We start from the raw sequence: 288358 nt of genomic DNA, 5'->3' as shown, positions 1-288358 counted from the left end.
AAATACACCAAAAGATAAAAGTTATAGGCAAATTTTACCAAATGGTTAAAAAGTAAATTGCATGCACACAAAAACTTGCACATAAATGTTTTTAGAAGCTTCATGCATATTTGCTAAAACTTGGAAGCAACCAAGATGTCCTCCAGTAGGTGACGTGTGGATAAATAAACTGATACATTCAGACAATAGGATATTATTCAGTGATAAAAAGAAATGAGCTGTCAAGCCTGAAAAGACATGAAGGATGCCTATTGCTATGCCTATTGCTAAATGCCTATTGCTAAGTGAAAGAAGTCAGTCTGAAAAGGCTGCATACTGTTTGATTCCAATTATGTGACATTCCGGAAAAGGCAAAACTATGGAGACAGTAAAAAGATTGGTGGTTGCCAAGATTTACGGAGAAGGGAGAGAGGAATAGGTTGAGGACAGAGGATTTCTAGGGCAACAAAACTATTTTGTATGATACTGTGATAGTGGATATATATATTATATATTTGTCTAAACTCACAGAATGTACAAGACCAAGAATGAACCCTAATATAATCTGTGGGTTTTGAGTGATTATGAAGCATCAATATAGGTTTATTGATTGTAACAAATGTACAATATATTGCGGGATATTGATAGTGGAGGGGGCTGTGCATGTGTGGGATTAGGGGGTAAATGGGAATGCTCTGCATTTTTGGTCAATTTTGCTGTGAACCTAAAACTGATCTTAAAATAAAGCCTATTAAAGTTTTGTTTTTTTTTTTTAAGTAAAAATATTGTGTAACCACTAAGCAGGTCGGGAAACAGAATATTATTGTCACCCTTGGCTGGATCTGTACTCTCTTCCCTTCCATTCCCCCCAGAGGTAAACACTACCCTGACTTTGATGCTAATCATTTGTTTTCTTTTCTTTTTTTGCTGCACTGCCACAAGCAGGATCTTAGTTTCCTGACCAGGGATCAAAGCCATACCTCCTATAGTAGAAGCATGGAGTCTCAACCACTGAACCACCAGGGAAGTCCTATTTTGCAATTTATAAACGTATCAAATCAACACATTGCACACATTAAATTCCACAGAATTATATGTCAATTGTATCTCAATAAAGCTGAGGGAAAAATATTATTCACAAGGTCTCTGGAAATTAAATACTTGGGTATAAATCTGGCAAAACATGTACAGAATGTGTATGTTGGATGGCTCTATTGAAAAGCAGGAGTGAAGAGGACAGCGATGGAGATGGAAGGCAAGCAAAGGGCAGCCTCTGCCAAACCATCTGCCTCATCCGAGGGAAGTACCTTGCCCCTAGTACACGCCATGGATAATACTCTGGTGCTTACCTCTGCTTCTACTTACCTGGTCTTCATTTCTGTACTCTTCCTCAGAACATGTTCAGTCTTGACTGCTAAATTATCTATTTGCACAACATTGCTCCATAACAAAAAGGCAAGGGAGAAAGGGAAAGACATACCCAGCTGAATGTAGAGTTTCAGAGAACAGCAAGAAGAAATAAGGCCTTCTTAAATGAACAATGCAAAGAAGTAGAGGAAAGCAATAGAACAGGAAAGACTAGACATCCCTGCAAGAAAATTGAAAATATCAAGGAAACATTTCATGCAAAGATGGGCATGATAAAGGACAGGAATGGTAAGGAACTGACAGAAGAGATTAAGAAGAGGTGGCCAGAATACACAGAAGAACTATACAAAAAAGGTCTTAATGACCTGGATAACCACAATGTTGTGATCGCTCACCTAGAGCCAGACATCCTGGAGTGTGAAGTCAAGTGGACCTTAGGAAGCATTATTACGAACAAAGCTAGAGGAGGTGATGGAATTCCAGCTGAACTATTTAAAATCCCAAAAGATGATGCTGTTAAAGTGCTACACTCAATACGTCAGCAAATTTGGATCCAACTCAGCAGTGGCCACAGGACTAGAAAATGTCAGTTTTCCTTCCAATCCCAAAAAAGGGCAATGCCAAAGAATGTTCAAACTATGTACAACTGAGTTCATTTCACATGCTAGCAAGGTAATGCTCAAAATCCTTCAAGCTAGGCTTCAACAGTATGTGAACCGAGGAATTCCAAATGTACAAGCTGGATTTAGAAAAAGCAGAAGAACCAGAGATCAAATTGACAACATTCGTTGGATCATGAAGAGAGCAAAGTCCAGGAAAACATATACTTCTGCCTCATTGACTATGCTAACACCTTTGATCATGTGGATCACAACAAATTGTGGAAAATTCTCTGAGAAACCTTTATGTGAGTCAAGAAGGAACAGTTAGAACCATACATGGAACAATGGACTGGTTCAAAATTGGGAAAGGAATATTAAAAGTCTGTATATTGTCACCCTGCTTATTTAACTTATATGCAGTGTACAGCATACGAAATACCAGGCTGGATGAATAACAAGCTGGAAACAAGATTGCTAGGAGAAATATCAACAACCTCAGATATGCAGATGATACCACTCTAATGGTAGAAAGTGAAGAGAAACTAAAGAGCCTCTTGATGAAGGTAAAAGAAGAGAGTGAAAAAGCTGTCTTGAAATTCAGCATTCAAAAAACAAAGATCATGGCATCTGCTCCCATCACTTCATGGCAAATAGAATGGGAAAAAGTGGAGGCAGTGATAGATTTTATTCTCTTGGTTTCCAAAATCACTGCAGATGGTGATTGCACCCATGAAATTAAAAGACACTTGCTCCTTGGGAGGAAAGTTATGACAGACCTAGACAGTATATTAAAAATCAGAGACATCTCTTGGCCAAATAAGGCTGAACACTGAAGAAATGATGTTTTCATATTGTGGTACTGGAGAAGACTCTTGAGAGTCCCTTGGACAGCTGTTTGCAACCCTGAATATTCATTCAGTAGAAGGACTGATGCTGAAACTGAAACTCCAATACTTTGGCCACCTGATATGAAGAACCAACTCACTGGAAAAAACCCTGATGCTGGGAAAGATTGAGGACAAAAGAAGAAGGGGGCAGCAGAGGATGAGATTAGATAGCGTCACCGACACAATGGACATAAATTTCAGCAAACTCCAGGAGATAACAGAAGACAGAGGAGCCTGGCATGCTACAGTCCATGAGGTCAGAGAGTCAGACATGACTTAGCAACGGAACAACCACAAGCTGCATAACAAATTACCCCAAAACTCAGTGGCTTAAAAACAATAATCTGGATTTCCCTGGTGGCCCAGCAGCTAAGACTCTGGGCTCCCAATGTAGGGGACCCAGGTTAGATCCATGGTCAGGGAACTAGATCCTGCATGTCCCAACAAAGATCAAAGATCCCAAGTGCCGCAAGTAAGACCTGGTGCAGCCAAATAAGACATTTTTTTAAAATAATAATAATAGTAATAATAAGCATGGGAATTCCCTGGTGGTCCAGTGGTTAAGACTTCATGCTTCCAGTGCATGGCACATAGGTTCAATCCCTGGTCAAGGAAATAGGATCCGCAAGCCATGTAGTATGCCCCCTCCCACCCCGCCAAAAAAACAGTAAGCATGTACTTAGCTCAGATACATGGCTCTGCAAATGTATTAACAGACTGAACTCAGATTGTATGTGTGGAGGGGAGGTGTAGGGGGTGGTTCCTGTTTTTCACTGGGCTCACTCTACTTTCTGGGAATAGGTTAGCTGCAGCTTATCTCAAATAACCTCTCCTGATACTGAGGTGAGTTAACTCTGCCTCATATGTATTTCATCCTCCAGCAGGCTAGCCTGGGCATGTTCTCAGAGGAGCAAGAACAGAAGAAGATACATGCAAATGCTTTTTAATGTCTCTGCATGCCTCACATCTGCTAACATGCCATTGGCCAAAGAAAGTCACATAGCTAAACTCAGAATCAAGGGGCAGAGAAATATACTCAGTTTCCACAATGAGAGGAGCCTCTACGTTCCTTGTCAAAGGGTATGGATACTTGGAGGAGTTATTCACTGGAGCCGTTAATCTACTAAAACATCAGTGTCAGACTCTCATCTTTGGTACCTACCTTTGCCTCAATACATTTGTGACCTCTGTCATCATTCCTGGACATAATTTTTTCTAATGATTTTTATCATTTTTTTAATTCCTAGCATGAATCTGGCACCTTACATACACAAACTAGAAGCCATAGCAACCTGATTGCTGAGTCAATGTCTATTTTACAGACAAGTCAACAGAAATCTTCCCTGGTGGCTCAGATGATAAAGCGTCTGCCTGCAATGCGGGAGACCCGGATTTGATCCCTGGGTCAGGAAGATCCCCTGGAGAAGGCAATGGCAACCCACTCCAGTACTCTTGCCTGGAAAATTCCATGGACAGAGGAGCCTTGTAGGCTACAGTCCATGGGGTCACAAAGAGTCGGACACGACTGAGTTACTCCACTTCCACTTCAGACAACCCATAAAAACATGTACAAAATAAATAGGCAGATTTCAGTTTCAAACAGAATGTTTGTAAAGGAATATTCCTTTACTCTGCATTATTACTAACAGTGATTACCAATTAATTTTTTATGATGTAGTCATAATTTTTAATGTTTTCCTATGATATCTTCCTTGGTTTTTACCCTCCTAGTTTTGTGCTTTTAATTGTACTTAAAGTCACTTGCCCTATCCATATGAATACTTAATCTCCTTTTAATAAAATATTTACTTGGTTCTAAAATACATACTTGATTGATTTTCCCACCAAATTCATAGGTGGAATTTGTTTGGACATCATTTTTATAACACATTATCATTGCTCCTTCTAATACATTCCTCCAGGATTGGTTCTAAAGCTGGTCTTAGAGCCCATAGAGATGTCAGGGCCACTTTCATTTCATTCTCAAAGCTCTAGACTCTGCAAAGCGGTTGGCCCTGCCTGGGTTGGTCTAGCTGAGTGAGAGTGAGAAATAAATGCCACACAGATGTCTGAGCGTTCTGATTTGCACTGTACTCTGTCTTGATATTGCTGAGCTTCCAGAAGCTTCCGTGTGAGCTTACTTCTCTCAGACTTGCTATTTACAACTGTGTGTCCATTGGTGAGGTTCTTTGGGGGATCCAGAACCAAACACCTCCCTCTGTTATTGAAAAATACTACCAATTTTTTTTTTTGACTGCGCTGGGTCTTCATCGCTGCATGTGGGTTTTATCTAGTTGCAGCAAGTGGGGGCTACTCTCTAGTTGCAGTGTGTGGGTTTCTCATTGCTTTTTACTGTGGTGGCTTCACTTGTTTTGGCTCACAGACTCTACAGTGCAGGCTCAGTAGTTGTGGTACAGGGTCTTAGCTGCCCCAAGGTATGTGGAATCCTCCAGGACCGGGGATCAGATCAGTGTCTCCTGCATTGGCAGGCAGATTATTAACCACTGGACCACCATGGAAGTCCACTGCTGATTTCTAGCTGTATATCTGACTATGCTAACTTATTTGTGTGTTCTTTAGTTCAATTATGCACAACAACTGCACATTATCTCTTTCCATCAGAACTAAATTGTTGATTTTCCTCAGTGTTATGAATTTATGATTCCTCTGTGTGTGTGTGTGTGTGTGTGCACGTGCGTGTGCACACACTCAAGTCGTGAGCGGCCCCATGGACTGGAGCCCACCAGGCTCCACCATCCATGGGATTTTCCAGGCAAGAATACTGGAGTGGGTTGCCATGGCCTCCTCCAGGGGAATCTTCCCAACCCAGGGATTGAACCTACATCTGTTGCATCTCCTGCATTGGCAGGTGAATTCTTTACCACTGTGCCACCTGGGAAGCCCTAAAGGGATCTAAAATACTATGGCTGTCTTCTTCCCATGCCAACTGACCCTCAACTATTGACCCTGCTTTCAGTAAATACTTCATGTTGGTGAGCCCTGTGTTTCAAGCTGAGCACCCAAAGTGTATACTAAAGCCGCATTAGAAGTTGGATGGTGGGACAGAGCCCCAAGCTCAACCTATGAAATAAAAGCTGAGTAGAGATTAAAGCTGGGTCAATTTTGAGTTAAAAGAGACAGATACCATGACTAAGGCTTCCCAGGTGGGGCTAATAGTAAAGAATCCACCTGCCAATGCAGGAGCTGAAGAAGACTCAGGTTTGATCCCTGGGTTGGGAAGATTCCCTGGAGAAGGGCATGGCAACCCATTCCGGTATTCTTGCCTAGAGAATCCCATGGACAGAGGAGGCTGACGGACTGCAGTCCACGGGGTTGCAAAGAGTCGGACACAACTGAAGCAACTTAGGACACACCATGACTAAGCAAGGAATGTATGAGAGTCCCAGTTTGGAGCCCAGTCCCAGGCTTGCCTGGAAAATCCCATGGACAGAGGAGCCTGGTAGGCTGCAGTCCATGGGGTCGCTAATGTCGGACACGACTGAGCGACTTCACTTTCACTTTTCACTTTCATGCATTGGAGAAGGAAATGGCAACCCACTCCAGTGTTCTTGCCTGGAGAATCCCAGGGACGAGGGAGCCTGCTGGGCTGCCGTTTATGGGGTTGCACAGAGTCGGACACGACTGAAGCGATGCAGCAGCAGCAGCAGCAGCATGAAGGTAAAGTTCAGGAGTCTAGGTGATGTTGTATGTTGTGTTCTCTAATAAGCAGACTCTGAGACAGAGTTTAGCATGTAGGATACTTATTAAAGAGTGCCCTTGAAAATGTGAATGAAAAGCATTGCCATCATATCAGTAAACAAAGGATGTCACAACCATCAAGCCACTATAGCTGCCCCCTTACTCATGGTGAGCACTAAGTGAATTCAGGATGGAGACAAAAGGACTGGACAGCCCTCTGCCAAGCTCTCGGCCATGGCAGCCACCCCTGAGGGTGCACCCTAAGGGGACTCAGGATGAGAAAGCACAGGCTCCAGAGGGCTAAGATGTGTATCAAAGGACCGATTCAGTGAGCCTAGACTCTTCCATCTTCCCATACATAGCAAAGTGCTAAATTCCTGAACTTGAGATATCTTTGGTTTTCTTTAACAGTTATCTTTTGAAGTTCTAACTGTCCAGTCATTGTTGCAAAAATTGCTATATATCCTGGCTCCTTCCTGGTCTCTTCTGAGCAGTCCCTCAGAGTTATCTAAGAGGCTGTGACCCAGGCTTAAGCCCTCAGTTTTGTCTACCAAATAAAATGTAATTCTCAATTTTACGTTGTGCATTTTTTCAGTTGACACAAACAGGAACAAAAAGGGAAGAGAGAAGAACTGGGCAGAGAGAGAAGTCAAGCTACAAAATAGACCCAACAACCTCAACCAACCTTATGAGGCATGGTGGAGATAAATGGACCCTCAGAGTTGTCCTGGGCTGGGCCAAAATGACCAGGACATATATTCCCTCATCCATCCATCATCAGATGTGAGCCTTGAGCAAAGATGCCTACCCACAGAGTACACCTAGCAACTGGGCCAACAAGCTCATCCCTCTTCTTCCTTTAAGAGGCATAAGTCACTGATCCTGGAAGCTCGCCTAAGTCAATGTTAAACATAGGACCCCTGAGCTCAGTATCTGGTGGCAATTCTGCTATATTCCTTTCATTCATCTTGGAGATTACAGTTCATTTTTTTCATCATTTTTGTCCAGTCTGATGTATTGTTAGAAAATCATGACATAATCTTTCAGAGATAAATATATAAAGCTTAACACATTGCGGCAATTTAAAAACATGCTGTATTAGAGTTCTCTAGAGAAATAGAAACAACAGCATATATATGTAAGGGCAGGGGCCTCAAACCCCTGAGCTGTGGATGAGTGCCAGTCTGTGGCCTGTTAGAAACTGGGATACACAACAGGAGGTGAGCAGCAGGTGAGCAATTGAAGCTTTATCTGCCACTGTCCATTGCTTGTTTTACTGCCTAAACCATCCCTCCACCCCCCGCCCAAGAAAAAATTGTCTTCCATTAAACTGGTCCCTGGTGCCAAAAAGGTTGGGGACTGCTGTGTTAGGGAACTGTTAACGAAGACTGCCCACCTTGGCTTGATGACAACCACTTGCCTGAGTAGTCTCACAATGGGAGGTCCCAATAAGAAACATGGTGCTGCCAACAAAAACTAACCAGGAGAATTTGGGAAGGGCCAAAAAGAGCGAGGCCTTCCCAGGTGGCTCAGTGGTAAAGAACCTGCCTGCCAATGCAGGAGACACAGGTTGGATCCCTGGGTCGGGAAGATCCTCTGGAGAAGAAAATGGAAACCCACTCCAGTGGGAGTGGGTTCTTGTCTGGGAAATCCCATGGACAGAGGAGCCTGGTGGGCTACAGACAATGGGGTTGCAAAGAGTTGGACACAACTGAGCAACTGAGCATGGTAGATTAAAATTAGAGGTTTGGTGTTAGTGGTAAAGAATCTACTGGCCAATGCAGGAGACACAGGTTGGATCCTTGGGTCAGGAAGATGCCCTGGAGGAGAGCATGGCAACCCACTCCAATATTCTTGCCTGGAGAATCCTATGGACAGAGGAGCCTGGCAGGTTACTGTCCATAGGGCTGCAAAGAGTTGGACACTTCTTAGTGACTAAACAACAACAAAAAGATGAAGGAGATGCTAGCCCACAATATTGTCCTACCACTCTCCAAGAGCCCTTCTTGCTAGAATCCACCTGGGCTGATTGATGCACATGCCACCAGGCAGGACCCTGAGTCAGACCAAATATGGGCACAAGCAAGATGATTGGCCAGAGACAACCTGGAAACTAACACTGTCACCATAAAACCCGAGACTGCAAGTCTCGTGGCAGAGCAATTCCCCTGGGTTCTCTTACCTTGCTGCTCTCTGCCCAGGCATCCTTTTCCAACAAGGTCTCTTGCTCTGTCAACACGTGTGTCCTCAGACAATTCATTTCTGAGTGTTAGACAAGAGCCCACTTTTGGGCTCTGGAAGGGGTCCCCATCCTGTGGGGATACACAGATACACTTATATATGAAGAGATTTATTATAAGGAATTGGCTACTGCTCTCTGAAAGAGCTGAAGACTCAGGAAAGCTGGTGGTGTAATTTAGTCCAACTCCAAAAGCCTGAGAACTAGGAGCACCAAGGGTGGAGAAGGTTATGTCCAACTCAAGCAATCAGGCAGGAAGGACCGAATTCTTCCTTCCTTCATCATTTTGTTCTATTCAGGTCCTCAGTAGATGGTATGATGCTCATCCACAGTGGAGAGGGCAAACCATTTTAATGAGTTCACCAATTCAAACGTTAACTTCATATGGAAATATCCTCATAGAAACAGTCAGAAATAATGTTTAAGCAAGTATCTGGTCACTCCATGATCCAATCTAGTTGACACTTGAAATTAACCATCACACAATGTCCATAAATTCTTTGATTCTCCTTCCCTTGAGGTGTACAGCCTCTGTCTCCTTTTGGTGATCTGGGGTGGGCTTTTGATTGACTTGTAATCAACAGCATGAGGAGAAAGTGATGCTGCATGTTTGTGAAGCCAGGTCAGAAAAGGTGATGCAGCTTCTACCTTGTTCCCTGGGACACTAACCTCAAAGCCCTGACTCACCGTGAAAAAGATCTGGCCTACCCCGAGGCCACCAGTCTTTGCAGTAGCCCAGGCCACATGGAAAAGACACAGGGCAGAGTTCCATCAACATCTCCAGCTGAAGTCCCAGCCAACAGCCAGCATCAATAGGCAAACCCAAAAATGGAGATGCCTCCCCATGACTCCAATCTTTGGGACTAGACTTTGAGTTACCCTAGGCTAGTCTTCCCAGCTAAGGCCCCAGACATGGTGGAACAAATGGAAATGATTCCCACTATACTCTGTCAGAATTCGTGACCCACAAAATTAGTGGGAAGAATAAAATGGTTACTTAAGCCATTAAGTTTGGGGGTAATTTGTTACTGAGCAATGGTAATCAGGGCTTCCCTGGGTACTCATATGGTAAAGAATCTGACTGCAATGCAGGAGACCCAGGTTCAATACCTGGGTTGGTAAGATCCCCTGGAGAAGGGAATGGCAACCCACTCCAGTATTTTTGCCTGGAGACTTCCATAGACAGAGGGAGCCTGGGAGGTTACAGTCCATGGGGTCACAAAGAGTCGGACATGACTGAGCGACTAACACACAATGGTAACCAGAGCACATAAGACACGAAGTTCCTTGTGATCAATTCTCAGGTCTGTCCTTGCACTCTTACAGAATAGGCTCTCGTGCATCTTTTGGCTCTGCAGAAATCTGGAAATGACCTGGAGAAATTTTCCCTTTTGGAGAATCAGAAAGGAGAATTTCTTGATTAAAAGCATCATTTTTAGAAGGTCACTATGTGCGTTTGATTCAAGAGGCAAGTATATGACAGCTCAATCCAGGTCATCTGGAAAAGTCCAAACGTTAAGATGACTCAGAGACAGGGACAAATTAGTCATCAACCACAGTTTAGTTGCTGACCCTAAATGAATGTTTTACAATTTAATCTTGTTTCTGTGTGGTTTGTGTGTATTTTTATATCAACTAAATATAAAATACAGGTTGGTCCAGTTGTATTAGTCATAAAATATATCAAATGGTCTTAGTTAAATAGTTTTAAAGCTTAGAATTTCCTCTCTATAAGATAACCTCTTTTAGTTAATGTTTCAAGACACACTTGAATGAGCATTGCATATCAGTGTTCAAGAAATTTAAATGAAAGTTCTTTTATCTTCACAGTAGCTAGGATAATTTCTCTTGCTAACAAATAGAAGTGAGGAATTCCACTTGAGGATTTAATTAGAATGTAAGAACTCATTGAATTGAAAGAATTGAAAAATACCGTCTCCAACAGATCAAGACTGTAGCTGATGTGAAAGCACTGCCTCTTGAAATTTCAGAGCCAAGCTTTCCTGGGGTTCAATGTGATTGACAGTCTATGGACTGGATGAGTGAAAATATCTACTTTATTACCCAGAATGTCAACCAACAAATACTTTAGGGAAACTGTTAGAGATCATGTGCCAGAAATATCCCTTACAGCTTCCGCCTAATCTCTAAAAAGCTTTGTGGAACAGTCAATTTCACATTCAGGTCTACTGTTTTGTTTTAAACCCTTAAAGTCATCAAGTTTTATTAAATGTGAAATCTGTGTGTTGCAAATAATTTCTTTTCCAGTTTGATTGAAATTTACACAGTTCTAGTGTGGAAATGACTTTGGAAATAGCCTCAAGAATACTGTGGTAAGATGAGCTGAAGAAAGAAAATCTCAAAGAGATATTTCCTATTACTCATGCAGTGGGCACCATTTGCTCCTGAGGTCACAAGGCTGAGAAAAATTAAAAGAGAAACTATGCATTGAAGTCTTAAAGATGGCAGGAATTGTTATTACCAGAGAGAAAACTAAAGCCCTGCCACAGACCACATAATCAGGAAGCACCAGGGCCAAACTTTGAACTTGGGCATCTTTCATTCCCTCTTGGCCCCTTCATGGATCACAGCCTTGTCATGGCAAAGGAGCTTGTATAACCCAATGAAGCTATGAGATATGCCATGCTGGGCCACCCAAGACAGATGGGTCATAGTGGAGAGTTCAGACAAATCATGGTCCACTGGAGGAGGAAATGGCACCTCACTCTAGTATTCTTGCCATGAGAACTCCATGAACAGTATGGAAAGGCAAAAAGAAGATAAGCCCAAACACTACTGAGGAAGAGCAGAGGGCAATTACTAATAACTCCATAAAGAATGAAGCAGCTGGGCCAAAGCAGAAATGATGCTCAGTTGTGGATGTGTCTGGTGGTGAAAGTAAAGTCCGATGCTGTAAAGAACAATATTGCATAGGAACCTGGAATATTAGGTCCTTGAATCAAGGTAAATTGGACATGGTCAAACAGGAGATGGCAGGATTTTCATTCATATCTTAATCAGTGAGCTAAATGGACAGGAATGAGTGAATTTAATTCAGGTGACCATTATATCTACTACTGTGGGCAAGAATCCCTTAGGATAAATAGAATGGCCCTCATAGTTAACAAAAGAGTCCAAAATGCAGTACTTGGATGCAATCTCAAAAATGACAGAATGATCTCAGTTTGTTTCCAAAGCAAACCATTCAACATCACAGTAATCCTAGTCTATGCCCCAATCGTGATGCCAAAGAGGCTGAAGTTGATTGGTTTTATGAAGATCTACAAGACATTCTAGAACTAACACCAAAAAAACATGTCTTTTTCACCATACGGGGTTGGAATGCAAAAGCAGGAAGTCAAGAGATACCAAGAATAACAGGCAAATTTGACCTTGGAGTTCAAAATGAAGCAGGGAATAGGCTAACAGAGTTTTGTCAAGAGAACATGCTATTCACAGCATATACTCTTTTCCAACAACCCAAGAGATGACTCTATACATGGACATCACCAGATGGTCAATACCAAAATCGGATTATTTTCTTTGCAGCCAAAGATGGAAAAGCTCTATACAGTCAGTAAAAACAAGACCTGGAGGCTGACTGTGGCTCAGATTATAAGCTCCTTATAGCAAAATTCAGGCTTAAATTGAAGAAAGTAGGGAAAGCCACTAGGCCATCCAGGTCTGACCTAAATCAAATCCCTTATGATTGTACAGTGGAGGTGACAAATAGATTCAAGGGATTAGATCTGGTACAGAGACTACCTGAAGAACTATGGAAAGAGGTTTGTGACATTGTATGGGAGGCAGTGATCAAAACCATCCCAAAGAAAAAGAAATGCAAGAAGATAAAGTGGTTGTCTGAGGAGGCTTTACAAATAGCTGAGAAAAGAAGTGAAAGGCAATGGAGAAAGGGAAAGATATACCCAACTGAATGCAGAGTTACAGAGAATAGCAAGGAGAGATAAGAAGGCCTTATTAAATGAACAATGCAAAGAAATAGAGGAAAACAATAAAATGGGAAAGACCAGAGATCTCTTCAAGAACATTAGAGATATCAAGCGACTATTTCATGCGAGGATGGGCATGATTAAGGACAGAAATGGTAAGGACCTAACAGAAGTAGAAGAGATTAAGCAGAGATGGCAAGAATACACAGAATAACTATACAAGAAAGGTCTTAATCAGCAAGATAACCATGATGGTGTGGTCACTCACCTAGAGCCAGACATCCTGGAGTGTGAAGTCAAGTGGGCCTTCAGTTCAGTTCAGTTCAGTTCAGTAGCTCAGTCATGTCCGACTCTTTGCAACTCCATGAATTGCAGCACGCCAGGCCTCCCTGTCCATCACCAACTCCCGGAGTTCACTCAAACTCACGTCCATCAAGTCAGTGATACCATCCATCCATCTCATCCTCTGTCATCCCCTTCTCCTCCTGCCCCCAGTCCCTCCCAGCATCAGAGTCTTTTCCAATGAGTCAACTCTTTGTATGAGGTGGCCTAAGTATTGGAGTTTCAGCTTTAGCATCATTCCTTCCAAAGAACACCCAAGGCTGATCTCCTTTAGAATGGACTGGTTGGATCTCCTTGCAGTCCAAGGCACTCTCAAGAGTCTTCTCCAACACTACAGTTCAAAAGCATCGATTCTTTGCTGCTCAGCTTTCTTCACAGTCCAACTCTCACACCCATACATGACCACTGGAAAGACCATAGCCTTGACTAGACAGATCTTTGTTGACAAAGTGGCCTTAGGAAGCATTATTACGAACAAAGCTAGTAGAGCTGATGGAATTACAGCTGAACTCTTTCAAATCCTAAAAGATGATGTTGTTAAAGTGCTACACTCAATATGTCAGCAAATTTGGAAAACTTAGCAGTGGCCACAGGACTGGAAAAGGTCAGTTTTCACTCCAATCCCAAAGAAGGGCAATGCCCAAAATATTCAAACTACTGTACAAGTGTGCTCATCTCACATACTAGCAAGGTTATGCTCCAGATTCTTCAAGCTAAGCTTCAGAAGTACATGAACTGAGAATGTCCAGATGGACAAGCTGGGTTTCAAAGAGGCAGAGGAAACAGAGATCAAATTACCAACATTCATTGGATCATGGAGAAAGCAAGTGAGTTCCAGAAAAACATCTACTTCTGCTTCATTGACTATACTAAAGCTTTTGACTGTAAGGATCACATAAAACTGCAGAAAATTCTTAAAGAGATGAGAGTACCAGACCACCTTACCTGTCTCCTGAGAAACCTGTGTGTGAGTCAGGAAGCAACAGTTAGAACCAGACATGGAGGAGTGGACTGCTTCCAAATAGGGAAAGGAGTATGACAGACAAGACTGCATATCGTCACCCTGCGTATTTAACTTATATGCAGAGTACATCATGTGAAATGCCGGGCTGGATGAATCACAAGCTAGAATCAAGATTGCCAGGAGAAATATCCACAACCTCAGATATGCAAATGATAGCACTCTCATGGCAGAAAGTGAAGAGGAACTAAAGATCTTCTTGATGAAGGTGAAAGAGGAGAGTGAAAAAGCTGGCTTGAAACTCAACATTAAAAAAACTAAGGTCATGGCATCTGGTCCCATAACTTCATGGCAAATAAAAAGAGGAAAAGTGGAAGCAGGAAAAGTGGATTTTATTTTCTTGGGCCCCAAAATCACTGCAGATGATGACTACAGCCATGAAATTAAAAGATACTTGCTCCTTGTAAGGAAAGCTATGACAAAACTTGATGGCATATTAAAAAAAGCACAGACATCACTTTGCCAACAAAGGCCCATCCAGTCAAAGCTATGGTTTTTCCAGCAATCATGTGTGGATGTGAGAGTTGAATCATAAAGAGGCTGAGCACTAAAGAATTGATGCTTTCAAAGTGTAGTGCTGGAGAAGACTCTTAAGAGTCCCCTGGACTTCAAGGAGATCAAACCAGTCAATGCTAAAGGAAATCAACCCTGAATATTCATTGGAAGGACCTATGGTGAAGCTGAAGCTCCAATACTTTCGCCACCTGATGCGAAGAGCCAACTTATTGGAAAAGACCCTGGATCGGGGAAGACTAAAGGCAAAAGAAGTGAGTGGCAGAGGATGAGATGGTCAAATAGCATCAGTGACTCGATGGAAGTACATCTGAGCAAACTCCGGGAAATAGTGGTGCACAGAGGAGCCTGGCATGCTTCAGTCCATGGGGTTGCAAAGAGTCGGACATGACTTAGGAATTGAAAAACAACAACTGCCTGTCAGAGCACAGCTTATGGGGGGGGGGGGGGAATGAGGCCTAGAAAGAATAGGAAACAGTTGAATATAGAAGACTAGTGTGGACAAAATATGTCACCTGTCACATCAGGAAACAAAGGATGTTGTGGCCATCAAGCCATGAGCCTTGCAGCAGCCCCAGACTGTGCACCCAAAGGGGATTCAGGATGGAGAAAAAGAGGATACTAGCCCAAGACAGTTAAGGTACATATGAAAGGAATGATCTCAATGAGCCCAGACTCTTGCCTCTTCCCATACATATGTTGTTGTTCAGTCACTCAGTCGTGTCCAATTCTTTGTGACCCCATGGACTGCAGCATGCCAGGCTTCCTTGTCCATCACCATCTCCTGGAGCTTGCTTAACTCATGTCCACTGAGTCAGTGATGCCATCCAGCCATCTCTTCCTTTGTTGTCCCCTTCTCCTCCTGCCTTCAATCTTTCCCAGCATCAGGGTCTTTTCCAATGAATCAGTTCTTTGCATCAGGTGGCCAAAGTTTTGGAGCTTCAGCTTCAGCATCAGTCCTTCCAGGGTTGATTTCCTTTAGGATTGACTGGTTTCATCTCCTTGCTGCCCAAGGGACTCTCAAGAGTCTTCTCAGGCACCACAGTTGAAAAGCATCACTTCTTTGGCACTCAGCCTTCTTTATGTCCAACTCTCACATCTGTACTCAAATACTGGATGTCATACCCTGTCCTACCACCCTGCATGGAACAGCCCATCACTCCTTGAGGATCAGAAGAGATGGAACCTTACTTACCAACTTAATATTTTCAAATGTACAGTTTAGTCGTGTTATGTAACCAACTTCTAGGACTTTTTCACCTCACAAAACCAAAGTTCTACATCCATTCATCAACGTCTCCCCAATTTCCCCTCCCCTCAACCCCTGGCAGCCACCATTCTGCCTTCTGTCTCTATAAATCTGACTACTCTAGATACCTCAGAAAAGTGGGATTACACAGTATTTATCTTTTGGTGACTGGCCTATTTCACTTAGCCACTTAGTCCTCAAGGCTATGTCTGCTGTCCGCCTTATAACATGTATTGGAATTTCCTTGTTTTTAAAGGCTAAATACTACTCCATTGTATGAATATATGGCATTTTGTCTAGCCATTCACTTGTTGGTGAACATTTATATTGCTTCCACTTATTCTCACCGCTTTTAAAAATTAGTGTCACCACTGGCTCACGGAAAAGAATAACCCACACTCTCTGACCTGCTTCCTACAGTGCACTGTCATCTGTGTGTCAGAGGCTGACCCTCCTCCCACTTTCTCCTATACCATCCCTCCTGTGTCTCCCTTCCTTTCTTACCTTCACATACATCCCTGCTCCCTCTCAACCGATCCCGGTTCTGGGCCTTTCATTTTATTAATGTATTTTTTTAATTATAGCTGAGATGTAATTGGCCTATGAGTGGGTGCATGCTAAATCACTTCAGTGGTGTTGGACTCTTTGGACCTTTTGCACTGTAGCCCACCAGGTTTCTCCGTCCATGGATTCACCAGGCAAGAATACTGGTGTGAGTTCCTATGCCCTCCTGCAGGGGATCTTCCCAACCCAGGGATTGAAACTGTACCTCTTATATCTCCTGCATTGGCAGGTGTATTCTTTACCACTAGCACCACCTGAGAAACCCATAATTGGCCTACCCACCATTGTGCAAATTTTTTTTCCAAAGTCAGTTCCCTTTATTAAATGGTCATTTTTCACAGACCAGAAATACAAAATAAAAGTAGAAATAGGCCCCGGTTAGGAGCTACAGACCTGCCCTCACAGGACCCCTGCCTGCAGCAACTTGTACAGGACAAGCAGCAGATACATCCCAAAGTTCAGGAAGGCAGGAGGCGCGCTGGGATCCGGCCCTGCCCTGCCCCCCACCCAATGTCTCCCCAGATTATAAAGAGCCATCTTCTGAAGCCTCAGAGTGAGACGCCTCCCTTGAGGCCCCAGGGAAGTGCAGGCTAGCAGGAAAGCTTGTTCATATGGTACAGAATCCAAGGACTACATTTCATAGGAGAAAACGGGTACCAAAACACAAGTGGGGAGACTGGGGCTGGGACGGGGCAAGCCCCAGGAGACAGAATCTTCTTCCTCTCTATTCATCAGATCCTGAGGCAGAGTCTTCTGAGCTGGGGAGAGTACTGGCTAGTTCCTCTTCTTCAGTGTCCTCTTCTTTTTGCTCTTGTTCTCTCTGGAAGAGCTCTCGTCACTGGACGCAAACTCTTTGCTCTTGAAGCTCTCGCTCAGCTGCCTTGATGAAGACTTCGATGATGAGCCCCTGGAGGGTATGGATTTCTTCTCCATCTTCACCTTGACTTTCTTCTTCTTGGACTTATCCCTCTTAGAGCACTCTCCCCAGCCCCCTTCATATTCTTTTATGGCTTTTTCATATTCCCTCCTGACATCCTCAGCCTTGTGATCCCACTCTTCTTTCTTCTCCTTGGGCATTCCCTTCCAGACTTCACCAGCCTTCTTGGAGAGATCCATGATACTGATGCCCAGATGGTCTGACTTGATCTTCTCTCAGCTGGCATTGAGCCACAGCATGTAGGCAGACATGGGCCTCTTGAGGGCATTAGGGTCTCTGCCCTTCTTTACCTCCATGGGCTTCTTGCGGCTCTTGCAGTCCTTGGCCATTTTGGCCTTTTTAAGCTGCTTCCGTTTCTTCTCTGCCTGGTCACTGTCACCCTCTATTACTGGAGGAGCTGGCAGAGGCGTTGCTGTCAAACTCCTCTGCCACGTCTTCCTCCTCTTCACCCGGGTTGAATGACCCATCAGTCTCTTCTCTGGAGTCATCGTTGCTGTCATTGGCATTCTCCTCCCGGATCTTGCCCTCCTCCTTCATCCACTCCAAGTAGGCATCATGCTGGTCTTCCTCCAAGTCAGCATATTCATCGTAGCTGGGGTTCATGCCCTCTTTCAATCCTTGGTTTTTGATGCTGAGTTTCTTGGCGTTGACAAAGTCGAACAGCTTTCCGTACTCTTCCCTCTCAATGCTGCTGAAAGTATACTGGGTGCCCTGCTTGGTCTCAATTTCAAAGTCAAAGGAATGCGTCGTGGTGGTACCATGGGCAAAGTTGACAAAGGAGATCTCGTCGAAGCAGGTGTGCATGGGCAGCCTGTGGATGTAGATAAAGCCCCGCTCCAGGGGGTACAACAGCCCTGAGCGGGCCTTCTGGAGCAGGTGATGCACTGGGCCCCCAAGTGCCCTTAGAAGTTGTCGGGAACTGTGATCTTGTGGTTCACCAGCACTTTCATGACCTGGCTGACCATCTCATAGAGGGATCCCGACATGTCCTTGGTGAGCTGCCCCTCGAAGGGCTTCTCCACTTCCTCCTCGTTCATGCTGAGCATCAAGGAGAAGTCCTCATCCTTGGAGAAGAGGAGGATGAGGAAGTGGTAGCGGGTCTGGCCCTGCTTGATGGGGGGGTCCGGGCTGATCACAAAGAACATCTGGCGCTGGTCCTTGTGGGCAGCAGGAAGAGACGCAGCACCATGGTGTAGGGGATCTTGTAGTCGAAGATCTTGTGTGCAGGTGCAGGGAGGTGGGGTAGATGCGGATGTTACAGTGGCCTCAGGGAGTCAGACAGTGCAGCTCCCGGAAGATGCAGATGGCGTCTCTGGTGGCCTGCATCACGTCCGCCTTTGACAGTACATTCTGGGAGAAGGCCTCATCAGGGTCCACACTGTCTTCCTGGGTGGGCGGCACCTAGAAGCACACCTCCATGAGAGAGACCTCCGTGTCATCATTCTGGTGGAATTCCGGTGTCACCCCATTCTTTCCTGTGGTGTACTGGGACACATTGCTGAGAAGGATCTCGAAGACTGGCTGGTCTCCAATGTCGAGGGAAAGCAGCTGCCCACAAAACTTCACGGTTCCCCAGTTCCAACCCTTCACACATAGGTCCTTCTCCATTAGCTCCAGGCAATAGTGAGTTTTTAAGAAATCAGAGAGTTTCTCAAATTCCGATTCTCCAAAGCCATCATACTTGTAGACATGGCCATTCCTCATGAGCAGTTTAAGCCCATGGCCCAGAGCTACCCAGGGCCAGATGCCTTCTGTCAACTCCCCGGCCTGGATGTTGTCCACATTGCCCGTCTTACTGTTCTTAAAGTTGATGCCCTGGCGGTTCAACCTCAGCCGACTGTCATTCATGGAGCCTTTCACCTCCTGATACACATCATTGAACTCGAGGGTTTCTGCCATGCTGACCTAGCCTTGTTGGTGCCCGCCAAAACTCCTGGGTGGGCACGCAGTTGCAAGGCGCGCTGGGGATCTCCTCGAGCTGGAGCCTCGCAGCCGCCAGCACCCAAACATTGGGAGCCCGGGGGCGGGGTGCATGGCAGGCAGGCAGGGGATGGTCCGGGTCACTGGGCAGGCTCTTCCTGCGTGTGCAGCCCCACATCCCGCCACCCACTGTGCAAATTTCAGGTGACAATGTGTCTGTTTGATACACTTACATATTGCAATATGATTACCACTATAGCATTAGCAAACACCTCTATCATGTCACATAATTGTCATTTCTATTTATGGTGAGGAAAATTAAGATCTAGTTTCTTAAAAGGGAGCTCTGGTATACTGGTGGGAAGGTAAATTGATGAAGCCACTTTGGAAAACAGTATGGAGATATCCAAAAAACTACCATATGATCCAGTAATTCCACTTCTGGGTATATATCTAAAGAAAATGAATATGCTAATTCAAAATGATACAATATGATTTAGCAGCTCCATTTCTGAGTATTTTTCTGAAGAAAAAAACAATAATTTAAAAACATACATGTATAAAATAAACAAGGTCCTACTGTATAGCATAGGGAACTATATGCAGTATTCTGAAATTAACCATAATGGAAAAGAACATGAAAAAGAGTATAACTGAATCACTTTGCTGTATACCAAAAGCTAAAACAACATTGGAAAGCAGCTATACATCAATAAAAATAAGAAGATAATGCACCCCTAAAAGAGAAAAGATACATGCACCCCAATGTTCATAGTAGCAATATTTGCAATGGCCAAGATGTGGAAACAACCCAAATGTTCAACAACAAATGAATGGATAAAGATGTGGCATATGTTGTATATGTGTAGTGGAATACTACTCAGGCATAAAAAAGAATGAATTTTTGCCATCTGCAACAACATGGGTGGATCTGGAGGGTATTATGCTCAGTAAAATAAATCAGACAAAAGAAAATACCGTATGCTGTCACTTGTATATGGAATCTAAAAAATAAAGCAAGTGAATGAATATAACAAAACACAAATAGACTCACAGATATAGAAAACAAACTAGTGGTTACCAGTGGGGAGAGTGAAGAGGGAGGAGCAAAATAGGAGTAAGGGACTAAGAGATACAAACTAGTATGTGTAAAATAAACAAGCAGGACTTCCCTGGTGGTCCAGTGGTTAACAATCTGCCTGCCAATGCAAGGAACACCAGTTCGATTCCTGCTCCTGGAAGATTCCACATGTCGCAGAGCAACTATGCCTGGGCACACAGCTACTGAGGCCATGCTACAGAGACTACTCCACAACAAGAGAAGCCACAGCAATGAGAAGCCTGCACACTATAACTAGAGAGTAGCCCCTGCTTGCTGCAGTTGGAGAAAACCTGAGTTCAGCAATGAAGACTCAGAGCAGCCAAAAATAAATAAATAAATAAATGCAAAAAAACCAAATATACTCGTTAAAAAATGCATAAAAAATTAAGTTATGAGGATATATTGTGTAACACGGAATATAGCCAATATTTTATAACTTAAAATAAGCTATAAAAATTTTGAATCATTATGTTGTATATCTGAAATTAATATTGTAAATCAATTCTACTTCAATTTAAAAAATTAAAAACATCTAGTATCTTAGCAACTTTGAAGTTTATAATGTAGTATTGTTGATTGTAATCACTATATTGTGTGGGCCTTTCATTTTAGACACCAGACTCTAACCCTGGGCTTCTGTAAGACTGTCACTGTTTGTTTTTCTGCCGAGAAACACATCATACCCTCTACCAGCTTCCAGTGCTGCTGGTTCCTAAGCCCGACGGTCCAGCTAGAGCTTTTCCAAGTCAGTAAATTCTCCTATATGGCCCCCTGCTGCCACCTGCTGGCTGTAGTCATTATTGCTTCTATAAGCCTGTTTCCTAAGGGGTTCAGTTCATTTCAGTCGCTCCCTCCTGTCCGACTATTTGCGACCCCATGGACTGCAGCACGCCAGGCTTCCCTGAGCTTGCAGAGCTCCAACTCCCAGAGCTTGCTCAAACTCATGTGCATCGAGTTGGTGATGCCATCCAACCATCTCATCCTCTCTCGCCCCCTTCTCCTCCTGCCTTCAATCTTTCCCAGCATCAGGGTCTTTTCCAATGAGTCAGTTCTTGGCATCAGGTGGCCAAATATTGGAGTTTCAGCTTCAGCATCAGTCCTTCGAATGAACATTCAGATTCGTTTGATCTCCTTGCAGTCCAAGAGACTCTCAAGAGTCTTCTCCAACACCACAGTCCAAAAGCATCAATTCTTTGGTGCTCAGCTTTCTTTATGGTCCAACTCTCACATCCATACATGACTACTTGGAAAACCATAGCTTTGACTAGATGGACCTTTGTCAGCAACGTGATGTCTCTAAGGGGTTAGCCCTTCCCATATCATCATCCATCATGGGATAAAATTTCCAACTACTTATAATTTTTTCCCTTCAGTATTTTCACCCTGCCCTGCTTTTAAAAGAAAGACCATTTAGCGAATCCATGTTCAGGTTACACATACTCTCATCAGATCAGATCAGATCAGTCACTCAGTCGTGTCCGACTCTCTGTGACCCCATGAATCTCAGCACGCCAGGCCTCCCTGTCCATCACCAACTCCGGAATTCACTCAAACTCACGTCCATCGAGTCGGTGATGCCATCCAGTCATTTCATCCTCTGTCATCCCCTTTTCCTCCTGCCCCCAATCCCTCCTAGCATTAGAGTCTTTTCCAATGAGTCAACTCTTCGCATCAGGTGGCCAAAGTACTGGAGTTTCAGCTTTAGCATCATTCCTTCCAAAGAACACCCAGGGCTGATCTCCTTCAGAATGGACTGGTTGGATCTCCTTGCAGTCCAGGGGATTCTCATCAGCCTCATCAAAATACAGAGAAAAAAACTCTCTGTATTTGGTCATTTCATTTTGCAAAGGGACAGAGAAAATTTCCAAAATGTTTATCCGCTCTCCTTATCTCCCTAGAAGCAGTTATATTATAATTAAATAAGTTGAACTATGGGTAAGTCTACAAAGTCCCAAGTTTTCTTTGAAACTCATTAAATGTTTCAAAAATCTTTTGAAAACATTTCAAAATAAAACAAGATTGTTTTTTGTTAACACAGACATAAAAATGAAACCTGTAGAATTACAAGAACCACTTTACAGACTGTTGGTTCATTTTGAAATAAGGTCATCCAAGAATGGAGAGTAGATCTTCTGCTTATGGATGAAACTAATTTGTGAATGGGCAAAACTGAAAACACGTAAAGGTCCAAGCCCAAGTACTGGGAGTAAGGTATTAAAATTGTGTTCCTAACTATATCTTTATACATTATAAAATGTTTATTTCACCTTCTCCCTGGCTTCCTGCTTTACCTTCCCACTTCACGTTGGACTGTCTCCAGCACATGTACATGATAGACATCCATCCTGTCATGACAGATGTAGTCAATGGCACTGGATATATTTTTTTAAGGTCAGTGTAAGAATGAAGGAGAGAGATGGGTGTCAAAGTTGATGATAGAGTCAGAGTAATGCCAAAGAATTTTCAAACTACTGCACAATTGCACTCATCTCACATGCTAGTAAAGTAATGCTCAAAATTCTCCAAGCCAGGCTTCAGCAATACGTGGACTGTGAACTTCCAGATGTTCAAGCTAGTTTTAGAAAAGGCAGAGGAACCAGAGATCAAATTGCCAACATCTGCTGGATCATGGAAAAAGCAAGAGAGTTCCAGAAAAACATCTATTTCTGCTTTATTGACTACGCCAAAGCCTTTGACTGTGTGGATCACAATAAACTATGGACAATTCTGAAAGAGATGGGAATACCAGACCACCTGACCTGTCTCTTGAGAAATCTGTATGCAGGACAGGAAGCAACAGTTAGAACTGGACATGGAACAACAGACTGGTTCCAAATTGGAAAAGGAGTACGTCAAGGCTGTATATTGTCACCCTGCTTATTTAACTTCTATGCAGAGTACATCAAGAGAAACGCTGGGCTGGAAGAAGCACAAGCTGGAATCAAGATTGCTGGGAGAAATATCAATAACCTCAGATATGCAGATGACACCACCCTTATGCAGAAAGTGAAGAGGAACTAAAAAGCCTCTTGATGAAAGTGAAAGTGGAGAGTGAAAAAGTTGGCTTAAAGCTCAACATTCAGAAAACGAAGATCATGGCATCTGGGCCCATCACTTCATGGCAGATAGATGGAGAAACAGTGGAAACAGTGTCAGACTTTATTTTGGGGGGCTCCAAAATCACTGCAGATGGTGATTGCAGCCATGAAATTAAAAGACGCTTACTCCTTGGAAGAAAAGTTATGACCAACCTAGATAGCACATTGAAAAGCAGAGACATTACTTTGCCAACAAAGGTCCATCTAGTCAAGGCTATGTTTTTTCCTGTGGTCATGTATGGATGTGAGAGTTGGACTGTGAAGAAAGCTGAGCACCAAAGAATTGATGCTTTTGAACTGTAGTGTTGGAGAAGACTCTTGAGAGTCCCTTGGACTGCAAGGAGATCCAACCAGTCCATTCTAAAGGAGATCAGCCCTGGGATTTCTTTGGAAGGAATGATGCTAAAGCTGAAACTCCAGTACTTTGGCCACCTCATGCCAAGAGTTGACTCATTAGAAATAAATCTGATGCTGGGAGGGATTGGGGGCAGGAGGAGAAGGGGACGACAGAGGATGAGATGGCTGGATGGCATCATCGACTCGATGGACATGAGTTTGAGTGAACTCCGGGAGTTGGTGATGGACAGGGAGGACTGGCATGCTGCAATTCATTGGGTCGCAAAGAGTCGGACACGACTGAGCGACTGAACTGAACTGAATGTTCTGGGAATTCAGCCTTGGGAAAGATAGTGGCTTTCTTGTGGTTAGATAAAAGGAATAGATTGCAGTCTAATCTAAGAGATATGAAAGAAGGAAGTCAGATTTCAGTTACTAGTGGCTTCAGAATTTGCTTTGGTAGGAAGCGGCTCAAGTGGCCATCTGTAGTAAAGGAAGGCCTTCTGGGAATCCATCTTTGAGCTGAATTTGTCTAACAATTTACATAAAGTTGAGAAAATGTTGATCACCATTGAAAAAATGGGAGTAGCTGATGGTTTAAGGGGAGACTTCAGTTTTTCCATTTTTCACTGCATTCTGCTGTACTGTACTGTCGATTGAAGAAAAATGCATGACCTGAAAGTGCAAATTATGTGTTATTTAGGGACCTCCTGGCAGGCTCCAGTTCATAGGGTCACAAAGAGTTGGACATGACTGAGCATGCATTGAGGACTATAGCTGGAGGACAGCCAGTCAGTTCTGAGGAACTGCTCCAAAGAGGTCAGGGAGGAGCCAGGATATACAGGAGGTTTTGCTGGGAAAAAATGTTGAACATCAAAAGATTACTGCTAAAGCAGACATTTCCAATTAATGATTTAATTTTTTTTCTTTTTATGAGACTATGCAAGAGTCTGGGGTCATTGAAATCATTCCTTGAATATGCATCTTAACTATCTAGGGCCCGTATCCTGTTTTTCTCCATTCTAAGTCCCCTCAGGGACACCACTGGAGCTGAGGAAGAGAGACAGCTATAGAGGCTGACTGTAGGCAACATTTGTTGTTTACTGGAATGGCAGGCAATGCTTGTTTGTCTGCATCGCTCTGCTGCTGCTGCTGCTAAGTCGCTTCAGTCGTGTCCGACTCTGTGCGACCCCATAGACGGCAACCCACCAGGCTCCCCGGTCCCTGGGATTCTCCAGGCAAGAACACTGGAGTGGGTTGCCATTTCCTTCTCCAATGCATGAAAGTGAAAAGTGAAAGTGAAGTCGCTCAGTCGTGTCCGACTCCTAGCGACCCCATGGACTGCAGCCTACCAGGCTCCTCTGTCCATGGGATTTTCCAGGCAAGAATACTGGAGTGGGGTGCAATTGCCTTCCCCACTGCATTGCTCTAGTAGGAAGTAAAGGAGAGAAACTGGACTCAGCTTCAAGCAAGGGATCAATGAAACATCCCTAGGTGTGCGGCAACTTCTCTTCTAGCTAGGTTGAGCTAAGGAAATATATATTAAAATCACATAAAACTTGTGTTGTCTGAAACCTTGGCACTCTGTTAGGACACTGGAGCCACACCAAGGTTATGAGTGGGGAGTCAAGCTGTAGATATTGTCCTGAAAGATGAGAAAAGGAGGGGATCTTTAGTAAATATTATCATGAAAATACCATCGCCAATTTGATATTTTCAGGTGGAGGGGCCAGGTGGATCAGCCCAGACATTACCAGGTAGACTTGCTGTTGACACAAGAGTCTGTTGATGGTACCAGGAGAAAACATATGCTAGTAGCTGAAATCACTGTGAAACATCTCAAAAAATACTGTCAGTGGAAGCAACCTAAAGGTCCGTCAACAGAGGAATGGATAAAGAAGATGTGGTACATATATACAATGAATATTACTCAGCCATAAAAAGAATGAAATAATGCTGTTTGCAGCAACATGGATGGACCCAGAGATTATCATACTAAGTGAAGTGAGCCAGAGAAAGACTACTGTCATATGATATCACTTATATGTTGAATCTTAAAAAATGATACAAATGAACTTATTTACAAAATAGATATAGACTCACAAGAAAGAAAACAAAACTTTTACCAAAGGGGAAAGGAGGGTGGGTGTAGGGAGGGATGATTTAGGAGATTGGGATTAACATATATACACTCCAGCTATCTAAATTCAAACTCATTCTCTTAAACACAATGTTTTACCTTCTAAGGCCCATGTGTTTAAAAAAAAAATAAAACTGCAAAGGTGCTTTAAAAGTTTGTAACAATACACATGCCCCCCACTTTGGAATAAACATTTATGGTGACATCATTGGTTACCTATCCAGCATCCACTCATTCCTTATCCTAAATATAGGTAACCAACAAGGACCTACTGTATAGCACAGGGAACTACCTTCAATATGTTGTAATAATCTATAAAGCAAAGAAATCTGAATAAGAATACACACACACACACACACACACGAGGGCTTTCCTGGTGGCTCAGTGGTGAAAGAATCTGCCTCCTAAAGCAGGATACCTGGGTTCAATCCCCAGGTCTGGAAGAGCCCCTGGAGAAGGAAATGGCAACCCAGGCAATATTCTTGCCTGGAGAATCCTATGGACAGAAGAGCCTGGTGGGTTACAGTCCATGGGATTGCAAAGAGTCGGACATGACTAAGCGACTAAACCTCCATACATATAGTATAACTGAATCCCTTTGCTGTACACCTGAAACTAACACAATATTGTAAACCAACTACACTTCAAGTTAAAAAAGAAAAAGAAAAAAAAACAAAGAACTACTGTCATTCCTAACACAAGAACAATTATTGATCAAATTCAATACCACACAAAAAAAATGTCAATCCCTGGTCAACGACTTAGTGGTTTTGAGCACTTATTTTGTACCCTGCTTTAGTGTACATGGTTTCATTTAGTCCTCACAATGATCCTATGAAATCTGTAGCATACCATCCTATCATCGGCAGCAGCAGCATCAGGAAAGTGAACTTTAGGAAATTAACTTGCTTGTGGTCACAAGGTTCCTGGAATTCAAACTCCAGCCATCTAAATTCAAACCCATGCTCTTTTTTTAATTAATTATTTTAATTGGAGGATAATTACTTTACAATATTGTAGTGGTTTTTGCCTTACATTGAAATGAATCAGCTATGGGTGTACATGTGTTCCCCATCCTGAACCCCCTTCCCACCTCCCTCCCCATCCCATCCCTCAGGGTCATCCCAGTGTCCAGCCCTGAGCACCCTCATGCATCAAACCTGGACTGGTGATCTATGTCACATATGATAATACACATGTTTCATTGCTATTCTCTCAAATCATCCCACCCTTGTCTTCCCCCACAGAGTCCAAAAGTCTGTTCTTTACATCTGTGTCTCTTTTGCTGTCTCGCATATAGGATCATTGTTACCATCTTTCTAATATATATGCGTTAATATACTGTATTAGCATTTTTCTTTCTGACTTACTTCACTCTATAATAAGCTCAAGTTTCATCCACCTCATTAGAACTAATTCAAATGCATTATTTTTAATAGCTGAAACTCATGCTCTTGAACACGATGTTTTACCTTCTGAGGCCCGTGTGTCTAGTTTTAAAACTGTAAAGGTGCTTTAAAAGTTTGTTACAATACACGTGCCCCTCACTTTGGAATAAGCATTTATGGTGACATCATTGGTTACCTATCCAGCATCCACCCATCCCTTATCCTGCTTCTGGAAGAAACCTGATTTTGTTGAAGCATCTGCCTCTTTTTGTTAGGCCTATGTAATTTGGGTGAAGGTGGCTCAACTTGATGGGTGAAGAAGTTCAGGCCCATTGTGCTAATTCCTTTGCTGTTGCCGGGAATTCAAAAATCCCAGGCTTAAAGCAATCAATCGACCTCATATTTACCCTGAAAATTGTTATTGCTCCAGAGGTGGGCTTAATGACCAAATTGGCCCAGAAGTTGTTAAGTAGAGAACATTTATAATTAGGTTTGACTAAAGATTCTCTGGAGAAGGCAATGGCACCCCACTCCAGTACTCCTGCCTGGAAAATCCCATGGACGGAGGAGCCTGGTGGGCTGCAGTCCATGGGGTCGCTGAGGGTCGGACATGACTGAGTGACTTCATTTTCACTTTTCACTGTCATGCATTGGAGAAGGAAATGGCAACCCACTCCAGTGTTCTTGCCTGGAGAATCCCAGGGACAGGGGAGCCTAGTGGGCTGCTGTCTATGGGGTAACACGGAGTCGGACACCACTGAAGTGACTTAGCAGCAGCAAAGATTCTCTCTCTCCCCCACCCAACCTCTGTCTCTCTCAATCTCTCTGTCTTCCTCTCTCTCTCTCTCTCTCTCTCTCTATCACACACACATAGAGCTGTCAAAATGGTATAGCACCTTGCATCATCCATCCCAAGAAAGAACTGAAAAATCAAACCAATACCAACCCGTCCAAGAAAGCTTTGCAGCAGTTGCTCAGTCATGTCTGACTCCACATAAAGAAAACTTCAACCTGGGACAAGACCAAAGTCCCATGCCCTTCTCTTCTCCTTGTTGTTATCAGTCACTCAGTCTTTGTGACTCCATGGACTGTAGCCTGCCAATCTCCTCTGTCCATGGGATTCTCCAGGAAAGAATACTTAAGTGGGTTGCCATTCCCTTCTTGATCCCACCCAGGGATCAAACCCGGGTCTCCCACATAGCAGGCAGATTCTTCACCATCTGAGCCACCAGGGAAGTTCTCCAATTCTGCTTTGGTTCAGGCTGTTGCCTAATTTTGTGGTGTTCCCTGATGTGCAGCAGCTGTACAAAGCCTTTATCTTCTATTTGAGTCATCTTTTTCACTATCCACGTGTCCCAACAAAATGTATTAAAGGAAAGAATAAAATACTTAGGAATATATCTACCTAAAGAAACTAAAGACCTATATATAGAAAACTATAAAACACTGGTAAAAGAAATCAAAGAGGACACTAATAGATGGAGAAATATACCATGTTCATGGATTGGAAGAATCAATATAGTGAAAATGAGTATACTACCCAAAGTAATCTATAGATTCAATGCAATCCCTATCAAGCTACCAACAGTATTCTTCACAGAGCTAGAACAAATAATTTCACAATTTGTATGGAAATACAAAAAACCTCGAATAGCCAAAGCGATCTTGAGAAAGAAGAATGGAACTGGAGGAATCAACCTACCTGACTTCAGGCTCTACTACAAAGCCACAGTTATCAAGACAGTATGGTACTAGCACAAAGACAGAAATACAGATCAATGGAACAAAAAAGAAAGCCCAGAGATAAATCCACGCACATATGGACACCTTATCTTTGACAAAGGAGGCAAGAATATCCAATGGATTAAAGACAATCTCTTTAACAAGTGGTGCTGGGAAAACTGGTCAACCACTTGTAAAAGAATGAAACTAGAACACTTTCTAACACCATACACAAAAATAGACTCAAAATGGATTAAAGATCTAAACATAAGACCAGAAACTATAAAACTCCTAGAGGAGAACATAGGCAAAACACTCTCTGACATACATCACAGCAGGATCCTCTATGACCCACCTCCCAGAATATCGGAAATAAAAGCAAAAATAAACAAATGGGACCTAATTAACCTTAAAAGCTTCTGCACATCAAAGGAAACTATCAGCAAGGTGAAAAGACAGCCTTCAAAATGGGAGAAAATAATAGCAAATGAAGCAACTGACAAACAACTAATCTCAAAAATATACAAGCAACTCCTACAGCTCAACTCCAGAAAAATAAATGACCCAATCAAAAAATGGGCCAAAGAACTAAATAGACATTTCTCCAAAGAAGACATACAGATGGCTAACAAACACATGAAAAGAGGCTCAACATCACTCATTATCAGAGAAATGCAAATCAAGACCACTATGAGGTACCATTTCACACCAGTCAGAATGGCTGCGATCCAAAAGTCTACAAATAATAAATGCTGGAGAGGGTGTGGAGGAAAGGGAACCCTCTTACACTGTTGGTGGGAATGCAAACTAGTACAGCCACTATGGAGAACAGTGTGGAGATTCCTTAAAAAACTGGAAATAGAACTGCCTTATGATCCAGCAATCCCACTGCTGGGCATACACACTGAGGAAACCAGAAGGGAAAGAGACACGTGTACCCCAATGTTCATCGCAGCACTGTTTATAATAGCCAGGACATGGAAGCAACCTAGATGTCCATCAGCAGATGAATGGATAAGAAAGCTGTGGTACATATACACAATGGAGTATTACTCAGCCATTAAAAAGAATACATTTGAATCAGTTCTAATGAGGTGGATGAAACTGGAGCCTATTATACAGAGTGAAGTAAGCCAGAAGGAAAAACACCAATACAGTATACTAAGGCATATATATGGAATTTAGAAAGATGGTAACAATAACCCTGTGTACGAGACAGCAAAAGTGACGCTGATGTATGGAACAGTCTTATGGACTCTGTGGGAGAGGGAGAGGGTGGGAAGATTTGGGAGAATGGCATTGAAACATGTAAAATATCATGTATGAAACGAGATGCCAGTCCAGGTTCGATGCACGATACTGGATGCTTGGGGCTAGTGCACTGGGACGACCCAGAGGGATGGTATGGGGAGGGAGGAGGGAGGAGGGTTCAGGATGGGGAGCACATGTATACCTGTGGCGGATTCATTTTGATATTTGGCAAAACTAATACAATTATGTAAAGTTTAAAAATAAAATAAAATTTTAAAAAAATGTATTAAAGATCCATTTTGCAATATTCCCAAGAAGGGGCAGATGGGAGCAGTCCACCCAGTTGCTGGAGTGAGGAGAGAATTTTATCATTTTATCATTGACATTGTTTATAATCAATGATGCCTAATGATGCTAAAAATCAAGCTGATTTAATCAGTCATTGTTTTAAATTCTCTGTAACAACAAATTCCTTATTGCCTGTACCTAAAGTGAGCCATTCTCACTGCCCCCTCTCCCCACTCACTACCCCAAAGTTCATGTTTTTTCCTACTCTTTCAAGATACCACTTTTATTATATGTCAATTTTCTTTTTTGAATTTTCTCTTCTATTTCATTTGTCCATCTATTCATATGCTAGTTCCACTCTCAGGGTTTTATAATATGTTTTATTATTTGATCATTCAGTTCCCTTATCATTGTTCCTTTTTCTTTCAGATTTTTCTGGCTATTTCTTTCCATGTGAATTTCAGGATCAACCTATTTAGTTCCATTCCTCAACTTCTTTATTTACAGTTCTTTTTCCTCAAGGTTTTCTCTTGAGCTGACAATGGAGTGTTAGTCACTCAGTTGTGTATTTAACTATCATTAAATATAGTTAATTATATTTTAATCACACCTGAAATAGAACAGTTGAAGCTTATAGTTTTTTATTGGACATTGCCAAGTCATCTGCCAAGATTGGGGGAAATTCCTCACTCTGTTATGACTTTAAACTTTTACATTTTAGTTGTTCTTTGACTAGGTGAGAAACTCAGTTGGTACAAAATTCAAATGGAACAAAAGGGTTTATGGTGAAAAGTCTTCTCACTGTTGTCTTGTAGACACCATGCTTTCCTCTCCTGAGACAGCCTATGTTGTCAGATTTTTTTCAGATAGTCTATGCCTATGCAAACAAATAGGAGAAGGCAATGGCACCCCACTCCAGTACTCTTGCCTGGAAAATCCCATGGACGGAGGACCCACTCCAGTGTTCTTGCCTGGAGAATCCCAGGGACGGGGGAGCCTGGTGGTCTGCTGTCTACGGGGTCACACAGAGTCAGACACGACTGAAGTGACTTAGCAGCAGCAGCAGCATGCAAACAAATAATTGGATCTCTTTTGCTTTATTCTCTTTTATCCAAATGGTAGTGAGAGGGTAACAGGCAGGAAGGCCAGGGGTCTCCAAATGGAGGAAATAGGCTGCAAGTGTCAGACATATTTTTATCTCTCCCTTAAGCAGCAGAAGGAAACAAACTCTCCATGGAAATGTTTTTCTTAGGCTATGTTAATGAAACTATATTTGCTTTGGAATTTGCCTTTCTTCAAAATGGTTCCACCTAAGACTAACTTTTTCCCTTTTCTCAAATCTTGGGCTGATAATAGCTCAACAAGCCAGTATTCATATCAACTGTTTTATGGCTGGGGGATGACATACCTTGTTCCAACCTATCTCAAAAATGCATATTGTGGGAGGGGGCCTGGTGAAACTCCATCAGCCTTGAGGTGTCTCTCTTGTCTGATTAATAGCTTTCTAACAGACATAAACAGGTTGCTAAAACTAGCAGGGGGGCACTCTCTGTCCCCCTTCTGATGTCTATGTCAGAAGCTTTCTCTGCCCCTTTTTTAACTTTAATAAAACTCTGCTATACAAAAGCTCTTGAGTGGTCAAGACTGGTGCCTGGTCCCAAAGTTAAATCTACTTCTTTGGAGATCATGAATCTGACACCATTCAACGTAAGCTATCAGTAGCACACTTTATGTCCTGTTCTGCACCATGTCTTTTCCACCTAAAAGTATTTTTAGGAAATCATTCCAAATTAGAACATAAAAAGCTTACTCCCCCTTCCCATGGATATATAGCATTTTGTTGAATAAATATACCACAAAGTACCACTCTTGCTACTCATATAAGTTGTTTAAAGATCTATTGCTATTATATACTGTATGATTCCATTTGTCTGAAATTCTAACTATTACAAGCTAATCTGTGGTGACAGCAAGTAGATCAGTGGTTGCTTGGGAATTGGAGATGGAGAGATGGGGATGTGACATCTGTCAAAATTCATTGAATTGTACACTTTAGATAGGTGCAGTTGACTTTCCCTAAATTACCACCCCATTAAAATTGCTTTTAACAAGAAAAGTTAAAAAGAATAATAAATTTTAAAATATATTAAAAGAACAAAAAAAATAAAATTACTTTTAACAAATCTATTGCTCTTACAAGCAATGCTATGATAAACAACTTTTACATGTGTTCATTCTCTCTATATCCAACTGTTTTCTCAATCATTTATTGTGACTTTGCAGCATTTCATTTTGTTTCCTTTTGGAAAGAATGATTTAAAAAAAATTTTTTTGGAATATAGTTGCTTTACAATATTGTATCAGTTTCTGTTGTACAGCAAAGGAAATTAGTTATATATGTATACATACATACCCTCTTTTGGGGGATTTGACACAAAATCCAAAAGGCTTTTCATTTGTTTAGTCATTCATTTGTTTTTTGTCTCTCTTTCCTCACTCTCTGCCCCCAGGAAAAAAGAGGACCTTTGTCTATTTCATTCACTATCTTTTTTTGGTGGGGGACGGAAATCAAGTCATTTGTTTGTCTTTTACATGAAAAGAGAAAATTGGGAGAAGGAGAACAAGAAGGCAACTAGTCAGCTGCTTAGATTTTTCTGTAGTCGGAATGGGACAACTGGTTTCAAGACAAGAATTGGATCCCTGCAGCAACATGGCAATGGGACTGGACCAGGAGTGGTTTGTTGAAGCACCATTTTCTACTAAATCTTACCCCAACCTAAGCAGGTTAAGATTACACTGGAAAGTATCACCATCTTATCCCCAAGGCACAAATGGTGCCTAACACACACAGAGAAGGTGTTCAATCTGTGGAAAGAAAGAGCATGAAAATGTCTATTTTCAGGATCCACTCCTAGGGAATGTGAGTACATATGTCTGTGATCAGTTCTGGGAATCTGTATTTTTAATAAACTCCCCCCCAGGTAATTCTGGTCATCAACCAGGTTTCAGGTCAGTTCAGTCTCTCAGTCATGTCCAACTCTTTGTGACCCCATAAACCGCAGCATGCCAGGCTTCCCTGTCCATCACCAACTACCGCAGTTCACCCAAACCCATGTCCGTTGAGTCGATGATGCCATCCAACCATTTCATCCTCTGTAGTCCCCTTCTCCTGGCCTCAATCTTTCCCAGCATCAGGGTCTTTTCAAATGAGTCAGCTCTTCGCAACAATGCTTTACTTCAGGCCAACCTAACTTTTCACGCAGGTTAAATGCAGCAACCTTCCTTCTCCTTCCTGCACACCACATCCCTTCTTAAAACGTTGCAGTGCTGTGGTAGATTACTTTCAAAGATCGCCACAAAAATCCTATCCATCCTGAGTGTCTTTTGCAATGTGATATTTTACCTCCTCCTATCAAGAGGTAGAGCTTATTTCTTACCCCTGAATCTTGTCTGGTTTCATAACTTGCTTTGAGTAATACAATGTGATAGAAATGATGCTGTTTAAGTTAAAGGTCTAGGCCTTAAAGGGCCTTACAGTCTCCATTTTTGCTCTTTTGCAAACTCTGTGGAAGAGAACAGAGGCACACAGCCAAAAGCCTCCAGCGAGGTCCCAGACACATGTGTGAAGCCATCTAGGATCCTTCAGCCCTCATGGAGCCATCCCAGCTGACATCACACAGAGAGGAGTCTGGCTGCCCCTGGTAATCCTTGCCCAAATTCTTAACCACCTGAATTGTCAGCAACTAAAAGGTACATGGCTTAAGCCTCTAAATTTTGGAGTAGATTTTACATTTATAATTAAAACAAATATTATTACACTGCTTTCAGGATAAAGTCCTAAATCTTTGTGTGCTTGCTGTGCTTAGTTGCTCAGTCGTGTCCGATTCTTTGTGACCCCATGGACTGTAGCCTGGCAGGCTCCTCTGTCCAGGGGAATTCTCCAGGCAAGAATACTGGAGTGGGTTGCCATGCCTGTGATGATCTGACCCCTGATTCTCTCTTTAACCTCATCTCTTGCCGATCATCCCCAGTCCAGCAAACTTTACCTTAGTCCCTAGGCTTCAGAGGGCTCCCCAGGTGGTGCTAGTGGTAAAGAACGCGCCTGCCAATGCAGGAGACATAAGAGACACAGATTCTCTCCCTGGGTCAGGAAGATCCACTGCAGGAGGACACGACAACCCACTCCAGTATTCTTGCCTGGAGAATCCCATAGACATAGGAGTCTTATGGGCTACAGTCCACAGGATAGCAAAGAGTCGGACACAACTGAAGCAACTGAGCACGCACGTTAGGTTCCAAACCCTGTTTCACTGTGCTCCTGACTGGAGTAAGATAGCCCTGGAGTTGTCCAAATTGTATGACCTGGGTTATGTTACCCAAACTCTCTTGGTTTTATTTTTCTCATCTTTGAAATAGGAACAATAATCGCACTTACCTCACAAGGCACAGGACTGTTGTATGAATTCACCAAGATTATGCAGGATGAGCATTTAGGATAGCACCTAGCACATTGACAGTACACAATAAATGTTAGTGATGATGAAGATAACAACTACTACATTCTCTTGAAGTCTATTTATTTTCCCCTCTAGATCGTAGATTCCTTTTCCTTCTGGAGAAGGAAATGGCAACCCACTCCAGTATTCTGACCTGGAAAATCCCTTGGACTGAGGAGCCTGGTAGGCTACAGTACATGGGGTCGCAAAGAGTCGGACACAACTGAGCGACTTCACTTCACTTTCACTAGATTGTAAGCTCTGTGAGAACAGAAGACACCATACTTTGTCCATTCTTGTATCCCCACTGTCAATAAATAATTGCTAAATACATGAATGTATCTGCAAGCTATATGTGTGTGTATATGTATATGTGTATATATATCTCCAGGCCAGAATACTAGAGTGGGTAGCCATTCCCTTCTCCAGGGGATCTTCCCAACCCAGGGATTGAACCCGGGTCTCCTGCATTGCAAGCAGATTCTTTACCAGCTGCTATCTGCAAAGCCCTACAGTGATCCCTCACTTTGCAATATGTAGGTGTATCAAATCAACACTTTGTAAAGCTTAAACTTACACAATATTATGTGGCAATTACATCTCCATAAAACTGGGAAAAAAGCAAAAGAAAAGAAAAAAACAGAACTTCAGGCATTTGTTTGGTCCACTTGTATAAACGTGTGCTAAGGATGTCTCAGGATCCTGATCAGATAGAGTCATAGAGTTGAACCTGATTCTTTGTTTATGGGGTTTTTGCTTTGACTGTTTTCTTCCAACATAGATGCTATAGCTGGGATCTCAGTTAATTCTTCCTCTGAAAGGGCCACAGAAATCTCTTAATTTTGTTATTTGTAAGGGCTTTGTTTTTAACACATTGAGTATCTGTTTGTAACAAATTTTATCATCCTGATTGAAGGAAAGAAATTTAGTGAGGTTTGGGGTTTGTTGTTTTGTAGAGGAAAGGCCATTTTCTACATACCATTTCCACTTTAAGCTTCTGCAAGGCTCTTCATTCTTGTTTCTGATGATAAGCATGGACAACTGCTGGTAGTCAAGGAGATAGGATCATTACTGCAGTGTGAGAGCTGAAAACATTCAGATGTGTCACATTATTAATTAATCTGCTGCATTATTTTTTCATCCTCTCTTAATACTAAGTCCCCTGATATTCTGGTTATTAACAAGTAACATAATTTATCCCTCAGAGGCCTTCACAGTGACATAATTGTGCTTTTAAAAACAGAACCGCAAAACAAGGCACAGGAAAATATATATTTTCTGACACCAGAGCCTACTTAGAAAGTTAAATAATCACATATTTTTTGACAATTTAATGGTGACTTACAACTTATTACATAACATAAAAAAAAACCTATGAAATGGAAATTACTGAGTTCAGTTTTTTGTTTGCTTATTAGTATTTTCACAAAAAGGCTCTTAACTTTCCCCACACTCTAATTATTTTTCCCACTTCCTCTCCCTCCAATCTCTCTTGAATATATTCCAGTCAGGCTTTTGTCCCTCCTTCTGTCAAAGATGCTCTTGTGTAAGTCCCTAGTGACCTCCATGTAACCAAATCCCGTGGTCCCTTTGTTCTACATGAAAAATGTTCTTCCTTTAGCCTCTGGACTTTTCTCCTAACTCACTGGTTATATCTTATTAAACACTTGAATTTTAGAATAATTTAGGATTCACAAGAAGTTGTAAAAATAATACAGAGAGGTCCCATGTACTCTTAATCCAGCTTTCCCCAAAGATAGCATGTGATATAACCACAGTATATCATCAAAACCAAGAAACTGACACTGGTACAATGACACTATATGCGTTATTTGGATTTTACCAGTTTTGCATGCAATCATTTTGAGACGGAGTGTATGGCACAGATTGTATATCCACTATCACAATCAGAACACAGAATGATTTCATCAACACAAAGAAACTTCCCCTTTTATAGTCATAACCTATCCTTAGCCTGTGGAAACCACAAATCTTTTCTCATCACTAAAATTTCATTTCAAGAGTATTATATAAAAGAAATCTTTGAGATTAGCTTTAAAAAAAACATTTTGTTGGAGTATAATTAAAACTATTGTGTTAGTTTCTGAGATTAATTCTTTTTCTTAAGCATAATACCCTTAAAACATGATAAAAATTCAAGTTGTTATGTATATCAAGAGTACATTCCTCCTTTTGGGTGAGTAGTATTTTGTTGAATGGATATATCACTGTTTATTTATTTGCACTTTAAAGGACATATGGCTTGTTTAGAGTTTTTAACAATTACAAATAAAGATGCAAAAATCCTTAACAAAATTCTAGCAATCAAAATCCAAAAACACATTAAAAAGATCATACATAATGACCAAGTGGGCTTTATCCCAGGGATGCAAGGATTCTTCAATATCTTCAAAGCAATCAATGTAATACACCACATTAACAAATTGAAAAATAAAAGCCATATGATTATGTCAATAGATGCAAAGAAAGCCTTGGACAAAATTCAACATCCATTTATGATAAAAACCCTCCAGAAAGCAGGCATAGAGGGAACATACCTCAACATAATAAAAGCTATATATGACAAACCCACAGCAAACATTATCCTCAATGGTGAAAAATTGAAAGCATTTCCCCTAAAGTCAGGAACAAGACAAGGGTGCCCACTTTCACCACTACTATTCAACATAGTTTTGGAAGTTTTGGCCACAGCAATCAGAGCAGAAAAAGAAATAAAAGGAATCCAAATTGGAAAAGAAGAAGTAAAACTCTCACTGTTTGCAGATGACATGATCCTCTACATAGAAAACCCTAAAGACTCCACCAGAAAATTACTAGAGATAATCAATGAATATAGTTAAGTTGCAGGATATAAAATCAACACAGAGAAATCCCTTGCATTCCTATACACTAACAATGAGGAAACAGAAAGAGAATTAAGGAAATAGTTCCATTCACCATTGCAACGAAAAGAATAAAATATTTAGGAATATATTTACCTAAAGAAACAAAAGACCTACATATAGAAAACTATAAAACACTGGTGAAAGAAATCAAAGAGGACACTAATAGATGGGGAAATATACTGTGTTTGTGGATCAGAAAAATCAATATAGTGAAAATGAGTATACTACCCAAAGTAATCTATAGATTCAATGCAATCCCTATCAAGCTACCAACAGTATTTTTCACAGAGCTAGAACAAATAATTTCACAATTTGTATGGAAATACAAAAAACCTTGAATAGCCAAAGCAATCTTGAGAAAGAAGAATGGAACTGGAGGAATCAACCTGCCTGACTTTAGGCTCTAGTACAAAGCCACAGTCATCAAGACAGTATGGTACTGGCACAAAGACAGAAATATAGATCAATGGAACAAAATGGAAAGCCCAGAGATAAATCCACGCACCTATGGACACCTTATCTTTGACAAAGGAGGCAAGAATATCCAATGGATTAAAGACAATCTCTTTAACAAGTGGTGCTGGGAAAACTGGTCAACCACTTGTAAAAGAATGAAACTAAAACACTTTCTAACACCATACACAAAAATAAACTCAAAATGGATTAAAGATCTAAACGTAAGACCAGAAACTATAAAACTCCTAGAGGAGAACATAGGCAAAACACTCTCTGACATACATCACAGCAGGATCCTCTGTGACCCACCTCACAGAATACTGGAAATAAAAGCAAAAATAAACAAATGGGACATAATTAAACTTAAAAGCTTCTGCACAACAAAGGAAACTATAAGCAAGGTGAAAAGACAACTTTCAGAATGGGAGAAAATAATAGCAAATGAAGCAACTAACAAACAACTTATCTCAAAAATATATAAGCAACTCCTGCAGCTCAATTCCAGAAAAATAAACGACCCAATCAAAAAATGGCCAAAGGACTAAATAGACATTTCTCCAAAGAAGACATACAGATGGCTAACAAACACATGAAAAGATGCTCAACATCACCCATTATCAGAGAAATGCAAATCAAAACCACAATGAGGTACCATTTCACACCAGTCAGAATGGCTACAATCCAAAAGTCTACAAGCAATAAATGCTGGAGAGGGTGTGGAGAAAAGGGAACCCTCTTACACTGCTGGTGGGAATGCAAACTAGTACAGCCACTATGGAGAACAGTGTGGAGATTCCTTAAAAAACTGGAAATAGAACTGCCTTATGACCCAGCAATCCCATTGCTGGGCATACATGCCGAGGAAACCAGAATTGAAAGAGACACATGTACCCCAATGTTCATCACAGCACTGTTTATAATAGCCAGGACATGGAAGCAACCTAGATGTCCATCAGCAGACGAATGGATAAGAAAGCTGTGGTACATATACACAATGGAGTACTACTCAGCCATTAAAAAGAATACATTTGAATCAGTTCTAATGAGGTGGATGAAACTGGAGCCTATTATACAGAGTGAAGTAAGCCAGAAAGAAAAACACCAATACAGTATACTAAGGCATATATATGGAATTTAGAAAGATGGTAACAATAACCCTGTATGCGAGACAGCAAAAGAGACACAGATGTATAGAACAGTCTTTTGGACTCTGTGGGAGAGGGAGAGGGTGGGATGATTTGGGAGAATGGCATTGAAACATGTATAATATCATATAAGAAACTAATCACCAGTCCAGGTTCGATGCAGGATACAGGATGCTTGGGGCTGGTGCACTAGGATGACCTAGAGGGATGGTAGGGGGAGGGAGGTACGAGGGGGTTCAGGATGGGGAACACGTGTATACCGGTGGCAGATTCATGTTGATGTATGGCAAAATCAATACAATATTGTAAAGTAATTAGCCTCCAATTAAAATAAATAAATTTAAATTTTAAAAATAAATAAAATTTTAAAAATTCAAAAAAAGAAAAAGTCCTTTAAAAAAAAAACCCTGTTGTCAAACAGTTTCAACATCTGTATTATCTCGATATTGGCAGCTGTTGATTGTGGGGTTTTTTGTGTGTGGTTCTTGGAATGGTGAGCAATTTTTACTGTATCTTGTACATTTTGAATATTAATTTATGAGAGTCTAGTGCCTATTTATATCTTCTGTTGTGGCACTCTGTAAACTTATTTATGTTAAGACACACATCTTGACCCACTTTTGTGGGCTGTGGTTCAAATATCCATTTAGTTTCAAATTCTTTGTACTCTTTTGGTCTGTTCATTTGTGTGCTACCCAGAAGTCAACCTGAAACCTGGATAGTGTTTCATACCAGTGTTTAGTTCTGAAACTTTTTGCTCTGTTGTTTCTGGTCAGTTTCATGTATGGACTACTCAGAAGTTTGTCCAGGATTTCATAATTTTTAAAACCATTTTTATTGGACCTTCCCAACCCAGGGATGGAACCTGCATCATAATCATCCTTTAAAAGCCTTCTATTTACATATCCAAACAGGCAAACAGTCCAAATTTTCCTCCTACTGCACAAATTACTTTGGGAGTACAGCGAGATCATGTCATCAAGACTGTCTGATGAGACAGCGTGTTCAGGAATAAACTGGTACTTCAGAGCTTCATCCAAAAGATGTTTACAAGTGCGATCAGCACAAATAAGATGATTTGCTTCCATAGACAGTAAGGTGTATTAGAATAGCCTTTTAACTGGTTGCCCTGATTCCATCCTTGCCTTGCCTGCATTCTGTTCTCCACTCTGGGGTAATCTTTTTCACACGTAGATCAGATTGTGTCAAACTCAGACCTCTGATCTGGTGGTGCCTCTCCTCTTGCAGAAAAATTCTGTTCAATCCCCTTGCTCTCTGGCTGTATCACATTGATCTTTGTGATGTTCTTAGAACATGCCAAACATTTCCTGCCTTTTAGTGCCAGCATCTGAGATTTCCTCTGCCGGGGATGCACTTGTTCCAGATAGCCAAATGGTCTGGTCCCTCACTGCCCTCGGGTTTCTGCTCAAACATCTCCTCCCTAGCCACCCTCTCCAAGAAAAATACCGTGTGTGTGTGTGTGTGTGTGTGTGTGCGCGCGCGCGTGCGCGTGTGTGTGTTTCTTTGCTCTGATTTACTTGTCCCAGTTATTTATTATTGTGTAACAAACCACCCCACACAGACTTTCCTGATGGCCCCGTGGTTAGGACTCTGTGCTTCCACTGCAGGGGGCATGGGTTTGATCCCTGGTGGAGGAAGTAAGATTCTGTGTGCCATGTGGTATGGCCAAAAAATAAAAGAAAACAAATCACCTCACGACTTAGTGGCTTAAAACAACAGCCATTTTATTTACTCACAATTTTGTGGGATGGAAATTCAGGCATTCTGGAGCCTCAGCTGGGATGGATTTAATGGCTGGGAACTGGCCTCTTAGGTACAGAACTTCACATCATGCTGTTACCTAAGTTTCTCAATTCTTCTCCATGATGGACTCTGCACATGGCCAGCTTGAGATTCCTCACAGAGAGATGATCTCAGGATAATTGGATTTCTTACATGGTGGCTGGTTTTCCCTTAAATGAAGTGGAAGTTGCCAGGCTTTTGGAAAACTAGATGCGGAATGAATCTGGCAACACTTCTGCAACACACCCTTGGTGAAGGAAAAGAAACAAGCCCAGCCTGGATAGAAGGAGAGAGAAAATAGACTCCACCACTTGGTGGGAAGAACAGGATGCATGTACAGGAGGGAAAGAGTTGATGATGGCCATGACTGTCTTTGGAGATGATTTGCCACAGCACTTATCACCACCTGGCACTATTTGTTTTTGTTTACACCACTAGTATGTAAGCTTCATGAGAGCAAGAGGTTGTCTGTTTAGTTCACTATTATATCCCCAGTGCCCAGAATGGTACCTGGCCCATAGTAGGCACTCAATAATTATTTTGTTGAAAATCCCTTTCAAGAGCTAAAATTAGCAGATTGCTTACTTTAAAAAAAAACCTGAATTACTGTCTCTACAATTGCTAAACTCTACTGATTCCTGGTCCAACATTTTACTATATATTTTTAATCACAAACTCACAGCACAAAGGGATGTTTACAAATTTTACTTGTGGTAAAAACACACCACATACCTTCTTCTAGGAACAGAGGTGGAGTCCTGACAGGTCTGTGGACCTGGAAAGAGACACACTGTTGTCCACACCAGAGTTTAAGAATGTTGCATGATTTTCCAGTAAGCCTCCTCTTCAGCAAATTCACATCCAGAGTCAACAGGAACATTCACCGGCCTAACAGATAAACCAATAACAGCTGTTATTCATTCTTAACTTTTCAAGAGGTTTTGTAGTTTCTAAGACACTTAATTAGAACATTGAAAAGCAGAGACATTACTTTGCCAACAAAGGTCCGTCTAGTCAAGGCTATGGTTTTTCCTGTGGTCATGTATGGATGTGAGAGTTGGACCGTGAAGAAAGCTGAGCGCCGAAGAATTGATGCTTTTGAACTGTGGTGTTGGAGAAGACTCTTGAGAGTCCCTTGGACTGCAAGGAGATCCAACCAGTCCATTCTGAAGGAGATCAGTCCTGGGATTTCTTTGGAAGGAATGATGCTAAAGCTGAAACTCCAGTACTTTGGCCACCTCATGCGAAGAGTTGACTCATTGGAAAAAACTCTGATGCTGGGAGGGATTGAGGGCAGGAGGAGAAGGGGACGACAGAGGATGAGATGGCTGGATAGCATCACTGACTTGATGAACATGAGTCTGAGTGAACTCTGGGAGTTGGTGATGGACAGGGAGGCCTGGCGTGTTCCGATTCATTGGGTCACAAAGAGTCGGACACGACTGAGCGACTGAACTGAACTGAAGACAATTAAAGCCAAGGAAAGAGGATATATAATATTTGGGTGACAGTAGGTAAACCGTGTGTTAGCCAGTTAGTGGAGTGCCAGGAGGCATGGGACTTTGTATCCATGTGCCAAGTGTACTATGGATTCCACCCACAGCTCCCACTCAAAGAGCATACCTTCAACATTCATTGTTAAGCCCTGTGATGTCCTGCTAGCCACATATATTTAGTGAAGGTCAAGTACTCTAGGGGATCTTCCCAACCCAGGGATGTTTCCTGCATTACTGGGTGATTCTCCACTCTGAGGAATTTAACTGGGAAATACCAAAATAATTGGACAATTGGTAGCTAAGATGGGCCATATGTAAGGGGTAATTAGAAAAAAATAGAAACTGAATAAAAGAAACATGAGGTACTGAAAAGATATCGATTTTGGAGGCAAACTGGTAGTTGGATAGAAATAAGCAGACATTCATAGAGTAGCTTAAGCATAATAAGAGCAGAGCACTAGGATGAAGGGCCACAAACTCTTTTTTTTTTTTTTCTTGCAGAATGGCTAGTCCAGTAACTACATCATGCCCAGAACTGGAAATCTGTTCTATCTTTTATGATATCTTTGGTTGAACTGGACTTTAACCTATTTGTGTTCACTTTTTTCCTTTTGGCTTTTCCTTTGGCCTTTTTCTTTTGTGGCTCCCGATTTTTTTTTTTTTAATTAATCTTGGACCCTCATCCTCTATTGAGGGATTGAAATAACATTTTGCTACATTTCTTTGGTTGTCCCTCCTGCCATCTTGGATTCCTCCTATCCTGATCCCCAGTAGATGCCCAAGGCAAATGCTCCAACACTGTGTTTGAAAGGAGTTTTTTCTATGTCTTAATGCCTGAAGAAACTGTTTCATTATTATGACCATAATACTTAATTTAGTGATCTTTTCTGCTTATTTTCTGACCCTGCTAAGAACCATAAGAGAGGGGGAAATTTACCCTCTTAGTACATTTCTCAGGAATAAGGAAAGAAAGTATAAGTAAGATTGGATCCTTTAAACTTCAAACCAACAAAGAGGAATATGGGATGAAAATAGGCTATTTTATTAAGAGACAATTGTGTTCACTTTGCTCAGTTCTTCTCTTTTACTTAAGTAGCAATACTCCCACAGAACTACAAAGGGAGAAAATACACTCCTTTCCTAGATTTTATGATTTTTCCTACCCACTGCATGAAAGAATTCTGGCTACCATCATAACCGCAATGCCAACTGCCAAGAAGAGACACTTGTGTGTGTGGAATACTAATTTACATAAGAGTTGCCTCTGAGCAGGGATATGCTGACTGGGCTCCTCTTCTTGCAAACCTCCCTCCTTTTGCAAGAGCCTCAGAGGCATTGGGACAGGTGTGCCTATTCATCAGTGACGAACCCTGGAGCTGGTCCACCCTTGTCTTCAGGGTCTTACCACTCTGAATAACAACAAAGCTGCTTTTTGTTAATGTTAAAAATAAATCTAAGATTCAACGGTGGGCTTCCCCAGTGGCTGAGCAGTAAAGCATCTACTTGTAATGCAGGAGATGCAGGCTCAATCACTGGGTTGAGAAGATCCCTTGGAGGAGGGCATGGCAACCCATTCCAGTATTCTTGCCTGGAGAATCCCAAGACAAGAATCCTAAGACAGAGGAGCCTGACAGGCTACAGTCCACAGGGTCTCAAAGAGTCAGACATGACTGAGCATGCATGCAAGATTCAACAGTGCAATCTCCTTTTCAGATCTCAGCTTAAGAAATTGAACAGGACAAAATTCTCCAATTTACATCTACTAGAGAATGATAACAGTTGTATGAAATAGAGATAGCTAATTGATCCACATACACCAGAAATTTGGAGTTCTCTAAATCTGGAAAGGCAAATGTGAAGGTAAGACAGTACTGTTGATAAGCATAGATGCACGTGCATGTGCACACATACACACACACAAACACACACATCATAAAACCACGGTGAGTGAAAGGCAGCTGTGGTGTAACTCAAGTTGAGGCAGGTGTCAAAGGCCTCCCATTGCCTCCTCCCACTTCTGAGACCCAGGAGAGGAAAGCAGGAACCTGGGGAAAAGGAAGCTTCTGAGGCAACACAGGCCTGGGTTACCCAGCTCCAGTGCCCTCTTCCTACTTCCACCCACACTGCCCATCAGAGGAGAATGCCATCTGCTTGTGGTATCTTCATCCATTCTTTCCTTTTGGATATCAGTTTACTAGGGTTATCCCAGTAGAATACCACAGACTTGGAGGTTTGAACAACAGATACTTATTTTCTCGCAGTTCTGGGGGTTGGAGGTCCCCTAGCACCACCTTGTATTTCGTAGAAGAGAATGTCAGAAGTCTCCTGTTACCCACTACTTGAGACCAGCACCCTCCCAACATTTTGCCAATATTCAGCACTCAGAAAGTCACAGCAGCTTCCCTTTACCCTGAGGCAAGTGTGTGAGGGACCTTTTTGTGGTTCTTCAAAGTTAGAACCCCCTGAATAATCCTTGGTGTGTGGATCAAGTTCAGCTTTGGCTCCCTGATATGGGTGTAGACCTGGATGACTCTGATTAAAAATTGCCTGTGGGAAAGAACATCAACAATCCCCAAAAGGAACTCACTAGGAAGGAAGGAGAAGTTGGGATGAACCCAGACCCAGCATAAGGGTAGTTGACAAGGCTGAGGCTCACTGGCGTGGCATTCTGTTGAGGAGAGATGCTCGCATGTGAATGGGGACCACAGAGCCATAACGTTTGAGCCCATGGGACGGACATCACTGAGGCTTGTATGAGGACCCCTACAAATGAGCAACTGTGCAGAGAGGCTGAATATCCATAAGACTAGGCAGGACTCAACTTCAAAAGCTACTCTGGGAAATTTTGGAAACAAGAGCAGCAGGGAACTGATCCCATTTTCCAGTTTTTGCTGGATGCATCCTAAGTAGTGGTTTCGAGCAAGCTCAGAGTTGTCCTGCCAGGATTCAAAGCCTACCTCAGCCACTTAGTAGGTAACCTTGGGCAAGTTATTCCCTGTGTTTCATTTTCCTCATCTGAAAAATTGGGGATAATAAAAGTCTTTCTTCACAGAGTCTTTAGAAAGATTTAATAACTTGGAATTGTGTTTGGCACATTAAGAGTTCAATAAATAGTAATCCTAATTATTGCTCTGTGTGTGTGTGTGCATGCGTGTTCAGTCATATCCAACTCTTTGCAACCCCATGGACTGTAGCCCACCAGGCTCCTCTGTCCATGGGATTCTCCAGGCAAGAATACTGGAGTGGGTTGCCATTTCCTTCTCCAGGGGATCTTCCTGACCTAGGGATTGAACATGAATATCATGTAAGTTTCCTGCATTGCAGGCAGATTCTTTACCACTGAGCCAGCTATATCTGATTTCAAAATTGTTATTATTTCACCTTAGGCTTTTGCACACAGGACTGATGTCCTTTGACTAGAGTAAGCCTCAGCATTCTTCAAAGCCTGGGAGCTGGAGTGAGGAGATCTATCAGGAAGGATATTGGATTCTCTACTTGTAAGGACAGAGGAAATATCAAGAGAATAATTGGACAACTTTTAAAAGATGTGATTTTTTTAAAATGAATTTGGTGAAGCAGGTTATACCTACAATAAATGCCTATTTTGATTTGGAAAATACAAATAATAAAAATCACTACATTCCTTCCATCCACAATCAATTAATTTTTTAACATAGTTCCTTGAACATTTTTCAACTCTTATATGAATTTTACATTGATTTTTTTCATGTCAATATGTAACTTATGGTGTTTTTCACCACATCATATGTAAGTATTTTCACAGACATTTAAAAAATATTAGCATAATTTTAAATGCCTACATAATATTCCATAAAATGTTTGTGTCCATATTCTCAATGATCTCAAGTTAATGAATATTTAGTGTATCCATTTTCTATTATTAAAAATATCACAACAAAAATATTGTTCACAGATCTTTATTCCCATTTTGGGTTATTTCCTCAAGTCAGATTCCTAAAAACAAGGTTACTGGATCAAAGGGAATAGATAATTTAAAAGCACTTTTTACATATTGCCAATTTGTTTTCCAGAAAAGTGATATCTATTTGCCCCACTCCACACTCTTACCAGCACTTTGCTAACTTAATGTTGTTTTAATCTTCATATTTTCATAACCAGTGAAATTAAAATGTTTTCAGTATTTAATAGTTCATTGTATTTCCATGATTGTGCCCATCTCTTTGCTGCTCATTTTAATCAAATGCCACCTATGTGAAAATATTAAAGTGGAATTTGGGAAAGAAAATGAAGGTGCTGGGATTCTAGGTGCTGGAAGTCACAGTCTGACTTGTCCCAGGTAAACTTTCTCCACATCCTCTCTTCCCACAACACCTTGGCCTTTGTATTGGGCTGGGTAGCAGGTGAAATGTGTGTCAAGCACAAGGCAAAGCAAGACATCATAGATTCTATTCATAAAGAAATAACAAACCGTTTTAGATTCAGAAACTTAATTAATCACAAAGGCAGCAAAAGGAGGAAGGGCAGCCAAAGCTATGCACTCCCCATGGGCCTGAAGCAGGGCAGCTCTGAAACAGAAAGGGCCAATTAACTGCAACACAGACAACAGGACACTGTGTTGCTGATGAGCCCATCTACACTGCAGCTGAATGTTTTCATTGCCTGCAGCTGTGCCTTAAGGGGGTAAGGCAGAAAGCTTCTTACTCATCAAAACCTAGGAGATGATAAGAAACTATGAAAATAGAAAGATGTCCTTCTTTCTGATGGCTAAGTAGTAGTCTCTCTCTCACAAACACACATCTCATTTATCCATTCATTCACTGATGGGCACTTAGATTGTTTCCACCACTCAAGGACATGATGCTAAGTAAGATAAGTCAGACAGTTCAGTTCAGTTCAATCGCTCAGTCATGTCTGACTGTGACTCCATGGACTGCAGCATGCCAGGCTTCCCTGTCCATCACCAACACCTGGAGCTTGCTCAAACTCATGTCCATCGAGTTAGTGATGTCATTCAAACATCTCATCCTCTGTCGTCCCCTTCTCCTCCTGCCTTCAGTCTTTCCAAGCATCAGGGTCTTTTCCAACGAGTCAGTTCTTCGCATCAGGTAGCCAAAGTATTGGAGTTTCAGCTTCAACCTCAATCCTTCCAATGAATATTCAGGGCTGATTTCCTTGAGGACTGACTGGTTAATCTCCTTGCAGTCCAAGGGACTCTCAAGAGTCTTCTCCAATACCATAGTTCAAAAGCATCAATTCTTTGGCGCTCAGCTTTCTTTATAGTCCAACTCTCACATCCATACATGACTACTGGAAAAACCATAGCCTTGACTAGACAGACCTTTGTCGGTAAAGTAACATCTCTGCTTTTTAATATGCTGTCTATGTTGGTCATAACTTATCTTCCAAGGAGCAAGTGTCTTTTAATTTCATGGCTGCACTCACCATCTGCAGTGATTTTGGAGCCCCAGAAAATTGTCTCTTACTGTTTCCATTGTTTCTCCATCTATTTGCCATGAAGTGATGGGACTGGATCTTAGTTTTTTGAATGTTGAGTTTTAAGCCAACTTTTTAACTCTCCTCTTCCATGCTCATCAAGAGGCTCTTTAGTTCTTCTTCACTTTCTGCCATAAGGGTGGTGTCATCTGCATATCTGAGGTTATTAGTATTTCTCCCTGCAATCTTGATTCCAGCTTGTGCTTCATCCAGCCTGGTGTTTCTGTAGGTGTACTCTGCATGTAAGTTAAATAAGCAGGGTGACAATATACAGCCTTGACGTACTCCTTTCCCAATTTGGAACTAGTCCGTTGTTCCATGTCCATGTTCTAACTGTTGCTTCTTGACCTGCATACAGATTTCTCAGGAGGCAGGTCACATGGTCTGATATTCCCATCTCTTTAAGATTTTTCCAGAGTTTGTTGTGATCCACATAGTCAAAGGCTTTGGTGTAGTCAATAAAACAGAAATAGATGTTTTTTCTGGAATTCTCTTGCTTTTTCGATGATCCAGCAGATGTTGGCAATTTGACCTCTGGTTCCTCTGCCTTTTCTAAAACCATCTTGAACATCTGGAAGTTCACAGTTCACGTATTGCTGAAGCCTGGCTTGGAGAATTTTGAGCATTACTTTACTACTGTGTGAGATGAGTGCAATTGTGTGGTAGTTTGAGCATTCTTTGGCATTGTCTTTCTTAGGGATTGGAATGAAAACTGGTATTTTCGAGTCCTGTGGCCACTGCTGGGTTTTCCAGATTTGCTGGCATATTGAGTGTAGCACTTTAACAGCATCATCTTTTAGGATTTGAAATAGCTCAACTGGAATTCCATCACCTCCACTAGCTCTGTTCATAATAATGCTTCCTCAGGCCCACTTGACTTCCCATTCCAGCATGTCTGGCTCTAGGTGAGTGATCACAGCATCGTGATTATCTCGGTTTGTAAATACCTTTTTTGTATAGTTCTTCTGTGTATTCTTGCCACCTCTTCTTAATATCTTCTGCTTCTGTTAGGTCCATACCATTTCTGTCCTTTATTGTGCCCATCTTTGCATGAAATGTGCCCTTGGTATCTCTAATTTTCTTGATGAGATCTCTAGTCTTTCCCATTCTATTGTCTTCCTCTATTTCTTTGCATTAATCACTAAGGAAGGCTCTCTTATCTCTCCGTGCTCTTTTTTGGAACTTTGCACTCAAATGGGTATATCTTTCATTTTCTCCTTTGCCTTTAGCTCCGCTTTTGTCATCTATTTGTAAGGCCTCCTCAGACAACCATTTTGCCTTTTTGCGTTTCTTTTTCTTGAGGACGGTCTTGATCACTGCCTCCTGTACAATGTCACGAACCTCCATCCATAGTTTTTCAGGCACTCTATCAGATCTAATCTCTTGAATCTATTTGTCACTGTTGGGTTGTTGGTCCTAGAACTTTCTTAACAGTGTGAGAATTTATTTGGAATAATTGTTCTGCTGTTTGTGAATTGTATGCTCAGTGGCTCTATGGTGGGGTTAATGGTGACCTCCTCCAAGAGGGCTTATGGCTACATGTTGTGTGACCCTGGCCTGCTGTACCCAGAGTCCCTGCCCCTGTGGCAGGCTACCGCTGACCTGTACCTCCACAGGAGACACTCAAAGACTCAAAGGCAGGTCTGGCTCAGTCTCTGTAGGGTCTCCTGGTGCACACAAGGTTTTGTTTGAGCCCTCCAAGCATCTCTGGTGGGTATGGGGTTTGATTCGAAATGCGATTTTGCCTCTCCTACCATCTTGCTGGGGCTTCTCCTTTGCACTTGGATGTGAGATGTCTTTTTTTGATGGGATCCAACATTCTCCTGTCGATGGTTGCTCAGCAGTGAGTTGTAATTTTGAAGTTCTCACAGGAGAAGATGAGCGCACATCCTTCTATTCCTCCATCTTGTACAGCAATCCATAAGGCAGAAAAAGGAAGACAAATATTGTATGGTGTCAGTTATATGTGGAATCTAAAAAAAGCTGAACTCATTTAAAAAAAAAAAAAAACAGAGTAAAATGGTGATTACCAGTGAGTGAGGGTGGGAAATAGAGATTGTGTTTAAGGGTACAAACTTGCAATGAGTAGTAAATATGTCCTGTAGAGCTAATGCACAGTAGAGTGAATATACACAATATTGTATCATAATCATCCCACTTGCTAAGAAACTAGAACTTAACTATTCCAAGCACTAAAAAGAAATAAACTAACATGTTAGAAATGCTAATTATCCTTACAGTGACAATCAGATTATAATATATAAATGTATCAGATTAGCATATTGATGGAGAAGGCAATGGCACCCCACTCCAGTACTCTTGCCTGGAAAATCCCATGGACAGAGGAGCCTGGTAGGCTGCAGTCCATTGGGTCACTAAGAGTTGGACACGACTGAGCGACTTCACTTTACTTTTGACTTTCATGCATTGGAGAAGGAAATGGCAACCTACTCCAGTGTTCTTGCCTGGAGAATCCCAGGGATGGGGGAGCCTGGTGGGCTGCTGTCTATGGGGTCGCACAGAGTCGGACACGACTAAAGTGACTTAGCAGCAGCAGCAGCATATTGATTTGATAAATTTACATATTGTATGTCAAGTAGATTTCCATTAAAAAGAAACTATCATATGACAGCTTCCTGGATTGGTATCTCCCAGGGAAGACAGGGAAGTGAGTGGGAAATGGCTTCACAACAGCTCCTTGCAAGCCTCCCAGGCTCTCATGTTCCAGAAGGATCAGAGGCATTCTGTCAAGACTTAGATGCAAATGTGGTACAAGCATTGACTCTCTAGTCTATGTGGATACACGCAAGATTACCAGGGCACTGTGGTGGAGCCACTCGTTACAAGGTACAGGTAAGGAGTCTTGGAATTCTGTCTAGACCACTTTTCAACTTAACAAAGTTTTGAGAAAACTCATTGGTTTCAGAAGCAGAACATATTAAGAAGAGGTGGCAAGAATACACAGAACTGTACAAAAAAGATCTTCATGACCCAGATAATCACCATAGTGTGATAACTCACCTAGAGCCAGACATCCTGGAATGTGAAGTCAAGTGGGCCTTAGAAAGCATCACTACGAACAAAGCTAGTGGAGGTGATGGAATTCCAGTTGAGCTATTTCAAATCCTAAAAGATGATGCTGTTAAAGTGCTGCACTCAATATGCCAGCAATCTGGAAAACTCAGCAGTGGCCACAGGACTCAAAAAGGTCAGTTTTCATTCCAATCCCAAAGAAAGGCAATGCCAAAGAATGCTTAAACTACCACACAATTGCACTCATCTCACATGCTAGTAAAGTAATGCTCAAAATTCTCCAAGCCAGTCTTCAACAATACGTGAACCGTGAACTTCCAGATGTTCAAGCTGGTTTTAGAAAAGGCAGAGGAACCAGAGATCAAATTGCCAACATCTGCTGGATCACCGAAAAAGCAAGAGAATTCCAGAAAAACATCTATTTCTGCTTTATTGACTATGCCAAAGCCTTTGACTGTGTGGATCACAATAAACTGTGGAAAATTCTGAAAGAGATGGGAAAACCAGACCACCTGACCTACCTCTTAAGAAACCTGTATGCAAGTCAGGAAGCAACAGTTCAAACTGGACATGGAACAACAGACTGGTTCCAAATAGGAAAAGGAGTACGTCAAGGCTGTATATTGTAACCTTGCTTATTTAACTTATATGCAGAGTACATCATAAGAAATGCTGGGCCGGATGAAGCACAAGCTGGAATCAAGATTGCCGGGAGAAATATCAATAACCTCAGATATGCAGAGACATGCATATGTCATATGCATATGCATATCATATGCATATGTCATCAGATATGCAGATGACACCACCCTTATGGCAGAAAATGAAGAACTAAAGAGCCTCTTGATGAAAGTGAAAGAGGAGAGTGAAAACGTTGGCTTAAAGCTCAACTTTCAGAAAACTAAGATCACAGCATCTGGTCCCATCACTTCATGACAAATAGACGGAGAAACAGTGGAAACAGTGACAGACTATTTTTTGGGCTCCAAAATTACTGCAAATGGTGACTGTAGCCATGAAATTAAAAGACACTTACTCCTTGGAAGAAAAGTTATGACCAACCTGGACAGCATATTAAAAAGCAGAGAGATTACTTTGCCAACAAAGGCCCACCTAGTCAAGGCTGTGGTTTTTCCAGTAGTCATGTATGGATGCGAGAGTTGGACTATAAAGAAAGCTGACTGCCAAAGAATTGATGCTTTTAAACTATGGTGTTGGAGAAGACTCTTGAGAGTCCCTTGGACTGCAAGGAGATTCAAACAGTCCATCCTAAAAGAAATCAGCCCTGAATATTCATTGGAAGGACTGAGATTGAAGCTGAAACTCCAATACTTTGGCCACCTGATGCAAAGAGCTGACTCATTTGAAAAGACCCTGATGCTGGGAAAGATCAAAGGTGGGAGGAGAAGTGGACGACAGAGGATGAGATGGTTGGAAGGCATCACCGACTCAATGGACATGAGTTTGAGTAAACTCCAGGAGTTGGTGATGAACAGGGAGGCCTGGCATGCTGCAGTCCATGGGGTTGCAAAGAGTATAAAATGACTGAGCGACTAAACTGATTGGTTTCAAATAGGCCATTGTCTTCACTACCCACAAGATCAACGAAAAACATGCACCTATAGCAATTTTTTCTTGCCAGAGAGACCCTAAATGTTGTGGATCGGCAGCTGCTGCAACTGGTTAACACCATACTTTCCTCGGATCCTGCTGTGTCTTTTTTTAAAAAAAAATTTTGTTGAAGTATAGTTGATTTATAAGGTTTCAGGTGTACAACAAAGTGATTGAAATCTATACATATCTTCTTTTTCTGATTATTTTCTCTTTTAAAATTTTTATTGCAATGCAATTGATTTACAAATTTGTGTTAGCATGAGGTATACAGCAAAATGATTCAGATATATGTATATATAAATATGTATATTCTCTTTTACATTCTCTTCCATTATAAATTATTGCAAGATATTGAGTATAGTTCCCTGTGTTATACAATAGGTGTTCATTGATTATCTAGTTTATATATAGTAGTGTGTATATGTTAACCCCAAACTCCTAATTTATCCCTCCCCTTCTTTGGTAAGTTTGTTTTCTCTGAGTTTATTTCTGTTTCTAAGTAAGTTCATTGTGTATCATTTTTTTACATTCCACATATAAGCGACATTATATGATGTTTGTCTTACTCTGTCTGGCTTACTTCACTTAATATGATAATCTATAGGTCCAGCCACGTTACTATAAATGGCATTAGTCCATTGTGGTTTTTTTTTTTTACTGCTGAGTAATATTCCATTTCAGATTCCTTTTTATTATAGGTTATTACAAGATATTGAATAAAGTTGCCAGTGCTATACAGTAGTACCTTGTTGGTTATTTTATATATAGTAGCATGTATATCTTAATCCCAAACTCCTAATTTATCCCTACCCCCTTTTCCCTTTGGTAATCATAAGATTATTTTCTATGTCTGCTTTTGTGTCTTTGAGCCATAATATGGCCCAGAAAGCAGGCTTATGGAACCACACCAAGATTACTGCATCCTATTCCTTGGTCTCACAAAAGCCTCTGATGATCTCAGTAACATTTCTGGGTCTTAGTATATATTGAGGATGTTAGGACTTACCTTAAAGAGGGATGGCACATATAAACTAGCATGGCTAATGTGCTAACTGAAATATTTTTCATTATAAATGGAGTGAAACAGCACTTCAGATGCTGAAATACAATCGTTATTTGGTGTTTTGTTTGTTTGGGTTTTGGTTTTTTCTTTTGCAGCCCTGATTCTTCAGAACAAAAAGACAGTGTTAAAATAGGTTTCTTGTCCTTTGGGAAATTCTTTAAACCCAGGAGGCCAGTCAAAAAGATCCTGTGACTTCTCTGTTGATAACTGTGTTCCAAACCTCTCACATGTGTGCTGTGTGCTAAGTCACTTCAGTTGTGTCCAACTCTTTGTGACCCTATGGACTATAACCCATCAAGCTCTCCTGTCAATGGGATTCTCCAGGCAAGAATATTGGAGTGGGTTGCCATGCCTTCCTCTAGGGGACCTTCCCAACCCAAGGATCAAACCCACATTTCTTATATCTCCTGCATTGGCAGGCAGGTTCTCTACCACTGGCACCACCTGGGAAGCCCATTCTGATCACAGGGCTAAACAAAACCAAATCATCATTCCACATGGATGTAGACAGAAAACCTCCACATACAGCCTGTATTAGTTTGCTAGGGCTGCTGTAAAAAAAAAAAAAATACCACAAATGGGGAGTTTTAAACAACAGAAATTTCTTGGCTCACAGTTCTAGAGGCTGGAAGTCTCAGATCAGGGGGTCTGTAGGGTTGGTTCTTGGTAAGACAAGGATCTTTCTGGGCCTTTCTCCTTGGCTTGTAGGTGACTGTCTTCTCCCTGTGTTTCTCCTTGGATTATAGGTGACTGTCTTCTCCCTGTGTTTCTTCCTAGTCTTAAGTCTGTGTCCAAATTTCCCCTTCTTATTATGACATGAATCATATTGGATAAGGGCCCACTCTTATGACCTCACTTTAACTGGATTACTTCTATAAAAACCCTATCTTCAAATAAGGTCACATTCTGAGATGCTGGGGGTTACCACTTCAACTGGAACAACAGACTGGTTCCAAATAGGAAAAGGAGTACGTCAAGGTTGTATATTGTCACTTTGCTTATTTAGCTTCTATGCAGAGTACATCATGAGAAACACTGGGCTGGAAGAAGCACAAGCTGGAATCAAGATTGCCGGGAAAATATCAATAACCTCAGATATGCAGATGACACCACCCTTATGGCAGAAAGGGAAGAGGAACTAAAAAGCCTCTTGATGAAAGTGAAAGAGGAGAGTGAAAAAGTTGGCTTAAAGCTCAACATTCAGAAAATGAAGATCATGGCATCCGGTCCCATCACTTCATGGGAAATAGATGGGGAAACAGTGGAAACAGTGGCTGACCTTAGTTTTCTGGGCTCCAAAATCACTGCAGATGGTGATTGCAGCCATGAAATTAAGAGACACTTTCTCCTTGGAAGGAAAGTTATGACCAACCTAGATAGCATATTCAAAAGCAGAGACATTCCTTTGCCAACAAAGGTCTGTTTAGTCAAGGCTATGGTTTTTCCAGTGGTCATGTATGGATGTGAGAGTTGGACTGTGAAGAAAGCTGAGCACCGAAGAATTGATGCTTTTGAACTATGGTGTTGGAGAAGACTCTTGAGAGTCCCTTGGACTGCAAGGAGATCCAACCAGTCCATCCTAAAGGAAATCAGTCCTAGGTGTTCATTGGAAGGACTGATGCTGAAGCTGAAACTCCAATACTTTGGCCACCTCATGCGAAGAGTTGACTCATTGGAAAAGACTCTCATGCTGGGAGGGATTGGGGACAGGAGGAGAAGGGGACAAGAGAGGATGAGATGGTTAGATGGCATCACCAACTCAATGGACAAGAGTTTGGGTAAACTCCGGGAGTTGGTGATGGACAGGAAGGCCTGGCGTGCTGCGATTCATGGGGTCGCGAAGAGTTGGACATGACTGAGCGACTTCACTTTCACTTTTCACTTTCATGCATCGAAGGAAATGGCAACCCACTCCAGTGTTCTTGCCTGGAGATTCCCAGGGACGGGGGAGCCTGATGGGCTGCCATCTATGGGGTCGCACAGAGTCAGACACGACTGAAGAGACTTAGCAGCAGCAGCAGCAGAAGTTAGAGGAACTTACCAAAAACTGGTCCAGTGTGATGATTTTCTTTTCTGCTTATTAGAAAAGATCTCATAGCTTACAGTTTCAGTACCCTTAGGACTTTAACTGGTTCTATATCCATGGTAGCAATCTTATTTCAACATTCCTTTTTATTCCCTCACTATATATTCCCTCACTATATATTCACTCTATATATTCACTCACTATATATTCACTCACTTCTCATATCCTTTTTGAATCAGCTTGTTAAACTTTTGGCTTCCTCATTAATGAATTAAATCAACATTTGATACTGGTTCACTGTCAATTTGTCTATGAATTATGTTTTAATATTATGAAATATATATTTCATATATATATAATATATGAAATATATAATATATATATGAATATACCTTGGTAGTATCCTTTTCAAGCAAAGGTTATCAACTAGGAGGCAGTAGGGTAAATAACTGTAAGATGGAATTGTCATTGTTAAAAAGCTGGACAAGAGATGTAGGAACTGAGTTTACTTCTGCCAGCATGGAAGAGTGATACAACAGGTTCGAAAAGAACTTACACTGTCTCAACAGGAAGTATAAGCATGAGTTTTCTAAAGAGTTTGAGAAAAAGAAAAATTTGAAATCACGCTAATTTAAAATTAAAATACCATGCCCACATATAAATTTCAAGATTCTGTTATCTTTCTCATAGGAAAGTTTTTAAAAAGAGTTTGACCAAATTTGCACTTCTGGTCATCTGAATGTCTGGTTACCTAGTTATCTCTGCAGATTAATAATCAGTCAGTAAATTTGCATTAGAAATTTTCTTCTTTGCGTATCTGACTCCCGTAGCTCATTTTTTATTGGTTTTCATCAGTTAGTACCTATGGGTTTCACTGTTCCCATTGAGATTTTTCATAATTGTGGCAGATCTGTAACACTGCCAAGAAGATATGGTCTTCCTATTCTTTTTCTGTATCATGTGCCATCATGCACACATTCTGAAGCCAATTAGTATATGAAAAATATGTAATATATGTGAATTCAGACCCTCGCTTTCCAAGAAGTAATATCCCTAATACTTTCGGACAAATGGCTTGTAGTACAGCAAATGGAATGGAAACTTCAGGGCCCTCCATTTGCATGAGTCCTGTACACACCTCAGGAGGGTTCCTAGCAATTTTGTATTCCTAATTTGTATTATTTTTCCTAGAAAAGACCCAAGCTAAGTTGTATAAACTACAAACCCTACAAATCCTGCATTTCTCTCTTAGGATCAACTGCTGTTGATCAGATGCCATTTCTGTTGTTGTTGTTTAGTCGCTAAGTTGTGTCCAACTCTTGGGACCCCATGGACTGCAGCATGCCAGGTTCCCCTGTCCTCCACTATCTTCCAGAGTTTGCTCAGATTTATGACCACTGAGTTGATGATGCTATCTAACCTCTCATCTTCTATCTCCCCCTTCTCCTTTTGCCTTCAGTCTTTCCCAGCATCAGGGTCTTTTCCAACAAGTTGGCTCTTCATATCAGGTGGCCAAAGCATTGGAGCTTCAGATTTAGCATCAGTCCTTCCAAAGAATATTCAGGGCTGATATCGTTTAGGATTGACTGGTTTGATCTCCTTGCAGACCAAGGGACTCTCAAAATTTTTCTCCAACACCACAGTTCGAAAGCACCAATTCTTCAGCACTCAGTCTTCTTTATGGTCCAATTCTCACATCCATAAATAACTACTGGAAAAACCATAACTTTGCCTATATGGACCTTTGTTGAAAAAGTGATGTCTCTGCTTTTTAATATGCTGTATAGGTTTATAAATGAATGAAAGAAAAGAGCTAAAGATTATGTTTTCTTGCCTGATTCATGCAGCTGGGTGTTTGTGGTGGGGAAGCAAAGAAGTGGAAAATGTGAAATCTAGCACAAAGAAATCTAGCAAGGCAACTCTTAAGGAAGATTTTGTCTAGAATGAGCCCTGACCTTTTTTTTTTTTTAACTTTTGCCAGGAACCGGGGCGGTGGGGGGGCGGGGGGAGACGGGACAGTAGGAAAGAAATCCTAATCTTAAAGTCCCAGGGACTTTCAAGCCTGCTTAGGTGTTGGCCATCTCTATATTAACCACTTCCTCATGTAAGATGTAGGAAACGTTGTTAAATATCCTTTTACTAAATTTTTTGCCTTGTGGCATCAGTTTTCTTCGCCAAATCTTTCTTATTGACTATTTTGGAATTGTATACTATACAATTGTTGACAAATAGCAATTTATGCGTTGGGATCTTTATGTCAGATTGAGAGCTTATGTTTTATCCACGTGCATAGAGGAAACTAGGAAATAAAATATATAATTTAACTTGGGTGAAATGGGAAGTAGCTCTTTTATTAATAAGATCCCAAAGGTAAAAACAAATTTTATGAACTAACACACTCTGAGTAGCTCTGTGGCTTTAGTTTCATCACAGTTTGTCCCTTTCCTGAAAAGTATTGAAATGAATGTCTGGAAAATGAAATTTTCACTAGAAGATTTTTTTAGTCCAGAAACTATTTTTAAAATAGTTTTCATTGGAACTGCTTTGCTGTAAAGTTACTGGAATGATTTTTATTATATGCTGCTAAAACCATTCACTTCTGAGACTCCTTTCCTGACTTTTCCACCCTCCCTGCTCCTGTTTCAGTTAAAAGTCTGTTTCCTTTGTCATTCTTTCTCTGTACTAACTTCCAAATATTGCTTGCTTGGTTTACATTAAGAATTTTCCAACAACAGTCAACAAGATATCCTATGCTAAGAGCAGTCAGAGAAATATGCAGTCTTTATAGTCTGATTACCCACAATTTTTGATGCTTTTAAAAAATCATTAGAACTGACTGATAAGAGGGTAAAAAAATAGATAAGAACTAACTAAAAGTTAAAGTATGAGAAGAGATGTTGGTTCAAAAATCTATAAAAAGAAAACAAATTATCTACATATATAGTTTTTTAAACCTCTCAATTTCTTCTTCAGTATATACACACACACACACACACACATACAGTTCATATACTGACAGAACTGACTCTTGCTATGTCATCTCCTCTGAGATGACACCCCAGAAATCTATGCCTTCCAGTATTTATTTGTTTGTTTAGTCCCCTGCCTTAGGGAGTCAGGGCCAACCCTGTGTTGTTACTGCACAGAGCAAGCTCCTTGCTGCTACAGCAGAGGCTCCAGTAAAGCCTTGCCTGAATTTCTTGTCTGGCCTCTGGTCAATTTCTATTGATTAAGGAGGCCAAGAACCCTGATCAGTAACATACTTTTTGATGCCCAGTGTAGGGCAATTGTTCATCAGGCACTCTATCAGATCTAAGCCCTTAAATCTATTTCTCACTTCCACTGTATAATCACAGGATTTGATTTAGGTCATACATGAATGGTCTAGTGGTTTTCCCTACTTTCTTCAATTTAACTCTGAATTTGGCATTGTACAGGAGACAGGGATCAAGACCATCCCCATGGAAAAGAAATGCAAAAAAGCAAAATGGCTGTCTGGGGAGGCCTTACATATAGCTGTGAAAAGAAGAGAAGCAAAAAGCAAAGGAGAAAAGGAAAGATATAAACATCTGAATGTAGAGTTCCAAAGAATAGCAAGAAGAGATAAGAAAGCCTTCTTCAGCGATCAATGCAAAGAAATAGAGGAAGACAACAGAATGGGAAAGACTAGAGATCTCTTCAAGAAAATGAGAGATACCAAGGGAACATTTCATGCAAAGATGGGCTCGATAAAGGACAGAAATGGTATGGACCTAACAGAAGCAGAAGATATTAAGAAGAGATGGCAAGAATACACAGAAGAACTGTACAAAAAAGATCTTCATGACCCAGATAATCACGATGGTGTGATCACTGACCTAGAGCCAGACATCCTGGAATGTGAAGTCAAGTGGGCCTTAGAAAGCATCACTACAAACAAAGCTAGTGGAGGTGATAGAATTCCAGTTGAGCTATTTCAAATACTGAAAGATGATGCTGTGAAAGCACTGCACTCAATATGCCAGCAAATTTGGAAAACTCAGCAGTGGCCACAGGACTCAAAAAAGTCAGTTTTCATTCCAATCCCAAAGAAAGGCAATGCCAAAGAATGCTCAAACTACCGCACAATTGCACTCATCTCACACGCTAGCAAAGTAATGCTCAAAATTCTCCAAGCCAGGCTTCAGCAATATGTGAACCGTGAACTTCCTGATGTTCATGCTGGTTTTAGAAAAGGCAGAGGAAGCAGAGATCAAATTAACAACATCCGCTGGATCATGGAAAAAGCAAGAGAGTTCCAGAGAAAGATCTATTTCTGCTTTATTAACTATGCCAAAGCCTTTGACTGTGTGGATCACAATAAACTGTGGAAAATTCTGAAAGAGATGCGAATACCAGACCACCTGATCTGCCTCTTGAGAAATTTGTATGCAGGTTAGGAAGCAACAGTTAGAACTGGACATGGAACAACAGACTGGTTCCAAATAGGAAAAGGAGTATGTCAAGACTGTATATTGTCACCCTGCTTATTTAACTCCTATGCAAAGTAGATCATGAGAAACGCTGGGCTGGAAGAAGCACAAGCTGGAATCAAGATTGCCGGGAGAAATATCAATAACCTCAGATATGCAGATGACACCACCCTTATGGCAGAAAGGGAAGAGGAACTAAAAAGCCTCTTAATGAAAGTGAAAGAGGAGAGTGAAAAAGTTGGCTTAAAGCTCAACATTCAGAAAACGAAGATCATGGCATCTGGTCCCATCACTTCATGGGAAATAGATGGGGAAACAGTGGAAACAGTGTCAGACTTTATTTTTCTGGGCTCCAAAATCACTGCAGATGGTGACTGCAGCCATGAAATTAAAAGATGCTTACTCCTTGGAAGGAAAGTTATGACCAACCTAGATAGCATATTGAAAAGCAGAGACATTACTTTGCCAACAAAGGTTCGTCTAGTCAAGGCTATGGTTTTTCCAGTGGTCATGTATGGATGTGAGAGTTGGACTGTGAAGAAAGCTGAGTGCCAAAGAATTGATGCTTTTGAACTGTGGTGTTGGAGAAGAGTCTTGAGAGTCCCTTGGACTGCAAGGAGATCCAACCAGTCCATTCTGAAGGAGATCAGTCCTGGAATTTCTTTGGAAGAAATGATGCTAAAGCTGAAACTTCAGTACTTTGGCCACCTCATGCGAAGAGTTGACTCATTGGAAAAGACTCTGATGCTGGGAGGGACTGGGGGCAAGAGGAGAAGGGGATGACAGAGGATGAGATGGCTGGATGTCATCACTGAATCGATGGACGTGAGTCTCAGTGAACTCCAGGAGTTGGTGATGGACAGGGAGGCCTGGCGTGCTGTGATTCATGGGGTCGCAAAGAGTCGGACACAACTGAGCGACTGATCTGATCTCATCTGTAGGGCAGTTGTCCCCTTCTGGGGAGCGGATACAAGCACCTCTAGGACCACCTAACACAGCTCTGTCGGTGACATGTGGCCACCTGAACCTCTTGTTTCAGCATCACCACATTTGGTAAGTCTGCCTTCCTAGCCCATGGGGGCCTCAGGACCCTCATTCAGCCATCACTTTCCTCTCTCCCCTTTGTACTTTTTCCCTCACCATTTTCCCTTTCCCCTTTGTCTTTTTCCCTCTCTTGAAATCTCTCTCTACTTCTCTCTCTGTCCTCTCTTACTTCTGTCCTCTCCTTCTGAGACAGTGGACATCAGACAGCTACAGCATCACTCCTCTCAGCTTGCGAGACCTGCTCCCTCTGGCCTGCAGTGGCTCACCTTGACGGGTGACAAGCAGAGGTGGGAGAGGCTCGCCTCACACTGTGCAAACCTTAATGCTTCCTTGATAGCTCAGCTGGTAAAGAATCCGCCTGCGATGGAGGAGACCCTGGTTCAATTCCTGGGTTGGGAAGTTCCCTGGAGAAGGGATAGGCTACCCACTCGTATTCTTAGGCTTCCCTGGTGGCTCAGATGGTAAAGAATCCACCTGCAATGCAGGAGACCTGGGTTCAATTCCTTGGTTGGGAAGATTCCCCTAGAGAAGGGCATGGCAACCCACTCCACTATTCTTGCCTGGAGAATCCCCATAGACAGAGAAGCCTAGAAGGTTACAATCCATGGAGTCTCAAAGAGTCAGATGCAACTAAACACAGCACACAGTACAAACCTTGGTCCAGTGGGCTCTCCCTCATAAGAGATTTATGAGAGTGATAGAGGTTCAAACCTCACATTCTATAGTGGCTGAAAGTACGACTGTCCCAATATTCTCACCTTTAATTTCCTGCCACCATGAGAAGTCCCATTAGGAACAGGCTGAAGTGGCAGATTTCTGTATTTTGGTGTATGCTGGATAAGAGTTTCACCTGTAGACTGCAGTGCCTCAGATAACATACAACAGTCTGGTTTCCAGGTTGATCACCCCAGTGGGCTGTGGACAGGATGCTCCCTCCTTCACTGGCCCTTTCTGGAAGCACGTGGGTTGGTGCCTGAATAGACGTCTACAGGGAACGCATTGAAACTGCAATCTCTCTCTCTCTTTCTGTCTCTTTTCATCTTTTCTGTCCCTCCTCTCTTTACCTCTCCTTTGATCCTCACCCCTGCCCTCCCGTCCCTTTTATCAAAAAATTTCTTGTTTGTGTCTTTCTTTTGTGACTTGTATCTGTTTGTGATATAGTTTTGTCTGTCCAACTGCTCCTGTAAGTCTCTGCCAACACTGTGGGCACAGTGGAGCACTTAGCCTTGAAATACAAACAACCCACATTGCCCAAGACTCCAGCCTTGGGTTACGTCAGTTCAGTTCAGTTCAGTTACTCAGTCGTGTCCGACTCTTTGTGACCCCATGAATCACAGCACACCAGGCCTCCCTGTCCATCACCAACTCCTGGAGTTCATCCAGACTCATGTCCATCAAGTCAGTGATGCCATCCAGCCATCTCATCCTCTGTCGTCCCCTTCTCCTCCTGCCCCCAATCCCTCCCAGCATCAGAGTCTTTTCCAATGAGTCAACTCTTCCCATGAGGTGGCCAAAGTACTGGAGTTTCAGCTTTAGCATCAGTCCTTCCAAAGAAATCCCAGGACTGATCTCCTTCAGAATGGACTGCTTGGATCTCCTTGCAGTCCAAGGGACTCTCAAGAGTCTTCTCCAACACCAGAGTTCAAAAGCATCAATTCTTTGGCGTTCAGCTTTCTTCACGGCCCAACTCTCACATCCATACATGACCACTGGAAAAACCATAGCCTTGACTAGACGAACCTTTGTTGGCAAAGTAATGTCTCTGCTTTTCAATATGCTATCTAGGTTGGTCATAACTTTCCTTCCAAGGAGTAAGCGTCTTTTAATTTCATGGCTGCAATCACCAACTGCAGTGATTTTGGAGCCCAGAAAAATAAAGTCTGACACTGTTTCCACTGTTTCCCCATCTATTTCCCATGAAGTGATGGGACCAGATGCCATGATCTTCATTTTCTGAATGTTGAGTTTTAAGCCAACTTTTTCACTCTCCACTTTCACTTTCATCAAGAGGCTTTTTAGTTCCTCTTCACTTTCTGCCATAAGGGTGGTGTCATCTGCATATCTGAGGTTATTGGTATTTCTCCCGGCAATCTTAATTCCAGCTTGTGCTTCTTCCAGCCCAGCGTTTCTCATGATGTACTCTGCATAGAAGTTCAATAAGCAGGGTGACAATATACAGCCTTGACATACTCCTTTTCCTATTTGGAACCAGTCTGTTGTTCCATGTCCAGTTCTAACTGTTGCTTCCTGCTGCACTCAGTATTCCAGCAAATTTGGAAAACTCAGCAGTGGCCACAGGACTGGAAAAGGTCAGTTTTCATTCCAATCCCAAAGAAAGGCAATGCCAAAGAATGCTCAAACTACCGCACAATTGCACTCATCTCACCCGCTAGTAAAGTAATGCTCAAAATTCTCCAAGCCAGGCTTCAGCAATACGTGAACCATGAAATTCCAGATGTTCAAGCTGGTTTTAGAAAAGGCAGAGGAACCAGAGACCAAATTGCCAACATCCACTGGATCATCGAAAAAGCTAGAGAGCTCCAGAAAAACATCTATTTCTGTTTTATTGGGTTACTTAGTGGGATTTTAAAAGACAAAAAGAAAAGACAGGAGCTTGCATTTTCCCCTCCTCTGCCTTTGCAATGTAACTATTCTGCCTGGGATCTCAAGAACTATATGATTCATCTGTAGTCCTCCAGATTGTTGGGAGAAGAAAGGGGCCCTTTTAAATTCAAATGGGAAAACCATGAGATCTCTGGTTCTGTCTTTCTGTAAAAATTAACTTGTAAATGAGCTGTACTCAATTGGTTTAAAGGAAATTGAGGAACTTCCTTCCCTGAGAGTCCCGTGGTTAAGACTCCATGCTTGGACTTCCCTCTTAGTCCAGTGCTTAGGAATTCACCTGCTGGTACAGGGGACATGGGTTCAATCCCTGGTCTGGGAAGATTCTACACACCATGAGGCAACTAAGCCCCTGTGCCACAACTACTGAGCCCATGCACCACAACTACGGGAGTCTGCATGCCCTAGAGACTGTGCTCCACAACAAGAGAAGCCACCGCAATGAAAAGCCCATGCACTGCAACTAGAGAGTAGCCCCCACTCACTGCAACTAGAGAAAGCTGGCAAGCAGCAACCAAGACCCAGTGCAGCCAAAAATAAATAAATAAATAAATAAATAATGAATTTCTAAAACTAAATTTAAAAAAAAGACTCCATGCTTTCAATGCAAGAGGGCCAAGCTTCTATCCCTGCTTGGGGAACTAAGATCCTACACACTATAGGACGGGCCAAAAAAAAAAAAGGGAAATACAGCCTCATATATATTCTCAAAAATATAGAAGAGGCTCACCATAATATGGGCTTTGCTTGTGACTCAGCTGGTAAAGAATCCACCTGCAATGCAGGAGACCTGGGTTCGATCCCTGTGTTGGGAAGATCCCCTGGAGAAGGGAAAGGCTACCCACTCCAGTATTCTAGCCTAGGGAATTACATGGACTGTATAGTCAATGAGGTCACAAAGAGTTGGACATGACTGAGTGACTTTCACTTTCACCAGAATACATTTTGGATTCATATGATCTGGGAAATATTCAATATTTAATTACTATCTGGTATTAAAGCTAGCTTAAGCTTGTGGGTTTAATTAATACAGACCCCTCTTTTGAGTTATCAACATTAAGTATACTACTTTTACTGTACCTAGGTTTACTGGAAGTCAATCAGTGCCTATTGTCATTGTTATGAAATCTGTTGATGGGAAAGACAACCTGACATTAATAAAATTTTTAAGCAAATGTAACTGGAATAAGAACTTTATGGTAAATGCTATAAAAAAGTATGTTTTGGAAACATCCATCTAAAATAATCTCTTCAAATGTTGGTAAGTTGAAGCTAAACTAAGTTGAATAATAGGAATTCATTTAATATCCAGGTCATTTCAAATAAAATAATTGAGAACATTAATTGCTAAACAGGTCTAAATTTACCTACTTTCATCTTCTTGTGTGAGAGAAACTAAAGATATCTGATGCCACCTTGAGATGTTTGTTTTTTTTTTTTCTTTAACCAATCTATAGAATGCTAATGTAGAAGACAGTTCACCGTTGCTTAAGGAAAGTAGGACGTGTGTTTTCAGAAAGGAAGATGTGAGGAATGGAAATATATTTTGTTGAAAGGGAAAAGGTTTTTCATCCTCCAGCTGGTTATTTCTGAATGGAAAGAGTAAGGAACAAAGTATGGCTTCAGAAAGTTACAGAAGGTTTTCAGAAAGGGAACATTGAGAAAAGAATTTTATATGTGGCGAGCGTCTTCTAAGTTGGATTAAATTTAATTAGGTAAATGGATTTTTATTAAGAGTAGGCTGTTACAGGACAGGATTTGGTTTTTCTCTCTCATAAGAGAATGAAGTTTTCCTGGAATGCTCCTTTTGATATCAGATTGTGTGAGTTTCTTTCCCTTTAAGTGATCTAAAATATTTTTTCCACTTTAGGTTAAGAAATAATGATTTCACAGTGACCCATGATTCTATCTGATCAAGCATTTTAAAACTATTTGAGACTTTTGACAGACTTCTCAAACATCAATTTCTATGGAAATTCTCTTGACTTCCAGTTAACTTTGGGGTGCTTCAAGGGGCCCCTGGAACATCCCAAAGAGAGATCCTAAACTAATTGGGTTAATCTATAAAGAGAGGTTTGCCACGTTCTCAGAGAACCCTGGCAAGTTTAGGGATAAATTTGTCAGGCTGGCGTTGATATTCTGTCTCACCTGGAAGGACATCATGGTTATTCTGCCTCATTCTTGCACCCCGGATGAAAAGGAGTGTATACCAAGAAATGCCAGGGAACTCGCAAATGGCCTGCTGCTGCTGCTGCTAAGTCGCTTCAGTCGTGTCCGACTCTGTGCGACCCTATAGACAGCAGCCCACCAGGCTCCCCCGTTCCTGGGATTCTTCAGGCAAGAACACTAGAGTGGGTTGCCATTTCCTTCTCCAATGCAGGAAAGTGAAAAGTGAAAGTGAAGTCGCTCAGTCGTGTCCAACTCTTAGCGACCCCATGGACTGCAGCCCACCAGGCTCCTCTGTCCATGGGATTTTCCAGGCAAGAGTACTGGAGTGGGGTGCCATTGCCTTCTCCGGGCAAATGGCCTACTGGCCATCAATCCACACTACCAAATTTATCAGGTAGGTGGAGATGCAATCCCAGAACATGACCCACCTGAGGACTATGAAGATTGTGTAGGCCAGGCTAGGATGAGATGTTGTATTACTTATCTATCAGAAGAAATGAAGAAGGTATATGATGAAGCCTGTAAATTATGATAAGGTCCAAGAGGTTACACAGGAAATAGATGAAAACCTGGCAGTCTTCCTGAGTCAGGTGACAGAGGCATTCAGGAAGCACACCAATATAGACTGAGTCCACAGAAGGGAGGACACTATTGGCCATGCATTTTATCACTCAGGCTACTCCAAAAGTCTGGGGAAAATTATAAAAGCTTGAGGCTGGGCCCCAAAACCCATTATCAACCTTGGTAGAAAAGCCCATCAAGGTCTCTAACAACTGAGACTTAATGGAAGAGGCCAATGAGGATAAGAGGTTAATAAAGAAAACACAGCTTTTATTGCTCTGATTCACCCACCACCTTGACGGGACCCTGGATGGCCAAGAAGGCTGGACAGATCACCCAGAACCTCCCTAGGCCCAAACCAATGTACCTTTGGTTGTAAAGGGAGGCATTGGAGGGAGGAATGTCCTGAGTGCCCTCCTGTGGGACACCTGAGGGGCAACTCCAACTAGCCCCAGTTCCTTGTGAATCTCTCAGATGAGAGATCCCCATACACCAATTGATGGGCCTACGTGGCTTCCCAGCTCCAGATCCCACACAATCCATCCTCATTACCCCAGTGGAGCCTTGGATCACCCTTGATGTGGCAGGTAGGAGAATTAAATTCCTTGTAGACACTGGAGCTGCCTCCCCTGTTTTGACTTTGCTGGCCAGCTCCCTCTCCAACCATAACTGTACTGACAGGAGTTGAGGGACAGCCAAAGATAAGGGGATTTATGCCTCCCCTTGTCTGCAGAATCGGGTCCATTATTATTACTCACTCCTTTTTATATATGCCAGAATGCCCTGTGCCCCTCCTCGGGAGAGATCTGGTGAATAAGGATCTAGACAGGGTGAAGTCCAAGGAGGTAAAGAATCTGAACGGAGAATGCATCTGTTAGTAGCCCCAGATGACCCACCCATTGGGCATCAAAATATCCCCCACAACATCCCCCAAGAAATCAGAGAACAGGTAGATTCTGCAGTTTGGGATACCTCGGTGCCAGGAAGGGCTAAATGTGTTCCCTCAATAAAAATAGGATTAAGGCCTGAGGAGAAATACCCCTGGAAGAGACAATTTCCCTTAAAGCCTGAGGCCCTGAGGGGACTCAAACTGTTGCTCAGCAAATCCCTAAAACACAGACCCATTACACCCTGCCAATTCCCTTGCAACACCCCCATCCTCCCCATTCAGAAGCCTAGCAGAGAGTATCAGTTTGTGCAACACTGACAAGCAGTGAGTGAGGCAGTCATCCCTATTCATCCACTGGTGACACCCATACCCCCTCCTCATCCAAGTGCCAGGGAACATCCAGTAAGTATTTCTCTGTTTTGGACCTCAAAGATGCATTTTTTTCTATTCTCTACATCCAGAATCTCAATACCTTTTTGCCTTTGAATGGAGGGACCCTGACACCTGGGGGCTAACCAATATACCTGGACAGTGCTTCCCCAGGGTTTTCAGAACAGCTCCCATCTTTTTGGAAATGCATTAGCAAGGGAACCGAGAGAACTGAGCCCTGAGAAGGGAACTCTGCTACAGTATGTTGATGATCGGTAATGAGACTAAACAAGATTCAGATAAAAACACTGTTAGGGTCCTAAATTTTCTGGCAAAAATGAGGATATAAAGTCTCTCCAACCAATGCTCAGATCTCACGGCAACAGGTTCCATATTTAGGATTTGTTTTGACCCCAGGGGCAAGAGCCCTGGTCACAGATGGAAAAAAAGCAATTAGTGCATTACCATCTGAAACCACAAGGGGGCGGCTTCGAGGCTTTCTTGGGATGTCTGGGTTCTGTCATATCTGGATTACAAATTATGGCCTTATAATGGCACCCCACTCCGGTATTCTTGCCTGGAAAATCCCATGGACGGAGGAGCCTGGTAGGCTGCAGTCCATGGGGTCGCTAAGAGTCGGACACGACTGAGCGATTTCACTTTCACTTTTCACTTTCCTGCATTGGAGAAGGAAATGGCAACCCACTCCAGTATTCTTGCCTGGAAAATCCCAGGGACGGGGGAGCCTGGTGTGCTGCCGTCTATGGGGTCGCACAGAGTCGGACACGACTGAAGCGACTTAGCAGCAGCAGCAGCAGAAGCAGGAAAATCCCTATATGAGGCTCTAAAGGGAGAAGAATGGGAACTCCTTCAATGAAATAAGGACCACTAGCGAGCCTTTGAGACGCTAAAGACTGAGTTGAGTGGAGCACCAGCACTGAAGCTTCCAAATTCAGACAAGCCCTTGAGAGAATCCCTTGGGCTGCAAGTTCCAAACAGTCCATCCTAAAGGAAATCAGTCCTGAATATTCATTGGAATGACTGATGCTGAAACTGAAACTCCAATACTTTGGCCACCTGATGGGAAGAACTGACTCATTTGAAAAGACCCTTATGCTGGGAAAGATTGAAGGTGGGAGGAGAAGGGGACAACAAAGGATGAGATGGTTGGATGGCATCACCAACACAATGGACATGAGTTCAAGTAAACTCTGGGAGTTGGTGATGGACAGGGAGGCCTGGCGTGCTGCAGTCCATGGGGTTGCAAAGAGTCGGACACGACTGAGTGACTGAACTCAATTGAACTGAACTTACCCTATATATTCATGAGAGGTCAGGGATTGCACTAGAAGTCTTGACTCAAAACTGAGAGTGGATCAGAGATCACTGGCTTATTTTTCAAAACAACTGGAATCAGTGACCCTGGGATGGCCAAGCTGTCTGTGGGCAGTAGCAGCCACAGCCCTGTTGGTTATGATGCTTTCAAGATCACCCTGGGACAACACTTAGATATGTTAACCCCTCATCAGGTACAATCTGTGCTGAAAGTCAAAGGACATCACTGGTTGACAGGAGGAAGGTTATCAAGATATCAGCCCTTCCTAATGGACACCCCTGACATTATCTTAAGGGTGAACCAAACAACAAATCCAACAGCTCTGCTTCTAGCTGTTGAGAGTGAAGACTTAGTGCATCAGTGTACAGAGGCCACAGAATAAACTTATTTCAGGAGGTCTGATCTTCTAGATGGGCCCTGAGGTCAAATGCTTTACTGATGAGAGAAGTTTTGTAGAAATGGGAACCCCCAAAGGCAGGGTATTCCATAGTCAGTCTAGATGAAGTTATAGAAGCCAAGACCTTGCCACCTCAAACACTTGCCCAGAAGGCTGAACTAATTGCATTAGTGAGAGCATTGAAATTAGGGAAGGATAAGAAATTGAAGATTTTTACTAACTCTAAATATGGGTTCCATGGGCTACATGCTCATGCTGCCATTTGGAAAGAAAGAAGAATGTTAACTGCTAAAAATTCCCCCATAAAACATAAAGATTTGATTCTGGCTCTTTTTGAAGCAGTGCAGCTTCTGACCCAGGTAGCAGTAAATAGGGCCCATCAGAGGGGTGGATCCTTTGTGAGTCAGGGGAATAGCAAAGCTGATCAAACTGTAAAACAGGCAGCTTGATCATAGGAATCTGAACAAGTTATGGCTCTAGTGATTGGTCCCCCAGAACTCCCTAGCCTTCACCAGTATTCCACACAGGAACAAGAACATGCTGAGAAATGGGCTATGAGAAGGGAATCACAGGGTGATACTAAAAAGGAAGATAAGATTCTAATCCCTGAGGCCCAACAATGTAAACTCACTAAGAGCTTACATGATGCCACCCGCTCTACGAGGGATGTACTATGGGACTTAATGCAGAAGGTCTTTTCGGTGAAGGGGCTTAAAAGAACAGTAAAATAAGTAATACATGCTTGTGATTTGTGTGCCCACAATAACCCACAGACCCATCCAATTCCCCCCTCCCCTTCATTATTCAGGTCAATCCAACACCAAGATACTTACCTGGAGGAACACTGGCAGTTAGATTTCATCCAAATGTGCCCACTGTCAGGATATAAACAACTTCTGGCATCTGTTGATACTTCCACATCCAATCTGAAGAGGTTAAGGACATCTGTAAGTCCTCTTTAAAATAAATAATTCCTCTGTTTGGACTTCCAAAATCCCTCCAGAGCAATAACGGGCCTTCTTTTATAGCCAAAATCACACAGGGGCTCACAATGGCCCTAGGAACAAGTACACACCTCTTGGTATGCCCAGTCTTCAGGGAAGGCAAAGAAAATGAACCATACTTTAAAGAAAACCATAGTGAAGCTCTGCCAAGAAGCTCATAACCCTGGACCAACTTGTTTCCTATTGTACACCTCAGGGTCCATGTAGCCCCAGGAGTGGTCTGAGGCTCAGCCCATTTGAAATGACCAATGGAGGCCTTTTCTTACTACTGACTTTCTACTGGATGAAGACATGAGCCAAGCCCTGAGATATATTATTAATCTGGGACAAGGTCAGAAGGCAATCCAGTACTGTGCCTCCAAGGCACTGCCCACTCCCACTAAAAATACAGAGGAAGGAGCAGTTCTTACACAAATAAACCCCAGGGACCAAGTTTTTCTTAAAATCTGGAAAGAGGGGTTCCTCCCAATACCAACTATTGCCAAAATGCAAGGGCTTCTATAATATAATTTTAACCACTTCCACTGTTGTCAAACTGCAGGGGATATCCAGTTGGGTACATTTATCCAAACCAAAGCGTTTACCTTCAGAAACCCTGCAGGTCACAGCAGAACAATACACCCATAAGCCAGTGGAAGATCTGATGTACCTATTCAAAAAACAGACACCATCAACAGATAAGCAAAATGATGTAGTATGTTGGCTCCTATTTGAAACCTTAATGTGACTTGGGACCTCTCTTGTTTCCTTGGCTAATGTGATTCTTGACAATTCTCTGACACTTGATTGCCTTCTGGCAGAACAAGGCAGAGGGGCTTCATGATTTTGGCAGAGGCAATATTGCCTTCCTTGTCTGGTCAACAGTAAAGGAAGCCCAAAGTTAACCCTGGTTCCTTCCCTTACTAGGCCCTTTCATGGCTATCGTTCTTCTCTCCTTTTAGCCCTTGTTTGTTTAACCTCTTGGTTAGTTTGCATCTTTTAGGCTCCAACAGTTTGAAATAAGGCTCATAATCATGGCTCAAGGAATTCAGTCCATTCTAGCAGTAAGTGGGCCAGGTTCCTACAGTTCCTCAGAACAGTCAGTGAGGGGCTTTTACACCTCTAGGGTAAGCTAGGGTCTGTGGTCCCTGTCCAGCAGGAAGAAGTTTCAAAAGAAGAGATCTTCAGCCCCTTGTTTGTTTAGTCACTCAGTCGTGTCTGGCTCTTTGCAACTCCATGAACAGAAACCTGCCAAGCTCCTCTGTCCATGGGATTCTCTAGGCAAGGATACTGGAGTAGGTTGCCATTTCCTTCTTCAGGGGATCTTCCTGACTCAGGGATCGAACCCACGTGCCCTGTTTGGCACTTGGACTTTTTACCCCTGATTACACCTCAAGAATGAGTGTGGAGTCTCTCAGGGGGAATGAGACAGGCCTGGGACCATTTGCCGGAGTGCTGCAATGTTTGCACCTGGACACACCTCTCCTCCAGCAACAAAATACAAAAAAACTATATGGAACTAAAAATAACTGTGTACATGTACAGTTGGGGCAAATACTGGACCCAAAAGATACAAAAAGACCAAAAATTCCAACTGCCACGTTTGAAGAACCTAGTGCAAAAACAGGTTATCGAGAGCACAAGCAGGGTGTAGAGAGCAAAAACAGAGTGTCAAGAGCAAAAGCAAGGTGTCGAGAGCAAAAGCAAGGTACTGCACATGCCCCCCTGCACACAATGCCACCTAATGGGTGGGCAAAACACCTAAGCTACCCCTCCAGCCTGACTCCTGGACACACTCCTACACTCACCCCATGGAAGGAGCAAGCTTGCCCCCAACTCAGAGAGTGACCAAGAAAGGGAACCTATTGTTTGTTCTGTCTCCTGCCTGGGGCAGCAGAGGCCCCAGTAAAGCCTTGTCTAGATTTCTTGTCTGGCCTCTGGTCAATTTCCATTGTTTGTGAAATGCCAAGAAAAATGTGATCAATAGAATCTAGTGAAAGTGATGTGTCATTTCTTTTTTATTTTATTTTATTTTATTTTTAAACTTTACAATATTGTATTAGTTTTGCCCAACATCGAAATGAATCCGCCACAGGTATACCTGTGCTCCCCATCCTGAACCCTCCTCCCTCCTCCCTCCCCATACCATCCCTCTGGGCCGTCCCAGTGCACCAGCCCCAAGCATCCAGCATCGTGCATCGAACCTGGACCTGCAACTCGTCTCATACATGATATTACACATGTTTCAATGCCATTCTCCCAAATCTCCCCACCCTCTCCCTCTCCCACAGAGTCCACAAGACTGATCAATACATCAGTGTCTCTTTTGCTGTCTCATACACAGGGTTATTGTTACCATCTTTCTAAATTCCATATATATGCCTTAGTATACTGTATTGGTGTTTTTCTTTCTGGCTTACTTCACTCTGTATAATAGGCTCCAGTTTCATCCACCTCATTAGAACTGATTCAAATGTATTCTTTTTAATGGCTGAGTAATACTCCATTGTGTATATGTACCACAGCTTTCTTATCCATTCATCTGCTGATGGGCATCTAGGTTGCTTCCATGTCCTGATGTGTCATTTCTGAAGTTACATTTTAAGAGGCCTTGCACTTCCCCCTCCGGCTCCCCCACCCCCACCCCCTGCCTCGCCCCACACCGCCCCCCACCGAGCCGTGCTGGTTCTGCAGCTCTGTGGCAAGCCGTGGAGTCTTGTTCCGTTCCGCGGAGTCTTGGTTCTGTTCCGCAGGATGAGGTTTGTTAAAGTTGTCAAGAACAAGGCCTACTTCAAGAGATACCAAGTGAAATTCAGAAGAAGGTGAGAGGGCAAAACTGACTACTATGCTCGGAAACGATTGGTAATCCAAGATAAAAATAAGTCCAACACACCTAAATACAGAATGATTGTTAGTGTAATGAACAGAGAAATCATTTGTCAGATGGCTTATGCCCGTATAGAAGGAGATATGATAGCTTATGCAGCTTATGCTCATGAACTCCCAAAATACGGTGTGAAGGTTGGCCTGACAAATTATGCTACAGCATACTGTACTGGCCTGCTGCTGGCCCACAGACTTCTTAATAGGTTTGGTATGGACAAAGTTTATGAAGGCCAAGTCAAGGTGACTGGAGATGAATACAATGTGGAAAGCATTGATGGTCAACCTGGTGCCTTCACCGGTTACTTGGATGCAGGACTTGCCAGAACTACTACTGGGAATAAAGTTTTGGGGGCCCTAAAAGGAGCTGTCAATGGAGGCTTGTCTATCCCTCACAGTACCAAACGGTTCCCTGGTTATGATTCAGAAAGCAAAGAGTTCAGTGCTGAGGTACACCGAAAGCATATCATGGGGCAAAACATTGCAGATTACGTGCATTACCTGATTGAAGAAGATGAAGATGCTTACAGGAAACAATTCTCTCAGTACATAAAGAACAACATAACTCCAGACATGATGGAGGAGATGTATAAGAAAGCTTATGCTGAAGTTAAAAAGAAGAGGTGGAACCGTCCCAAAATGTCACTTGCCCAGAAGAAAGATCGGGTAGCTCAGAAGAAGGCAAGCTTCCTTAGAGCTCAAGAACAAGCTGCTGAGAGTTAAACCAAACCACAATTTTCTATCAAGATTTTTCAGATAAGACAATAATAAATTCATTGAACAAGCAAAAAAATAAATAAATAAGAGGCCTTGCAGCTTCTGCCTTGGTCTCATGGAAAACTTATCCTTGGAGCCTTCAGCATCATATATTAAAATCGGAGTCATGTCAATATATGACAAAACCAACACAATATAGTAAAGTAATTAGCCTCCAATTAAAAGAAATAAATTTATATTTAAAAATCTGAATACCTTAAAGCTACCTTGTTGATCATACACAGAGAGGCTCTGAGATTTTATGTAGAATGATTCAGCCATTTGAGTTATCTCAGCTGAAGCTCTGGATGCAGCATGAAACTGGAATTGAGCTGTCCACCCTGGGCCCTGCTTAAATTACAGATTCAAGAGGAAAATAAATAATTGTTGTTTTAAGCCATTAAGTTTGTTACACAGCAGTGGATCATAGAAACACTCCTCTCTTTTCTCCTTCACTTGTAAAGTGTTTCCTTAGGTGAGTACAGAGTGAGCAAGCATGGGTCAGGTCAACTCGAGAAAAGGGACTTTTCCAGCCACCGTTGCTGGAGTAACTGGTTTATCCATGCTGTGAAGATATACGTCTTCAGTGCTGTCTTCTGAGAGGTAAATAACTCTATCATTTCTGTGGTCAAGACACTCAGGGGACCCAGATCATATCTGCAGCTTGTATCCAGGTGCAAACCCACAACTCAACTTCTTAATGCATATGCACATCCATCTATTTCACTGAACATGAAGGATAAGTTTCTATAGAAAAGCTATAACAAGAGTATAAGTAGCAGGAGGATTACAGGCAGAAGGAATGACCAATTTCTTTCTGGACTCTATAGACTTAGGACTGCCAGCACATGTGCCCCTTTAGGACCTGCTCCCCACTCGTGTTTGCAAAATAGAACTCATCCTATGACTGAAGCAATTAGACCAGGGGTGTGCACATGACTGATGAGTAACCATTCCATTATTGTGCATGGGTGTGAGCATGCTAAATCAGTCTGACTGTTTGTGACCCTACAGACTGTAGCCTGCTAGGATCCTCTGTCCATGGGATTCTCCAGGCAAGAATAATGGAGTGGGTTGCCATGCCTTCCTCCAGGGGATCTTCCCAAAGCAACCCAGGGATCCAACCTGAGTCTCCTGTGGCTCCTGCACTGCAGACGGATTCTTTACCACTGAGCCACTGGGGAAGTCCAATCTGTTATTGACTGCCCAACACTTTATCTGGTGATCTTCCTTGAGAATCTGAGCTAAGATATAAAGAGACTCTAGCATACACTTGGACAGAAAGGAATGAGGAATCGGTGAGATGACTCTTCTCAGCCATATGTATGCCAATGAGTAAGTAAAGAGTGCTGGTTTGCAGGGGGAAAAAAGCAGTTATAAAATTCATTGGCAGGGGAAGGAAGGGGGGAGAAAAGAAAGAAAAAGAAAGAGCATGAGTGAACTCTAGCACTAGTTCTTTTATTGGCTTTGAATATGCCCTAGTTTAAATAATTTAATTATTAAACAGTAATAATTATTAAACTATTTCATTTTTGGTTAGGGGTGATGGTGGGATGGGATTTAACAGAAAGGGAATTTTGTCTTCACTTTTTTTAAAGGATCCCTGAAAACACCACTCTTTGATATAGATTTTGTTTTAGGTTTAAGTTTCTCATTAATGAATACTTCAAAACCATGAGCTTTAGAGATTGTTTCTCTAAAATTAGTTTTGTTTGTTCATTAAAAGGAACAACATCACTGTGGGACAGAGCTCCCAAGGCATCAGAAGGCCTAAGCAGATACTTCTTTACTTCTCTCAGATGAATCAGAGAACAAATTTAGGAGGAGGGAGCCTTGAACAGTGCAGGCTCTGGATCTTTCTAGACCCTGTCTAACCACTCTCACTGTGACTACAGATTAGTCTCTTCACCTCTGTGGACCTCTGTTTCCTCCACTGTACTACATGGAAGTCACAATTTTAACCTTTTATGAATATAAAACATCTAAGGGTCTTACTCAAAACATTGTCACATAGACTTTTCATCTCACTCTGAAGAAGGAAAAGTGTGTACTGGTTAAAGACTCTATTGCCTAAGATCTGGAACTTAAATTAACAGTAATGTCTAATACTTGAGCACATGTACTTCTCTTCCTGATTGTGCAATAAATGGCAGGAAGTGAAAAAGGGAACATTCTTAATGCTCAAGTTAAGTCAGAGGCTCATTAAGGATATACATTAGATGTGAATAAGTGTGGGAAAGTAGAAAGTTAACCAAATTTAAGCCTACACAATCTGCATTTGATGTCCTACCAAATGCCAAAATACTGTGCTCAGAGAATTAAACCAACAACTTACTTTGGGTATTGTAGTAAAAGTCAACCCAAGCATAGCATATGTTAATATTTAATATTTAAAAAAAGTCTTCAAAAAAAATAAAAAATAAAAAAAGTCTTCAGACAAACCCTACAGCATTTATTGAGAATATATCTGATAGTTTATATGGCAATGCTTACGTCCTCCATGAGGCTATAAACTCCATGAGAACCCTTTTACCATTACTCTCCCCCGACCCCTCCTCTTGAGCCACTTTGGGAAAGAATAGGGAAAGGTTGTAAATGTTTCCTTCACTAGTATGCAAGCATTCATTTGACAAACGTCTTATTGAGCAATTAGTGTGGAGTTAAGCAAGGCTTGGGGGATTTAAAAAAAGACAGGGCTTTTGGTCTCGAGAAATTCACAGTTCCAATAAGGAGACAGTACAAAAATACTTATTTTTCTAAGTTCTTGTTCAATTTTAGAGTCATTCGCAGAAGCTCTAAGAAAGCACGTTAGAGAGGGCAAGGAGGGTCAGAAAGGTCGTTGGGGGAATTTCCTGGGGTGGGGGGTGACACTAGCCAGACGACGTGGGGTCAAGGATTGAGGCCAGTGAATTTCAGGACCCTTCCTGCACCAGCAGGAATTCCTGTTCCCTCACCAATAGCATCACAAAACTGAAGTCTAATGTCAACTAGGCTGCCCTTCCGGGTCTAGAACTTGGAAACTGAGAACCTAGGGCAAAAAGACCTGGCTGTCGCAGATGTACTACCGGCAGCCGGACAGTCCGGTTGAGTTCAAAGAGGGGCGGGGCAGGTTCGGAGCTGGGTCGGCTGTGCGGGAGCCGAAGCCGGCCGGACCAGCCCCTGGAGGCTGGCGCAGGAGCCCGGCCAAGATTGGTTGTGTTCGTGCGTCGACCTCTCTTCATAGGCCGCGCAGGGCTACTCGCGGGACTTTGATTGGTTCCCCGAGCGCTGAGCAGTCATTGGCTGCGGTGGGTCGTCAGGACAACTGAGAGGAAAAAGAACAGGGGTGTTGGGCCTGGCGGGCAAACCTGGGCTGCGGGCTACTGGGTGGTTCCGCGGGGCAGTGTTCAGACCGCTACGGGGCCCAGGCGCCCGGGGTTCACATTGCAACTCCAGGAGGTGCCTGAGCCAGCAGGCCGGCGAGGAGTAGCGGCCAGTGAGACCCGGCGGGCCAAGACCATGGGCTGCTTCTTCTCCAAGAGGCGGAAGGCTGAGAAGGAGTCGCAGCCGGAGGACGAGGAAGTGCAGCCGAAGCAGTACAGCTGGGACCAGCGCGAGAAGGTAGAGTCCCTTAGCGGCTGGTCTCAGTCCTGCTGAGCAGCTCGGCGAGGGTCCCCCGCGGCCAGCATCGCTAAGGGGGCGGGCCCAGCAGCTGCTGCTCTTGCGCGCGTGCTCTCTCCCGCAAGTTGTTGAAGTCGAAGTGAATGACTTTTGGGGGAGCCGTGAAATTGAACGCTAGAGAAGGCTTCAAGGAGGGCGGTGCAGCTCTGGATGGGGCCCTAGAGCTCATTGTCCAGGCAGTTGAACACTGCGGGCTTTCCCTCCTCTCTGCATCCTGCTCTCCGGTCCAAGAATGGACTCCAGAGAAGGAAGGAGAACCTGGAATGCCCCAAATCACGTCTGCTCATTTCACTTGCAGCGCCGAGCAGAGTTTTGTCCAGTCCTCGAGTTACACTTGGGACTGATCTCATCTCTTTTGCGGCTTATGTTCTTTCTGTGGCTGTTTTCTCTTTTGTCTGCCCTAGTCAGTAAATCTCTGGTGCCTCCTGATATATTCCACTGCAGAATTTTCTCAATGATGAAGTGGACCATTTGACATATACAGCCCTGCTTTCCCTCCTCTTCCCCGAAAGGAATGATGAAAATCAAATCAGTCTTTGGAATGTGTGTTAAGACTGTAAGGTGAAAATAACCTACATAAGCTAGGCAGTATTTTACTGTTGAATGAGTGAAAATGTCCTTATTTTTACTTTTCCCTATAGCCAGAAACGAAAAACCTTTGAACACGTCCACTACCTTTGAACAGTTTTAGTCTTACACAAAACACACTTAGTCATAAATTTCATAATGCTTCCTCTTTCTACATAGTTCTCCATTTATGTTTAGAAAAATACTTTGATAGATCCATTAATTTTTTTCTCTTCCAAACAAAATGATAAGAAGTTTTAAATGAGTGTTATGAACAGTTAATACAACTCCTTGCTTAATGAAACATATCTTTATCAATGAATGCTTTATAGTAAATGTTTTATTAATGATTTGTTTTCATAGACCATCCTACATGATTTCCAGTCCCCCGCAGAATTTATTCACATGAACTCGGTTCTCCAAGTGTCAGATTTTAAAAATTGGACGCTTTTTTACAGACTTCTCAGCCCCATCTTTCTGCCCCTGCTTCACAGGGTTCCATAGTCGGTTTATTCTATTTTATCCATACTTGATAGCTGCATTTTTTAAATTATATTTATTTATTTTAATTGATTGATAATTGCTTTACAATATCGGTTTGCTTTCTGTGATAATCAACATGAACTAGCCATAGGTGTACATATGTCCCCTCGCTCTTGAACCTCCCTCCCACCTCCCACCCTTTCCCACCCCTCTAGGGCCTTACAGAGCCTGGGTTTGAGTTCCCTGAATCATACAGCAAATTTCCATTGGGATAGCAGCATTTTATAACGTAGGAGTGGAAAGTACTGTACTTTCTGTCTGAAAGCAAGCCCTTTTAAAAATCTTTTATACTGTTAGAGAATTGCCAGCTTACATTTTGAGACAACAGAGATACCACATTTCCCAACATTGCTTTTTCTTTTTGGAATATTTTGTTCTTTTGGAATTACTAAGAATTCATTCTTGGGCCCCTCTAATTTATGATGACCTGCTAAGGTTGTATATGATTTTAAAGTTTTTTTTTCTGCTCCTTAACTCATGAGCTCGATATGGGTAGTGTGCATATGTTCTATATTAATCCAGTGATACTTTTATTGAGTTTAGCATGGTCTTGCTTGCTTGTAGAAGATTTTAATTGTACCTTAAAAGAAACAGGATGTAAATATAGCCCAGAGAACATGAATGAGATATATTAAAGGTATATAAACAGAATGGTTTGTATTAAAAGTTTAGATCTCTGTAATATGATCATGAAATATAAACAATTTTAAAGTTACATCATACAATTACCATTAAACTTGTAAGACTTAGCTGTAAAAACAAAGTGCATTGCCTGAAAAGTTTCCTTGCAACTTGGAAAAGTGGTGTTTAGACTTTTCCTTAGGTTACTTAATCAGTATCCTTATTCAGAGGCACCCTCAGGGATTTGGATTTTGAGTTGTGTAATTGAGTCAGTCTTAAGGGACTGAAGCTAGAAGAAATTGTCTCAATTAGAAAGAATGTTTGGGGACTTAAGTGTTGTCATGACAACTGATTTACTGTAATCAACAGTGTAAGAAGCTCATTTTCTGTTGCTGACTTTGAAAAAGAAAAAAACTTATCATACAGTTACTACATTGATAAGATGCAAAGTATTTTTGGATTGTAAGATCTGTGTTTAAATCATTTGGAAAGAAATGCTTGTATCCTTGTTATCTGTATGCTGCTTCCCATAGCTAGGCAAATTATTCAATATATATGTCCTCAAACACCAAGGAAGACTCACAATGACAAGAATTATTTTCCATGCCCTTGAAGAGCTAACTGGCATTTTTAAATTAAAACAAGAAATATTTAAGTACAAAGGAAGGATGAGTAGTACAGGAAAATAGCTTTCATTTTCTAGTTACTTATACCATTCTCTTCCTAGATGATAGAAATGGTGGCATAGGTATGAAAGTTGTGATTTTGAGCACAGACAATACATATTATATCCACTCAGTTTTCTGAGCTACAAAATGAAACCTGGTAAAGATTTCTCTACTATTTAGTAAGGTAAACGCCTGTCCTGAGGAAGAGAGGTTAGACAGTACTGGCTACTTCTGAGGACAGAACTTGGACAGGCAGAACCAATCTTAATACAAGGCAGATCATAACTCAAGAGTTGTTCATCACCAGAAGGGGTGGCTTTGTGAAGAAACAATCTTCATGTTGGTCAGAATATTCACATAGAGGTTGGATGGTGATTTATTGGAAAGAAGTATCTGCATTGAGTAGGGGGCTGTTTTTGAGTAGACGGTATTTTTAACCTCTTAAGTACCTAAGGTATTCTGTTATCCATGGTTGCCTAGCAAACTACCCCAAAACTTAATGTCACAGAATAATGGCAAGTACTTATTTTGCTTACAATTCTGCAATTTGTGTGGGGCTTAGCCTGGTTGGCTGTCTGCTCTGTGTGTCATCAATCGCGGCAACTTGACTGGGGGATGGAGGATCTGCTTTCAATATGACTTAATCACAGAGGTGGCTGGCAAGTTGATGCTGGTTTTGGCTGGAAGCTTAGCTGGGGCTAAGGGCCAGGGGCCTCGTCATGTAGCCCGGGCTTCCCCACAGCGTGATGGCTGGGTTCCAAAGGCGAGTGTCCTGAGACTGACAGAAGCTGCATGGCTTTTTCTAACTGCTCTCTTAAGTAATGTGACATTACTTCTGCCTTTTTTTTTTTTTTTTTGCCATATCGAAGCATGTGGAATTTGGGATCTTAGTTCCCCAACCAGACCAGGGATGGAACCTGTGCCCCCTGCCCAGAGTCCTAACCATTGGACAGCCCGGGAAGTCTCTGCCATATTGTTTACTAAGGCAATCACAGGTGTCACCTACATCCAAAGGGAGGGGTTCTCTTGATGGGAGAAATGTCAAACTTGTCGACTTGTTTTAAATCCTTTACATAATGTTGTTACTTAATGGAAATAACTAGTTCTTTCTTTATACATTTAAAAATAGTTTTATTGAGATATAATTAATAGGCATACAACAAGTTCACAGAGTTCTGTTTCCATCACTGTGATGTAATTTTTTAACATTTCATCCCTCACAAAAGAAACCCAGATCCATCCCTACTCCCCCCAGCCCCAGGAAACTATAATTTTACTTTCAATCTCTAGAGATTTTGTCTATTTGGGACATTTATCAGTGAAATCATGCAGTATATGTTCTTTTGTATACTTACACTTAGCATGTCTTTGAGATTCATCCATATTATAGCATATATCAATAATTTATTCCTTTTTATTGCTGAATAACCTTAAAATAGAGTAGATATTTTATTTAATCTTATTTATAAATAAATTTTATTTATTTTACTATCCATTTTGTTAGACATTTGGCTTGTTTTCACTTTCTGGCCGTTACATTCCACTCCTAAGTATATCCCAGAGAAATTAAAACATACTTCCACACAGAAGCTTGTACACAAATATTCGTAACAGCATTATTTGTAATGGCCAAAAAGTGGGAATAAGCCAAATATCTAGAACAGTACAATCATTTCCCCAAATTTCCTCATGCCCTTTTGTAGTCAACTCTGCCTCTAGCCTCTGATCAGTTTTTTTTTTTTTAATTGAAGAATAATTGCTTTAGAGAATTTTGTTGTTTTCTGTCAAACCTCAACATGAATCAGCCATAGGTATGCATATATACCCTCCCTTTTGAGCCTCCCTCCCATCTCCAGCCCCATCCGACCCCTCTAGATTGATACAGAACCCCTGTTTGAGTTTCCTGAGCCATATAGTAAATTCCAGTTGGCTATCTATTTTACATATGGTAATGTAAGTTTCCATGTTATTCTTTCCATACATCTCACCCTCTCCTCCCCTCTCCCAATGTCCATAAGTCTCTTCTCTATGTCTGTTTCTTCATTGCTCCCCTGCAAGTAAATTCTTCAGTACCATTTTTCTAGATTCCGTATATGTGTGTTAGAATACGATATTTATCTTTTACTTTCTGACTTACTTCACTCTGTATAATAGGTTCTAGGTTCATCCACCTCATCAGAACTGACTCAAATGTGTTTATTTTTATGGCTGAGTAATATTCCATTGTGTATATGTGCCAAAACTTCTTTATCCATTCATCTGTTGATGGGCATCTAGGTTCCTTCCATGCTCTAGCTGTTGTAAATAGTGCTGCAATGAACAATGGGATACATGTGTCTTTTTCAATTTTGCTTTCCTCAGGGTATATGCCTAGGAGTGTGATTGCTGGGTCATATGGTGGTTTTATTCCTAATGCTTTAAGGAATCTCCATACCATCTTCCATAGTGGCTGTATCAATTTACATTCCCACCAACAGTACAAGAGCATTCCCTTTTCTCCACACTCTCTCCAGCATTTATTGTTTGTTGAAATTTTGATGAGGGCCATTCTGAATGGTCGGAGAAGGCAATGGCACCCTACTCCAGTACTCTTGCCTGGAAAATTCCATGGACGGAGGAGCCTGTTGGGCTGCAGTCCATGGGGTCGCTAAGAGTCGGACACGGCTAAGCGGCTTCACTTTCACTTTTCACTTTCATGCATTGGAGAAGGAACTGGCAACCCACTCCAGGATTCTTGCCTGGAGAATCCCAGGGACGGGGGAGCCTGGTGAGCTGCTGTCTATGGGGTTGCACAGAGTCAGACACAACTGAAGCAACTTAGCAGTAGCAGCATTCTGAATGGTGTGAGGTGGTATCTCATAGTTTTGATTTGCATTTCTCTAATAATGAGTGATGTTGAGCATCTTTTCATGTGTTTGTTAGCCATCTGTATGTCTTCATTGGAGAAATGTCTGTTTAGGTCTTTTCCCCACTTTTTGATTGGGTTGTTTGTTTTCCTGGTATTGAGTTGTATGAGCTGCTTGGATATTTTGGAAATTAATCCTTTGTCAGTGGCTTCATTTGCTATTATTTTCTTCTATTCTGAGGGTTTTCTTTCACCTTGTTATAGTTTCCTTTGCTGTGCAAAAGCTTTTAAGTTTAATCAGGTCCCACTTGTTTACTTTTGTTTTTATTTCCATTACTCTAGGAGGTGGGTCACAGAGGATCTTGCTTTGATTTATGTCATCGAGTGTTCTGCCTATGTTTTCCTCTTAGAGTTTTATAGTTTCTGGTCTTACATTTAGGTCTTTAATCCATTTTGAGATTATCTTTTTGTATGGTGTTAGGAAGTGTTCCAATTTCATTCTTTTACATATAGCTGTCCAGATTTCCCAGCCCCATTTACTGAAGATGCTGTCTTTGCCCCATTGTATATTCTTGCCTCCTTTGTCAAAAATAAGGTATCCATAGATGCATGGGTTTATCTCTGGGCTTTCTATCTTGTACCATTTATTTTTTGTGTGTGCCAGTACCATACTGTATTGATGACTGTAGCTTTGTAGTATTACCTGAAGTCAAGAAGATTGATTCCTCCAGCTCCATTCTTCTTTCTGAAGACTGCTTTGGCTGTTCGGGGTCTTTTGTGTTTCCATATGAATTGTGAAATTTTTTTGTTCTAGTTCTGTGAAAAATGCCCTTGTTAATTTAATATGTATCACATTGAATCTATAGATTGTGTTTGGTAGTATAATTATTTGCATAACATTGATTCTTCCTACCCAGGAACGTGGAATATCTCTCCATCTGTTTATGCTATCTTTGATTTCTTTCATTAAGTTGAGTTCAGTTCAGTTCAGTCACTCAGTCGTGTCCGACTCTTTGCCACCCCATGAATTGCAGCACGCCAGGCCTCCCTATCCATCACCAACTCCCGAAGTTCACCCAGACTCATGTCCATCGAGTCAGTGATGCCATCCAGCCATCTCATCCTCTGTCGTCCCCTTCTCCTCCTGCCCTCAATCCCTCCCAGCATCAGAGTCTTTTCCAATGAGTCAACTCTTTGCATGAGGTGGCCAAAGTACTGGAGTTTCAGCTTTAGCATCAGTCCTTCCAAAGAACACCCAGGACTGATCTCCTTTAGAATGGACTGGTTGGATCTCCTTGCAGTCCAAGGGACTCTCAAGAGTCTTCTCCAATACCACAGTTCAAAAGCACCAATTCTTCGGCGCTTAGCCTTCTTCACAGTCCAACTCTCACATCCATACATGACCACGGGAAAAACCATAGCCTTGACTAGATGGACCTTTGTTGGCAAAGTAATGTCTCTGCTTTTCAATATGCTATCTAGGTTGGTCATAACTTTTCTTCCAAGGAGTAAGCATCTTTTAATTTCATGGCTGCACTCACCATCTGCAGTGATTTTGGAGCACAAAAAATAAAATCTGACACTGTTTCCCCATTTATTTCCCATGAAGTGATGGGAACAGATGCCATGATCTTCGTTTTCTGAATGTTGAGCTTTAAGCCAACTTTTTCACTCTCCACTTTCACTTTCATCAAGAGGCTTTTTAGTTCCTCTTCGTTTTCTACCATAAGGGTGGTGTTATCTGCATATCTGAGGTTATTGGTATTTCTCCCGGCAATCTTGATTCCAGCTTGTGTTTCTTCCAGTCCAGCGTTTCTCATGATGTATTCTGCATATAAGTTAAATAAGCAGGGTGACAATTTACAGCCTTGACGTACTCCTTTTCCTATTTGGAACCAGTCTGTTGTTCCATGTCCAGTTCTAACTCTTACTTCCTGACCTGCATACAGATTTCTCAAGAGGCAGATCAGGTGGTCTGGTATTCCCATCTCTTTCAGAATTTCCCACAGTTTATTGTGATCCACACAGTCAAAGGCTTTGGCATAGTCAATAAAGAAGAAATAGATGTTTTTCTGGAACTCTCTGGCTTTTTCCATGATCCAGCAGATGTTGGCAATTTGATCTCTGGTTCCTCTGCCTTTTCTAAAACCAGCTTGAACATCAGGAAGTTCACGGTTCACGTATTGTTGAAGCCTGGCTTGGAGAATTTTGAGCATTACTTTACTAGCATGTGAGATGAGTGCAATTGTGTAATAGTTTGAGCATTCTTTGGCATTGCCTTTCTTTGGGATTGGAATGAAAACTGACCTTTTCCAGTCCTGTGGCCACTGCTGAGTTTTCCAAATTTGCTGGCATATTGAGTGCAGCACTTTCACAGCATCTTCTTTCAGGATTTGAAATAGCACAACTGGAATTCCATCACCTCCACTAGCTTTGTTTGTAGTGATGCTTCCTAAGGCCCACTTGACTTCACATTCCAGGATGTCTGGCTCTAGGTCAGTGATCACACCATCGTGATTATCTGGGTCGTGAAGATCTTTTTTGTACAGTTCTTCTGTGTATTCTTGCCATCTCTTCTTAATATCTTCTGCTTCTGTTAGGTCCATACCATTTCTGTCTTTTATCGAGCCCATCTTTGCATGAAATGTTCCCTTGGTATCTCTAATTTTCTTGAAGAAATCTCTAGTCTTTCCCATTCTGTTGTTTTCCTCTATTTCTTTGCATTGATCACTGAGGAAGGCTTTCTTATCTCTTCTTACTATTCTTTGGGACTCTGCATTCAGATGCTTATATCTTTCCTTTTCTCCTTTGCTTTTTGCTTCTATTCTTTTCACAGCTATTTGTAAGGTCTCCCCAGACAGCCATTTTGCTTTTTTGCTTTTCTTTTCCATGGGGATGGTCTTGATCCCTGTCTCCTGTACAATGTCACGAACCTCATTCCATAGTTCATCAGGCACTCTATCTATCAGATCTAGGCCCTTAAATCTATTTCTCACCTCCACTGTATAATCAAAAGGGATTTGATTTAGGTCATACCTGAATGGTCTAGTGTTTTTCCCTACTTTCTTCGATTTAAGTCTGAATTTGGTAATAAGGAGTTCATCATCTGAGCCACAATCAGCTCCTGGTCTTGTTTTTGCTGACTGTATAGAGCTTCTCCATCTTTGGCTGCAAAGAATATAATCAATCTGATTTCAGTGTTGACCATCTGGTGATGTCCATGTGTAGAGTCTTCTCTTGTGTTGTTGGAAGAGGGTTTTGCTATGACCAGTGCATTTTCTTGGCAAAACTCTATTAGTCTTTGCCCTGCTTCATTCCGTATTCCAAGGCCAAATTTGCCTGTTACTCCAGGTGTTTCTTGACTTCCTACTTTTGCATTCCAGTCCCCTATAACTCCCAGTATGGTTGATTTTCTTTGAAGATGGGGCCTCTAAGGAAATAATTAAAGTTAAATGAGGTCATAAAGGTGGGACCCTGGTCTGACAGGATTAGTACTCTTATAAGAAGAGACATCAGAAAGCTTACCCTGCACTCACCCAGGAAAGACCATGTAAGGATAATTCAAAAAGGCAACCATCCAAAAGACAAAAAGAGAGGTCTCTCCAGAAACCAACCCCAATGGCACCTTGATTTTGTACTTCCCAGCCTCCCAAATTGTGAAAAATAAATTTCTGTTTAACTTAACCAGACTGTATTATTTTCTTATGGCAGCCAGCCTTAGTCTACTCAGGCCATTATAACAAGATACCATAGACTGGGTGGCGTAAACAACAGAAATTTATTTTGCACAGTTTTGGAGGCTGGGAGGTACAAGATCAAAGTGCCAGCAGATGCAGTGTCTGGTGTCAGAGATAAATACTGCTGGACATTAGTTAAAGCAATGAAAACAGATCTTGTTCAGTGACTCCTGACAGGGGAAACAGCTGAGTTCCATTCCAATTTGTGCAGAGGTGATTTAGGCCATTTAAGAGAGAATGAGGGATGGGGGAAGAGCAGGGCCTCAGTAGAGTCAGAAAAGTGAAAAATTACAAAGTTGGTCCTTGTAAATGAGAATAGGCCAGCCATGTTTGTTAGCTGGCAGTTTAGAAGTTAAGATCTTATCTTCCCACAGAGACTGGTAAACAGAGGCCCTGTCCTTCCTAATAATTACATTTCATAGCAGTGGCTCTCAGGTCCTTGAGAAAGACACTTCTAGTAAGGAATACAGTCACAGTTGTAAGCCTGTTTCAGTAAATGTTCTAAGAAAGGGAGGTCAGGGGCCTGTCATCAGATATTGGCTAGAACAAATAGTAAATGTTCATGCAGGGTTGAGCTTTTCTTGGGCAGGCATTTTAATAGGACATAGCCTTGTGCTACTAGAAGCCTTGCTAGAGTTTGGTCAAGTTTCTTAGTGCAAGGATTTGAATGGGCTTGCAGCGTGCCAAGAGTTCTGTATTTCTCACTGGTGAAAGCCCTCTTCCTGCTTGTAGTTAGCTGCCATCTTCCTGTATACTCACATGCCCTTCTTTTCCTCAGTGCCTGCCTGCATCTCTTCTTATAAGGGCATTAATCCCATCCTGAGGGCTCCTCCTTCATGACCTCCTCTAAACCTAATTGGGCTTCCCTCATAGCTCAGTCCGTAAAGAATCCGCCTGCAATGCAGGAGACCTGGGTTCGATTCCTGGGCCAGAAATATCCCCTGGAGAAGGACATGGCAATCCACTCTAGTATTCTTGCCTGGAAAGTCCCATGGACAGAGGAGCCTGGCAGGCTACAGTCCATGGGGTCACAAGAGTTGGACAGGACTTAGTGACTAAACCATCAAACAAACCTAATTACCTCCAAAGTCCCCACCTCCAAATACCATTAGAGCTTCAAGGCATGAATTTTGAGACAACACATTCAGTCCATAATACAGCCCAAGCCTAAAACAGCAGCTCAGTATTTTTGAAGTTAAGAATAGATTTTCTTTCTGCATTTGCAACAAGTCTTAACTACACTAGTGATATAGTACTAGTTATATTATAATTAATATAGTTGAAATTTCTGTATGTTAAATACTGTATGTTTATAATATATCATAAATCATTTCCCATGCCAAAAAAATAGCTGAATTCCTTTAAGAAGTATTAACTGTTTTATTTTTTATCTTTATCCAAACAGTGGTTTGTTTCCTACTTAATTCTGAGATAAATATGCTTGCAGACTTTTGAACTTGCTATCTGTGTCTTACACAAAGATAATTTGTCCAGAATCTTGAAGCCCAAATCAATTCCCCAGGAAAATACACACAAACTTTTACCTAAAAATTTTAAGGAGTTTCTGGTACAGTGAGAGTAACCATACTGAAGCTTGAAGATTTCCCCTTGCTCATTGAGTTTGAGGCCTTGGTAGCGACAGGCCAACTCCTGGGCTCTTTTTTTAAAAAGCAAAAACACCTGTTGGTGGCACTCTAGATCTTCTCATTCCCACTGTGGAAGGTGGACTGGTGCCAAGAGACAAGCTGAAGACTAGAGAGTGCTTTTTATCCTGCTTAAGGTCTAAAGCAGAACAACTTCAACCACTCTTGCATGTTGCTGACTAGATCAATATCCTATTATCCTGCTCCATGACCACATTCCCACCCCTTTCCACTGTTTGTGTTTTTGTTCTTTTGTCTTCATCATTCTTGACAGAAAGTTACCTAATTTTTAGATCCCCGCCCCCCACAGAAAAAAAAAAAAAAAAAAAAAAACCTATTTGGGGCTTTGCTGATATTTTCTACTGTATATTTGATTTCTAAATCAGTAGTCTCATATTATTTTTATCTATTTTCCTTCTACAGAAAGTCAGTTTATTGTACTTTTTATTGTCTAATTTCTTAGGATGGACATTTAATGCATTAATTTGAGAGTTTTTATTGTGGCTATTTAAACTCCATTTTTGATGTATTCCATAGATGGTTTTTTAACATTTAATCCTAAATATTTTAGGTTATCGATTATTAAAAATAGAGACTTTTCTTTACGATCTAGTACTAGTACATGAAAACGAAGATCATGGCATCTGGTCCCATCATTTCATGGGAAATAGATGGGGAAACAGTGGAAACAGTGTCAGACTTTATTTTTTTGGGCTCCAAAATCACTGCAGATGGTGACTGCAGCCATGAAATTAAAAGACGCTTACTCCTTGGAAGAAAAGTTATGACCAACCTAGATAGCATATTGAAAAGCAGAGATATTACTTTGCCAACAAAGGTCCATCTAGTCAAGGCTATGGTTTTTCCTGTGGTCATGTATGGATGTGAGAGTTGGACTGTGAAGAAAGCTAAGTGCTGAAGAATTGATGCTTTTTAACTGTGGTGTTGGAGAAGAGTCTTGAGAGTCCCTTGGACTGCAAGGAGGTCCAACCAGTCCATTCTAAAGGAAATCAGTCCTGGGTGTTCTTTGGAAGGACTGATGCTAAAGCTGAAACTCTAGTACTTTGGCCACCTCATGCGAAGAGTTGACTCATTGGAAAAGACTCTGATGCTGGGAGGGATTGGGGGCAGGAGGAAAAGGGGACAACAGAGGATGAGATGGCTGGATGGCATCACTGACTTGATGGACGTGAGTCTGAGTGAACTCCGGGAGTTGGTGATGGACAGGGAGGCCTGGCGTGCTGCGATTCATGGGGTTGCAAAGAGTCGGACACAACTGAGCGACTGATCTGATCTGATCTGATCTAAATCACTATCAAAGTTAATCACCACCCATTTTTCTTAGCTCTTCACCAGCACAGGGTTTTTACCTGAATTTGCTCCCAAGGAAATCTAGACCAGCAGTCTGAGTCCCAGCAGGTGTAGGGGAAGCATTGTTGTCTCAAGATTTGGGAGGGGGAGAAGCGAGAGCAGAAATCTGAGTTTCCTTTTCTGTTTTATCTTTCACACCCACCACAAGGGTTTTGCATCATTTCCCCTTTTCTTAGTGTTTTTCTTATTTGATCCATTTGAGATTGATCTTGGGCAGTTGGGAGCCAACAACTATGCTAGTTCAGTATCTTGGTAGAGACCAAACTGGAGTACTGTACCTTTATATATATGCGTCACATGTAAAATCCTAGAAATGGAATTGTTTGAACATCCCTTCCCACTTTAAACGTGTTTTGCCTCTTGTATTTTCTTCTTTTTTTTTTTTTCTTTTTGGTGCGTGACAGCGTGCTGTGCTATGCAAAATCACTTCAGTCATGTCCAACTCTTTGTGATTCCGCAGGCTGTAGCCTACCAGCATCCTTTGTCCATGGGATTCTCCAGGCAAGAATACTGGAGTGGTTTGCCATTGCCTTCTCCAGGGATCTTCCCCGCCCAGGGATCAAACCCGTGTCTCTTATGTCTCCTGCATTGCAGGCATTTTCTTTATGACTAGCGCTACCTGTACCACCAATATCCAATCACATAAACCAGAGCAGTGTTTTTTCAAACCTGTGGGTGGGTTAATAGAAAATATTAGGGATTTAACACAAAATAAGTGTAAGTGTTATTTTGTGAAACTTTAATTTCATTGGTATGTGTATACAAATATTCATATATATGTGTACTGGGCTGTGCTGGATAATGTTCTAATGTGGATTGTAGTCAAAAAGATTGAAAAAGCAGACTAGAGAGCTAGGTATCATGTTTGACTCATCCTTCTGCCTTACTTCCTCCAGCCACTGAATTACTAAATCTGCTGATTCTACTTCCTCAATTTCTCAAATTCATCCTATCTTCCTCTTCCCTGCTAACCACTGATCTAGTTCCAGCCCTTTCTGGATGACTGAAACCGTCTCTCCAATCCCTTATACAGTGGAAGTGAGAAATATATTTAAGGGACTAGGTCTGATAGGCAGAGTGCCAGATGAACTATGGACGGAGGTTCGTGATATTGTACAGGAGACGGGGATCAAGACCATCCCCAAGAAAAAGAAATGCAAAAAAGCAAAATGGCTGTCTCAGGAGGCCTTACAAATAGCTGTGAAAAGAACAGAAGCAAAAAGCAAAGGAGAAAAGGAAAGATATATACCCATTTGAATGCAGAGTTCCAAAGAATAGCAAGGAGAGATAAGAAAGACTTCCTCATCGATCAATGCAAAGAAATAAAGGAAAAAAATAGAATGGGAAAGACTAGAGATCTCTTCAAGAAAATTAGAGATACCAAGGGAACATTTCATGCAAAGATAGGCTCAATAAAGGATAGAAATGGTATGGACCTAACAGAAGCAGAAGATATTAAGAAGAGGTGGCAAGAATACACAGAAGAACTGTACAAAAAAGATCTTCACGACCAAGATAATCACGATGGTGTGATCACTGACCTAGAGCCAGACATCCTGGAATGTGAAGTCAAGTGGGCCTTAGGAAGCATCACTATGAACAAAGCTAGTGGAGGTGATGGAATTCCAGTTGAGCTATTTCAAATCCTGAAAGATGATGCTGTGAAAGTGCTGCACTCAATATGTCAGCAAATTTGGAACACTCAGCAGTAGTCACAGGACTGAAAAAGGTCAGTTTTCATTCAATCCCTAAGAAAGGCAATGCCAAAGAATGCTCAAACTACCGCACAATTGCACTCATCTCACACGCTAGCAAAGTAATGCTCAAAATTCTCCAAGCCAGGCTTCAGCAATATGTGAACTGTGAACTTCCAGATGTTCAAGCTGGTTTTAGAAAAGGCAGAGGAACCAGAGATCAAATTGCCAACATCTGCTGGATCATGGAAAAAGCTAGAGAGTTCCAGAAAAACATCTATTTCTGCTTTATTGACTATACCAAAGCCTTTGACTGTGTGGATCACAATAAACTATGGAAAATTCTGAAATAGATAGGAATACCAGACCACCTGACCTGCCTCTTGAGAAATCTGTATGCAGGTCAGGAAGCAAGAGTTAGAACTGGACATGGAACAACAGACTGATTCCAAATAGGAAAATGAGTACGTCAAAGCTGCATATTGTCACCCTGCTTATTAACTTATATGCAGAGTACATCATGAGAAATGCTGGGCTGGAGGAAGCACAAGCTGGAATCAAGATTGTTGGGAGAAATATCAATAACCTCAGATATGCAGATGACACCACCCTTATAGCAGAAAGTGAAGAAGAACTAAAGAGCCTCTTGATGAAAGTGAAAGAGGAGAGTGAAAAAGTTGGCTTAAAAATCAACATTCAGAAAACTAAGATCATGGCATTTGTTCCCATCACTTCATGGCAAATAGATGGGGAAACAGTGGAAACAGTAGCTGACTTTATTTTTTGGGCTCCAAAATGACTGCAGATGATGATTGTAGCCATGAAATTAAAAGACGCTTACTCCTTGGAAGGAAAGTTATGACCAACCTAGATGGCATATTAAAAAGCAGAGACATTAGTTTATGAACAAAGGTCCGTTTAGTCAAGGCTATGGTTTTTCCAGTAGTCATGTATGGATGTGAGAGTTGGACTATAAAGAAAGCTGAGTGCCGAAGAATTGATGCTTTTGAACTGTGGTTCTGGAGAAGACTCTTTTTTTTTTTTTTTAATTTTTTTTTTTAATTTTATTTTATTTTTAAACTTTACATAATTGTATTAGTTTTGCCAAACATCAAAATGAATCCATCACAGGTATACATGTGCTCCCCAACCTGAACCCTCCTCCCTCCTCCCTCCCCACACCATCCCCCGGGTCGTCCCAGTGCACTAGCCCCAAGCATCCAGCATCATGCATTGAACCTGGACTGGCATCTCGTTTCATACATGATATTTTACATGTTTCAATGCCATTCTTGAGAGTCCCTCAGACTGCAAGGAGATCCAACAGGTCCATCCTAAAGGAGATCCGTCCTGGGTGTTCATTGGAAGGACTGATGTTGAAGCTGAAACTCCAGTACTTTGGCCACCTGATGTGAAGAGTTGACTCATTTGAAAAGACCCTGATGCTGGGAAAGATTGAGGGCAGGACGAGAAGGGGACAACAGAGGATGAAGTGGTTGGATGGCATTACTGACTCAATGGACATGAGTTTGGGTAAACTCCAGGAGTTGGTGATAGACAGGGAGGCCTGGTGTGCTGCAGTTCATGGGTTCTCAGAGTCGGACACGACTGAGTGACTGAACTGAAACTGAACTGAACTCAAATCCCCATGCCATTTGTCTTTATTCTTACCAAATAATCATCCTAAAATGTAAATTTTGCTTATTTATTTCCTTCTGTGGTACCCTACTGCCCATAGATCACTTCCCAGTTTCATAATATGGCCCCTGCCTGTCTCTCTAGCTTTATTTGCTCCCATTGCAGTATCACTGGTAACACCAAAGCACTTTCCATTTTCCTCACGCTCCCTGAAGAGTTTTATTTTGTTTCATTTCTTTCGTTTTTGCCTGATAAGGGAAGGGAGATCCTTTACTACCATCCCTTTTACCTGGTGAACTTCAGCTTATTCATTCTCACTTTGAATAGGAAGTCTTATACCCCTACCTTCCCTACCCCTGGTGTTGCTTCTCTGTACTTCCAGAATATTGTGGGCATCTCTCATTACCCAGCCACATTATTTTATTGGTTTTTCCCCCAAAATTCAGATGTCCAATTTATTTATTTATTTTTAACTTTTTATTTTGTATTGGAGTATAACCAATTAATGATGCTGTGATAGTTTCAGGTGAACAGCAAAGGGACTCAGCCATACATATATATGTATCCTTTCACCCCCAGACACCCCTAACATCAGCCAGGTTGTTTTAAAATTATTTGTTTAGTTAGTGTTCAGTTCTTTCATGGAAAAAACTGGCCATATTCATTTTAGTGCTTAAAACAATGTCTGGCTCTTATTGGGTGTTCAGATGACTGAAAAGGTGAGTGACTGAAGATCTTGAAAGTTAAAGTGCTTTTTTCATTCATGTTGCTTATAGGTGACCAAATTGAGGCTAGAAAAGAGGCCTCTTTTGTTGCCTCATGCTACAGACCAATATTTCTTCTAGTACATTGTGTAAAACCAGATGAGTACAACATTTATTGTGTAATACTGAATAAGTCACTTTAAGCTAGTTTGCATATGATTAAGATGATTAAATTATTCCTTTGTAAATAATGAAGTTTTTGATGTACTATACCTATGGGAGCCTGTTTCTGGTACATGAATAGTTTTGCTTGAAATTTAATATTCACAAAGAGGTAAGACAGTGCAAGTAGATTTCAAAGTAATTTGGAGAAATCAAAATGGTCCTTTAATGACTATATTTTGAGAGGTCAGCTAAAATTTAAAAGATAATGTGACAGATTCCAGGTATACTGTTTAAAAGATTCTGTGGGTTTTAGTTTAAAATACCTAAAGCTAGAAATGGTGAAATTTGGGGGAAAAAAATTACATTGTAGGAGTAGCTTAATAAATGTTTGAATCAAATTTGTAGATACAAATTCTAACATACAGTGACTCTTATGCCTTCACGTTCTTCCATTTTCTGTAGCACGTTGCAGAAATCAGTTGGGGTTTAGAAAGTAAGACCCCAGGCATCAGTTTATAGAAGAAAAGAGACGCATATTCCAATCTGGGTGTATTTCCAAATTCAGAAGTTTTAAAGAAACAGTTTTTTTTTTTTTTTAAGTGAAGCATCAGAAAAAGAAAAGGGTCAAAGCTGAAATATTACTTAATATCATCCAATATGTTGTGTGTATGTATGAGAATTTCCCCAGTTGTTTCTAAAAATTACTTTTACAGTTGATATATTGAAACAGGATCCAGCAGTGTCCACACATTGTTTGGTTGGTATGTCCTTGAGCCTTTCTTTATCTATAACAGTTTCCTCTCCCTTTTCCCTCCCATGCCTTTTATTTATTTATTAAAAAAATGTTGTCATGTTTATTTTCTCACTATGTTGCAAAGTCATTAAGAGTTGGAATATATTATTTTATCATTAAAAATTGTTCCTTCCCTTTTAGGCACCATCTAGGGCTCTGAAAATCTTTCAAGTGAATGTCAAATGAAGTAGGTCTTCTGGGAATCCTAGCTGAGTTCCCGAGAACTAGGAAGGCCACTTTCTTCATAAGTCCTACCCAGTTTAGGGCATCATAAAAGGCTCTGCGGCTCTTAGTCTCCCCACTGTATCCACTAGGTTAGCCACAACCTACCAGTTTGAGATACAGGTAGATGTGCCTGACTGCCCCACCAAGAGATTGGACTGATTGGCCTCCTTCCATGGTTTCAATGACTAGAACCCAAAAGTAGCTTTCTACTTTGGGGACTGGGTACTCAGCTTATGTAAGCTTACTGGAACCTTGTGTAGGAAACTGCCAGGTCTGGTTATAAGAAAAGTTTGTGCCATCACTCCCACGCACATCAACCAGACATGTCTCCCAGGAAGCAGGTGTCCTGGAGACAGAGTATGTCAGGGCTCTACAATCTGTCTGTGTGGTTATTTGTGATCTTTTTTCTTTCCCTGTATTTATGAGGCTCCTGAAGGAGCCAGGAGTGTGTAGACCCCAGCTGGGGAGAGTAAAGGTGACTGATTCCAGTTTTCTGTGTGTCCTTAGCTCTGTACTTGCTTGTATCCCTGCTGGCAAAGAGAGCAGGCCTCTCCGTGTCCACGATCCCAGGCTTTCCACTTGTGTATTCCAAGGCTGGCAAACCTTGGAGCCTCTGGGCTCTGACACTAGACAGTGATCATTAAAACCTGGCTTGAGTCTCTGTTCTGGCATTTAAAAAAAAATTGTTCCTGACACCTAATAGGCAATGTTTGCTGAATAATGTTAATAATACTGAAGGTCTGTGTTTTGTTCCTACAGGTTGATCTGAAAGACTACATGTTCAGTGGACTGAAGGATGTAACAGTAGGTCGCTTACCTGGGAAAGTGGCAGGACAACAATTTCTCATTCAAGACTGTGAGAACTGTAACATCTATATTTTTGATCATTCTGCTACCGTTACTATTGATGACTGTACTAATTGTGTCATTTTTCTGGGACCCGTGAAAGGTAGCGTGTTTTTCCGGAATTGCAGAGATTGTAAGTGCGCATTAGCCTGCCAACAGTTTCGTGTGCGGGACTGTAGAAAGCTGGAAGTCTTCTTGTGCTGCGCCACTCAGCCCATTATTGAGTCTTCCACGAATATCAAGTTTAGCTGTTTTCAATGGTATTACCCTGAATTAGCTTTCCAGTTCAAAGATGCTGGGCTCAGTATCTTCAATAATACCTGGAGTAGCATTCATGACTTTACACCTGTGTCAGGAGAACACAACTGGAGCCTTCTTCCAGAAGATGCTGTCGTTCAGGACCATGTTCCTCTACCTACTACCGAAGAGCTCAAAGCTGTCCGCGTTTCCACAGAAGCGAGTAGAAGTATCGTTCCAGTGTCCCGGGGTCAGAGACAGAAGAGCAGTGATGAGTCATGCTTAGTGGTATTATTTGCTGGTGATTATACTATAGCAAATGCCAGAAAACTAATTGATGAGGTAAGGAGAAGAGAGAGAACCAAAACAGACATACACCTATATAGGAACAAACCACTTCCTGGAGAACATCCATTCTTTTCAAATTGGCTATTAGAAATACAGGCAATCCTTAAATTATAGTCCTCTGCCCACTATGGATTTATCTGAAGTTAGGCCTCAAATACTTTCCCAAAGAAACTTTAAAAACATAATTCAATTCTGGAAGCATCCATTAAGCACTCATTATGTGGAAGTTACTGTTACCATATTTCATTGATTATAGGATATGCCTTTATTTTCCAGTTTTGCTTCTCAGAAATGCCTCTTACAATTGATGGAAGTTTAGAGCTGATGAAATGTAATATATGCTGTGAGGAGAGATACACAAACAAAATTATCTGCCCTCAAATAATTTCCATTCTTTATCACAGTAGTACTACAAAGTGAAGCATGACCTTTTATAATTACTTACTGGGGAAATTTATCTGGAGTTTTTAATTGTTTAGGGTGTGAGAAAGACATTTAGGAATTCAACTTTTGGAGCTTGTTTTGACTGTGAGAGCAACCTCCACATTACTTTCCTTACTTCCCTTTGCCCTATTGCCATGAAGAGGAAGTTAGTGTGATAGAATGAGGTGGCAGCTGGGACGCCAGAGGTTGTAGGCTCATGATCAGGGGCTTTTAGTGCATTCAGGAATAGAGAAGGGTTCTTTGGGTAGCAACTTTCACTTGAGAAATAAGTGGGGATCTGGAGGTTAGGGATTCCAGAAGTAGTAGTTCTTGGTTGGTGGATGCTCCAATGGGGAGGCAGCAATAGGAAGTATTGATTATCCATTAATCAAGCTTTCTTCAGAAAGTCTCTTTGAATTTGAAAATCAAACTTCCAGAAATGGAGAGGCGAACGGAAAACTCTTTTTGAATGGATTTTTTTAAAGTTGTAACACTTCTGTCAAAAAGAATGGTTTTAGGGGAAAAAAAAACTACAAGTGACTGCTTCTCTGTAGTTTATACATTCCACAATGTAGAAAGCCCATGTCTGAAATCTTCAAAGTATATCTGAGGTCCAGTTTTCCAAACAACTGAAGCCAAGTATAATCTTAAGAATTTGATATTTTCTTTTTGATTATGCCAATCTGATAAACATGTGCTATGGATCTGGTGAGATGTAGAAAAAGTGCTCTGGCCTTTGAGCTGTCTAATCACATGTTAATCCAATATCTGAGGTAAACATTTTCATTATACTGTATGGTGATTTTTTTTAAAAAACCTACATACATTTTTCAAAAGAAGTAATTATTCAGGTTAAACTCCTTTTTGGTTGATAGTTCAAAGAGAACATAAAGAATGTATAATATGTTTAAAGAAAAAAAGCCATCGAAGCAAACACTGTCATTCTTCATGAGTCATCAGACATTCTTAACCTTTTAACTTGGTATCTGATATGTGAAATGACAGGTTGTGTGCACTTGAAAGTAACCTGACCAGGAAGATTTGTGTTCTTTATATAGCCTTCTGGATTACAGAATAACTGAAATAAAAATGCAACAATAACAAAAATTAAAATGATGACAATAATAATAATAGCTAACATTTATATAGTGTTTATTGTATAATATTTAAGTGAATTAACTCACTTAATTCAGAATAACCTATGAAATAGGTGCCATTGTTCCTCTTTATACAGATAAGAAATTGAGTCACAGAGAAAGTAAGTAACCAGCAAGAGGTCACTCGCTGGTAAGTAGCAGAGCCATGATTTAAATCCAGGGAGTTTGGCTTTGTAGACCATAGTCTTAACCCTTAAGCATGATACTGTTATGCTGCCTCAGAGGTAAAGGAAAGTTGATAAATGCCTGGTGGAGTAGAAATGTGACCAAAAGTGTGTGAAAGCAAAGCAGATACTACCCTCTAGCCTAGAAGGAAGAACCATGGAACTTTTTGGCTAGAGTTATCCTAACTAATTCTGAAATCACAGAATAAAGAGAACAAAAAGAAGAAAATACCAAGTACATGTGAACAGGGTATCACAACATGCTGAAAGACCAATGACTTACATATTAAGAGAGAGATTACATAGTTTTTTTAAAAAAAAAATGAAGCTAGAGTTCCCTGGAAAATATGTGTAGAAGCTAGTTAGTGCTGAGACGGAAAAAATAAAATGAGTCTTTCCATATCATAACACAAATGTCTTAAAACAGCTTAGACTAAAACTGTGATTGCTATCTCTGGTTTTGTTAAACCGTAGGAGTAACACAGAATTTTTTTCATACTGTTTTTATAAATTAAAGCTATTGTAATAGTTTTTTGAGATAGAAAGTATAAAACTTGGAGAGAGTAGGAAGTCTAGAAAAACTGGGTAAACCAGAAAACACATTCCATAGGAGTCAAGAGAAATTCTCATTGTTCAGTCGCTCAGTCATGTCCAACTCTTTGGGACCCCATGGACTGCAGCACACCAGACTTCCCTGTCCTTCACCATCTCCCAGAGTTTGCTCAAATTCATGTCCATTGAGTCAGTGATGCCATCCAACCATCTCATCCTCTGTCATCCAAGATGGTTGGATGGCGTCACTGGAGCCTCAATTTTCTCATCTAAAAATCAGATTTCCTGCTGGCTCTTAACTGCATCACAGATATGCATAGGATAAATTAAAGTAAAAGTAGTTTGAGTTGTTTGGAAGTAACCACGTGCATACGTGCTCAGTCATGTCCGACTCTTTGTGACCCATAGACTGTAACCCACCAGACTCCTCTGTCCATGAAATTGTCCAGACAAGAACACTGGAGTGGGTTGCCATTTATTCCTCTAGGGGATCTTCCAACCCAGGGATCGAACCCACGTCTCCTACTTCTGCATTGGCAGGCGAGTTCTTTACGACTGCACCATCTGGGAAGTAAAGTATTGGATAATTTAAGTTGGGTAGTTACTGCTACTTTCAAGTCTTTAAAAGTAGAATTTTCATGAAACAGTTTCTTCACATGTCTGCAGTGAAACATCAAACTAGATATACTAGTTTCATAGTTCATTATTTGTTTTTAGGTAATGGTATTTTGAATTAATCATCTTATTTTTTGTCAGTTTATGTGTCTGACTATAAAATGAGAGGTAATGAGCAGTCTAGGGAATTAGAAACAGATGTCGGATTGTTTCTGATATTTTAAGTAACTTTGCAGTCATCGTCTGGCAGTGATGTTTATGTAATTTTCTTCTACTTTTTTAATGGGTGTTTCTTTTTATTTCTGAGGCAGCCTTGAGGGCTCTGAAAAAGGATTTGAGTTTGAATCCAATTTGATGAAATAGTATGGGATAATGTAGCCATAGAATGAAATACTATCAAACATTAAAACTGATTTTATAGTAGAATAGTTGGAAAATGTTTACAACTAAGTGAAAATTTGTAGAATATTATGTATCTGATTTTTTTAAGTAGATAAGTCTGGAAAGTTATATATGCTAAAATGTTAATAGTTGTGGTTCTTCTTAGGAAGTGGATTAAGATCAGGGTTTTCTTTTTTTGTTTTTAGTTCTATGGATTTTACATAAAACCTGTATTATTTCTGTAATGGAACAAAAACTGGAAGGGTAAAAGGAAGTATACCAGGACTTCCCTGATGAAGTGGTCCAGTGGTTAAGACTCTTGAGTTTCCACTTCAGGGGGCATGGGTTTGATCCCTGGTTAGGGAACTTTTAAGATCCCACAGGCCATGTGGCATGGCCCAGAAAAGAAGGTGTACCTATTATAGCAGTGACATCCTTGAGTAGTGGCAGTTTGGTCAATATTTCTTTGTTTCTGTTTTTTTCTTAATATTCTATATTGAGCTTATTTGTTACTTTTATGATTAAAAATTTCAATAGGCTTTAATTGGCTGAGTCACTTTGCATTTTTTAAAAATCTATTTATTTTTAATTGAAGGATAATTGCTTTACAGAATTTTGTTGTTTTCTGTCAAACCTCAATGAGAATCAGCCATAGGTATACATATATCCCCTCCCTTTTGAACCTTCCTCCCATCTCCCTCCCCATCCCACCCCAGTAAGTTGATACAGAACCCCATTTGAGTTTCCTAAGACATACAGCAAATTCCCATTGACTATCTATTTTACATATGGTAATGTAAGTTTCCATGTTACTCTCTCCATAATTTTGCATTTTAAAAAACTTTTTTCATAATTATCTTAAAAATTAATGTGTACTCATTTTATATATGACTGAACAGTCCTATTCCTAAATATTTGCCCAAGATGGATGAAAATTATTATCACACAATAAATTGTGTTTGCATGTTTAAAAAAAATATGTACTTACTGTAAAGAACTATAGAAATAGAGTAGAAATAAGCTTTTTATGCTGTACCTTGAATTATCTTTGTAGGAATAGTTTTAAATTTATTTAGTCTGTAATCACATTTGAGCAAACCCAGGGAGATAGTTAAGGACAAGGAAGCCTGGCGTGCTGCAGTCCATGGGCTTGCAAACATGGTTATGACTTAGCAACTGAACAACAGCAGTCAGATTACTTGGATTCAAATCACAGCTCTGTCACTTAATAGTTGTGTGATCACGGGCAGATGTCTTACCCACTCTGTGCTTTAATTTCTCGTCTGTCAAATGAGAGTAATAATAGTATCTGTCTTGTAAGAGGGTTAAACATGTTATACATATAGAATACATAAAACTGCCTGGCACATAGTAAGTGCTCCATAAGCATAATCTATCATTGTTGTGCTAGACTATGTCAATTTGAATCATGGTTTTTAAAATTAACATTATTATATAAGCTTCCCCCATTATTATTTGTTATATTTAATGAACTATGGTATTTTATCATGTGAACATACCATAATTTACTTAACCATTCTCCTCTCATTGGACATTTGCGCTATCACCAAACTAAAGCTTATATTTGTTAGTTTCAGTCAAAAAAAATTTTAAATAATGCTTAAAATTTTGAGGGCTAATTTATGTTTCTTTGGCTCTTAATTGTAACAGTAAGCATAGCAGTACTCATTCTTAACCAGAACCATGCATCTGGAAGGAAGAATCTTGTGTATGTGAAAACTTGTTACAGTAAACACCCTGAATTACAGTTCTAACTAAAATGAAAATCAGAGTGCTGTGTTGCATTTTATATAGAAAAATTGTAGAATAGGAAAACATTGTTTTAGCCTCAGGTCATTTTAAAATCTGAATGAAATTTTATTTCCCACAGATGGTTGCTAAAGGCTTTTTCCTAGTTCAGACAAAGGAGGTGTCAATGAAAGCCGAAGATGCTCAAAGGGTTTTTCATGAAAAAGCACCTGACTTCCTTCCTCTTTTGAACAAAGGTACCTTCTGGATGATTGGTATATTTTTTGTGGTTATTCTTTTAAACTGCTGATTTGACTTACTCTTGCCTTTAGTATTTCTCTTACATTGTCTTCTCTTTGTCATTTGTTTTATGTTTTTCCTGTTACCATTCAGAAATGTCAAAATTTCACATCATTCAAAATGCCATATATAATTAACTAGACATTAGTGAAGTGAAAGGTGAAAGTGTTAGTCGCTAAGTCATGTCTCTTTGACCCCATGGACTATGGCCTGCCAGGCTCCTCTGTCCATGGAATTCTCCAGGCAAGAATACTGGAATGGGTTGCCATTCCCTTCTCCAGGGGTCTTCCCTACCCAAGGATCGAACCTGGGTCTTCCACATTGCAGACAGATTCTTTACCATCTAAGCCACCAGGGAAGCCCCAAAGACAAATGGAAGGGACCTCATACATGTAAAGCACATGCTTTACCACTGATCTGCAACCCCCACCCTGCAACTAGACACTACGCATTAGGTTTTTTCCTTCCCCTGTTCTATCATCTTATTTCTTGAAAGTCACATTTTATTATTATGTATTTTATCATCTTTAATTATTATTTTATTATTGTTGTATTATTATACTATAGTGAGTGATCATTTCCTTCTCCCTGCCAGTTATAAAGGACTTGATAAGGATTCTTTCTGCCTTCAGTGAGTGTGCTTTGACAGTACTGGAAAAGAAATAAGAAATATAAATCAAAGGGCATACCATTCTGTGTACTTAACATGATTGATTAAGTTTCTATGCATAATTAGAATTGTTTTCCCCAGTGGGCAAATGCCACCAGTAAATTTCAGATGCTGGAAATATGTCTACAAACAGAGGAACTAGAGTTCATGTGTACTTCTGAAGTGTTGCTGTTTGTCTCCATGTATTTGAAGGTGTCCTGATTCTAGAAGACAGAGTTCATCCGTCAGAGCAGGGATGTTGTTTGCTGAAGGCTCATCAGGCTTTTCTTGACTGGCCTGAGCAAAATATATAATAATACATAATGATGATTGGATATATCCTGGAAAGGGGGCACATCTGCATTCATATGCTCTTTATGTATAAATAAGTTAAAATAAACTGCAAAAAGCTATAGGAAAATATTGGAGGATTGTTAGGATAATCTTAATAACTAATGCTGGGTGTGATTCAGTCCTTAAGTATTAATACAATATATTTTATATACTTTTGTGATTCCTCTGGTAGTACCATAGACTGTCTCTAACCAGTGTATGAATCTATCCTAGATTATATATAGGAAATTATGACCTGGCTCCTTTGATGCAGCCTTATTGATACAGGAACATTCTGATGGAACCTGGAAAATAAATCTTTAAACCCTTAGCAGCTTTAAGAAAATTCAATCAAATAATAAGTGTAATAGACATATAAAAGTGTGAGGATTAGGGATGAAGTGGGCATATGAATAGACCTAAATTAATGATTTATATGCTTGTGTAATGTTAGTGAAGTGGTTTCATAGAATTGCTCTAACACAACCATAGTATGTGTTTTTAAGTCACATAACATTCCACATGGAAGAAGTGTTCTGTTCCTGCAAAAAGTAGAACTCAAACTAATGGACAGATGTTTTAAGAATTTCAGCAAAGCAATATATAAACAGCTTTTAAAATCAGAGATGTCCATAGGAAGTAGTCAGAGACTAATGAGGCCATGTCAAAAGGTCACAGGAGTCAGTTTAAAGGAATCTCAAGGAATTTCCACTGGTCAAATTTGGGACAATTTGAGCATCAAAAGCATGATGAAGTAGGGAGTATAGGTTCAATCCCTGTTTAGGAAACTAAGATCCCACATGCCACGTGGTGTGGCCCCCCCCCCAAAAAAAACCACAATAATGAAGGGAATTGATTTAACAACATCAGAAATCCATGCATCCATAGTGGTAATAAAAAAGAGGAGAGAGGAAATTGGCACTGGAACCATAGACCAGCATACCCAGTCATCTTGGAATCTATCTAACTGTATGGTCCTCACGGATATCATGAATGACTGCTAGATATTCCCATGATCCAGAAGCTTCCTATGTATGTGTTAGTCACTCAGTCGTGTCCAACTCTTTGTGACCCCATGGACTGTAACCCACCAGGCTCCTCTCTCCATGGAATTCTCCAGGCAAGAACACTGGAGTGGGTTGCCATTCCCTTCTCCAGGGGATCTTTCCAAGTCAGGGATTGAACCTGGGTCTCCTGCATTGCAGGCAGATTCTTTACCATGTGAGCCACCAGGAAAGCACTCTTCCATTAGCTTGAAATGACCAGTTCTCCAGGACCCCAAATGGTCTCACAGTAATAATCAGTTTCTCATCTAGGTGATCACAAACAAATCATCTGTTTAAAATTTGTTTTTATAATCTGAGGAATATCTCTATAAAATTCATCAGCCCATGCTTTTTATCTAATTTGTAAAATCAATAGTATTCAATATATTCAGTTAATAAATGTGCATTAAGCACCTGGAGAAGGGAATGGCAACTCCAGTATTCTTGCCTGGAGAATTCCATGGACAGAGGAGCCTGGCGGGCTACAGCCCATGGGGTCACAAAAAGTCAGACACAACTGAGCGAATAACACACACACACACAAGCATCAAACAAAAGGGTGGGCAGGGAGAGAGGGAATAAGGAAAGCTCTTCTGTTCTTTACAGAATACTGTGGGCTAATAAACATAGAAGGAATGATAGACTTCAGAAATCACTATTTTCCAAACCCTGATGTAATAATTAACTCAAAGGTTATCAATGAATGCTAAAACTATTGGGGTAAAAGTTGATGAGAAGTAGGATACACACATTCTAATTCAAATGGAAAGTGTGCCTTTACATCAGGGTACTTAGCATCAGTGATGGCAGAGCAACCTGGCATTGTATTTCTCCTGATGTGATGGTAATAATATACAACATCATGTGTGAAGTATTCTTGCCAAAAATATTTTGCCTGAATCTAATTGAGCCAAGATTTAGCTTCTAGTTTATAGAGAATAAAGGAAATCTGGAGACATGTTAAATGACACCATGAGGGAACAATGAGACAAATCAAAAATGGAAGACATTTTACAAGGCAATTGGCAAGGACTCTGCAGACAACACCCTTGGATAAAAACAATGGGGGACTGTTCTGGATTAAACGAAACCTATATGCAGGTAAGGAAGCAACAATTAGAACTGGACATGGAACAACAGACGGGTTCCAAATAGGAAAAGGAGTACATCAAGGCTGTATATTGTCACCTTGCTTATTTAACTTATATGCAGAGTACATCATGAGAAACGCTGGGCTGGATGAAGCACAAGCTGGAATCAAGATTGCCGGGAGAAATATCAATAACCTCAGATATGCAGATGACACCACCCTTATGGCAGAAAGGGAAGAGGAACTGAAGGGCTTCTTGATGAAAGTGAAAGAGCAGAGTGAAAAAGTTGACTTAAAGCTCAACATTCAGAAAACGAAGATCATGGCAGCTGGTCCCATCACTTCATGGCAGATAGATGGGGAAACAGTGGAAACAGTGTCAGATTTTATTTTTTTGGGCTCCAAAATCACTGCAGATGGTGATTGCAGCCATGTATTTAAAAGACGCTTACTCCTTGGAAGGAAAGTTATGACCAACCTAGATAGCATATTGAAAAGCAGAGATATTACTTTGCCAACAAAGGTCCATCTAGTCAAGGCTATGGTTTTTCCAGTAGTCACGTATGGTTGTGAGAGTTGGACTGTGAAGAAAGCTGAGCGCTGAAGAATTGATGTTTTTGAACTGTGGTGTTGGAGAAGACTCTTTGAGAGTCCCCTGGACTGCAAGGAGATCCAACCAGTCCATCCTAAAGGAGATCAGTCCTGGGTGTTCATTGGAAGGACTGATGCTAAAGCTGAAACTCCAATACTTTGGCCACCTGATGCAAAGAGTTGACTCATTGGAAAAGACTCTGATGCTGGGAAGGATTGGGGGCAGGAGGAGAAGGGGACGACAGAGGATAAGATGGCTGGATGGCATCACCAACTCGATGGACATGAGTTTGAGTGAACTCTGGGAGTTGGTGATGGACAGGGAGAGCTGGCGTGCTGTGATTCATGGGGTCGCAAAGAATCGGACACGACTGAGCAACTGAACTGAACGGAACAACTAAATGAAAGGAATGAACCTTAATTGGATTTTGGATTAGGGTGGGGTGAACTCTAAAGTTTTAAAAGTCATTTTGGGGACAACTGGGGAATTTTGAAGATGATATTATGGAATTATTGTTGTAGCCTTAAGTATGATAATAGTATTGTGGTCATTTATATAGGAGATGCATGCTGAAGTGTTATGATATCTACTATTTTCAAATGGCTCAGCAATGCAAAGTGTGTGTTTGTGCATGTCTGTGTGCATGTGTGTGTATGTGTATAGTGTGTGGCAAAGCAAATGTGGCCAAATGTTAGCATTTGATGGGTATAGGTGAAGAGCAAGGGCTTCCCACGTGGTGATAGTGATAAAGAACTTGCCTGCCAATTCAGGAGAGGTAAGAGACGTGAGTTCTACCCTGGGTCAGGAAGATCCCCTGGAGGAGGGCATGGCAACCCACTCCAGTATTCTTTCCTTGAGAATCCCACGGACAGAGGAGCCTGGTAGGCTGTGGTCCATAGGGTTGCAAAGAGTTGGACATGACTGAAGCGACTTAACATGAATGCAAGCGAAGAGCAAATGGATGTTTGTCATTCTTCCAACTTTTCTATAATATCTGGAATTTTTCAAAATAAAAGTTGGGCAAAAGTTTTAAGCTGCCAGTAGTGCATTGATTGACATGGAATAATGAACAGGCTGTCCGTGGAGATATTCCTGTAGGTATTGGAGGCATTGGGTCTTTATGTAAAAGTGGCCATCAGACATTCTAAGGAGAGTTTTTCAACCTCACCAGTATTTGATATTTTTAGATAATTCTTTGCTGTGATGGGTTGTTGTGTACATTATAGGATGTTTAGCAACATCCTTGGCCTCTACTGACTAGATGCCAGTAGCACACTGCCCCAATTATGGCAACCAAAAACGTTTCCAGACATTGCCAAATGCCCCTTCGGGGGCTAAATTGCCCCCAGTTGCAAACCACTGTTCTGAGAGGGGAGGGGAGTGGACTTACCCTTTGGAAAATTTGCTTTTATTTCAAATAGTTTTTATTTTAGAGTCTCTAAATTTTCATCATCATTTAAAGTAGTCACAGTTATTTCCTTTCTATTAATGAAGCTATTTGACAGCTTAATGAGGGAATTCATTGTGTTTTTTCATCCTGAGAATCTTTCGAATGACTGATTCTCAGAACTGCCTGGGGTACTATTAAAGATTTAAATTTCCAACTCCCACTTCAGGACTGATTCAAATATCTCTGAGATATTCCCTTGGCATCTGCATTTTACAAAGTTCCCCATATGGTTCTGATGATTAGTCAGATTTGGGTTCCTTTGTTTTAAAGGATCATTCATTCATTTATTCAGCAAACATAGATGAGATATGAGAAGTAGTAAAGGAAGAATCAGATAATATAGGGCCATGTGAGCCACTGTAGAGACTTTGGCTTCTAGTTTGACTGAGATGAAAATCTACTAGACATTTCTATTTTTTTAAATAAACTTATATTGGAATAATTTTAGACTTTCAGAAAAGTTACAAAGGTAGTACAGAGAGTTTTACTACTTACGTTCCTCTTATGTTGACATAAGCATGGTACATTTGTCAAAACTTTACATTGGTAAAATACTCTTTATTCAAACTATAAACCTTATTCAGATTTCACTGGGTTTTTTTTCACTTATGTCCTTTTTCTGTTCCAGAATTTAATCCAAGATCCCACATTGCACTTAGTCACCATATCTCCTTAATCTCTTCTAATCTATAACAGTTCCTTAGTCTTTCCTTGTTTTTCATAACCTTGAAATATTTGAACAGTACTGGTAAATTATTGTAGAATGTCCCTCGATTTGTGTGTGTCTTAGTGTTTTCTCTGGTTATACTGGGGTTTTGAGTTTTGGAGGAGAGGTGAAGTGCCTTTCTCATCACATCACATCCCATCACACCACACCGTAGGGCACGTGATAGCAACATAACTTAACACTGGTGATGTTGCCCTTAGTGACTTGGTTCAGGTGGTATCTGCCAGGTTTCTTAAACACTGTAAAGTTCCTTTTTCCCCCTTTCTATACTCTTTGGAAGTTCTTTCTATTTTTTTTTGGAAGTTGAATCTCTAAGAACAGTCTACACTCAAGAAGAAGGAATTAAGCATCACCTCCTAGAGAAAGGAGTATCTACATAGATTATTTGGAATTCTATATGAAAGATTTGTCCCTTCTCTCCCATTTATTTATTCAGTCATTTATGTCTGTCAGTAGGGGCTCACAGATATGTATTTTATTCTTTGGGTTATAGTCCAATACTGTCAAATTGTTCCAATTTTACTCTTTGGGAGCTCTTTTAGGTTAATTCCTCTGTCTCTTTGACATGCCTTTTATTTCCTTTTTTGGCATTATTGTGTTGGCTAGGTCTTGTTGTGTAGACTAGTGAAAAGAGGACATCTCTGCCATGTTTCTGATCTCAGGATAAAATGTGTTCAGTCTCACCATTAGGAATGATGTTAGTTACAGATTTTTTTCATATATACCTTTTATTAGACTGAGGGAGTTTCATTCTATTCCTGGTTTGTTAAGTTTTTATCACGCATGGATATTGAATTTTGCTAAATTCTTTTTCTGCATTTATTGAAATGACCATATTTTTTTTTAATTATTGAGTCATTTAATCTGGTCAGTGACTTTTGTTAATTTTGAATGTCTTACCAGCCGTATATTCCTGAGATGTATGCCCTTGATCATGATGTTTTATCCCTTTCATATATTGCTGGATCCAATTTGCTAATTGAAAATTTTTACATTTTTGTTCATGAAGCATATTGTGTCTGTCATTTTCTTTTCTTGTAGTATCTTTGTCTTGCTTTGATATTAGGGTAATGCTGGCCTCATAAAATGATTTGAGAAGTATCCTTCATCTTCTGTCATCTTGGAGAGATTATAGAGAATTAGTATCATTTTTTTCCTTAAATGTCTGGTCGAATTTGCCAGCAAAACCATCTGGGCCTGAAGACTTGAGGGGAAGATTTGTAGCTATACATTTAATTAATTTATTTATATATTACATATAGAGCTCTTCAAGATATATTTTTCATCTTGGGTGAGTTTTGATAGTTTTTGTCTTTGGGGGAATTATTTCATTTCATCTGAGTTATCAAATATATAGGTGTAGAATTTATAGTATTTCCTTATTCTTATTAATGTATGCAGAATCAGTAGCGATGTCCTTATACTCCTATTGGTGATTTGAGGCTTCTCCCTCTCCATTGGCCTTGATAGAGTTTATCACTTTCGTTGATAATTTCAAAGAAAGAACTCCTTGTTTTATTGATTTTCTCTATTTCTCTTTTAAGTTTCATTGGTTTCTGCTCAATGCTTATTTACTTTTTATTTGCTTTAGGTTTGATTTGCTCTTCTTTCTCTAGTTTCTTAAGGTTTTAGTTTGCATTACTGGTTTCATCTTTTCTAATAGAGTAATTCTCGTTATTCACAGTAAATATGTTCTATAAAGTTGCTGTGAATATTGAATCAGTGAGTACTGTACTGCTACTCCTAGGAGAAATGTAGGGCTAGGTTCCTGTAAGTCTCTGGTCACAGCATTTCTTTCAACCAATCAGTATAACCTTGTTGTATGTGTGTTTCTGTTTAAAACCCTCATTTAGTATATTTTTTTGATTCATTAACATTGAACTCACAGCCAACAGCACTATAACTTGTACCTGAATGAAGCTTATCTGTTAATAACAGATATTTTCTCTGTAAGGCACTTCACAGATTTCCTAAGCTTAAGAACATTAGACCGTACTTGAGCACTACATTTGAAGGCCATTTTAAATACCAATATTACCAACAAAATGTATAAAAATGTGGTACTAAATGGACTGTGAAAAAGCCACTTGTTTACAGAATGAATGCTTAAACAAGAAGGCAGAGCATCACTTTGTTCAAATTTACCTTGGAGCATGGATGTGAGGCAGCTCATATTTTTTGCCACTTTGTATATGTCCATGAATGACCATGAAAAAAGTGCAAGTATTGATATTAGGTAAAATATTTTGCCTGTTTGGTAAAATAAATTTTACCAAGTAAGCAATTAGCAAATAAGGAACCTGCAAATAATGAAGATTGACTGTATATGTATTTTGTGTTAGAAATTTTCCTTTAAGTGCTGCTGTAGTTGCATCCTGCCAATTTTGATATGATTTATTTTCATTTAACTCAGGGTTTGGCAAAGTATGGCCTACTGTATATTTTGTAAATGAAGTTTTATCAGAGCACAACCACACTTGTTTATTTATTACGTTTTGCTGCTACATCTCTGCTGCAGAGATGATTAGTTGTGGCAAACATTGTATTTAGACACTAAGCCTAAAATGTTTCCCATCTGGCACTTTACAGAAAATGTGTGCTGACCCCTGATGTAGTAGTTTCCCTTGAGACTTTCCATTTGATCCATGGATTATTTAGAAGTATAATGTTTATTTTCCAAATATTTGAGAGATTGTCCAGATATGTTGCTATTACTGATTTCTAGATTAATGATCTTATGGTCTGAAAATGCACGTTGTATGATTTCTATTTTCTTTAAAAAGTTAAGGTTCTTCCTAGTCTGTGTGCATGTGAGAAGAATGTATGATCTGCTTTCGTTTCATGAAATGTTATGTAAATGTCCACTAGATTGGTTTGGTTAATGGTGCTATTCAGGTCATCTGTATCCTTACTGATTTTCTGCTTATTTGTTCTATAAATTAAAGAGAGAAGAGTGTCAAAGTCTTCAACTATAATTGTGCATTTGTCTATTTATTTTTTCAAATCCTATCAGATTTTGCCTTATGAATTTTGAAACTCTGTTTTTAGGTGCATACACATCTAGAATTACATCTTCTTAAAGAATCCTTTATCATTATGTAATGTCCCTCTTTGTCTCTGATAATCTTCCTTGTTCTGAAATCTGCTTCGTCTGAAATACATCTACTGCAGCTTTTGTTTGCTCATCATATATTTTTATCCATTTTCTTTTAACTATCAAAATCTGTGTATCTAAAATGAATTTTTTGTAGACAGCGTATAGTTTGTTCTTGCTTTTCAATCCAATCTGACAGTCTCTGTCTTTTAACTGCTGTGTTTACACCATTCATATTGAAAGAGATTGTTATAGTTGGATTAACATCTACATCTTGCTAGCTGCTTTCTGTTCCACTTGTTCTCTGTTTTTTTGTTAACTCTTTTTCTGTTAAATTGGGTATTTTTTAATAAAACCTATTGATTGATTTATTTATACTTCTTTCCCTAAGTCTTCTTTAATGGTCACCTTTGGTTTTACAGTATACATATTTAAATAATTTATCCAGTATTCTTGGGCTTCCCTTGTGACTCAGCTGAAAGAATCCACCTGCAATACGGGAGACCTGGGTTTGATCCCTGGGTTGGGAAGATCCCCTGGAGAAGGGAAAGGCTACTCACCCCAGTATTCTGGCCTGGAGAATTCCATGGACTGTATAGTCCATGGGATCACAAAGAGTCAGACACAACTGAGTGACTTTCACTTTCACTTTATAATAGTACTGTACCACATGGCTTGTAGTTTATAAGGACCTAATAACATCATATTCTCAAATCTTCCTTCCTATCCTTGTGTCATTGCTATATGTTTTACTATTATATATGCCGCTGCTGCTGCTGTTGCTGCTAAGTCGCTTCAGTAGTGTCCGACTCTTTGCAATCCCATGGACTGTAGCCTACCAGGCTCCTCCGCCCATGGGATTTTCCAGGCAAGAGTACTGGAGTGGGTTGCCATTGCCTTCTCCATTATATATGCTACAAACACCTAATGCATTGTTTACATTATTAAACTGTCAGTTATTTTTTTCTTTTTCTCAAGGATTTTAATAGACATTCAAGAACACATTCAATTTATCAGAAGTTGTCCCTCTACAAGAGTTGTCTGCTGTTAATCCCCTAACCACAGAAACACTTCTGGGCATCTAGTATCTTTTCAGCAGAAACAAGAAATAAGGTTGCAAGATTATTGTAGTCACTCAGGAGAGAAATATTGTCCAGTAAGTCCATTATCATGGGAAGAGGTGGAGAGAAGGGAACAAATTCTAGATATGTTTTGATCGTTTGTACATAATATCACATATAAAGGCCTTATTTCTATGACTTATATACACTGCTAATCAGCAAAGAGAATCCAAAAGTCCAATAAAAAGAAGCAGTGGATATGAAGCATTCACAGTACAAGTAAGTGAGGAACTCAACATCCTTCATTATTAGAGAAACGTAAAATAAAAGGAATATGTAAAATATCCTTCAGTGGGAAAAAATGGAGGTACTTAAGAGTGTGATCTCAGTGTTGAATAACTATACTCTTTATTTCATTTTTTTAAGTTTTAAAAAATATTTATTTATTTTTGGCTGCACTACGTCTTTGTTGCTACACAAGGGCTTTCTCCAGTTCTGGTGAGCGGGGGCTACTCTCTAGTTGCAGCGTCAGGACTTCTCATTGCAGGTGTTTCTCTTGTTGCAGAGCACATACACTAGGCACACGAGCTCAGTTGCCTTGCGGCATGTGGGATCTTCCTGGTCCAGGAATCAAACTGGTGTCCTCTGCATGGTTGCAAGACAGATTCTTAACGACTGGACCACCAGGGAAGCCCTTTATTTCAGTTTTAAAGAAAGCTATGGAAGAAAAAGTTTTTATTTTTCTTTTTTATAGTCATCCTACTGTTTTAAACTTTTTACCATGGTTATTTCTAAATATTTTCATTTACCATTTGTTTGTTTCTCATGTCATTTATGCATGAGAATAAATGATTTTCTCCTTTTTTGATAATACAAGCTTCAACACAAGTGTAATGAAAGTTCTGGACAAGCCTTATTCACAATCTTAGAAATGAAGTAGCATTGTTTCCTCCATTTCTTCTTCTTACTCCTCTTCTCTTCTTTTCTCCTTTTCCCCCTCACTGTTCCTCCTTCTCCACAGTTGCCAGCATTTCCTACTGGTTTTCTCTGTTTTGTTCCTCTTCTTTCTTTTTTACTGCCCTTCTCTTCCCTCCCTTCTCCCTGAATTATGCATTATTTCTCTTTCACAGATTCTTACATGACTTCAAGAGAGCTTCTCAATAAAAGAGGGAATCAGTGTGATATATGAACTATTCTTCTCAAAGACTATTAGTCAAATATTCTTTTTTAACTTTGGAAAAAAATTCTTTAACAGTTACCATGCACTCCTAACTATAATCTTTCTTTATAAAAAATGAAATTAACAATTTATAGTAAGCTCTCTGTACCTCTTTTCTGAAATAATTTTCAAATTATTGAAATAAATGTAAAATGTCATTTTCAGAATCCTTTTTAGAATGTGTTTTCCTAAGTAGAAAGAGACAAATTGAGTCCCCTGATGATCTTGGCATTCTGCCTTGAGACAGTTGCAGACTTAAGTTTCAAGAAAAGTGATACCAGGAAAACCTGATGGTATCCTTCAATTGAAAGGAATAAGATCAGTTTCTCTGGGTGTAGGCAGATGGGTTTTATAGGAAATAACAGTGAGGAGCAGCTTTACAAAGAAATAGCTCTAAATTTCTGTTTAGAGTTCTGTCTTAATTCTGTTTTGAGTATTAAGCTATTACCCTACCCTATGTGTAGGATAAAACCAAGTTTCTTCTGCAGTTCTTCTTTTTCATGTTCACTGTCCTCAAGTTTTTCTGCAGTTCTTTTTCATGTTCATTGTCCTCAGGTTCTTTCTGCAGTTCTTCTTTTTCACATTCATTGTCCTTCTGTGGTACAAATTGATCCATATTGGTGAGAATTGGAACCTTAAGTGTCAACAAGGGACTTCCCTGGTGGCCCAGTGGCCAAGATTCCACACTCCCAATGTAGGGGGCCTGGGTTTGATTCCTAGGCAGGGAATGAGATCTATGTGCCACAATTTAGAGTTCACATGCTGCAACTAAGACCCAGAGCAGCCAAGTAAATAAATAAATTTTTTTTAATATTTTATTTTATTTATTTATTTTTTATTATTATTTGCAGAGGGAAATTTTTTTTTTTCATTTGTTCCAGGATTATGTGTAGCATTTAGTGGTCATGGCTCTCCCTCAATCCGAACAGCGTTTCAGTCTTTGTCTTTGGTGACGACGTTTTTTAAAGAGTTGTCTGAGGAGACTATACAAATAGCTGAGGAAAGAAGAGAAGCTATAGACAAAGGAGAAAGGGAAAGATATACCCAACTGAAGGCAGACTTTCAGAGAACACCAAGGAGAGATAACAAGCCCTTCTTAAATGAACAATGCAAAGAAATTTAGTTCCGTTCAGTTCAGTTCATTTTAGTTGCTCAGTCATATCCAACTCTTTCAGACCCCATGGACTGCAGCACACCAGGCCTTTCTGTCCATCACTAACTCCTGGAGCCTACTCAAACTCATGTCCATTGAGCCAGTGACGCCATCCAACCATCTCATCTTCTGTCGTCCCCTTCTCTTCCTGCCTTCAATCTTTCCCAGCATCAGGGCCTTTTCAAATGAATCAGTTCTTCGCATCAGGTGGCCAAAGTATTGGAGTTTCAGCTCAACATCAATCCTTCCAATGAATATTCAGGACTGATTGCCTTTAGGATGGACTGGTTGGATCTCCCTGAAGTCCAAGGCACTCTCAATAGTCTTCTCCAACACCATGGTTCAAAAGCATCAATTTTTCGGGGCTCAGTTTTCTTTATAGCCCAATTCTCACATCCATACATAACTAGTGGAAAAATCGTAGCTTTGACTAGATGGACCTTTGTTGGCAAAGTAATGTCTCTGCTTTTTAATATGCTATCTAGGTTGGTCATAGCTTTTCTTCCAAGGAGCAAGCGTCTTTTAATTTCATAGCTACAGTCACCATCTGCAGTGATTTTGGAGCCTTAAGTGCCAACTAGAAAAATATATCCACAACCTAAATGTTAAGAGTTGTGTTTTATTTGGGTGGAAAATTTTAGGAGTTCAAGCCTGGGAGACAGCATCTCAGGTAATCCTGAGACAACTGCTCCCTAAACTGTCCATTATTTTTAGAACAATTAAAAATAAGAAAAGTATAGACATATTTTACTGGAGGTTTTAGAGCATAGGAATGCCATGGTCCCTTTAAAATGTAGCTTTTATCATTCTGGTTACTCTAAGAGAAAAACGGAGAGACCAGCTGGGAGGCTGTTGCTGTAATCTAACTGAAACGTGATAATGGCTTGTTCCAAGGTCATGTTAAATAACATAGAGTTCATTAGATAGGATATCCAGAAATCATTTTTGTTTACTTCAGAGTCTCACATTTTTTTCATGACAGTTCAAATATTTAGATTTAAAGCTACTGCAAGCTATTTGATAAGACAGTCACATTAAAACACTAAAAACATGACCAGTGATCTTCTTGACCTCATAATTCAGTTTGAAATAATCACTTGAAGTAATCACTTTGAAGTCATTGTAGTCCTCGTCATTAGATGACTAGAGATGACTGCTGCTGCTGCTAAGTCGCTTCAGTCGTGTCCGACTTTGTGCAACCCCATAGACGGTAGCCCACCAGGCTCCCCCATCCCTGGGATTCTCCAGGCAAGAACACTGGAGTAGGTTGCCATTTCCTTCTCCAATGCATGAAAGTGAAAAGTGAAAGTGAAGTTGCTTAGTCGTGTCCGACTCTTAGCGACCCCATGGGCTGCAGCCTACCAGGCTCCTCTGTCCATGGGATTTTCCAGGCAAGAGTACTGGAGTGGGATTCCATTGCCTTCTCCAGAGATGACTAGAACTGCTTAAAAACGGCATTGTTGGTGGTGTAGTTTTTTTAAATCTAGGGTAATGCACACATGTTAATCAAAATTGATACACTTATCTGCCTTTTTGGTTAATGTTTCTTTGTTGGCAAATTAAGTCACTTATCAGAAGTTCTTAATGTTCTATTCAAAGGATAGCAACCAAGTTACATACTTGGGTAATTCTACCAAAACTGTATTTCCAAATTCTAGATTTTATTGTCTTTGTAGAATACAGGAACTTTCAGTAATAAATGTCTGACTTTATATATATATAGTGTGTATATATATTATACATATAATATTTATATATATAATATATGTGTGTATATATGTATCTATATATATATATGTATCTTTTAGTGATCCTGAATAAAAGCATATTCCATTCTATCCTAATTAAAACTTTCCATTCTCTGCAAAACTGGAAACCCTACATTATCAACTTTTTTCTTTTTAGTTCAATATTTATTCAGTTTAAAATGTATTTTTAAACTTTTTTTTGCAAACTTCTATATGTACTATCTCTACTCTAAAGTAGCTTCCAATGATTCCATGTGTACCCATACCCCAGTTTTATCAACTTTTTGCCATACTTTTAAAAATAATCTATATTCTTTTCTGCTGAAGTATTTTAATCAAGTTTTGATATGTCCTGTCATTTCATCCCTAAATGTTTCAGTATGTGTGTCCTAAACAAAATGAAGTTAAAAATGACTGTTTTCTTTTTAAATAAAGATATAATTTATATACTACACAAATGTTCTCCTAAGTGGTATGTATTATCACATCCAACACGATTAACAATTTCTTAATATCTACTGACTAGTCCATATTCAAATTTCCCTAATTGTCTAAAAACGTTCTTTATATATTTTTATGATTAATTTGATCCAGATCTAAAATTGGCCTCCTTACTCACTGGATATGGTTGTTTTGTATCTTATATCACTCTTAACCAGAAACAGGTGTTCCCCGTCCCCTGTTTGTTTCATGCCTTTGTCTTGTAAAAGAAACCTGGTCAATTGTCCCATAGTATGCATGGGTTTGTTTAATTTGTCCTTCTGTAGTTCTTGTGGATTAAAAGTTAAATCAAAGCCTTGTTTACACTCAGGTTTAAGGGGTTTTTTGGGGGGTGGAGGGTAAGAATATTTCACAGGTTGTACTCTTTTCTGTAATGAGAAGGCACATAATGTTTGATTGTTGTACTTCTAGTGATGCTAAGATTCTTAGGCTCAGGTGGTGACAATCTTTTTATTGTAGTTTCCAGTCAGTCTTCCCTGTGGGATACTAAAGCCATTGATGATTGTTGCCTGATCCAGTTATTTTATTAACAGTTTCAAAATGATCATTTTCTAATTGTGTCACTACCTCTGCATTTATTAATGGATATTAACAGAACTTCTTATACACTGAGATATTTGACTAACTTGAAATATGCTTCATATCAGAAATGCAAAGTAAATAAAGGAAAAATCATTAAACATCAATTTTCAGAGTAAAAAGTTGGTGCCCTAGCAACCTTCAGTGGTGTCCAATGAATTTTGTTTGTTTGTGTCTTTTTTGAATGTTATTATGAGCTCATGACTTTATGTATTCAGTATGTTTTAATAAATTGCCATCATTATTCCTTCTGATCTCACTATGTATCATCTTTGGCCATTAGTAGCCTATTCAAGCTGGCTCCTATATCCTTTTGATAAAACCCTATTGGTCTTTGATAGCCTGATTGTTTTTTGGCTCAACAAGATATTCCAGGTTGATCTTACTCATTTCTTGCCTCAGACATAGACTCATCCTTTTTTTTTTTTCTGAGAAAATATTCCTCAGTTATCTTCTTTACTCAGCACCTATCTTAATCTACATACTGTGATGCTGCCAAAAGTCAAACTTGTTCACTGTATCTAATTGTAGAGTTGACTGTGACATAGCCTGTCTTTTCTGTATTTGTTGTCTGTATTAAATCACAAGCCCTTTTCTCTCCTTCTTGTGCCTTGTTCTGAGGCACATGTCTACATTCATTTTAGTATTTCATTCCTTAATACTTCATTATTCTCCCTTGTTCCATATGGTTTAATAGATTTATGTCTTTTTTTCAAGAAATTTGTAATTTCCTGGAGGTCAGAACTTCTACATTACTGGGAGATAAAGAGCAAATCTATTAGGAATATAACTGAAAAAAATTGAATTGAATTGAAAGGCTTGTTTTGTTTGGCTGACTTATGGCCATGTTTGCCAATAACTTGACACCAGTAGTGCCAGTGCTACATTTAGATCCCCGCCCAAACTGAATCACTAATCTTTACACCAGAATTTCAAGTACAGGTGGTTTAAAAGTAATCAAATTAAGTATGGAAAAGGAGGCACAAATGTTCTATCCAGAGAATTAAAAAATAAAATTTGTTCTTTGGTTCTAGAATATAGTTTTATGGTACATTCAAGAAAACACTTTCAGATGATCATGACTTTTGGTACCTGGCCTCAATTCCTACTTGGCTTAGCTTCATTATTGGTGGCCCAAAACTTGGCTGTAAGTAGGAGAGTTGGAAGAAAGACTGGCTGCCTGGCAAAAGGACTTGAATAGCTTTTGATCTTATTTGTCATTTTATCAGCTATTTTTTTGTACTGCTAAATGGGTGGACTTTTTATGGTTTTCATAGAAGAATGAAAACCAGAAAAGCCAGACTATTTACAACACTTAAAAATGTGACACTAGACCTGTAATGGCACTGAAGCTACTTGTCATGTGATGAAACTCTATGTTAATTTGTTTTATGATTAGAGTAAAAGTAGCTGAAGTGATGTGTCCTATCTATCTACTCTCTTCTTTCTTTTCTCTTACCCCCAAAGAAAAGGCTGTAGATTTTTCAAGGAAGAATAAGAAGATTAATTTGAGAATAGATTTGTGTTCATGATAAGACAACACTTCCTGGGTTTGCTTATAGGTCCTGTTATTGCCTTGGAGTTCAATGGAGATGGTGCTGTGGAAGGATGTCAACTTATTGTCAATGAGACATTCAAAGGGACCAAGGTACAAGATACTATTGACTATATTTCAATCGAACCTTTCATTTCCTTCTCTTTTCATTACAATTAAATAGTACTTTTAGCACATCATGATTTTTAAAACTTTTGGTAAACAATCGAGAACTAAGCTTTGGTTTTTCCTTGCCAAACTGAAATTTTAATAGCTTAAAAATTCACAAAGTGTCTACGTGTTAAAAATCTCAATCATACGTGTTTCTAAAGTCAAATGTCTCACCAAATGTCTCTTCCTTTTTAAAAAATAGTGATATGTTGGGACTTCCCTGGCAGTCCAATGGTTAAGAATCTGTGCTCCCAGTGTAGGCAGCATAGGTTTCATCCCTGGTCAGGGAACTAAGACCTCACAAGCCGCACAGTGTGGCAAATAAATAAAAATAGTGATATGCTGAAAATGTTACATTTCTAAGATTGTATACTTTAAATGGACAAGCCTATTGCTCAGTGTTCACTTTTATTTGCTTCAGTAATACTTCATCAAAACTTGAGCTATATCTAGAAATCATTACATGTAGATGTGGTTGATGAGTCTAAGAATTTCAAATTTTTACTTAATATAGCTTAGAAACAAATATATAAGAGGATTAAATGAGTATATGTAACTTTTTTTATAAATATCTGAGAGGAAACGTTTGGTTTTGTAGTCTGATTTAGCTTATGGGCCTTTGAATTTGCATAATTTGAAGTACTTTGTCTTTTGTCTCATTTGATCATTGCACAAGTACTTAGGGAGAGGGCAAATATAATCAGATTGAATGGAAAAGGAAACAGAGAGAAAATGTTTATATGATTTGGAGATTTTAGATCTGAATAAGTTATAGATTATCTAATCCAACTTTCTCATTTTACAGATGTGGAAATGGAGCCCAGAGAGGTTGATTAAATTGTCAGCATCATTCAGCTAGTTATGATAAAGATAAATAGAACTCAGGTCTCCTCTGATTTCTGGCAGACATTTATAAAAAACTGTTTTTGAAGGGTTCTATTGAGTACTGCTTTGTTGATGTTTGGAAAATAGTTAATTTAAAATTAGTAAAATATCTTTAGCAGCTTTGAAAAAAATAATCTCAAATTTTGCTTCTTGGTCTATTGAGATTCTTATTAGAAAATAGAAGAAATTAAGAGTTCTTTACATAAATCTCTTTATTCAGTAGCTTTCATAATATTGGTTTACATGTTTTAAAAACTGAAATTCCAAGAGTAGTAAAATAAAACCAAAGCATTATAAAGCAAAGACTTTAATTATATCATAAATGCTTTTAAAAGAGCTGTATTTACATCATAGCTAATTGAAACTATACTGCATGAATTCTACAGAAAATCCAGAATTTCTTTTAAATAGCAAGCTTTTGACTGTTTGTGGAGGATGTGGGCTTTGGAATTTGGGGATTACTAATATGTTATTTTTTTCTCTTACATTTAACATAGATATTTGTATCAGAAAGCAAGGAGACGGCACCTGGAGATGTAGACAGCTTCTACAATTTTGCTGATATACAGATGGGAATATGAAGTGCAATGAGGAACCAAGGACTTCGTATTAAGCCCTTTTCAATTTGTGTGTTAGCAATGGGTTTTTTTTTAAACTGATGCTAAAATTGTTAAAGTCATTTTTTAAATAAATTGTTGAATACTGCATCATTTATGTGAGATTCGGAAAGAGTTCATTTTAAATTAAGTAGTTTTAATCAGCTTAAAAACCATTTAACCCAGTTCAGTGAGCTTGTAGGTTTTCTCTGCATATGATACTGTTATTAGAAAACAGAAGTGACTAGCAGTTCATTATTTTAATCCTAATTAAACATTCTTTCAAATCTCTAATTTACACTTTACTCAGTACTCTATAATACTTGTTTGAGAATATCTTCCATTTTCTTTTTTAATTTAGAAGGATTCCTTACTAGCTGATCAGTTAAAATGAACCTGTGTACATTTTTCTTGTATACATATCCAGTTAAATATTTGCTTCCTAGTTCCATAATATGGAAAATGAGATTTTGTGTACAGAGTTGACCTAATACTTTGTAAATTCAATTTTTTAATTAATAGGTATTTGATAACCAGTTTTGCAAGTAGCTCATGTTGGTATAACTGTTTAAAGACTACTTTAAACAGTTGTGAGTAGTATGCTTATTTGAATATATTCCACATTGTTTATTTTTTGAATAAAACTGTTAAATGACTCTTCTGCTTCCTGGTAGGAAAAAGTATATGGAATAATGAAACTATAGAAGCCCAATCACCAGCAGTTCACAAAGGTGATTACCGTTTTATCAACTCTTATGAGCTATTAGAATTAAAACAAAACCTTGCAGCATTTTTAGGTAAGAATACTTAAGCATCTTGATGAGTTATGCAGATTGTTAAGAAGCTAGATAAATTCCTATCAATCAATGTTCCAAGTCTGGTAAAAATTATTTTGGTTGCTTTAAAGCATTATTTTCCAAATCAACCTGAACGTAATAATTTACCAGGGGGCAGGAGGGAGCTACTTGTTTAAAAATCCACATTCTTGGACCAGTCCTTAGGTGCATTGATTCAGTGCCCAGGGAAAACTGATTTAAGAGGGTTGTTGTAACAGAAAGTAATCAGAAGATTTTGATAGGTTGATCTTGTGAGAAGGGACTGAACCTGCCATCTGCATCACGTGCTGTGTGCTTAGTTACTCAGTCGTGTCTGACTCTTGCAACCCCATAGACTATAGCCTGCCAGGTTCCTCCGTCCATGGCATTTCCCAAGCAAGAATGCTGGAGTAGGTTGCCATTTCCTTCTCCATACAGAGTAGCTAATTGGAAGTTAGCTTTCGTAGGTCTATTTTTAAATTTAATTCTATTTTGATAAAACTAAGACTGAAAAAAATCACTTGCAAAAATTCCTCTTACAATTGTTACTAACAATTTATTTTCATGTTTAAACTCTTTGTGGATATTTTCAGATTCATTTACAACTACTGTATTGTATGTCCAATGTTCAGAAATAATACATTAAAAGACTTTTCACTTTAAACTAATAAGTAATGTTGACCACCTACCCTGTGCCTCACCTGTATTAGCATCATATCATTTCAGTCTTTTTTATAAGAGCATTCTATATTACATAACCTCTCATTAAAATCAAAATGATTTTATAAGATGCAAATAAAAATCAGTGATGGATTTAATATAATTTTGATCATAATTTACAAATTAGCTTTGCCAAATAGTGGTCAGAGGGCATTAATTTTTCTCATAGGTAAGCTAAATTAAGCATATTCTTTCTGATCATAATTATATTATTAAATCTCATTATTCACAGTTTTAAAAATCATAATACTTTTTGTCTTCCAAAAATATAGTACAATGTTATGCAATGCTGTAGACTGAGTTCTTTATCTATGGTATTTTAGCAAAAACTCAGGAATATTACATATAAGGCAGATGTTAATTTAAAAATTTCCACTAAATTTAGTGTCTATTAACCAAAGCCTAAAATTTTATACTCTTCAGTTAGGTAAGAGCTTTTACCCAGATTTAACTTGTCTTTTAGGACAGTTCTTGTTTCTGAATGTTTGAAAAGATTTTAAAAAATAAGTAGTACTATGGTTGTTGTTTCTATCACCTTAAACCTTGATTATAATTAGTATTATACATTTTACTTCTGAATAGCTTTTGAATTCATGCAAATGTATTAGCAATGAAAACTTAGTAATTTTATTAAGTTATAGATGTTTGACATTATATTAGTTTATTTCTCTTGTGTCAATAGTACTGCTTTTTACTTCTATATATTTGTGTCTAGCTTTTGTATGTAATTTATCTAGTGTTTATAAAATGTGATTTGTAATAAATATTGTCAAAATGAAAATAATTTAACACCAATTTTTGAAGAGCACTTCTATAGTATAAATTTATTCATATGTGTACCAAAATTTGATCATGACACAACTTTTTTAATGATAAAAGTAAAATACAGTGGTCTAATCTGTCTTATATTAGTGAGAAATGAACTGTATGCCATGTTGTGTGTACAAAGCTCTCTGGAGAAATGCAGAGGAAGTAGAAAACTTATTTTAATCTGAGGAATTTCCAGTATCATGTTCCCTTTGTTAAAAGATACATTTTGTTATGATTGAATACTTACTAAGATTAGGCATGTTTTTCTTCCATACTTGAGAAAATAGCAAATTGTGACATACTTTCAGATTTATTCAAGTAGACCTTATTTTTAAATTACTACCAAATTTACCAGCCTTTCTATCTAGCTTCTCCCTCTCCCAGCCCATAAATCAGATAAACTTCAGATTGGTGAGTTTTTTAAATAACATTTATTATTATTATTTCTATGTATAAAGCTTCTACATGTACATTTAGAGCATTTGGGGGAAAAAAACAGAACTGTACAAGACAGCAGCAAAAATTACTTCCTGCTTATTGGATAATTCTTGCTGTGCTGAGTTAAAATTTTTTTTCTCATTTTTAACTCTATTTTCCATAGGAAGAGAAGATATTGTAATTAGGGTATGATTCTCCTTCAAAATCCATTCTAGAAAATATTTCATCCTTTAAAAGTATAATCTTAAAAAGTCAAATTTCATTTTAATTTTAGTAATGAAAACTTTTTTGTGAAAATCGTTTTGGGTTTCTTTTTTGGTAGAGTGTTTGAGGAGGGGAGATGACCCCCCTGGTGAAGGGAATGGCTACCCACCTTAGTATTCTTGCCTGCAGAATTCCATGGACAGAGGAGCCTGGTGGGATACAATCCAGGGAGTCACAAATAGTCGAACACAACTAAATGACTAACATACTTCATCCACACCTTAAAGTTGGAGAAGCTTTGTCCTAGACTATTGGCTCCTCAAGCGCTAAAATCAAGGCTTAGAAACCTTTGTATTCATAGAGAGTAGCTTAGGGTCCAGTGAAAGTTGCTCAATTGTGTCCTACTCTTTGTGACCCCATGGATTTACAGTCCATGGAATTCTCCAGGCCAGAATACTGGAGTGGGTAGCCTTTCCCTTCTCCAGGGGATCTTCCCAACCCAGGTATCAAACCCAGGTCTCCCACATTGCAGGCAGATTCTTTACCAGCTGAGCCCCAAGAGAAGCGCTTAGGGTCCAGTAATGTGATCATTATTACATTTAATAAATGTTTCTGATTGAATGAAATAATCCAGTGCTTCATTCTATTAATTCTTTATCAGATCTTAGTCTTTCCTGTAATTCCTCTCTTCACATACTCTCCTTGATTGGCTTTGGAATAAAAACATTATACAGTGTTTACTCCCTGCTCCCTGCCCCCGTGTTTTGTGTTGAAATAGTAACCAGGGTCTCTGCCCACTGAGGCTCCTAGGGAGCTTTAAGAACATCAGTGGTATGCATTGTAAACAGATAAGAGCACAGCAGTTTCTGACTTAACTTTTCATCTGATGTTCATATTCAGGTTTTATTTAATGAGCAAAGTCAAGTCAAAGTCATTCAGTCCTGTCTGACTCTGTGCAGCCCCATGGACTATACAGTCCATGGAATTCTCCAGACCAGAATACTGGAGTGGGTAGCCTTTGCCTTTTCCTTCTCCAGGGGATCTTCCCAACCCAGGGATTGAACCCAGGTCTCCTGCCTTGCAGGCGGATTCTTTACCAGCTGAGCCACAGGGAAGCCCAAGAATACTGGATTGGGTAGCCTATCTCTTCTCCAGCAGATCTTCCCAATGCAAGGATCAAACCCAGGTCTCCCTCATTGCAGGCGGATTATTTACCAGCTGAGTGTGATAATTTATTGCAGAAGCAGTTGGAAACTAATAAAGCCAGATTTCTGAGAACATCCAGGCCATATCCCAGTAACAATAAGAAAAGCTTCATGGTATTTCTGTTATTCAGAAATGTAATATATCTATCACTGAACCAATGTATTCAATCATTATCTGGTAATTATTTGCCCATCCAGTTATATATCCATTTCTCCAGTGCTTTTTATGGACCTCCATTTGGTTATCTAGCCTCTGGTCAATAATATAAGGAGGGGGCTATACACAATAAATACAATCAATGCACACAAATACATAACAAGTACACTGTAGGCTCACAAGTGGGCACAGAGTAGGTACTCAAATGGTTGGCACTGGTAGGCAATACATATGCTGTTGTTAGCTTATTTTGTAGGGGTACATGCCACAAATGAAAGTGAAAGTCACTCAGTCGTGTCCGACTCTTTGCCACCCCATGGACTATACAGTCCATGGAATTCTCCAGACCAAAATACCGGAGTGGATAGCCTTTTCCTTCTCCAGGGGATCTTCCCAACCCAGGGATCGAACCCAGGTCTCCTGCATTGCAGGCAGATTCTTTACCAGCTGAGCCACCAGGAAAGCCCACTTAATGAGGAAACGTGTTGCATAAACCTGAGTGGTGCACTGTTGATGCTGGGGCTGAGTTAAACAGCAGTCAGCTAGTTGCTTTGGGCTTGTGGGGAAAGTCACTTAGTCCCTCTCAGATGTTATCCTCCCTCTTTATCTCTTGACATCTTCCCACCTCAAGAGTGCTTAGGGATGAGAGTGGCATCATCATCAACAGAACACGTGCAGGATTATCCAGGGAAGTAGGGGAGGAGAAGAGTAACTCTGAGCTTCCTTTCCCTGAAGACCAGCATTATCATAGCAAGTAAGTGGTAGAGCTGGGGTTTAAATGGCTGTGTCTTAACCATTATTACAAAGAGAGGGGCCTATCAAAATTACTTGTGGGTATTTTTCAAAATATATATGGCCCTTCAGGCAGTTAGAAAATCTAAACAAGGTGATTGTGTAAAGCATTAAAGGTGGGGGAAGAAGATCAAAGATGGGCAGAGAAACAACATTCACATAGCAAAAACCAAAGATCCATCTTGACGTACTGTGGACAAAAAATGTGGATTGCCATCTCAGTAAACAACAATGTTGCCCACCATTAAGCCGTCAGGCACTGCAGCCCCCAACCCCCACCCCAAGGTGACCCTCAGAGAAATTCAGATGGAGAAAAACAGGATAATGGTTCTAGATAGTTAAGATGCCTATCAAAGGAACAATTTCAATGACCAGTTCATCTTCCCGTACACAGAAAAGCACTAAAATCAGTAACTGGAGATAACTGGATTTTTTGTGATTAGCAGTAATCTTTCGATGTTCAACTACTTTTTTGGCAAAAGCTCCTATATATCCTGGCCCCTCCCTCACCTCTTCAGAACAGTTCCTTAGAGCTATCTGAGTGGCTGGCTCCTCGGCTATAGTCCTCTCTCAGTAAGGTTCTCAAATAAAACATAACTCACAACTTTTATGTTGTGTGCTTTTCTTCAGTGGGCAGTACTGATAAGGAGTAATGTTACTTGTAGGTTACAAAACTAAGGTCTACAACAGTGTAACCACTATGCTACGTTATGTATAAGAACAGGGGAGATAATAAGTACACACACACACACATATATTCTTAATTTTGCAAAAAGGACTACTGAAAGGGCAAATCAAAAATTGCCCACAGGAGGCAAGAGGAACCAAGGGGGATGAGGTTAGAAGTGGGAATGAGACTCCTTACAGCTTTGACTTTTGAACTTTGTAAATATATTACCTGTTTTTAGATTTGAGTTGGGGGTAAAAAGCAGAAAGAAGGTGGTTAGAGAGTAAAAGAGGAAAAGAATAAAAACAGATAGAAAAATTCACGAGAATACTTTTGCCAAAGACTATTTTTTTAACTTGGGAGGGAATTCAGTCGCTCAGTCGTGTCCCCATGGACTTTGGGACCCCATGGACTGCAGCACGCCACGCTTCCCTGTCCATCACCAACTCCCGGAGCCTACTCAAACTCATGTCCATCATGTCAGTGATGCCATCCAACCATCTCATCCTCTGTCATCCCCTTCTCCCGCCTTCAATCTTTCCCAGCATGAGGGTCTTTTTCAATGAGTCGGTTCTTCGCATCAAGTGGCCAAAGTATTGGATTTTCAGCTTCAGCATCAGTCCTTCCAATGACTATCCAGGACTGATTTCCTTTAGGATTTACTGGTTGGATCTCCTTGCAGTCCAAGGGACTCTCAAGAGTCTTCTCCAACACCACAGTTCAAAAGCATCGATTCTTCAGTGCTCAGCTTTCTTCACAGTCCAACTCTCAAATCCATACATGACCACTGGAAAAAACCATAGCTTTGACTAGATGGACCTTTGTTGGTAAAGTAATTGGAGGGAATTTAGGGAAAGTAAAAAGTTAGTACACAGAGATGGCTGGTAAGAGATGACCTTTGGCTTGATACCTTAGACTGAATCTGAGGTCCAGATAGAAAAGGTGTTTCCTGAGTGACTGAGAGAGTTGAGGAAGAATCCAACTTGATGAAGGAATAGGAACCAAATAACTATCACGTCAGTGGCACATCTTCTGTTGCTATTCCTGTGCATTACTCTGCCCTCCTTGGCATGTGTTCTCCCTGCAGTGGAAGCATGGAGTCTTAACCATTGGACCACCAGGGGAGCCCCTCCCACTTTTTGCTGTGAGTGTCAATGCCACTTATATTTCAGAAGAGTGCCTCTAAATCTTCTCATGAAGATCCATAGATAGTTGTTGTCTTTTATTTTTTAAGATCACACTTTGTTCCCTGTAGCATTTTTCTCTGATAATCATTGCCTTGTTCTTTAAACTTTCTCCCACCTTGGTTCCTGTGATAATGATGCAGTTATCCACCATCAATGAATTCACTGAACGCTGCTTCTTGGGCCAGGCACTGTGCTAGATTCAATTTTTCCTACTTCTTTGAGACTTAGTTTCTTTGGATAGCTCATTTTTTTATTCTCTTACCTTCATTTTCCCTCTTCCATCTCAGCTGTCATCACAGTACAAGGGTCAGTTGTGAATCCTCTGCTTTGATCACCATGTCCTCTCCTTTGGCTCCATGAACCTTTCTCACAGCTTCAACCAGAACCACTGAGGACAGCTGTTTATCTGACTGCTATTGCTCAATCTTCAACTCTACCAAATATGTCCACTCCAGTAGTTAAATTTTAATTGTTCTCCTGGTCTCACCACATACTACACTGAACTCATCACATTTCTCCTTCCTAGATGGTCTCCCTGTCCTGGCATCTTTGTTTTCATTGATGACACAGAATTATCTCAGTTATACCATTGCCATTTTGGAGTCATAGTGGAATGTTCTTCCCCCACCCAACCCACCCCTTGCTAGACATTTTTTTGTTTTGTTTTTGTTTTGCTAGGTAGCTCTTAACTAGCTCTGATGTTGAAATGTTTCCATTCTCCATCCTCCCCTTTTCATGCCCATACTCATCAACTTAATGTAGCTGCATGGTTTTTATATGAGTCTTCTCACTAGAAACCCTACTTAAGATCTTTGCTTGCTTCCTCCAATGCATTCCATACACTGCAGGGCTTTGCCCTACATAGTAAAGAGCATAGCCTTTGGGGGTAGTTTTCTAAATTAATTTTTATTGGAGTATTGTTGCTCTACAATAGTTTTTGCTATGCAGCAAAGTGAATCAACCATACATATACATATACCCACTCTTTTTAGATTTCCTTCCCATTTTCGCCACCATAGAGCAATGAGTAGAGTTTCCTGTGCTATACAGTAGTTTCTCATTAGTATGTATATATCAACCTCAGTCTCCCTTTGGGGGTGGTTTTGTTACCATTAACCTCACAGCATCTTGTGACACTTCCTATTGTGGAACTCTTAAATTTCTCTCCCAAGCCAGATCGTCAACTTTTGGAGTAATCCAAATGATGAACACTTTCATTTTCAAGTCTAGGACCACTTTCTTAAAGAACAAAAATAACATAAAAAACCAAGTGGAGGGGAGTAGTGGAGGGATGAATTGGGAGTCTGGGATTAGCAGATGCAAACTATTATATGTAGAATAGATAAACAACTACTATGGATAAAGGTCCTACTGTATAGCACAGGGAACTATGTTCAATAACCTGTAATAAATCATAATGGAAAAGAATATGAAAAAGAATATATACATGTGTGTATAACTGAATCACTTTGCTATACAAGAGAAATTAACATTATAAATCAACTATAATTCAATAAAATACATTTTTTAAAAACTGAGCAACAACTACATGCCAGGTACTTCCACAAAATTAACTTTGGTATAGCCCACAGCAGCTATCACAGGATGCTGACAAAAGTCAACAGTTACTTGTCTAAAGAGCTCAGTCCTCCACTTTAGCCGTTTGATCTCCTGACTGTAGAATAGTCATGATCAATGAAAACTGATCTTTGCTTATGTTCCTCTCCATGCCTGGAAACTTTGATCATTCTTACTGCCCACCCCCTTACCCCAAAGCTTCAAATTCTGCCCTTCTTTCAGGACCGGCCTGATTTCTATCTCCTCCAGTAAGCCACTGGCCTCTGATCATTTGAACAAGTCAGATCAGAGTTGCAAAGAACAATTATGGATTTGAGAACCATCAGATCTGGATTTGACTTAAATTCTGCTATGTATACTACCTTTGTAGATCTCCAAAAGCCATATATGTCTATAGTTTTATCCTCTGTAAAATGAAAATAATGCCTGTTTTTCAGTTATTTTGAGTACTCAGTGAAATAAAGTAAAATTTCTAGACTAGTGTTAACTCTTCTTAATCATGCAGAACTCTGAAGTGTTACTTTTCTTGTGTCTTATTTTTCTAAAATGGCACAAAATTCACTGCGGACAGACACCAAGACTTCTGTACCTGCCATCTGTTAGCCTCAGGCAGCCAAATACTGCCTGATTGTAGATTTGAATACCAATGATTGTAGACTTGAACCATATCTACAAAACACCTTCACATCTCCATCTAGATTAGTGTTTGAATGAATAGCTGGGACCTATAACCTAGCCCTGTAACACTAATGGTGTTGGTTGGTGTTTCATTTTGTTTTTAAATTCCATCAGAACACTTTGATCTTTGTGAAAATAAATCACAAGCCTGAACAAGCTTCCAAGAAGAGAGAATACTGGTTGGATGAATACAAATATAAACACGTATAGGGGGCTCTAGTACTCTAGTTAGTGTTAGTCACTCAGTCGTGCCAGACTCTTTGCAACCCCATGGACTGCAGTCCACCAGGCTCCTCTGTCCATGAGATTTTCCAGGCAAGGATACTGGAGTGGCTTGCCATTTCCTTCTCCAGGGGATCTTCCCAACCCAGGGATCAAACGCGGGTCTCCTGCACTACAGGCAGATCCTTTACCGACTGAGTTACAAGGGAAGCCCTCTAGTACTCTAATGCAAATACCTAAGAACATTGAACTTTTATGAGCTGAGATGATGAGTCATATGTAACAAAGTCTTAAGCTAGGCAGCTAGGCAGCCCAACAACTCCAAAATGTGTTTAAGATCCTAGGTTGTATCCTCCTGCTCTGCCATCATGTTAACTTTTTTGTTATGCCAGTAACATGTCTTTCATACCTCTAAGTATGTGACTGCTTTCTAGGTAGAAATAACACAGAAGGGGAATGCCAAAAGGCCAGCTAAGTCTGTACTCTTCCATTGGGAAAATACTAACTTTCCCAGAAGTCTCACTCAGTGGACTTCTACTTATATCTCATTTGCCAGAGCTCAATCAAATGGCCATCCTACCTTCTAGAAAGTATTCCCTATTCTTACTGCGCATATTGTCTCCCTGGAAAATTGAGGTTCTGACAGTAAGATCAAAAGATCAAAATGACTATTTGGTAAGCAACTATCAGTATTTGCAACATGAAACTTACAATCTGTATAGTTTAGAATATACCATAAACAAATGGGAGGGGGAAAGTTTAAGAACATTTCCCCAAATAGCCCAAAAGTTTTTTCAGAGGAATAAAGAATGGAATGAGATCATTTGGGTAAAATATCTCAGAGGAGTAAAAAAATTCCCAAGAAATTTCTGAAGAACTTCAGGAACCAAATTATTGCTGTTGTGATTCAAAGAAACAAAACAACAACAAAAAAAAACATGTATACCATTCAGTTCAGTTCAGTTCAGTCGCTCAGTCGTGTCTGACTCTTTGTGACCCCATGAATGGCAGCATGCCAAGCCTCCCTGTCCATCTCAGGGAGTTCACTCAAACTCACGTCCATCGAGTTGGTGATGCCATCCAGCCATCTCATCCTCTGTCGTCCCCTTCTCCTCCTGCCCCCAATCCCTCCCAGCATCAGAGTCTTTTCCAATGAGGCAACTCTTCGCATCAGGTAGCCAAAGTACTGGAGTTTCAGCTTTAGCATCATTCCTTCCAAAGAACACCCAGGACTGATCTCCTTCAGAATGGACTGATTGGATCTCCTTGCAGTCCATGGGACTCTCAAGAGTCTTCTCCAACACCACAGTTCAGAAGCATCAATTCTTCAGTGCTCAGCTTTCTTCACAGTCCAACTCTCACATCCATACATGACTACTGGAAAAACCATAGCCTTGACTAGACAGACCTTTGTTGGCAAAGTAATGTCTCTGCTTTTTAATATGCTATCTAGGTTGGTCATAATTTTCTTTCCAAGGAGTAAGCATCTTTTAATTTCATGGCTGCAGTCACCATCTGCAGTGATTTTGGAGCCCAAAAAAATAAAGTCTGACACTATTTCCACTGTTTCCCCATCTATTTCCCATCGAGTGATGGGACCACATGCCATGATCTTCGTTTTCTGAATGTCGAGCTTTAAGCCAACTTTTTCACTCTCATCTTTCACTTTCATCAAGAGGCTTTTTAGTTCCTCTTCATTTTCTGCCATAAGGGTGGTGTCATCTGCATATCTGAGGTTATTGATATTTCTCCTGGCAATCTTGATTCCAGCTTGTCCTTCTTCCAGCCCAGTGTTTCTCATGATGTACTCTGCATAGAAGTTCAATAAGCAGGGTGACAATATACAGCCTTGACATACTCCTTTTCCTATTTGGAACCAGTCTGTTGTTCCATGTCCAGTTCTAACTTTTGCTTCCTGACCTGCATATAGGTTTCTCAAGAGGCAGGTCAGGTGGTCTGGTATTCCCATCTCTTTCAGAATTTTCCACAGTTTATTGTGATCCACACAGTCAAATGCTTTGGCATAGTCAATAAAGCAGAAATAGATGTTTTTCTGGAACTCTCTGGCTTTTTCCATGATCCAGCAGATGTTGGCAATTTGATCTCTGGTTCCTCTGCCTTTTCTAAAACCAGCTTGAACATCTGGAAGTTCATGGTTCATGTATTGCTGAAGCCTGGCTTGGAGAATTTTGAGCATTACTTTACTAGCATGTGAGATGAGTGCAATTCTGCGGTAGGTTGAGCATTCTTTCGCATTGCCTTTCTTTGGGATTGGAATGAAAACTGGTCATTAGAGATGCATAATTTATGGATGGCTTTGACTAGAGTAGAGAAGGCCTGGAACAGTTTTCATGGCCTTCTGTCTATGCCATAAGATCCTGGTGCTTATATCTTCAGAAAGTCAGATACAGAGACTTCTGAGAAGTCACTTAGATGATGGTTTCCAAAAGGATCCACTCTCTCCTAAGCCACACATGGTGCAGTTTACTTCTAATATGGAAAATGATGGTTAGTCTCTAAAGTTGAGCATCCTCTGGAATCAGTTCATCCCTTTTGAAATTTCCAATCTAGAAAAATCCTATCTAAGGAGAGAAGACAAAGTTCTAGATTCTGGATTTATACATAAAAGTAAAGACAGTGGTTGTATCATTCAGGATTCCACCAGAGAAACAGAATCAAGGAATTGGCTTAGGTGATTGGGGGCTGGCTAGGTAAGTCCAAAATCTGAAGCCTGTAGATGGGGGTATCAGGATGGGCAGGCTGAAGCTCTGAGGCACAAGCTGATGCTGCTGTTTATGGGTAGGATTTCTTCTTCAGGGAAGCCCTAGCTCCTAAGGCCTTAAACTGATTGAATTAGGTCCACCCAGATTATCTAGGATAATCTTCCTCACTTTAAGTCAACTGTTTATAGACTTGAATCATATCTACAAATTGCCTTCACACCCCTATCTTGATTACTGTTAAATGAATAGTTAGGAACTATAGCCTAGCCCTGTAACACTAATGGTGTTGCTTGGTATTTATTTTGTGTTCAAATTCCATCAGAACACTTTGTTCTTTGTAATAATAAATCACAAACCTGGATGAGCTTCCAAGAAGAGAGAGAGCCAATATTATCAGTCTGTCGCATCAGCATTAATACATATTTGGTCTATAAAGGTCATTAGCCAGCTGGTAACAGGAAACTTCATTGATTATAACTCACCCATTGGGTGTATGCTATTGCTTGATTCCACTAAATTGTTTTCAGCTTATTGGGCTTCCCTGATAGCGTAGTTGATAAAGAATCTGCCTGCAATGCAGAAGACCTGGGTTTGATCCCTGGGTTAGGAAGATCCCCCGGAGAAGGGAAGGCTACCCACTCCACTATTCTGGCCTGGAGAATTCCATGGACTATCCATGGAGTCTCAAAGAGTCGGACACAACTGAGGGACTTTCACTTTCTATTGGTAAGAAAACTAGTTCTCCAACTAAGTTGCAGTTTCTTCCTAAAAAGGAACAAAGTATTTCAAGGAATAGGTGTGTATTTCTTCATCTGTAAATCATGTATTATCTATTTATTTGGCTGTGTTGCACAGCTTTTAGGATCTTAGTTTCCTGATCAGGGATTGAACCCAGGTCCCAGCAGTGAAAGTGCTGAGTCATAACCACTGCACCGCCAGGGAATTCCCATCATGCAACAAATGTTTAATGAATATTGGGCTAGATTAATTGACAATTTTTACCTTCACTTGATATAAAAATGGTGGATGTTTTAAATAATGAAACCTACACAAGAGTAAAAAGCATTTTGTTTGAAGCATATTTACTCTCTGTTAATGGTGTGGGGAAAGTTATTTTCTCTCTCAATCTCAGTCTGTGTACCTGTGAAGTGGGAATAATGATTACTATCTGGAGGGTTTGGGGAAGGATTAGATGACAAAATGTAAGTTGAAACACTTGAAACACACTAGATTCTCCGTACATTGATTTTCTGTCTCCTTCCATGGTAGCCTTCACAAGTGAAATCCTGTGAATTAAAAGTTCTCTCCAATGTTCTTTGCAGATTGTTTCTATTTGATAGAATTATTTTGGATATCAATATATAGCAAAGAATCAACCGAGGTTACCAGTGCTTGTGAATTTATCACACTGGCTATACTCTTTCACTGTAGTTTCTTTTGTATTCACTTACGTGCATGTTTACATGTTATCGTTTCAACCACGAGTGCAGATAAAATTCTCCATGTGTTTACAATTGCTTTTTTGTTTGAAAAATCAACACTTTTTCAAATTTTATCTGAAAATGTTCCTGAGTCATAGACGCAAAGTTCTGAACAAAAGTTAGGTGTCATCAGATTTCACAAGTCTGAATTATTTGGCTGAGGAATATTTGGCTGAGGAAAAGGGAGCATATCTTAAATTCTTTTCCTTATCAGTCTTTCTCATGTGGCCTGGCAGATGCACGGGTTATTTTGTTTTATTATTAATTGTTAATTGTGGCTCAACTGGTAAAGAATCCACCTGCAATGCAGGAGACCTGGGTTCGACCCCTGGGTTGGGAAGATCCCCTGGAGAAGGGAAAGGCTACCCACTCTAGTATTCTGACTTGGAGAATGATGGCACCCCACTCCAGTACCCTTGCCTGGAAAATCCCATGGACGGAGGAGCCTGGTAGGCTGCAGTCCATGGGGTCGTGAAGAGTCGGACACGACTGAGCGACTTCCCTTTCACTTTTCACTTTCATGCATTGGAGAAGGAAATGGCAACCCACTCCAGTGTTCTTGCCTGGAGAATCCCAGGGACGGGGGCGCCTGGTGTGCTGCCGTCTATGGGGTCGCACAGAGTCAGACACGACTGAAGCGACTTAGCAGCAGCATATAGTCCATGGGGTTGCAAAGGGTCAGACATGACTGAGAAACTTTCACTGTCACACAAATAATACCATTTTATTTTCCCTGAGAAAAATGGAAATAAATCTAAAATCCTCTTTGATTCCTACTCCCCATTGATAACTACCATCATCAATTTGGTCTGTATTCTTCCAGACCATTTGTCTATGGATTTACACATATATTACAGTACACAGACAGATGAAATTAAATGGAAAGTAGCTCTTTTGCTTGTCTAAGGAAAATGGGGCCTATTATTGATTTTTATCATATAAAATTGGTGTGATGGGTAAGAGAGACTGGAAAGAAAAGAGAAGGATGGAAGGTCTTGCCAAGAGTGATAATTTAGTTCACTGTATTTCTTTGGCCTTTTCACTTTCAGTCCCCCTGAGCCCATTTCGGGCAAGCTACACATCATAATGTCTGCACGATAGCATAGGCAGTATAAAGATCTTGCATCCAGTTTCATCAAGGACTGGCTCAACAAAGACAGATACACAGTCCCCTAGGCCTTCTGAAAGTCTCTCTCCACTGAAGTCCAAGCATTAGTACTTCTAATTTACAAATTAAAAAAAAAAGAAAAATAGTTTTGGCTTTAAAGTGCAAGCTGAAGTCATCATGATGGCAAATTCTTTCTGTTTTCCAAGTGAAACAAAAATCTCTTTGTTAATCATTTCATTAATTTCTTTTAAATGATGAGGTAACTTCATGTTCCAGACAAGAAGAAAAGTCCATCATAAAGAGAATCTGGTGCTGGAAAGAGGAATGTGGGCTGGCCAGATACCACAGGACTTGAGGAAACATAGAGGTGAGGTCCCTGGTTTCTCAATATTCCAGATTGGGTGCTGGAGAAGCCTGAAACCTAGAATCTCCAATTATAGCAGACCGAAGCAAACAAAAACAAACAAAGTCAAAGAAAAACCTGTTCTTTCTGGCCAAAGTACCTGGAAAGGAGAGAAACCCAGTCCAGAGGAGAGAAACCTTTTTGACAGCAAGAGAGGACCGGCACTAGACTTTGGTCCTCCGTTCTGTAGCTGTAGTCAGCTAGGGAAAATGCTTTCCTATGCTTTCTTCTTCCTCAAAGAGCACAAACTGTGTGAGTGGGAGTGCCGTAGCACCAGACGGCCTGGGAAGCCCTCCCTACCCCCACTCCACCCCTCATGGAGAGCAAGCTGGAGCCACAGTGGCAGCCACACTGGCATGGGTGGGAGTAGGGGGGAGGGGAAGGTGGGGGTGGGGATGGTTCTGTGCTCTGCCGGCAAGAAATCCACACCACTGTGGCCCACCCGGCAACACCAGGTAGCCAGGGCTAGCACTTTCAGCCCCAGCAGGCCTGGCATCTCCCAACCCCCTCCCCTCAACCTGGTGACATGCCAAGACCAGGGAGGCACAGGATCTCCTGACCCCCATCAAGTGGCAGGTGGTGGGGAGTCACTTTCCTCTCCCACCACGGGTGTTGGCTGAGAGCACACGGGGGAGTTTGGATCTCTGTCACTCCTCTCCCACAAAGCACAAAGAGAGGATCCAGAGAGCCCCTCCCCCTGCCTGCTGTGTCAGTGGAGACCAAGTGAGAGGTCTAGACTTTTACCCTTGTCTGCCAGTGGCAACTATTGCCCTCATTCTCTCAATAAGAAAGTGAAGAGAGGATCTCAAAGAGGAGGGAGCTGGGGCGGGATTCTTTAAATCTGTATAGAAGTCCTGGAAAGATACCTGACTGACCACAAGGAAAAACCGACTAAATCAACATGTTTGAAGGTCTGAGAACTGAACTACAGTGTGGAATACCTCTTCACTTGTCAAGGTCGTTTCAAATAGTACACAAACAAAGCAGACAGGGATAGTACTGCAAAGGTTCTAAAAACAAAATTGTCATTGGAACCACAGCCCACAAAAGAAGGCTAGCACCTGTACACTAAACCTCAATAGGATTACTGCCTGCTGAAATAGAAGATTTAAGTAGTATCCAGAGTCTCCTAATGTGCAAAATGTCCAAGAGACAATAGAAAAACACTCATCATACCAGGATCTAGTAAAATCACACCTTGACTGGGAAAAGAGAATTAACGGATATACCACTGAGATCAATCAGAGGTTATAGTTATCTTGAATGAACTTTAGCGTAGCTGTCATAAAAAATGTTTCAGTGAACAATTACAAATTCTCTTGAAACAAATGGAGAGAGAATTCCCTGGCAGTCCAGTGGTTAGTACTCCCTGCTCTCACTAGACTATGATTGAGGACAGAACAATAATATTTCTCCAATCTGAACAAAAGAGAGAAAAGAGGGGTAAAACTTCCCCTGTTGTTGGACAGTAACAAAAAAAGTGCTAATATTCATAAAATTGAAGTCACTGAAAGAGAAGTGAAAACGAATTCAAAGAAATAATGGCTGCAAATGTCCCAAATTTGGTGAAAGACATGAATTTACAAATTCAAGAAGCTCAGTGAAACCCAGATAGGAAAACTAAAAAATATCCACACTAAGACATATCATAAATAATTTCTGAAAACTAAAGATAAAGAAAACAAATCTTGAAAGAAGCTAGAGGGAAAAAAATGCATTATCTGCAGAATAACACTGATTTAGATGATGGTGAATTTCTCATCAAAAATTACAAAGGCTAGAAGGAAGTAACACATTTTTCAAATGATGGGAGAAAAGAATAGTCATATCTGGGAATTCACTGGTGGTCCAGTGGTTTAGACTCCATGCTTTAACTGTTGAGGGAATGGGTTCAATTCCTTGTTGGGGAATTAAGATCTGCAAGCCGTACAGTACAGCAAAAAAAAAAAAAAATCAAACCTGAATTCCATGATCAGCAAAATATCCTTCAGGAATAAAGGGGAAATAAAGACATTCCTGGATAAGAGAAAACTTATAACATTTTTTATTAACAGACTTACTATTAGTGAATGGTAAAGGGAAACTCTCCAAACACAATGGAAATGATAAGAGAAGGAAGCTCGGAACTTTAGAAAGAAAGGGAAACAAGAAACCATCACAATATTGTAAAGTAATTATCCTCCAATTAAAATAAATTAATTTTAAAAAATGAAGGGAAACAAATGTGTCAAAATAAGGATAAATATAGTAGATTATCCTTCTCATGAATTTTTTCAATCATGATGGATTGTTGAAACAAAATTATAACACCATCTGATGTTGGGTTTCATGTATACAGAGAAATAGATAAGAAAACTATATTTTAAAAGTGGGAGGGTAAAGGGATATAAATGAAAATAAGATTTCTACACTTTACTAGAATTGGTAAAATTATGGCCATAGTACACTGTGATATTACATATGTGTATTTTAATACCTAGAGCAAACATTAAGAAAACTATACAAGGAATTCCCTAGTGGTCCAGTGGTTAGGCCTCTGTGCTTCCACAGCTGGGGGCCTGGGTTCAATTCCTAGTCCAGGAACTAAGATCCTTCATGCCATAAGGCAGGGCAAAAAAAAAACCAAAACTATATAAAAGGATATACTCAAAAAAACAATGCAAATCAAAATGGAATTCTAAAAAAATATTCAAGCAACCTACAATTAGGCAAGAAAAGGAAAACAGAGGAATGAGAAATTGAGGGGAAAACAAAAAGCAAATAAGAAAACATTAGACTTTAGCCCTAAGGTATCAATGACTATGCTAAAGGTAAATAGTATAAATACATGAGTTAAAAATAGCTCTGTATTTTAATGGCATTTAACAGAATGGCTTTTAAAAATACCCTACTATATGTTGTCTACAAGAAACTCACTTCATGTATAACATGGATAGGTAGAAAGTAAAATGATAGAAAAGGATATACTATTTAAACATTAATTTATAAAACTAGGAGTGGCTATATTAATATAAGATAAAGTAGACTTCGGAGCAAACAAAATTATAGGGATGAAGAGGAATATTACATAGTGATAAAAGAGTCAATTCACCAGGAAGACATAGCAATCCTAAATGTGTATGCACCAAACACAGGGCTTCAAAACACATGAAGTAAACTCTAATAGAACTGGAAGGAGAAACAGACATATCTATAACTATAGTTGGAAACTTCAATACTCATTCTCAGCAATAGAACTACTAAACATAAAATCAGCAAGATTATACAGCTCAACAACATCATAAAACAAGAGGACCTAATTTATAGGACACTCCACCCAAAAACATAATTCACATTCTTTTCAAATACCATTCACCAAGATAGCTCATATTCTGAGTCATAAAACAAACTTCAACAAAATGTCAAAGAACTGATATCATACAGAGTATGTTCTCAGACCATAATGGAATCAAATTAGAAATCAATAACAAAGTCAACAGGAAAATCCCCCAATACTAGGAAACTAAATAACACATTTTTCATTAATCCATAGGTCGAAAGGAAATCTCAAGGGAAATTTTAAAAAATATACTGAACTGAATAAAACTGAAAATACAACACATCAAAATTTGTGGAATGTAGCTAAAATAGTGATGGCATGGGAATTTAGAACTAAATGCTTACATTAGAAAAGAGGAAAGGTCTCAAATCAATCATATAAGCTCCCATTACAGGAGACTAGAAAAAGAAGGACAAAAGAAAATGAACCCAAAGTGAGCAAGCAGAAGGAAGGAAATAACAAAGATAAGAACAGAAATCAATGAAATTTAAAAACAGGAAAACAATAGAGAAAATCAATTAAACAAAAAGCTGTTTCTCTGAAAAGGTCAATAAAATTTATAAACCTATAGAACTAATTGACTAAGATTAAAGAGAAGACATAAATCACTAATATCACAAATGAGCCAGAGAAATCTTTTCACAGATCCTGCAGCCAATTGAAAGGGAAATAAAGTTCTCAACCCAGTACCCAAAGTCTTTGGAAGAAAGATGCTATGGAAATGTTTGCCTATAGCAAACATATAGTCAATCCGTGACCAAAATATTCATTTAAAAATGTCACTATTTGCTTTTCTCTCCCCCTCTCTTTTTTTTTTTTTTTTTGGCCACATTGTGTGGTTTGTGAGATCTCAGTTCCCTAACCAGGGATTGAACCCAGGCCACAGCAATGAAAGCCCAGAATCCTAACCACTAAGCCACCAGAGAACACCCCCAAAATGTCACTATTTGGAAAAGAAACTTGCAAATTATTGTATTTCTTTGACATTAGGAACACCCCCCCCCCAAAAAAAAGCTACCATATGATCCAGGAATTCCACTTCTGGGAATATATCCAAAGGAATGGAAATCAGGATCTCATGAAATATCTGCACTCCTATGTTCAAGGTAGCAATATTCACAAGAGCCAAGGTATGGAGGCAACCTAAGTGTGTCAACAGATCAAGTAATGGATCAAGTAAATATGATATATGTGTATATATATATTTATTTATATACCATATATTCAAGAATATCACTCAGCCTTAAAAAAAGAGAAGGAAATCCTATTATTTGTGACAACATTGATGAATCTGGAGGGCATTATGTTACGTGAAATAAGTCAGAGAAAGACAAATACTGCATGGTATCACTTACATGTGAAATTTTTAAGTTAAACTGATAGAAACAGAGAATAGAATAGTGGTTGCCAGGGACTGATGGAGTAGGGAGAACTGAGAGATGTTGGTTTAATGGTACAAACTTCCAGGGGATTCCCGGGTGGTTCAGTGGTTAGGACTCCATGCCTCCACAACAGGGGACACAGGTTTGGTCCTTGGTCTGGGAACTAAGATCCCACATGCCACGTGGGCAAAAAAAAAAACAAACAAACTTTCAGCTATAAAATGAAGAAGGTCTGAGACTCTAATGTATAACATTGTGAGTATAGTTGATAATACTATATTGTATAATTGAAATTGCTAAGAAAGTAGAACTTAAATGTTCTCACGAAAGAAAAAGAGAGTAAATATGTGAGATGATGGATGTGTTTTTTTTTGTTTTTTTTTTTTTTGTTTTTTTTTAAGGAATACTATGGGGAATTCCCTGGTAGTCCAGTAACTAGGACTCTGAACTTCGACTGCAGGGGACATAGGTTCAATCCCTGGTCAGGAAACCAAGATCCTGAATGCCATGTGGTGTAAAAATAAATAAATATATTTTTCTAAAAAAGGAATACTATGAAAAACCCTATGTGTATAAATTCGACAACTTAGATAAAATGGACTGATTCCTTGAAAAACACAAATTATCACAACTCAGAAAATATGAAATTTATAATCTGAATGGTCCAATAACTATTAAAGAAATTAGATTTGTAATTTAAAAGGTCTTGGGAAGAAAAGTTCCAGGTCCACATAGTTTCACTGGAAAATTCTACCAAACATTTAAAGAATTAACACCAATTTTCCACAGTCTTTTCCAGAATATCAAAGAGAAGGGAGCATTTCTGTGTAAGGGGTTTCCAAGACCATCCCTGTGCTCATGCACAATGATTCACTGGGACCTCAGCATACAATCAGACTCAAGGCTATTATTTATTACAGTGAAAGAGAACGGAGCAAAACCTTCAAAGGAAAAAGGCACATGGGCAAAATCCAGAGAAAACCAGGTACAAGGTTCTAAGAGTCCTCTCCCAGTGGAGTCACACAGGATATACTTATGTCCTCCAGCAGAGTTGTGACAACACATGTGAAATGCTGTCTATCAGGGAAGCTCATTAGAAACTTAGTTCCTAGGGCATTTATTGAGAGTTGATCATATAGGCACTCACTGCTTAGCACTTACCAAAATTCCAGACTCCCAGAAGGAAAGCAGATGATCAACATAAACCATACTGTTTGTACAGTTTAGGCAGAGTGGGCTATTCTTATCAGTCCTTGGAATGGGAGGAACTCACCCCAAATCCAAGTTTCCAGATGCCATCAAAGAACCAACTTTGCAAACAGGCCTTTCAAAGGATAACAGTCAGCCTGCTATGTTAACTCTTCCGCACAGCTTGGAAATCAGGAGACTTGAATTTTAGTCCCAGCATAAATCACATTTGTACAAACAGTTTAGGCATAGTGAGTCACTCTTATCAGTTCTGGGGATGGTGGAAATCCTCCTGAAATCCCAGTTCCCAGAGGCCCACCAAGGGCCTGCTATGTTAACTCTTTTCTGTACAACTTCTCTACTCATATTATGAGGCCAGTATTCACCTAATACAAAAACCAGACAAACACACTATGAAAAAACTCTCCAAACTTCTTTTAGGGACTTTGACACAGAAATCTGCAACAAATTATTAGTGATATAGAATCCAGAAAGGTATAAAAACAATTATACCATCACCAAGTAGGGTTTATTCCAGTTATGCAAGATTAGTTAAAAAATCAATATTCAATCAATGTAAACTAAACTATGATATCCACAGGCTATAGAAGAAAAATCATATGTTCATATCAAGTAATGTAGAAAAAGCACCTGACAAAATTCACCATTCATTCATGATAAAAACTCTCAGAAAATTAGGAATAGAAGGGTATCTGCTCAACTTGACAAAAAAAGCATCTACAAAAACAAATACACAGCAACTAACAGTTTTCTTAATGGTGAAAGATGGAATGTTTCCCCCTAATATAGGGAACACGGGAAGGATGTCTGCTCAGGCCACTCTGAAAGTTCTCATCTGCACAATAAGGCAAGAAAAGGAAATAAAAGGCATACTGATTGGAAAGGAAGAAATAAAACTGTCCATATTCATGGACAACATGATTGTCTGTGGAGAAAATCCCAAAGAATCTACCCAAAAAACTGCTAAGACTAAATAATAAGTGGATTCAACAAAGTCAAAGGCTTTCCTCAGCTGCCGCTAAGGTACACGGTCCTTCCAAGGAAGCTAAGGCCCCGCTAGGGTGAGACCCTCACTTCATCTGGGCGACTAGCAGGGTTCCTGGCAGCCCCCACCAGGCACTTGCCTGCACCATACTCGCATGCACCATAGCCTCCTTGGAGCTCGCCTGCATCTACTCGGCCCTCATCCTGCAGGACACAGAGTGTAAGATCAATGCCCTCATTAAAGCAGCCGGTGTAAATGTTGAACCTTTCTGACCAGGCTTGTTTGGAAAGGCTTTGGCCAATGTCAACATCGGGAGCCTCATCTGCAACGTGGGAGCTGGAGGACTTGCCCCAGCAGCTGGTGCTGATCCCGCAGGAGGTCCTGTCCCCTCCACCATTGCTGCCTCAGCTAAGAAGAAAGTAAAAGCAAGGAAAGAAGAATCTGAAGAGTCTAATGATGACATGGGCTTTTGTCTTTTTGACTAAACCTTTTTAGTAACACATTCAATAAAAAGCTGAGCTCTTTGCTGAAAAAAAAAAAAAGTCAAAGAATACAAGATCAACACCCAAATTAACTGCATTTCTATATATTAATAAGGAATAAAGAAGGTGAAATTCTAAACACAATATTATTTACAGTCACTCCAAAGAAAATGAAATATGGTATACACTTAACAAAACATGTACACGATCTGCATGCTGAAAATTCCGAAATGCAATGAAAGAAATCAAAGAATATCTAAATAAATGGAGAGATATATATTGTGTTTATGGGTTAGAAGACTCAGTATAGTATAGATTTCAATTTGCCCCAAATTGATCTATAGTTTCAACACAATTCCTATCAAAATCCCAGCAAGGTTCTTGTAGATAGAGACAGGCTTATTCCAAAATTTATATAGAAAGGCAAAAACCTTGAATGGTTAAAACAGTTTTGAAGAAGAATAAAGAAATACATACCTACAGTAATCAAGATTGTTTGGTGTTGTACAGCAGAAACCAATTCAACATTGTAAAGTGATTATCTTCCAATTAAAAATGAATTTTAAGAAAGACTGCTTGGTATTCACAGAGGGATAGACAGGTATAACAGTAAAACAGAATAGTGAACCTAGAAATAGCCCCCAAACAGCCAAATACAACATGCCCAACTGATTTTGACACAGGTGCAAAAGCAATTCAATGGAAGAAAAAATAGTTATTTTAACAAATTGTGTTTCAGCCATCAGACATTCATAGGCAAAAATATGAACCTCGATCTCAAGTTCACATTTTTTACAAAAATTAATTCAAATGAATCATGGCCTTATATATAAAATATAAAACTCTAATACTTTTATGAGGAAATACAAGAGAAAATTTTGTGGGACCTAGGGCTAGGTGAAATTTTTCTCAGACGTGACACCAATTCATCACACATAAATGCAAACGTTGATAATTTGGACTTCATCAAAATTAAAAGTTTTGACCTTCAAAATCTCTTAAGAGGATGAAAAGACCAGTTACAGACTGGGAAAAATATTTGCAGATCACTTATCTGACAGAGAACTTGTATCTAGAATATATAAGGAATTCTCAAAATGTAATGGGCAGGGCTTCCCTGATGGCTCAGTAGTGAGGAATTCGGTTGTCAATGCAGGAAACACAGGTTCAATCCCTAGTTCAGGAAGATCCCACATGCCAGGGAGCAACTAAGCCCCTGTGCCACAACTATTGAGCTTGTGCTCTAGAGCCTAGAAGCCACAACTACTGAGCTCACGTGCCACAACTTCTGAAGTCTGCATGCCCTGGAGCCCGTGCTCCACAGTAAGGGAAGTCACCACAATGAGAAGCCCCCGCTTGCCACAACTAGAGAAAAGACTGCATAGCAACAAAGACCCAGCAGAGCCAAAAAAAAAAAAATAATAATGTTGTGGGCAAAATACATGAGCAGACATTTCACTAAAGAGGATATACAAATGGCAAATAAGCATATAAAAAGATGTTTAACAACATCAGCTATTGGGGAAATGCAATTTAAAACAAAGAGGTATCACAACACATCTATTAGAATGATGAAAATAAAAACATAGTCAAAAACAACAACAACAACAACAACACATAGTCACTATACCAAATGCAGGCAAAGATGTAGAGAAACGATCTCTACATTGCTGGTGGGAATGTGAAATGGTATAGACAGTCTGGAAATTTTTGGCAGTTTCTCATAACACTAAACATACACATACCATCCAACCCAGCAATTGCACTCCTGGGTATTTGTCATGGAGAAGTTAATGTTTACACAAGAAACTCTGCATGAATATTCATCGAAATTTTATTCTTATACACAAAAATCGAAAACAACCCTAATATCCATCCAGGTGAATAGTTAAACTGTAGTACATTCATAGCAATATTACCACTCAGCAATAAAAAGGAATGATCTATTGATATGTGCAACTACTTGGATGAATCACAAAGAAATGATGCTGAATGAAGAAAAGCCAGTAGATGAATCACAAAGAAATGATGCTGAATGAAGAAAAGCCAGTTTCAAAAGGTATGATCCCATTCACATGTGATAAAATTGCACAGTTCTATACATACAGACACAGAAATGAGTGCATTTAAAACTGGTGAAATCTGAGTAAGGACTGTGGCTTGTACTAATGTCAATATCTTGGTTATGTAAGATATTACCATTGGGGAAAATTGGGTGAAGAGTACTTGAGACTGTTTTGTAATACTTTTTTTTTTTTTTTTACAGATCCTGTGAATCTATAATTATTTCAAAGTAAGTATAATATTGAGGTAGGGCTTCCCTGGTAGCTCAGCTGGTAAAGAATCTGCCAACAATGCAGGAGACCTGGGTTCCATCCGTGAGTTGGGAAGATCCCGGGAGGAGGGCATGGCAAACCACTCCAGTATTCTTGCCTGGAGAATCCCCACGGACAGAGGAGCTTGGTGGGCTACAGTCCACGGGGTCGCAAAAAGTCGGACACGACTGAGCGACTAAGGACAGCACAGTCCAGCAATACTGAGGTAAATAAAAGGAGGATAATAAATAAACGAGGTAAGTCTGAAGGACCACGAATATTTTAGAATTCACATATTTGCACGTTATGAAATAGAACTACATCTTTAATACTGAAAACAGACAAAATACAAAAAGAGCCCACATTTTTGTTTAGCCTAGAAATGTGAATGAAAACGACAATTATGAGTTCATGGGAAAGAGTTTGCTGCTTAAACATCTGTATGAGTCAGTTTTCCACCAGAGACAGACACACAAAGACGCACACACAGTCACACTTTTATTCATTCATTGATTAGAAGACATTGGCTTACAAATGTGGGGCAGGCAAGGCAAATCCAAAATCTATAGGGCACGCAATCAGAAAGGAACGACCAGACCCATCCAGATTATCCAGGATAATCTCCCTCACTTTATGTCAACTGATCAGGAGCTTTAATTACTCGAAAATACCTTCAAAGCAACACCTTGGTTAGTGTTTGACTGAATAACTGGGGGCTGTACCCTAACCAAGTTGACTCATCAAAAAGCCACACCTCATAAACCACTTGTGCCTGCAACTGAATAAATTTATTCTGTGAATAGCCACTTCGGCTTGAATATTATTATAGGTGTAATTTAAGCGCAAACGGCTTAAATCAATAGTGACCGACAGCAAGTTGCATACAGGAGGGTCCACTTATAGAACTTCAGAGTTGAAAGGGGCCCTGAAAAGCTTAGGTAGTATTTCAGCACAACCCAGGCACCTCCCCGTCGTCGGCGTCTCCAGCCCTCAGAGGTGGTGAGGCGCCTCCAGGCTGCAGCGCACCCAGCAGGAGCTGAGAGGAACCCACCTGGAGCCCCGCGCGGCGCGTGCGGGAGCAGCAAGTGGGCGGGGCCTCAAGGCGCGCGGCGGTGGCAAACTGCGCCCGGCCCGCCAGAAGAGCGCGCGGCGGTCAGAGCGGTCGGACAGCAGGGAGCCAGAGACGGGTAGGGCGAGCGCGGCCGGCGGTTGGCTGCGGGTGGGGGGGCGGTTGGAGTGGAACGCGGAGGTTGGGGAGACGGTGGAGAAGGAAGGAAGGGGAAGAGGCGGAGCGTGGGAGCGCACAGTGTCAGGAATACAATAGTGTTCCGCGCCGCTTCAGCCGCTGCCGCCGCCGCCTCCTTCGCTGCCGCCGCCGCCCAACCGCCTGCCCAGCGCTGAGGCCTGACGGGCCGGGCGGGCGGGCGAGGGCCGAGGGCGGGAGCTGAGGCGCGGGGGCCGGCCCCGGCGGATCCGGCGGCGGGGCGGAGGGCGGGGGGTAAGGGAGGAGATTAGGGGGCAGGTGCGAGGGAGGGGAGAGAAGAAAGCGAGCGGTTCAGGGGGCGGTTACCACCTCTACCGGACTCGCCCGGCACGTTGCCGGGCCCTAGTGTGGAGCCGGGAAGGAGCAGCGGTCGCGCCGCGCTAAGGTAGGCGCCTCTGACTGGACGCGGGGCGAGCGGGTTTGGGGGGCGTCGCGTCGGGTGGGTAGCGGGAGTGGCGGCCTCTGGGGGTGGAAACAGGCGCCACGGAGCGCAACGTCCCAGACCAACCTCGCCGCGCTCCGGGTCGGTCCGGCTCCACACGGCGGTGGCCTCCGGCGTCCCCAGAGCCTTGGAGCCGAGAGCGTGTGTGGGCTGAGGTAAAGTGCCCGGTGGCTCCTCGGCCGGCTCCGGGCAGCGCTGGGTGGCCGGCCCGGGGGCGTGGGTGGTGGGGGCGGCCGGCCGTGTTCGGCTGCGGCTACACTCGGGCAGAAATTGAGCGCCATAACTGTTGCGGCCGTTTCCTCCGGTGCCCCCTCCTGGCGCCCCCTCCCTCCCGGTTTACTGCCTGCTCTCGGGGCTCCCGGGGTCCGACTCGCGGCGTGAGGACCCGCTCTGCGGGCCCCCTGGGGCCGGATGCTCCAGGGAGCGGGGGCGCACCCCGACTGTTTCGCTGTTGAGGGGCGGGAAGAACCGAGTCCCAGAGACTGGGGGCCGGGCGGTGCGGGCGGCGGCGTGGTCCCGCCGTTGGTGAGCCCCGGCGTCCCGCGGGCTGACGAACTTTCCCTCCCCCTCGCGTTATTGTTCCAGAGCTGCCGGTCCCGGGCCGCCGCGACCGGCGAGTGCCGGGCGGTCCGGGGGGGCGGGGGTGGGAAAAACGGGAGGGCTTTCCGAATCTTACGGGAAATTTTTTCCCACAGCTGGGCACGGCAAACTTAACTTTTCTCAGCGATTGAGTTGGTTTTATTCCCCACGCCATGGGGATATCGATTAAAAAAAAAAAAAGTCTGCCTCCAATCTTTTCCTCTCGCTTTTCTCGAGCTACTGCTTCGGTAAAGTCCGGCTTTAAATTGCACGCGGTAACCAACCTGCGTTTATTATTTGTGAGGGGGGAAAGCGGGCGAGGGACCTCGAGTGTGGGACCATAATGGTGGTATGTGAAGGCATGTTTAAAAGTTGGTATCATTGTGTAGCCCTGGGACATATGCAGCTCCTAAGCATTTGGCGAGAAACTTGTTTGGCCGCTTCTCTGACTTTCTGAGATGCAAGGAAATCCATGCTCTCAGATGTTCATGGGGTTGTTTTTGATGTGAGATCCGTTTATCTGTAAAGCTGAGGATGAGATCCCCGTGTCCGCCCCCCCAGCGGGCCTCCTCGCCCCCCCCCCCCCGCCCCCGCGCGCGCGCCTGATTGTGTAAGAAATCAAAACCGTGTTGATGGTGATTCCAGTGGCCTGGAGGGAAAGGCGACCTCATTCTCTGATAAAGATAACTGTCTGCTTCTCTCTAAACTGGCAAAGTAATGGAAAATAATTTAGGTAAAGACTGGTTGCACAACATCTTGGCTTAGTTTAAGCAACCCAGAATCCACTTTCCCAGAGTAGTTCTCTTAAATACCTTCCCTGCAGCTATTTCTTGTCAGCCTGGGGGGTGACACTGGGGCGGGGGGAGAAAGGAGTCGGCCTGAACAAAGCATTGTATTTTTATTTAATACTTTCATAATATCTGTAAACAATGGGAATGTGGATCCTAGGCCTCTGCACCCTTTGAATAGTGTAGTTCTCATGCTTTCATAGCATCATGTGGATAAGTGAAATATATGTAGGTTTTTTTTCCCCCTCTTCTGTTTAGCCTAGGAGTAAGGATCCCACCTGCTAACTCAGGAGACTTGGGTTTGATCCCTGGGTCGGGAAGATCCCCTGGAGGAGGGCAGGGCAACCCACTCCGGTATTCTTGCCTGGAGAATCCCATGGACAAGAGGAGCCTGGCGGGCTATGGTCCATAGGGTCGCAAAGAGTCCGACTTGACTTAACAGGCAAGCATTCTATTTACCTTTATAACGTGTCATTTTCTTTTTCATCTAAAGTGAGCTCTGAATTTAAATACTTGAACTATAAGAGGGTAAAAACTCCAAGGGTGAAAGAATTACATGAGATCTTCTCAGGGTTATTTACCATCACTGACACCTTTTCTTCAACTATGCTCTTCTCTACAGTTTTGTTTGCTAGAGAAGTGCTTGTAACCTAGTCTTGGTGCCTTGACAGAGTTTCTTGCATTCTTTGTCCAGTCATTTCTGAAATATTCAGGGGTCCTTGTCTGGTTCTAGAACCTACACTTTCGTTCTCCTACTTTTCTGAGTCGTGTTTCTGTGAGTTGGTGAATCATGGTCACAGGTAGGGGAAAGTGAAGAAGGGCCTCCCAGTCCTTCCTGAAGTGTTTGTGATTAGTTGGCCGCCAGGAGTGACTTGGAAGCAGCCTGAGGGGCACCTGTGACCCACCTTCTGGCCTGTAGAGAAGGTTCCCAGGAGCAGGACAGATGATGGTTCATGGCTCTCATAGTTGAGTTGTATGGGTTAGCGAAAGTTAAAATATTTAAGAACAAAGGATGTTGAAGGCTGTAGGTTGAATATGAATTTCTTTGGTAATGCTTGTCTTTTTTTCTCCTTTGTCTTCCACCAACTCTATCAACCCATTTCTCCCCTAAGCTACACAAAGCCATTTCTTCTTTCTGCATACTACTTTGAGGTATGGCTGGAACTAAGCAAGTATTTGGGGGGAGGCAAGAGGCAGAAAGCATTGGGTGTTTTTGAAGATAGGGCATTACAGAGGGCTTTAATAATCCTTGATCAGGGATACAGAGGTTGAACATTGTGTAGGACATAATGCATCTACTTCCTCATAGAGCTTACACAAAACAGGAGCTGAGGAAGGTAGAGATCATATGCTGGTTTACATTAAGAAAATCTCATCCGAGGATAACTTACTATGATCTTTATTTGTCTCACCTTATAGGTGAGGGTTGAGTGTTGGGTGACACCCATGTGGCACTCTTCTGAAATGGCTAATATGGGGACACTTGAATGATTTACAAGTTTCTACCTGTTGTCCTACTTACAGTGGCTAGGAAAGCTGAAGCATTCTGGTTTGGGGAGTGGGGAAGGTCTAGGACGAGTAGGTAGAAGTGATGCATGAATAAAAGGGTGCTAGCAAGTGGTTGTTACAGACCAAGTAACTACCGCTTTGAGTTTTCTGTTTTCTGGAATCTTTGTGATTCCCCTAGGGTTATTTTTTCTTACTCCCTGTAAGTCTCTCCATAGACAATAGCAGCAAAGCTCTTACCATCTGATCTGTCTCTGTGCTTCTCTTGTGTGGGTGGAACAGTGAGCAAGAAAGTGTGAGGAGAATTTGCCTGGCCCCATAACTGAGCTTGGGGAAGGGAAAGTAAGGACTCAAAGGGTAGCTGACTGAAGAAAGTAGGGTGCCTGGTGTGGGGAATAGTGCTGGAGCTTTGTCCAATAGGATACCTATGTGTTCATTAGTACTCTTCAAGCAATAAATAATTTAATCTCTGTCCCAACCCAGAAGTGGTGGCTGAGCCCTGTTGCCCATGGGATTTTTGTCCTTTGATATTGGCTGACAGGCAAGGAAACATGACTGGAGTGTGTTTTTTGGACCAAGTGACAAGATAATACGAAACCAGCATGGCCAGTACCTTGTGTGTTCAATCTCCTGGGAAAATCTTTTTTTTTTTAATTTCAAATTTTCAGAACATTTCATTTTGATATAATTACAGAAAAGTTGCAAAAATAGTACAAAGAACTCCTGTATTCCTTTTGCTCAAACTTACCATTTACTAACAGTTTGCTCCCATTTGCTTTATCATTTGCTCTGTTTTCTTTTATGACCCATTTGAAAGTAACCATTGAGATATTTGTCAAAGGCATCCGCTCATGAGGGTGGCTCGAATGCAGCTGCTGGGTATAGCAGAATATTGGTGAGTGGTCTACCTAAAGTTGTAAAATACACATTTGTAAATAACATGGAATCTCTAATACTAGATATAGAAATCATTATCAATTGTAAAAGTGGTTAAGATAAACTCCCTTTTTGTTGTCATTTTTGTCAAGTTTGTTTTTAGCTATGCCAAACTTTAATATTTTTATGAAAAGTCATTCCACCACTCCCCAACTTTGTACTTATTATATATTCTCCAACATTTTAATTTATTTAGCAAATTTGTTTGCTAGGGGTATAAGACGTGAAAGATATTCATCCCCTTGAAAGCTCAACATCCGGTGGAAAGGTAAGGAAATCTACCATCTCAATCAAGGGGAAGAGTATTCTGCTGAAGGAATTTACATGGCTGATTGGAACATCAGGCTGGTTAAGGATTTGAAGAGTTAAATACCTGGGAGTCGTTTGAAAAGTATGTAAATGTGAAGATTCATTTTTTCTGATGCTTGCTGCTCTTAGTTGACAAGGTTCATGAGTTAGAGAAACCTTTGGTGTCATATACAGCACAGGCTGTAGGGTCATGCCAACTTGGATTTTAATCCATCACTTGATTTTGACCACTTAATTTCACTGTGCCTCGGTTTCTTCATCTGCCAAAACACACTTTTGAGGTAATAATTGCTCTATAAACATTCATCTTCCCTTCCAGAATTGCATTATGGGGGAAATAGCATGAACAGGATTAGGTATTAAGGTGAAATCCAAGGAGGTGTTTCTATTTTTCTACAAATAAATATCTAATTACTAATCGTACTAAATTGTGATGAAGATTACTATGAGGTAATAGCTATAACAGCAGTGATGATTTGTTAAGCATTTTTTGTGTGCTAAGCATTGTGCTAAGTGCTTATCACAGGGTTTCTTTCTGAGATATGAAGCTCAAAGAGGTGAAGCAATGGTAACTTGCCTAAAGTCAAACAGCAAGTAAGAGGTAGAATCCTTCAGAGAGGGAGATGGAGACCAGCATGGTGCCTTGAATCCTGAAGACTTAGCAGGAAAAAGCAGGGAAAAAGAGAGAAGGGATTGCCAGGCAGAGGGAACAGCAGGTGTTGTAAGGGCACTGAGGTGGGAGAGAGGTGGTAAGGATTCAAAGAGGTTTGACTAGGACCTGGAGAAAGAGATGAGACAGGCAGGGTAAGATTGACAGGGTCTTAGGGGACCTCGTTAAGGAGCTTGTGTTTTACTCCAAGGGCTGTAGGAGGCTGCTAGAAGGTGTTTCTGTGTGTGTGTGTGTGTGTGTGAATCCAGAAAGGCATCTCCTGAGGCCTAAACAAAAGTGGCTTAAGAGAGTCATTTCCCTTTTAGTGTCTCACTTAGTGATCCAATAGAGGCAATGTTTCTGGCCCAAATGTGTAGATCTTAAACAGTTTTTACTGCCGGCCATTAACATGGCTAAAAAGAGTTGCTGTGATGCTGGAAGAAGCTGGTCCTGTGGAATGCTTCTAGGAGGTTTAATTGGGCTCTATTACCTGATGCTTTTTAGGCTGCATTGAGGGAGCTCTTTGAGCTTTCACCAAGCCCTGTCAAATGGGGAAGCAAGTAGAATTGAAAGAAAAAGTAATTCCTAGAAACCTGAGTTCATGTTAGAAATGGAACTGTTGACTATAAGACTTTGGTTTAAATATATCATGATAAAGATGCTTCATTGACTAAATGGAAATTTTTTGTGTTGTGTGTGTGTGTGTTTTAGTGTGTGCCATCTGTGATGGCAGACAGTGCATTTGTGAGAATCCAGGAGGACTCAGGAATTTTTTTGGTACTTATATATTTATTCTCATCCAGGTACTGCAGGTTTTTCTGTTTGGAACTATTATGTGCAGAGTAAACTTCATAGGGGAAGATCAGTGTTCTCTTCCCCTTTCCATATGTATTGGACCACAGACATATTTACTTTGGAGTAGCCTATGTCAGTTAACTTTTTTTTGGAGGAGGAGAGGGAGGGTGGTTAGCTGGCAAATGCATGATCTAGGATGGCCTTGCTCATACATCTGGTAGTTGCCAGGCTGGTTGGTCTAGGAGGCCCTAAGCTGGGATGGCTCATCCTCACTCCAAGTGGTCCCTCATCCAGCTGGCTAGTTTGGACTTGTTAACATCATAGTCTCAAAGGCACAAAGAGTAGCAGATGAGAGCAAGCACCAAGGCAAAAGCACTTCTCAAGTATCTTGTCTGTCACATTTGATACTGCCCCATCAGCCAAATCACAGAAGTTCCTTGGCCAAGCCCAGAGTCATTGTGGGAGAGGACCCTCCAAGGCATGGACACAAGGAGATGTGAGAAAATTGGGGACCATTACTGCAGTAATGCATATTAATTATTAATGAATATAATCTGTTTTCCTTTGATAAATCATTTTAAACACTTACTTATAAATGTAGTGTATTCTTTTTTTTTTTTTTTTTTTTGCCACACCACACAGCATTATGAGATCTTAGTTCCCCAAACAGGGATCAAACCTGTGCCCCTGGCGTTTAAAAGCACAGAGTCTTAACCACTGAACCACGAGGGAAGTCCCAATGTAGTGTATTCTTGAAACTAAATAATATGATTGTGCCATCTCTCTTTTATCAAGTTTGAAGCTGAGTGATGGTTTTTCTGGAAGGAAGCCAGAGGGTGACATTGTGGCTCAAGATATAGTCTCATGAGTGGCTTGTTGCTCACTGATCTTATATGGCTATTATCAAAGGAGCCCCTGGGTTTCCTCAACCTCTGGTTCAAGCTTTAGCACAAAAACTGTAATGTGCTAGACTGCAATAGGTTTTGAGGTCAAGCAAAAAGACAGTTAATTGGGAATCCATCACTACCTGAAAGATGAGAGAAACATTTGCAGCCTTTCTTCATAACCTTTATGTGAGTTACAGTTTTACCTAAAAGAAGAAATCCTTATTTGGGCATTATAATAAGGACAAAGAATTCTGTTGCTGCTGCTGCTGCTGCTGCTGCTAAGTTGCTTCAGTCATGTCCGACTCTGTGCAACCCCATAGACGGCAGCCCATCAGGCTCCACCGTCCCTGGGATTCTCCAGGCAAGAACACTGGAGTGGGTTGCCATTTCCTTCTCCAATGTGTGAAAGTGAAGTCGCTCAGTCTTGTCCGACTTAGCGACCCCATGGACTGCAGCCTACCAGGCTCCTCCGTCCATGAGGTTTTCCAGGCAAGAGTACTGGAGTGTGGTACCATTGCCTTCTGTTAGGTATGTTTTATTTGGTCAGAATTTTAAAATCTCTGTGTGGTTGCAGTGAAGAATCCACTGTTGTGCTACAGAGTTAGTGGCCAGCGATTAGTAATTTGGGGCGTCAGCCGGCCTTTGCTTGTGACGATTTTAGAAGTAATACCTTTTACATACCTGAAATAGGTTTTGCAACCAGCTTGTGGCCTGAAATATATTACATGAAAATTCAACTGGATCCTAGTAAGCACGTGGGGAAAACTGAGTAGAAGGCTTTATTTTGTACATCTTAGAGCTCCAGAAAATTGCCTGGTGATAGAATCTCAGTTTCTTTTTTTTCCTCTTAGGAGAAAAACTAAACATCCCTGATATTTTAAAAGTCAGTGACTTGGAAATAGCCATCAAAATTATAAATGCACATATCATTTGACCCAGCAAACACTTGCAGAAATGAATTCAACAAATACTTGCATATTACTTGGAGTATTGCTTATAATAGCAAAAGAGTGGTTATAGCCTAAGGATCAATCAAGGCTTGATTTCCGCAGTAGAATATTACATTGATATCACGTGATCTTCAAGATGTACAAAATGAAAAAGCAAGAAATAGAGCACTGTATATTGTATACTACCATTTGTGTATAATAGTGGGGCAGTAATACATGCATTTTTGCTTATATAAGCATAAAATATTTCTGAAAGGATATTCAAGACACTGAGCTTTGGGGCACACATGGCTGGGATAGAGGGAGGGAAGGAGACTTCATTGCATAGACTTTTATGTATGCTGCTGCTGCTGCTAAGTCGCTTCAGTCGTGTCCAATTCTGTGCGACCCCATAGAGGGCAGCCCGCCAGGCTTCCCCGTCCCTGGGATTCTGCAGGCAAGAACACTGGAGTGGGTTGCCATTTCCTTCTCCAATGCATAAAAGTGAAAAGTGAAAGTGAAGTCAGTCAGTCGTGTCCGACTCAGCGATCCCATGGACTGCAGCCTACCAGGCTCCTCCGCCCATGGGATTCTCCAGGCAAGAGTACTGGAGTGGGGTGCCATTGCCTTCTCCGACTTTTATGTATACTTTTGGAATTTTAAGCCATGTGAATATATTACCCTATTTTAAAAATGAAGGACATTTATCTAAAAAGAAATGGTGTATGTTTATGGTGATATGAACTTCCATTGACCTGGTCAGAACTATCCTTGGTAAAAAATATATCCAGCCAGTTTTGTTTCCTAGAAATGCCTCAGAATAGCATACTTCTGAATGTTTAACTATAGCCCTACCTTTTCCAGAATGTCATATGAATGGAATAGATGCAATATGTAGCCTTTTTTGGTCTGATTTTACTTGATTCATCTAATAATACTTCTTTCCTTTTTATCATTGAATTGCATTCCATTGTATGGATGTACCACAGTTTGTTCATTCACCTGTTTGAGGACACAACTTGGTTGCTTCCAGGCAATTATGAATAAATCTGAATAAACATTTTGTGTGGATATAAGTTTTCAGTTCACTTGGGTAAATACCTAGGAGTGGGATTGCAGAGTTTTTATAAGAAACTGCCAAACTATCTTCCAAAATGGTTCTCTGTCATTTTGCATTCCCACCAGCCATGAAAATGAGTGTATGTCAAAGTTCATCTTCCTGTGTATGGATGTCCAGTAGTTCCAGAACCATTTGTTGAAAAGACTGTGTTTCTCCATTGAATTGCTTTTGTACTTCTGTCAATGCTTGTGACATATGACAATGCTTGTGTGGGTCTATTTCTGAGGTCTCTATTCTGATGAATTGATCTGTGTGTCTATCACTTTGCCATTACCACACTGTCTTGACTACAATAGATTCATAGGATTCTTGAAATCAGGTAATATGAATACTGTTATTTTTTCTTCTTTATCAGAGTTGTAGTGGTGAGAGAGGACATCCTTAATTTGATCCAATCTTCGAAAGTATTCCATCTCTCACTGTTAAGTATGCTGTTAGCTGCAGGGTTTTTTTTTTTTAACTCTCTTGTGCTGAAAAGGGCTTCCCAGGTGGTACTAGTGGCAAAGAACCCACCTGCCATTGCAGAGATGGAAGAGATGTGAGTTCAGTCCCTAGGTCGGGAAGATCCCCAGGAGGAGGACATGGCAACCCACTCCAGTGTTCTTGTCTGGAAAATCACATGGACAGAGGAGCCTGGTGGGCTACAATCCTTGGGGTCACAAAGAGTTGGACATGACTGAAGAGACTTAGCATGCACACACACTGAAAAGATTTAATATAGGCCTAAGGGTGCTATCTTTAGAAGTCCTGCTTGAAAGATTGACCCTTGACTGGTATCTGGGAAATTGGCTTTTCAAACATTTTTCTAATTAACATTTTTAAAAATTTTATTTGGTTGTACCAGGTCTTGGTTGTGGCATGCACAGTCTTTGATCTTTGTTGCAGTGTGTGAATTCTTTAGTTGCAGCATGTGGGATCTAGTTCCCTGACCAGGGATCAAACCCAGGCCCCCTGCATTGGCAGTGTGGAGTCTGAGCCACTGGACCACCAGGGAAGTCCCTCATTTTTGAAACATTTTGAAAAGAAAATATTATATTCTACATTCATTTATTCCTTTCCCAGTGCTTTTCATTTCTTTATGCTAATCCAAGTTCCTACCTTATTCATAATCTTTCTGCCTGAAGAATGTTCCTTTTAACATCAACTTTTATGCTAGATATACTGTCAGTAAATATTTTGTTTCTGTTTGAGAAAGTCTTTTTTTCCCCTCACTTTTGAAGGACATTTTCATGGAATGTGGAATTTTCATGGAATGTTGACACTTTTTTCCTCTCTCCATTGTTGCCTTGCTTGCGTGGTTTCTGGTAAGTCTGCTGTAATTCTTTCTTGTTCTTCCATAGTTAATTTGTCTTTTTGCCTCTGGTTCCCTTTAATCACTTTGTATTTGCTTAGGTGTGGCTTTCTTTTTTTCATATTTATGCTGCTTGGTATTCTCTGAGCTTCTTGTATCTGTGGTTTGTTGTCTGTCACTAATTTTGAAAGTTCTCAGCCATTATTTCTTCAAATAATTATTGTGCCCAGTTCTCTTTTTTTTCTTCCTTCTGGGGTTCCAATTACAAGTATGTTATTCTGTTTGATATTGCCCCACAGTTCTTGAATGCTGTGTTCTATTTTTTTCTCTTTTGTCTCTTTTCATTTTTATTGACCTGATCAGTAAACTTGATCTGTATGTTCACTTATTCTTTCTTTGTCTGTGTCAGTTCTGCTGTTGAGCATGGTGTGTTTTTACTGTTTTCATACTGAGCATTTCCATTTGATTCTTTATCACAGTTAACACCTCTTTGGTGAAATTATCCATCTGCTCTTGCATATTGTCTACCTTTTCCATTAAGAGTTTTTAGCATAGTAAACATAATTCTTATAGATTTCATTTCTGATAGCCCCAATTTCTGTGTCATACTGAGTCTGGACCTGATGGTTGTTTTGGCATTTGGAATATCTTCCTGCCTTTTATTATACCTCGTAAATAAGCTGAAAGCTGAACATGGGTAGGAGAACACAAGTTTTCTTCTGCTAGGCCTTTAGTGTGGGGATTTAAATTAGTCAGGAGTTGGCCTATGTTCCATCTTTGTTTTTGCTATGGGCACCAGAGATTTCTGATTCTTCTAGTGATTGATACCTTCTTTTTGACTCCTGCTTAGCTTTGGGTTTTTCCTTGTGCTGTTTCCCAAGAGGAAAGAGGGCTCTTATAGCCCTCCCAGTTGTATTCCACCATTGCTAACCCAGTAGCTGGTTTGCCAGGTGGTGGTTGGTGGGGGAGGAGTTCTCTGATGATTTGAATAACTCTCAGGCAGGTGCTGGAACTGCCTTTAGTGTGTCTTGAGTGTGTCCTTCATAAAATTTCCTGCCCCGCTTCCAGGGGTGGAGCTTCTTTTTCTTTTACCTCTGTTCCTTCTCCCAGCTGCAATGAGTATCCACCAGTATCCTCAAGCCAGAGATTTTAAGTCCACCCCTCAAACCCCTGCAAATTAAGCCTTTTGTTCTGTGTGATAGATAAAGGAAAGGGGTCTGAGTGGATTTCACAGTGAGTGCTGTTTTCCTCAGCCAACCAGCACCTTGGTGGAAGCTTTGACATTTTTCCTAATCCCTGTAGGAACCTTGTGGGATTCCTTTTGGTAAAACTTGAGGATGGGAAACCCCACCCCCACAATGTGGAGCCCAGGAACTTCATACTCTCATGATGTTTCCATACTCTGGTCTCCAGTAATTTGTCAGAATCTCTAGTTTAATCTTCCTCCCAGCTTACACATTCAGATCCTGTGTCTACCTGCAGGCACCAATCTCTTCAGATAGTGGGATGGTGGTTTGCCCTGTGACTTCATTTCTCTGATAGGGCCATTGGACATATCAAGAGGAGTCATTGATTTTCAGTGGATCTAGCTTCTTTCTTGTTGTAAAGGTGGAAATGATGGCCTCCCAATACTTTACATGACCGAACTGACACTTAAGTCCTCAAAGAAAGTTTTAATTTACATAAATGTCTAGTATGCAGCCCACAGAAACTTAGTGCAGGTTAGTTTTTTCCCCCTATTTTTATTTTTCTCATACCCTTGAATTTTATAGTTGTATGGTTAGGGAGCCAGGAATAATTGATTCTGGTTTGGCTTCTGCCTATTTTAGACTTTAAAAACCTCTGTACCACTGGCGGTATGTTAAATGTTTGTCTTGCTCTCTTTCAAAATTCTGTGTGTGCCTTTGTAATTATTGAGTATGTTGTTAGCAGTCAATAATAATTTGCTTCATTCAAAATTAGAGCATGGTTTAGCCTTTCTAGATTATAGGGTTTGTTGGTGACCATGTGTTTGTCATTTTTATTCTCCACATTTCCAGGTGCAGTTCAGTTCAGCTAATATTTGAGTGCCCACTGTGTTATGAGTGAGGCACTAAGTGTTAAGTAGAATACAAGCCTAACCTGGTAAATAGAGTAACCAAGGGGTGCCTGAAGGCAATGGAAGCCCCATGGATGGAAATATATTGTAACTTGGGAATCATCTCCATTTTAATTGAGAAGGATTTTTAAAATTCTTTTTAGATTTTTGTTTTTAATTATACTAGTGATGCATGAATGCATTCTAGTAAAAACTGAAAAGTTGTAGAAAGAGCCATGGTTGTCCATGACATCCTTATGACATTCATTCCATCACGTTCTCCTTCCCAGAGTTAATTTTGGTTACATACTTTTGTTTTCGTCTGCAAATTGCTATATTAAATATATCATCTAATAAGTTTTTTGCTGCTGCTGCTGCTAAGTCACATCAGTCGTGTCTGACTCTGTGTGACCCCATAGATGGTACCCAACAGGCTCCTCTGTCCCTGGGATTCTCCAGGCAAGAATACTAGAGTGGGTTGCCATTTCCTTCTCCAATGCATGAAAGTGAAAAGTGAAAGTGAAGTTGCTTAGTCATGTCCAACTCTTAGCGACCCCATGGACTGCAGCCTACCAGGCTCCTCCATCCATGGGATTCTCCAGGCAGGAGTACTGGAGTGGGCTGCCATTGCCTTCTCCAATAAGTTTACTGAAATACTTTTAATATTTTTTGGCCGCACCACATAGCATTTGGGCTCTTAGTTCCCCAACCAGGGATCAAACCCATGCCCCCTGCAGTGGAAGCACAGAGTCTTAACTTGGACTTCCTTCAGGGAAGTCCTGTGAAATACTTTTATTTTTAATGAAATAAGCATCCAAATTCATTTAACTTTTAAGGAATGTTTATTAGAGGTAACTCATCATTCCGATTGGATGTGTGGCCTAATCATGGTTCTTTGCTTCACATTATAATTTAACTCTTCTAATTTTTAAACCTGAAAACTAGTGTTGGTGATACATTGAACTGTAGAAGGTTATTGTGAGTAAATGAGAAATACAGAAATTAGTACTGACCAAAAAGATGATGACCTGTTGCCTTTTTCTTTATCTTACGGTATATATGACTTTTGGGGGGATGTGTATAGTTGTGTGGATTTTGACACATGTATATAGATCAGTGTAACCACTGTCAAAATCAAAATATAAAACAATTCCATCACTTCAGGAAATTCCTTTGTGCTACCTCTTTCAGTCACATTCTGTTACCACCCCAACTCCTGGCAGCTACTGATCTGTGCTCTATCATACTCTAGTTTTGTCACTCTGATGTAACATAAATGGAGTCAGACTATATGTAATCTTTTGAATCTAATTTTTTTTCACTCAGCATAATGCTTTTGAGACTCATCCAAGTTGTGTGTTTCAAATGGCTTGTTCTTTTTTATTATTGAGTAATCTTCTATTATATGAATGTACCACATTTTGGTTGTTTCCAGTTTTGGGTGATTATAAGTAGAGCTGCTATAAAAGTTCACATGCAAGTGTTTGTGTGCCCATAAATTTGCATTTTTTCTAGGGTAAATACCTGAGCGTGAGATTGCTAGAATTACACTGCCATTCATGGTAAAACTAGTTAGCTAAAGTTTGAATGCTAGAATGGATAGAATAGCGAAGAGCCAAGTTGTTTAAATCTTGCTTTTGCCTTTTTCTAGCTATGCAACCTCGAGTGAGTTTAACCTCTTTGTGCCACAGTTTCTTTATTTGTATAGTTTTAATTGAGTTGTTTTTTTTTCCTCGCCTCTCCACATGGCTTGTGGAATCTTAGTTCCTTGACCAGGGATTGAACGCACACCCTCTGCATTGGAAGGTGGAGTCTTAACAACTGGGCTGATGGGGAACTCCCCAGTTTCCTTGTTTGTAAAATGAAGTTCATATGGGCTTCCCAGGTGGCACTAGTAGTAAAGAACACACTTGCCAATGCAGGAGGCACAAGAGACACTGGCTCAATCCCTGGATGGGGAAGATCCCCTGGAGGAGGACATGGCAACCCACTCCAGTATTCTTGCTGAGAGAATCCCATGGACAGAGGAGCCTGACAGGCTACAGTCCATGGGGTCACAGAGTCGGACACAACTGAAGTGATTTAGCATGCACGGGATTATTGTGTGGAATTAATGGCAAATTAAGAATAAAATGCTGATCAATGTCTGGCAAACAAATACATTATTCTTATCATCTCATGTTTAATAGAACCTTTACTTGTCAGAAACATTTACCTTTAGTCAGCTAAAATGGAGAAATTAAATAATCCATAGGGGTGGCGTGTTTGGTAGGCAAGTCTTCAAAGCATGTTGTCAATGAGTGAAATCTTAAAAGTTGTCCTTAGTGGTGAAAAAGTTTAGGATCATATAGATGTATGGGAGTCCTATATAATATCTGAAGTTTGGACCCACTTTTGGACAACCCAGATGCCTACTGTTAATGGTTTTCCTTGTCCTCCCAATGTTAAAGAATCAGTTCACCAAAAATTTAGTGTATTGCTATATTTTATAAAGAAGCTGCAAAAAGCTCAGAATCAGGTAGTTCAGAATCAACTAACACTCTTTGAGTGCTTGCTGTATACCAAGCCCATGTCTAGACACTCCTCAAGTATGTATATAAACCTGAGTATCTTCCCCATGAAATAATTTGGATAATCACTAAATGTTATTTTTATACTTTTTAAAAAAACTAACTGTTAAGGACACTAATGAGGCATGATTTCTGGGAACCTCCATGATATGAACCATTTATGATTTCTTAGATCCTAAAATAAAACACATTTTTAAAGGAAGTCTCCCCAGTTTTGAAGAGCACATTGAGAGAATTGGCAAAAACTCAGCATGCCCACTCAGATCTCTACCTAGAACACTATGTCATTAGGAAATGCAGTGGAGTCCCTTTCTTGCATAACTGCTATATACTGTGGTCTGGCTCAGTCTGAGCAAGCACCAAGGGCAGAGGAGATGTGTTTTCCCCTTGAAGAACTTTTTCCTATCCTGTGATGTACTCACAAAGGGCCACCCATTCACCTACCAGATAGTAGATGAAGCCCTGTATATGCAAAAAGGAACCTAAATATCCTTTCTTTTCCTGTCTGTTAGTTGAGCTGTTTGTAATGTTTTCACATGATACAATCCATCAACTGAGGACAGTTCTTCACCTGGAATTTCAGAGCAACTAGGTGGAACAGTCTGGGAAGTCATTTCTGAGTTGTTTCCTCACTGCCTCCCCTCTACCAATACCACCAGCACTCCAGTTTACCTGGAGCCTTTCCTCACAACTAGATCATCCTGTCCTCTTCACCCTGCCAGTCAGTCCTGCCTGGGCCAATTCCAAATTCTTGGAAATTCTAGCTTAGCAGGAGATTCCCCACTTCCCCAAAGGCCACTCATTTGGATGTAATCCTCTACACTATATTCTCTCATTTTAAGTCTTGTCTTTTGTATTCACTTTGGCACCTAATGCCATACTTCCTTACTCTGTGACTTATTTCATATACACATGACCTGAAGGTTACAACTAGACTTCCACTCCCATGGTGCTAGGAAGCCTTCAAATTCTCTACATTTTATCTCTCAGAAATACCTGAAACAGAATTGTTGCCTGCTGATGTTTTTATTTTCTATTGAAGTATAGTTGATTTACAATGTTGTATTAGTTTTAGGTGTACAGCAGAGTTATTCAGATACATATATATGTATGTATATAAGTGGCACTAATGGTAAAGAACCCGCCTGCCAATGCAGGAGACATAAGAGATGTGGGTTCAGTCCCTGGTGGCTCAGACAGTAAAGAATCTGCCTGCAATGTGGGAGACCCGGGTTGAATCCCTGTCTTGGGAAGATCCCCTGGAGAAGGGAATGACAATCCACTGCAGTATTCTTGCCTGGAGAATTCCACGGACAGAGGAGCCTGATGGGCTGTAGTCCACGGGGTCACAAAGAGTCAGACACGACTGAGTGACTCACACACACACACACATTCTTTTTCAGATTATTTTCCCTTATAAATTATTACAAAATATTTAGTATAGTTCTTTGTGCTATACAGTAGGTCCTTGTTGGTTATCTGTTTTCTGCCTGCTGTTCAATTAACAAACCAAATATCACTTCTCATTTTGTGTTTAAAAATCACACATAGCATATTCTGATGGCCACGTAAGTACTGTGGAAAGCAGTAATTTGGGGGAAAGAAATACACATTTTGCAGACTGTCAAAAGAAAACTGATATTTTCCTATGTTGCCAATGTGAAAAGTGTAGCTATACAGTCTGCCTGGGCAGAGCATGGCTTCACAGTATAGATTACAGTCAAAACTGCAGGCAGCTTTCACCTGGCTCCATCATGGTTTCCAGCCTTTTCCATAACTCCTTGCCTACTTATAATATTAAGGAGCACTAGGATTTTTTCTTTTGAAATATAGACAAAACTTTGACTGTAAACAGTTGTATCCTACTTGTCACACATGAAACTTGCATCTTACACAGGAGAGAGGGGTGTGTGTGTGTGTGTGTGTGTGTGTGTGTGTGTGATGAGTCTAAGTTTAGCTCTCTCTAGGAAGGCAATGGCACCCCACTCCAGTACTCTTGCCTGGAAAATCCCATGGATGGAGGAGCCTGGTGGGCTGCAGTCCATGGGGTCGCTAAGAGTCAGACATGACTGAACGACTTCACTTTCACATTTCACTTTCATGCATTGGAGAAGGAAATGGCAACCCACTCCAGTGTTCTTGCCTGGAGAATTCCAGGGATGGAGGAGCCTTGTTGGCTGCCATCTTTGGGGTCGCAAAGAGTCAGACATGACTGAAGCAACTTAGCAGCAGCAGCAGGATAACCTTATATGCAGAGTACATCATGAGAAACACTGGGCTGGATGAAGCACAAGCTGGAATCAGGGTTGCCGGGAGAAATATCAATAACCTCAGATATTCAGATGATGCCACCCTTATGGCAGAAAGCGAAGAAGAACTAAAGAGCCTCTTGATGAAAGTGAAAGAGGAGAGTGAAAAAGTTGGCTTAAAAATCAACATTCAGAAAACAAAATCATGGCATTCAGTCCCATCACTTCATGGCAAATAGATGGGGAAACAGTGGAAACAGTGGCAGACTTTACTTTGGGGGGCTCCAAAATCACAGCAGATAGTGAGTGCAGCCATGAAATTAAAAGATGTTTACTCCTTGGAAGGAAAGTTATGACCAACCTAGATAGCATATTAAAAAGCAAAGACATTACTTTGCCAACAAAGGTCCGCCTAGTTATGGATGTCAGAGTTGGACTATAAAGAAAGCTGAGCGCCGAAGAATTGATGCTTTTGAACTGTGGTGTTGGAGAAGACTCTTGAGAGTCCCTTGGACTGCAAGGAGATCCAACCAGTCCATCCTAAAGGAAATCAGTCCTGGGTGTTCAGTGGAAGGACTGATGTTGAAGCTGAAACTCCAATACTTTATCCACCTGATGCGAAGAGCTGACTCATTGGAAAAGGCCCTGATGCTGGGAAAGATTGAAGGCGGAAGGAGAAGGGGATGACAGAGGATGAGATGGTTCGGTGGCATCACTGACTCGGTGGACATGAGTTTGAGTAAACTCCGGGAGTTGGTGACGGACAGGGAGGCCTGGCGTGCTGCAGGCCATGGGGTCATAAAGAGTCAGACACGACTGAGTGACTGAACTGAGTAACTGAGGATAACCAATTAAATCCAGAATAAACATTTTTTTATACTTCTAAATAAGCTTACTTGTAAAAACTCCAATTATGCCCGTTAACTCCTTGAGCAGAATCCATGTAAGCACTTGTCTTTAGGGAAACTGTCTCTAGGCTGATTTCTTGCCATGATCTCTGTACCACTCCAGGTCCAGCTCAACTTCCTTCCAAATGGCTGTTCATAAAGATGCAGGTTGTAAAGGCCTCTTCCGTATACCCACTTCTGCCACTAGGCCACCATGCACCCCTCACTGCTCACTGCATAGTAGGTATATCTGTACTCCTGAGAGCCTAGCAGGTAAAGTCCCCCACAGCCAAGTATAACCTTTCCCATCATTCTTAATACTTATGTCTGAAATCCTCTCCTCTACCCATTGTACCCAAGTGTGCATTCACTAGAGTCTAAACATGCCATGAGTCATCCTGCCACTCCGTCTGTACTGACTCTGCCTGAAGTTCTGCACATTCCTCTGTGTTTGTTCTAGCTGCATGTTTCTCAGGATCCACTCAGAAGCTCATATTTTTTTTCACCTCAGTGGTTCCTACCGTCTCTCAAGGCTCAAGAACTATGTGCTCAACACTTATATTCCCAAATGGGATAGTGTGATAGAGTGCTTAGTGCCCACCCAATCTTACATCTCTGTATATATACCACTTTACAGTGTGACTTTGCAGCTCCTCCCATCAGGAGGTGGAATATATTTCTCTACTCCATGAATCTGGGCTGTTTTTGTAACTTGCTTTGGCCAATATATGCAGCATGAGTAACTCTGGGTGACTTCTGAGCCTAGATCTCAAGAAGTCTTGTATCTTTCCTCTTTTTCCTGGGAACTCTGAAGCAACCATGTGAAGAAGCCCAAACTAGTCTGCTGGAGGAAGAGAGATGGTGTGGACAGGCCAGTCAACAGCCAACCATTAGACATGTGAGTGAGGCCATCTTTATTCAGCCCTAATCATATTGCCAGATGACTAACCTCATGAGGGACTCTAGGAAGGACTAGCAGAACCACTCAGCTGATTCTCGCCCAAATTGCTGATGCAGAGAATTATGAGCAAATAAAATGGTTGTTATTTTAAGCCACTAGGTTTCGGGGTGAATTGTTTCATGCAGCAATAAATAACTGAAAGGGCAGATTTTGTTCTGCTGTATTCCTGGCTTCTAGAGAGCATGTCCATGATAGGTTTTCAGTAAGAGATTGTGGATAACTGTCATTATCATGTCATTCCTCTGTTTACTTAGTAAGCAACCAAACTTCCCAGTCCTCATGTCTCTCCCTGGCTCTCAAACAATTCAAAGCTTGAGCTCAACACTGTCTTCCAGAATGACACCTTGTAGTTCTCTTTTGCTCCACTGGACCAACATCCATTCACTTGCTCCCTTCACACCCCTGTGACAGGTTGTATCTCTCAGCTCTACTCTGCATCCCTCATTACTTACCTCATTCACTAACTCTGAGGGGCCAACCCATGGACTGCCTCAGTGCCATAAAGCTGTTCTCAATTTCCCAGCCTTCCATCATCACTCTGAACCCTCACTACCTGATTCACATGTGCTTATAGTTAGGAGAGACCCAAGAGATTGTCTAGGACAACCCCTTCTAGTTATGAATGAGGAAAGAAGGTCTCAGATTAAAAAAAATAATAAATGGCTTATTCAGGGTAATATGGTGGCAGTCTCAATACCAGAACCCACATGTCATGTAGATTATCACCTAGTAGATTGCTTATTTATGCTTGGTTCCTGTGTGTGCAACTGTGCCCTGTGATTTAGACTGTGGAAGTTCTTTGGAGACAGACATAATATCTTTAACTTCTGCTTTTTTACACTCTCCTGCTATCCCCAAAGACTAACCAGTAACTATTGGACACATCAGTAGTCAATAAATACTTGTTGATTAATTGACATTTAAGAGGAAATTATGCTTGGAACTGTTTTGTATTTGGTTTCTGATGTTAATTGCAACCATAGGTATTTGTCAAAACTTGAACTGTATATTAAAAAGGGTAAATTATACTGTGTGTAAATTTTTCAATTAAGGTATAATTCAAAGCAATTATGCTGAAGAGATCTATTTATTTGATAAAAGTGGCTAAATATATAGGTAATGTATTACTGTGAGAAAATAAATTTGTACATAATAGGCACTCAGTAACGTTAGTTTCCTTCCTGTACACAAATGCTTCATGATTACCTGTCAAAACTATGAAAGAAAGCATTCCTGTCCTAGGAGATGCCTGGATCTCAGATGACTTCTAAGATACAGTGATTGGTTTGAAAGGTAAATAAATTATTATTTTGGAATGTATGTGTAAAGTAAAATACAGAAGTGCTACCACACTATTCTAAAGGTGAGCCCCCTAGAACCTTAATTTTATTTCCAAAGATTTAGACTCACTTATAAAACTATTAACCCTCTGTTAATAGAGATTATTTTAAAACTTAAAAGTAATACAAAAGAATGATCAAATGTCCTTTCATTGTCATCCTGGAGCATTGTCCCTGGGTGGATAGGCCCACCCAGGGATTATTTAGTTCTCTAGGGAATTACATCTTTGCTTGGCTTATTATTCACTAATGATTAGGAGCTAGACCTTTTGAAGAGACATGTTAACTTACAGATTTTTGTCTGATAGAGATGAAAAAAAAATTTATGTTCGGTAGAAGAAATAATCCCGAAGACTATGGATTAACTGTCCTATAGTGCATTAACCACATTTCTATCTAATTTAGCTATCTTAGCCTTTTTACTTTCAGTATCTATATATACTGAGTCTCTCAAACATTCTTTGAATCAGCCTTGCATAATTCTGGGCCCTCACTAATAGTCTTTGACATGTTCATTCTGTATTTGTATATGAGTCATGTTTTTAATTTTGAAAATTATATTTTGACACTCCAGACATCATATGATGTTGTCTGTGGACCATGCCCCATCCTATACAAAGTCACTGAAATCTACTACTGATTGCTGGTTTTAATGCTGTATGAGCACCTTGAGATACATTTTTGATCATGCTGGTACCTAAAGAGATCTTCTCAGGAAAAAAACTAAGTGCCTCTGCAAGTGCTCAAGAAAACTGCAGAAAGACTTTCTGGAACTACTCCCACAAAATTCGAAACTGATGTTCTTTCCTATCATGTTACTGTTCTCTATCTATAAACCAAGAGGATGGCATTAAGAACCGTGGTTTTAGAGATCCAGAGCAAAGAGACTCACACTGGGCCCTTCTTTCCTGTTAAACACTAATCCTATAATCTGCTTTTGCTAGTAATGGCCATAAAATAACTATATCGGGGCACTAAAAATTGATAAACTAGAAGCTGCCTCAAAAATCTAATAGCTTTGGCAAAATATACTGCAGCTTGTTGTGATAGAGCTTCCTTTTCCCTAACAGGTTTTATTTTAACACTTTCTTTTTCACACCACTGAATAGCATAATCAAATTAACAAATTCAGCAAATGCTCAGTGAGTTCCAGGTACTAGGCACTACTCAACCAGGTACTAGGCACTACTCAGCCCTGACTGCCCTCACCCCCTTCCCTAAGCAGGCTCAGCTAGTACTCAATATCAATCATTGATTTTCAGTTGTCCAGGATGAAAATGGAGACTAGAACCCAAATACAGGGTTGCAGTCTGCCCTGTTGTCACCCAAAAGATTTAAAATAGAGTCAAGCAAAAGAATGGATCTGTTTCACTTTAAAACAATTTAATGATCTACAACACCACTGAATATTTAATGCATACAGATTTGAAACATACTGAGAAACAGGAAGGGTGGGTTAAAACATGGTTCACAAACAAACTGGTGTTTATAAATATTCTGAAATCACCTTGACAACTTTATTGAAAGAGGTATGAAACAAATATCTTCCAATAAATATTCAAACTCAGAAATAATCCAAATGTGCCCTTTCTTACAAAGACCAAAGAGCCACGTTTCCATGCAGTGTAGGGAATCCTCTGCAAAGGAAGTCTGAATCAAAATTCTAAAACACCAGAGAGGAGGGGGTGAAGTGGGTTGAGGCTATGGAACAGGAATAGGAGAAAGTTTTTCAACCTACCTTTTCTCTGGTGATTATTAAAACGAAATTCTGTAATAGTTCACAATAAAATGCTTTTGAAAAATAATCATTTTGGGCCAGCTTTGCGTTGGGATGTAGGGAGCTGGAAGTAGTGTTGCTCTTACCCTTATAATTTAGCCAAACTAAATTAAAATTCATGACCTTTATTGAGTCCATCAGAGAGTAGTATTTTACTCAAGTATTTGTTGAGAAGAATATTTGTTCAAATATTTCTGCTCATTTTTAAATTTAGTAGTTTTCTTACTGTTGTGTTTTGAGAGTTTCAGGGGTTTTTTGTTCTGTTTTGTTTTGTTTGGCTGCACTGTGCAGCATGTGGGATCTTAGTTCCCTGACCAGGGGTCAAACCCACATCCCCTGCACTGGAAGCATAGAGTCTTAACCATTGGATGCCAGGGAAGTCATGTTCATGTTTTGTTAGATTTACACCTGAGTGTTTCATTTCTTTGAAGCTGTTGTAAATGATACATGTTTTAAAGATTCAGTTTCTAGTTTATTGCCACCATATAGAAATATGATTGATTTCTGTATTGACCTTATATCCTGCTTCCTTGCTAAGCTGTTAGTTATAGGACTTAAAAAAATAAATTCTCTGATATATTCTAAGCAAACAATCATGTTGTTTAGGAGTAGGGATACTTTCATTTTCTTTCAATCTGTATACCTTTTATATATTTTTTGTCTCTTATTGCACAGGCCAAGATTTCTATTATGAGCTTTAATAAGAGTGATGAAAGAGCACATCTTTTTTTTTTGTTTCACCTTTAAGTTCTTTATCAAGTTGAGGAAGTTCCCTTTTCCTAGTATGCTAAGAGTTTCTATTACAAATGCATTCTGAATATTGTCAGATGCTTTTGTCCTCATCAACTGATACGATCATTTGGTTTTTCTTTCTTAGACTCAATATGTTGATTATACTGAGTGACTTTCAAATATTGGACCTGCCTTGCATTCCTGGGAGAAACCCCATTTGGTTGTATATGTGTGTTCAGTCGCTCAGCTGTGTCCAACTCTTTGTGACCCCATGGAGTATAGCCCACCAGACTCCTCTGTCCATGGAATTTTTCAGGCAAGAGTACTGTAGTGGGTTTCCATTTCTTCTTCCAGGGGATCTTCCCAACCCAGGGATCGACCTTCATCTCTTTGCATCTCCTGCATTCACAGGCAGATTCTATAACACTAGTGCCACCTGGGAAGCAAGGTGTTAGTTTTTTGTTTTTTGTGTTTTTTTGTTGTTGTTGAGGGTATTTTCTGTTATATTCCTGAGGGATATTGGTCTATAGTTTTCTTTTTCGTATTATGTTTGGGTTTAGTATCAGGGCTTTATAAACTGAGTTGGGAGAAATTCTATCCTCTACTGTTTTCTAGAAGAGATTTTACAAAATTAGTGTTATCTTTTCTTTAAATGTTAGTTCAAATTTGCCAGCAAAACTATCTGGGCCTGGGCATTTCTTTCCAAAAAGATTTTTAGCTATGAATTGAATTTCCTTAATAGATGGAGCATTATACAGGTTACCTAGTTCATCTTCAATGAGTTTTAGTAGTTTGTGGAGTTTTGAGGAATATATTTCATTTAAGTTATCTAACTTACATGCATAGAGGTATTCATCATTGTATCCCCCTTATTATCTTTTTATGTCTGTGGGGTCTATAGTGATAATCTCTTTTGTTCTGCATATTGGGTAATTTGTTCTTTTTTTTATTTCTCAGATAAAGTAGAGGTTTATCAATTTTATTGCTCTTTTGAAAGTACCAGCTTTTGTTTTCATTTATCTTTCTCTGTTTTTCTGTTTTCACCTTCATTGATTTCTGCTTTATCTTGATTATTTCCTTTTTCTGCTTGCTTTGAGTTTATTTTACTTTTTTAAATAGTTTCCTAAGGTGGAAGTGTAGATTATAGTTGACCCTTGAACAATAGGGATTTGAACTGCATAGGCCCACATATATGTGGATTTTTTTTCAGTAGTAAATACTACAGTACTGCATGATTGGTTGAATCCACAGATGTGGAACTGCCAATACAGAGGAACAGACGTTATGGAGGAACCATGGATAGGGAGGGCTGACAATAAATTAGATAAGGATTTTCAACTGTGCAGAGGTTTGCCACCCCTGGCCCCTGCATTGTTCAAGGGTCAACTGTATTTATATGAGAACTTTTTTTTATCTAGATTATTATTTATTGCTATGAGTTTCCAAGTCAACAAGTTGAGTTATGTTGTATTTTCATTTTTCTTTAATTAAAAATATTTTCTAATTTCCCTTAAAAGTTTATCTTTGATTAATGAATTATTTAGGTGCATGCTATCCAATAGCCAAGTGTTTGGAGCTTTTCCTCTTCTCTCTCTATTGTTAATTTCTGTTTTATTTCCTTTATAGTCAGGGATCATATTCTTTATGATTTCAATTCTTTTTATGTTTGAGGTTTGTTTTGTGGCCCAGGATGTGGTCTCTCTTGTTGAAAGAATATATATTCTGCTATATTCTGCTATTGTTGGATAGAGTGTTCTGTACATATTGGCTAATTCCACTTGGTTGATAATGGTGTTCAGTTCTTACATATTCTTGCTGATTTCTGTCTACTAGTTCTGTATATTAATTAGAGAGCAATATTGAAACCTCCAACTATAATTGTGGATTTTTCTGCTTCTGATTGTAGATCTAAGAGTTTTGCTTCACCTATTTTGAAGCACTGTTGTTAGGTGTTTACACATTAGGATTGTTAAGCCTTTGAGGCGAATTAAATAACCCTTTTAGCATTATGATACTCCCTTTATATCCCACTTTATCCTTTAGGTGAATATACATTTATTCTATTATTATATATAGTTGAACAGGCGCTATACACAAAATTGTATGGTTTAAGTTTTTTTTTTTTTTTTTTTTTTGAGTGGGAAGGAATTTGGGTCTCAGAAGTTTTTGTGAGCCTGCTACATGTTTTCTGGCAGTCATTTAAGTGGGTTTTTTAAAAGCCCCTTGAAGAAAATATGATAAAAGTTGGTTCAAGAAAACCAGCAATTAGATTTCAAAATTAAACTACCTGTTAAGATAGTAAACCAAGAACTGGAAAGAACTGGGGCAATTCCTCTTCCACATTTCCTATATACCCAAATCCACCCTGGGAAACAGAAGCCTAGTCTAATGGGAAGACATGATGCAAGCAGAATGTGGTGGCATGCCCAACCACAACTGATGGCCTGGCAAGTTTGTGGAATGATGAGGCTCTTGAGGATAGTTTGAGCAGGGATGAGAAAAATAGCTGTAGGCAACACATAAAATTGGAAACCAACTGAAATTGTGTTGACACCAACTACATGACTTTTCTCAGTAGCCTTATGGGAATGGATAAAGTGACTTGACCCATAATAACACTGATTAGACTTTGCAATGTTATTTTTAAATAAAACCAACCCTATTTCCCCCCTAAGGTGGCTTAGAGATTTCATAATGGTCACCAAGTAATACTGCAGATAAAACATTTAAAGTTTTGGTCCAAGCTTTTTCTGTCCTCCTGCACTTGAAAGGTATTTGATGAACACCAATTTCCCAATCCTAGCATCACTAGGGAGAAGGCAGTGGCAACTCACTCCAGTATTCTTGCCTGGAGAATCCCAGGGACAGAGGAGCCTGGTGGGCTGCCATCTATGGGGTCGCACAGAGTCAGACACGACTGAAGCGACTTAGCAGCAGCAGCAGCATCACTAGTTTACAAATCTTAAGGCTAATTAACTCCCTTCTCATTTACCTAATGTGCAGTTTCCATCTGTTTCAGTAACCAGTGTAAATAGCGTGGTTATTTTGCATGAAGTTCAATATTCTGCAGATCCCAGTTTTGTGATTGAACCAGGAACTGCCACCTTTTATGTGAATTTTAGTGGTACCATGGAGGCCAAAGCATTTTAATTTAGGTTAGCCAGGATGTTTCATTTGTAAAACCCTCTTGCAACAGGTTTATTCAGTTCTCTTTAAAATGGTGGCATTCCTTTACTTTTCACCTTTCAGAAGCAGCAATTACATAAATTGAATATTAGATTGTCTAAAAATGTGGGCCCTATCAACTTTCATTGTTTTTCTGTATATGATCATGATAAAGGATTAAGACATCCTTCATATTGCAAAGGAAAATCCAATTTAAAAAGTTTGTCCTTGTCAAACTCCATAAAATAGCCACTTTAGAGTAAACCAGCAGAGCATTGTATCACCCCCAAAAAGCTGTAGATTTCATCACATGCACCAATAAATCTGCATGGCTAGTTTCTGCACTTTTCTTTTACAGAACTTATTTTACACCGATTGTACCAAACAGCATTTTAAACACAGATATATCAACTCTCTCATAAAGCAAAAACAAAGACATTTCCCATATTAGAAACAAGATACAGCATCACTTAAAGTCTTCAAACATTACTGCACTTTAATTTTCATAATTTGACACTGCATTCAGTGAAACAATCTGCAGAAAACTAGTTTTAACAGACAAATTAAAAAAGCACTTTTAAGCAGACATTTATTAGGTAAGAATTTTACAGACATTACTTACATTAATGGTAATGGTAGAACTGGAGAGTATTTTACCTTTATTCCTGTAATTTTCTTTGCTCTAAATTCTTTGTTTTGATTAGCATTTGCATCATATCTTTTTTCATCTTTTACCTCTCATCTACCCATATCATTATATTTTAAATTATTTTCTTATAGTCTGTGTAGTGAGGTTGTGTTTTTTTTTAATTTGTTCTGACAGTCTCTGTCTTCTAATTGTATGTTTAGACCATTACACTTAATGTATTGATATGCTTGGTTTAAACCTACCATTTTATCATTTTTTATGTTACCTCTGTTATTATTTCCTCTCTTTTCTACTTTCCTGCCTTTGGGGATATTTGAACATTTTTAGTGCTCTATTTTAATTCATCTACTGTGATTTTTGAGTTTATTGCTTGGCATATCTTTTGTGTTTGCTCTAGGGATCATAATATACAGCTTTGCACAGTCTACTTAGAATCTATACTTTACCACTTCAAGAGGAATGCAGAAACGTTATACCCTGTAGGTTCCTTTATCCTCTGCCCTTTATATTATATGTGTCTTACCTATTGCATCTACACATTTGAAAATCCCTTCACACATTCATTATTTTTGCTATCAGCTGCCAAAAACATTTTAAATAGTTCAAGAGAAGAACAGTATATCTACCCAAATTTTACTATTTATATTGCCATTTATTCATTCCTAATGTGCTAAATTTCTTTCTGTTGTGATTTCCCAACTGACTGAAGAGCTTCCTCTAACAATTCTTTTAGAGTAGATTGCTGCTATAAATTCTCATTCCTGAAGGATATTTTTGCTAGATATAGAATTGTATGTTGACAGTTCTTTTTTCCCCACACTTCAAACATGTTGTGTCATTTCCTTCTGAATTCCATGGTTTCTGGTAAAAGAAATCCACTGTAATTCAAATTTTTATACCCTGATAAGATAATGTGTTTTTCCTCTGGCTGCTTTCAAGATTTTTTTCTTTGTATTTATGTTCAGAAATGTGATTTGGATATGTCTGAAAACAGGTTTTTTGGCTTTATTCTGTTTGGGATTTTTCACTGCTCAGGCTATTCAAAGTCCTATGAGCAGGCTGTGGCTCCAGAATAGATTGGAATAATAATGACAGAATACTTCTTATGAAAGTATATTTGCTTCATAGGGACCTTCACACAGTAGAAAAGAAATTTTTCTGTATATTCCAGATAGAATTTAACATTAGTGAATTATAGTTGTAACTCCTGCTCCCTTTCAGTGATGTGGAAGATTATTGCAAATGGACTAGAATGGAGAGAACTGAGCTTCAGAGAGAATGAGTTTTGTACTTTTACACACCTAGTAAATTTGCAGGTCTCTAATTTAGTGTTCAAGTTCTGCTTACATTACTATAATATGTTCTTATGCACTTACAGAATTTATCCCTCCTCCAAAGCTGAAATTTTAACATAAGTTTATGATGAGATGCTGGTTTGAAATGTCTGCTTTTTAAAAAAATCAGGGAAGGTCTGAAATTTTAAATTCCTTCAGGGAGGCATCGAGTCTTGGTTTGAGCAAAGACTGGTACACTCTAGTGTGCCAGCTAAATCTGGCCCACTACCTGTTTTTATACAGCCCATAAGCTAAGAATGGGTTTTTCTGTTTTTAAGTGGTTGAAAAAAATCAAAAGAATATTTGATGACATGTGACAATTATATGAAATTCAGATTTCAATGTCTATGAGTGAAGTTTTATTGGAACAAAGCCATGTTCATTTATTTACATAAATGTCTGTGGTTTCTCTTATACTGTAATGGCAGAGTTGAATAGTTAAGACAGAGGCTGAGTGGCCTGCAAAGCCAAAAATATATACTGTCAGGTCCTTCACAGAAAAAGTTTGCTAACTCCTTATTTAGAACAATGTCCAGTGAATTGAGTTAGAATGTCATTAATCTGAACTGTGTGAAAAGGGTAACTGAAATTCAAACTTTGCTCTTTGAATAAGTGTCAGGTATAAGAAAAGTAGAAGATAAGAATCATTAACTGATTGCAGTACTAGTCTATTGACATGTATTAAATGTTTTCAGTTCTGTAATATTCTGTTCTTTTCAAAGTAGCCCTTTAGGAAATCCTGCATTTGCAGCACCATGAACAAACCTGGAAGGCATTATGCTCAGCGAAATAAGCCAGAGAAAAACAAATACTGCACGGTATTACTTACATGTGGAATTAAAAAGACGGGGGGGGGGGTCAAACTCATAGAAACAGATTAGAATGATGGTTGCCAGGGGCTAAGAGTTGGAGGAGATGGGGAGAGGTTGGTAAAAGGGTACAAACTTTCAGTTATAAGATGAATAAGTTCTGGGGATGTAATGTACAGCATGGTCACTATAGTTATCAATACTCTATTTTATACTCGAAAGTTGTTAAGAGAATGCTAGCTACCATGGTCTCAGTGGTAAAGAATTAGCCTGCAGTGCAGGAGATGTAAAAGACACTGGTTCAATCCCTGGGTCGGGATGATCCCCTGGAGGAGGAAATGGCAACCCACTCAAGTATTCTTGCCTGGGAAATCCCATTGACAGAGGAGCCTGGCGGGCTATAATCCATGGAGTTGCGAAAGAGTTGCGAAAGGCCACTTAGTGATTAAACAAGAGAGTAGATCTTAAATGTTCTCACCACAAAAAGATAAAAAGGTAACTGTGAAGTGTTAACTTGATGGTGGGAATCCTTTCACAGTGTATAGGTATATCAAATCAAATCATCACATCATGCACTTTAAATAGATTATAATTTTATTTGTCAATTATACCTCAGTAAAACTGAGGGAGAAATTAAATAAAGGCAAAAAGTAAAATTAGCCTTTCAGATCAGGAGGAATTGATTAGAAGAAAAGGCAGAACTGTTTCTACCTGGTTGAAGATGATTGTCAGTTGGAGGTATATGAGGCCCAAGGTTGGGGGGACTTTGGGAGGTTTTCTTGGCTGGACGAGATAAAGGTCATTATTTAAATTTTGTTTTCCTGCTTCTCTGGGCTTTTGTGAGTCTTTTTCTTTACGACTAATGAGAGGAAATGGCTGATCACTTTTAAATGAAGAGGGAAGCCCATCTCAGAGCAGGAATCATTGCCACTCAACCCAACCCCTATAGGTGGGCCTTTCCTCTGGGCTTACTGACCTGCCTTGCCAGCTGCCATCAGAAGTCCATTGAGATGTCCATGGCCTGTTTCTGCTATAACCTCTTCCCTCCATCTCAAGGACCAAATGAACCACATCTGAATTATGCACGCATTTAAGGACTTTTTTAAGTCTGAGTGAACTTCTGTTGCCCATTAAAATTTAAACATCCCAGGTGGGTTGCCTATCATAGAGTTCCTAGCAACAATCAATTTTAAATGCACAATATACATTAATTTTTAGGGTAAGAATATTATCTTGATTTGGAAGCTTACCTTTTAGGTGACAGGAAAACAAATTTCTCTGTACTATGCATGCATATGTATTTTCTATGTATATGTGTTCTATAACTTTATAGCCACTCTTGGATATATTACTATAATGAAATATAGCTGTTCTGAATGTCCTTGGCCACACCATTCTGGAGGTGAAAGCAGGGTTTGAATAACAGTCCCTTAGACTTTTGCTATTTCTGTTATAGTTCTACAGCTTCCAGGGAAGTCTTCAAACATACCCAGTTTACTCTGGAGGTATCTGGTATTTTCCTGAATAGGTATTCTAGATCTCCAAGTGTCATCTCGCTCCTCTCCTCTTTCCTCTTAGCACCTTTGGTGACCTCTGGGGCAGGGTCCTTGATGGGCTTCTAGTGTTTTTAGCCGCTATAGGTTCTCCTGTGTTTGTACAGCCTTCAGTGCTGCAGACACCACTGACATGCCTGATTCTGTCCACATGGATGACCCAGTCATACAGTACCCAGTTAAAGGTACTGGTGTGTGTGCTATGACCCTTGACTCTCTCTCATCCTCCTGCTGCAACTGGATCTTACTGGATTCTGAACCAAGTCCTTGAAAGCTAAGCTTTTACATAAACCTGAATAACACCCTTCCCTCCCGTTTTCTGAGTCATTCCTTTCTCATACCTTGGGGTATTGCCTCTAGATCCAGTTGATGAGCTACCGTCTTCCTTGGGAACCCCTTCTTTACTAGGGAATTCTTGATCCCTCAAGAAACTAGATTCTTAGTAAGATAGACTGCACACCTGACAGGTGAGAATCCACTAGTGTGTTAATCACCTTCTACTCAAGTTAGGCCCCTCTGTAAGTCTGTGTGTAGGTACTGATAATATATGCCCTGTGGTACATATCCTTGAAGAGATTTTAAAACTGGACAGCAACTATAGGAAGCCCAGAGCTTATTTTCTACTTTTACCTAAACTAGGCCATCTCTTGCATTCATCTGAGATGTTAGCATTCATTTGGCCTTCTCCCTGCCCAAACATTCTGCCATGTACCACCTAGTGCCCATTTCAGGCCTGAGTAGTTGACCTACCTATCCAGTGTTGCTGTTTCATAGAAGTTGACTATCATTCTTCCCAAATCTTCATCTACTTTTGTATCCTATTCCAAGAATTGTTATCCTCTTTTGTTCTAGTTTCTCGAGGCAAGTGCTTTGATTATTGACTTGAGACTCTTCTTTCCTAATGTATTTAGTACTATAAACTTCCCTCCTAACACCACTTTAGCTGTGACCAACAAATTTTGATATGTTCTATTTTCATTTTTATTCAGTTTAGTGTATTTTAAAATTTTCCCTTGATATTTCCTCCTTGACCCATGGCTTATTTAGAAGTATGTTATTTACTGAGATTTTCCTGTTGTCTTTCTGCTCTTGATTTCTGATTTGAGTCCATTGTAGTCAAAAATGCACTCCACATGATATCAATCCTATTAAATTTGTTGAAGCTTGTTTCATGGCCCAAGATATGATCTATCTTGGTATATTAACTGTGGGTGCTTGAAAAGAATGTAATCTGTTGTTTTGGATGCAATGTTCTACAGATGTGAATTATATCCTGTTGGTTGACTGTGTTTGTTGAGTTCTTCTATCAGTATATCCTTGCTGATTTTCTGTCTACTAGTTCTGTCAATTGTTGAGAGAAAAATTTTGAAATCTCCAACTATGACTGGATTTATCTGTTTCTCCTTTCAAGTCAGTCAGTTTTTGTTTAACATTTTGCAGTTGTTTTTTTAGAGCATACGCATTTAGGATTGCTATGTCTTAGTAGATTGACCCTTCTATCATTATTTAATGTTCTTCTCCATCTTTGGTGATTTTCTTTTTATTGATATTAATATAGCCACATCTGCTTTCTTTTGTGTAATATTTATATCCTCCATTTTTTTCACTTTCAACCTACTTATATCCTTATATTTGAAGTGAGTTGTGGCAGACAACATATAGATATATCATGTTTTTTAACCCACTCTTTCAGTCTCTCTCTGTCTTCTAATTGGCTTATTTGGACCATTTATATTTGCTGGTCATTCAGATACCAATAAAATGTCTTATCTATAGGATGTATTTTCTAGATTTGTGTCTAACTTCTTCATGAGTGACTCTTAAATATATATTATAATGAAAAGCTCACTAGATGAGGAGCCAAATGTCTTGGGACATAGGCCTTCCTTTGCCATACAGCAATTCTGTGACATTGGACAAATGATACTAAGCAGATCCATCTAAAAATGCTCACTGAGTTTCTGTTGGACGCTAAATACTGGGTTATGTACTAGAAACATAAGACATGACATACTCCACCTTCCTGGAATTTAGAGTCCACTGGGAGACATGTACAAATGATCAAATGATCACAGGGGATGAATATTATGGTAAAGTTTAGTATGGGCATTTTAAAGCTTGGTAGTGGGAGGGGAGATTAGGTAAGGCTTCCAACAGAGATGATGACTGTGATGAATTTTAAATGACTGGTAGAGACTGACACGGAGAAGGCAATGGCACCTCACTCCAGTACTTTTGCCTGGAAAATCCCATGGACGGAGGAGCCTGGTAGGCTGCAGTCCATGGGGTCGCTAGAGTTGGACACGACTGAGCGACTTCACTTTCACTTTTCACTTTCCTGCATTGGAGAAGGAAATGGCAACCCACTCCAGTGTTCTTGCCTGGAGACCCAGGGACAGGGAAGCCTGGTGGGCTGCTGTCTATGGGGTTGCACAGAGTTGGACACGACTGAAGCGACTTAGCAGCAGCAGCAGCAGAGACTGACAAGGTAAAATGGAGCACAGGAAGAAAATTTAGAATATTTCTGAGTTTTTGTTTTCTTGTGTTCAAGGAGATTGGCAGTCCAATCAAAAAAAAAATTCAGCTCCTCAACCCCTGAAAACACATTTAATATTGTGTAATCTTGATATCCTCAGGCCTTGGCATCCTGTGGCTCTGTTTGTACCCAAATTGCGTGGTTCTTGGTTCTACTGGCTCCTGCTGGTCTTTCAGGATCCAGCAAAGTGTTCGTGGGGTATCTTACATGTCTTATAAGTCAATATCAATTAAAGTCATTATTCTATGTAAAATATTTATACAGTAGATGCTTAGGATAGATGGTAGGGAAAGGGACGAATCATAGTCTTTAAAGGACTATTAATTTATGTTTGATATTTTTCACGTTTCTAATTCCTATATTCACCCTAGTGGTGTCTTTGTATAAAAGTAAGTTTTGTAATAGTTGTTTCCCTCTTCCTAAATAATGCTTGTATTTATTAGTAAGGATTAAATAAAAAAATTTTAAATTCTTTAACTAGCTTAATTATTCTTAACTCCCTTTTTGAGAGTTCCCATGGTTTTTCTAATAATTGATAAATATATGGTAATACAAAATACAGGAACTACAGGGTAATCTCCTTATGGTGTTCACCAGCAGTCATGCCTTTTAGAAGAGTATCTGGCTTGGGAAAACATGGAGAATAATAAAGAGTTGGAAAGCAAGACTTTAGAGTAGCTGGTAAAGCATTATGATTATTGACTCTGCAAAAGAGAAGGTTGAGGGTACTCCTTCAGTACTTGGGGACATTTTAAACAAAATTTGGTAGTGGCCAATTATAACATGAGTACTAAAAATAATATAAGAACTTTATTGCTATGATGGGTTTAGGAAAAGAAGGAAGTATTTCTAACAACTGTTGAGATGGATTCCAAAAGTATATAGTAGAATTTCCTAGCTGGGCCTGAGAGAAAAATTTCAGTCTCCCTTTTAGGAGTTCAGGTAAATGTAGAGAACTTAAGAGGCAGTGGGGCAGGATTAGGAAGGGGCATTCTTACATCATCACCCAGCCTTCCCATAGAAGTAACATGAACTAATGGGGAAATATGGTTTTGGGAATCAGTTTATGGGTAAAAACCTCAGGTCCATAATCCTTCACTGAGGCTCTTTTGTATAAATGGATAATATCACATGACAGGTATGATTAAATGAATTAAAGTATATGAAGTATTTACCACAGCAAAGGGTACCCCTATGATACCCCAATCCCCCTCTTTATATTCTGTCCCTAGCTTGGCTCCCCAAATTCACTGCTCATCCATCTCTTATACCACCCTATAATCTACAGAGTGAATATTCTGGTCTATGCAGAATTACTTATTTCTTTGTCTGTTAGCTTGTCAATTTTATTTTGTTTTTCGCATGATGTGCCTTTCCATGCCATCATGTGTGTTACGCTCTTCACCTTGGAGAATTCACCTTGGTCCAGGGCTGCTTCTACTTGGTGGACTCCAAACTCCAATAAGGATGGACCCCTACTTAGGAATTGACTTAAGGTCACTTAGCTCTTGAGATCTGATCTTTATAAGCCAAGATGACAATTTATTGATATATAGTGGAAATTTAACTGATTGCATGTTGGTATGGTAGTCACTTCACACCAGATTGCAAGAGCCATTTGTACACATCACTTTCAAACTCCATGATGAGTGACATCATCTTAATAGCTTGAAATTGACCATGGTGAGAGTATCTACATTTTAGAAATCAGTAAACTACAAATCAGAGCTTTCCCCCACCCTCCTGGAGAGCCTGTTAAACATTTATCAGCATACCACTGATACTATCTGTCTCTTTGGGCAGGTTGTGTGGGAAGCCAAACCATCTTCACAAGATTTTTACATATAAGTGTGGACTTGGACCAGGGACTTTAATGATTCTCATATTTGATGTTAGCATGAGAGCTGCTTTTCTGAAACTGTGGTGTTCCAGTTCTTCAGCCCAGAGGGTTGGGTACTTATGAGCCCTGTCTTCTCTGAGCCATGCTTAGATGGGAACTTCTTACTGTGTGACTTTCCTGTTTGCAGTCCTGATCTACTTTTTATTCTGTCTTTTTCCATCCTAAGTAGAACATAAAATGTAATTTTATTTTTGCTCCTAGCTGTAGTCAGTCATATCTCAATCCTGCTTCCCTGAAATGAAGTCAAACTGTTTGTTTGTTTGTTTTGCATCCAGGCCGCTCCCAAATTAATTTGTTGGGAATTTTAGGTGTTGAGCATTTTGGTCACCTGTATAGGCAGTATGAGGGTTTGCCCCCATAGGTGTTCAGTCACATCCAAATGTGGGTTTTACTAGTCATTTCTCAGAGTAAACACCTGCATTTTGCAATTCTAGGTTCTTGAGATGTCTCATACTGAGAGATCCCATGCTGTTTGGTTGGTCCACATCCTGATAGTGGGTCACGTCCAACATGGAATCTCCATACTGTCTCTGGATAGATTTAGTCACTATCCTTGCATGCTCCTAGGAAATTTGGAGCCTTCCCTTCTTTTTCTATTAGAAACCCTGTCACTCTGGTAATTTGTTTTCCTCTCCTTATCACTCCACCAGAGCCATGAGCTCCTTGAAATTACAGGCCTTGCAGTTTTATCTGTCCCTGTATCTTTAGTATTGAGCAAGGTATCAGGCCTGTGGGATCTTGTATGTAAATTTAGATTGTGGGTAAATTAACAAATAACATTCTTTGAAATTAGGGAATGTGGAAGTTAAGTTAGCCTGTGGGAGTTTTTTGTTTTTTTTTTTTTAATTTTAAATTTAATTTTATTTTTAAACTTTACAAAATTGTATTAGTTTTGCCAAATATCAAAATGAATCTGCCACAGGTATACATGTGTTCCCCATCCTGAACCCTCCTCCCTCCTCCCTCCCCATACCATCCCTCTGGGCCTATGGGAGTTTTTAAAATTAAGATTCCTTAAGTCCAAATTTTACATTGTGGGTTAAGAATCAATTCCAGACAGCCTTTTTGCCTCCTTTATAATATTTTTCAACTCTGATAATTGCTAAAGTATGTGAAATTGCCTTTGGGAAAATTCCCTATACAGGAAGGAACATGTAAAAGAATGTCACTCTTGGGTCTCCAGCTTTGTCCTAGAATTATGTGGACAAATAAACTAATCCTACTATTTACAGGATGGTTTCTTCTCTGTGGATATACAAGGGCTGACTTCTTTGATGCTGATTCATGAAATTCTGCCTGTTTAAAGGATGTCTGTGTTCTCCCTGCAGTTATATTGTGGGCTTGCTTTCAGATCAGTCGCTCAGTCATGTCCGACTCTTTGCGACCCCATGAATTGCAGCATGCCAGGCCTCCCTGTCCATCACCAACTCCCGGAGTTCACTCAGACTCTGGTCCATCGAGTTGGTGATGCCATCCAGCCATCTCATCCTCTGTTGTCCCCTTCTCCTCTTGCCCCCAATCCCTCCCAGCATCAGGGTCTTTTCCAATGACTCAACTCTTCGCATGAGGTGGCCAAAGTACTGGAGTTTCAGCTTTAGCATCATTCCTTCCAAAGAAATCCCAGGGCTGATCTCCTTCAGAATGGGCTGGTTGGATCTCCTTGCAGTCCAAGGGACTCTCAAGAGTCTTCTCCAACACCACAGTTCAAAAGCATCAATTCTTCAGCGCTCAGCCTTCTTCACAGTCCAACTCTCACATCCATACATGACCACAGGAAAAACCATAGCCTTGACTAGACGAACCTTTGTTGGCAAAGTAATGTCTCTGCTTTTCAATATGCTATCTAGGTTGGTCATAACCTTCCTTCCAAGGAGTAAGCATCTTTTAATTTCATGGCTGCAGTTACCATCTGCAGTGATTTTGGAGCCCAGAAAAATAAAGTCTGACACTGTTTCCACTGTTTCCCCATCTATTTGCCATGAAGTGATGGGACCAGATGCCATGATCTTCGTTTTCTGAATGTTGAGCTTTAAGCCAACTTTTTCACTCTCCACTTTCACTTTCATCAAGAGGCCCCTTAGTTCCTCTTCACTTTCTGCCATAAGAGTGGTGTCATCTGCATATCTGAGGTTATTGATATTTCTCCCGGCAATCTTGATTCCAGCTTGTGTTTCTTCCAGTCCAGCGTTTCTCATGATGTACTCTGCATATAAGTTAAATAAACAGGGTGACAATATACAGCCTTGACGTACTCCTTTTCCTATTTGGAACCAGTCTGTTGTTCCATGTCCAGTTCTAACTGTTGCTTCCTGACCTGCATACAGATTTCTCAAGAGGTAGATCAGGTGGTCTGGTATTCTCATCTCTTTCAGAATTTCCCACAGTTTATTGTGATCCACACAGTCAAAGGCTTTGGCATAGTCAATAAAGCAGAAATAGATGTTTTTCTGGAACTTTCTTGCTTTTTCCATGATCCAGCGGATGTTGGCAATTTGATCTCTGGTTCCTCTGCCTTTTCTAAAACCAGCTTGCACATCAGGAAGTTGACGGTTCACATATTGCTGAAGCCTGGCTTGGAGAATTTTGAGCATTACTTTACTAGCATGTGAGATGAGTGCAATTGTGCGGTAGTTAGAGCATTCTTTGGCATTGCCTTTCTTTGGGATTGGAATGAAAACTGACCTTTTCTAGTCCTGTGGCCACTGCTGAGTTTTCCAAATTTGCTGGCATATTGAGTTCAGCACTTTCACAGCATCATCTTTCAGGATTTGGAATAGCTCAACTGGAATTCCATCACCTCCACTAGCTTTGTTCATAGTGATGCTTTCTAAGGCCCACTTGACTTCATATTCCAGGATGTCTGGCTCTAGGTCAGTGATCACACCATCGTGATTATCTGGGTCGTGAAGCTCTTTTTTGTACAGTTCTTCTGTGTATTCTTGCCATCTCTTCTTAATATCTTCTGCTTCTGTTAGGTCCATACCATTTCTGTCCTTTATCGAGCCCATCTTTGCATGAAATGTTCCTTTGGTATCTCTGATTTTCTTGAAGAGATCTCTAGTCTTTCCCATTCTGTTGTTTTCCTCTATTTCTTTGCATTGATCACTGAAGAAGGCTTTCTTATCTCTTCTTGCTATTCTTTGGAACTCTGCATTCAGATGCTTATATCTTTCCTTTTCTCCTTTGCTTTTCACTTCTCTTCTTTTCACAGCTATTTGTAAGGCCTCCCCATAGCCATTTTGCTTTTTTGCATTTCTTTTCCATGGGGATGGTCTTGATCCCTGTCTCCTGTACAATGTCACGAACCTCATTCCATAGTTCATCAAGCACTCTATCTATCAGATCTAGACCCTTAAATCTATTTCTCACTTCCACTGTATAATCATAAGGGATTTGATTTAGGTCATACCTGAATGGTCTCATGGTTTTCCCTAGTTTCCTCAATTTAAGTCTGAATTTGGCAATAAGGTGTTCATGGTCTGAGCCACAATCAGCTCCTGGTCTTGTTTTTGCTGACTGTATAGAGCTTCTCCATCTTTAGCTGCAAAGAATATAATCAGTCTGATTTCAGTGTTGACCATCTGGTGATGTCCATGTATAGAGTCTTCTCTTATGTTGTTGGAAGAGGGTGTTTGTTATGACCAGTGCATTTTCTTGGCAAAACTCTATTAGTCTTTGCCCTGCTTCATTCCGTATTCCAAGGCCAAATTTGCCTGTTACTCCAGGTGTTTCTTGACTTCCTACTTTTGCATTCCAGTCCCCTATAATGAAAAGGACATCTTTTTTGGGAGAATGTGGTCCACTGGAGAAGGGAATGGCAAACCAGTTCAGTATTCTTGCCTTGAGAACCCCATGAACAGTATGAAAAGGCAAAATGATAGAATACTGAAAGAGAAACTCCCCAGGTCAGTAGGTGCCCAATATGCTACTGGAGATCAGTGGAGAAATAACTCCAGAAAGAATGAAGGGATGGAGCCAAAGCAAAAAGAATACCCAGCTGTGGATGTGACTGGTGATAGAAGCAAGGTCCGATGCTGTAAAGAGCAATATTGCATAGGAACCTGGAATGTCAGGTCCATGAATCAAGGCAAATTGGAAGTGGTCAAACAGGAGATGGCAAGAGTGAATGTCGACATTCTAGGAATCAGCGAACTCAAATGGACTGGAATGGGTGAATTTAACTCAGATGACCATTATATCTGCTACTGTGGGCAGGAATCCCTCAGAAGAAATGGAGTAGTTATCATGGTCAACAAAAGAGTCCGAAATGCAGTACTTGGATGCAATCTCAAAAACGACAGAATGATCTCTGTTCGTTTCCAAGGCAAACCATTCAATATCACAGTAATCCAAGTCTATGGCCCAACCAGTAAGGCTGAAGAAGCTGAAGTTGAACGGTTCTATGAAGACCTACAAGACCTTTTAGAACTAACACCCAAAAAAGATGTCCTTTTCATTATAGGGGACTGGGCTTGCTTTACTCACTGCAATTTTGACTTTACGTGTTCTGTTCCTAGTCACTGCCAATGAAGATTCAGGTTAAGTACCAAGTGTTATTGATAGGCAGACAAGAATTCAAAGGAAGGGAAGTTTACATGCTAAAGAAGGATAAAGGGGGCAAACGGAGTAGTGGTGGTGGCAGTGAGCAAAGAGAGAAAGCCTTAATTATATGTACATATAGCATAAGCAACAGTCTAAAATATAAGTGAAAGTAGAATGTACCTGAAGAGAAAGTGAATAGGTCGTAATTGCACAACTGTATTCATAATCTCAAAGTGAGCGCATCCATTTAACCAGTGCCCAGGTCAAGAAAAAGAACATCATCAGCACCTCAGAGGGCCCCTTCTTGACAATGACTTTCCCCTTCCCTCTACCCTGAAGGTTACCAAGTTAGTGCTATCTTGAATTCCATCAATATAGATTAATGCCATCTTTTCACTTTGTGTAGATGGAAAATACATGTATATAATACATCATACGGTTTTTAAAAATCTATACTGTGATGAACATGTCTCATCTGAACATTCTCACACATCTTTTGAGGAACAAATGTGTGCATTTCTGTCAGATATATAACTAAGAGTTGAGTCATAGGGTATGCTTATGATAAGCTTTAGTAGAAGTTGTCAGACAGCTTTTCAAAGCATTTTTACTAATTTCCATTCTTGCCAGCAGCATACAAAAGGTACCATTTGTTCACATCTTCGATAACACTTGTGTTATTAATTTTTTTTTAATTTTTATTCTCAATATTGTATTGGTTTTGCCATATATCAACATGAATCCGCCACAGGTTCTTTACCCCTGGGCCACCAGGGAAAGCCCTAGGCAACCACTAATCTACTTTCTGTCTCTACAGGTTTGCCTTTTGTGGGCATTTTGTATAAATAGGTTCATACACTATATGCTCTTTTGTGTCTGGCTTCTTTCATGTGTCACATTGCTTTTGAGATTCATCCATGAATATGCCATGTATCAGTAATTCATTCCTTTTTATTGTTGGATGGTATTACATTATATGAATATAAGACATGATTATTCTCTGTGGATGGACATTTTTGGTGTTTCCAGTTTGGGATTCTCATGAGTAATGCTCCTGTGAACATTTATGTACATGTCCTCATGTGGGCATATGTTTTCATTTCTCTTGAGCAGATTCCTAGGAGTAGAATTGCTGAGTTGTGTGGTAAATTTATGCTTAACTTCTTAAAGAAACTGCCAAACTGTTTTCCAAGGTGGCTGAACCAAGTTATAGACCCACCAACCCCTGGAGAATGTTCCATATTCACTTGAAAAGCATGTGTATTTTGTAAATGAGAGGTGTGTTTTGTAAATGCCAGCTAGGTCAATTTTGTGGTAGTGTTGTGTAAGTTTTCTATATTCTTGCTCGATTTTCTTTCGAGTTCTGTTGCCTTATCTAGTTCTGTTAGCAAAAGTGGGATGTTGAACTCTGTTAGTGTGAATTCTCTGTTTCTTCAGTTCTTTGTCTTTAGTTTTCAGCAGTTTGATTATGATGTGTCTGGGTGTAGATTTCTTTGTATTTATTATGTTTGATATTCTCTCAGCTTGTTGGCAGTTTTCAGCCATTTTTTTCTTCAGATATTTTTCGACAACACACTCTTTTTCTTCTCTGTATTGGATTCCAGTTACACAAATGTTAGATCGTTTATTTCTATACTACAGGTCTCTGACACTTTGATTCCCCCCGCACAGTCTTTTTTCTTTCTGTTATTTAAATTTACTACTTAGTCTGTTTTCAGTTTCACTGCCTCTTGCATTCTGCTATTGAATTCTTCCAGTCAGTTTTTTATTTCAGTTATTTTATTTTCCAATTCTAAAGTTTTAATTTGGTTATCCTTTATATCGTCTCTGTACTTTGCCAATAACTTTCTGTTTACCTTTATTTCAAGAGTGTTCAAGTCTGGTGATTGCTCATTTGAGCATTTTTATAATAGCTGCTTTTACCTACTTGTTAGATAATTTCAACATTTGGGTCATCTCACTGTTGGCATCTGTTGATTGTCTTTTCCCATGTTAGTTGGCATTTTTTTTTTTTTAGGTTTTATCCTGGACATTCTGAATATAATTAGACTCTGGATCTTGTTTCAGTCTAATGGAGAATGTTGATTATTTGTTCAGCCGTCAGTTGACCTGGTTAGGTTTTGACTGCAAGTTTCAGCTCACTTTCTGTAATGGGCTGTAGTTCCAATATGAGTTCAGTATTCAGTGCCTTTGCAGTGCTATTTAGATCTGTCCCATGTGTGATGCTCACTGGTCAGTCTGAGACCTGAGTGTCTCTTAGCTCAGTTCTCAAAGTCTTTGACACGCTAATTAGGATCAAATCCACACATACACGATGGGGTGGTGATCACAGTTGTTCATAAGCAGCTTTATGGGTTAGCTTTCCTGAGGTCTTCCCTATTCATTATTACCTTACCATGGTACTTTCTGGTTTTTTAGAGGTTTCCTTTCCAGTCCTCTATAGTCAGGAACCACCTGCTTTCATGATGTACTGCCTCCAGGGCATAAAGGACAGGCAGACAGAAAGAAAGCAAGAAAAAACAGTGGGACTTGGTTTTGCCCTTTTGGAGCTAAGCTATAAGCTCCACCAAATGGAATGGAACGTTCTTTCCCTCAAGAGTTTTAACTCCTACAGTCTCACTATGCCAGTCAATTTTGTTGCTATTGGCACAACCTCCACCATGAGATTTTCTGGATATGAGAGAAAGGAGGAAAAGGAGAGAAAACCCCAGGGAATTTCCCCCCAGTCTTTCTGAGTTTTAAAAGTTCCCTTTTCCAAAAACAGCTCCTTGAGCCAGAATATGTGTTCTAAACATAGTGCTCACTTTCAGGTTTTGGTATGTTTTCAGGCCAGGGAATACTGGAGGAAAAAAAGGAGTGAAGTTCAGTTGTACTGGGCACTCTGATACTCTTTCCTGATTCACCTGCTGATAATATACTTTCAGGAATTCTGTAACAGCTGCCCAAGCATTCTATGCAGATTTTATAGCTGCTGCTTTCAGTGGACAGAAAGGTAAATATGGTGACTCCATCTTACTTGCAACCAGAAGTCTTAACTGGTATTTTAAATGATGTTTTCAATTGGCTTCCTCAACTCCCCAAAGTATTTATGTCTCTGAAATAATAGTTTCAAACATGCAGTGTTTGGTGTAGTTAAGTGGACAAAAGTTTCTAAGTGTAAGCAGAGAAGCTGCACTATTGGCAGAATCATCATCTCCTGAAAAAGCCACTTTTCTGCAAGGCATATATGGTAACTTCATCCGGAAGCACAGTTCTTTGTCCTCATGCAGCATATCATTGACCTCCTTGTTTTCCTTGGCCTTGCCTCTTTGTCACATTCTCTTACTTCTGACCTGCTGTTTTTCAGTAACCTTTGCCCCTCAGGACTTCATTCATCAACTCCTTTCTCCTCCTACTCCCTCCCCCATTAGTCTCTAGTTTCCCTACACTCTCTTATTGCGAACATTACATTCTTCCATTTTATCACCAGACCCTGTCTTCCATGGATAAATACACTGCTCTTGGGATGTAAGTGCTTAAACTTGAAGGATGGAGAAGCTAGGCTGGGGAGATGGAGGATGAGTAAGCAGCTTTTGCTTATAGATTAGGGCCAGACCTGAGTCCCTGCAAGGCATTGTGGTGGTCTAGCCAGCTGCTGTTTCAGCATATTAAGGCTTTTCCTCTCATACAGTATTTCTGGTGAGAGTGGGTCCAGGTCTGGTGGAGCTCCAGCATAGCCAGAAATATTGGTCCAAAAAGAAGGTAGTGCTCAAGCCACACTAACCTCATTAACTTGGGAATAAATCAGAGCCTTCTGAGCTATTTTGTTTTGCTGTTAATTGTGAGATTTAATAGGAAGAAACTATTAAATAAGTTACTTTTATGCAAGCATTTCCTATTGTTTGTTATGGTAGTACAGAATTACTGCAGGAAGGAAATCCTAAAAGGGCAAAAACACGTGGACAAAGCACAAGTTTTTAGGTTGCAGCACACTTTCAATATTTTTATGGTGGAAGCATAACATTCCTTAAAAACCACAGTGGGCTTCCCAGATGTCTCTTCAGATCCGTCAGGTTCCAGGCATGCAAAGACTGCTCAACTCATAATCTTCTGGGCCTGTATTAACTATGTATATTAACTATGTGTAGATAAAACTTGTAGGTACACAAAAGATATGGTACTTTTTGGAAAGAAAATCATCAGGTACAGCATGTTGTCTCATTTACTCCCACTGAAATTCATTATCTTCTTGTCTGAGAACAGGGCAGCAGCAGGGAGCTGCCTGAGTTCTGACCCACTGTTTTTATTGCCAGACTGGCCCTCCTTACACAAGGACAGGTCAATGATACTCTTTTCCCCTGATTAAATTTTTATTTTTTCAGGTCAATGATAACTGTTTTTCACTGCTAAGATTTTTATTTTTTTTCTTTTGGTAGTAGCCAAAGCAACTAGTTAGAATAATGAGTGTGTTTTCTTTTTAACTCTTTCATTTTACACAGTAATGCTCATTTCAGTGGCATGTTTCTGTGGAGATCTCTTTCACTATCAGAGCAATTTGACTTTGGTACTAGAAAAACAGTAAGTCACAGAAACAGTGATTAAATAGGCAATAGTTAATTATGTACATAAAGTCAACCAAGGCATGAGAATTAAAGTGAGCTTTATTTAAGGCCAGTATAGTTCCTGAACATCCCCTGCCCGCCCCCTAAACCTGTAATAATTTTCAGGCCCAATTAAGTGAATTTTTCCTCATTGATTGTGAAATATTCCCAGGTAAAACCATTAAAGGCTATATTGATTTTGGATTGTTGCATTATTTTTTAAAGTTTGTCTTGGGATAACTGTTGAATTTTCCAGAGTGTGTGAGCTCTAAACTGAGGTTCTTACCTAACCTTGATGGAACCTGAGAGCTAGAAGGGCTTTGGGGATCATCAAATCCAGGTACCTTCCCAGTGCAAGAATCCTCTCCACAATATTCTGTCAGACAGTTGTTTGACTCTTTACCACTTTTCTCCCCAAAGAATATATATATTTTTCCTCCATACATTTTTGATGCTATTCACTTATCTTTCCATGATAGATCATTTTCTTATTCCCAAGCCAAGATGTGCCTTCTAGGGTCTCTCACCATTATTCCTAGCTTCTCCATTACTGCACAAAGCAAATCTCCTTCACCCAACATAGTTAAAGCCATCTATTTTCCTACTTTCCCTTTCTCCCACCTGTGACCCCAGGCTAAAAAAGTTAGTGGTTCTTTCAACAGCTTCTGTCAAGGATTTTTAACGCAGTGGAAAATTTAAAGAATAATATAATGAACCAACCAAAATTATCAACAATAAAGATTTTATCGGGCTTCCCTGATAGCTCAGTTGACAAAGAATCTGCCTGCAATGCAGGAGACCCTGGTTTGATTCCTGGGTCAGGAAGATCCGCTGGAGAAGGGATAGGCTACCCACTCCAGTATTCTTGGGTTTCCCTGGTGATTCAGCTGGTAAAGAATCCGCCTGCCATGCGGGAGACCTGGATTCAGTCCCTGGGTTGGGAAGATCCCCTGGAGAAGGGAACGGTTACCCACTCCAGTATTCTGGCCTGGAAAATTCCATGGACTATATAATCCATGGGGTTGCAAAGAGTCGGACACGACTGAGCAACTTGCACTTCACTTCACGATTTTATCATATTTTTCTTAAGTAAAAGAATTAAAGCATTACAGAAATGGTTATTTCTCCTTTGATCACCCCTTCTAGTGTCTTCATCCTCCCTCTCAGTGTCATGCATGCATACATATATATATATATATAAACAACATATAGACTTGTTTTAATTTACACAAATGGTGTTATTATGGATGTGTCTATATATTTTGTCCATACAGCAAATGTCTTAAATCTTTTCATATGTTTTGTATTAATTTTCCCGTACTGTGTATTGTATTAGTCATTATATATATAAAACATAAAATATTTGGCTGTCTGTCATCTGGGCATTTGGTCGGTAGTTCTGCCTCTCTTGAAATTAGATGATGTGGCTATGTGACTTTCTTTCGTCAATAAAATGTCAGTAAAAGTAACAGGTGCATTTTCAAATGGAAGTTTTAAGAGCCAGTATGAGATTACCATATTTCATTCCCCTGACAAATAGAGATGGGCTCTCCCTGTCAGCCTGGGCCTGAGAAAGTCTTGGACTTTCCTGCCAATTCACTTTTTAAACATGTAGTGTAAGGAATAAATAGACTTGCTGTATTAAGCCACTGGAGAAGGCAATGGCACCCCACTCCAGTACTCTTGCCTAGAAAATCCCATGGACGGAGGAGCCTGGTGGGCTGCAGTTCATGGGGTTGCTAAGAGTCGGACACGACTGAGCGACTTCACTTTCACTTTTCACTTTCTTGCACTGGAGAAGGATATGGCAGCCCACTCCAGTGTTCTTGCCTGGAGAATCCCAGGGATGGGGGAGCCTGGTGGGCTGCCGTCTATGGGGTCACACAGAGTCGGACACGACTGAAGCGACTTAGCAGCAGCATTAAGCCAGTGAGATTTTAGGTTCCTTTCATTAATTTGGCAAACTTATCCCATCCTGATTTATAATTACACCTACATCACTGATTTTAGCAGCTGCAAAGGATACTTCACAGTTTGAATAGACCTTATTCTATCTAGCCATTCTCCTATTGACAGAAGAAGCCTAAAGATTTACTGAATTTTGCTATTATAAACAGTTTTGTATTGGTAATTGTGTAAATTTGTGAGTTTCTCCAGAATATATCATCTAGAAATAGGATTAGCTGGATCACAGGGTATGGATATTTTCAGTTTTACAGGATTCTGTCTTTGCTATCTAAAGTGGCTATATCAATTTACATTCTCACCTTTTCAACTGTCATTTGTGTGACATGATTCCCAAACCTTTTTTCTAATCTTAGTTCCCCTCTCTGGATTCACTTTTGTTGGTTATTGTTTCTTTGTGATACTGAGACTGGAACTTGCTTGTCCTGTTGTTGTCCAACTGAGGTAGATGATATATTTTTGAATCCAGCCCAAGTTGAGTAGCTGTATCACCCTGGGATATTTGCTGACATAGAAAACTGAACATCTATCATCCTGTATTTAGAATATATCCTGTATTTAAGAGTTTAAAAACTTCCAGTGGCTTTACATATGTTCTCATTCAATTTCATACTGTTTTTGCTTATATTAGCTTTTGACTTTTGCCCTTTCCTCTGATGTTACCCCTCCTACGTCAGTAATCCTAGGTTCATCTACATTACTGATCAAAGTTTGGATCAACCAGGGCCAAGGACATAGCTCTGTGTCCTACCATGCGACACGTTTCAGGTTTGCCTGTCTGCAGGATTCTCCATCTTATCAACTGGAAAATCCTGATGGCCTTTGTCAGCTACGCCACATATACTCTAACTAAAAAGAATTATCCCAATAAATGAATTGAGTGACTGGAACAGAAAGAAGTCTGGGGTAAGTTGGGTATGTCATGATTTTAGAGAGTCTGTGGTGAGTGTTAGTGATTATTTTTTCTTTTTCAAGTACTTATCCAACTAGTGCTTTATTAATCTGGTATAGAATTTAATTTGGAGTGAGATTCAAGTTTTTTATCAGTAATAATTATACCCTTTGAAAATAAGAGAGATTTTTGCCTCTCTGCAGTCTGTTCAGAGGTCTGGTTTTTGTGAGTTTTCATAGATGAAAGGAAGTGATTCTGCTGTCATAGCTGCAAATAGTTTTTTATCCCTGGGGAGAGGAACAGGGAGGTTTTTAGGATTATGAGCAGCCGAATGCCTGTGCTCTCTTCCCCAGCCAATGTCTTTTCTTCCAGCAACAGAACCAGACCGTTTCATGGTTTAGGAACTAAAAGGATTCCCTCGGCCAGTAGCTGACATTAGGCTTGTTGATGGTCTTTCTCTTGTTCTTTGGGACCAACTGCATGTCTAATTCTTGTTCCTGTTTTTGTATTAGGTTTCTTAGTTACATGTGTCAGCATCCCAACTCAGATTAGCCTAACAAAGGAAAAGAAAGTTTACTGGTTTATGAATAACCCCATGGATGGCTGGCTGCCTTTAGAAATGGCTGCATTCTCTCACTCATCACATCCCTGATCCTCCTCTCACATTTGCCTTCCTCTTAGTTTCACTCACAGGCAGGCTCTCTGCAGCAGATGCATTACTTGTTTTCCAGTACTTTTGTCAAAACCCTTGAATGACTTGTTGATCTAGCCTGGTTCATGTGCCTTAGGCTCAAGAGATATGTATGTGTTGGGAAGCGAGGCAGAGATTGCCCTTACCCAGACTGCATGAACTGAGAGTTAGCCCTCATTCATTCCTCTTTCATTTTCATACATTTGCTTAGTGCCCACTGTGTGATAGATGTCATATTAGGCTCAGGGGTTATTATAGTGAACAACATAGTCAAAGTCTCTGCCTTCATTTTTTCAAAAGATTTTCTGATTATTTGGTTGTGCTGGGTCTTAGTTGTGGCAGGCAGGATCTTTAGTTGTGGTAGGTGAACTTTTGTGGCATGTAGGATCTAATTCCCTGACCAGGGATCAAGCCACTGGGCCACCAGGGAAGCTCCATCTCTGCCTTCTTGAAGTGTATAAGTGTTTTATTAAATGGACTTTAATCTGCTCACAGTAATAAAGGAGGAGTTACTGGTGCCGGAAGGCAAATGACAGGGGTTCTGACCTACTGTGGGGCAGGTAAGGGAATGCTACCCTGAGGAAGTGCTTCATGGATTGAAATCTGACATGAGTAGGAGTTAGCTGTGGGAAGTAGATAGGAAGATTGATGGCCAGCAATTGGTGGAGGAAGGTGGAATGTAAAGGGCCTTGGAGGTGGAAAGGAGCACATTCCAGGCACTGAAAGAAGGGCAGGATGTTTGGATCATAGAGACTGAGGGGCAGAGAGGTACATGTGGGGCTGGAGAAGTAGGTTGGTGCCACTTCTTGCAAGGCCTCAGGGCTTGGCAAGAGGTTTGGAAACCATATAAATAGCTCTAGTCCGTGTGGGTAACTCACTTCCTTCAGCTGAGTCTAGATAATTAACTAGCCAGGATTACCCACATGGTTGGGACTTAAATCTAGGCACATCACAGTATCTGTCACGCGTCTAGACCTGGCTCAGGCATTGCGTCTCCCAGGAAGCAGTCCTTCCTGCCAGTGGGAAAGGGTAGGTGTTCCTCCATTCATGCTGCTCAGAAGACTCTCATGGTTTTATACCCCATCTACACCTGGGCAGGACATGTTGATGCCAACCCAGGCTAATGATTGGCACTTGTGTAAAAAAGTGTTGTCAAAGCAGGCCTGACTTGGAAGGGTCCCTTTGCTGGCATCTGGATCTTGGTTTTCAGGGGGATTCGCACCAGTACCATTCCCAGAACTGAGAAGGGTGGCCCAGTGTGCCTGAACTGTTTATACAAACAATGTGGTTTCTGGTGAACACCTGCTTTCCTTCTTGAGGTCTAGAATTTTTATATTTGCCAATCAGAGGGTGCCTATGTGGTCAACCTCCAATCAAAATTATGGGCACTGAATCCCTAATGAGCTTCCTTAGTGGACGAGCTTCCTTAGTGGACAACATTTCATGTGTGTTGTCACAGCTTGTTGCTAGGGAAATTAAGGTATCCCATGTGACTCCACTGGGAGAGGACTCTTGAAAGTTTGTGCCTGGTCTCCCTGTATTTCAGTCCACTGATTTTGCTTTGTATCTCTTCACTGTAATAAATCATAGGCGATGAGTGGTTATATGCTGAGCTCTGTGAATCTTCCTAGTGCATCACAGAACTTGGGGTGGTCTTGGGAAGTCCTGACACAGCACCCCTGAAAAACCATTGTTAAGCATTTTTCAACACTTATTTTCGAAGGAGTGAATGAGTCTGGTGAGGAGCTAGGGCAGAGAAAGAGGCTCTCTGGTGGTGGCACTGACTCTACTCTCCTTTTGTTGGTTCTAAACTTGTACTTTCCACTCTACTGAACTTTAGGCCTGTGGAGGCCTGCAAGGGAACCTGTGACTGGGGATCAATGGAAAGGTTTTACACTAAGGAGTCACGATCAGATTTACATTTGGGGAAGAATAAATGCCCAAGAATTGTCAGGAGAATTTGTAAGTAGAGTTTGCTTTACCAGAATAAAACTTATTACAAAGCCAGTGTCATAAAAGTAGTGTTATAATGGACTAAAAATTTGATGTAACAGCCAGATTTCCTGAATTCCAGCCCACGTACCTTCATCAAATTTTTATTGAGTTCTTTGATAAACTCTGTAAGAGTGAACATGTGAAACTCAGTTCCTTTTCTGGTTTACTTCTAAGACAGATTATGCAAAAGCAAACATTATTTATACTGTCTGCAGTGGAACCCTCTGAACTTCTTTTTAGGTGGTTGGGATGCTGTCAGCTGTCAAAGTAGGAATGTGGGGTTCTGAATTCAGAACATGGGGAAAACAGTAACTAAATAATCAACTTTTACTCCCTCCTATGAATTGCTGATATTTCACATGCTAACAGCTTAGGAGTAATTTTGGCACTTTGGAGTTTTATAGTTTTTCAATTGGTAAAAAATATTCCTATTTTCACAATCTGCCACCATTGTTTTATCTTTCTTTTCATGTCAGGGCTGATGTTTCCTAAGGGGAAACCTAATTAGACCATGTGATAATCTTCTTGGGGAAATAGAGAAAGTTGGTTATTTAAAACACTAGATGAAAGATCTTATTTTCTTCAAAAACCTTTGAAAGAATAAAACATCCTGTACTGAGGGAACAGAGGTGGGATGATGGAGTTCTGCTGTCCCTGTTTTGCATTTCTGTCAGTAAACTTGAAAGCACAGGATCTTCTGACCATTGAAGCTGAAATTATGTATTCACTGTTTCTCATGAAATAACATTTACCATTAAAAAGAGATTGCATTTATATTTGTCTTGGGAAAATTTCTATGCAGGAAATTCATAAGTTCAAGACCCGCAATAGTACACAAAAGCATCACATTGATTACATGTCCCATGTATTGGCTGATTCCTGAAATAGTGTCTCAGAAGGATTAAAATTGAGCCTCTGTTCTGAGCACGTGGTGTTGACTGTGGCTTGGGAATGTGCCAGTTAGTCGCAGCACCTGCGCCTCCTCACAGGGTCTTGTTGCTGCTGTCCAGGAAGATGGAGGAAAACTGCCTCAGCATTCCAGCCACAGATGCAAGGCTAGAAATCCTGTCTCTGAGGCTTCTTCTCCTGCTCTGACTAACAGGAGATCCAGAAACAATAGTCTAGCCAGCTGGCTGCAATGCTGGGGCAGGAAGAGCAGCAAAAATGAGAATAAAATCATCTCCCCCCAACCCCCAAGCCCACACTGATAATAACGATTAGACACCTTTTTGTTGACAACCTCATCTTACATTAAACAACATTTAAGAATCCTGGGTGTGATGGCCTATTTGCAGTGTGTAAATAGAACATGGGAAGAGGATGCTCAGATCTGACCTAGAAATTCGAGATGTAGGTGGAGAGACCTAACACCCCACTGGGGACTCACAGGCCAATTACCTTGAGTCTGGTAACTGGAATACAACTCCTAAAGGAAACTAGGTGTTTTGAACTAAGAAATAATATATGTATAGGTGAGGCTTCTTGCATTTTTCCTTTGTTTATTATAAGTCCTCAAAAGTTCATAGAAATTAAGGTTTTTCAGAGTGTGTGAGAGCTTTGGAGACAAAGGAAGAGAAGCAAAGGATAGGGCCTTTTCTTTTTTTTTTTTGTTCGTGAGCAAGATCCTGCCGTATTAGATGGAACGATATGAAATTGCTGATACTCAAACATTTTTACCTTCAACAATGGCAATTTCATATGATTTAACTTGATATGTCTAAACTAATTTCACCACACAAATGCTTTGAAAATATTCTCAGCTTATTTTATTGGGCATAACTTCATCAGAGGAGGAAGGAGATCATAAATTCTTACAAAGTCATTTATAAAAATTTATGACATAATCATCACTTATCAAATATGTTCTAAGCAATTCTATTGAAGTATAACTGATACATTAAAACCACACATTCCATTGTATACAATTTGATGAGTTTGGACTCTGCATATACCTGTGAAACCATCACTACAATCAAAGTAATAGACATATCCATCACCTTCAGAAGTTTCCTTATGCCTCTTTTTTGTGATAAGAACACTTAACATGAGATTTACCCTAGTAGATCTCTGGAACTTAATTCATCTTGCAGTTTTGAAATTTTACACTGATTGAACAATAATGTCGCATTTTCCCTTTCTCACAGTCCTTGGCAACCACCATTCTACTGCCTGATTCTGTGAGTTTGACTATTTTAGATACCTCATATAAATGAAATCATGCAGTATTTTTCCTGGCTTATTTCACTTAGCATAATGTCCTCCAGGTTCATTCATGTTGTCATAAATGAAAGGATTCCCTTCTTTTTTTAAGGCCAAGTAATATTCCATTGTGTGTATATACCACATTTTCTTCATCCATTCATCTGTCAAATGGACATTTGGATTTTTTTATATATCTTCACTACTGTGAATAATGCTGCAGTGAATATGGGAGAGCCAATATCTCTTTGAGATTCTGACTTCAGTTATTTTGGATATATGTGGCTAACAGGTGTGTGTGTGTCTATATATATATAAAGGTGCTCAACATCACTAATCATCAGAGAAATGCAAATCAAAACCACAATATCACCTCACACCTATTAGGATAGCTATTATATATAAAAAAGCTAAGTGTTGGTGAAGATGTAGAGAAATTAGAACTCTTTACTCCCACACTATTGGTGGGAATGTAAAATTGTGCAGCCACTATGAAAAACAGTATGCAGATTCTTCAAAAATTAAGAATAACAGCTACCATGTGATCCAGCAATCTCACTTACAAAAACAATGTTTGTTTTTAACTTGGATATTCTTGAGAGAGAATCCCAAAGAAATCCAGAGCCCCAAGGCCTGCTGCCTTAAATATAATGGCATTGTGATCAGTGGTCTAGATAGACTGGCTGCTGCTGCTGCTAAGTCGCTTCAGTCGCGTCTGACTCTGTGCGACCCCGTAGACAGCAGCCCACCAGGCTCCCCCCTCCCTGGGATTCTCCAGGCAAGAACACTGGAGTGGGTTGCCATTTCCTTCTCCAATAGGTAGACTGGGGTAGCCTGGAATTTTTAGTTCATTTCTGGCTCAGTACCTCATTCACTAGGCTTTCTTAGGCAGTCATTAGGCCTGACTATAAATCAGTTGTTATTCTGACATTTCATAACTTCGTTCTCAAAATGCATGTTGGAGACACTCCCTTGTTCATAATGTTTTTGGGGCTCTCCTTTTTGGAATTACCTTTGGAGCCATTTAATAAACCACATGCAGAATTGATTATTCACTTCATTCATTCAATAAGTGTTTCAGTTTTTTCAAATTTATTTATTCTTTTTATTGAAGGATAATTGCTTTATAGAATTTTGTTTTCTGTCAAACCTCAACATGAATCAGCCATAGGTATACATATATCCCCTCCCTTTTGAACCTCCCTCCCATCTCCCTCCCCATCCCACCCCTCTAGGTTGATACAGAACCCCTGTTTGAGTTTCCTGAGCCATACAGCAAATTCCCATTGGCTATCTATTTTACATATGGTAATGTAAGTTTCCATGTTGTTCTTTCCATACATCTCACCCTCTCCTCCCTGCTCCCATTTACAAGGTTGGCCACTATATCAGATACAGAAGCAGATGACATGGACATAGAAGGTGGTCCAGGGAAGGAGTGTGAACAGATCCATGTGTGCAGGAAAGCACCAGGACATGTGAGTGGGGAGCAATGAGTGGCGCATCTTCCCTAGAGAAGAGACTGTGCAAGGAAAATAACACTGGAAAGGTGACCCACAGCCACATTGTGGAATGCCTTGGATACTAAGCTTGGGAGTCTGAAATTTGTGCTGTGAACAGTAGGGAGCCATTGAAGGTTTTATGCTTTTAGAGTTTTTAACTGCCGCTAATGACAGTAGAATTGGAATTGTAAATCAGTCTTGCAATTTATTTTCCCAGCTTGTTACTGACTAAAACTGGTTTTACATACCTCCATCGCATGCCCATTTGAATAGATTTTGAATAACATTTGATTGTTTCCAAAAGTGAAATTCATTCTCAAAGGAAGAAAAATTGCTTCCATTGACCTTATTCAAAGAAATATGATACGCCAAAGGGACAGAAAGCAAATTCAAATAAAAAATGTCCTAAGTGTTTTGAAGAATTGCGTTTGCTTCAGAGAGTCTCTTGGAAGTCAGCCTATAATTGAATGTGTGAATTCTGGTATATTTGGGTTTTTAATTACTTCATAGTTACATACATCTGTGTAATTACCCTTTTGAGTTGGTATCTGCCCTGTCTTTACTGGAGTACACTGAAGGGTAACAGTGTGCAGATAGAGGATGGGGATTATAAATAAAAAGAATAGGGGTTCCAGTAGCAATGCTGAGTTCTCTTCAGGTGAGGTATTAGGGGTGTGGGCCATGTTAACTAGTTAAGTGCTTATTGTAGGTACCACTGCCTCTGGTCTGAAAAAGTACCTGCCTTGGCATCAGGTAGGATAAGAGACTTACACATAGAGTGACATTTGCTATTTGTGTGGCCGTTATTACAAATTTCTTCTTTGGGATCAGATGGTTGACTCCCTCTGTGATCTTGGCATTAGCTAGAGTACCCTTCTAGAGTACTCTAGAGTACTCTTCTCTAGTGGAGCCCAGCAGTAGTGCCTGCTTTGGAGAAGTATTTACTGTCTAAAGTGTCAGTATAGTAGGGTTGTGGTATGTAATGAAATTTCCATTCTATATTTAATCATTAAAAACTGACTTCTAAATTCTATCAGTTAACTCTTGCTGTATACCTTGCCACTTCAGAAGTTAGTGGCTCAATGTAGTAATAATTATTTATTCTGTGAGTTGGCTATTTGGGCTGGGTTCTGCTGACCAGTTCTGTTCTTCGCTGGTCTCCTTTATGCCTGTGGTCAACTATAGATCAACAGGGAGCTCTACTTCTCAGGTTGGCTATGACTGTCAACTGGGACAATGGTAGAGGGTAAGAGTATTGGGCTATCCATCTCTTAACCTACAGCAGTCTACCCAGGCTTGTTTTCATAATAGCTGGGCAGGCCTCTTGAGGCTTAGAATTCGCATAGCATCACCTCTGCTACATTTTCCTGGCCTAGGCGAGTCACAAAGCCAGTCCAGATTCAAGGAATGGGAGGGAGCTTCAAAATCGCCTTGAAAGAGCATAGATAAGAGAAGGTGGAGAATTGAGAGCATTTGTGCTATCAGACAAATGCAGATTTCTCTTCTTAAAGGCTTCAGTTACTTCTGTAACATTTAAACACTCATGTGTTCTGTATATTCACATCATTTGTATTCACAGGGTTAAAGACTGATCAGAAACAAATAAGAAAATACTAAGTTTTTCACAAGTCAGAGCCGTGATTATAGCCCTTTTGTGAAGTTGGCTTTTTGGGGGTACTTGGATGTTCTGAATGTGCCTCACATTTTAAATCAAAGCTCCTCCATCCATGGGATTTTCCAGGCAAGAATACTGGAGTGGGTTGCCATTTCCTTCTCCATGGGATCTTCCCAGCCCAGGGATTGAATCCGGGTCTCCCGCATTGCAGGTAGACTCTTTACTGTCTGAGCCACCAGGGAATTCCTTTAACTTTGGATCCTTGCTACTAAGTGATGTGACAAGCATAAATGGAAATTTTAAAATGTAGCCACAGATTCTTTGACATTACCCTGATCAGGAGGTAGAGCCTATATCTCCTTCCAGTTAAATCTGGGTGGGCTTGTGAATGTTTCAACCAGTGTGATAAGAGTATGTGATTCTGAGGCTAAGTTATAAAAAGCATGTAGCTTCTGCTTTGTTCATTAGAACATTTATGCCGGGACTCCTGAGCTGCCATGTAAGAAGTCTGTTTACCCTGAGGCTACTATGCTGCAGAGGCCTTGTGTAGACACTTCAGAGGTAGTCTCTGCTAAGCCCAGTCATCTCTGTCAAAGGGGCTAGCTGAGTGAAGAATCCTCTAGATCATTCCAGCCGCTTTGAGTCTTTCCACCTGTGGTCCCAGACATCATAGAGTAGAAAAACAGCATCCCTGCTGTGTGTCACCTGAATTCCTGATTCACAGAATTTGTAAGATGATAAAATGATGATTCTTTATGCCACTGTGTTTTATAGTGGTTACATAGCAGTAGATAACTGGAACAGCAGAAGTGAATGGCCATGGCTGTATTCCAGTAAAACTTGTTTCATGAACACTGAAATAAGATTTTTCATGTCATAAAATATTCTTTTTTTTTCCAACAATTAAAAAATGTAAGGGCCATTCTTACCTCATGGGCTATACCAAAAATCAGCAGTGAGCTAGATATGGCCTATAGGCCAGAGTCTACTGACCTCTGCTCCAAAAGATTATGTTGTACTTGTAACATTTAAACCTAAGGGCTTCTGTCAAGATGGCTCTGCTTTCATGCTTCACACTCATTTCTCCTGTCTAAATAAAGTTATAATAGATAAAATAAAAAATTAGAAAGACAATCTGTGATGAAGAAAAGATAAATCTCTGGACCAGAAACATATCAAATAGTAAGTGAAGATTATTAGTCATGAGCTTCTAGTTACTGACCTACTGGACTCTAGATCCAGAAGAAGGTAGAGATGGCTGGGAATTGTTTTTCTGTAGATAATGGAAAATCAAAACACTCTGTGATTGGAGGAAATGATCCCTGGCTGTGCAAAGTCAAAGGTTGCTCATGAATAGAGACTGAAGAAGATGTTACTTCTGTTTGTAGTGGCAGACAGACAAGCAGAGAAACTGTTTGCCTTGTGTGTGTGTGTGTAAAGTTTACTGTCTGCAGCTGTACTTTTATCCCTATTGGTGGGATGGGACGGAGAATGCTGGGAGGAAGCCACTCTCAATGGAAAGGGTCAATGAAGAAGGAGGGAAATGAACTTTCTCCAAAGTTAGCTTACAGACTAAAACCTCAAAGTGAGAACAGTTGTCCAAATTAGCCACCAGCAAATACATTTACTCCAAATGAGAATCATTTTAGAGTGATTTTAAAGTTTATTTTAAAAGAGCTAAAGAAACAGTAACTTCCACTATAAATTTCTTAAAAACCCTAGCCATATTTGGTAGGAACTCATATTCTAGTTAGGGTAGGAACTCATATTCTAGTTAGGGTTAGGAGAAGGAAATGGCAACCCACTCCAGTATTCTTGCCTGGAGAATCCCATGGACGGAGGAGCTTGGTGGGCTACAGTCCACGGGTCGCAAAGAGTCGGACACGACTGAGCGACTTCACTTTCACTTCACTTTCATATTCTAGTTGGAGATTTTTTTTTTTAATGAACACCATAATATTATACCTCTTTAATAATATTTAACTTTCTGGAACATATTTTCCCCGTAAGAAATTTATAACTTTTTTTTAAACATGTATCGGTGACTACAAAATAGCTTATGTAAGCGATGGTGCTGTACACAGCCCACTCTGAGAGTATACTGCTTTGGCGGCAATTGTCAAGGGGGTGAGTCAGACAAGGGAGGCTTTTTAGAAGAGGTGACATGTTTGCTAAGCCTTATGAGAATGAGTTTATGTGTTTGCAAAGTGAGGAGGTTAGAAGAGAGCCTTCTAGGCAGAAGGGATAGTATAATTATATAAAGCAAAGGGGTGAGATGCAATGTGAGTGTGGAAACTACAGAGGTTCAGCATTGTTTGAGCATAAAACTGGAGCATAGTGTATTGAGGGATAAAGCTGCAGAAGTAGGTGTAGCTCAACTTTGGAGGATCTTGTTAGCCTTGATGAGGACACTAATAAAGATCTAGGAGCGAAGGGAAGCCATTAAAGTTTCAACAATGATGGGGCATGGTCCAATTTGTGTTTCAGGTAAGTCTCTGGCATTTGGGTAGAGGGTGAATTGAGGACAAGATCAGGAGCCGCAAGACAAGTTAGGAAGCTGCTGTTGCAGTTTCAGGAGATGGTTAAGTCCCAAGCTAGAAAAATGAAGGCTAAAATGGGATAGGAATATTAATTTAGAAGATTATTTCAGAGGTTAACTTGGCAGGGTTTGATGAGGATGTTCTAGGATGAGAGAAAGGAAGAGTTAAGGAATGTTTTCTAGATTTTGCAGCTAAGTGGAGAGTGCCAATTGAAACCACTAGAAAGGAGAAAACCAGTAGAGAAAAGATAATGGTGTTGGTGTTGATCACCTTTCAGGTTGATGTATCTGGTTGGTGGGGGTTGGGGATGTGTGTAGGAGGATGGTGGTGGTCGATTTTTTTTCTTTTTTTATCTTTTCCTTTCCTTCCTCTGTCCTCCTATGCCTCTTTCTATTCTGGAAGCCATAACGTGGGTTTAGTGTAGTAGGGCACTTTGGGGAGACACCACCACTTACAAGATGGTTAGAGGAAGAAAAGGGTATGAGGAAGCAATACAGGGAATCCGGAAAAAAGCCTTTGGAAACCAAGGAATCTGTTTCAAGAGGGAAAGTGGGAGGGAGGGACTGAACGATCATATGTCAGATGCAACGTACAGATACTTAAGAGATGGGGGTTGAGACTGCACAAACTGGTGACTTTGCCAAGAACTCTATAGAAGCTAATTGAGGAGTGACTGAGAGCCAGGAAAGGAAGACAGACCATAGACTACATTTTGAGAAGTTTCCAAAAGAAGGGAAAGAGATTAGGTATTAGAGAAAAATGAGGGCTTCCTGGGTAAAGAATGCTAGTAAAGAATCCACCTGCAATGCAGGAGACCCCGGTTCAATTCCTTCCTGGGTTGGGAAGTTCCCTTGGAGAAGGGATAGGCTACCCACTCCAGTATTCTTGGGCTTTCTTGGTGGCTCAGATGGTAAAGAATCCTCCTGCATTGTGGGAGACTTGGGTTTGATCCTTGGGTTGGTAAGATCCCCAGAAGGAGGGCGTGGCGACCCACTGCAGTATTTTTGCCTGGAGAATACCCATAGACAGAGGGGCCTGGCGGGCTACAGTCCATGGGGTCGCAAACAGTTGGACACAACTGAGCAACTAAACACAGCACACAGAGAAAAATGATGTAAGGCAAGAGATAATTTGGGAATAAAGGTAGGGAGAGATTGGAATCTGTTAACAGAAACAAGTCTTAGTATAAAGGCAGACTTTTTTCGTCATAGAAAGTTATTCTTTGTTTAGAGCTGCCTAAAAATGAAAATGGATTGCCTTATTAGATAGTTGCTCCCTGTCACTGGTGTGGTCAAATAGAGGTTAGATTTAGATATGTAAAAAGATATATTGGTTGGTGAGTGTCTTTGGGTGTTTTAGTCTCTGTTCAATTCTCGACACTTTGCCCAAAGTTGTTTTAAGCATTATAAACTGATGAGTTATTCTGTGGACTTGTGTTGCCTGGCAGTTCTCCATAAATTGATCAAATCAATGGACCAAGTTAACTTACATACCTTTGATCTTGAAGGATGAAATTAAACTGCAGATTCTCAGATAAGAAAATATTGAGGCTCAGTGTCCAGGAAAGTTTCATCACTATGACAGTCAATCATGGTCTGAGTTCACAGGTATTTTTGACAAAGTAGTCATTTTCCACACACAACAGCAAAGCCTTTATTTCAGATTTTTGAGAGTTTTATTTTTTATCTGTCCATCATTTTTGTAAAACACTGTTCCTTGTAATAATTAAAATTGCACTGAGATGGATAGAGAAGAAAAACCTGTTTCCTTTCCTCTTTCTGTGATTCATATTCCTATATGGATGCTTTTAGTTTACATGGAAGTTTGTTGTTTTTTAAGGGCCAAGAGCAGATAGTTTCCATCTATGCTCTCTAGTCCTCATCTTAGATCTTTTTAGTGGTTCTTTTGGGTCGTGTTTAAAACAGTTCAGGGGTAAATTTTGCTGTTAGTCTCAAATGACTACTTATCTGTATCCAAATCTGGCTTCCTGGGGTACTGAAGCATGAACGGCATAAATTACTGAACTCAACTAATTCTCAGAAAGCCACATTTTAGTCAGTACTTTCCAGCTTTCTCACTCACTTCTTTTACAGAACTAACAAGTGGTATAACTAATTACTTAGACTTTTATTCCTTCTCAAGTTGTACATTTTAAATTCTGTTAACCTTTTGAAAATGTTAATATGTAGTAAAACAACAAATCCATACAGAGAAACTGGAAAATGCAAGTATTGGGGAAAAAACAACTCCCCTGACCCAAGAATAAGCACCAGGTGTGGTGGATATTTATCTTTTAAGGAAAAATAGATGCATCTTTGTTACGAACTGACTTTCCTTCTTATGGCCCTCAGATAGGGAATCAGCCTCCCAGTTACTTCTAGGCCTGTAAATTTTACTTGTTTCTTTGTTTCCTTGTTCTGAGAGAATGCAGTAAGTGAAAATCTCTCAGGTTGATTTTCCTTTCTTAATACTCTTCCCATCATGTTAGGGACATGAATAAAATGCCCCTTTAATCGTATACTTAAGTTTTTAACAGTCACATTTTTTATCTTGAAATAAGAGATTTTGAGATAATATGTCTAAATTTAGAGAGGAATTGCAAAAATAATATAGAGAGCAAATTTCCTGTTCCAAACAAAATGGAGTAAACACATTTCACAGTGTTCGAACTAAATACAACAATACAGGTAGTTTAAAAGTAAATGGGTGGAAAAAGACATACCATGCACATGCCAATCAAAAGAAAGCTGGGGTGGCTATACTAATATCAGATAAATTAGACATCAGAGCAAAAAAAAAAATTACAAAAGACAAAAGGAGCACCGCATAATGATTCAGAGGGTCATTCCACCCAGAAGACAGGACAGTCTTAAATGTGTATGCACCAAACAACAGAATTTCAAAGTACATGAAGCAAAACTCTAGATAACTGAGAAATATTAATAGATATAAATCCATAGTTATAGTTGGGAACTTCAGTAACATATACTTACTTTTCAAGTGCACATGTAATATTTACCAAGATAGACTATATCCCAGGTCATGAAAAAAAAAAAACCAACAAATATGAAAAAATTAAAATCATACAGAGTATATTATCTGACCATAATGGAATCAGACTAGAAATGAAAGACTACAGGAAAGTCTTCAAACACTTGGAAACTAAACAACACACTTATTAATCCATGGGTCGAGGAGGAAGTCTCCAAGGGAAATAAAATACATTGACCTGAGTGAAAATGAAAATGCTGCATATCAAAACTTGTAGCTTGTAACAAAATCAATGCTGAGTGGGAAATTTATAGCACTAAGTGCTTATATGAGGAGTAGATGAAAAGTTACAAATGAATAAGCTTCCACCTTGAGAAAATAGAAAAAAGAAGAGCAAAATAAACCGAAAGTACGCTGGAGGAAGGAAATAATAAAGAATAGTTAATATAATTGAAAACAAAAACAATAGAGAACAACAATGAATCCAAAAGTTGGCTCTTTGGAAAGAGAAATTCTGACTTAATTGGTAATGGGTGCAGTTTGGGCGGTGGAATTTTTACAATCTCCCCAGATGATTTTTAATCCCAGAAAATGTTTAATAGGGATTGAGAATCTCTGCTGGGGAGGCCAGATAATTTTCTCAGGGTTTAAACTGTGTTGGCATCTATTGCCCAGCCACTTTTCATTTCTCCTGAGAAAAATTTGTAGCCGTTTCATTTTCTCTCACTTTTTGTTGTCCTCAAAGTCAGTGCTGATCCTTTCCCTTATATGTTAACTTCCCTGTCTGACTACTCTTTGGCCTTTAGTATATCTCTGAACAGAGGTGAACATTTCACTGTAACCCCCCTCCACTTCACACCCACACCACCTTGATTGATTTGGGATTAACCCCAAAACCCCCCTCTGATTGGTTTGTCATACATCACTGGTCACTAGCTTTAGGCTGTGATCACCCAAGCCATAGTAACAGTGTGTCTAGCGCACCTGGTCTTGTGACCTGTCTCTGAGGGAGCCAGAAGACTTGGTTTTTCCATTCTGGTGGCCAGTGCAGTGCCTGCCCTCTATTAATACAGTACTAACAGTTGATGTGCAGTGGATTTGCTCTTGCTCAGTAAGTTTGGGGTTGTTTATTTGTTTGACCTTACATGTGAGACCTGTTATTCTTTCTAAAATCTGAGGTAAAGGTATTTTTCCTCCTAATAAATTCTGATGATCATTTTAAATCAGGTAGATGTTATTGTAAATGTATTAGGGGTACATGTGACTAAATTTAAATGTGGAAGCAACCCACAGCAGGAGATAAGACATAATGAAAATCATTATTTTTTAAAGTTGTTTTGAGTTTCTATCTAGAGAAAGAATTATGTATTTCATAGTAAAAGCTTTTGTTGATTCACTTAATTTTTAAGAGGTCTTATTTGCAAATGGCATTTTATCTTAAAAGGATTTATGCTTTGTACATATATCTCTTTATTCTTAAGATGCCAAACCTATATTTATATAGGTAGTTGAAATTGTTGAATATATGTTATAAATTAAAAAGAAAATGTGGGGAATTCCCTGGTGGTCCAGTGCTTAGGACTCTGCACTGTCACCGCCATGACCCAGGTTCAGTCCCTGGTGGGGGAACTAAGATCCTGCAAGCCATGAGGTGCACTCAAAAGAAAAAAAAAAGAAAGAAAATGTACTACTAAGTTTTAAAAAGTTATTAGAACTGAGGCCTTTTTGCTTAAAAGACACAAAACAGATTTTAATTTAGAAAGGTTCTAGGACCATTAGAATAGGCCACCCAAGCTAAAAACCTTCCAGTGAGGTCTATATTATCCAGTGGGGCTGAGAGATTGGGAAGGAGGGAGTGTTGTTAGGATAGTGATAATTCAATTGTATGCTTCCAATTTTTAATAGTCTATCATTAAAAGAAAGGTTTCTTATAGTTTAGATCAGAGGTTGACAAGGTGTGACCTGTGAGCCAAATCTAGCCTGCCACCTGTTTCTGTATGGCCTGGGAGCTAAGAATGGCTTTTAACATTTTTAGTTATAGGTTTAGTGAAGTGTTCAGTGAATTTGAAAAATGAATAGTATAAGTGAAAATTATATGAAATTTGAATTTTAGTATGATAAAGTTTTATTAGAACAGAGCCACGATCATTTATTTGTTTATGTATTGTCTGTGGCTGCTTTTGTACTACAATAGCAGATTTGAGTAATTGCCATAGAGACCATATGGCCTACAAAGCCAAACATATTTGCTATCTGGTTCTTTACAAAAAAAGTTTGCTGAACCCTAATTTAAACTCCCTTCCCAATGTGGCCTTCCCATGCAAGATGATTTCTACCCAGGAGGTTTGAAATTTGTTAACATGTCTATTAACATTAAAGAGGGTAAGCCTGTTTCCTGGCAACAGGGATAACTGTGGTTGACATAGAAATACTTTACTGAGTGGCAGGCACCTATCTAGGTAAATTTGTATTTTTTTCTTTTTTCTTTAATGATTTTTGAGAGCTTTGGAAAAGAGTTGACCTCCAGACTATTCATCTGATCATAGGAGACTCATGAGTCACACAATGTGTCTTTTAATTTTTAAAAACAAGCTTTAAAATGACTGAGATGAAGGCAGGTTTATTTTTAGAAAGTACAGAAAAGTTCATCTACTTCAACTTCTGGTATCTTTTTTAAAGACAAAGGAGAAGCAGTAAAATATGTAGGGTATGTTCTTTTTCTTCTGATTTGTTTACTCTGTTCTGTATTTATGGTTTTAGTTACTGGACTACTCAAGAAATACGTTTATAATATTTATGACTTCTGTTTAAGGAAAAGTTTGGGAGGTTCTTTGCCCACATGGGCAGGAATTGATCCTTAAGGATGAAAGAAGTGTTCTACTCTGGTCTGACTAGTGGCCTAACTCAAACATCTCTCTCCATTAATGGCTCCGAAGGGTATTCCTGAAAGTCTAAGGGAGCTGGACTTTCAGATGTTCTTTTACTTAAGGATTACTTCCAAATACCATCATGGATTTATCTTCCCTGATTTTTATCTCAGTCCTTCTTGAACCTGTTTACATTTTCATTCTGTTCCACTTCTTGAGCTGATGAGTTCTCTAAGTTCCCTAAGCATTGCTCAAAGTCCTGCTTTCTTTTTGATAAAATTTCCTTTAGGTTACAGGGAGTGCCCCTTTGTTACTTTAACTTTGTGATTGGGTGAATAAAGTCAACAATTTCCACACTCTTCTTGATTCTTATCAATCTGTTTCATTCTTGTAGAGCAAGATTTCTCAGCCTTGGCAGTATTGACATTTCGGGCCAGATAAATATGTGCATTGCAGGATATGTAGCAGCCCCCTTGGTGTCTATCCCCTAGATGTCAGTAACAATGCCCCTTGCCAGTTGCAACAACCAAAGATGTCTCTAGATATTGCCACATTGTCCCCAGGGAACAAAATTGCCTTCAGTTGGAAACCACTGCTTTAGATATTTGTCTTTGTCTTTTCTAAACTGTAAGGTTTGGTGCTTTGGGGACTAACTTTATAAATATGGAGGTTTATATATCCAATTAATTATATTGTGCTTTTCTGGATTTTTTCCAGCCCTGCTTGATGTCCATCTTGAACAACAGTGAGAATCACTTTCATAGTTTCAGTTTTTCAAGTCAGGTGCATCGTTTGTGAGTGACATGGGGAACAAATACCTTGAAATCTTAGAAGTTTTTTCTAATTATAAACGTCCTGTGTGTACTGTAAAAAATGTGGAGAATGGAAAAAAAATGGAAAGAATGTTTGTCACTCAGAAAACTTCAGTGTTATTGATGCAACTAATGTCAGTAAATTGGTTTATGGCCTTTATTATTTTCTATATATTTTATTTCATAGATACAGTCTTGCTATAAAACTAATTTTATACTGTTTTTTCCACAATGTTTTAACATACACATTTTCTGTATATCATGTTTAAATAATTGAATGAAATACCATAATATTAATATACTTTACTCCTCTTTTGTTTGATAGCTAGATTTCATTTATTTTTATTAGGGAGCTTTAATGAACATTTTGTTCATAAATCATTTTCTGTGTTTTGGATTATTTTTCAAACATGGATGTTGGAAGTAGATTTCCTGGATCAAAGGGTGTGGATATGTTTAAAGTGGAGCCTCAAGTTATTTTTAAGCTGCTGCATAACCCCATAGATGGCACTCAGTTGTGGCTCTTTGCACTGACCATGCATTTCATAAGTATGTCTGGTGGGCATATAGAAGGAAAGAAAAGGGCTATGTTTGAGTTAATCACTTTTCCTGCCCCCTGCTCTTCTGGAACATTAATGGGGAATCAAGAAAGTGAAGTTGCTCAGTCATATCCAACTCTTTGCAACCCCATGGACAGTAGCCTGCACCAGGCTCCTCCATCCATTGGATTTTCTAGGCAAGAGTACTGGAGTGAGTTGCCATCTCCTTCTTCAGGGAATCTTCCCGACCCAGGGATTGAACCCAGGTCTCCTGCATTGTAGACAGATGCTTTACCGTCAGAGCCACCAGGGAAGTCCTAATGGGGAATCAAGTAGCCACCAAACCACAGACTTAGATTCTCAGCCCCAAATAATCCTAGTTGGGTTGACTTCCGACAATGCTCCTTTAAGAAGGAGTTTCACCCAAGAAAGGCATTTACTTTATACTATTGTATTTTGCCTGGCTTACAGCACTTAAGATAAATCAGAATCCTGTTAATCATTTTGAGTGAGATTATAGTAGGAATAAGATCTGAAAAGGCTTCCCTGGTGGCTCAGACGGTAAAGCATCTGTCTGCAGTGCAGGAGACCTGGGTTCGATCCCTGGGTTGGGAAGATCCCCTGGAGGAGGAAATGGCAGCCCACTCCAGTATTCTTGCCTGGAAAATCCCATGGATGGAAGAGCCTGGTGGGCTACAGTGCATGGGGTCACAAAGAGTCGGACACGACTGAGTGACTTCCCTTCACTTCACTTCAAGATCTTAAAACTGCCTTCAAATTACTGTTCTCAAGGGTGCAAGGTGAGGGCTGGTACATATTTCATTTCTGCCAAAACAAAGGAATACTCATTGTGGGAGGTAAGGAAGAAAATAATGCCTTTCTAAAGTCTGCACCCTAAATAGAAGACTAGAATATAAACAGCTAAATAACAAATCCAGATGTAAGACAATGAGGTGCTTTGCACTGTACTTATTTATGGTTTTGCTTAGCAAGAAATTTTATTCTAAAGTACTTTTTAAAGTGTGCCTCCAAGTGAAGTTTCACATGTTGTTTTAGGGATGGCCGTAAGCAGAATCTGGGACTGTATTTGAATGTACATGATTTGTTGAGGGAGTGCTTTCAGGAGAAACTTATAAGGGAGCAAGGACAAGAAGGTAGGAAAGAGGAAGGAGCTAAAGTGAAGATATGGTCTTAGGAAAGTGTAGCCTTAGCCAGTCATGGTTAGGGGCAGGTGTAGAGCAATTATTGGCTGCTGGCTGCCCCTGGGAGGGAAAGAGAGTATAATCTCCCTGGCAGGACTCCAGCCCTTGGGGAAGGGGACAGCTGTGAGCCATTAGCAGCCAACAGGCAGTAGCTGGGAGATGGGTATGCTAGCTAGTAAAGGAGATCTGGGTGAGGCGTCTTTTACTCTTTCTCATGTTTACATTGTGCAGGACTCTGTGCTGAGACCTGGGGGTAAAAGATGAATTTGACATAGTTACTGCTTTGAAGATGGTTGTGGTCTTGTGGCAGGGCTGACCATGTAAAGAAATATTTACAGTGCAAATGAAGAGCACTTTACATGGACTGAAGTATAGAGAGAACCTTACTGAGGAGATCCAACAAATGAGTCAGACCAGGTTGAGAGAAAATGGGATGGTCCAGGTAAATAGGCAGGATACTGTAGGCAGAGGGAAGAGCCCTGTCCAAAGGCTGGCAAGTGTGAAACAAGATGATACATTCATGGAATCACATGGCGCATAGCAAGTGCAGGAAGTAGGGGAGCAGCAGCTGATGAGATCTGACAAATTGAAGCTGGAATGCTCTGGACCTAGAAGGCCATGCTCAGGAAGCTTGGGCTTAGAAGGGGCAGCATTCCTGCTGTTAACTCCCTAGCCTGCCTCAGGTCTCAGGGTCAACTTGGAGTGTCCATTCTCCATATACTTGCCAGCTATGCTCTGCCCTCTGGTGGCCATGTAGCTCCAAGCATGTTATTTAAACATTTCTGGTGGCTCAGGCAGTGAAGAATCTGCCTTCAATGCGGGAGACCAGGTTCAATCCCTGGATCAGGAAGATCCCCTGGAGAAGGAAGTGACAACCCCCTCCAGTATTCTCGCCTGGGAAATTCCATGGACAGAGGAACCTGGTGGGCCTCAGTCCATGGGATTGCAAAGAGTCAGACATGACTGAGTGACTAACACTTTGACTTTGAGCCCCAGTTTCCTCATCTGTAAAATGGTGGCAATGATATTTATAGAACTGCTGCTGTTCTATAAACTTGATTAAAGGTAATAAAGACAGATCTAAAGGTTTACCATCATGGAATTATTCTGCTGATATTTACTGTTCTTTGTCATTTTTCTATAGTAATTAAAACAGCAGTGATCACTGAAATAGATCAGTGGACTTTAACAGCCCAGACCCCCAAATTTGCTTGCTTTGTTTTCTTTAAGTTATAAGCAACCCAGTTTCCGGGACTGGTATTATTGGTGTTAATCTGTTTCCTAGGCTCTTTATTGATAATACAAGATTTTTTGGTTTCCATCTATAACAAAAAAGGATTGTTACTGTATTAATTTAGAAAGTACCATATTTGGGAATTCCCTGGTAGTCCAGGGGTTAGGACTTGGCACTTTCACTACTAGGGTGTGAATTCAGTCCCCATGCATGTCTCATAATTTTTTGCTGTAAACTGGGCGTTTTAGATAATATAACAATTCAGTACCGGCACCCTGCCGCCCGACCCCAGGGCTCTTTATTATTTGCTTATTTACTCTTTTAGTGACTAGCTGCATTATTTTACTGAAGTCTGTTTACTCTCCCCATTTGCCTGAAAGTGTGTGTAGTCTCTCTCTGTCTCTCTCTCTCTCACACACACACACACACACAGATGCTTAAACCACTGGAAATTTTATTTAGAGACATTAGGTTTCCCAATATAGGAGCTTTCTGTAACATTCCTTGGCACTGAAATACTGGGTTTCATTTGTCTGGGCTTCCCTGGTGGCTCAGAAAGTAAAGAATCCACCTGCAATGCAGGAGACCTGGGTTTGATCCCTGGGTTGGGAAGATACTCCGGAGAAGGAAATGGCAACCCTCCAGTATTCTTGCCTGGAGAATCCCATGGACAGAGGAGCCTGGCAGGCTATAGTCCATGGGATTACAAAGAGTTGAACAAAACTGAGCAATTAACACTTTTTTTTTTTAAGCATTCCTTGCGATAGATGTAACTTTAAGTTAAGCTAGTTGTTTGTCAGTTGGGAACAAGGGAGAAAGCGCAAAAGGGGGAAAAAGGGCAGGCAGAAAAGCAATGGGTTGTGCTTTCAACCATTTTTCCTTTTTGCATTTCTTTTTCTTGGGAATGGTCCTGATCACTGCCTCCTGTATGTCACGAACCTCTGTCCATAGTTCTTCAGGCACTCTTATCAGGTCTAATCCCTTGAATCTATTTCTCACTTCCACTGTATAATCATAAGGGATTTTATTTGGGTCATACCTGAATGGTCTAGTGGTTTTCCCTATTTCTTCAACTGAAGTCTGAATTTGGCAATAAGGAGTTCATGATCTGAACCACAGTCAGCTCCCAGTCTTGTTTTTGCTGACTGTATAGAGCTTCTCCATCTTTGGCTGCAAAGAATATAATCAATCTGATTTCAGTATTGACCATCTGGTGATGTCCATATGTAGAGTTGTCTCTTGTGTTGTTGGAAGAGGGTGTTTGCTATGACCAGTGTGTTCTCTTGGCAAAATTCTGTTAGCCTTTGCCCTGCTTCATTCTGTACTCCCAACACCAAACTTGCCTGTTACTCCAGGTATTTCTTGACTTCCTACTTTTGCATTCCAGTCCTCTATAATGAAAAGGACATCTTTTCTGGGTGTTAGTTCTAGAAGGCCTTGTAGGTCTTCATAGAACCATTCAACCTCAACTTCTTTAGCACTACTGGTCGGGGCATAGACTTGGCTTATTGTGATATTGAATGGTTTGCCTTGGAAACAAACAGAGATCATTCTGTTGTTTTTGAGATTGCATCCAAGTACTGCATTTCGGACTCTCTTGTTGACTATGATAACTACTCCATTTCTTCTAAGGGAGCCTTGCCCACAGTAGTAGATATAATGGTCATCTGAGTTAAATTCACCCATTCCAGTCCATTTGAGTTCGCTGATTCCTAGAATGTCGATGTTCACTCTTACCATCTCCTGTTTGACCACTTCCAATTTGCCTTGATTCATGGACCTAACATTCCAGGTTCCTATGAAATATTGCTCGTTACAGCATTGGACCTTGCTTCTATCACCAGTCACATCCGCAACTGGATATTGTTTTTGCTTTGGCATCATCCCTTCACTCTTTCTGGAGTTATTTCTCCACTGATCTCCAGTAGCATATTGGGCACCTACTGACCTGGGGAGTTCCTCTTTCACTATCCTATCATTTTGCCTTTTCATACTGTTCATGGGTTTCTCAAGGCAAGAATACTGAAGTGGTTTGCCGTTCCCTTCTCCATTGGACCACATTCTGTCATGACCAACCTACACAACATATTAAAAAGCAGAGACTTTACTTTGCCAACAAAGGTCCATCTAGTCAAAGCTATAGTTTTTTCCAGTAGTCATGTATGGATGTGAGAGTTGGACTATAAAGAAAGCTGAGCAGAGAATAATTGAAGCTTTAGAACTGTGGTGTTGGAGAAGCCTCTTGAGAGTCCCTTGGACTGCAAGGAGATCCAACCAGTCCATCCTAAAGGAAATCAGTCCTAAATATTCATTGGAAGGACTGATGCTGAAGCTGAAGCTCCAATACTGTGGCTACCTGATGCAAAGAACTAACATTTGAAAAGGCCCAAATGCTGGGAAAGATTGAAGGTGGGAGGAGAAGGGGACAACAGAGGATGAGATGGTTGGGTGGCATCACTGACTCAATGGACATGAGTTTGAGTGAACTCCGGGAGTTGGTGATGGACAGGGAGGCCTGGCGTGCTGCAGTCCATGGGGTCGTAGAGAGTCGGGCATGACTGAGTGACTGAAATGAACTGTGCGTTCAAAGATGGGACGTGCCTCACTTCTTTCTTCAGCCAGCCTTGTCTTATGCCTTTCAACCTTGGCCTTTGACAGCTCTACCTTTCTAACTGCTTTTCCTTTCTTGCTCATCTCTTATTGGGGATCCCTGACTGATAATGACCCTGTGGCTGCCCCTCTTTGTTTGGTTGAATAGTGGTCATGTGGCCACATTTGACATAGGACTTGCCAGTCCTATGTCATTCATCCTCTGCAGCTTAGATTTCCTCCTAAAGCTAGTATGTGGCCTCACCCAGTCTTTCACACTCTGTAATGGGGAGAATTTGGTAGAATTCTTCTCCCACCACTCTAGGTCATTTGAGAATATTCTTAACAAAAATAATATGATTTGTGTAATTCACCTGCTGCTGCTGCTTGAGCAGTGTTGACTGCCCTATGGGATGGATCTGTGTGTTGAGTATTTATTCAGTGTTGCCTTCTCTTTCCCAGGATGCGTCACGATGAAGCGCCATAGAAATATCAGCAGCAGTGACAGTTCAGAGGACAGTGAGTAGAACCAGCCAACAGCTGGTAACTCTGTATCTATAATCTTTTAGAGTTTCTTTGACTTGAGAACAAGCTGTTTCATGCTTCTTTCAATGGGTTAAAAAATGTTTCTAAGAAGGAAAACTTGGGGTACCATTTTTCTTACTTGTTTAAATTCCTTTAGACAGGTAAGTTAGATGAGATAATTGGTTTTGTGTGGCATATAGCATTTTGTTTTGCACTTTTTATTTACCCAGGCAACAAAAGCCACATCTACCAATGGAACAGTGCTTTTCTAGAAAGAAAAGTGTGAGAGCATAAATTGTAGACCCTATAGTTTTATTTTAGCTGAGGTGCTAAGTGTTTGGATGTGTCATCATTTGTAAAAGACAACAACTTTATTAACAGTAGCATTTGGGAAAATGCTGAAGGATAGGCAGATTACTTGCTCCACATTTTTAGTTTTTTCAGTTGCTTTTGCGGATACTTTTTCTCTAGATGGAACATAAATTGTCTTGTTCTAAATTATAATGAAGTATGATTATACCAAATTGAATCTCCTCAGTATTAGCATTGTTGAAGCTTTTGCACCCTGGGATGTCACCTATAAATGTCATTAAACTCCTTTATGAGGCTTTTGTGGTTGCAATTTAACTATTTTCTTCAGTGATATGAGGTCACTGTGCTCTTCTCCATCATATATTTCACACACTCTTGGATGACATTTAGTTATAATAACAGGTAATAAGTCTCAGTATTTTTTCTAATTATCTTTTACAGATCCTTGCACTTCCTCTACTTTTGGCTCAATGTATAGGAGCAAGTCAAAAATGCCAAATGAACGCAAGAAGCCTGCCGAGGTGAGATCAGATATTAAATTTTTAGACTTAAAAAATTAGACAGCTACCTTCTGCCTACATACCTACAATACCCAGATCTTAGAGATGTGAGTAGTAAACAGTGTTCCAGTGGATAGGCTTGTATTTCTGATGAAAACAAGTCTATCTACTTTTTTTTTTTCAAGAAAGATTCCATTTTATTTTTCCTTTGGGAAAACAGTGGTCTACACTCTGCTTTCATTTTAGTAATGGCACCTAAGTGCCTGGCTTTAGAATATAAATCCTCCTCTAGCCAAGAAGTCAGAGTAAGCCAGAGAATTGGGATGGACCAAAAGAGCCAATGATCTGGTCTATGATAGGAAAGAGCTAAGTTGGTAAGTGGGAGGCAATGCAGAAAGGGTAGATGAAGAAGTCATTGATAGAGAAGAAAAAGACTGGATTGGGGATCTTTGGGGCTATGGTAAATATTCACAGCCTTCAGGGCACTACCATGAAGCCAGGAAAAATGGCCCAGTCCTTGTGAGGCTGGTCATCTTCTGCCTCAAGGGCAGCAAAGTGCCAGAGTTGCACTTGGATTTGGGAATAGTTTAGTGGATCTTACAGACTTTCCTCTGTGATAATTAAATGATGAGAAACTGATCTTGCCTATCTTTGCTTCTACTATAAGTAGTCTTGCTTGGCTGCAAAGGAAAAAAGAATGTATTAGTAAACTATTGCAGCATTATATGTTATCACAAAGTTAGTGGCTTAAAGCAGCACACATTTATTATCAGTTTCTGTGGGTCAGGAGTCTGGCTACAGCGTGACTAGATTCTCTCTGTTCAAGGTCTTTCAAGGCTGCAGTCAGTGTGCTGGCTGGGCTGTGTTCTCATCTGGAAGTTTGACTAGGGAAGAATTTGTTTGCAAGTTCATTCAAGTTGCTGGCAGAATTCATCTTCTGGCTGGAGTACTGAGAGGTCCCTGTTTGTTGTCATTGTTGGCTTTTGGTAGAGGACACCCTCCACTCCTAGGTTGCTTATAGTTCTTTGCCATGTGGCCTTCTCCATGGGTCCTCTCAAAACACAGTAGCCTACTTTGAAATCCAGTGAGGGGAGAGTCTTTTACTCCAGTCTGACTGAGGCTTATATAACATAATCATGAGAATGATGTCCCATCATGTTTGCCATTTTCTATTGATTAGAAAGAAGGCCAGGTTCAGTTTGACCTCATGCAGGTGTGGTGGGGGGAGGCATTGCTTTCGGGTGTCAGAGAGAACATTTCTCCCTTTCTCAGAGATCACTTTTCTATTTTTGCCAGGGATCTTTCTGGGCACAGTAGACTATCAGTGTGTATTTATATGTGTCTGTGTCATACAGAAAAACTTAGGAAATAAAATACACATAAACAGGAGCAAAACAAATTTCCCATCTATCCAGAGGTGGCTTTGACTGCAGATTTGATGAGAAAGAAACCTTGCTACTTTCCCATTTAGGACAACCAGTCCTAGAATGTAAAGTGACTCAAGAGCTTTGGGTCGCAAGGCCTGCTGCCTCCAAGTCAGAATATCATTCTTTTGCAAAAGATTGAAGACCTGGGCTACTGGAAGCAAATTTTTTTCATTTATATGCCCCATTCTGTTACAAAAGAAAGAAGCTGATATTGTATAGCAAAACCAGCCTTGGCATTAGAAGAGATTGATTCCATGTTTTGCTGGTTTATTTCATCTCTCTGAGGTAATTTGTTTTGTTGTTATAACATGGACATTATCACATCTACCTCTCATAGGTTCCATTTATTGAAATTTTATGTGCTAGAGCTTTATATTAGATTGTCTGATTGTTTCCCAAAAGTAAGCAATTATAAAAATATTCTTAGATGCTTCCATCATTTGAAAATCTTATTTAATAACTTATTTATATCTGTATGAACTCATGTATATTTATTTTATACTTTGGATTATAATCCAATACTACATAATATATTGTGTTGCTAAAGTTAGTCTGTAATCAGTGAAATTATCTCTTATTTTTCTCTTTTCAATTTCTATTGACTTCTGCTCTTATATTTATTATTTTCCTCCTTTTTGCTTTAGTTTTATTTTGTACTTTTTTCTAGACTCTTGAGGTTGATGCTTAGGCTTTGAAAGTTTTCCTTTTTTCTAATATAAGAATTTTAGTGCTGTAAATTTCCCTTTAAATACTGCTTAGCTTCACCCCATTAATTTTGGTATGTTTATTTTCATTTTCATCCATTTCAGTATTTTTATTTTCCTTGAGACTTCCTCTTTGATACGTGTATTATTTAGAAAAGTGTTGTTTAGTTTTTGAGCATTTGGAGACTTTTCTTGCTATCTTTCTGTTACCAGTTTCTAGTTTGAGTTCACTTTTGTCACAGAACATAATCTGTATGGTTTTAGTTCTTTTGCAGGTGTCAAGGTTTGTTTTCTGGCACAAGATATGGTTTATCTTGGTGAATATTTCATGGGCACTTGAAAACAATGTGTATTATGCTGCTGTTGGGTCCTATTAGTTGATGGTACTCTTCTGTATCCTGGCTGATTTTCTGCCTAGTAGTATTATCCGTTGTTTAGAGATGGCTGTAGCAGTCTCCAACTGTAATCGTGGATTTGCTTCTTTCTCCTTTTATTTCTATCAGATTTGCTTTGTGTATTTTTAAGTTCTATTGTTAACTACAAACATATTTAGGATTACTGTACCTTTTTGGTGAATTTATCATCATGTAATGTCCCTCTTTGTCTTTGGTAATTTTATTTTTCCTGAAGTCTATACTATCTAATACTAATATTGTTTCTGGCTTTCTTTTGATCCATGTTTATATGGTATATGGTGTGTATATATATATATATATATATTAGGGAACTTAGGGAACTAAGATCCTGTAAGCTGCATGCCACAGCCAAAAAAATAAACATACCAAAATTAATGGGGTGAAGCTAAGCAGTATTTAAAGGGAAATTTACAGCACTAAGTATATTTTTCCATCTTTTTACTTTTAATTTACACATACGATTTTTATTTGAAATGAGTTTCTTATATAGTTGGGTCATTTTTTACTCTATAAATCTCTTGTCGCTTTATTGGCATATTTAAAACATTTATATTTAATGTAATTTTTATTATGATTTGGTTTAAGTCTGCCATTTTTTTTGGCTGTGGCATGCAGCTTACAGGATCTTAGTTCCCCAACCACGGATTGAACCTGAGACCTCAGCAGTGAAAGCAAAGAGTCCCAACCACTGAACCACCAGGGAATTTCCCCCATATTGATTTTTCTATGGTGGCTTTTAAGATTTAAAGACATATATATCTTTGTGTAGATTTTTAGTGGTTGCTTTTGAGAAGTAACCTTTTAAAGAGAGGCCCATCTTCCAAAATGACTTATCAGTCTACTGTTCTCTACATTTTATATATACTATTTTGAGTGAAGTAAAGGAAGGCTACCACCATTTAGGTTTGTTTATCCACCCCTGACTTTTATCATATAATTATTTAAATATTTTCTCTACATACATTGACAACTACATTAGACAATGTTAGAATATTTGCTTCAACCATAAAATATTATTATAAAATTCAAGAGGAAAGGAGTAGTCTATTTTATTTACCCATATTTTTATTCTCTTGTTCTTTCTTTATTCCTGATATTCCAACTTATTCCTTTTGTTTCCTTTCTCTATGAAGAACTCCATTTAGCTATTCTTTTAGGGGAAGTCTGCTAGTGATAAATTCTCTTAGTTTTCATTCAGTTGAGAATGTCTTGGTTTCACCTGAAGGGTATTTTCACTTAATATAGAATTCTGGTTTGACAAAACTTTTTTTTTTTTTTTCAGCACTTGAAAAATGTGCTAGTTCCTTCTTGCCTCCATGGTTTCTAATGAGAAATCTGTTCTCATTCAAATGGTTGCTCTCCTATAGGTAATCAGTCATTTCTTTTCCAGTTGCCTTCAAGATTTTTCTTCATCTTTAGTTTTCCAAAGAAAACTTTACAACTGCATACCTGGGCATGGATTTCTTTGGATTTATCCTGTTTGAGATTTGATTCTAAGTTAGATTGTATAATCTAAGTTTATATCTTCTGCCAATTTTGTGAAATTTTCAATCATTATTTCTTCAGCTATCTTTCAGCTTCATCTTTTTTTCTCTTCTTCTTCTGAGACTTGAGTTGCTTGAATGTTAGATCCTTTATTATTTTCCCACAGATCCTTGAGACTCATTTTTTCCAGTGTATATTCTTTCTTTGGTTAGATTAATTTCTCTTGTTCACTGATTCTTTTTTTTTTTTTTTTTTTGATAGGTAAAAAAATTTTATTTACTTACTTACATTTCTCCTAAAATATAAAAACCTGAATGGTTTCCTGAATTTCAGCTTTTGGCAGTAAATAAAGGTCAATGCAAAGAACAGTAAGCCCCAACTTTCTGTAGCAGCTTTTTATTTTTCTCTGAAAAAGAGAGTCCATTTTCCTAAAGAGACATTCATTCAGATGAGACATATATGAGGGTTTTTTGCTAAATTGCTAAAAATCATATAATTCCTGTAACTCTAGGTAAGAATTACAACAGGAAGAAAACATTAACTTAAATACTCCAGGTCACTGCAAATCCTGCAAAGTCCCTGGTGTCTGTGACAGGAGAAGAATCTGACATGTACATACTTGAACTAAAATCTAGGCCACAATGCTCTAAAACTTCATTTACTGGTCTGTAATTCATTAACAGACTGTAAGACTTACTTAAATCTAATTATGTGGTAACAAGACCTGAGAGTGTTTTGTAAAAGTTTGTTTTAGAAATCCTTAGATAAACTTAATTTGCTAATTTTCTATTCTGTTTTCTATATTTTTCTTTGTTTCATTGGTCTCCTTTGCTTTCCACAAATTCCTAAGGACAGTCCCTAAAAAAATTATTAATTCTGTTGTTTGGTTGGAGGTGAACTTTTCCCAACAGTCTTCAGGTCTGTGGATGTCCAGAGTATAAATCTGGTGAGCCACATGGGCTCCTATAGCAGCCAGGGGAGTGTAGTAGGGTGCAGTCTGGCCGCTCTTCACTCCCACCAGGCTCAGCGCCCCCAGCAGGCCACACTGAAACCGCTGAGCCACTTCTTGGTGTCTTCCCAGAACTGCAGTGCCGTGGACTTAAGCCCGATCAAAGCATCATCTCTCTTATTCTGATGGGCATAGATAGTATCGTGTATTAGAGTCCACATAATTCCAGAAAAATAAAGAGGAAGGCAAACAGATGGATCACAGGAACCCTTGATAGCAGACCACCCAAGTAATGCTCCTCAATTAAATGTCAATTCCAAGGCTAACTGAGGCCAGTATGTAATTCCTTTCTTTAGTGGGTAGGTGATGACAAGAAGTAGGGATGCTGCTTCAAGAGCTGTAGTAATTCAGACACAGAAGAATGCCCAGGGCCAAGGTCAGCTGTTCCCCAAGAAAAACAAAGGATCAAAAAGTTGAAATGTCTCCAGCAGCTATTGGGCGACTTGCTGTTCTTGTAACCTTTTTATCATAGTCCTGGTTCCACATGTCATTAATAGTACAGCCTGCTTCACACATCAGAACAGCTCCAGTGCCAAGGAGGGATAACATGTACCAGTCTGGGAGACAACCTGGGTCCGCTGCCAGACCAGTGCTCCAAGTACATGGTAAACAGAGCAGCCAGGTTCCTAGGGGCTTGTCTAACCGCATGAGGCACAGGTAGGGCAGCAGAGGGCGGGGACCGAGTTCATGATCATGGCTGCCAACAGGCTCAGTGGATGCCCGCTTGGCCCCTGCCCGGCCGAGGGCTGCCAGTTTGCAGCATGGAGCCCATGGGCCATGCATACAAGGGCCAGGAAGCGGCTGCCTGAGCCCCACAGCCACTCCTGCACCCCAGCCCTCAGGCCCCATGCTGCCCACTCCCAGCTCCTGTCCCCTGATTCTTTATTCTGTTAATTCCATTATTCTATTGAGCCTATAGTATGTATTTATGTCAATTGTTATGTTCAATTCAGTCTCTCAGTTGTGTCTGACTCTCTGTGACCCCATGGACTGCAGCATGCCAGGCTTCCCTGTCCATCACCAACTCCCGGAGCCTACTTAAACTCATGTCCATTGCATCGGTGATGCCATCTAGCCATCTCATCCTGTGCTGTCCCCTTCTCCTGCCTTCAATCTTTCCCAGTGTCAGGGTCTTTTCCAATGAGTTGGTTCTTTGCATCAGGTGGCCAAAATATTGAAGTTTCAGCTTCAGCATCAGTCCTTCCAATGAATATTCAGGACTGATTTCCTTTAGGATGGACTGGTTGGATCTCCTTGCAGTCCAAGGGACTCTCAAGAGGCTTCTCCAACACCACAGTTCAAAAGCATCAATTATTCTCTGCTCAGCTTTCTTTACAGTTCAACTCTCACATCCATACATGACTACTGGAAAAACTATAGCTTTGACTAGATGGACCTTTGTTGGCAAAGTCATGTCTCTGCTTTTTAATATGCTGTCTAGGTTGGTCATAGCTTTTCTTCCAAGAAGCAAGCGTCTTTTAATTTCATGGCTGCAGTCACCATCTGCAGTGATTTTGGAGCCCAAAAAAATAAAGTCTCTCACTGTTTCCATGGTTTCCCCATCTATTTGCCATGAAGTGACAGGAGCAGATGCTGTGATCTTAGTTTTCTGAATGTTGACTTTTAAGCCAATTTTTTCACTCTCCTCTTTCACTTTCATCAAGAGGCTCTTTAGTTCTTCTTTGCTTTCTGCCATAAGGGTGGTGTCCTCTGTGTATCTGAGGTTATTGATATTTTTCCTGGAAATCTTGATTCCAGCTTGTGCTTCGTCCAGCCTGGCATTTCTCATGATGTACTCTGCATATAAGTTAAATAAGCAGGGTGACAATATACAGCCTTGACGTACTCCTTTTCCTATTTGGAACCAGTCTGTTTTTCCATGTCCAATTCTAACTGTTGCTTCTTGACCTGCATAAATATTTCTCAGGAGGCAGGTCAGGTGGTCTGGTATTCCCTTTTCTTTAAGAATTTTCCAGTTTGTTGTGATCCACACAGTCATAGGCTTTCAGTTCAGTTCAGTCGCTCTGTTGTGTCCGACTCTTTGCAACCCCATGAATCATAGCACTTCAGGCCTCCCTGTCCATCACCAACTCCCGGAGTTCATTCAGACTCACGTCCATCGAGTCAGTGATGCCATCCAGCCATCTCATCGTCTGTTGTCCCCTTCTCCTTCTGCCCCCAATCCCTCCCAGCATCAGGGTCTTTTCCAGTGACTCAACTCTTCACATCAGGTGGCCAAAGTATTGGAGTTTCAGCTTCAGCATCATTCCTTCCAAAGAACACCCAGGACTGATCTCCTTTAGGATGGACTGGTTGGATCTCCTTGCAGTCCAAGGGACTCTCAAGAGTCTTCTCCAACACCACAGCTGAAAAAGAATCAATTCTTCGGCGCTCAGCTTTCTTCACAGTCCAACTCTCACATCCATACATGACTACTGGAAAAACCATAGCCTTGACTAGACAGACCTTTGTTGGCAAAGTAATGTCTCTGCTTTTGAATATGCTATCTAGGTTGATCATAACTTTCCTTCCAAGGAGTAAGCGTCTTTTAATTTCATGGCTGCAGTCACCATCTGGAGTGATTTTGGAGCCCCCAAAAATAAAGTCTGCCACTGTTTCCACTGTCTCCCCATCTATTTCCCATGAAGTGGTGGGACCAGATGCCATGCTGTTTGTTTTCTGAATGTTGAGGTTTAAGCCAACTTTTTCACTCTCCACTTTCACTTTCATCAAGAGGCTTTTGAGTTCCTCTTCACTTTCTGCCATAAGGGTGGTGTCATCTGCGTATCTGAGGTTATTGATATTTCCCCGGGCAATCTTGATTCCAGCTTGTGCTTCTTCCAGCCCAGCATTTCTCATGATGTACTCTGCATCATAGGCTTTGGCATAGTCAATAAAGCAGAAATAGATGTCTTTCTGGAACCCTCTTGCTTTTTCAGTGATCCAGTGGATGTTGGCAATTTGATCTCTGGTTTCTCTGCCTTTTCTAAATCCATCTTGAACATCTGAAAGTTCACGGTTCATGTACTTTTGAAGCCTGGCTTGGAGAACTTTGTGCATTACTTTGCTGGCTACTTTGTGTGATGAGTGTAATCGTGCAACAGTGTGAACATTCTTTGGCATTGCCTTTTTTGGGGATTGAAATGAAAACTGACCTTTTCCAGTCCTGTGACCACTGCTGAGTTTTCCAGATTTGCTGGCATATTGAGTGCAGCACTTTCACAGCATCATCTTTTAGGATTTGAAATAGCTCAACTTTAATTCCATCAAGTCCACTAGCTTTGTTCTTAGTGATGCTTCCTCAGGCCAACTTGACTTCGCATTCCAGGATGTCTGGCTGTAGTTGAGTGATCACACCATCATGATTATCTGGATCATTAAGATCTGTTTTGTGTAGTTCTTCTGTGTATTCTTGCCACCTCTTAATCTCTTCTGCTTCTGTTAGTTCCATACCATTTCTGTCCTTTCTTGTGCCCATCTTTGCATGAAACATTCCCTTGTTATCTAATTTTCTTGAAGAGATCTCTGGTCTTTCCCATTCTATTTTTTTCCTCTATTTCTTTGCATTAATCACTGAGGAAGGCTGTCTTGTCTCTCCGTGCTATTTTTTGGAACTCTGCATTCAAATGGGTATATCTTTCCTTTTCTCCTTTGCCTTTTGCTTCTCTTCTTTTCTCAGCTTTTTGTAAGGCCTCCTCAGACAACCATTTTTCCTTTTTGCATTTCTTTTTCTTAGGGTTGGTCTTGATCACTGCCTCCTATACAATGTCACAAACCTCTGTCCAAAGTTCTTCAAGCCCTCTCTCTATCAGATCTAATCCCTTGAATCTGTTTGTCACTTCCACTGTACGGGATTTGATTTAGGTTATACCTGAATGGTCTAGTGGTTTTCCCTACTTTCTTCAATTTAAGTCTGAATTTGGAAATAAGGAGTTCATGATTATTGTATTATTTCATTTCAAATTTTCCATTTGGTTATTCTTTATATCCTCTTATTTTTTTGCTGAAACTTTCATTTTTTTTAAACATGTTTGTAATTTCTCGTTGAAGCATTTTTGTGATGGCTGCTTTAAAATCCTTGTCAGATAATTAAAACATTTGTGTCATCTTGGTGTTGGTGTCTATTTATTGGTTCTTAGTATTCTGAGAAATTTTCTGTTGCATCCTGGGCTAGGTTTTTGTGGGGCAGGGCGGGGAGGGGTATTATGTTAACAGACACCAGGTCTTTAAAAACATTTTTTTGTTTGTTTGTTTATTTCATTTTGGCTATGCTGGTCTTCACTGTTGCACAGGCTTTTTTCTAGTTGTGGAGAACAGGGGCTACTCTTTAGTTGCAGTGCGTGGGTTTCTCATTTCAGTGACTTCTCTTACTGCGGAGCATGGGCTCTAGGGCAAGTGGGCTTCAGTAGTAGCACCACATGGGCTCAGTAGTTGTGGCTCCTGGGCTCTAGAGCACAGGCTCGATAGTTGTGGTGCTCTGGCTTAGTTGCTTTGAAGCATGTGGGATCCTCCCAGATCAAGGATCAAACCCGTGTCTCTGGCATTGGCAAATTGTTTCTTTACCACTGAACCACCAAGGAAGCTCAGACACTAAGTCTTATTTAAATCTTTTTTTGGCAGGCCTCCATAATAACCAGACTGGTGGGGAAGAGGCGTGCTGACTTTTTACCACCAGTTGCAGATTTCCCTACATTCTTTATCCTAGTTCTGTTATCTCTCTAGGAAGGTAGTTCTGTTCTCTCTCTGGGAATGGGGAAGGGTATCTCATTACTTCTTGGCAGGGGTGGAAATCCGCATTTTGTTGCCTCCACTTATAGCAGGGAGTGGTGTGGTAACAGGTACTGCATTACTGATGGACAGTGGCGACAGTCTAGGCTCCCTACCCAGTCTCTACTGATATCACATTGAGGAGGAGGAATGCCTTGTTATTGCTAAGTGAGAGTGGATGTCAACGCCTTTCAGATGATGTTATTAGTACCATAGGGATTGTTCTTTTTTAAAAAAAAAACATTTTTATCATCTTTTTAAAAATATTCTTACAGCATATAATTCATCTACTTAAAGTGTATAATTCAGGGGGTTTTAGTATATTCACAGAGTTGTGTGGGTAAGCATTACCACAATCTAAATTTAGAACATTTTCATTACCCTAGAAAGAAACACCCTATCCATTAGCAGTTAACTCCCCGGACCCCACTCCCAGCCACTGGCAACCACTAATCTAATTTCTGCTTCTATGGTTTTGCCTATTCTGGACATTCCATATAAATGGAATCATACAATATATGGCCTTTTGTGACTGGCTTCTTTCACTTAACAACATTTTCAAGATTCATCCGTGTTGTAGCGTGTATCAATACTTCATTTCCATTTTATGACCAAATGATATTCCATTATATGCATATATCACATTTGAAAAATCAGTTCTTTAGTTGATAGAAATTTGGGTTGTCTGCATTTTTGGAATATTATGAGTAATGATGCTGTGAGCTTTCATATACATGTTTTTAGGTGGACATATGTTTTCAAAAACACCTAGGTGTAGGATTGCTGAGTCCTATGGTAACTGTTTAACCACTTGAGAGAATGCCAGACTGTCTTCCAAAGGGGCTTAATCAGTTTATATTCCCACCAGCAGTGTACAAGGGTGTTTGAAATTAGTTCTTACTATGGGTACCAGAGACTTGGCATTCCTCTGGTGACCCTGTTTTTGTCTCCTTTTTTGACCTTTTCCTTTATGCTTGTCCTCAGAGATTTTGTCATCTGCAGCTCTTCTAGTATAGCTACTGTTATCAATCAGGCTTTAGTGTGGTGGTAATGGTATTAAATATTTAGGATATTTAGGAGGGATAGTGTTCTCTATTCTTCTGATTACATCTCAATCTCAGGAGCATGTAGTAGTCCTGTGTTTGGGAGCAGGGTTGGAGAGTGGCCTTCAGGGATAGAGCATTTTGCCCCTGCCCACTATTATCCTGTCTGCCTATAGCAGGTATCCTCTAGTATTCTCAGTCTGTGTCCTTGAGATTCTCTCTCTTGAGATTAGGGCTTTTTTCTCCCTTGAGTAACACAGGGGAGCTGAGGCTGGGTGCTTCTCCCTTCCCATAGCACTAGTCAAATTATTTCAGTGCCCTCACTTGAAATCCTTCCTCTGTAGATGAAGCCTTTTGTTCAGTAAGGGAGCCAGGACACTGAACACCAGCAACCCAGACAGTACCACTGGGGGAGCTTTTTCTCCAGGTTCTCTCCCTAACTTCCCTGTGAGATCGCTCCTAGGTTTCTAGAGAAAAAGCTTACAAGAAGGTGGGAACTCCCTATGAGTACAGCCCCCAGAAACTTCATATTCTCATAGTAGTCCCCACTTGGCCCCCAGAGATTCATCAGAATTTCTAATTTAATGTTCCTACTGTGACCTCTGCCCCAAGAAAGTAAATGCTTCTGTCCTATGTCTCCCTGCAGGCATGGTTGTCTCTCTTTGAGCCTGACCATTTGTCCTGTGACTCATTTCTCTAATGGTTTCCAAAAAATCGTTAATTTGCTGCCTCTCCTGCCTTTTTCTTCTTGTAAGGATGAGAATTTCTTTTTTCTGACTCTCTACAGGTCCAAGATGAAACCTCATGTGTTTTGTTTTTTTTTTTTAAACTAGGAGTTAATCATTGAAATGCAGTATAAATGATCTTTTTCTCTGAGGCTTAATTGGCTACACAGATAGACAAATATTTTCTTTGATGTTTAGTGCTTTGCTGAGATTCCTGTGTGTGCCTCCCCCTGATTTATCCTCTAGAGAAGCATTTCCTAGGGCTGTGTGAATTCCACATACGTTTAGGGGCTTTGATACCTTGTGAAAATTGTATGCAGACTTTTAAGGATATGTTTTTATGTATATTTTTTTCTGAGCTAGTAGCCTTCTTCTGATTCTCAAGTGGGCCCCTATTCTTGAAGAAGTTTTTAAAAAGCTAATTGCTGTAGAAAAAGTTCATAGTACTAGGTGACCAATTTGAATATATTAAAAAATCTTTCATTCTTTCTCAAAGCCTGGATATTTTCACCTAATATTAGTCTAACTGGTCTATGAAACATATCAACCTACCTTAAAAGATTGACTGTGTGTCTCCTCTAGGCCTAGAGTCTCATTCGTTACATCTGAGACTTTCATAGCAGCAGGGTGAAAGCTCATATATTTCAAGTCAGCAGAATACACTGCATACTCTCAAATAGAGCCTATTCGTATCATTTTACCTGTATCTCTAACAAACTTGATTATTTGGTTTTCTGACCCACAGCAGATAAAAAGTACTAAGCTTGCAAATGCACACTTATTGCACAAAAAGGGACATTGAGGAATGGGAGAAAAACTTTGAAAGCAAACTTCAGTTGTCATCTCTTATGCGAAAATTGCTCAGATCTTCAAGTCAGACTCAGTTGCTCCCACTCCTCCATTACCAGGATATATCAGTATCATGGTAAATACCTCTGTGATACAGGGTAGGAGAATTATCAAACCTATCTAAGCAGCCTAAAAGTACATTGCTTTTTGGGAATCAGTGTTTCAGTTGATGTCAGCCCATAGCCATCAGAAATGTCCTATTTATTCTTTATAAGAAACCTAAGAATTATTTTAAACTATCTGAAAGATATGTCCATGATTTTTAAAGCTTTAAACTGAGAAATAAGTTTCGCTTCACTGGAAAAACCACTGTGGGACATAATATCTTGACAACATTGGCTATTTTTGTTTATAGAAATTCTTTGCTAGGCTTTCTCTGCTTTGAATGGTTTATTCTTTCTAGATAACCTGAAAAGTCTCTTTTTGCCTTAAGATTTATAATTCTAAGAAAATCACTTACAGTTTATTCCTTTTGATTAGATATAGTTACTGTGTTTGCAGCTGTTTTTTCTTTTTTAATACTTTTGGGGTGACATCTGTTTGTCATCAGTTATGTATAGTTTTAGATTTAGTGACTATGAATCAAAACTGATCAATCTTCTCTGCTTCATTATACATGGACCAGACAGTGTTCCCCTTTGTGTCATATAGGAAGTAAATGTTTTGGCTTTTCCTCTAAAAAATGTCACAGAAATGTTCAGACTAGCTGTGCTTTAAGAAACTGCCCACTGAGAGATGTTAATGAGAACAGTAAAAGCCAGAGCTGTCCATGAAGGGCATTTTCATTTTGTGGCTCTGGCAGGTTAAGCATTGATATTCTAATTGAATTCGTAGTGAGGCCTCCTTTGTTTCCGCAAGCATCTGAGGGGCCAGGATGGGCATGCACTGTTGGACTTGGCATAGCTGCTGGGCTGTATGTTAGGCTGTGAATTCCCTCTTTGACCATAAATGAGCAGATATCTGGTAAGTACAAAGTCTTTTTGTTTCAGGAACTTTTGGGGAAACTACCAGTGCATATAAAATAGGCACACAATTAAGAACTTGTAAAACTTGTAAACTTCATTACCTAGGTCAGTGTCAATATCCAGATCCGTCATTCACAATCTTTAATTTAGCAGCAAATACCCATGTTTCATTCTGTGAAGTTTCTGCATTACCTCGTGACCTATAGAATGTTGGTTAAAGTTCTCGATGGGGCTCTTGCTTGGGAACACTGTCTTTGGAAGTCAGACCATCCACGTTTTAGTTGAGCCATGAATTCACGTCTCCTTTTACCTATCAACAATTAATTTATGGACTGGAAAAGAGAACTTTCTGCTTTTAGAACTAAAGCTGAGACTATGTTGATGATAGTAAAATAACTGCAGCTGGAGTTTATTTACCAATTACCATGAGCCCAATACCATACTAAAGATCTTTACATAAATTCACCTATTTAATCCATACAACTACCCCAGTGAGGTTAAGGGTTCTTATTCTTGTTTTACAGATAAGTAAACTGAGACATAGACAATTTAGACAACTTCCCCAAACTAGTAAGTGGTAAAATTAGTAGACCAATCCCAGCAGTCTGTCCCTAGACACATATTCCTTTCTTTATAAAGATTTTTAATTTATTTTTAACCATTTGAAACATTTGTTTGGTTCAAATATCAAACTGTGAAACAAAATACATTCAGAGAGATCCAGCTTTTGTCTCTCTTGTCCCTGTTTTCTCCCCTTTTCTCAGCGTTAAATGGTTTTCTTTGTAAGTTCTTGGCTTATCTTTTTATTGTTTCTTTATGAAAATAAATACAAATATGAATGTATGTGTGTACTACTATATATGTATAAAACTGATACCTCTATCAGGATACACTATAACTATTTTGTTTGCCCATGTTTATTTTAAAAACCTTAAAAAATACCTTTTCTTACCAGAAGCAGATTCATGAGACCAGTCTGGTAAATATATTTTGTATCACTTTGCAGATATCTTCCTGAGTACTGAACTCGCATTCCTATCCCCTCTTCAGCATTTTATGTTCTGCCTCATACTTGAAATGTTTGACTTCTACAGCAAGATAAGGCAGACTCTTGCACTCTGCCTTGAGTAAAAATGCTTCTCTGGAAACCTTGGATCTGATGCTATTTAATCTGGCTAGCTTGTTAAATTGAAATCAAGCTTACCATATAAGTCTTTTTTTCTAAAGGTGGAAGAGAGAATTACAGTAGTCATTGGATTTAGCTTTCATTTGCTTAAGAAAAATAGGTATGAATTGATTGGTATTTCTACAGTCCCAGGTTCCCCAGACTTCACAATGTTCCTGTTCCCTGGAAGTTTGCTGTTTCTGAAGCAATGGACAAGAGCCAAGTTTCACTGGCCTCTGCTTTTTTCTCTTTGTCTAGAGTCTTCAAGTTTCTCTTATGTTTGGTAAATGTGTGTATTAGTTTCCTAGGGCTGCTGTAACAAATTACCACAAACTGAGTGGCTTAAAACAACAGGAATTTATTTTCTCACAAGTCCAAAATCGACCAGATTACTCCCTCCAGAAACTTTAGGGAAATTCTGTTCTTTGCTCTTCCAGGTTCTGATATCTGTCAGCACTTACTGACTTGTGGATTAATGAATCATTCCAGTCTCTACCTCCATGGTTGTACTCCCTTCTCTTCTGTCTCAAATTTGCCTCTGGCTTTCTCTTATAAAGACACTTGTTACTGGATTTAAGGCCCACCTGGATTTTCCAGGATTATCCTTTCATCTCAGAATCCTTAGATTATTTTTATCTGCCAAGAACTCATTTCTAAAGTAATGCAACATTGACAGGTTCCATAAATTAGGATGTGGACATGTTTTTGGAGTTGGGGGGGGCACCATTCAGCCCACTTCTGTGTCTCTAGGCTAACTTAGAAAATGCTACAGAACAGATTTTTGTAAGCAATTTTATCAGGTATGAAGACATGGTATATGCTGTGTGATTGTTACTAAACCCAAAGCATGACTTTGCAGTCAGTTGATATATTTTGAGAAATATATGAAAAATAATGAAATATTTTAGGAGGTTGAAAAATACTTGGTTGTAATAGTCTTTCCAGAGCTAAGGTAGGATTTCCCACAGAACCCTGTTTCACAGAGGCAGTAGTTGAGCACAATTGTAAATTGCTACCTCTTCTTAACCACTGTCTCATTAAAGGCATTCTGGTAATTTATAGAGATGGTTCAGAGTCTTCAGCAAAATGGTGATTCAGTTTCTCCCACTGGCCACCCAGAACACTGAGCCCTGTGCAAAATATGTTAATAGATATGTCTGTGATCCTCTCTTGCTTCCTTATACAAAGCATTATGTAATAAACCTCCCATTTTTGTTTCCTATAGACTTAGCTTTCTCCCCACACAGTAGCCAATTAATTGGCTAGGATTCTTCATAGGAAGGTCATTTTGTTACCACCTCATCACCAGCATGTTCAACGTTGGTTTCCTGTTCAGGTCATGTTATTAATTCTAAATCTTCCCTAAATGAAACCAGTAGGCATTTGCAGAGTTGTCCCTGCAAAGTAGCAAATGGAATGAGTCCTTATTCATTTAAATGACATCATTGGAAGGACTGATGTTGAAGCTGAAACTCCAATACTTTGGCCACCTGATTCAAAGAGCTGACTCATTTGAAAAGACCCTGATGCTGGGAAAGATTGAGGGCAGGAGGAGAAGGGGATGACAGAGGATGAGATGGTTGGATGGCATCATCAACTCGATGGACATGGGTTTGGATGAACTCTGGGAGTTGGTGATGGGTAGGGAGGCCTGGCATGCTGCGGTCCATGGGGTCACAAAGAGTCGGACACAACTGAGCAACTGAACTGAACTGATTATATGATTGTTCAGTCCTGTACTTTGTGAAATGTCAGTTTAAACAGACTACACCAACTGAGAATTAATTGCTTTATTGTATCATACTCTATACTTCAACTTTCATGGTAATGATGACCCTATGTGTGAAACAGCAAAAGAGACACAGATATAAAGAACAGACTTTTGGACTCTGTGGGAGAAGGCAAGGGTGGGATGATTTGAGAGAATAACATTGAAACACGTATATTACCATATGTGAAATAGATGACCAGTCCAAGTTCAATGCATGAAACAGGGCACTCAAAGCCGGTGCACTGGGACAACACTGAGGGATGGGATGGGGAGGGAGGTGGGAAGGGGGTTCAGCCTGGGGGACACATGTACACCCGTGGCTGATTCATGTCAATGTATGGCAAAAACCACTACAATATTGTAAAGTAATTAGCCTCCAATTAAAATAAATTAATTTTTTAAAATGTCTTGAACTTGAGAGGTCAGAGAAAGCAACCCAATAGTGTTAAATTCACAGTATGTTCTCCATTTATTGGATAAATCAAATTTAAAAAATCACCAGAAAAAAAAGAATTCAGCAAGGTGGCAGGATATGACATTAACATATAAAATCAATAGCTTTTATAATCAAGTGGAAGATGCCTAGGGCACGTTGTAATGCAGGAAGTTTAAAAAGTACTCAAAAAAAGAGTGGGATGTGTCAAAAGTGCATAGGTGCAAGCCAACCTGAAAGAGCTCCCAGTGACCAAAGGTAGAACAACTTGAGCATAAAGTTGTTAATTAACAGTAATACTGAATTATAACCCAAAGAATAAAATAGATCCATGAGGTTCTAGAGGCTTCCCTCATAGCTCAGTCGGTAAAAGAATCTGCCTGCAATGCAGGAGACCTGGGTTCTATCCCTGGATTGGGAAGATCCCCTGGAACAGGGCATGGCAACCCACTCCATCTTGCCTGGAGACTCCCACGGACAGATAAGCCTGGCAGGCTACAGTCCATGGGGTCACAAGAGTCGGACACAACTTAGCAACTAAAACAACAAACCACCATATAAGGTGCTAATGATATAAATAAATAATTGAATGAATGAACAAAAAAATAAATTAGGGAGAAGGGGCAGGCCTTTTTTTTTTTTTTACAGAGGAATTCCAATTCATAAATGTAGGGCTGGTAGAACTAAGGAAGATAACAAATCACCATTAGAATACCATAACAAAAGTAATAACTTTTGCGGGGAAGAAATATATCTGTCAATGCTAAAATTAGTTCATGACAGTTTGAGGAGAAACAGGGTGTTTTTTATAATCTCAGAGTACCTCCTCTAAGATATTTATTAAGTAGAAAGGAAAATATAGTAACCTGACAGCTGAGAAAATCAGCAAGACACACTATCTTAACCAACTGATCGAGTTTAACATTACCACTAAGATGACACTGGCATCATACATTCCTTATATAATGGGATAAGAGAGTCATAGCATCCTTTCTGTGGCGTTTTTGCTCAAAAATGAATAACCTCAATCTAATCATGAGAAAATACCAGACAAACCCAGATGGTATGGACATTATATAAAGTATGTGAGCGGTACTGTTCAGAAGTGTCAAGGTCTGGAAAGAAAAGGAGAAACTATCACAAATTGAAGGATACAAAGGATACATGACAACTACTGCAAAGTGTGATTCTGGATTGAATTCTGGAACAAAAAGACATTGGGGGAAAATTAGTTGTAGGTGAATGTTAATTTCCTGGTTTAGGTAATTGTAATCTGGTTATACAAGATGTTAACATTAGAGGGAAATATAAGAAGGATATATGGGATCTCTGTATTATTTTAGTAACTTCTCTGTAATACTAAAATTATGTCTATGTAAATAATTTTAAAATAAGGTGATAGCTAAATGATCATAAGTTATCATAGGATACTTGTTGATTAATTTGAGAGAGTTAAGGATTTTTGTTTTACATAGACTTTTTAAGAGTAACCTGTACTGTTGATTTAAATTCAAGGAGCCCAAGAAAATTTAGGAAGAACCCCTTTACTCTTTATTAAATCCAGAACAAGCTGACTTTCCTGTCAATTCTTCACACCCTTTCCAAATAGAAGTTGATGTGACCATTTAGGAAGTTAGAGATGTCTCTTTTGTTGGAGTGCAGAGTGGGTGGGGATGGTCTTTTTAAAAGAACATTAAATGGTGTTAATTCCATAGTGATGGTCTTCTCAAGGTGTGTGCAATGTCTTACCAGGTGTTCCGGAAGGACCTTATCAGTGCCATGAAGATTCCAGACTCTCACCATATTAACCCTGACAACTATTACCTCTTCACGGATACATGGAAGGAAGAATGGGAAAAGGGAGTCCAAGTACCAGCCAATCCAGACACTCTTCCACAGCCTTCCGTCAGGTATTTTCATGGTTGTACCTTTGATTTAGGGGATGAATGCTCTTACGGTTGTCTGTGAGCTGCTTGAGGGGAGACTTTGAGTGGCTAACTATACATTTATAATGCTAAGTCACATACATGTTCAGCAATTCATTCAGACCAATGGCAGATTATACCAGACTAAGATAGGTCAGTAGTCAGTCAGACTCTTTATTTAGGGATATAACACGTACCTATTCACAGGATAAAACTGTTTGAAGTCCAATCTGAAATTATGATAAGGTTTTGGAGACCAAGATTTCCCAATCTGACTCAACAATCAGTAGCATTTATTAGCCTTTGAAGAGAAACAGAGCACTAATTACATAACCCCATAATACCCCTATTAATATATAACTCCATGAGAAGTTGCTTCATTTTAATAGGGGCCTCATAGTGATAGCATCTGTAAACAGAGGGCCAAAACATACAGAGTTTTTAAAATGCATAAACCCAAATGAAAGGGGATAACTGGAATAATTGGGTTGACCATAAGCACACAGCCTTCCTTTGCAAAGACTTGAGAAGAAGTTTAAGTAGGAGAGTATTTTTTGCCAAGAGGACATAGTAAGTTTAGCTGTTCAAGAGTAATGACTAGTTTTGGAAGCCATTTTTTCCTCCTGGTCTTTGCCAGTGTTTTGCATGAAGGCCAGCATGAAATAAAATGCTTGGTATAAATTTAAATGAATGAGTGAGGGAAGGAAGGAAAAGGAAGGAATAACATCAGATAAAGGGGCTGGTGGGACCTCCTGGTTACTATGAGAAATTGTACATCTCTTTGTACAGCTATCTATTTCTAGTACATATTAGGTTCTTAAAGATCAGAGACCACATTCTTGAATTTTTGGCCACTAGCATCAGGTTCTTGGAGAAGGAAATGGCAATCCACTCCAGTATTCTTTCCTGGAGAATCCCGGGGGTAGAGGAGCCTGGTGGGCTGCCGTCTATGGGGTCACACAGGGTCAGACATGACTGAAGCGACTTAGCAGCAGCAGCAGGTTCTTAGGTCTTAGTCATGTTCCAGAAATGCTTGTCAAATCACTTCTAAAAATGCAAGCCCAGGCTGTCCCACCCACAGAGAGACTGTCTATTCTCTGTTAAGAAAAACTTCAGTCTTGCCCAACACACATACGTACCCTCACTAGCTCATCATCATTGCCACCATCCTCTAGAAATCACAAGAGTATCATGAATGAACATAAGTCAGACATTTTCATGTCTTTACTGTCAGTATTTTTATATACTGTTGCAGTAATAGCAAGGAGCCTAGACTACCACCTTAAACCAGTAATAATCATGTATCCCTCTCTTTCCCATCTGTAGGAGACTTTAACCACTCCTTAGAGGTGATGAGGACACCTCCCCCTGCCACATGGTATCAGTGAAGACCATATAGGGAGCAGTAGTAAAGTTATCTTACCAATCCCAGCAAGGGAGGTATCAGTGGAGGCCTGGTGAGAAGCCAGAACTCTCAGTCTCCCCCAGTAGTAACAAAGAATTCCTGCCCCTGAATGTCAACATAGGCCAGATGGTGAACCAGGACTTCTACAATCACATAACAGTGATGAGGCGATATCCTCCCCAACCAGATCTCCAGCCAGAGCAGTGTCAGAGGAAGCCAGTAAAAATAAAAGGTTTAAAGAAGATCCAGAGTCTTGTAGCATAATACCCAGGTTCCAGTGGAAAAAAATCACTCATATCAAGAACTAAAAAGATCTCAACTTGATCAAAGATAATCAGTAGCTGCCAGTACCAATGTGACAGAGATAGTAGAATTGTCTAACAAAGATTTAAAAGGAGCCATCATAAAAATGCTTCAGTGAGCAATTATGAACACACTTAAAGCAAAAGAAACAGGTGTATATCCCCCCTCTTTCATACCTGATATTGGCCATTTTTATCTCCTTTTTTACTTGCTATAGGTTGGTCATTTTTATTGACCATTTCACAAAGCCATCTTTTTATCATGAATTAATAAACATATTCATTGTCTCATGAAACCAAACAGGCCCAGGTTGCTTTCTGTTTATCTGAGTCAGCTCTCTATAAACTCATTTCTCTCAAACTTGCTGTGTAATAAAAACCAAGATATTTCATTTCTTCTTTGCAATTAACAAGAGATGGCAAAGGGCTCAACCCTCTAAATCAAAGGGTTCTTGATTCAGAATCAGAAAGTACTTCTTCTTGGGCAGAAGGTTCATAGTCTCTTGCGTTTTCAGTCAATTCAATATCTAACTCATCAGTACTATCTGTACTGTAATCTATTTCTTCAAGGAATCGAGGTTCATCTTCATCCATAACATAAGTGGCGGGGGGCTAGTTACTTTGCAGCTCCATTCAATCAAGTCATTTTCAAAATCAAGCAGACGGGAAGGCAGATTATATTCGAATGGGGATATCAGTCTTTTCAAACATGATAGGCCGACATAAAATTTTGCTCCCATCTCTTCCAATTCTCGAGTACCAATCTGTAAACCCTTATATGTTCCCTGATCACAGCCACACAAAGTACTCTCCATGGTATAGCTTCTTTGTGCTTCTGTCTTTCTCCAAACTACAACACGTGCTGTAGATTCTTTAGATTTTTCTACTGCAAAGCTATATAGCTGCTCATGCAAAATGAGGGGCAGTATGGCTCAGAATCTTAGGCAGTGTTCTGTATCCCACATGTTCCACAGCATCACAGGAAGCTGCATTGTCATTCATATGCCACACTGTCTGTTTGGTGCTGCAGCCATACATAAATAACATTCTTCTTTCAGGAGTGGCCAAAATAATCACAATAAACCAGTGGTAAACACTTCACTGCAGTCAGGTGTTATAGCAGACCCTTGACATGATAAATTGTAGGATGTAAATCTGAATTTGGAGTTTGGTTTCATTATCTTTTCTGTTTTTAATTTATTTCTGCTCTTATCTCTACTACTTCAATTATTTTACTTGCTGTGGATTTATTTAGCTCTTCTAGTTTCTTGGATTGGGAGCATAGCTTATTGATTTGAGACATTTCCTCTTTCCAATATGAGCATTTAATGTTATAAATTTCCCTCTTATCACTGCTTTAGCTATGTCACAAAAAATTTGATGTGTTATATTTTCATTTTCATTCGTTTTAGTGTATTTTTTCCTTTGAGACTTCTTTTCTTCACTTTTTTCCCCTTGAGACTTCTTTTATTTAAAAGTGTGGTTTTTACTTTATTTGAATATTTTCTTATCTTTCTATTACTGATTTCTAGTTTTGATTCCATTGTATTAGAGAACACTCTGTATAATACCAATTTGTTTAAATTTGTTGAGTTTTATTTTATAGCCCAGGATATGGTCTATCATGGTATATGTTCCATGGGTGTTTGAAAATAATGCCTGTGCTGCTACTGTTGGGTGGAGTATTCTATAAATGTCAGTTCAATCCTCTTAATTGATAGTGTTGAGTTCTTCTATCTCCTGGATGATTTTCTGTCTGTTCTATCACAGAGGTTGAAGTCTCCAGCCATAATTGGGAAGTTATTTTTTCTCCTTTCATCCCAATCAGTTTTTGTTTCAAATATTTTGTATCACTGGTGTTTGGTGCACATATATTTATGATTGCTATATTTTATTGGTGAATTTATCCTTTCTTTATTATGTAATATTCCTCCCCATCTCTGGTAATTTTCTCTGCTATGAAAGCTACTTAATCTGATACTAATGTTGTCACTCTTGCTTTCTTTTGAGTAATGTTTGTATTTATATCTTTCTCCTTTATTTTACTTTTGACTTATTTATATGCTTCTATCTTAAGTGTTTTTGATAGCATATATTTGAATCATGTTTTTTAATCCATTCTGCCAACCTCTGACTTAATGTGTTTAGACCATTTACATTTAATGTAATTAATGATATGTTAGGGCTTAAGTCTGCCATTTTATTTTATTGTGTGTGTATATGAGTGTTCTCTGTTTTTTATTTTTCTCTTTTGTTTTTCCTGCCTTCCTGGGGGTTATCCAAACAAATTACCACAACTTACTCAATGTGAAATAATCAGTTGAATAGCCTCATAACTATTAATGAAATTGAATTTGTAGTTAAAAACTCTCCATAAAAATACCTCCAGGCCCAGATGGTTTCACTGGGAAATTCTACCAAACATTTAAAGAAATAAAAACTGATAATACTGAAAGAGAAATTTGAATCAAATTCAATGTAGTTATTGAATAAATAGTTGAACATGGGAATGTGGATGCACTGTTGCAGTTTGAGAGGCTCTAGATATGCAGCTGCTGCTGCTAGATATGCAACTAGAGGAACTTAATGAAGGCAGACATACAGACATGAAGAAAGTGATTGTGATGAAAAGAATGAAGATGTTCCAGATAAAATGATGCCAGAATAAAACTTCACATTAAAGGACCTCTCAAAAAATTTTATAGCAGTGAAAGCACAAAGGACAAAATGTTGGAAACTAATCCAAGTTCATAGAGTAGTATGACAACTTTCCAGGACATAGAAGAGTTGCTTATTCTGTTTCATAAGTTTTGTAAATTAAGAATTAAGCACTGTACTCTTGATAAGTTTTACAAAGAGATAAAAGAGTTTAAATTCTCAGTGTTTCAAATGATAGGGTATCAAATACATATCGGTTTTAATATTTTTTATTTCCCTATATAGTATAGCCAACAATAAGAGAGTAAAATGTTTTGACAAAAATGTTAAAGGTCACTGAAAAATCATAATTTCCCCAGTGATTATTAAGATTGCTTTTCACAGTTTCAGTTTGCACAGTCATTTTTACAGTACAGTACCACTGTGCAAAGTGAGTACTACCTGCTTTGGTGACAGCAGATCATTGGGTTTTTTGAAAGTGGCCAGTGGAGCAAGAGGATATAAGAGAACTTTTAGAGGTGATGGTTATATTTATTATCTTGCTTGTAGTTCTTGTTGCACAAATTTATATATCTGTCAGAACTTGTTAATTTGTACATTTTAAATATATGTAGCTTGATATGTCATTTATACCTCAATAATGTTAATAAAAATATCATCCATGTATATAACTATAAATATATGCAATCATGACAAATACAAGAGTGTGTAGATGGTAAGAAAATGTGGTAGTGGGCACATGACAGCACAGCAACATGTGATTAGAAGAGAAAAGGAAGAAAGACAACAAATTTGACTATAAGCTACTTAAGAGCAGAACCCTTACTGCCTAATAGTAGGTTTTCAGTGTATATTTATCATTGTAAAGAGAATAGGATGAAGGAAGCAAAGAGGAAAGTGGGTGGGTTTTAGGAAAGAAAATTAGTAAACAACCAAAAGATGTTATAGTTGACCCTTGAACAACGTGAGCTTGAACTGTGCAGGTCCACTTATATGTGGATTTTTTCAATAGTAAATACTATAGTAATACGCAGCCTGCAGTTGTTTGAATCCACAGATCCAGATCCACACAGATATGGAGGGCCAACTGCAAATTATATGTGAATTTTTGACTGTATGAGGTGTCAGTACCCCTTACTCCTGTCTTGTTCAAGGGTCAACCATACATTCCTACCAGCATTTTATGAGGATTCCATTTTCTCCACATACTAACCAACACTTCTATTTTTTTAATTATAGCTATCCTAGTGGGTATGAAGTACATCTCATTGTGATTTTGCGTTTGCTTGTTGGCTAATGATGTTGAGCATCTATTCTTTATTATTATTTATTTATTTGTGTATTTTTGGCTATGTTGGGTCTTAGTTGTGGCACCTGGTCTCTAGTTCTGTGGTACAGGCTCAGTAGTTACCCCTGGGCATGTGGGATCTTAGTTCCCAGACCAGGGATTGAACCCACATCCCATGCATTAGAAGGTAGATTCCTAACCACTGGACCACTAGAGAAGTCCTAACATCTTTTCTTTATGTGCTTACCAGCCAGTTGTATGTTCTTGGAAGAGAGCTTTTGTATTTTATTACAAAGAGAAAAACCTTTTATGTGGTTAGCAAATACAATGTTTTGGTTTTTTTTTTTTTTCCTTTCCTGTGAAACATTACTGTTCAAACTGTAAAGTGAAACATGTCAGTTCATCTCTTTATGTTCTGTCATATTCACTTTGAAATGGCTGCCTTTGGCTGCTGAAAATCTAGCCTTTTAGTGAAAAGGGTGATGATGTCCCCCTGACCAGCAGTTGTAGAATGTTCCATTTTTACTTGATGCATCCATGCATACCTCCTATGTATATCTCTTCTTTGGGGAAATTATTCACATATTTTGCCCATTAGAAAAATGTGTTATTTGTCTTTTTATTGTTACATTGTAAAAGTTCTTTACATAGTCTAGATACAGGTTTTTTTTTTTTTTTTACCAGATACATGATTTGCGAATAATTTCTCCCATTCTCTGGGTTGTCTTTTCACTTCATTGGTGGTGTCCTTTGAGGCACAGAAGTTTTTAATTTTGATGAAGTTCAGTGTATCTATTTTTTTCTTTTGGTTGCTTGTCCTTTTGGTGTCATATCTAAGAAATCATTACCTAAACCAAGATGAAGTTTTATACCTAGAATTCTTCTCAGAATTCTGTAGTTTTAACTCTTATATTTGGGTCTTTGATCCATTTCAGTTGATTTTTGTGTATGGTGTGAGGTGTTAAAGGTCTGACTTCATCCTTTGGCATGTGGATATCCAAGTGTCCCAATACCACTTGTTGAGCAGCTTCCTTTTTGAAAATGGACACCACATCCCAACCTCAACCACCTTGGTTCCACCAGGCTGCTAAGAAAGAAAGCATGGTTCTTGAATAACCAAGAAATCCCAGTTCCATTTTTTTAAATCCCCTTTCACAAATCTACCAAACTGATTTTTTTTAGCTATTCCTATTTTGAACTGAGATGCTAATTTCTCTACTGTACCTTTCACTCTGTCCAAAGATGCTACTTTTCCCTACTATATAGGACAATATCAGATATGTTCCTTTTTATTGGTTAATTTTATAACTTTTTATGTTAGTGTTTCTTTTTGTATGTTTTTGTTGTTTTTTTCATAGATTACAAATTTCCTAGCAGTTAAGGAGGTGCCTGGTAACAGTGTGGTTATTTACACTATTGAGAGAATACTTAGTTTTTGAAATTAAAAGATGTAGCTTTATTCTCAAAATAAATAGAAGTATTTTCTTCTGACACAACTTTAGCCAAATCTAAACAAATGTAAATGTTTCATAACAAACCCTTTCTATGATTGCTTTTAAATTTAAAACTAATATTTTCAATGATTATATATTACTTTCATATACAAAGAAATATTCACAGGGTGGTTTATGCACATAAAACTCAAAACCTGCACCTCGAGAATCAGTGCTAGATTCATCTTTGAAATAGTGATTTTAGTTTTGACCAAACATTATTACATTAAATTAATATTACATTTTTAAAAAATAGAAATGTTCACTAATACTTATTTAATGGTAAAAATTCTTCCTGCCTCCCAAACTTAAAAAATTAATGTGTGTGTAAAAGCATGAGGACATTCCTTGATTTTGTGCTAAATGTTTTTAATAAAGAATGTTTCAGCAGTTCACCATACCATAGAAAAAGTATCAGAATGTAAAAATAAAAATCTTTTAATATATTATTTTGAGTTGACTCCTCCATATTAGTTTTAGTAAAATTTAAACCTTGTTGGTTGGTTATCTCTAGAGAGAATATCCCAAAATATAAATCTGTTAGAGAAATTTAAGAATGAATCTAATGTAATGCAGTAGTTAAGTGGAAACAAACATGAAAATACAGGGAAATAACTTTTTACCATTATGTATGTATTAGTCATGATAGGCCAAATGCTATAACAAACATCTCCCCAAGAATCTCAGTATCTTAACACAATGAAGGTTTTATTTTTTGCACATGTCTCCATCCAGTGTGGGTTTGGGATGTGAATCATCTCTGCCACTCATAGTCATTCAGAGACTCAGGCTCTTTTTTGGAGTGGCTCCTCTATCTGCTAGGTCTTTTCCCACTCTTCCACCCCCAGACTTTTAAATCCAGTTTGCAGGAAAAGACAAGACAGCATGGAGGGTGATGCAGGTAGATTTGGAGGGGGTCTAGACTTTGAAGTAGGTGATCTGCACATATGCCATTAGCCAGAACTCATTCATATGGCCCACCTAACTGCAAAGGGTACTGGGGAATGCAGCCTTGCTATGTGCCTAGATGGAAAACATCTAGGGTTTGGTGAACATATTAGCATTTCTCTCTTACACTTTGGTAGTGGCATTACAAACTCAAAGCTGCATGAGCACAGGAGCCTTACTGATTTTATTCACCACTGTAACCCTGTAGTTGATGCTATGATGTGTATTGCCCAGATTCCCATTTAGTATTAGGACCTGTCCACATGATCAGGATAGCCTGACTTCTTACATGGCAGCTCTGGGCTCTAAGAGTGAGTATTCTTAGAGATAAGAAGTAGAAGGTGCCATTCTCAAGGCCTGGACTCAGAAAATGGCACAGTACTACTTCTACTATATTTTATTAGAGCAGTCTCAGACTGAAGAGGAGGGAAATTGACCCTACCTCTTGACAGGACTGTTAAAGGATTTGTGACTATCTTCAATCCATCACAATAGTAATGTTTGTAATGTTTGTATTTGAGTTACTTGTCTTATTGCCTACAGCCAGATTAAGTCAATCAGCTAGAGAAACTTAAACACTAATAAAACTAAACATGCTTTTTATTTATTATCTAAGTCACAAGATTGTCAAGATACTTCAGAATTGTGTTTTCTAATAGACTTATAGAAGAAATTTTGGATGTATATGAATTGACATGTTTCTTGGGTCCTAGAATTACTCTTATTCATTGCTGTAGTAACTGAAAAGGGATGGAAAAAGATACAGCAGATTAGGTGGAGCAAATCCGTTTAGAAGTGTTCTGGCTTTCAGGTAAGGTTTTCCTCTCTGTTCTATTGTCATTTCTGCAATTCTCTTGTCCTTTAGGATAGTGTAGTATGTATATGTGGTGATTGAGGTGAGGGGTACAGAGAATTATGAAACAGAGCCATCTTGCACTGCAAGTTTCAGCTATTTAGATAAGCCTGTTCATTACCACAGGAATTTTTTGAAGTTAAGTTCAACAAATAAAAATGATTGTAACACCATTACATGTTTTTTAGGTAGACTGGATGATTTTGATGCTCATCAGTGATAAGCTTCAGATAGTTTTTGTTTTGTTTTCATTTGTTTATTTAAAATAGTTACTTTCACAGTAAGGGTCCAATGGAAGGAAAACAATGCTTTATGTTTGTTTGAAAGGAAGCATGCATTATAAGTTATATTACACATAAATGGTTAATGTATGTGTGTGCTTGTGTGCCCATGCTCACTCGCTCGGTCATGTCTGACTATTTGTGGCCCCATGGACTGTAGCAGCCAGGCTCCTCTGCCCTTGGAATTTTCCAGAATTCTGGAGTAGGATGCCATTTCCTTCTCCAGGGGATCTTCCCGACCCAGGGGTGGAACCCTCATCTCTTGTGGCTCCTTCATTGGCAGGCAGATTCTTCACCACTAGCACCACCTGGGAAGCCTTAGATTAATTATTAATTGACTTACTGTAGAAACAAAAACATCAGAACACAAATATTAACTGTATGTGTGTGCTTATACAATATGTACATGCTGCTGCTAAGTCGCTTCAGTCGTGTCCAACTCTGTGCGACCCCAGAGATGGCAGCCCACCAGGCTCCGCCATCCCTGGGATTCTCCAGGCAAGAACACTGGAGTGGGTTGCCATTTCCTTCTCCAATGCATGAAAGTGAAAGTGAAGTCGCTTAGTTGTGTCCCACTCTTCACAACCCCATGGACTGCAGCCTACTAGGCTCCTCCGTCCATGGGATTTTCCAGGCAAGAGTACTGGAGTGGGTTGCCATTGCCTTCTCTGACAACATGTACATATGTATGTACAAATAAATGGGAATATTCTGTAGCTTGCTTCTTTCACTTAACAAATATACTTCTGAGTCATTAGTGATATTGAAAGAGAGGATGATTAGATATCCAGAGAGGCCCCTATTTCTCCTTGGAATGTAAATGTTTGATTAGGTTACAGACAGCAGTACTTTCTTCACTAAACTCTAGACTCAAATAGGTAAACACCAATGCAGCATTTCCACTTGGATGTCCAATAGACATCTCAGACTTAAAATGTCCCAAACTGAATTACTGATATTCTTCCCAGACTAGTTCCACCTGTAATTTTATACATTTAACTGATAGCAGATTCATTCTTCCTGTTCAGTCTTTCAGACCAAAATTCATAGAATCATCTTGCCTCATACCCCATATTCAATATCAAAGGAGATCCCCTTGGTTCTACTTTCAAGATATATCAGATTTCATATATATAAGTCAAAGGAAGAATGGCCCCTAGTGATATATGGGACCACAAGCCTGCCTCTCACTCCACTGCTGTATTTCACCATCATACTTCTGTCACCTCCCTGTACTGTCCTTGCCCCACTCTTCAGCTCTTTTTCCTTTCTGTTTTAGGCAGCAGCAGTCTACCATTTTGCTTTCAGTTACGAGAATCAATAAAGAGTACTTTTATATACACATCTATCTTATTTAAAGTTTAAAGCAGTCTTTTGGTGGTTTTTCCAGTTACTATTACTGTATAAATTGCTTTTTCAGTTACTGTTGCTCCCCAACTTATTGTCAGGCAACCATGTTTTTATACTTATAGGTTCTGTGGGTCAGAAATTCAGACAGGGCACAGTTGGGATGGTTAGTCTTTACTCTATGATGTCTAGGGCCTCAGTGAGGAAGACTTGAAGTTTGGGGTGACTCAGTAGTTGGGAGCTGGAATCATGTAAAGGTTTTTTCACTAACATGTCTGCTCCCTGGGCTGGGATGATATAAATATTGCACATGGTCTCTCTGTTTGATTTGGTTTCCTCATAGCATGACAACCTCAGTGTAGGAAGACTCTTCACAGGCCTTAGGTACAGGGGTCCATATGCATGTGTTCCAGCAAACAGGGTGAAAGCTGTTTTCCCTTTTATGACCCAGCCTTGCAATTCTCATAGCATCACTTCTGCTGTATTCCATCCGTGGAAACAGTCATATTACCCTCCCTGATTCAAGATGAGGGGAAATAGACTTCACCACTTGGGGGAGGGGCAGAGTCACATTGTAGAAGAGCATGTGGAATTTTTTAAATACCTTCTGTCATAGATGTTATAATTGTCCTTTGTTTCATAGATGAGACATGGAGTCTTGCAGAGAAGCAAGAGTGGCAAGATTAACAAGGGACATCTTGGGAAACTATTCCTAGGGATATTATTAAAAGGGGCTTCTATTTAGTTAGCTTTTAAGACATTTACTCAAGCCTTTTAGAAGTCCATGATGTTATGGTATTTGTGCAGTTTTTGTGCTATTCACAAATGATTCTGAGCCACTCATCAGGAAATGAAGTCTCTTTGATAATAGTCTCTCCCTGTTAAATATTTAGATCAACTAGAGGACTCAGTGCGCATAAAACACTGGAAGAGGCTATAGGTCAGCTTAGAGTGGTTCCAGCTTCCTTTTAATGCCTCTTTAGTGTCATAGCAGTGTTCACATGGGCCAGAGGTTAGCTGACCTACCCTGAGGAGCAGATGGAGAGGCCTTCTTTCTGTGAGGCTAAGCAGGTGTGGTTGTGGGTCCTTTGACCAAAATTGGTCATCCAGGAAGTTATTACACATTCATTTACATTCAGGCATCCAAATTTAAAACTGCACTTACTACATCACCCTAACAAAATTGTTCATACCTCTAGACTTGTGTGCTTTTGCTATTTTGTTCAGTGATCTGATGACCATTGAGAGAATGTCCCTCTACCTAGTGTATAGTGGCCAGAGAAGAAAATCACCAAGGAATGATCCTGGGATTTCCACCAGCTATAGCAATATAATGTGTATTTGAAGATCTTAAAGCTGCATTTTACAAAACCCAATGCAGTATTTTTTCACTTATTGTTATAGACCTTCCCTCTATCATAAGAATTTCTGCTTGTGGGTATCCTTTGGCATTACTGTTTCAGCCTATAATTTTTTTTTATTGTCGTGGTCTTAGTCGTTAGATTTAGACATATGAAAAGATGAATGAGATAATATCATCATCATGTTATAAATTTTGCATTGAAATATACACACAGAAAGATAACTAATGCATAACTATATAACTCTGTTTTCATGATACACTTGTTTAACCTCCACCCAGATCAAGAAATAAAGCATTATCAGCACCCAAGAAGCCCTCCTTCTCCTTCCCACTGACTTCATTCACCATAGGTGACAGTTTTGCCAGTTTTTAACCTTCATACTGAGACTGGATTGTTTTGTTCATCATTATGGTTGTGAGATTCATCCATGCTGTTGCATGTAGCATTTCATTAAGTTTCACTTCTGTGTAATATTCCATTGTGTGAATATACCACACTTTATTTATACATTCTGCTTTTGATAGATATTTGGGTTGCTCTCAGTTTCCAGCTATTATGAAAAATGCTAATATGGACATTTTTGTTCATCTTTTAGTATATATATGTATGTGTACTTTTTAAAGTATATTCCTAGGAGTGGGTTTGCTAGGTCATAGGGTATGCATATGTTCAGCCATAATATCTGCTGCCAGATAGTTTGCCAAAATGATTGTACCAGTTCACACTCCCAGCAGCAGTGGTCTGTTTGCTCCATTTCCTTGCAAGCACTTAGTATCTTCAATTTTTAGTCAATCTTTTCAAGTTTAGCCATTCTGGCAGGTAATGATGATTATGATTTCAATCTGCATTTCTGTATTAACTGATGAAGTTGAGAACCTTTTGAGATTTTTGCCATCTGGATAGCCTTATTTTTGAAGTGTCTATTCAAATTTTTTGCCCAGTTTTTAATTGATTTATCTGTCATTTTCTATTTGATTTGTAAAAGTTTATTATACACTGTTGACAAACAGTATTTCCAATCTCTTCCTTTATGGTTAATGACTTTGTGTCTTACTTAAAATATCTTTGTCTATCCCAAGGTCATAAAGATATTCCTTTTTATTTTCTTCCAGAAGCATAATAAATGTATTAGTTTAAGTCAAGAACATCTATAGGTCTACCTTTTTCCACAGGGAATTTGAGGCAGTTAAGATGAATAGATAAGCAAAATATTATTCCTATTAGAAAAAGATGAATCTTGAAAAAAATATTCTATAATTACCTCATAAAGCATGCACCAAAAAGCACAGCATATTTAATCTCATGGACTGTGGAGAATTCATACGCATGTCTTGGCCTTTTCAGTTGGGTTCATTTCAGTGGGAAGCAGGCCTCATTTAGCATTTCCCAAATTTTTAGCTTCCATCAATTATTTTAGAGTTCTACTTTTTCCTCAAATATTTTATTGCCTTTGGCTTTAAAAGCTCCATATGGTTTTTTAAAAATTAAAATATGTGATTGCATATAGTTATTTTATTCAACACACATTATTTGGAATCATAAGTTTCTAGAAGAATGCTTAGGAAATGTTCACTCTATATTTACAGAGTGGACTGTGCCTCTGTATATTAGGTTGGTACAAAAGTAATTGCATTTTCAGACCATGAATTTTAAATCATTATAACTAGGCTCAAACACATCTTTATTAATCAAAATAGGAACCATTACAATCAACACATTTTTGCTAACGAGAAATAGGTTTGTTTATTCCTGTAGTGCAAAACTCCATGCTTCAGGATTCAGTGAACTCAGAAAGTATTTTCTGCCTTCTGCTGGTTGTGGAAGTGTTTTCCCTGAGAAAAGTTGTCAAGATGCTTGAAGAAGTGGTAGTCAGTTGGCTAGAGGTCAGGAGAATATGGAAGATGAGGCAAAACTTGATAGCCCAATTTGTTCAACTTCTGAAGCATTGGTGATGTGATGTGCAGTTGGGCAGGCATTGTCGTGGAGAAGAATTGGGCCCTTTCTGTTGATCAGTACCAGCTTCAGGTGTTGCAATTTTTGGTGATCTCATCAACTTGCTAAGCATATTTTTCAGATGTAATAGTTTTGCTGGAATTCAGAAAGCTGTCATCAATCAGACCAGCAGCAGACCACCAAACAGTGACCATGACCTTTTCTTGGTGCAAGTTTGGCTTTGGGAAGTGCTTTGGCACTTCTTCTCAGTCCAACCACTGAGCTGGTCATTGCTGGTTGTCATATAAAACCCACTTTTCATCACACATCACAATCTGATCGAGAAATGGTTTGTTGTTGTGTAGAATAAGAGAGACACTTCAAAATGACAATCTTTTTTTATTTTCACTCAGCTCATGAGGCACCCACTTAATGAGTTTTTTCACCTTTCCAATTTGTTTCAAGTGTCGAACAACCGTAGAATGGTCAATACTGAGTTCTGCAGCAACTTCTCATATAGTTGTAAGAGGACCAATTTCAATGATGCTCTGAATTGGTTGTTGTTACTTCTGATGGCCAGCCACTATGCTCCTCATCTTCAAGGGTCTTGTCTCCTTTGCAGAACTTCTTGAACCACCACTGCACTGTATGTTTGTTAGCAGTTCCTGAGCCAAATGCATTGTTGATGTTGTGAGTTGTCTCCCCTGCTTTACAACTCATTTTGAACTTGAATAAAAAAATTGTTTGAATTTACTTTTTGTCTAACACAATTTCTATAGTTCAAAATAAATATAAAATAAACAGCAAGTAATAGGGCATTAGCAAAAAACATAAAGCAAGAAATGTACATTAAAATGATGTGTAACATAGCCATGTTTATTTAAGGATGTATTCTAATATCAAACAGCAAAATTCAACAGTGCAAAAGCACAGTTACCTTTGCACCAACCTAATATAGTTATGTGTATTCATATGAATACATTAATGTTTATGAATCATTCTATATACATAGTAACTCTAAAGTAGGGAAACTGGCTCCAGAAGCCTTCCAGAGAAACAGTTTTCACTATTTTATATATGTATATATATTTCTTTTTCTCTTTTTTAGATGGCTTACCCTGTTCTTTGTATATCTATGTCTTTATTTTTTAGATGGCTTACCCTGTTCTTTAAAATTTCCAGGGAATAATTATTCAGATCCCCTCTTGGTTATGTGTTCTAATACTTCATGTAGCATCTAAAACATTGATTATGGAGCCAGTCATTGGTGTGAGAATTTCTGTTTCTTCCCTTATTTGGTTTCCTTGCCTTAGGATCTTAAGTATCAGGAGAGGTTAGGGGAAATATGGGTTGACTCAGGCCTGCTAGATAATATGTTGGAAGAATGGGAATCTTTCATCCCATTGCCTTATCCTGGCCCAGACTTACATTTATGGTTGATAAATGCCTTAAGTTTGTATAAATCTATAGCTTCTTGGCTTTAACTCATCTGTATAAATAGTGAAAATAAGAGATATAAAAATAACAATGGCATTATTAATCATCCAGCTTTTACTGTACACTGTCCTAAGCACTTTATGTATTTTATTTCATATAATCATCATAATAACCCTATAAGTTTGATACTATTATAATTTATGATTATCATCCTTATATTTTAGCTAAGAAAACTAGACTTTATAGAAATTAAGTAGTTGCCCAAGATCACCACGTGAATGAGTGGAAGTGAAAAACAGATGGTGTGAGTCTATAGCCTCTACTCTTTACTACCATCCAGTATGGCCTCTATGATAGAAAACATGAGTTTAGCTAAAACTTACCTTTGGTGTGGAATCTGGCTGTGCCTTTGTACAAGTATCACTCCTTCTGCTATTTCCCCTTCTAAATAAATGTGGTGGCCATTGCACCAAGAACGCACAATGCAACATTTTATTAGAATGAGTGGTAGTAGGGACTTAGGAGCCGTGGGGTAAATGAAGCATTTCATTAAAAGTCAGAATATTCACAGCAAATGACAAAACTGGATTTGCAGAACCATTTGCCTTCTAAAAAGGGGTCTTATCATGCCTTTCAGTTGGCAGAGCAGGGGATTTCCCCAGGGTGGGGAAGGATAACATTTAGCTCCACTGCATGGCCTGAGTGCTGTCTAGCCATCCAGTCAGTGCATGGCATCTCTCATTCATTGATTGTTATCAGTGTCTTTTTTTGCTTTGCTAGGGTTATGGCCGACAAGAAAAAAGAGGTCCTGTTTGTCCGGCCCCGGAAATATATCCAGTGCTCCAACCCAGAGACCACAGAGCCTGGCTACATCAACATCGTGGAGCTGGCGGCATCTGTGTGCCGCTATGACCTAGACGACATGGACATCTTCTGGCTCCAGGAACTCAATGAAGACCTCACAGCAATGGGTAAGTTGTTTCCTCACATGTAACTTGTTCCTTGTCTGAATTTGTTATTTTTTTTAAGTTGTCAGGACCATTTAACTTGCTTTCATTCTGTGGCTTCCTTTCTTTTCTGGGCTCTTCATTTATTTTCCTCTTGAATCTTAATGAGGCATTTCCTGAAGTGCATAAATATATTGAGGTAGAGCAGTGGTATTTAAATCTGACCTTTTCTTTCATTGTTTATGGTAAATATCACAGATCAGAGATGGCATGTAGGTTTCATGAGGCCATTTCCCATTTCTGAGTATGAGACTTGTCCTGGCTGGACTTCGGGTTGAGAAGGATTCTGAGACTGGTTCTTCACTCAGCCCTGGAAAGTACTATGATCAGTGAGCAGGGCCAAGGGTAGTGGCACCTCTAACATTGCCACCTAATGTCAAGAAGCTCCAACTTTAGCATTAGGCAGCACCACTGCAACTGACAGGTTGATATGACCAAGGATGCCTTAATGAAGGACTTAGAATTTTGCTGCCTGAAAGAAGAATGGCAGGCCTAAGGCAAAACATCCCCAAAGCAGTTCTTAGCTACCTCAAGTGAGTTCTAAAGTTGTCGTGCAACTCTCAAAATATAGAATAAAATGAAGCAAAAACAAGCAAACAAAAAAATTGGAAGTAAACATAGTAGTAATTTTAAAGTAAACATATGCCATACAGTACCATACCAGCAATGTTTGGAGATTCTGGGCTGAAAGGAAGTTCACCTTATACTTACACATAGTTCTTTTTGACCTGTCTTCCATCTAAACAGTGTTTAGGTCCAAGCGGTCCTGTGAAACTGGGTGGTTCTTAACTCTCTGTATGAGATACAGTAAAGGATACATTTGCTTTTGTTTGAATCACATTTGTTCATTGTTAGTACAGGGATCAGTGGTTTTCCTTTTCTTCCCTCTTTTCTCTCTCTTTTGAGGTTGGTATCTGAATGCATGTGAATAAAAAATTAAAATTATATTAAATTCAATTTGGCATGATAGTGATAGTTATTCTGCCAGTAACCGATACTTACTTCTTGCTTTTTAAAACTTTTTGTTTAGTGTCTTCTCTTGTTCTACCTTCTAAGAGGAAAGAGAGGAGTCAAAATTTTAGGGTGGGAACCCCAAAGAAAAGGGAATAAAAAACTGACAGAAAGGGAAAATGAGAGTATGAGGGTATAATCAAATGGATCGATGGCTCAATGCGCAAATGTATTTATGAACCATATAGCATTCATATACACTGAAGACATTACAGTGCTGCCTTCAACATGACATTGCCTTATAACAAAGTCCCTTTGGTATCTCACATTAATTCTCTTAGGATGAGTTTTTTTAAAAAGATTTTTGAAACAGTTTTAAGTCTGAAGAAAAGCTGCAGATTTAATACAGTATACATACCCCTCATGCAGTTTGTTTCCCCTCATGTTAGCATCTCACTTTACTATGATACATTTGTCAGAGCTAAGAAACCAGTGCAGGTACAGTGCTATATTACCTAAATTCTAGGCTTCATTGGGTTTTCACCAGTTTTTCCACGAATGACCTTTTTCTGTTCCAGGATCCCATCCATGATACCACATTGCATTTAGGCTTGAATGATTTTTTAAAAGAGGATAACTTTATCTCAAGCCTTCCTTTAGAGTGATATTGTAGTAAGGTTTTAAGAACTTAAAATAGTTTTAAAAATAATATTAACTCCAGCATGTTTTTTATTCAGATTAAGGAATTCTAAAAATTGAGAGCTTACTGCATACTATACTATACATACTATACTATACATTGCACTGTACTAAGCAATGTAGGAACATGATCTCATCTCTGCCTCATAAGAAATCAAGAGTTTGGTATTATTATCCTTATTTTTATAGATAAGGAAGCTAAGTCCTAAAGAGGGCAAATAACTTGTCAAAGCTTCAGTTCAGTTCAGTCTCTCAGTCGTGTCTGACTCTTTGCAACCCCATGGACTGCAAAGCTTATGTAACCAATATGAGGTCAAGTGGGAATTTGAATCCAAGTGTTTTTTTAACCAGATACTATAGTCCTTCACTTCATGGGGAAAAGTGTGTAATTTGTCTTGGCTGGAAAAATTAAACATACTTCCTGAGTAGTTTTTGGTTTCATAAGTAGCTACAGCATTGAAAAGGTAGTTTATGTGAAATTCTAAAGTTCCTTAGGGTCTTATATTACAAATTAAGTGAAATATTTGGGTAAATTTGTTTTGGATCATTTTGAGAATTACTCCTGAGTTTATAAGCTGTTAGGGTAAATTCATGTGAGCTCTCACAAAATCATCAGTCCCCCTAAAAAGAAAAATGTTAGTTGTTATCAATAGCCACCATATGAATCTTTGAGTTGGGTTATTATGTATAGAAGACTGAGAAAAATTAAAAGTATAGAAGGAAAAGGAATCAAGAGGCAAAAAAAGGTAATTTCAGAATTTCCAATTAGATTTGTGAATGCTAATAAGTTTATTTTATATTATAGTTTGTCATTAGAAAATATTATTGAATTTTCTAAAAATCAGATTTGAAAAACAAGTATTTCATATGTGTAGTCACATATACAGTACCTAGAATTTTCTTTTATGACTTAATACATTTTTGTATGAAAATTTCCATTAAATGTGCTCATTGGAACTAGTTTGCTGAGAATGAATTGTTATTTATATCCAAATAGTTACATGATTCTAATTATTATACTATAAATTAAAGTGTTCAAAATTACAAAGTTCAGTGAAAGTCCTCCCTCAGTGGGACTAAGAGAAAACAGATTCAGGGGAGTTCCCTGGTGGTCTAGTGGTTAGGATTCCAGGCTTTTACTGCCATTGCCCAGGTTCAGTCCCTGGTTGGGGAACTGAGATCCTGCAAGTCAAGTGGTGCAGCCAAAAATAAAAAAGAAAGAAAACAAATTTAGGAGGAGACTGGCTAGGATTTGGACAGAAAATTGAAAGGGTCAGTGTATGTAACTTACAAGGAATATGGTGAAATGTATTTCTCCTTTCATGTCTCAAACACTAATTTTAGAACAGCTCTAGTAAAAGATTCTTTAAAATCTGGTTTTAAAATCAGAGATGATTTTATCCTTTAGAATCCCCACACCCTTGCTTGCACCGGGCTCACAGTAGGTGATTTGGGAATGACAGCTGACTGATGGGTTGATTGATTGTTTGTATTTCTGTGCAGGTTATGGGCCAGTTGATGAGAATCTTATGGAAAAGACAGTAGAAGTCCTGGAACGCCATTGCCATGAAAATATGAACCATGCTATTGAGACAGAGGAAGGGCTAGGCATAGAGTATGATGAAGATGTGATCTGTGATGTGTGCCGGTCTCCAGACAGTGAAGAAGGGAATGATATGGTGTTCTGTGATAAGTGTAACATCTGTGTGCATCAGGTTAGTGAGAGTGGAGACCGCCACCTCCCCACGGTCACCCTTTCTGAAGCTCAGTGATGATCTCCAGCACCCATATCTGGGTAGCAACTTGCATTTAAGGGTGAAAATACCAACTTGGCCTGGCTGTTCTCCAGTAATTCCTTTAGAAATAATACTTCTTATTAACTTTAATCCAGGGGGCTAAACCCAGGTCTTTATTGTGTATCATCATGCCCAGGCCATTGAGATCGCCTTGTTCAATACTTTTACAGTACCCTGGGGTATCTCCTTGCTACCTGCCTGGGAGTGTCTCCTCTGCCTTGGAGTCCCTTTTATATCATCAGGTTACACCCATGGTCAGTAACCTTGGTGAGTTTACACTTCCTGTATCTGGAAGTGCGGACTTCTCATCCTGGCACCCAAAGCTCTCCTCCATCTCCCAAATATACCACTCTCAGAAAACTTGGTCCACTCTACTTTTAAACAGTAGAATTTTAGGATTGTAAAAAACTGACCCACTCACTAATTTTACAAATAATACCAAGAGAAATGAAGTGACTTTACCCAACCTCTTACAGCCTTCTCCCATTTCTGGTTAACAAAACTTCACATATCTTTCAAGATCTAGTTCAAGTCCTTTCTTGAAGTCCCTTACCCTAAGTAATTTTTCACCCTTTTGAACATGTGTGTTTCATTCATTTCGTTAATTTATCTAGCAAATAGGTATGCAACACCATCCACGTACCAGAACTCTGCTGCATGCTGAAGACACAATGAGGAAGAGGCAGACAAGGTCTTTGCCCCCAGGGAAATCAGTCTGGTGTAGGCTCTACAAGGAAACTGCCCATTGAGCATAGTATACCAAGCATGTTTGTAGATAGAAGTCCATGCTGCTGTAGAAGTGCATGGGAGGGATAGAGGTTGGGGATAACTTCCAGGAGGTGGCACCCAAGCTGAATCTTAACAGCTAAAGGGAAATGCCAGAAAAAAACAGCAGCATGTGTTCAGACAGAGAGGAGAACATGTTCAGGTGGGTAGTAAGAGTAGGCAAAGTATGTTAGAGGCAACTCTGAGCAGTTCAGAACTGTGGAGAGTGATGGGGTCAAGTAGGGAAGGCATGGAGAGTGAGACTAGAGAGGAATACATGGAACATGTGAAAGGCCTTCCCTGATAAACTAAGGAACTTCGGTTTTGTCCTGTCAACCCTGAAGGATATGATTTGTAATTCAGAAATGTCATTCTGGCTACAAAATTATTAAAATGATTTAAATAATACAGGAGAGAGAAACCAGAATTTAAGACTTTAATTCTCTGGGCCACCTAACCTAACCCTTTGTATTAAAAGGTATTCAGAATTATTCTGTAATCAGTTGGGTCTCTTTCTTCCTTTTACTTGCATCCTTTTGGAGTGAATTTTGAAAATTTATCTTCACTCTATCAGGTATTAGCATTTATGTCCCACCTTTAGTGACAGAGAAAATCTTTATCACTTAAGTATGAACTTAAATATATAAATACCTGACAGCACAGGTCCACAGCCCCTTCTCTGCATTTCCAGAATTTTAAAGCTGTGAAAACTATAAGTTTTGTTTGTTTGTTTTTTATATAAGTTTGATACTAAATGATTTGAGGGAAGATGCAGGACTTACCCAGTGTGAGGCTTTTTGTAGTTTTTAGTCCATTTTGTGAAAATACTCATATTTTGTTAGAGAACTATTAATGTATTGTATTTGATTATATGGTACTGCCCTGATCCCATTATTGGGTTATATAATATGCCAATATAATATGCCATGTATATACTGTATTACTTTCCTGAGATATGCACAGTTCTAAATTTCCTGATGTTTCTTACCCTAGAGTTTTCAGATAAATGATTGTGAATCTTTAGTAGATTTGAAGGTAATAGTACCCAGATCATGTGTATATGTTTTCTGTATTTTTCCTTCACAGTTAGGACAAAATATTAATGAATTATTTCCAGGTTCTTTGGGTAACAAAATGTAGCATAATAATTCTCCTTAAAGGTATTTTACTTTGAAAACATACCCAGTAATGACTATAAATGGTCCCTTTCCTCACGTAGAAAGAAATGACAATAACACATGACCAGGCCTTGCAGAATATAAGCTGGTATGTATTAAAGCTGAATGTTGGTGCCACACACAGTTTCATGTAAGAGAATTCTTCCTAAGTGAGTATGTTCACTTGAATTCTAAAGAGATACTTAGGTTAGAGCTCCCTCTGTTGACTGAAAAGTGACTTTAAATGATTTGGAAGATTTGGTTTACTTAACAGAATTGGGGACATGTTGACAATTGTTTTTATTAAACATAATTTTTCTTCTTTACTGCCACCATATTATATCAAATATTTGTTTCTTTGTGACTACAATACACTTATGGTCAGTGCTATAGAAGAGAGTTTTATTTTACATCAGTAGATTTTGGATTTTAAAAAGAACTTAAATTTTTTTCGTTAAAAAGTGTGAAAATTGGGACCATTCCAAGTCCCTTAATGTGTTCCATTTTCTGCTTCTTAGCCCAAATATTGAACACTCAAACTGAGGCCTAAATTAATTTACCTGAAGGTACATGCTCATAGTTTTTATACCTATCATATATATAATGTTTGGCACTAAATTTATTAACCCCCTGAAGTTATATGTGAAACATATGTTCGTGCATGTGGGCAGTTTTTTTAAAAATAAGAGTCCAGCCTTCATAATTTTATAGTCTAGGAAAAGTTGAGAGCCACTACAGTGAATTACAAGCTTCTGTGATCTTATGACTAGGAATAAGTCTACATAAGAGCTCAGTAAACGATTTGCTACCCAATAAAATGGCCATATAATAAAGGGTATTCCTAGAACCAGCTACTGGTTTTTCTTCTGCTCATCTGAAAGAGGCTCTATTTTAGGGAGGAAGCTTGCTTTCATTTCTTTGCAGACTTTCTGAATTTCAGAAAAGGAAAAAGCTTTGAAGGTTAGGGACCTTATAAAATGATGTCCTGCTTTTGTGAGAGCAGCCTAGTTAGAATCCAGCTTCAGTTCTTGAGTGAAATGTATTTGTTCTACCAAACCACCTACTCAAGCTCAGCATAGAGAGCCATCCAGATAAATTGATGATAAAGAACCTACCCCAATGACCTTACAGTATCACTGAGGAGATAAAACATAACAGTTAGAGAAGAATACATGATATTGACCAAGTACCCCTTATGAAATGGGCCTTAAGTAGTTTGCCAACCCCTGGTTTTAGATGGGGTTGGGGGTGGGAGCAGAAGGAGATTTTAGAGGCTTTATTGCTGTGCATTGGTATGAAGACTATAGCAGCCAAATAGAAGGATTGAAGGTATGAAGGAAAAAGAAGAGAATTTAGAAATAAATCAGTCCAGGCATGATATGAATAAGGACTTGGGTGGAGTAGTTGTGGTGGAGATGGAGAAGATGGTCAGAGTCTAGTGACGACTCTGAAGGGAATATTAGCAAGCCCAGGGACAATAGATGAAGGAAAGTGGATAATAGGGATCAAGGAATTTGGATCTGGAAGCTGCAAAGTATGGTGGTGATATGGATAGAGTTTGGAAAGGGGGTTAGGCTAGTTGGGGCTAACATGATAATGACTGTTGGAACTTGAATCTGAGCTGTGGGTGAACTCTCTGGGGCAGGCACAGACTTTGAATCTGCAATGGTGAATCAGTCATTGGTAAAGGTATGCTAGGCCACCTGGGGAGCCAAGTGGCCCTCAGCTATAGTCTCTAATGGTCAGGATTGAGCAGTAAGGGGGAAGGATGGGTGAGATTAGAGGTAGTGAAAAGGAAATCTAAAATATTACACAATCTAATCTCCCTCCCCCCACCCATAGTAGTTTATTTATTTATTTATCCATCTTTGTTCTGTAAGGAATTTGAAGTGGCTTCAAGAACTCATTATGGAGTATTGTGATTAGTCTAATATTGTGTTCAGTTTAGGATCCATTAAGTCCCTTTTTCTTCAACCGAAGCAAGTAATTGCTCCAATTTGTTGAGAGTGCTTTTTTTATGCACCAGGCACTATCAGGCTCTTTAACATTAGCTCATTTGCTTTTCAGAAGTGTCATTCTGCTTATTTCCTAACACTTTTTCCTTGATCACAACAGTGCATGACATACAGACATTGTTCAGTAAGTATATGACTGACTAATTATAATACATAAGCATTGAGAAAGCTTTAGAAAATGGAGGTAAAAAGAAAAAAAAATGTAATCACAAAACTCATAACAGTTGGGCTAACCTTTGTGTGTATATCCTTCTAGTCTTATTCTGTTGCCCTTAAATCAATTCTCATATAGAGACATGCTGATCTTAACAGATGCTAGAAGTTGCTTTTTATTTTGAGTGTTTTAAAATTACTAAATCCTGGGTATGAGCTTGTTTGACCTTTTCTCCTAAAAGTGGAGGGTACTCTGTGACTGTGTACCAGAGCAGACATTGACCCAGTAAGTAGATGCTAACCATTCCCTGCTCTCCTTCCCGTGCCTCCAGGCCTGCTACGGCATCCTCAAGGTCCCAGAAGGCAGCTGGCTGTGTCGCTCCTGTGTCCTGGGCATTTATCCACAATGTCTGTTATGTCCAAAGAAAGGTGGAGCCATGAAGAGCACCAAAACAGGGACTAAATGGGCTCATGTCAGCTGTGCCCTATGGATTCCAGAGGTATGAATTCATCCAAGTCTGTGAGCCATTTGTTCTCCCACAACATTCAAACTGACTCAGGCTTTGTAGAGATGCTTCATGCCTGCCCATGATTCTGAATTGATAATGGTTTGCCTTGACCTCCGTCACATCCTTCTTGGATGCATGTGAGCCCATGCTAATTAATTTATAGGTGGTACTACCAGTGGTATTGGATAAATTTGGATGAGAGAAGAGGGTATGAGCAGCAGATTTTTTTAAAATGTAAAACCTACCTTAAATACCACCAGGGTTATTCCCTGGTGGCTCAGATGTTAAAGAATATGCCTGCAATGCAGAAGACCAGGGTTTGATTCCCTGGGTCAGAAAGATCCAGTGGAGAAAGAGAATGGCTACCCACTCCAGTATTCTTGCTTGGAGAATTTCATGAACATAGGAGCCTGGCAGGCTGTAGTCCATGGGGTCACCAAGAGTCAGACACAACTGAGCGACTGACACTTTCATGTTTCACTTTTGCCAGTGGTATTGGATAAATTTGGATGAGAGAAAAGGGGATAAGCAGCAGATATTTTTAAGGTAAAACCTACCTTAAAAGTAATCCCTGGTGGCTCAGATGGTAAAGTGTCTGCCTATAGTGCAGGAGACCTGGGTTCGATCCCTGGGTTGGGAAGATCCCCTGGAGAAGGAAATGGCAACCCACTTCAGAACTTTTGTCTGGAAAATTCCATGGACTGAGGAGCCTGGTGGGCTATAGTCCATGGGGTTGCAAAGAGTTGGACAGAACTAAGCGACTTCACTTTCACTTTTCACTTACCTTAAAAGTACCATATCTTGGATTTCCCTGGTGATCCAGTGATTAAAAGTCTGCCTGCCTTGGGTTCAATCAGAGGACATGAGTTCAATCCCTGGTCCAGGAAAAATCCACATGCATGGGCAACTAGGCCCGTGCACCACAACTACTGAACCCGCATCCTTTAGAGCCTACAAGCTGCAACTTCTGAACTGAAAATCCTAGGTACATACTACGGTATTCTTGTGGATATGTATGCTGAGTCTGACTTTTTTCGACCCCATGGACTGTAGTCCACCAGCTCCTCTGTCCATGGGATTTCCCAGGCAAGAATACTGGAGAATACCCCATTTCCTACTCCAGGGGATCTTCCTGACCTAGAGACCAAACCTGCATTGGCAGGTGGATTCTTTACCACTGCACCACCTGGGAAGCCCTCTTATGGATACAGAAGTCAGTATTTTTTTTTAATTTGAGTAGTGGTTTTGTTTTTCTTACTAAGAACATCCAGCTAATAGACATGTGAAATGAACTCTGAGGTTTCTGGCCAGAGAATCATTAATTTCCAGTAGCAAATTCCCTAGCTAATAAAGCAGATTCTTTCAAAATATTAAGTCTGAAAAAAATGTTAAAAGTCTGGAATATGACTCAGAAAGAGTTTTTTTCAAAAGAAGCTTTCTCACCATTGACCTTCTCTTATGGTTTCTAGTACCTGATTTCTAGTACCTTTGGGCCTGTTCAAGATGTCCCTGATCTTTCTACTGTTGCTTTCTTGATGTGGGTGGAACTTGTACTCATTTGACTGTCCTTATTCAATGGTCCTTCACTTTTTTAAAGTTGTTTCTTAAGAACACATTATATATTTTTAAAGAGAAGGAAAAGAAAACACTTCTTACCAGAAGTTGCTTGACCCCTTATTTTCACTCACACACACACACACACAAATTTCCATCTTTTTTAAAAAAGCATTTCTTTCAGCACCCTCTCAAAGACTTGTTTCACTTTTAAGCTACTTTGAGTACGTCGTTAGGACTCTGCTTCTACTGCAGGAGGCACGGTTCAATCCCTGATCAGGAAACTAAGATCCTGTACACGTGGCATGGCCAAAAAAAAATGAAAAATAAATAAAGCAAGCAAGCTACTTTGGCTGGGAGAATAGACTAAGCTGGTAATAGTTACATGATTTTAAAAACTGGTTTTAAAATGTTAGCATCCTCATCTTTTCTACTTATGTGTTGCAGATTGCTACTACTTTCCAATAATATTATGTCACTGCCTCTGTTTTTCATCGTTCATTAGTTAAATGAAAAAAAACAAGGCATATGGCACCATCTCAAACATGTAAGAGGTGCTAGATTTTGTGAATCTTAATTCCTTTCCTCAGTAGCTTTCTTTGGTTCCTAAGTAAAGTGTAGATATTTTTGATTCATTAAGGTAACCATGCTTAGTCTCTACTTCTGCCCTCTCCTCCTATATATGAATTGTTTATATTACTGGAAATGATTGAAGGCCTGAGCAGTGGCTAGAGACAGGTTTCATTTATTCTTAGTTCCATAATAACCTTAAGAGATATGGCTCACCTCATTGTTTTGATGTTCTGAGCTGCAAATAATACCACTCATGGTTTGTGAAAGGTACTTCTGCAATGCTTTGGTGCCTTCTGCCTTATGGTGGTGTTTTATTTGTAGGTCAGCATTGCTTGTCCTGAGAGAATGGAACCAATCACAAAGATCTCCCATATTCCGCCCAGTCGGTGGGCCTTAGTCTGCAGCCTGTGCAAGTTGAAGACAGGTGCTTGTATACAGGTAAGTCCAATGAGAAGTGGTTGAGTGGGTTAACACCAAATTAGCCAAACTCATCCTCCCAGTTAGAGCATCCTGCTAACTGAAAGGTTACTCAGGAAGCCACCTCCCACTCACTTCTGGAGCTCTGCTACTGTGCAGACCATTTCTGGAACCGTTTTTTGGATGTTGCCTCTGGACCCTTCAGCTTATTCTTCTCGGTAGCCATAGTGGTGGTTGATTTCCATCCTTTGCTGTCAGATCTGATGAATTAGGTGAGTTCTGAAGCTAGATGATCCTGGGTGGAAACAAGCCATAACTTCTAAACAACCAGGCCCGTGTTCTTATGTGGCTCACCCATGGAGGATGGACGACTTGGGTTCCAGGGCAGTTTGACAGATGATTCTTTTGTTGGACAAAGTGCATCTCACTTGATAGGAAAGATGCATCTAAATGGATAAATTCTGGTTTGATAGACTTGAAAGTCATTCTCAAAGGCACAGTTGTTGCATATGGTAGTGCAAATAGAGTTTTCTGAGACATTTGAGGCATAGAAATTTAGCTACTTGAAGTAGAAGTGTAGCTGGCGCACCCAAAAGCATCATTTGGGGGGGTGGGGTGGAGAATGGCCAGTCACACCCAGAAAAGGCAGAAATATTGATCCTTCATAATCTAGTTTTCCAGAATGTCATCTCACCTTTTATTCCAAATGTAATAAGGTGGCTTTCCTGGCAAGAAGAGAGGAAGGGCTGACCTTCCACTCCCCAGACCTCTTGCATAGGAGCTACAGGCTGGTTGCAGTTAGGTTTGCATGTTTACTTTCTTCACAGAAAGGGGGCCATATGATGTCATAGCTTAGGGACAGTGTCTCTAGGTGTTTCATGAGGTTTCTTGCTATCTGATTCATCTTGTAGATTTTTAAACTCATTTTTACATTTGACAGGACTGCATACTTTGTCTTGCTTTTTTTTTTTTTTTTGTCTTGCTTTTTAAAAAAAATTTTTCCAGCTGATTTTATTTAACTATAGCACTTTAGCAAATATAAGGAGGAAATCGTTTAAAGAAAACTATTCCCATGGGGTCTACTGCATTAACACATTGCCTTTTTATGCTTTTCTAAGTTCCCTCCTGATTGCTCCCCAGATATGAGCTTCTTGAGGGCCAAGGTTATGCATCATTGTTTCCCTAGCACGAAGGAGAATGCCTGCCCAGTGTCAGCCCATTGAATAACTATAACTGTATTTAATTGTATCATAGATTAAATGTAATATGCATTCTTCCCAGTAAAAAAAAAATATTCTCCATGTTTTCATAATTACCATATAGTCATTTTATAATAGCACATTGAATTTATATCCATTAATTTACTTACTGTCCTTACTGTTCTCCCTGCGTTTTCCCCCATATTTGCTGCTTTAAAGGATGATTTTTTTTTTACAGCAGTTAGTAATTTGGCAGCATGACTGTGATGAGAGAAAAAAACACACCATATTATCACATTCTTCCCTCTATTGTAGTTACTTACCTACAAGTCTTAGCTTCCCTAGGAGGCTACAAGCTTGGACTGTTTCATCCTTAGATCCTCCAAACCCCTGACATGGCAGATTGACAATAAATATGAGATCAATAGGTAGAAGATAGATGAATAGATGGATGGAAAAAACATTCTGGAGTGGGTTTTTCATTTGCACTGAAGTGAATTTTGTTTTTATTACTTAGAGTTTAGATTCTGCATTTTGTAAAGGTCTTTCCAAATTAAGACTTAATTTTTTTTTTACTGAGTAAATTAGAGATTTAATGAAGTTCCAATGAAGTCTTAGTTTTTCTCAATCTTAACAGATCCAACACCTTTTTATAACAGATAATTTGTAATGCATCTGTACTACCTTTACTTTTGTAATATCTCTGCTTAGTATACTATGAGTTTACTAAATGAAAGTAGTGGCTTAAAATATGGTTGTTAAAATACAGATATATAATAGCTAATTCTCAGCTTTCTTGTTGAGGTAATAAAAGAAAATACATTCATCATTTTACTTGTTTCAACATTCCCCATCCAGTTCCTCTGTTGCATGTAGTTTCATGAACCAGCATTAAGTTCTAAGCAAAGGATAATCTGGCTTCAAAATTCTGACTCTGGTGTTCCCAGCAAGTAGGGTTAAGCAATGAGAAGACTCGATAACACTTGTCATCACTCCAGTTGCTTTGTTCTGGTGGACTTCTCTGAATGGCCCAAACTAGAAATGTTTTGGGGTTTTTTGGGGGGACTGTCTCCATTTTCTACATAATGACCCTCCTTGGGAATTCAGCCATCATTATCTTGTCATGCCTTAATCCCAGACTCCACACCCCGTGTATTTCTTTCTGGCTAATCTCTCTTATTTGGACCTTTGCTATACCACCTCAACTGTCTCCCAAATGCTGATCAGCATCCAAAGCCACTGGAGAAATACCAGCTATGTAGGATGCATAGCTCAACTTTTCTTCTTCCTTGGTTTAGGAGCCACTGAATGTATACTTTCAGTAATGTCCTTTGATTATTAGGTAACTATCTGCCAGCCTCTCCATTACAGTTACCATGCATTCTTAGCTATGCCAACAACTGGCAGCAGTGGCTTGGGTAAGAGATTTCAGCAACTCTTTGGTGTAAACAATGTTGACTTTCTTCTTGCCTCGCTGTGGTCAGTATCAGGTGGAGAATTTCTTCTGTGAATTCCTGCCATGCTTCAATTATCATTGTGTTGATACATGGATCAGTGAAGTAGAGATGTATGCTGCTGTGGTGCAAGAGTACTGGAGTGGGGTGCCATCGCCTTCTCCGAGGGCCCTTATAAGGTCTTTTATTTGAGGACTTTCCTGGCTGTCCAGTGGTTAAGACTCCAAGTTTCCAAGGCAAAGGGCATGGGTTTGGTCCCTTTTCGGGGGAACTAAGATGCCACATGCCACACAGTGCTGCCAAGAGATTAAAAAAAAAAATCTTTTGTTTTTGCTCAGCATTTAAAGGGGGAGCCTTGGCAGGTTTTGAGCAGATGAGAGACATAATTTGATTTATATTTTTAACAGATCACTATGGAATGATGTCTAAGATTTGCTTCAAAACATTCTGGAGAGCAGGGTACTACAGAGATTAAAAATGAAACAAGATAGGTCATACATTAATTATCGAAGCTGGATAATGAGTATATAATGAGTGTTCTCTATGCTGTTATGTAGATTTTTCCATAGTAAAATGTTACAAACAAAAATAGGCACTCTTGCTGCTTATTTGAAGTAGACTGTGAGGAGGGAAGGTTAGGAACAAGAAAAGCAATTGGGAAGCTTTTACAGTAATCCTTGAGAGATGGCTGGGGTGGCTTTGTCTGGAGTGGTAGCCCTGTGGAGGTGGTGAAAAGTGATTGGGTTCTGGATGAATGTTGAAAATAGAGCCAACAGGATTAGCTACGAATAGGATGCAAGGTGAGAGAGAAAGATAGGAGTTGGGGATGTTTCCAGATTTTGGCCCACACAGGGAGAAGGGTAAAGTTTCCATAAACTGAATGGAATAATCTCCAGTTAGAAGAGATGTGGAGGGAAAGATCAACATGAGTTCAGTTTTAGATATTCAAGTTTGAGATGTCTATCAGTTATCATAGTGGAAATAAACTGACGGTTGTCTGTGGGAGTTTGTGAGGAAGTTTTACTCTGAAGACATAAATATGGGAGTCATTGTCGTGTAGATATCTTTACCCTGAACTGGGTAAGATCACTGAGTGAGTGTGTGTAGACAGAGAGGAGAATAGTACCAAGCACTAGATCTTGAAGCATTCCAGCATTAAGTAGTTGGGGAATAGGGAGAGAAAGCAGAGAAGACTGAGAAGTCATCAGGGAGACAGGAGGAAACCAAGAGAGTGTAATAGCCTAGAAACCAAGGAAAGAAAGCATTTCAAGGAGAAGGGAATGATCAGTGATGTAAAAATACTGCTGAAGTAAGATGAGGACTACAAATTGATCCCTGAATTTAGCAATGTGATTATTAGTTATCTGGATGAGCAATTTAGGTGGAGTGGTGATGGCAAAAGCTACATTGCCAAAGGTCAGGGCAAAGAAATAGAGTAGGAAGTTTGGAAAAGTAGGGAAAAGAAGTTCACTCTTTAAGATGGAAGAAATAACAAGTATGTACAGTCAGCCCTCTGTTTCCACAGGTTCCACATCCACAGGTTCAACCAATGGCAAATTGAAAATATTCAGAAAAAATTCCAGGGAGTTCCAAAAAGGAAATTTGAATTTGCCTTGCGCAGACAACTATTACATAGCATTTGCATTGTATTAGCTTTTATAATGATTTAAAGTATGGGAGGATATGAATAGGTTACATGTAAATACTTCGCCATTTTATCAATATATAAGGGATTAAGCATCCATGGATTTTGGTACCCACAGGAAGTTAGAACCAGTTCCCTGTGTATTACTGTAGCTCAGTCGATAAAGAATCTGCCTGCAGTGCAGGAGACCCAGGTTCGATCCCTGGGTCGGGAAGATCCCCTGGAGAAGGAAATGGCAACCCACTCCAGTATCCTTACCTGGAAAATCTCATGGACAGAGGAGCCTGGTGGGCTGCAGTCCATGGGGTCACAAAGAGTCGGACACAACTGAGCGACTAACACTTAACACTGTATGTTTGCTTGTTAACATATAGAACATAACAGTGTGCATGCAAAGAGAGTGACCCAGTGGAGAGGAAAAACTGTTGGATAGAGGTTTTTCAGTAGGTGAGAGAGGGGCGGCTTCAGGTAAGAACACAGATTGTTCTTCCTGGGTAACAGACTCAAAGGCAGAGTATGTAGGCACAGTATTAAGTAGGTGTGCTGCTGGGAATCTGCATAGTGCTCTTTTGATTGTTGTAATTTCCTCAGTGAGGCAGGAAACAGAATCATCAGCTGAGAGTAAGGTTGTGGGTGAAGTCTCCAGTCTAGAGAGAGAAGAGGTGTGAAATAGTGTTTTGGTTTGGGAAAGTGCAGTTTAACTGCCAGGCTGCATTAAAAATCTTCCCCCCAGGTGAGGGAGAGTGAACTGCAGGTGACCTTGTAAAGTGTGGTTGTGTTTTTCTCCACCTATGTTCTGCTTATACCAATATACTGTATTTGTTTACTATTGATTCCCATACAGGAAACAAGATTCTAAATTACTTACCAGTTTGGAATTAACTTAATGGTGGCTTAAAAGGGAAAAGGGGTTTTGGTCTCTTTTGCCACAGTAAAACTAGATGTCAGCTAGGAAAACAAAGCACACTCTACACTAGTATAAGCCGAATATGGGTGGGGGTAAAGTTTTATTAACATCATTGTTTTTCAGAGGTTTATTTAAGGGTATTTGTGATTAGTCACACATTTCGAGTACTTTGCTTTATAAAATCTTCATGGAGATTTCTTAATTCTTCCTACCTTCCAGCAGTGGGGAATACCCACATCTCTCCCCTTCTTTGGATTTGGAAACATTCATTTGGCAAGAATAGAATCTTACACTGGTGGTTTTGGGGTCTAGACTAGCCACTATCTACAGCCTCCATATCTGGGAGCTAGAACCTTTCTTCTGAGGATGAAAGTTTCTGGTAATCCTGGAACAGATTCTAAAGACTGGGTTAGAAACAGATGCCCCAGACAGCTCCGAATTTTGCCTAGACCATGGACATACAGTCCATCTGCCACCTTTCCAGAATTCCTTTAGGGTCCTTATGTATCTTATCTTCAAGCCCCATTAAGCCTAAATCTAGATGTTTTAGGCCTTCCTTGAGGAAAAAAAAAAAGAAAGAACAGTTGTTAAAAATATGACATTTGAAGCCAGATTTCTGGGGTCCAAATCCTGGTTCCATCTCTTGTTTGTTATGTAGTCTTGAGGAAGTTACCTACCAGATCTGTTCCTCAGTTTCCACATCTATAAATGGAGATGATAAAATAGTACCTACTTAAGGAGGTGGTGAAGAACTTAACACAGTGCCTAACAGATACTGAACACTCAGTAAATATTTGTGATACTAGTAGTTGTACTTGTTACTGTTCATATTAATATTATTTCCTGGCATCAGTCTGACTTTGTTGATGTCCTGGCATTCATCCGCCAGCACCAAGTGTCTAGAATCATTAGACACTTGGTGCTGGTATAGGTGCCCCTTTTGACAGTAGAGGAATGTGGGCATGTCTGGAGTTACATACATGTATATTGAAGTCAGAATAAATTGATGGGCAGCCAGGAGTTTACTGTTAGGCTAACAGTAAATAGCTTTTGACTATGAGGGAAGTGAACTTTTTTAAAACAAGTGAAAATCTTTGACAAGTGGGGAAATGCAAGTATGTCTACTCAGTGACTGTTAAAGATGGTACTAGTAGAAAAGGAAATTAAATACTAAGATTAAAGGGCACCAAAAAAAAAAAAAGAGAGAAAGCACCTTAATATTTTTTTCATATATTCCAAATTTTATTTGTGAATACAGATTGTTCCTGTTCTAAGATATTTCTGGTTCTTGCCTTCCGGCATGTATAGTCTATTAAGGGAGACCAGATACAAACATGAGAAAAGTTAAATAACACTCAAGTGACATCACCCATCAGACCTTGCAGACCCTTAGGGATGAGAGATCAGAAAGACTGGTGGCCACTGTTGGTGCTAGAATTTAAGTACATAACAGCTAAATAAGTTTTGTAGGCTGACTTTGAACCATTTATGACATGGTGTCAGTGACCAGACTTTGAGAAAATTGCTCTGATATCACCCATTTGTCTGTTCACAGATTACTGGGTATTAAGGGCAACCAAATGGACACTGCCCTGCAGCAGGATAAAAACTGCTGAGGACAAATGCACCAGGCCCATGGTGTTCAGCACAGATGTTATCTGCTTTTGAGGAGTACACACTGTTTTCTTTTAGGGCGGGTAATAAAATATTTCTTTAAAGAGGCAAGAAACAATTTAATTCCTAAATCAGTCTCTGGTGTTCTTTTTCAAAGATTTTTATTCTAACCACCCTATCTGATTCAATTCTCATCCCACAAGAAACTCCAACTCCCCTTACAAATGTGAACATGTAAGGATAGCATTTTCCCTCTAATGGAAGTATTTCAAAAACTCATTTCTCTTCTATAATTTCTGAAAAATAAGTAGAAAATTATTTCTTCTTAACCCCTTTAAAAGTAAACCACAGTGAGATATTACTTCCTACTCATTAGGGTGGTAATAATCAAAAAAGCAGACAATAACAATTATTGGCAAGAAGGTGGAGAAATTAGAACACTTATGTGTTGCTGGTGGGAATGTAAAATGCATAACTACTGTGGAAAACAGTTTGGCAATTCTTCAAAAAGTTAGACATAGAGTTACTATGAAAGTGAAAGTGAAATCGCTCAGTCGTGTCCGACTCTTTGCGACCCCATGGACTGTAGCCTATCAGGCTCCTCCATCCATGGGATTTTCCAGGCAAGAGTGCTGGAGTGGATTGCCATTTCTTTCTTCAGGGGATCTTCCCAACCCAGGAATCAAACCCGGGTCTCCCACGTTGCAGGCAGACGCTTTACCGTCTGAGGCACCAGGGAAGCTAGAGTTACTATATGTCTTGGTAATTCCACTTCTAAGTATATATCTACAAGTTAGAGGTCCCCAAGACCACCCTCAAATTCAATAATTCATTAGAAGGACTCACAGAACTCAAAAGACAATTACACTCACGGTCATAGTTTATTACAGTGAAAGAATACAGATTAAAATCAGCAAAAGGAAGAGGTGCATAGGGCAGGGTCCAGAAGAGACCAGGCACAGAGCTTCCAGTTTCCTCTTTAAGTGGAATCTTGTGGATAGTGCTTATTTTTCTCAGCATTGATGTATGATAATACACACAGAGTATTGCCAACCAGCAAAACCACTCAAGCCTTGGGGTTCAGAGATTTTATTAGGAGTTGGTCACGTAGACATGACTGACCACCTGCATAGCTGGACTTAGTCTCTAGGCTCTCCAGTCCCTCCAAAGGTCAGGCTGATACCACATGACTCAGAGCTTCCACCATAAATCACATTGTTAGCAGAGACTAGCTGACATGGCCCAAGGCCTTCAGGTAAATAAAGACACTCTTATCAGACAGGACATTCTGAAGGTTAAGAGGTTACCTCTCAGGAGCTAGAGGCAAAGGGCCAAAGTTTTCTTTGGCAAAGTTAATCCTTTATTGCATGTTACCAAAGAGAAATGAAAACATATGTCCACACAAAAACTGGTACACAAATCTTCATAGCAGCATTATTTCATAATAGCTAAAAAGTAAAAATAGTCTAAATGTCCATCAACTGAAGAATGGATAAACAAATGCAGTATATCCAATATAATGGAATATTATTTGGCCATATTTTTAAAAGGATGAAATTCTAATACATACTGCAACATGGATGAACCTTGAAAACATGCTAAGAAAGAAACCAGATATAAACTGCCACCTATGATTCCACTTACATGAAATGCCCAGACTAGGCATTTCTATAGAGACACAAAGTAGATTAGTGGTTGCTCAGGGCTGGGATTGGGAACAGGGAGTGGCAAATAAAAATGAGATTTCTTTCGGGGGTCATGAAAATGTACTGGAATTACATAGTGGTGATGGTTGTACAACTCTGTAAATACACTAAAAACATTGAAATGTATACTTAAAATTGATGAGTTTTGTGGTGTGTAAATTATATCTCAGTAAAGCTGTTCTTTTTAAATGAGCATTAAAACACCACCACTCCTGTCACCTTAAGTGATTGCAGTAGAAATGAGATATTTACAAAAGCATTTTGTTTAATAGAATGTGCCAAATATATATTTTTGGAAAAAAGTAAGAAGTTATTTGATTGGTTAGCATTTCTCCTTTATCACCAAGATATGTATGTGGACTTCCAGCTTTGAGTATGACCTTAGAATGACCTTTTTTGAAACTAGATGGATTTTATGGCAGTTTCCTAGGGACATTTCATTTTTCATCTAAGTACCTAATTCTTGTTCATATTATTGTCTTTTATTTTGAGTAATTTATATTTATGTCTCTATATTTTATAAATTTGATCTAAGAGAGATGATCTGTTTTTAGCTTCCCATCAGTTTTATGTCACACACTCATCTCCTTGAAAAGAAAACATTCCTTTTGCTTTCTCTTCCCATATTTTTGTCTATTAAACAGCAGAAGAGCACTATGCCCAACATTTTTAACCTTTTCCTATGGAATGCCTTTTGCTACTTGTTTTTTAAATGACCAGTTAGTTTCTTAGTCAAGGGATAACAGAAGGTATCCAGATAAAAGTATAGTTTGGGCTTTTCATCATCCTTGTTTTCTTGAGGCTTTTCAAATCATAGAATTTTTAAGGATACAAATTTCAATGTAATGGAACAAACTCTTCCAGTTAAGCTAAGTTGGGGTGGGCTGTTTTAGGAATGCAGTAGGTGGCTAGAGTACCACTTAACTGAAAAGTAGGAGTTGAGGGTAGGGGCCAGTTTAGGTATAAAATCAGGTACTTTACAGGAAGTACAAGTAATAATGGGCTTCCCTGGTTGCTCAGACAATAAAGAATCCACCTGCAATTCAGGAGACATGGGTTCAATCCCTGAGTTGGGAAGATCCCCTGGAGAAGGAAATGGCAACACACTCCAATATTCTTGCCTGGAGAATTCCATGGACAGAGGACCCTGGTGGGCTACAGTCCATGGGGTCGCAAAGATTCAGACACAACTAAGCAACTAACACTTTAACTACTTTCACAAGTAATAACACGTGTGAGGTTGGATAAGATAATCTTTGAATTGTTGTTCATCCTTGGAATTCTTTATCCTGTGAAATTAGATTAAGTGGAATCTGCTCCCATTAAAGCTTTTGTGGTTGCCAGTATTCTTTTTTTTAATTGGAGGATAATTGCTTTACTATGTTGTGGTTTCTACTATACAACAACACATCAACCGTAAGTGTGTGTGTGTGTGCACACACATATATATATCCCCTCACTCTTGAGCCTTCCTCGCAGCCCCCCATCCTACCCTTCTAGGTCGTCACAGAGTGCTGGGCTGGGCTCCCTGTGTTATATAGCAGCTTTTCGTTAGCTATCTGTTTTACACATGGTAGTGTATATATGTCAGTGCTACTGTCTCGATTCCTCGCACCTTCTCCTTCCCTTGCTGTGCCCACAAGACAGTCCTCTACGTCTGTGTCCTTCCCTGCAGATAGATTCATCAGTACCATTCTTCTATATTCCATATATATGCATTAACACACGATAGTTGTTTTTCTCTTTCTGACTGACTTCACTCTGTATAACAGGCTATAGGTTTATCCACCTCATTTCAACTGACTCAAATTTGTTCATTTTTTATGGCAGATATTCCACTGTATATATGTACCACAACTTCTTTATCCATTCATCTGTTGATGGTCATCTAGGTTGCTTCCATGTCCTAGCTATTATAAATAGTGCTTCAATGAATATTGGGGGTACATGTGTCTTGAATTACAGTTTTTCAGAGTACATGCCCAGTAATGGGATTACTGAGCTATATGTTACTGAATTATATGGTAGCTTTATTCCTAGTTTTTAAAGAAATCTCCACACTGTTCTCCTTACTGGTTTTATCAATTTACATTCTCATCAGCAGTGCAAGAGAGTTCCCTTTTCTCTGCATCCTCTCCAGCATTTATAGTTTGTAAATTTTTTTGATGATGGCCATTCTAACCAGCATGAGGTGATAACTCACTATTATTTTGGTTTGCATTTCTCTAATAATGAGCGATGTTGAATATCTTTTCTTGTGTTGCCAGTATTCTCTCAAGTGTTGAATTTCTCAGTCTTTAAGGAGGCCTGCCAGGTTTTGCATTTTTTTAGTCTTTATTTGTATCCAAGGTCCTTCTCTATGTTTTGTTATCAAAAACCCAACATATAGATAATTGAGCAGTCTGCCCTCCAGATGCGTGTTTCCAAAAGATGTGAGACTTGGCTTTAATGATGGGAATTCCCACTATATCTTTTGAAACAAATCCTCCATTGCTTTCCTTCTTTTATTTGCAAAAAAATATAAATACATGTGCATGTTAAATCCTTGGAAGGAAAATCGTAACATAGCCATAACAAATGGTAATTGAAACTAACTGAAGCACAAGAGTCTAGCAGTCATGGGCTAGGTTCTCTTGGCCTCCCTGTGAATCCTCAGTGCATATCCCATAGTGATACCTAAGAAATGTGTTACATCTATGAATGGAAGAATATTGTAAACTTAATTCCAGATTGTCTGTAACCATACTGTCCAGTAGAACTTTCTATGATGTGATGGAAATTTGTGCTGTCCAGTATGGTTGAAATGTGGCTAGTGTGACTAAGGAATTGAATTTTTAATTGTATGTAATTTTAATTTTATTTTATATGTAATTTAAGATAGCCAGTTGGCTACCTTAGCTACCATGTTGGACAGCACAGCTCTATAAGACCAATTTCAAGAAGTTAGGTTACTTAAATATTGGAGTTCCTGTGACGTTTTTAGAACCAGTAGCTGTTCTGGCAGTAATATTGATTCTGGTTTTCTTTCATTTGTTCAGAAGCATTTCTTGAGCACTTGCTAGTTCAATAGTTGATGACAATGCAAAGATGAATGACACAGCTTCTGTCTTTAAGAACCATGGCCAGGAATTTTACATTTGTTATGCTCTAAGTATAGTTTAAAAGGACCATTATAGAAGCATATGATGAGGTGATATTGGGGTCACAGAAAAGATACAGCATGACTCTTTATAGGGGCCAAAGAACAATTCTCAGAAAAACCTAACGCTTGTGCTAAAATTTAAAGAGTTTGAAAAAAAAAATATTTTTTTGCCTCTGTTTTTACTGTTTTGTAAAAGAGCAGATTTCCGGGCTTACTTGTAAGGTGTCTGTCATAGTCAGTTTAAGACCAACTTTCTCCCTGTCTTTCCTTTGCTTCCTATGAGCTCTCAGTTTAGGCCCAGGTATATAGAGCTTCCTCTTCCCCACACAGCCCTGCTGCCTTAACACATCTTTTCTCCCCACAGTGCTCAATAAAAAGTTGCATCACTGCCTTCCATGTCACCTGTGCCTTTGAGCACAGCCTAGAAATGAAGACCATCCTAGATAAGGGGGATGAAGTAAAGTTCAAGTCATACTGCCTCAAACACAGCCAAAGCAGGCAAAAGCTCAGGGAGTCCGAGTACCCCCTACACAGGGCTTCAGAGCAGAGCCAGGCCAAGAGTGAGAAGACCAGTCTACGGGCACAGAAGCTTCGGGAGCTGGAGGAGGAGTTCTATTCCATGGTCAATGTGGAAGATGTGGCCACAGAGCTGGGGCTGCCCATGCTAATTGTGGACTTCATCTATAACTACTGGAAGCTGAAGCGCAAGAGTAACTTCAATAAGCCATTATTTCCTCCAAAAGAGGAAGAAGAAAATGTCCTGGTACAGCCAAGAGAAGAGAGTATTCACACTCGCATGAGAATGTTTATGCACCTACGGCAAGACCTAGAGAGGGTAAGGTGACCAACTATGACCTAGTGTATACATCTTGGTCTGCATAGGAATGGAGGCCACACTTCCAGATTAAAAAAAATAATAATAACCCATTTATATTTGTAGTATAGGCTTCTATGCCCTTGTTTATCTTCTGATTTCATTGTGGCCCCAAATGTTGGGCTTAGTTGAAATTCTGCTAGACACATCAGAGAATAGAAGAGTCTGTCCTCACTTAGATGCTTTATGAACCTTAAATATGAAATAAATATTTCATTTGGTTTACTTTTTTTCCACTGTTAAACCTAAATTGGCTCAGCTATATTTTACTGACACACTTATGAGACTGCAGGCTGAAGAAAGAATGAATTTTGCTTAGGAAAGTGCCAGATTAGAGTTTCTTAAACTTGGTACTATTGACATTTGGGACTGGATGGTTCTTTATTGTGGGGGACACTGTAAAATGTTTAGCAGCATCCCCAGCCTCTACCCACTAGATGCTAGTAGCAAACCCCCAACATGCCCAGTTGTGATAACCAAAAATGTTCCCAAATTACCAGATGCCCTCTAGGGGTGAAAAATTACTCCTGGTTGAGAGCCTCTGTGCCAGATAATTCAGTGTAACTCATGAGATACACACACACACACACACACACACACACTCACTCACACTAAATTAGGTACTGTAGGGATTTAAAGATAAGTTAGGTCCTGTGTTTACCCTAGAGAATCTTATAATCAAGTGTAATGGTAGCTTGTTTTTTTCTGTGCTACCAGAATTTGGAGAGGAACTAATAGATTTTTTGTTGTTCAGTCACTCAGTCATGTCCGACTCTTTGCGACCCCATGGACTGCAGCACGCCAGGCTTCCCAGTCCTTCACCATCTCCCAGAGTTTGCTCAAACTCATGTCCTTTCAGTCAGTGATACCATCCAAACATCTTGTCCTCTGCTATCCCCTTCTCCTCCTGCCTTCAGTCTTTCCCAGCATCGGGGTCTTTTCCAGGAGTCGGTTCTTCACATCAGGTGGCCAGAGTATTGCAGGTTCAGCTTCAGTCCTTCCAGTGAATATGCAGGGTTGATTTTACTCACTTTTAAAAATTTAACTCACACATATATATAGCACTTACTATGTGGTACCACTCTTCTAAGCATTTTGTAAATATTAACTCATAATCCTAACATGCATAAGAAGAAGGTACAGTTATCCCTATTTTCAGATGAATAAACTGGGACACAGAAAGTTTGAGTAACTTGTCCAGATGGGAGAGCATGAGAGAGTGAGGATTTCACCCTTGTGGCTTGGAAACTTGACTGAGCTGGAAGTGTGAGCAAAAAAAGCTACTTCCAGTCTTCCCAGCAGACTTTTATCCTACTGGTCCAGCACTCATTAGAATACTGGATCCAGCATTGCCACCATTTACTCAGGGATCTAAAGGGAAAGCTAAACTGTTAAGTCATCATTCAGTTTTCTAGCCTGACTGCACAGATAAATATCAAGCCCATGATGCCAAAGGAAGAGTAGACTTGAGAAGGTAGCTTTGGAGCTTTTGCTTGTGCTGCTGATTGATATGGGAACCATGATCCCACCATTGACCGTGCCATGTGAATACCTATGTAGCGGCTCTCTTTATGCAGCTTTTAGATTCTGTCTTCTCTCCTCAGCCCCCCATGCCATGTGACGTAAAATTAAGTTGTCTTAATTTTAGCCAAACAATGTTCAGTTGTCAGGTTTGTGTAACATGACAAAACTCTCTTATTTGTTGGGGGTTGGGCTTACAGGTCCGAAACCTGTGCTACATGATAAGCAGACGAGAAAAAATGAAACTGTCATACAACAAATTACAAGAACAGATCTTTGGTTTGCAAGTCAAGCTTGCTAATGAGGAAGTTGCTGCAGGTAAGCTGTATAAATTTTATATCAATTGTTTCACTTAAAAATCTTTTAAATTCATTTGTTCTAGTCCAACCATGATGTAACATGGCCCATTTCACTGTTGACTCATGAGGCAAGAAATCCCAGGGTAGGGTTGGTGGAGTTGCAGGTCTAGGACAGATAACTTATGTCCCAGACAGATATTAGAGGCTGTTAGTTGGAGCCATGAAATGATTCTAAAATCATTGGATTCATTTAGAAATCAGTAGGATACGATCTGATCCTAGTTTCCGGAAAACATTTAATTCCAGGGTTACTCATCCTAACAGTCTGTTATATTAATAACAAATCCTTAGCCAGAATTTAGTAGGAGATCTGGGTTCTTATCTTTTCACTTATTCACTGACGTTTGTTGAGCACCTCCTATGAACTAAGAGCTGAGCTAGAAGACAGAGCAGTGAGCAAGACAGAATTCCTTCCTTCAGAGAACTCTGCCCACTTGGTGAGAGAAACAAGTGAACATAATTACAGTACTCTAAGCATAGGAGCTTGGCTGGAATGATGACAGTCATATTCAGAGATATTTGTAACCTCCCTTTGCCTCATTTAATACAGAGGTCAGTGGCAGAGCCTGGGCAACTAGGGGTCACTGGGCAATGTGTGCAGAATCCAGCTTCTGCCAAGGGCCAGCTATAGAGCAAGAGAGACACCCAGAAATAAGGTGTGAGGTAGGTGTCAAAGTCTTATGGAAAGTTGTGAGGATCACAGGCCACGGCAGAATGGTGTAGGAGGAAACAGCAGGGCTGCTCAGCCATAAGAGTACCATGATAGACAAGACAAGGAGAACCAGAGGACAGCAGGAAGAGCTTCCATGGTGCCAAGGAAATTGGCCCCTAGACCATGTGACTTCTAATTAGTGGGACCCAGCCCCATAACTGCTTGTGGCAGCAACAGATGGCAGGCTCTGGTAGAAGTGGGGGCTGAGTGTTCAGTTTAGACCTTTAGGGAACAGATGTCCATTGAGGCACCTAATAGTTGTCTTTTCTGTATGTCATCTTTGTGAGGCTACAGTGAGATGGTAATGGGCAAAGGTCAAGTCCTTATACAAAAATAAATTGTTTGATACTAGTGCCCTTTTGATTTCAGAACACTCAGAATAATAGAGAGAGGAATACTTGTCATAAATATGATTATAGGGTTGATATAACCAGGTAATTGATTGCCAGTACTCCCAAGGCCAAGCCCATAGCAGCAGAAATATCATGATTGGCAGAAACATCATGATTCTTTTCTGGGGGGCTTGCCACTACAAAACCTGCCCCACACCTCCATGATGGTCATTCATAGTGAAGAAATTATTTTAAGTTAAGGACATAAAATATATGGGAACCACCAAAACCTGTACTACATTCTTATGAGTTTGTATTTGACTTGCTTTAGGAAGACTGGAGGGTGTGATCTGAAATGTCTATGTTCAGAGTAAAAGAAAGGGAAAGTGTTGGTGGCTCAGTCATGTCTGACTCTTTGCAACCCAATGGACTGTATGGAGCCTGCCAGGCTCCTCTGTCCATGGGATTTCCCAGGCAATAATACCAGAGTGCCATTCCCTTCTCAAGGGGATCTTCCTGACCCAGGGATCGAACCTGGGTCTACCACATTGCAGGCAGATTCTTTATCACCTGCGCCGCCAGGGAAGCCCGAACATTCAGGCAAGTTCTGAATGCTATGTGGTACCCACTCATGCACATGTACAGACACACAAATAGGAAGACCCTATTCTAAACCACTGCTAGTGACATTCTTTTCAGAAATAGAAGGAGCAGAAAGGATGTATGAGGCATCACACTAGTCTTTGTGATTATTTTTACAGACTAGGAGAACAGAGGTGAAGAGGTTGGGAGTCACACAGCAAAAAGTGGCAGTGCTAAGTTTTCCACCTGTAGCAATCCCCACCCTAACCTCTAGTTCAGCTAACTTCAGCTGCTATATGCACATATCAAACACAGGTATTTGTTCAGTATTTGGAAGAGTGGGTACGTGAACTCTGCTGTAAGAATGTATGCCTTTATTTGTTTATTTTTTTATTGAAATATAGTTGCTTTACAAAATTATATTAGTTTCAGGTGTACAGCATAGTAATTCAGTATTTTTACAGATTGTACTCCATTAAAAGTTACTAAAAGATAATGGCTATAATTCCCTGTGCTATACAATATATCCTTGTTGTTTATTTTATACGTACTAGTTTGTATCTCTCAATCCCATACCCTAATTTTTCCCTCCCCCTTTCCCTCTCTCCTTTGCTAACCACTGGTTTATTTTCTATATCTGTGAGTCTGTTTGTTTTGCATATATAATCATTTGTATTATTTTTTAGATTCCACATATAAGTGATGTCATAAAGTATTTGTCTTTTGCTGCTAACGTATTTCACTTAGCATATTCTCTGGGTTAATCCATGTTGCTGCACATGGTAGAATTTCATTCTTTTTATGGTTGAGTAATATTCCATTGTGTGTATATATATATGTGTATGTATATGTGTGTGTATATATATATATATAACCTCTTCTTCATCCATTCTTCTGTTCATGGGCTTTTCAGTTGCTTCCATATGTTGGCTATTGTAAATAGTGCTGCTGTGAAAATTAGGATGCACATACCTTTTCAAAATAGTGTTTTTGTTTTTTTCCAGGTATATACCCAGGAGTGGAATTGCTGGGTCCTATAGTAGTTATAATTTTAGCTTTTTGAGGAACCTCCCTACTGTTTTCCATAGTGGCTGCAGCAATTTACACACCCACCAACAGTGTACAAGTGTTCCTTTTTTTCCACATCCTCTCCAACATTTATTATTTGCAAACTTTTTGATGATAGGCATTTTGACAGGTGTGAGGTGAAATCTCATTCGGGCTTTGATTTGCATTTCTCTAATAGTTATCAATGTTGAGCATCTTTTCATGTACCTGTTGGCCATCTATATGTCTTCCAAAAAATGTTCAGGTCTTCTCCCCATTTTTTAATTGGGTTGCTTGTTTTTATAATATCAAGTTGTATGAACTGTTTTATGTATTTTGGATATTAACTCATCATTGGTTGTACCATTTACAAAAATTTTCTCCCATTCTGTAGGTTGTCTTTTCATTTTGTCAGTGGTTTCCTTTGCATGCAAAAGCCTTTAGGTTTAATTGGGTCCCATTTGTTTATTTTTGCTTTTATTTCTTTGGTCTTATGAGACAGATCCCCCAAAAAAACTACTGCTGTGATTTATGTCAAAAGTGTTCTGTTTTCTTCTAGGAATTTTATGGTTTCAGGTATAACATTTTAGGTCTTCAATCCATTTTGAGTTTATTTTCATAAATGGTGTGAGGAAGTGTTCTAATCTCACTGTTTTACATGAAGCTGTCCAGTTTTCCCAGCACCACTTGTTAAAGAGACTGTCTTTTCTCCATTGTATATTCTTGCCTCCTTTGTTGTAGGCAAGTGTAACTGACCACAGGTGTGTGGGTTTATTTCTGAGCTCTTCAGTCTGTTCCGTTAATCTATGTGTCTGTTTTTGCACCAGTACCATGCTGTTTTGATTACTGTAGCTTTATAGTATAGTCTGAAGTCTGGGCACATGATACTTCCAGCTTTGTTCTTTTATTTCAAGGTTGCTTTGGCAGTTCAGGGTCTTTTGTGGTTCCATATGAATTTTAGGGTTATTTATTGTAATTCTGTAAAAAATGTAGTATGGCCATTTTAACAACATTAATTCTTATAATCCAAGAAATGATTTGTGGTTTCACATATGATATATCCTGGAAAACATCCCATGTGCTCTTGAAAAGAATGTGTATTTTGCTGTTTTGGGATGTAATATCCTATAGATACTGGTTAAGTCCAACTTGTCTATTGTGTCATTTAAGATCACCATTACTTGTTAATGCTCTTTCTGGGTGATCTGTCCATTAATGTAAGTGGGGCATTAAAGTCTCCTACTATTACTGTATTATTGTCAGCTTCTCTTTCATCTCTGTTAGTATTGGCTGTTTATATTTGTTGTTCCTCTATTTGGGTATATGTGGTAACAAGTGTAATACCTTCCTTTTGTATTCCTCCCTTTATCATTATTTAATGCCCTTCTTTGTCTTTGTTATAGACTTTGTTTTAAAGTATACTTTGTCTAATTATGAGTATTGCTGCCCCCACTTTCTTGTTATTTCCATTTGCATGAAAACAGATGCTGTTATTTAGATTGGTTGTTAAAATGAACCTTTCTTTTTTTAATCTCAGGACTTCCTGTGACAAATGCACTAGAAAATTCATTGTTTTACCCACCACCAAGAATTACCTTAAAGTTAAAAATGCCCAAATCAGCCACAGAAGATGGCAGTAACAGCTCCACAGAGCCTGATCATGGACCTCTCTATCCTGATGACAGCTCCCCTGCTTGTAATATGAGGAGCATGCAGGTGGCTCAAGATTCACTGGAAATGAGAATGAAGTCATACCCAAAGCATCCACAAGAGAGCCAGACTGACTGTTTGCTGACCAATCCCAGTGATGATAGAAGTGAAGCAGAGGATCCCAGTCCTTCTTGCAAACCTCCATCTCCTAAGTTCTATCATGGGCAGTCTCTGGGAAAGCCTCTGGTCCTTCAGGCTGCCCTGCATGGACAGTCTTCCATTGGGAATGGGAAAAATCAACCTAATCCCAAGTTTGCCAAATCCAATGGCCTAGAGGGTACCTGGTCTGGGGATGTCACCCAAAAAGATAGCTCAGGTGAGATGTTCTCTGACCAGGAGCCCATGCTCAGCTCCCACTTGGGTAGTCAGGGCAGCCTTAGAAAATCTACTGTGGAGCACTCCAGCAGGTCCTTTAAGGAGACCACCAATAAGTGGGTGAAGATCACAGAGAACCTCCAGCGCTATGTGAAGGCAGCCAAGAATATTAACCCCAAAGAGCAGCTCTGGGGCAAGCAGCTTGTTAGGCGGTCTGCAGGGAGAGCTCCATATCAGGAGAATGATGGGTATTGCCCAGATGTGGAGCTGAGTGATTCAGAAGCAGAAAGTGATGGTAATGATGAAAAAGTCAGGGTAAAGAGAGAGAGTTCTGATAGGGAAAATCCTCCCCATGATTCCAAACGGGATTGCCATGGTAAAAGCAAGACATATCCTGTTTCCCACAGTTCAATGCAGAGGTGATTAGAAATTCCAAGAAAACCTCCATCTTTGCCTTTGCCTCATATATTGGGGAAAACTCATACACCAAAATGACTCTAGTATATGTTGGGAGAAATTGTAGTAAAAGGGAATATAAATTTTTCCGCACTAAATTGGCTTGCAGTTTTTGAACTGGTATCAAGTCTAGTTTTTACAAGCACATTATAGGGATTACATACTGTCCAAAAGTTTGGGTGGTTGTGTTTTTTTTGCCAGAAGCTAGTGAGAACAGCTGGGACCAGAGTAATTTGCTCCGTAAATACTTTGGGGCAGCATTCCAATTATATTAACACATTGATATACATACATATTAAGAGTCCATGCATTGTTAATGGATTTGCAAGAGACCATGATTATCAGACACTAAAACTACTTATCTTTCGAAGCTACAGCATGTGACTCCCGGACCTGGTGTCTGTAGGAAGTTTCTAACTCCACTGGTACCTAGAAACACTCTTCAGGGAGAGACCAGGGACCAATATTTCAGATACTGTCAAATTCACTACCCTCTTCCTTTGCTCTGCACAAGGTTGAGTTCCTTTCACAGTATCTTAACTTACCAAGTCAATACACCTAATGCTTATAAGTGTTCAGTGCCTGTTCCTAGACTTGCTTGTTGGGGACACACTCGTAACTATTTCACCCAGCTAACAAGCATAAAAAGCTAACTTGTGGATAGTGTTTACAAAAGTACTACTTCCAAGGAAAATGCTCTGATTCTCTCAGTTTAGGCGCTTGTGAAGGATCCCAGAGCCTTTCCCAAAGTGAGAACATTTCTGAGGGATTTGTATCAGGTCAGGGTTTTTGTGTTAACTGTTTTCAAATAAGTTTGGCTTAAATAAGTTTGGCTGACAGTTTTTGTATGCCTGCTTTAATGTTTATAAAAGTTTTTATTGAGGTATAATTAAAAGATAATAAAGTGCAGAGAAGTTAAATATTCTTATCTGCTTTAATTTTGAAACAGATTTTTATTGTCAAACAGAATTTGAAAGCATGTGTTTAAAAACACATGGATATAATTTAGCTTTGTACCAACTATGAGTTCAAGGCAATTTCCAAAACAAAAAGGCTGGAGCTGTTTTTCAGAAGTTGCTCATACTCTGTTCCCAAACTATCAGCCTTGATTAATCCTGGGGAAGAAGAGAATAGTTAGGTTTGTGGAGGATAAAACATACCTGCTTCCCATTTAAAGAAGAGGAAAATGTTACAGTTTTTAAAATGTGAAGCCAACTATATATAATTCTCTGCTCACTTTTCTTAGCCTTAAATTAATGTTCTCTTTCTTCTATTTTGGGAACATGTAGTGAGACTTTTCAGACAATGAGGCCATTTTAGATTTTTAAAGTTGCTTCCTGGTGAAATATCCCAGCTGCAGTAAAGGCAGGGGCCCTTCTCTCCATAAATATGGGAAACTCAGTAGTTTTCAAAACCTCTTTCCCACTTTTGTTTCTGTAGCTGTCTTTGGTTTTATTTCTTCCTCCTTTTCTGAAAATTTCTGTATTTTGCCTCTCCTTTGGCTACACCTTCAAAATGTTTCTTTTGTGCCTGTGTACATGTGTGAACATACCATAGCATGTGTGATCAGTGTCCTGTATTTCATTTGAATACAAAGGAAAAGGCTATGGATTATCCAAATGAGGAAGAGAATTTCTCCAATTTATGCACTAGGTTTCTGTACTTTTTCTTTGCATTTCCTGGGTTAGATAATAATTTGACACCTTCATGGTAATGCCATTCTAGTGGAGCTATGTTATAAACTCCTCTGTTAAAGGCCAGTACAGTAACCTGTGTCCTTTCATGCCTTTCAATTCTGAGTGAGTGGGAAGAAAAGCAAACATTGAAAAAAGTGCTTCAGCCAAATTCCATATATGTAATGCCATTGGGATAGTATTGACAAAAATAATTTCAGTCAGGGAAATATAGTTGTAATATTTTTACAGAATTTTCCTAAATAAATGAAGGAGCCTTCAGCTGTATACATTTCAACTGCCCCAAAATGTATTTGCTACATTTTGCTGTTGTTTGAAGTATTACCTCTTAACCTTCTTGTTAAATCTTTTTCATTTTGTCTTATATAGTCCAGTTTTCAAAGACAAACTGTCTTTTTTCAAATGTCACCTTTTTACCAATACTTTTTCATTAAATTATGAAAACTGCTAACTGCTGTCAGTGTGGTAATTTTTTGGGCATCTGGGTTTTCAAAAAACTTACATATGTGCCTTTTATTTAAAAAAAAATCTTATTCATTAAAACAGATGGTAAGGGGAAAGGAAGAAGAAGGAGTGATTGAATGTTTAGAAGCACAAATTCATGATTCGTGTCAATAGCAGGGACCAAAGAGAACTCTGGGGAATTGGACTCTACCTGGAAATCACAATTTCATTGGGCTGATAAGATGGAACCATAGGGTCAACAGAAATCACTAGGAAAATGGATCCTATCTAAAGTCACAAAGCTCAGAGGGCTTAGATCAAGCCTCACTTTTAGATACACATTCTTTACAATATTCATTCTATTTGGAGTCATGTGAGTATATTAATGTAATAAAGGTTATATAGTGTCATGGGGATTTTGAGGGCATTATAAACATTTTCATTATGTTCACAAAATGTATTTGGTAAAGGTCACTGGATAAATCATTAGTGAAGATAGTTAAAAGATAATTATCTTTTATAGTTTCTCTCCCCCTTCTTCTCATTTCCTCTCCTCCTCCCCCTCTCCCCCTGCATTTTCCCCAATACCACATTCATAGATAACTCTTTTGATTCAGTAAATTTCTAGGTAAAATGTTGTGGTACCAAAACTACAAATACTGCTCTTTTAGCCAACAAAAGCTTTGGGTTTATGCTGATGACTGTATTTCTAATAAGAGACGAACTTTTGTTTTTACGTTGAAGAAACTTTCAAATGCACAGAATAAACCAGAGGATATACAGTCCTGGGGCTAAAAAAAAAGGACTTTACAGTCCTCAGTATGCATGCTGACCCTTAAGAATGGAAGAAAAATACATGATAGGATTAAAACCTGATTCACCACTGAATAATTATCATGTAATATTTTCAAAAATGTATCTTATTTATAACAAATATTCATTAGATTTTCACGACCTTAATTCACATTTTTCAAGTTTTATGAAAAGCATCAATTACATATTGACTTTTTTATAACTTTTAATAAAGGCCTGCCCTGAGACTGTCTCTCCTACACATCAGTTCAGTTCAGTTCAGTCACTCAGTCATGTCCAACTCTTTGTGACCCCATGAATCGCAGCACGCCAGGCCTCCCTGTCCATCACCAACTCCCAGAGTTCACTCAGACTCACGTCCATCGAGTCAGCGATGCCATCCAGCCATCTCATCCTCTGTCGTCCCCTTCTCCTCCTGCCCCCAATCCCTCCCAGCATCAGAGTCTTTTCCAATGAGTCAACTCTTCGCATGAGGTGGCCAAAGGACTGGAGTTTGAGCTTCAGCATCATTCCCTCCAAAGAAATCCCAGGACTGATCTCCTTCAGAATGGACTGGTTGGATCTCCTTGCAGTCCAAGGGACTCTCAAGAGTCTTCTCCAACACCACAGTTCAAAAGCATCAATTCTTCGGCGCTCAGCTTTCTTCACAGTCCAACTCTCACATCCATACATGACCACTGGAAAAACCATAGCCTTGACTAGATGGACCTTTGTTGGCAAAGTAATGTCTCTGCTTTTCAATACGCTATCTAGGTTGGTCATAACTTTTCTTCCAAGGAGTAAGCGTCTTTTAATTTCATGGCTGCAGTCACCATCTACAGTTATTTTGGAGCCCCAAAAAACAAAGTCTGACACTGTTTCCGTTTCCCCATCTATTTCTCGTGAAGTGATGGGACCAGATGCCATGATCTTCATTTTCTGAATGTTGAGCTTTAAGCCAACTTTTTCACTCTCCACTTTCACTTTCATCAAGAGGCTTTTTAGTTCCTCTTCCCTTTCTGCCATAAGGGTGGTGTCATCTGCATATCTGAGGTTATTGATATTTCTCCCGGCAATCTTGATTCCAGCTTGTGCTTCTTCCAGCTCAGCGTTTCTCATGATGTACTCTGCATATCAGTTAAATAAGCAGGGTGACAATATACAGCCTTGACGTACTCCTTTTCATATTTGGAACCAGTCTGTTGTTCCATGTCCAGTTCTAACTGTTGCTTCCTGACCTGCATACAGATTTCTCAAGAGGCAGGTCAGGTGGTCTGGTATTTCCATCTCTTTCAGAATTTTCCACAGTTTATTGTGATCCACACAGTCAAAGGCTTTGGCATAGTCAATAAAGCAGAAATAAATGTTTTTCTGGAACTCTCTTGCTTTTTCCATGATCCAGCGGATATTGGCAATTTGATCTCTGGTTCCTCTGCCTTTTTTAAAACCAACTTGATGTACATCAGCAGATGAATGGATAAGAAAGCTGTGGTACATATACACAATGGAGTATTACTCAGCCATTAAAAAGAATACATTTGAATCAGTTCTAATGAGGTGGATGAAACTGGAGCCTATTATACAGAGTGAAGTAAGCCAGAAGGAAAAACACCAATACAGTATACTAATGCATATATATGGAATTTAGAAAGATGGTAACAATAACCCTGTGTATGAGACAGCAAAAGAGACACTGATGTATAGAACAGTCTTATGGACTCTGTGGGAGAGGGAGAGGGTGGGAAGATTTGGGAGAATGGCACTGAAACATGTAAAATATCATGTATGAAACAAGATGCCAGTCCAGGTTCGATGCAGGATACTGGATGCTTGGGGCTAGTGCACTGGGACGACCCAGAGGGATGGTATGGGGAGGGAGGAGGGAGGAGGGTTCAGGATGGGGAACACATATATACCTGTGGCGGATTCATTTTGATATTTGGCAAAACTAATACAATTATGTAAAGTCTAAAAATAAAATTAAAAAAATAAAACCAACTTGAACATCTGGAAGTTCACAGTTCATGTATTGCTGAAGTAGGGAAAACCACTAGACCATTCAGGTATGACCTAAATCAAATCCCTTATGATTATACAGTGGAAGTGAGAAATAGATTTAAGGGACTAGATCTGATAGAGTGCCTGATGAACTATGGACGGAGGTTCGTGACATTGTACAGGAGACAGGGATCAAGACCATCCCCATGGAAAAGCAAAAAAGCAAAATGGCTGTCTGAGGAGGCCTTACAAATAGCTGTGAAAAAAAAGAGAAGCAAAAAGCAAAGGAGAAAAGGAAAGATAAAAGCATCTGAATGCAGAGTTCCAAAGAATAGCAAGAAGAGATAAGAAAGCCTTCCTCAGCGATCAATGCAAAGAAATAGAGGAAAACAACAGAATGGGAAAGACTAGAGATCTCTTCAAGAAAATGAGAGATACCAAGGGAACATTTCATGCAAAGATGGGCTCAATAAAGGACAGAAATGGTATGGACCTAACAGAAGCAGAAGATATTAAGAAGAGGTGGCAAGAATACACAGAAGAACTGTACAAAAAAGAGCTTCACGACCCAGATAATCACGATGGTGTGATCACTGACCTAGAGCCAGACATCCTGGAA

The 288358-nt window shown here is 39.8% G+C and overlaps 2 protein-coding genes and 4 pseudogenes across 8 annotated transcripts; 4 read left to right on the top strand and 2 right to left on the bottom strand.

Annotated features, from left to right (window-relative positions):
- Nucleotides 1–17137: 17137 nt before the first annotated feature.
- On the bottom strand, nucleotides 17138–19249 carry LOC147340480 (FACT complex subunit SSRP1 pseudogene; annotated as a pseudogene).
- Nucleotides 19250–73661: 54412 nt separating this feature from the next.
- LOC147340479 (large ribosomal subunit protein uL18 pseudogene) lies at nucleotides 73662–74568 on the top strand (annotated as a pseudogene).
- Nucleotides 74569–77865: 3297 nt separating this feature from the next.
- Nucleotides 77866–124258, top strand: RP2 (RP2 activator of ARL3 GTPase). Of its 2 annotated transcripts, XM_086386506.1 has the most exons (5): nucleotides 77866–78168; nucleotides 96202–96867; nucleotides 102057–102171; nucleotides 119019–119104; nucleotides 120544–124258. In XM_086386506.1, exons 1-5 carry the CDS (start codon nucleotides 78067–78069, stop codon nucleotides 120625–120627), a joined length of 1053 nt encoding a protein of 350 aa, XP_086242632.1. In that variant the 5' UTR covers nucleotides 77866–78066; the 3' UTR covers nucleotides 120628–124258. The 2 variants fall into 2 exon arrangements, with proteins under 2 accessions (XP_086242632.1, XP_086242633.1); XM_086386507.1 differs by lacking the exon at nucleotides 119019–119104 and having other exon boundaries at nucleotides 120544–120753.
- A 17131-nt stretch (nucleotides 124259–141389) lies between these two features.
- Nucleotides 141390–143212, top strand: LOC147340477 (large ribosomal subunit protein P1 pseudogene; annotated as a pseudogene).
- Nucleotides 143213–146514: 3302 nt separating this feature from the next.
- JADE3 (jade family PHD finger 3) lies at nucleotides 146515–284956 on the top strand. Of its 5 annotated transcripts, none has more exons than XM_086386500.1 (11): nucleotides 146515–146709; nucleotides 216774–216830; nucleotides 217590–217669; nucleotides 236160–236317; nucleotides 252421–252611; nucleotides 255801–256012; nucleotides 260516–260683; nucleotides 263141–263257; nucleotides 275268–275738; nucleotides 277499–277616; nucleotides 281868–284956. In XM_086386500.1, exons 2-11 carry the CDS (start codon nucleotides 216785–216787, stop codon nucleotides 282776–282778), a joined length of 2472 nt encoding a protein of 823 aa, XP_086242626.1. In that variant the 5' UTR covers nucleotides 146515–146709; nucleotides 216774–216784; the 3' UTR covers nucleotides 282779–284956. The 5 variants fall into 5 exon arrangements, with proteins under 5 accessions (XP_086242626.1, XP_086242631.1, XP_086242627.1 ...); XM_086386501.1 differs by lacking the exon at nucleotides 146515–146709 and adding an exon at nucleotides 146984–147171; XM_086386503.1 differs by lacking the exon at nucleotides 146515–146709 and adding an exon at nucleotides 147178–147383.
- LOC147340476 (4-hydroxybenzoate polyprenyltransferase, mitochondrial pseudogene) lies at nucleotides 221465–223558 on the bottom strand (annotated as a pseudogene). The gene has a single exon (XR_015158408.1). The product of XR_015158408.1 is annotated as a 4-hydroxybenzoate polyprenyltransferase, mitochondrial pseudogene (transcript).
- Nucleotides 284957–288358: the final 3402 nt, after the last annotated feature.

The sequence above is a fragment of the Bos grunniens genome, chromosome X (assembly GCF_055505025.1).
Source record: "Bos grunniens cultivar Pamir isolate PY7600 chromosome X, Bosgru_T2T1.0, whole genome shotgun sequence".
Classification (NCBI taxonomy): domain Eukaryota; kingdom Metazoa; phylum Chordata; class Mammalia; order Artiodactyla; family Bovidae; genus Bos; species Bos grunniens.
This window is presented reverse-complemented; position numbering and strand designations above follow the sequence as displayed.

Coding starts and splice junctions, on each gene's coding strand:
- RP2 (XM_086386506.1), top strand. CDS start 78,067: ATGGGCTGCTTCTTCTCCAAGAGGCGGAAGGCTGAGAAGGAGTCGCAG. Junction 96,868..102,056: donor CCAGAAAACTAATTGATGAG/GTAAGGAGAAGA, acceptor TATTTCCCACAG/ATGGTTGCTAAAGGCTTTTT. Junction 119,105..120,543: donor AGACATTCAAAGGGACCAAG/GTACAAGATACT, acceptor CATTTAACATAG/ATATTTGTATCAGAAAGCAA.
- JADE3 (XM_086386500.1), top strand. CDS start 216,785: ATGAAGCGCCATAGAAATATCAGCAGCAGTGACAGTTCAGAGGACA. Junction 256,013..260,515: donor GTAACATCTGTGTGCATCAG/GTTAGTGAGAGT, acceptor CCGTGCCTCCAG/GCCTGCTACGGCATCCTCAA. Junction 263,258..275,267: donor AGACAGGTGCTTGTATACAG/GTAAGTCCAATG, acceptor TTCTCCCCACAG/TGCTCAATAAAAAGTTGCAT.